This window comes from Thalassophryne amazonica, chromosome 4 (assembly GCF_902500255.1).
Source record: "Thalassophryne amazonica chromosome 4, fThaAma1.1, whole genome shotgun sequence".
Lineage (NCBI taxonomy): Eukaryota > Metazoa > Chordata > Actinopteri > Batrachoidiformes > Batrachoididae > Thalassophryne > Thalassophryne amazonica.
Window position 1 is genome coordinate 114,347,628 of NC_047106.1, and position 288,358 is coordinate 114,635,985.

Genomic DNA, 288,358 nt, shown 5'->3' on the forward strand with positions numbered 1-288,358 from the left:
GTAGGGGGGGGGGGGGGGGGGGGGGGGTTGCTATGGTAACCCACCCTAGCCCATGGACTATAAACAGGAAGGTAACTCCAGAATTAAAAAAAAAAAAGATAGAATGCCTCACTGTGGATGATGCAGAATGATAGAATACTACTGAGTAATACCCGGGATTGTAGGCCGACTGGTCAGAGGGTCCCACCTCCCTGACGCAATTGTGAGTTTGCAATCCTGAGGAGCGCAAAAAAACACAATGTTGACGAGACAGAGCGCTGCAGTAGTGCAGTGTTTTCCTCTGCTCTGTGTACATCTGATCCCATCAGAGTAGGTCCTCACTGGGAAGACCAGGGCCATGAGGTGTTGTTTTTTCAAGGTAAAACTGGAGTACGTCAGGAAAGACATCTGCTGTAAAAATTGTGCCAAATCTCACTGCTAAATCCACTGTGCTGAACCTGAACATAACAGGAGCAAATGAAAGATGAACAATAACAGTGTTTTGGAAGTACAATAAAAGGGTGCAATGACAGTTGGTGATTCGTTTGAAAAATGCAATTTTAAAAAGTCATATTTCAGAATGAACATTAAAATATAATATGAGAAAAGTAAGAAGAGTTCAGATGCAAAACCCAATATCTCCAAAACCATGACTTTTTTAGTTGACACCAACATGTACTTGGCTGTCAAGGGGACCATCAGTGTGCAAATATGAAAGAATTGACAAACTGTTTCATGTTATTGATGAAAGTCTGTGCATTTCCACATAGGGTTTCCTTTAAATCTTGATTTTCAACTGCATTTTTCTCCATTTGAAAAAAAAACTGGGTTTTGCATCTGAACTCTTCAGTTGGAAATATTTACAACCAGAAGGGATTCAGAATATACACTCATCAAGTCAAAATTAAGCCTCTGTTTGTCTGAGGTGTGAAGTACAGGAAAAGGCACTGGTTCTCCAAAGTACAAATAAGACTGGATTCAATGGGAAGCATTATAGAAACCATCCATTTTTTAAACCCACTTATTCCAGGGAAGGAATAAGCAGTCATTGGGGAGGAGGTGGGGTGCATCCTGGACTGGCCGCCATTCTAGTAAGTAAGTAAGTAAGCTTTATTTATAAAGCGCTTTTCACAGACCAGGGTCACAAAGCGCTGCACATGGCATACAAAATAATTTTAAATAACATACGAAAACAATAAATACAATATTAGGCTAAAAAGCTAACTTAAAGAAATGAGTCTTTAGTTGCCTTCTAAAAGTATCTATACAATCCAGAGAACGAAGGGCACAGGGAAGCTCATTCCAGAGGCTAGGCGCCACCGCTTTAAAAGATCTGTCCCCGCGCGTTTTAAAACGGGTCCGAGGAACCATCAACAGGTTCTGATTGGACGACCTGAGGCTCCTGGAGGAAGCATAAGGCTGGATCAGGTCCCTGATGTACTCCGGTGCCTGTCCATGCAGAGCTCTAAAAGTCAATACCAGGATTCTTGTTGTGTGGGCCGCTGAAGAGGAGGTACTGCTGGCCCACCACCACCAGAGGGCACCCTGCCTGGAGTGCGGGCTCCAGGCACAAGAGGGCGCTGCCGCCTCACAGGAGCCGCCGGGGTGACAGCTGTCACTCATCACCTATGACAGCTGTCACCAATCATCTGATCTTCATCTGTATATCAGCAGGACGACATCTCCACCTCTTTGCCGAGATATCGCTATTCTTAGGAGGTAACGAGCTCAGCCGATTGAATTATCTTTCTGACAGCAGAATATTGTTGCTTTGTGTTTTTGACAGCAGAGTGAGTGCTTGCAGCTGGAGACCGAGTTGGACTTTTCTCCTACCTGTTGATAAGTAACCATACTCCTGCATTTACCAGCTTTTTGATGAGAGGTGGAGGTGGATTTTCCCACCATACGTGTTGCTGGGTGTAAACCCACCTACATCTAACTGTTTTTGTTCCTCGCCAGCAGTACCAGATCCGACAAGCGGAGGCAGTGACCACCTGGGAGTTCGGGACTTGGCGGCTCCAGTATTCCCGGGGTTCGGTGGCGGAGGAAATCGTGTGGTTCCGGTTCTGCTTTGGACAGACGTCTCTTATCTTCGAGCCTGCCCACATGACACGTTCTGTACATTGACTTCATTGCATACTATTGTGACCTGCCGTGTTTGTTGTGCTCATTCACAACAGTAAAGTGTTGTTATTGACTTCCTCCATTGTCTGTTCATTTGCGCCCCCTGTTGTGGGTCCGTGTTCCTACACTTTCACAACAGGATATCTCGGCCAGCGTCATGGACCCCGAGGGGCGTCACCCGGCTGTTGAATGGCCAATGGAAGAGCAGGGCGCACAGGCGTCTGCAGGAGGCATGATCGGTGAGTTGCAGCGAATCCTCACCGCTTTTACTGCTCGGTTGGATCTAATGACCGAGCAGAACGTCCTCCTTAACCGCAGGGTGGAGGCTCTCGCCGCGCAGGTGGAAGCGCGCCCCCAGGGCGCTGCTGCGGCTCCCCCTCCTGTCAATCCTGTGCGCAACAGTGACGTTCCACAGGTCGTTCAACGATCCCTCCCACCTTCCCCTGAAGCATACATAAGCCCTCCAGAGCCGTACGGGGGTTGTGTGGAGACATGCGCGGACTTTCTTATGCAGTGTTCGCTCGTCTTCGCACAACGTCCCGTCATGTACGTGACTGATGCTAGTAAGATAGCTTATGTGATTAATCTGCTTCGCGGTGAGGCAGCGCTCTGGGAACAAAATTCACGGCTCCTTCTGACATACGATGGGTTTGTGAGGGAGTTCAGAACAGTGTTCGATCACCCAAATACAGGAGAGACCGCTTCAGCCGTGCTGCTGTCAATGAGACAGGGGCGCCGGAGCGCAGCTGCTTATGCAGTCGACTTCCGCATCGTGGCTGCGAGGTCCGGCTGGAATAGCACTGCCCTCCGTGCCGCCTTCGTAAACGGACTGTCGTTGGTTCTGAAGGAGCACCTGCTGGCTAAGGACGAACCGCGGGATTTAGACGGGCTTATCGATCTCGTTATACGGCTAGACAATCGGCTAGAAGAACGCTGTCGGGAACGAGACGAAGGGCGTGGCCGGGCACGCGCCGTCCCTCCTCCTTCCGGTTCCGACCGAGTTCCGCCCTCCCCACGCTCCACGGCCTCTACGCTCCGTGTGGTTACAGCTCCCCCTGCTGACGAAGCTATGGACACGAGCAGGGCCACATTTAGGCCACCAGATAGACAATGGAGGCTGGTCCGCGGAGCGTGCTTTGTTTGTGGCTCGATAGAGCATCAAGTGAGAGACTGCCCCGAGCGGTTAAACACCAACGCCCCTGCCCCTACAAACTGGGCTAAGGGTGGGCCAAGACATTCACGTGGGACATACCCATATTGCCACATGACTCCCAGTTACGATCCTTTATGGGTATTTAACCCTTCAGGCCCCAGCACTGGTGGACACGGGCTCTGAAGGGAATCTGCTAGACAGCAGATGGGCCAGGGAGGCAGGGCTCCCTCTAGTGGCGCTTACTTCGCCAGTGCAGGTGCGGGCACTAGATGGCTCCCTACTCCCTCTAATCACACACAAGACACCACCAGTAACTCTGGTGGTGTCAGGAAACCACCGGGAGGAGATCGAGTTTTTTGTGACTCCTTCCACCTCCCGCGTGATTCTCGGGTTCCCCTGGATGTTAAAACACAATCCCCGGATCGATTGGCCGTCCGGGGTAGTGGTTCAGTGGAGCGAAACCTGCCATTGGGTATGTTTAGGTTCCTCGGTTCCTCCCGGTTCCCAGGCTAGGGAGGTGGTCAGAGTCCCGCCCAATCTAGCGACGGTGCCGGTGGAGTACCATGACCTTATGGATGTGTTCAGTAAGGATCTGGCGCTCACCCTTCCCCCGCACCGTCCGTATGATTGTGCCATTGATTTGGTTCCAGGCGTTGAGTTCCCGTCCAGCAGGCTGTACAACCTCTCACGACCTGAGCGCGAATCAATGGAGACCTACATCCGGGACTCTTTAGCTGCCGGGTTGATCTGTAATTCCACCTCCCCGATGGGTGCAGGTTTCTTTTTTGTGGGAAAAAAAGATGGCGGGCTCCATCCATGCATTGATTACAGGGGGCTGAACGAAATCACGGTTCGTAACCGATACCCATTGCCCTTGTTGGATTCAGTGTTCACGCCCCTGCATGGAGCCCAAATATTCACTTAGCTGGATCTTAGAAATGCGTATCACCTGGTTCGGATCCGGAAGGGAGACGAGTGGAAGACGGCATTCAACACCCCGTTAGGTCACTTTGAGTACCTGGTCATGCCGTTCGGCCTTACAAACGCCCCCGCGATGTTCCAAGCATTAGTTAATGATGTCTTGCGGGATTTCCTGCACCGATTCGTCTTCGTATATCTGGACGATATACTCATCTTTTCTCCGGATCCTGAGACCCATGTCCGGCATGTACGTCAGGTCCTGCAGCGGTTGTTGGAGAACCGGCTGTTTGTGAAGGGCGAGAAGTGTGAGTTTCACCGCACTTCTTTGTCCTTCCTGGGGTTTATCATCTCCCCCAACTCCGTCGCTCCTGATTCGGCCAAGGTTGCGGCGATGAGAGACTGGCCCCAACCAACAAGCCGTAGGAAGCTGCAACAGTTCCTCGGCTTTGCAAATTTTTACAGGAGGTTCATTAAGGGCTACAGTCAGGTAGTTAGCCCCCTGACAGCCCTGACCTCTCCAAAAGTCCCCTTCACCTGGTCGGATCGGTGCGATGCCGCGTTCAAGGAGTTGAAACGGCGCTTCTCGTCTGCACCAGTTCTGGTGCAGCCCGATCCTAGTCGCCAGTTTGTGGTTGAAGTGGACGCCTCGGACTCTGGGATAGGAGCTGTGCTTTCCCAGAGCGGAGAGACCGATAAGGTCCTTCACCCGTGTGCCTACTTTTCCCGCAGGTTGACCCCGGCAGAACGGAACTATGACGTCGGCAATCGAGAACTCCTTGCGGTGAAAGAGGCTCTTGAAGAGTGGAGACATCTGTTGGAGGGAACGTCCGTGCCATTCACGGTTTTCACTGACCACCGGAACCTGGAGTATATCAGGACCGCCAAGCGGCTGAACCCCAGGCAAGCCCGCTGGTCACTGTACTTCGGCCGTTTTGACTTCCGGATCACCTACCGCCCCAGGACCAAAAACCAGAGATCGGATGCCTTGTCACGGGTGCATGAAGACGAAGTCAAAACTGGGTTGTCGGATCCACCGGAACCTATCATCCCGGAGTCCGCTATCGTGGCCACCCTCACCTGGGACGTGGAGAAGACCGTCCGGGAGGCCCTGGCACGGAGCCCGGACCCCGGAACCGGGCCGAAGAACAAACTTTACGTCCCACCAGAAGCCAGGGCTGCAGTCTTGGACTTCTGTCACGGCTCCAAGTTCTCCTGTCATCCGGGGGTGCGGAGAACTGTGGCAGTTGTCCGACAGCGCTTCTGGTGGGCATCCCTGCAGGCCGACGTCCGGGATTATATCCAGGCCTGCACCACCTGCGCCAGGGGCAAGGCCGACCACCGCAGGGCACCGGGACTGCTCCAGCCACTGCCTGTGCCTCATCGCCCCTGGTCCCACATCGGCCTGGATTTTGTCACGGGCCTCCCGCCGTCCCAGGGCAACACCACCATCCTCACGATAGTGGACCGGTTCTCCAAGGCGGCCCACTTCGTGGCCCTCCCGAAGCGCCCGATGGCCCAGGAGACAGCAGACCTCCTGGTCCACCACGTCGTCCGGCTGCATGGGATTCCAACAGACATCGTCTCCGATCGCGGCCCCCAGTTCTCCTCACAGGTCTGGAGGAGCTTCTGCCGGGAACTGGGGGCCACGGTGAGTCTCTCGTCCGGGTACCACCCTCAGACCAACGGGCAGGCAGAACGGGCCAATCAGGAATTGGAACAGGCCCTGCGCTGCGTGACGGCCGCGCACCCGGCGGCCTGGAGTACCCATTTGGCCTGGATCGAGTACGCCCATAACAGCCAGGTGTCTTCTGCCACCGGCCTCTACCCTTTTGAGGTGTGTCTGGGGTACCAGCCCCCGTTGTTTCCAGTGGTGAAGGGAGAGGTCAGTGTACCCTCGGTCCAGGCCCACCTGCGGAAGTGCCGTCGGGTGTGGCCCGGACGAGGGCAAAAGCCCATGCAGACCGCCGGCGGTCCCCGGCCCCTGCCTACCAGCCAGGGCAGGAGGTGTGGTTATCAACAAAGGACATTCCCCTCCAAGTGGACTCCCCTAAACTGCAGGACCGTTACATCGGTCCCTTCAAGATACTCAAGGTCATCAGTCCAGCCGCAGTGAGGCTTCAGCTTCCGGCCTCACTGCGGATCCATCCGGTTTTCCATGTGTCCCGTGTAAAACCGCATCACACCTCACCCCTCTGTGCTCCTGGACCGGCACCGCCTCCTGCCCGGATCATTGATGGGGAGCCGGCTTGGACTGTGCGCCGGCTCTTGGATGTCCGTCGGATGGGCCGGGGCTTCCAGTATTTGGTGGACTGGGAGGGGTACGGACCGGAAGAACGCTCCTGGGTGAAGAGGAGCTTCATCCTGGACCCGGCCCTCCTGGCCGATTTCTACCGCCGCCACCCGGACAAGCCTGGTCGGGCACCAGGAGGCGCCCGTTGAGGGGGGGGGTCCTGTTGTGTGGGCCGCTGAAGAGGAGGTACTGCTGACCCACCACCACCAGAGGGCACCCTGCCTGGAGTGCGGGCTCCAGGCACAAGAGGGTGCTGCCGCCTCACAGGAGCCGCCGGGGTGACAGCTGTCACTCATCACCTATGACAGCTATCACCAATCATCTGATCTTCATCTGTATATCAGCAGGACGACATCTCCACCTCTTTGCCGAGATATCGCTATTCTTAGGAGGTAACGAGCTCAGCCGATTGAATTATCTTTCTGACAGCAGAATATTGTTGCTTTGTGTTTTTGACAGCAGAGTGAGTGCTTGCAGCTGGAGACCGAGTTGGACTTTTCTCCTACCTGTTGATAAGTAACCATACTCCTGCATTTACCAGCTTTTTGATGAGAGGTGGAGGTGGATTTTCCCACCATACGTGTTGCTGGGTGTAAACCCACCTACATCTAACTGTTTTTGTTCCTCGCCAGCAGTACCAGATCCGACAAGCGGAGGCAGTGACCACCTGGGAGTTTGGGACTTGGCGGCTCCAGTATTCCCGGGGTTCGGTGGCGGAGGAAATCGTGTGGTTTCGGTTCTGCTTTGGACAGACGTCTCTTATCTTCGAGCCTGCCCACATGACACGTTCTGTACATTGACTTCATTGCATACTATTGTGACCTGCCGTGTTTGTTGTGCTCATTCACAACAGTAAAGTGTTGGTATTTGACTTCCTCCATTGTCCGTTCATTTGCGTCCCCTGTTGTGGGTCCGTGTTCCTACACTTTTACAACAATTCTGTAATGAATCCTGTAGGAGACAGGCAGCCAATACAAAGTATAAAGAATAGGAGTAATATGGTCCCTCCTGCGGGTGCGGGTAAGCAGGCGTGCAGCAGAATTTTGCACAACCTGCAGGCGGGCCAACTCCTTCTTATTCAGACAGGTGAAGAGACTGTTACAATAATCCAAACGCGATGAGACGAATGCACGAGCAATCATCTCAAGCTCTTTTAAAGTCACCATCTTACGGAGCTTAGAGATGTTCCGAATTTGGAAAAAACAGTTCTTAACCAAATAATTTGTGTGCTGCTCCTCCATCCAAAATGACACCCAGGTTACGCAGGCTGCTTTTGACCGTACAGCTTAGGCTACCGAGATGCTGCTTAATTCCAGGTACAGCACTATCTGGTGCTACAATCAGAGTCTCAGTCTTATTGGAATTTAACTGCAGACTGTTCTCAGTGAGCCATTCCTTAATTTTGGCCAAACAATTTGTGAGAGAGCAGAGTTTCTGTGGCTCAGTTGTCTTAAAAGAGCAGTACAGCTGCAGATCATCGGCATACAAATGATAGGACACATCACTGAACTGTTGGATCAGCTTGCTGAGAGGAAGGAGATACGAGAACAAAACAGGTCCCAAGACCGATCCCTGTGGCACACCCCACAGAAGATCTGCAGATTCCGACACTGCATTGCCCACCGTCACATTAAAAGTTCTACCAGTCAGGTTAGAGGTAAACCACTCTAAAACACAACCTGACATTCCAACCAAATCCCGCAATCTGTTTATCAGAATGCCATGGTCAACGGTATCAAACGCCGAAGACACATCAAACAGAATCAGCACAGAACATTTGCCAGTGTCAGCTGCCATCATCATGTCACTAGACACCTTCAACAGGGCTGTTTCAGTAGAATGAAACTCACGGTACCCAGATTGAAAAGTGTCATGGATGTTGTTAGCCTGCAAAAACGATCTCAATTGAGCACAGACTACCTTTTCCAAGACTTTGGCCAAGAAAGGGGTTTTAGATATTGGCCTGAAGTTCTTGAGCTCTGTAGAACTGTATTCTAACGCAGGTCTGACACATATAGATAAAAACACACGCACACATACGGTAGCCACCACTTTAATGTCACCAGTTCACCTAACCTGCATGTCTTTGGAAGTGGGAGGAAGACGGAGCAGTCAGGTGAATATGGGGAGAACATACAAACTCCACACAGGGAGCCAGGTAGGAAGTGAACCAGGAACCCTCTGGCTGTGAGGCAGAAGTTGCTAACCACTAAGCCACCATGCTGCACGTGTTACAAAGTAAAAATGTAAACTAAAAATGATCATTACGGATCTTCATCAAGGTCTGTGTCTGAAAGCTCCGCTCTGAATCAAGGCCGTGTTATTTCACAGGAAGAAACCACAAGCCCACTCAGCTCATAGGGGTGTCCATCAACTATGGCTATTCTATCAAGACAGAACAGGAGGCATAATACAAGATTAGCAGACCATATAATAACATAACAGGAGTGTTGCAACTGAAACAAACAATATAAATTGTTGGTTGCATTGAATAGATAACAAAATGTACAGATCAAAGGCAGAGAGAAACACACTGTCTACAGTTAGTGTGTACTGTATATTAATGTGATTCCAAATCTCAGTATAGTTCAGGTTGGAGGTTTTCGGAAAGCAAATCTCAATCAGCTGAACCTCCGATTTATTGGAAAGACGTTTTGCCGCTCAGTAATAGAGGTGGGCGGATCAATCCTAATATCGATAATATCGATACCAATGCTGGTATTGATATTGAACGATCCTCGTGTAAAAAGATCGATACTCAAGCTTTTGTTCTCTCCCGCACGCACTGACTGCTGCACACGCAGATTCATCATAGTCTAGTCTCTGTAAGAGCAGTGCTGCGCTGTGTCACACAACACGGAGCAGCACCCCCCCCCCGGTCTTGTTGCGCCGTCACGTGGCTCAGCAGCGCAAGCCAACAGCCATGCAGGTAGACTCAGCCTGGCCCCCTCACTCAGCGTTCTCCTCGAGTCAGCCCTTTACCTCAGGAGATTTTGTTTTAAGTTGTGTTGAGTGATTTTTTTTTAAACAAAAATGCTGATTGTGATAATAAAGTATTTTGTTGTCACATACCATGCTTGGTGAAATTCTATCCTAGGTCTTTTGGATCCTTTGGATCTATGAAGCTTAAATATGAAAAAGTATCGGTATCGGTATTGGTATTGATATCGGCGATACTGGGCCTGTATTTACTTGTTATCGGATCAATACCAAAATTCCTGGTATCGCCCACCTCTAAACAGTAGAGCGAGTTCCTCGGACTGCAAATCTGAACACTGTATTTCATTGGTGGCATGTCAACTGCACAGAATGCCACTTCAAGTGTAACAGTAGAGTTTTCGAGGTGTCTGTGAAGGCACCACAAGAATGCAGGCGCTGACTCGCTGACAGTCGATACGTTCCGCCCCTGGGCGGAGATTTGTATGATTGATGGTCAAAGACCACCTCCAGTGCGCTCTCTCTCTCTCTCTCTCTCTCTCTCTCTCTCTCTCTCTCTCTCTCTCTCTCTCTCTCTCTGTATGTAGTTCACTTCAGTCGGAGCTCCGTTTCTTCTTACGCTGTGACGGTGATGATTTGATTGATCATCGCCTCAGTTAAATACGCTGACGGAAACGAAGACGTGCCTGTGCTGAGATTTTACAGTCACTTTTAGATGTATTATCGTTGTCTTTGCTCGGTCGCTTTTCATTTTCTTTTTTCCTTCCCTTGAAAAAGTTTGCTGGAGACATCGAACCCAGCTGGAGACCGCAGATGGAAGGATTCCCAGCGGCAGCGAAGGCACCTTCTTCTTCAAGAATGTAAGATTTCTTCTCCTTTTATCGTGTTTAATTACTCACATTCCGACAGTGTGAACGCAGCAGTAACACATTCTAGACGAACTAAGTGCTTTAACTGTCTGTGATGTTTCTTCTTAAAGTTTATGAAGTTAATATTTCCATGTTTACAGGACAAACGCTGCATTGCAAAAAAAAAAAAAGTACAAGAAACTCATCGTACCAGAACTTAATGTTATTAAACAGTTGAATGTGGTTTGATTACTAAAATATATCTATAAGTGAAAGTGAAATGCTTGGAAATGACTGGGCAGAAATCTGAAAGGTTCTGTACTTTGTCTCATCACATTGTCTACTTTTGATATTACACGTTATATCAATAGATTATAATAAAAACCAAATAAGGTTCTTCTCGGTACCCACGTATTGCAGGGGCGTAGCCAACGTGAGTAAGGCCTGGTGCTCCTCCCCTCGGACCAAATATTAAATAATTCTAATCCAGTTACATTTTTTTCGCAAATCCGATTGGTTAATCGTATAAGATTTCAGACCGTATAATGGGGCAACAGTAGCAAAATATTTGATCGTTTCACATTTGGATTTATTATTCCACACCCTGACTGGTGTTCTGACGAGATGTTATTCCTGTTGAATCGCCAACCCTCTGTGCAATATTGTCGGTACGCGGAACTGTCGATTTATGTGACTAGACGCACATCTTGACACAACACTGGGCACGTGTGCTGCTACGCAGAGGTCGTAATATCGCTGTTAGCTGAGTGTGAAAGAGAGTCGTGTACCACCGCCACCGAAATGGGTGAATTTAAGCTAGCTTATGAAAGTATTTATGTGGATTCTGATACAGAATTACCATTTCACATTTGATGGATTTTCATATTTGATGGATTACTCCGCGCCCTGACCGTTGTTGGAGTGATGCTGCCTTGACGGTAAGCCTTGCCGACCAAATTACCTACAGAAAAATAATTCGATTAGAATGGGAATAACCCCCTTGTGTCTGATGATTTGCGGACGTTCATGCTGTTATACGGTTGCAAAAACAGTGGTCCCTTGTTTATCGCAGGAGTTACGTTCTAAAAATAACCCGCAATAGGCGAAATCCGCGAAGTAGCGTTATTTTTTTTACAATTATTATAGACATTTTAAGGCTGTAAAACCCCTCACTACACACTTTATACACTTTTTCAAACAGGCAGTAATATTTTCTCACTTTTCTCTTGTGTGTAAACACTCTCAAAGTTCAAACCTTAGTAGAAAAATAAGATCAACCTGTTTTCAGGCCCAAACATTTGTTTGAGAAATAAAAATAGAATGTTTTCCTATAAATAATTATGATGGCTTTTAGAACTAACAAATTTAATTTTAACAATCAACCTACGAGGTTGGACACATAAGAAATTATTAATAGTGACTAACCAGTATTTCACAGTTCATCTGACCGCACCGCTTCGTCCTGGCGCCGCTCCGTTGATGCATCTTTTTCGACTGAGTGACAATTGGTGCAGGTGTCTTTTTCCCAGTGAAGAACACAGTTATGGGTAGTTGTTGGCGCTCTTTTTTTGCTTCTGGGTGAGAAGATTCTTATAAACAGACACGCAGAACACAATGCGCGTGCTCTCCCTTCGCAGTGCCGCGACCGGCCTGTTTGATGAGCATGCAGAACACAACGCGCTGTAAAAAAAAAAAGCATGCAAAATTAGACTAAAAAAATCCAAGAAACTGCGAGGCCGTGAAAGGTGAACTGCGTTATAGCGAGGGACCACTGTATCCGTTTTACGGGCTCCGCTAAAGCATTGCTGGTAAAGCTCAATTTGCGACCATATAACCAGCACGAATGTCCACATATCATCAGACACAACAGGGTTAGTCCCTAAGTGGGGGTAAGCCAGCAATACTATTGCATTAAGATGCAGACACCAGCAGCTTTACAGAAATTTCTCCAAAAACCATCCCAGGCTACAAAAATAAAAAAAATGAATAAAATTACATAATAATAATAATAAAAAAAATATATCACAGACATGGAGACAGGGACGAGACCATAGACACACTTTCCCATTGAATTTGAATGGGAAATTTTATGTGTGTGTATATGTATATCACATACATACATATGTATGTGAGGTGCCCTGGACAGGACTGTCTTGCAGGGCACCATATATATATATATATATATATATATATATATATATATATATATATATATATATATATATATATATGTATGTATGTATGTATGTATGTATATGTATGTATGTATATATATGTGTATATATATATATATACGAGGGCTGTCAATAAAGTTACGGTCCTTTTTATTTTTTTCAAAAACTATATGGATTTCATTCATATGTTTTTACGTCAGACATGCTTGAACCCTCGTGCGCGTGCGTGAGTTTTTCCACGCCTGTCGGTGACGTCATTCGCCTGTGAGCACTCCTTGTGGGAGGAGTCGTCCAGCCCCTCGTCGGAATTCCTTTGTCTGAGAAGTTGCTGAGAGACTGGCGCGTTGTTTGATCAAAATTTTTTCTAAACCTGTGAGACACATCGAAGTGGACACGGTTCGAAAAATTAAGCTGGTTTTCAGTGAAAATTTTAACGGCTGATGAGAGATTTTGAGGTGATTCTGTCGCTTTAAGGACTTTTCACGGTGCGAGACGTCGCGCTGCGCTCTCAGGCGGCGTCGTCAGCCTGTTCAAGCTGAAAACATCCACATTTCAGGCTCTATTGATCCAGGACGTCGTGAGAGAACAGAGAAGTTTCAGAAGAAGTCGGTTTCAGCATTTTATCCGGATATTCCACTGTTAAAGGAGATTTTTTTAATGAAAGACGTGCGGACGGGTCCGCGCGTCGGGACGCAGCCGCCGCGACGCTCCGCCACAGGAAAAACACCTCTGTTGAAAGCCTTAAGGACAAGTTGGAACATGTCCTGCCTGTTAAACAATTTCTCATATACTCACTCCACTGAAAGCCATCAAAAGCCGCCTGGATTTTACAAATGGTTATCAACACGGAGGTGTTTTTCCTGTGCCGCCGCACCGCGTCGGCTGCGTCCCGACGCGCGGACCCGTCCGCACGTCTTTCATTAAAAAAATCTCCTTTAACAGTGGAATATCCGGATAAAATGCTGAAACCGACTTCTTCTGAAACTTCTCTGTTCTCTCACGACGTCCTGGATCAATAGAGCCTGAAATGTGGAGGTTTTCAGCTTGAACAGGCTGATGACGCTGCCTGAGAGCGCTGCGCGACGTCTCACACCGTGAAAAGTCCTTAAAGCGACAGAATCACCTCAAAATCTCTCATCAGCTGTTAAAATTTTCACTGAAAACCAGCTTAATTTTTCGAACCGTGTCCACTTCGATGTGTCTCACAGGTTTAGAAAAAATTCTGATCAAACAACGCGCCAGTCTCTCAGCAACTTCTCAGACAAAGGAATTCCGACGAGGGGCTGGACGACTCCTCCCACAATGAGTGCTCACAGGCGAATGACGTCACCGACAGGCGTGGAAAAACTCACGCATGCGCACGAGGGTTCAAGCATGTCTGACGTAAAAACATATGAATGAAATCCATATAGTTTTTGAAAAAAATAAAAAGGACCGTAACTTTATTGACAGCCCTCGTATATATATATATATATATATATATATATATATATATATATATATATATATATATATATATATATGTATGTATATATATATATGTATATATATATACACTCAACAAAAATATAAATGCAACACTTTTGGTTTTGCTCCCATTTTGTATGAGATGAACTCAAAGATCTAAAACTTTTTCCACATACACAATATCACCATTTCTCTCAAATATTGTTCACAAACCAGTCTAAATCTGTGATAGTGAGCACTTCTCCTTTGCTGAGATAATCCATCCCACCTCACAGGTGTGCCATATCAAGATGCTGATTAGACACCATGATTAGTGCACAGGTGTGCCTTAGACTGCCCACAATAAAAGGCCACTCTGAAAGGTGCAGTTTTATCACACAGCACAATGCCACAGATGTCGCAAGATTTGAGGGAGCGTGCAGTTGGCATGCTGACAGCAGGAATGTCAACAAGAGCTGTTGCTCATGTATTGAATGTTCATGTCTCTACCATAAGCCGTCTCCAAAGTCGTTTCAGAGAATTTGGCAGTACATCCAACCAGCCTCACAACCGCAGACCACGTGTAACCACACCAGCCCAGGACCTCCACATCGAGCATGTTCACCTCCAAGATCGTCTGAGACCAGCCACTCGGACAGCTGCTGAAACAATCGGTTTGCATAACCAAAGAATATCTGCACAAACTGTCAGAAACCGTCTCAGGGAAGCTCATCTGCATGCTCGTCGTCCTCATCGGGGTCTCGACCTTACTCCAGTTCGTCGTCGTAACCGACTTGAGTGGGCAAATGCTCACATTCACTGGCGTTAGGCACACTGAAGAGGTGTTCTCTTCACGGATGATGCGAAGGAGATGTGTTGCACTGCATGAGGCAAATGGTGGTCACACCAGATACTGACTGGTATCCCCCCCCCCCCAATAAAACAAAACTGCACCTTTCAGAGTGGCCTTTTATTGTGGGCAGTCTAAGGCACACCTGTGCACTAATCATGGTGTCTAATCAGCATCTTGGTATGGCACACCTGTGAGGTGGGATGGATTATCTCAGCAAAGGAGAAGTGCTCACTATCACAGATTTCGACTGGTTTGTGAACAATATTTGAGGGAAATGGTGATATTGTGTATGTGGAAAAAGTTTTAGATCTTTGAGTTCATCTCATTCAAAATGGGAGCAAAACCAGTGCTGCGTTTATATTTTTGTTGAGTATATATATAAAATAAATGTTAATAATAATAAATATATTAATATTATATACAAAATAATAATAATAATTGATATTAATAAATATTAAGAATAAAATAATAATAATAATTATATATAGTGCCCTGCAAGAAAGTCCTGTCCAGGGCACCTCACATACATACGAGGTCTGTGATGAAAAAAGTGGTCCTTTTTATTTTTTTCAAAAAATAAATGGATTTGATTCATATGCTTTTACGTCAGACAAGCTTGAACCCTCGTGCGCATGCCTGAGTTTTTTCACGCGTGTTGTTGACGTCATTCGCCTGTGGGCAGGCCTTGAGTGAGGAGTGCTCCACCCCGCCGTCGGAATCTATTTGTCTGAATAGCCGCTGCGGACGGCGCGCGTTGCTTTATCAACATTTTTTCTGGACCTGTGAGGGATATCCGAGTGGACACTATTCGAGACATATGCTACCCTGTAACATGATAACTAAGCATGATACATGATGCAAACTATTCCTTTTTAAAACCGTATTCACCCAACTAATAATTTGCATCACTTTTTACCAAAATTGGAGCAACTTTAACTTATGACCCCTGTACAAATTGAAATTGACTTTTGTCACTGTTCTTGCTGTTTTTACCCCATAACTCCGGAACATTCATTCACAGATAGTCCAAACTATACCTTTTTGGAATCTTTATGATCAGACAAATAATATGGAATACCTTTCAATATGATTGGAGCATTTTTAAATTTTGACCCCTGTGTAATACTTCAAAGTTCACGTGGGTACCCGGCATTTTTAAAAGAGTAATGTCTAAGGAGTATGTGTGCCAGATTTGGTGCTTGCATCACCATTTGAAGGATCCCTCAGTAAATATTCACTTATCTGCTTCACTAGTACAAACCACCAATCAAATGACAAGTATCTATTTAGACGTTTTATAACCCGGTCTAATCCCAGGGACAGCCTGTCTGGTGAAATATACAGGATGCTTTAAGGCTTGTTTTTAAATTCACGCATACATGCGGAGAGTACGTGTGGTACAGATCACTACATTTGATGGCTGTTTACTTCAACATGTACCACACATTTTATGAACCAATGTGGCTTGTGGCAGTAGTGCTGTAACCACATGTAGATTAACATTTGATCAAAAGAGAGAGGCGGGTCAGTACACGTGAGGAGTCCCCAGTCTTGATGGTAATTATTCCAGTAATTTAACAGCAGTGTTCAGGCTGTATATTGTAGAATGCTGTTCCTAACTGATCACGGCCTCAGACAACTGCTTCCTACACCACAAACATCAGCTTTGTTTACTTTATTATCTAATGTTAGTCATAAATGACTTTACAGAAGACCTAGGCCTAACTACCCACAGAGCCAAGTGATATCATGTTTGCCTGTTTGAAGTTTTATTAATGAGTAATTACTGTCTGACTTACTATCTTTCATACCTCTCATTCCTTGCATACTTACTGTGTCACAGTGAGAGATTTATAATGACTGTTTTCAAGTTCTAATTAATCTGAAAATAAGTTGTATTTCTCATGTTGCCTAACTGCTAATTTGTCCCCACCGATGGATTATTCTGTCAGTGCTAATTCTCCATGTCCTTTTTTCTTCCTTCTGATAGGGACTTGGAATCACTGAGAAGGTGAAGGCTGTTCGTGTTAAATGCTCGCTCCACGACTTCCCACCACGCAGCACCGGCTCATATAACGGCTGTTAGTTCAGAGACTGTGTCTTCCGTTTGCAGACTGTTCACCATGGCATCTAGTTTGACATGTACTGGTGTAATCTGGGCGCTGCTGTCCCTCCTTTGCGCTGCTGCTTCCTGCGTTGGTTTCTTCATGCCCTACTGGCTGCTGGGAACCCAGATGGACAAGCCTGTGTCATTTGGCACCTTTCGCCGCTGCTCGTACCCAGTGCGGGATGAAGAGAGGCAGGCCACGGTGATGCTGGAGCAGTGTGGGCGCTATGCCTCCTTCTATGGAATCCCAAGCTTGGAGTGGAGAATCTGCACGGTGGTGACAGGTGTGGGATGTGGCCTCCTCCTGCTGGTGGCGCTCACAGCTCTCATGGGCTGCTGCATCTCTGATCTCATCTCACGTACAATTGGCCGTGTGGCTGGCGGCATCCAGTTTGTTGGGGGTGAGCTGACAGTCCTTTATGTTGTTTTGTGTATATTATTACTCGCAGCCAAACATGGTCCTGCCTTCATTCACACCGTGATAGTTCTGTTCTGAACAGTGATCAAGCTCTGACTGAATCTATGCAAAGATCTGAAATTAAAAAAGGCTAAGCCATCTAAGAACAGTATCTTAATGTGGGCATTTGAATAGCATATTACTGGTGATCTTTTCAAGGCTTGATTATAGTTACAAAATGGGAGAATTTTCATAGAAAAACTGCTTTTGGTGGGTCCAGTCACAGTGACTCTATCCTTCCCAAGCCATTTGACTTTTTATCCAAATAGGAAGCAAAAGTTAAGCTTCCACATCTGGATATAGTACAGATGTGCTTAGATTTTCTCTTTATATGCTATGGATGCTACGGAAATGCATGTAAAGTGCAACAGTTGTCACTAAAATTCATAGAAGAAATGGAGAAGAACAAAGCCAGTTCTTACCTTAACCTGCATTGCCAAGCCCACCCTCAAACTTGTGCAAGGTCTTAGCAAGGTATAGCCTACATGGGCAAGTTTAATCATACTGTAAACCATCAAGTCCTTGCAGTGCTATCACACACACAAATTTTCATACACTCTGCACAACATGCTCAACACTGAATTTGTCCGAGGTCTTAGTGATGTCACTTTGTGTACCAAGTGTCACCTTTATACACAAAGTCTTTGTCAAGATATCAAGTACAGAAGGATTCTGACACTCTGCTCACTGGTTGCTACAATTGAAGAGTTCAGATGCAAAACCCAGTATCTCCAAAACCATAAATTTTTAGTTGACGCCATCATGTACTTGGCTGTCAAGGGGACCATCAGTGTGCAAAATATGAAAGAATTTGAACAAACTGTTTTCATGTTATAGATGATAGTTTGTGCATTTCCGCATAGGGTTTCCTTTAAATCTCCATTTTCAACTGCATTTTTCTCCATTTGAAAAGTAAAGTCTAAGTAAAGTTCTAAGTAAAGTTTTGAAAATGGGTTACGCCCCCTACACTAGCTTGTCGCATGTGTCTGTTGAGATCGGTTGGCGTTGGGGGTAGGGATGTGAAAAGCTAATGTTGCAATCTCAAAACACATGGTGGACTAGATGTCTCATTTCAAAACAGTTGGTTCAGTCTTTGTGGTTTTGGAAAGCCACCTCTTTGCAGGACACAGCCTGAGAAGTATGCAGCGCCTGAATTAGAACACAGCTGGTGTCATCGGGAATGAAAACTGGGACATGGAGGTGCCGTATTACTCTGATACAGCTGTGATGTAGTGTCCCCTTTAGGACAGTACTTCATCTGCATATGCACTAGTGTGTTTGTTTGTTTGTTTTCGTCTTAGATCTTTTGGTATATCCTGTTGCCTTTAGTTATGGTTGTAATTGACTTCAGATTTGAGTTGATATGTTGTCATGAATTAAAATGACATTCGTGAGGAGACGAGGTGGCATCATGACAATGAAAATTCTTTCTTGGTTATCAAATCTGCTGATGGCCCAGGTGAGCCTGTCTTTCCTCAGTTACTCATTTTCACAAGAGATAAACATTCACACAGTGATTTGTCTGTCATCTTTGTTGTGTTTGAATGTTGGGGAAGTTTGGTTAAAAAAAACCTATGACACATTTCAACATGGAAAGGGAGGAGGAGTTCTAATTTACATTAAAGATAAATTGCGAAGATAAATTTAATTGTAAAGTAATTGAACTTAATACTCCTCTTGAATGTCTAGCCTTAAATATAATTTTGTCACCATCAATGAACTTTAATGTTGTTGTTAACTCATACAATTAAGCAGTTTGAGGCTTACAAAGAAACAATATGGTATGGGGATTTCAACATTAATTGGACTGAAAAAGCTTGTAAACAAAAACTTAAAACAATCATGACAAAATTTAATTACCATCAAATGATTAAAGGGTCCACCAGGATCACCCGGCAGTCAAAGACCCTAATTGACATGGCATTTACAAACAAAAATGAGCGCATTATAAAAACATATAATTTAATAACGGGGCTATCTGATCATAATTTGACTTTGACTGCTAGGAAGCTGACTAAAAAGAGACTTTGCTACTTTGGTAAATTAAACAACAATGAAAATGACATGAAATCCTTTATCCCCAAATCCAAAATCCCACAGTTTGAAAGGGAACTAAAACATCTCAATTGGGAACATATTTTAGCCTTGGAAGACATTGTTGAATGCTGCAATTCAATCACTGCAGCAATCACTCAATTAGTTAATAAATTCACCATTCAAAAAAAGTGCAAAGGAAAACATTCTCCCATGGCTAAATAATGATATAAGGAAACTCATGAAAACGAGAGATCTTGCCTTGAAGAAATCACTACAGTCCAAACTCAGCATAGATAATTTTACTTTTAAAAGCTTGAGAAAAAAGTAGTGAAAGAGCTGAAGAAAGCACAAGCTTCCTATTATACAAATCTTATAGGCAATTCTATGGGCAACAATAATTCTCTTTGGAAATATTTGAATAATCTGACGAATTTTTGCCAGCTTGCACTCGGCCGAAACGGACGCATTTTTCTCTTCTCCCTCCCTCCTTATCTTTCCTGCTTCTGTGGCGTGTTGTCTGTGAGGCTGCAGCTTTGCTCTTCTGGAAAACGACAAAAATGGATCTGTTAAAGTGGTCTCTGAACGCAATTGACACTATTTTTTCCACAAGACATTCGGGGGCGGAGGACCCGACCTGTCCTGCCGGGACGCATGTGATGGGTTACGTGATGGACTCGTGGAGGAGATGGCAGGTCATGTGCCTTTACACGCTTTCTGTGGAGGATGTCGAAGATGTGTATATATTTGGCTTGGTGGTGACTGGCTTTCTGCTGTGTGGAGCGGGCATGGCGCTGGTTTACCGGAAAATTAAGAAAGTGGAGGCAGCATTAATTGGGCCGTTCAGGCTGCCCTACATGATTGATTTGATTGGGAAGGCAGTGGCTGCGCAGTCAGTGGGTGTTAACTGCACGCTGGAAAACATCTCGGGCAGGATTGCAGCTCTGGAAACCCGCTTTGACCGTCAGTAAAGACCACATCCTACATTCAGATGTATTGAGAGCCACTCTGTTCTCAGAACTGTGGAATCTTTCAGGCGTCTGCTAATCTGGTTATTCATTTGGCTTCCCCAAACACAGCTGCACTTCAAGGCTGCTGTAATAAAAAACCTCCTCAAGAAGATCAACACTTAAGCCTCGCTCCCTGGTCATCCCCCTCCCCTCAGCTTCTCCAGCTCTGACGTTGACTGTGGACAGTGGACTGCTCAGGGCTGAGCCCCTCCCCCTTCCAGGATTGTCGGACAAGGCCGTTGACGGCGCCTAATAGGCTGCCTCCGGAGTGTTCTGATAAACTGGACCTTCAAATCTCGGTTGTCGTCCTGCGTCTTTGTTTGTCTGTGTGATTATTGTTTTTCTGTGCTGATGGGGGTTTTTTTTCCTCATTGCTGCTGTGTAACGCAGCGGCTATGAGGGTTTTTTTCTCTTTCTTCCCTCGTGTGTGCTTTTTATATGTGTTTATGTACCGGGCCGGCCTATGTGTGTTGTGTGTTATGTGTGATTCGTTTGTTATGGGTCGGTCTTGGTTTGCTCAGCCCTGCTGTTGACCAAGGCAGGGATGTACATCTGGAGCTGGTCCCCGGGCGCCTAATGGCGACTTCTGCTCCTAATTGGCAATTAGGATGGGTTAAATGCAGTAGACACATTTCATTGTGCAGGGAACATGTTCTTTTGTGCATATGACAATAAAATTCTTTTGAATCATTTGAATCCTTTTGAATCCTTGAATAAAACAACCAAGTCCAAAGGAAATAAAGAATTAATTGTGAATGGCAAAATCATTAATGAAAACGCCATCATGGCCAATGAAATTAATAAGCATTTTGTACTATCAATAGAAGAACTAATAAAAGATTTTGAGAGAGCCACATTTGAAAGTGAATCACTACAGTCCTCTTCTGAATACTTTTGTCTATAAGAAGTGAATGAGACTGAAGTATCAAAGATTATCCAAAAACTGTCCAACTCCAAAGCAAATGATATCTATAATATAAATTCCTGCTTTCTCAAACGTTACAGTAACTTGTTAGTTAAACCTTTGACATACCTTATTAATTTGTCCATTAGAAAATGTAAATTTCCTTCAGGCTGGAAAAAAACTGTGATTGTCCCAATTTTTAAATCAGGAGTCCAGGACTCTATGCACAACTACAGGCCGATAGCAATTTTAACTGTATCGTCAAAACTTACTGAAAAAGTTGTGGCAGCTCAACTGACTGACCACTTGGAGGCCAACCAGCTCCTCCACCCACAGCAGTTTGGTTTTAGAGCAGGGTATTCAACTGAGATCGCCAACTGCTACTTCATAGAAAACATTAAAAATTCACTAGACAAGGGTGAAGTGGTAGGAGCTGTGTTTTTGGATCTTAAAAAGGCGTTTGAAACAGTCAATCATAGCCTCCTTTTAGCCAAAATGTCCACATTTAACATTTCCTCAGAGGCGATGCAGTGGTTCACCTCTTTCCTGCAGGATAGGGAGCAGTGTGTGAGAGTGGCCCAGGACAAATCCTCCCTGATAAACATCTCGATGGGAACCTCAGGGCTCCATACTGGGACCACTGCTTTTTGGTCTCTTTATAAATGACCTTCCACTATCTTGCCCAGGTGTTCGCTGCCAACTTTATGCGGACGATGCAGTTTTTTATGCACCCGCAAAGACACCAGAGCAAGCTGCAGATGTTTTATCTGCATGTTTGGCTGAGGTTAGTCAGTGGCTTTTCAAAAATCAGTTAGTCCCTAACCTCACTAAAACAGTGTCTATGTGCTTTTCAATCAAAAAACAAAAATTAGAACACAATTTTAAAATAGTTTTCCAAAACAGCGAAATACAACAAGTAAATGAAATGAAATATCTAGGATTGGTCCTTGACCCGCAACTAAAATTTGATGAACACATAAAGAAAATATCCAAAACAATACAAAGAAATATAAATTGTTTTAGACTTATCAGGCACTTCATTCCAAACCAGGCGGCCCTGCTGTACATGCATGGGATGATATTCTCTCATATTTCCTATTGCATGACAGCATGGGCCCAGGCAGCTCCCTCAGCCACAAAGCGCATTGGTTCACTTTACAATCAAGCAATCAAAATTATGGACAGAAAACCAATCCGTCATCACCACTGTCAAATCCTCCACAAACATAACTTATTGAGTTTTGACAGTTTTAGCAATTTCTGTTATCTAAAATTAGTTTTTAAATGCTACCACAATTTGGCTCCAGAACCACTTAGGGAATTTATAGGGAGACCAAACATCAGCAGGACAACAAGAGGTAGCTTAAATCAAAACTGTACCATCCCCAAGTGCAGAACCTCGTTTGGACAGTCAGCCTTTTCTTACAAAAGCTGTAAACTCTGGAACTCACTGCCCACAGATATTAAGGCCATCAGTGAGTTGAAAATGTTCACCTTTAAACTTAAATCTTGGCTTAAATCACACCAAAACTGTACCCACCAGTAAACATATGAGAGTGAATGAATGAGGTGAGTGAGATGAGAGTTTGAATTGCACTGTTGTATTTATTATAGATGTTCAAATGTAAATTAAGATGTTTTTTAGGTCGTGTTAGAGTAGAAAAGCCTAACCAGGGACGGGAATTGTAAATTAGCACTTGTTGCTATACTCTGTATGCATCACATCAGCTACAAGCTTTGATTTGTAGCTATCTCTGATTGTATTGTCCCTGTCAAATAAACTAATAAATAAATAAATAAATGTTGTTGTATTGAATTTAGCTCTTTTTTCCAGACATGGGGCCAAATACAAAAGTATTTGTATTTGAAAATACTTAAATACATTTTTTGGAGTATTTGTATTTTCTGATTTTGAATTCAGAGTATTTGTATTTGTATTTCAAATACATCGCCGATCCCAAGTATTTCCAAATACTTTTACAAATACTTTTTCAAATACTTTTCAAACTTGGGAATCTCTTGTGATAGTTTAATTATTGCCTGTGATATTATAATAGTGAATTTGTGATAAAACATTCAATCCTTTACTTCTCAGTAGTATTTGGTCATGCTATTTTCACAATAAATTGTCAGCGGTTTATCAGTTTTTGTGTTGATTTGTTGTTTATAGTTCATAGAATGTATTTGTATTTGAAATACTCAAAATATAAAGTATTTGTATTTGAAAAAGTACAGAGTATTTGTATTTGTAATTCAAAAATCTAAAGTATTTGTATTTAAATACAATGTAAAGTATTTGACCCCATGTCTGCTTTTTTCCTTTTTTGTTTTTGTTTTTTTTTTTAAGTCTAAAAGAGTTGTACAGTTGCAGGAGAAATATTCAGTCATTGTATTGTGTTTTTGCCAGAATTCCATTTTGATCTGTTTTTCTGATCAAATCTGGTCGGGTTTTCAGGTTGATTGTGCTCAAAAAGTTCCATTAGTTTTGTTCTGCTGACTTGTATGTTGAAGACGTGTACATTGGCTAAAGAAGCAAACTGTGACCAAAAGGTCATTGTTTCAGTCTCTGCCAACACAGCAAAATCTGGAAAACTCGTCCTTTGCTTGTTTACACTGAACCAAACAGAGGTGATATAATGTGCCCCCCCAACTGACTGTGTGATTTTAAGCTAACATGCTGGCTTTCCCAAATCAAAGGTGTTAGGTAAACCACATTGTTGTTTTGTATGAATTTTATAATGCATGTGTTTAGGGATGGGAATTGATGAGATTTCATAGATATCCATGACATTATTAATTCTGCTTATTGGTCTAATTGTTTATCAATTCCTGATCAGTGTGGGAAAATGTCGGCCTTCAGTTGTTTTTCTTGTTGCTTCATGATTCCATTCGGTTCCGGTTCATGAGGTCACGATTTGATTCAAAATCAAGCTTCAATTCAAAAACAAATTTTTCATTCTGAATCAATTCAGGACATACATTTGCTAATTTCTGGATCTAGTCAAGTGTGTGCAGTGTGCTAAGAAAGGTGTATGACAGTATGATGTACCTTGGCTCAGTTACATCTGCATCATGAATTGGAGGCCTTTGGTTTCCACAACACTGTAGAGGTGCAGGTCTTTTGAAGTTTCATTTTTTGCACATGTGGAGTTGGCTGGAAGTTTGTTAAAATGGGCGGCTGCTTCTTTAAACTCAGGGTGATAACGTGCTAAATGCACTTGAGCATTTGTTGTGTTTCCACAATACTTGTCTTTCATTTTGCACAGCTTGCATATAGACTTGATCATATCGAGCTCCTTCTTACCCGAGACTGTAGAATCCAAAGAGCACCAAAACACTTGCTTTTAGCGTTGGTGGAGCGAGTGGAACGTCTTGCATTTGTTGCATTTCCATGCTAATGACGAGCTGTGCTAATTCGCGAGCATAGCGCAAACTGTTGTATGGAAGTCAAGAGGGATGCATGACAGTATCTCTACCCATATGGAAAATAAATAGAAAAACCTTACATGAAGTTACATCAATTCCAGTAATAAACATGTGTTGTGCTTATAAGTCTCAGTTTTGATATTACACATATCTACTAAGGATTCTGTATGTGGAATTACTATAAACGCAACACTTTTGGTTTTGCTCCCATTTTGTATGAGATGAACTCAAAGATCTAAAACTTTTAGAAAAAATATACAATATTACCATTTCTCTCAAATATTGTTCACAAACCAGTCTGAATCTGTGATAGTGAGCACTTCTCCTTTGTTGAGATAATCCATCCCACCTCACAGGTGTGCCATATCAAGATGCTGATTAGACACCATGATTAGTGCACAGGTGTGCCTTAGACTGCCCACAATAAAAGGCCACTCTGAAAGGTGCAGTTTTATCACACAGCACAATGCCACAGATGTCGCAAGATTTGAGGGAGTGTGCAATTGGCATGTTGACAGCAGGAATGTCAACCAGAACTGTTGCTCGTGTATTGAATGTTCATTTCTCTACCATAAGCCGTCTCCAAAGGCGTTTCAGAGAATTTGGCAGTACATCCAACCAGCCTCACAACCGCAGACCACGTGTAACTACACCAGCCCAGGACCTCCACATCCAGCATGTTCACCTCCAAGATCATCTGAGACCATCCACTCGGACAGCTACTGGAACAATCGGTTTGCATAACCAAAGAATTTCTGCACAAACTGTCAGAAACTGTCTCAGGGAAGCTCATCTGCATGCTCGTCGTCCTCATCGGGGTCTCGACCTGACTCCAGTTCGTTGTTGTAACCGATTTGAGTGGGCAAATGCTCACATTTGCTGCCGTTTGGCACGTTGGAGAGGTGTTCTCTTCACGGATGATGCGAAGGAGATGTGTTGCACTGCATGAGGCAAATGGTGGTCACACCAGATACTGACTGGTATCCCCCCCAATAAAACAAAACTGCACCTTTCAGAGTGGCCTTTTATTGTGGGCAGTCTAAGGCACACCTGTGCACTAATCATGGTGTCTAATCAGCATCTTGATATGGCACACCTGTGAGGTGGGATGGATTATCTCAGCAAAGGAGAAGTGCTCAATATCACAGATTTAGACTGGTTTGTGCACAGTATTTGAGGGAAATGGTGATATTGTGTATGTGGAAAAAGTTTTAGATCGTTGAGTTAATCTCATACAAAATGGGAGCAAAACCAAAAGTGTTGCGTTTATATTTTTGTTGAGTATATATTGTTCTTTTAAGTTCCCAATTTATATAAGTCACATATTGTACAAATTTACTAAGGATCTTATATCTGGTTTGACTGTCACATGCATTACTTACAAGTTCCAGATAGAACAGATACAAACTTTATAAAATTGATGTATATCTTTTCAATATGGGTAGTTTTATGGCAGTGAGGAGAAAATGACTTAAATGGAGACAAAGTTATTAAAAATCAATTTTTGAAAGTTTTGAATCGTTAAGGATAAGATTTACAATTCTGATGTGAGTTTTGTCTTTTTTTCCCCCCACATCCCGAATCTGATGTCATTACACGTGGGTTTTCGTACGGGAGAACTGTCAGGAAAAACATAAGAGGAAGTGATAACGTCTGAGGCATGCAACTCTGATGGATTGAAAAATTTGGGACTGGTTCTCAACTGAACCCAGTTGTTAAGTCCCATCCCTGTACATGTTGGAAACATGAATACTCCACAGACCGTCATTTGGTTCTTCTTCATACCCTGTGCCCTCTGGATAAGGGTATAGAGCTGTCAGACGTCGCTGTTGCCACACTTCACAAACATTTGGACAGTCGAGCCTTGTTTCCTGTAGGTTCGCTATCAGTTTGGACAGCAGGTGCTTCTCTGTTTGTTCTTGTGGCAAACAGCAGTTCTAATTTAAAGCTACAGGCACAGAAACTTTTGGAGATCTGGAAATAGACTTTTGTGATGCTGTATAGCCTCAGTCTCTGTTGAGTATTTTCAAATGTTAAGTTTAATAGCTGTTTGAAGACTCCTGGTGAGTAGTTTGCTGAAAAGGTGTGTAATATAAACCCTTAAATTCTTCTGAGCACATAATTAAAAATGAACAGGGCTTTGTTGCTATTCATGACTCCTCCATGTGTATTAACAATCCCCTTTGGGTGACAGGCCTAGGACAGGGGGTAAAGCAACACGCAACTTCAGTTAATACGTGCATCCGTCTGTCGCATTTCATGCCAATACTATACGTAACCTAATGGGAAAACAATTCTTCACAAATCTGTGTATATTACAGGAGTGCACATAACTGGTACTCATTGCTCGTGTGTGCAAAACATCATTGATGCACAGCAGAGGAAAACACTTTTCCTACAATCTGTCATTGCTTTCCTCTTATGAAGCACTTTCCTTGTGTTTTCTGCTGCGCATCATTTATTTTTAACACACACAAGCACCATGAGTGCATACCTGCATACCTATATATATATATATATATATATATATATATATATATATATATATATATATATATATATATATATAGCATAATATAAATATAAGCATTTGGTGTAATTTTACTTTTAGGGGGTGCTGCCTCTGCTGGGGAATGCTCAGCCAGGAGTTCATTTTTTTGACTAATAATCAAAATTTAGTGCCTTGCAAAGTAAACTTTTCCTATGTACCATAAATCTGTGGATTTGTTCTTAATGTTTCTGATGAAATAAGTGTTTCAGTTAACTTTAACGTATGCGCATGCACAAAATATGCAAATTGATCCTGGCTGCAGTGCACTTCCACCCCCGAAAATCCCTTTTAATTTGTTTGCTAGCAATAGGTGATCACATTGTCGCGCGCACCAGCTTTGTTTATGTGTACTGTTGGTTTTTGCACGTGTTCTCCTGGGATGTGAGGTCTGAGGACAGGCTTCCATGGAAGCTGCTCGTTTCTGTGCCCCAGTTTAAAAAGCTGCAGTGCTCCAGCCTTCTCATTAACTCAAACGTTTGCTCGCATACTGTGGTTCACCACTCTGCTATTTACAAACCCCATCACTGGGCTTTAAAAAGCGACGTGACAAGAAAAGCAGGTTGCAGGCAGATTTGACAGAGCTGCCAGGTTTTTAGGAGGACAAATCTGCAGAGCACGACTGCAACGTGCCGTGTCCTAGTTCGCAAATGATTAGCTACTTAGAAACATCTGTATTAATGATGTATAATATGTAGTCGTGATTAGGTGTAGGCTTAGAAATGTGCACTTTTATGTCACGAGAGCAACTTTTAAGCTCACAACAACCTTATGAATTCAGCAGTATAGCAAGCTGCTATTTTTGGTGATTTCCTGACAAAAATTCCTGACTTACTCTCTTTTGTGGACTCCCAAAACCAGACAAGCATGAATTTAGACAGAGAGAGTGGGTGAAGGGGGGATACAATGGAGCAGCCACTGCTCAGATCTTTTTAACTCGAATGCTGGCCAGGCAAAGGGCAGATGTGTCAGAAGGGCTAATTGGAAGTGACACAGTTGGGAAGTTCAGTGGGCTGTACTCTGTATTGTCTTCTGTCCATTTAAAGGAAAGCCAAACTGTCAGAAAATTAGAAAAGAGGTGGGAAGAAATCCAGATGATTGAAACGTTTTATGAACAAAAGATCTTTCAGAGAAATTAAGTCATAGGCAGTAAAAACAAAATTTGTGCAGAGAGATATGATCAGATCTGGATGATTAACAGAAACAGAGATTGCAAAAATAAATTATACATTGGCATTGTATGAGAATTTAGCTTCAAGGCTTCAAGCTTCAGTGTCATCCTCATTTTGTGTTTCTCCTGTTCTTATTGCTGTACCCTATTGAGAACAGTAACTACTGATGTTGCTGTAGAGTTTTTCTCTTGCAATGCTGCTCAACCTATTTGTTCCAGAGCTGGTTAATTGCTGATGTCAGAAGGCTAGATTTCTATCAAAGGCCGAAGAGAGAGAATCCGTTCTAGCTCGTAAATCAAAGGCTTAAGATCTCTAGCTTGCTGCTTACATTAAAGACTTATGCCGTTGTGCAGGAACTAACCAACTGTGGCTCACACAGGAAGATCACATATTAAAAGATTCTTGACTTGGATTTGGTTGTTAGGGAATTTGTTTCCCCTCCTATGGAGTCTTGTCATAGTCATTCTTTTCTTTCTCTCTCTCTCTCTCTTTTTTTGGTTCCTTCTCTTCACAGCGAGAACAACCCAGTGGGCATGGCCACATTGTATTAAGTTGTGACGTCAGTCAACATGACATTGACGTCAGTCCATTGTCAATCTGCCCATGTTGTGATGTTAGAATATTGACTTTGATAGGTCGAAATGTGGTTCTCACCTGTATTTTGACTTCTGTTTAATGTCTGTCAAAAACCTGTGGGAAGTGTGTTTGTTTAGTTATTTCTTCTTTTTGCGGCTAATTCCGTTAGAGGTCGCCACAGCAGATCGATCGTTTCCATCTCACCCTGTCCTCTGAGTCTTCCTCTGTCACACCAACCACCTGCATGTCCTCCCTCAGCACATCCATAAACCTCCTCTTTGGCCTTCCTCTTCTCCAGCCTGGTGGCAGGAGGAAAACCAAAATCACAAAGATATCGAAAATAGCTTGACGTTAAGTAAAAATAACATAATATAAATGCAAAGGCACTTGGAGAGTCAATCCCGTTGCTAGTGATTGACTGCTCTTACCTGTTTTTCCAATGGAGGAAACAACTGGTGACCCCAATGCAGAGAACATCAAGGAAAGTCGAAAAGTTCTTTAAATGGAGTTGTAGGTGAAATAGTCCATGAGGGAGGAGGCAGATTTATTAGTAGGCAAGCAGAAAAGTTCAGTACACAAAAAAGCAATCAGACCGCCCAAACAACTCCAAAGGGGGCAGGTGAGGGAAGACACTGGAGCATCAGTCAGCTATGAGAGATCACTAGGAAGCTTGAACATGAGTAGGTTCCACAAATATGGTAAGATGTACTTGCACAGAACAACATGAGATGGAGGTTTTTATGCATGAGGGAAATCGGAGGAAAATAACAGATAGATATGCACTAACATGGAAGGAAAGAAAACGAAACCAGACACAGGAAGGAAGCATCATAATAAAACAAAGTGAGAGACAAAACTATAAATGGAGACAAAAACAAACTGCACATTACAGTGCTGAAATGCCAGTTTCAATAAATTGCAAATGTTTAAATAGACCCGCCTCTTTCTGGTCTGCCATCCAGAAATTTGGAGATGGGACATTCTGCAGTACCTTTTATGACCATCTGACAGCAGTCTGTACCATCCACCTGCTGTCTACCTGTGCTTTGGATGCCATCATGCAGTTGTGAACGAGGTAATCCGAATGTGTTCTGACAGAGTTGACCACGCCTCTTTTCATCCCGACTGCGTTGGATAATAGCAATACGAGGGTAGGCTGAAAAGTTCTAAGGCTCACCAAGAAGGAGAAATGCTGTTTCAATAAAACTTGGCATGCATTAAGTTCAACTCTTCTGATGACTAACTGTGTTATTTTCTTCCAGGTTGTGAGGTAGTTTGTGGTTCATAGCCAAGTTTGAAAGTTCGTGGTAGAGGGAAACGGCAAAAATGGACAAAATCTGGCATTGCGGTGTGATTAAGTACCTGCATAAGAAGGGGTTAAAGCCCAAGGACATTCATGCGGATATGGTTGCTACATTAGGGGATGGAGCTCCCTCCATATCTACAGTGCAGAAGTGGGCAGCTGAATTTAAGAGGGGCAGAGAGAGCCTTGAAGATGACCCAAGGTCTGGGTGGCCTGCAACAGCCACAACCCAGAAAAACATTGACCTTGTTCATGAAATGGTGATGGACGACAGACGATCGACGATTAATCAGCTAGCAGATGCTGTGGGAATATCCCGTGAGAGAATTGAACACATTCTGCATGAAGAACTTGGAATATCAAAGGTGTCAGCTCGGTGGGTGCCACGTCTTCTGACGCCTGATCAGAAACGCACCAGGCTAGTCATGTTGAAGGCAAACTTGGCGCAATTTGAAGAGGATCCAGCCAATTACATGGAATGTTTTCTTACCCAGGATGAGTGTTGGGTTCACCACTTTGACCAGCGACAAAAAAAACAATCAATGCAGTGGAAACACCCAAGGTCACCACCTCCAAAGAAGGCCAAGGTCGTTTCGTCTGCGGGGAAGATCATGGTTTCAGTTTTCTGGGATGCCAAGGGCATTGTGTTCGTGGACTATCTTGAAAAGGGACAAACCATAAATGGACAGTACTATTGTAACCTACTGAGACAGTTACGCGAGGCTATCAAAAAGAAGCGACCAGGAAAGCTGACGAAAGGGGTGCTGTTCCATCAAGACATTGCCGCAGCTCACAAGTCAACAGTGGCCATGGCCACTATCCATGAGTGTGGATTCGAACTGGTAGATCACCCACCATACTCCCCTGACTTGGCACCCTCGGACTTTCATCTGTTCCCAAACCTGAAAAAAAATTGGCTGGGAAGCACTATTGGAGCAATGATGAGGTGATGGCTGCCGTTGAGGACTATTTTGACTCTCAAGATGAAAGCTTCTATGCCAAGGGAATCGAAGCACTCAACCACCGCTGGAAGAAGTGTGTGGAGTTACAGGGAGACTATGTAGAAAAATAACCCTGAATTTGTTCAATTCGACAACTGCATCATAGTCAGCCTTAGAACTTTTCAGCCTACCCTCGTATTTGCCGTGTTGGGCATGCTTCTGGCAAACTCTTGTTATGTGTGACTGGGGCTTTAACCACGCTACGTAAAGAGGTGGAGCCAGGTAAACCTGAGAGGGTTTTTTCATCTTACAGATTTGAGCATTTCAGTTAATTTGACTCAGATGAAGATAATGCGCTCAAGTATCCTTCACCTTCTTCTTTCAGCTGCACCCATTTGGGGTTGCCACAGCATATCAGCTGTTTCCATCTCACCCTGTCATCTGTATCTTCCTCTGTCATACCAACCACCAGCATGTCCTCCCTCACCACATCCATGAACCTCCTGTTTCGTCTCCCTGTTCTCCTCCTGCCTGGTAGCTCCATCCTCAGCATCTTTCTCCCTGTATACTCTGGGTTCTATTTATTTATTTCTTGCCACAAAACTACAGATATGTTAAGGTGCGTTTACACATAACGATGACAAGTCACGAATGCCATGAAGTATACATTCTTGGCTGCTGATCACCAATGTGATGATTCGGGGCAGAGGCGTCAGGTGTCCTCGGGAACTGCTGCAACCTGTTACCATGCATTACGATTAATGGCACGTGTTGCTGGAGAATTATCAGGAACCATTACGCACGGTCAAGAATAAGTTTCCACGCTATTGTGCATAGCGCATCGTTAAGTTCTGTCACGTTGTGAATGAGGCGAATTATCTCCACACACCTCCATATTCATCCATCAGCTGCTGAACAATTCAGATTGCTCCAGTTTGTGCCACAGCAGAAGAACTTTGTGATTGCATGTTTAGTTGGGCTCTGTGCCATGGAGTTGCGCAGAGAGGAGGAGGAGACGGAGAGAGACAGATGTGTGGCTCCATGCGGCTCTCGTCTCGCTCGTTTTCCCAAACATCAGGCACATGCAGCAGGTGGAACACCTGCAGGAGTGCGGTGAGGAGCGTTGGAACAAGACTTTTAGCTGAGTTGGCATCAATGTCCTCCTTCAGCATACTGCAGCAATGAAACTGAATGCGGTGCAGCGGGGTTTAATTGTGCGCATGTCAGAAAAGAACGCTGTCACGCTCTATTAAGGATCACCACTAGTCAAGACGGATCAACATACTCAGTTGCGACCTCCACGACATGAGGCGAAATGAGGGTGGTGCGTGACATTCATGGAAAATTTTTTGACAGCTAAAAACATGCTCCAAGAAAATCACGAATATCATGCACCAACACGCATTATTAAGAAACCTATTCAGATGCGTTAAGTCACTTTAAGAATGTCAGGAATGTGCCGAGAATGACGCAAATATGACATTCATAACGCGTCTTGCCTATGTGTAAACGCATCATTACTTCTTGATTGTAACGTTTGTTTGTTTAGTCATAAGTTTAATACTATATTGGATTTCTGTGGTGATCCAGTGCTAGATTTCTGCGTTAATCCATTTTTCAAATTCAGTGTTTTTCCACATTGATTCAGCATCAGACTTCAGCGTGCATCAGCATTGAATCAATGATATTTGCCTGCTGGGAAAGTGTTTTTGTTTAAAGCAAGGATCATTCATTTCGTTGCATACTTGCAGTTGTCTGTGCTCACATGGGTGCGTTGGTCAAAAAATTAGTTGTGTTCACGGACCAGGAAAACTGAATTCAGCAGAAAAATATAAATAAAAGTAATACATTTTAGAAAACAACACTTTAATAACTATAATTTGTACAATATTTGTAAGCTGCTTTTCCTCCTTTCTGGAGTTGGCTGTTGCTGGAACTGTGTGGCGATCAGATGGATGAACAGGGGTGATTCACTTTTCACATGCAGGGTTTTTCCTGGCTCAGATTGAGCCCACCACAGGACCCGAGGCTGGTGGCTGGATGCGTCCTGTTTATGGCACATGTACAGACACATTTACGGTCTTAATTTTGCAGATTACTGAAGGAAGAAGAAAATAAATAGGGAACTATCACATCATTTTTTTCCCAAATTAATTTTTTTTAAATTGATCATTGAAAAGCCAACAATAGTTATTTAAACTAAGTGCTTTTTCAGTGGATTACTTGAACTTGTTTTATATACAGTATATCTAGTAAGTAATGACTAGAATATTATTTGCTGGATAAGTCAAAAGAAATGATTTTGTGCTACAAATTATTTGACCAGTATGACAATGAGCTGCTGCGGCAACAAGAAGAAGATGAAGAATGCATTTGTATGACACAAGTATCGAAGCTTTCACAAACAAGTTTTTGTCGACAGATAAACCCAGTTTAATCTAACACCATTCTTTGTCTTTTTCTTTGACGAGCTTTCATTTTTATATTATCAATAAAAACATTTGGTAGTAGTTAGCTGTCCCTTTCATTCCAATATGTGTGTTAGCGTGGTCATATGATGCACAGATTTATGACGCAGTTGGGTTCAGTTAATGCAACATAAAAGTCGCTGTTCATGTTTTTTTTTTTTTAGTAGACGGACAGTCTTATATTTAATCCTATGATGGCACACAAGAACATGCACTGTTTCATAGAGGAAAAACTTACTGGGTGAACTGATGAATGCAGTTCTGTACAATATTTTGTTTCCGGCCCATGGATATCGTTATGTTAACCGTAACGATCTGTTGGTAGGTTATTACTGCTACGGTGATATGACACCCTGACCTTAATGGCTCAAATAATCCAAATTTTACAGAGATACATGAACCCAAAGAATAAATGAAACAAGAAATGTTGGTTGACATAAAGGGAGTTAAAAAACAAAAAGTCTTCCACCTGAGAATCAAACCCCTGTCTCCGGCAGGACAGCCAGGGATACTTACCACTATATTAACGAGGAGCTAGCAACAAACACACTGAGTCACAGAACATCACTTGCCATGAGAACATCAAATGCCATAAGAATAGTCCCAAGATTTAGTGTTACAGCTGTCGTAACTGTAATCACTTTGTTTGTTTCCAGTGTTCTGACTTTTTGTCCTGAGCTGATAAATTCCACTTCTCACATCAGCTGGCAGCAGGATCACATAAACATTCTGCCAGCGTGTATAATGATCAAATAAGTGTGCGCTTGCACCTGCAATGAATTTAAAGCCACAAAATAACAAAAATGTCACTGAAAAAACAAGGGAGACTATGACCTATTTATGCCCCATGGGGCAAACATCGTTAAAATAGTTTTGCTTGGACCTTTACCTTGGGCAAAAGTCAGTGTAGGCATTTGCCGAGACTGAGGCAGCAGTACATGCTAATCAGGCAGTGACCTCACATTTCTCTATGCAGGAAAAACACTAACATGCTGTGAGACTTTAGACATGGTTTGAAACCAAAATATAGACTGCTGATAACAGTTTAGTTTATGTTATGCCCACCACACGCTTGTCAGTTATGTGGAGACTTAATTCTGCCCCTTTTGTGCACAGCTGAGATTTAGCACTGTATAAATAGTAATGTGTCGACGTAGAATCCCTTAATTGAGAGAGTAGCATCAACTCAGAACATTTTGGGTTCAACTGTGCTGAACTAATGAATTTAATTTTTATGTTTTCAACATTTTTTAAAATCATTTAACCTGATACAGCAACACATCCAGATACAGTTGCAATCAAAATAAATAAAAAATAGTTAAGCTATTAAGTTTACATAAATTTACACTTTATGATGATTCATTTAATTCAGGGGTGTCCAAGTTCGGTTCTTGAGGTCTACCGTCCTGACACTCTTAGTTGTCTCCTGTTCCAACACACCTGAATCCAATGAAAAACTCTTTAGCAGGCTTTTAATGAGCCTTTCATTGGATTCAGGTGCATTGGAGCAGTGAGACAACTAAGAGTGTCAGGAAGGTAGATCTCGAGAACCGAACTTGGATACCTCTGATTTAATTAATTTAAAGCCTGGATTCTGCTCTGTAACTCTGTGTCATGCAATGACAAGTGTGACAGTTTTAAAGTTCTCCGTCGCTGGATTATGCTTGATTATGCATTAATTTGACCCTCAGCAAGCTTTTCTTTCTACAATCATCATCCCCAGTTCAAAGGTAAGCTGTACAATTTGATCTTTTTCCGACTTCGTGTTGTAAATTTGCGGACATTTCTGCCAAATATACGTGATCCCGAAATATAATCATCGTGTGCACTGCAAAAACTATTAAAATATGATGGCAGATGGAGTGAAAGCAGAAAAGTGTCAAATCACAGGTTTTTGTGTCTTATTTGTACCTCTGTTACTGTGCACATCCACACTGCTCGGGGTTTAAATGGAAACACATTGCGATCGGATGGGACATTTTTATCTGATGTGAGCAAAAATCCATTATATACGGTATTTATTACATGGAAAACAACAGAGGTGGGATGAAGTCACTGTCAAGTCATTCTCAAGTCATCAATCTGCAAGTCCCAAGTCAAGCCTCAAGTCAGCTGACAAACAACTGGTTGTCATTATGACTTGAGACTTGACTTGGGACTTGCAGATTCATGACTTACGAGTGTCTTGATGGTGACTTTGTCCCACCTCTGGAAAACAATACAAAAACATTTTTTGTCCGGTGACTGTGAATATCCGATTTATATGATGATGGTTTAGGTGAGTTTTTTACTGTACATGGGACTGAACAATAAATTTACCTCTCAAAGCTTTGACGATGAAGTCGCTTCCATCCCACACGGCTGACTTTATTTTCCCAAATTGTTCTTCTGTTCAGATCTGAAGGGAATCTGTGCATCTTGAAGCCTTTGTTGTGTCTATTTGTGCATCCAAATGCACAACAAAACAGCATTTTCAGTGAATAAATAAATAAAATACCTGGATTTACATGTAGATTAATTAACAGTGAATGCTATTTTGGCCCCAAGATGGCACCACGAGTCATGTGACCATTTTTTTTTTACTTATATATATACACACACACACTTTTTCAGTGTGATGAAGTTTACTCACTGAACAGCACCATCTGCAGGCCACTGTTACACACACGTTAGTTATGTGTGCATGTCCTTTTTGTCATCTCCTAGTTCTCAAAGTTTGTTTTCTAAGTAGTTTTGTTTAGATTTTTAATGTTCTGTGTGGAGTGGACGTAGGTATGACGTCATTATTTTTGCAGCTGTGGCTGATATTTACTCATAAATGTCACATGTTTCACAATTTTTCAGTGCTTTTAAAGTATGGAATCATCTTTCATGTATCTAAATGTTTTGACCAGGGCTGTGTATGTTGGCCAGCCAGGGATGACAGCATACATGGATATGCTAATTTGAAACCTCAAAGTAAAAGTAAGTCCCTTCGGCATCTCCCTTGTTGTCACTCGGGGTTGCCATCACAGATCTGAGGTGGATCTGCATGTTGATTTGGCACAGGTTTTACGCAAGATACCCTTCTTGACGCAACTCCATATTGGAGAATGGGCAGGGGTGGGGTTTGAACTGGGAACCTTCCACACTGGAAACAAGTGCACTTAATGGGGCTATTCCAAAGAGCGCCGTTCCTTCCTTCCTGTTTCATCCCAAATAGCAAATTGGAGCACGTTTGAAGCATCATAGTAACTTCTTGATTCATTTTTCTCATTATTGAAGAAACTTGGTATACATAGTAGTTACGGCCGTCATCAGCACCGGTTTTGAAATCAGGGTGAAATTTTCGAGCTGTTCAAAAATTTCATTCCGATTCTCCAATTCATCGCTAGTCTGTGGTAACTCCCGGGTGTTCATAGTCCTAAAAGCTTCAGTGATGTTCAGATGTCTTTAAACTGGGTTTTCCTAGTGAGTTCAGCTTGATATTAGTTCGATCATGCTCCATCAGGGTAAAAATTTGAAGCATATGCAGCGTTTGTTGTGGTTCTGACTGAGGGTGCAGCTCCTTACTTTCGTTTTTGGGCGAGTTGCCAGGTTTGCACTTTATAAGCCGGCATGTTAGCAGGCAAGTCGGAGTAAGCCGTTTCATTCCATTTTGGCACTTTTTTTGGATTGCGGGTGATCATAATAGAACCGTGCCCTGTGTAATGGGGTGTAACTGCTTGGCCACTACCCCCAGAAGCTGTAAAGTCTTGGCAGGAAATTTTATGTCTTCACGGTGATGGACACATTGGCAGATGGATTCTTTGACCAAATGCAGTAAGAGGCTTGGCAGTCTGTTTTGAATGGGTTGTGGTATTTTTGTACTGAGTTACTGTTTTCTCTCTGATTGGTGGGGGCAGCCAGGGTCAGGCACCTGATTGCATGTGATGCAGTCTGGTTGTGTCTTTTTTAGCTCACAAAACAAAGGAAATGGAGTTTTTCCAAATGACTGTGGTACAACTGGAACTTTAGTGGGAAACCCAGATCATAACAGGCAGTTTATATGAATGTATGTTGAAAAAGAAACAAAGAGAACTAGTTATTAAATTGTTGTAGGGTGTGACAGTACAACTGAAAGGACCAGAGGCCCATATTGACAGATTCCTCATACACTGATTGTTTGTATTTTTGTTTTTAATTAATAATGGGGCTGGGGGGTGGATCAGTATTACTGCGATATGAAAAGATTTTTAAACTTCATCATTGATAGAATTCCACTGGTTATGGATGAGGTGGAAAGAATGTAGCATTGCTTTTATTCAGCAGAGGGGGCAATGTATTTGTTGCTGACCTAATCTGAGTATTACCTGACCTCTGCAGACATGAGAAAAAAGTGAGAGATCGGAAGCAATATTACCTGTACTGTTGTATATTAAATCTAAAGTGTGGAATCACTTTGGGCTTTGCAAATTATCAGTAGATGCAGTATCAGACATGATGAAATTGATATGCATATTATTATTTAACACTTTTTTATAGAGTTAGGTCCAACGTTGTGAAAGATACATTGGCATACAGCATTTTATGTAAAAAAAAAATATGCAGGATGATGTGCCTGTAAAACAAAATAGAAAAATGTGATGCGTGTTCTTTTTGTAATTTAAGTGCATTTCTGTAGCGTTGTTCATCAGGAGCAGATGCTCACCTTGCTTTACAATGATGCCTCACGTTCACTTGTTTACACACACACACACACACACACACACACACACACACACACACACACACACACACACACACACACACACACTGATGTCAGTTTGCTGCCATAAAAGGCACTTAAATGCATAGTGGGACAACTAGGGGATTGAGGACCTGGTCCAAAGGACCTTAATGATTTTACTATCTGAGAGTGAACTGAACCAAGGATGTTCTGGTCTTTAGCCTGCTTCTGCCCTGGTCACATGGCATACGACAAAAGCTGGATGAAGAATAAAAAGTCAAAAATTGTTGAGAAAAGGTGGATTAAAGATTCTGTTCTTTCCCCATGGCTTAGTGTTCAACTTTGGTGTTTACGAGGTTCTGACTCACCCTCACTGATGATTTCTGCATGGAGCAGGAACCACGGACCTGTTGGCCAGAAACCAGGTGCCTGAGCTAGTCGCAATAAAAGCCCCGCCCCTTTTTGTTTTTTCGTTGCCGATGTTCCTCTGTTAGGCGGGTTCGTCCCAGCTACATCGGTTCCTCCGCTTACGGGTGTCTTTCTGACAGCCTTCTGTCCACTCTTACGGCTAGAGCTATGAGAGAGTCCAAATCCTCTGGCAACTTGACTGCCGCAAGTTGGTCCTTAATATGACCTGACAGTCCTTGGAAAAAGACATTAGTTATTGTCACCGTGTTCCACTTGCTTTTAGCAGTGAGGATATGGAAGTCAATTGCATAATCAGCTACCTTGCGTGAACCTTGCCTTAATGTCAATAAAGACCTCACAGCTTTCCGACATGGAAACGTGTGCTGGAATACCTGCTCAAATTCCTTAACGAAGCTGTGAACTGACAAGCAGATTTTGGATCTGCAGCTCCACTCAGCTGTTCCCCAAGCCTCAGCATGTCCAGACAAGTGTGATATAATAAACATGATCTTAGCATGGTTGGATGAAAAGGCTGAAGCCTGAAGTTCAAAGTAAAGTTCACATTGAATGATGAATGACTTCACGTCTCCTGATTCCCTGGAGAAATGCTCCGGACAGGAAAGCTGGTTGCAAAAATCAAAGTCTCTGACTTGGGGCGGGCTTCCTGCTGATGCCCCTGGTGGTGGGTGTGCAGCAGCATCCGGTGTCACTGTGACAGGTGTACTTTTTTTTTTTTTTTTTCTGAGTGAATGTGGTGTGCGTGTGTGACCCCCATCCGCCCTTCCCGATCAGCCTGCAGCATCCTACTCAAAGCCAACTAACAACTTCTATCAGGAGGAACCGACCACCAAAACAACACGAAGACAGACAAAAACGAAAGACAAGTGGTGAAAGCAATAACTGTGAAGTGAGACATCGAGGAGACGGGTCCCCAACATAAAACATGCCAGGACAAACCACCACACATGAACAAGCAGTGACAGCAACAGTCTGTTGTCTAGTTAGTGAGCATTTGTACCCTAATCTGGGACACCAGAGTCTTGATCCCCTTGAGAGCACCCAAAACCGAAGTGTGGTGTTGGCCACGAACACATAACCAACCACCCACAGAGACCCAGATCACAGCTATATATCCGATCACTACTGTGGCTGGTGTGTTGGGCCAAGATAAAAGTACAGAACCCTACCATATGACATGGACCACTCCGGCAGGCCAGAAGCCATACGGCCGACTGCAAGCGACGATGGAAATGGGTCCAGGATGCAGGGCACCAGGAGGAACCATGTGAAAAAGGGAAGCGGAAGGGCACAGGGGCCAGGAAGGGCAGCCACCAGAGCCACCGGGGCAGCATGACAGACTAACAAGGGAGTGGCCCGACGGCGCTGGAATGCACCCCCGACACTACCCCCCCCCCCCCCCCCAACAGAGGCAAAGGAAGCAACCCCATACCCAAGGGAAGCATGCAGGGCCCATCAAGGGGGGGGGGCAGAATCACACCACCCTGGCCACGGCCCCAAGAGGGAGGAGCGAGCAGTGGTGGGGACAGGGAGCAAAGCAGCCACCGCAACTGAACCCAGAGCGCAGGCAGGGACCACTGGAATACGAAGGCGGGGCCCGGCCCCCAGAAAAGAGGCAAGATCAAAAAACAGGCAAAAGGTTAGAAAAACACAGCGTGGAAAAACAATCAAGCAAGGACTGGGAGAAAGCTGGTAGCAATGACACAAAGGTATGACAAACTGGCAAAGACCAAGAGAAAAACGTGGAACTTAAGAAGAGCAGGTAATGAGGGGAAAATTAGGAACAGGTGTGAGAGAACAATCAGGAAAGAGGCGTGGCAACAGAAGGGCAAACAACACACCCAGATCTAAACCCCAGACAAGAGAGTGCAGTAACCAGAACATAAAACAATACAAAACCCAAACATGAACACAAAGCAATACAAAATCCCCTGCATAAACAAAGCCACTCATGACACCAGCAGGGTGTGCATCGCCCCTCCTGTGCCTTTCTTTAACATGATCTTTTTCTATAATTTTAGGCTCTTTGAGTTTTCTATATTGTGGACAGTTGCTGTCATATAAATTGGATTTCACACAGACTGCAACATGAATATTTTGTTTCATCTATTTGATTTTCTTACCAAATTTCATTGGTTTTGCTGTTTATTGTTTTTCAACCCTGTCTCGTGTATACGTCTCACATTAAAGTCATTCTTCTTCATTCAAGCTGCTTCTCTAATCTAATCAAACAGCTTTTAGTGGAGGCTGTAAGTTTTGAGGATATATTCAGGAGTTTCTGAGACAGTGTGAATTGCAGACTGTGCAGATGTTGAATTGGCTAGTGATGTCACCATCTGCCAAAACCACTCATAGTTTTAAAACAGAAATTCCAAAATCACTTTAAAACTGGAAGGAGCTGTTGCTGCCAACCCTGGAGTATCATGAATTCATTTCTTCCACATCTGCTAAAAATAAAAAATTTGCATCTGTCAAAATATCACCGAAAGCGCAGTTCAGTTTCAGAAATGTATCTTTTTTGTTGTTAGTTTGATAAAAGCTGGAATATTTGGTGTAGCGTTTGTTATAACCACATTAAACATGCTTTTAATGACAGAAAACAATGAAAAGTTTTCTTCCATCAGTTAGTAGCAAAAATTGGCAGCTTGGTGGCCAAGTAGTCTGTGCACTTGCTTCTAAAACAGAAGGTCTCTGATTTAAGACCATCTGTGCACATTCTCTATGTAATGCAGACTTTAGTTGGGAAGAGTATCTGGTGTACAGTAAAATAATATTAAACATGCAAATCTGTATTTGATCTGCTGCAGCAACCTTGAGTAAAGGAGGAGAAACTGAAAGGTTTCTAATTAGCAACAAAAACCGAAGAGTCATTTATGTCATTGACAGCGATCTGCCCTTTGAAAACAATTAGTCAAATTAAACTGGTGTGATCCATAAAAGCGGTTACAAAATATAGATGAAATCTGAAAAATATTGCCGTCAGTTATTATGAATGTCAGCTAGATTGAAACATTTTAACGTCTGCTAAAAATGTCAGGAGGCGTAGTTACTCGAGACCTGAGGCTGTTGGTTTTGTTTTATTGAAAAGGTGATGAAGTGCTGTGTCCTTGAAAGTGAAGGGGAAATAACAACCCGCAAACGGTATGATGCATGACTGGCTGCGCTCGGCTTTTTTCAGGGAGATTGTTGTGACAGTATTAAGGATGGAGGTAGAGGAGTTCATATGTATACTCCTCTAGGACGTCCAGAAGAGATGTAATTCTCTGAAGTGTTCTTTTCCCAAAGGATGTTTGTTCAACTCAGCATATTTCACGTGGGGAAGGTTGTGCTCAGCCTAATTTTGTCAGCTATACTGAGAATTATGAGCTACACTGAGAATTCCTACTTTCAGAAAAGACTTAAATGCTACAACTGCAGGGTGGGCTCTGATCATTTATAACTGATTAGAGACGTATTAATGTTGATTATATGAAATATACCATGGGTGTCGATGCTGATGACGTAACGTCAGATAACCATGGGCTTTTAGCAGTATTACACACCTGACACGTCCACATGAGATATCTTGCGTGTGCTCTCTGATCATCCAGCTTTTGCTTCACAGTTTTTACATTCTCCCATGCAGAACATAGTGTACGGGACATTATCAGGAAGGAGGTAGATGTTAGAATGAAAAAAGTAACAGCTGCACACTTACAGCCAGCGTCGGAGGTGTTTGCCAGCAGAGAGTGTGCGGGGGGTTTCTGAGAAAAATTTGCTTATGAATTACAACAATATTGTATTGTTATTCATTCCAAGAATCTAGGGCAATAGTTTTTACTGTTTTACATGTTATTTAAACCTCCCACCACCATCAGCATCAAAATTTTCTAGTCTTACCCCCGGAAACCGCTTTATGATAAGATTTCTGTGGTACACAAATGACATGGTTTTAAACACTTTTTTTATTGTTGCCTGTTGTTTATGCCAATTAGTCAAGTGTACGAATTAAAGGATTATTAACAGAGTGAAAAATATAAAATATCAGACCGAGATGTAAGTACGGTCCGAGTGTTAGCGAGGTCCTTGCGAAAAACACAGAGGTCTGATATTCCTGTACAGACCGAGCAGGTAGGTTAATAATTCATTTATTATATGGCTACTATATATAAATTATAAATAAATATATAAATTATAATATATATATATGTTTTTTGCATTTACGCAATATCTCTAAAATCAGAAAGGTCTTGTCTCAGAGTGATGCTGAAAAACTAATTCATGCATTTATTTCCTCTAGGCTGGACTATTGTAATTCATTATTATCAGGTTGTCCTAAAAGTTCCCTAAAAAGCCTTCAGTTAATTCAAAATGCTGCAGCTAGAGTACTGACGGGGACTAGAAGGAGAGAGCATATCTCACCCATATTGGCCTCTCTTCATTGGCTTCCTGTTAATTCTAGAATAGAATTTAAAATTCTTCTTCTTACTTATAAGGTTTTGAATAATCAGGTCCCATCTTATCTTAGGGACCTCGTAGTACCATATCACCCCAATAGAGCGCTTCGCTCTCAGACTGCAGGCTTACTTGTAGTTCCTAGGGTTTGTAAGAGTAGAATGGGAGGCAGAGCCTTCAGCTTTCAGGCTCCTCTCCTGTGGAACCAGCTCCCAATTCAGATCAGGGAGACAGACACCCTCTCTACTTTTAAGATTAGGCTTAAAACTTTCCTTTTTGCTAAAGCTTATAGTTAGGGCTGGATCAGGTGACCCTGAACCATCCCTTAGTTATGCTGCTATAGACGTAGACTGCTGGGGGGTTCCCATGATGCACTGTTTCTTTCCCTTTTTGCTCTGTATGCACCACTCTGCATTTAATCATTAGTGATCGATCTCTGCTCCCCTCCACAGCATGTCTTTTTCCTGGTTCTCTCCCTCAGCCCCAACCAGTCCCAGCAGAAGACTGCCCCTCCCTGAGCCTGGTTCTGCTGGAGGTTTCTTCCTGTTAAAAGGGAGTTTTTCCTTCCCACTGTAGCCAAGTGCTTGCTCACAGGGGGTCGTTTTGACCGTTGGGGTTTTACATAATTATTGTATGGCCTTGCCTTACAATATAAAGCGCCTTGGGGCAACTGTTTGTTGTGATTTGGCGCTATATAAAAAAATTGATTGATTGATTGATTGATTGATTGAAACACACAAACTTACGTTATCACCCAAATATGAAAGCTGCTGACGGTGTTGGGCTTGTAGTCAGACCTGTTCACTTCACCTCCGTGAAGAACTTGCTAACAGATGGTCCGGTCGTTAGCTGGTAAGCTTTCAGTCTCTGTGTTTTTTCAATGCTGTTTAGGTATTTGTGGAATATGTTCATGAAAATTCAGTAAGGTATGTCTTCTATAATATATTACAATTCTAAGGTAGAACTCTACTAGTGTTCCAGACCAATTGTCACGGTAACCAGTCTGATATGGGAAAATATCAGACCACAAATCAGCCAATCAGAGCGTGCATAGCATTGCAGCCATACAATAATTCTAGTTATCTTATTTTAGTTATCGCATTTGATGCATTTAAACTCTTGATTCGTGTATGCATGACTGTCTTTATCAATGAGGACCACAGTGGAAACAAACATTCTATTTTTTTATGCTTCAGTGTGCTTGCTGTTTTGGATGTTATATATACGAGGTCTGTTAGAAAAGTAGCCGACCTTATTATTTTTTTCCAAAAACCATATGGATTTAAATCACGTGTGATTGCGTCAGCCAAGCTTGAACCCTCGTGTGCATGCGTTCCGCATAGCACAGGAATTGTGAAAAGATGTGGACATCAGCACTTTTTCGGCACATTAAGACAGATGTGCGGAGGAGTTCGGCGCATCGTGGTGCAGCCGCTCGGCGCAAAGAAACGCCGTGATGAAGCCTCACAGGACATGTTGGGGCTTGTCCAGCTCAAGCTCAATTTCTCGGATATTCACATGACAGAAAAGCAACCGGAATCCGTCTGAAAGCCATCCTGAGAGACCAACACTGAGGTGGTTTTGTGCCGTGTCAAGAGCGGCACAGTGGTGCGTCCCTCGGCTTCTTTTTCCATGAAAAAAAAACTCCTGTAACCGTGGAATGTGCCGGAAAAAGTGCTGATCACACATCTTTTCACAATTCCTGTGCTAGTCAGAGGACATACCAGATCAAGACAGCGTCCAGTTTAGAAATGAACGGCACATTTCACTGTTACAGGAGTTTTTGTCATGGAAAGAGGAACAAAGGCGGAGGAATTCCGCGCGTCGCAGTGGAGCTACATGGCAAAAAAGAAACGCCGTGATGAAGCCTCACAGGACATGTTCTGGCATGTCCAGCTCATGCACAATCACAATCGGATATTCACACGACTGGAAAGCAACCGGAATCCGTCTGAAATCCACCTTTAAGCCGTCCTGTGAGACCAACACCGAGGTGGTTTTGTCCCACGTAATGAACGGCTCCGTGGCGCGTCCCTCGGCTTCTTTTTCCATGAAAAAAAAAACTCCTGTAACGGTGGAATGTGCCGGAAAAAGTGCTGATGTCCACATCTTCTGCCTTTTTGTGAAAGTCAGACGAGGTCCCGGATCAACAAAGCTTTCACGTTGGAAATGATCTGGTTGTTTGTGCGGGGTGTCAGCCTGTCCATCGGCGCTGGGAGCACGCTGCGCTCTCAGCAGTTGTGGGCCATCCTTAAAGGGGCAGTAGCACTCCTTAATCTGTTTAATCCCCATAAAATCGTCCCTGAAAGCCATATTAATTTTTCGAACGGTGTCCACCTGGAGGTCTCTTACAGTTTCTGGAAAAAAATTGATGCAGCAAAGATCCAAATCGTTCAGACATTTATTCGCAATAAAAAATAGACGAGAGGGGTAGACCACACCTCACTCAAAGCCTGTTCACAGGCGAATGAAGCAACCGACAGGCATGAAAAAACTCACGCATGCGCACGAGGGTTCAAGCTTGGCTGACGCAATCACACGTGATTCAAATCCATATGGTTTTTGAAAAAAATAATAAGATTGGATACTTTTCTAACAGACCTCGTAGACTATATATATTTTATCTTGCCAAAATAAAAATTCATCACTTCTTTACAGGGGACCTTCCAACGGCGACAGGGTCGAGGTTAAACTACAATTAAATTGGAGATTGGAATAATATTTGAGTATGCACAATAGAGTGAATATCGAGTATTGGTGATCATCCTAGATTGGAAACTGTGAAACATATAATATGGTGTAATCCTATATCGACCTGTTGGTGACTGTGCTACCTTATATAGCGTGAAGCGACACAGGGTACTCCACAGCCAAAGCCAGTACCTATTTACATTTGGGTGGACTGGGAGAATGCAGATTAAGTGTCTTGACCAAGGATTCTCCATGGATTCAAACTCAAGTTTACATATTAGGAGGCCATCTCCTTATCCACTAAGCTTCCCGCTCTGTATCTATATGATGTAATACTGTGACATATATGGTAGGGGTGCCGGAAAAAATCGATTCATGTCCGAATCACGATTCTTATTTATTAAGATTTTGAATCGATCCAAAATGTCCAAGAATCGATTTTTAAAAAGCATTTTTTAAAATCATTTTCTTGCTTACTCTCTGCGTGTACTGTTTGTCAGGCAACGGCCTCTGTACTACAGCGTCCCCGCGAGGAGAGGGTCCGGTGTGCTTCAAACATTACTGAGCTGCAGCTTAGCAGGCGCATCCTTGCTGAAGGCAAATGTTTGGGCGCATTTTGGATTTTATTATTTGCTGCATAAGAAGGAGCTTGACATGACTTATGCAGTGTGCAAAATCTGCAAAATGAAAGTCAAGTACTTTGGAAACACTTCAGATCCGCAATCCCACATGCTACGCCATCACCCGGAGCTAAAAGAAGTGGAGCAGCGGTCTCTGCCGACTACTGACCAGCGCTTCGCTAAACTGCCTGCCAACTCTGAACGAGCAAAGCAGATAAGTAAATTTACATCTAGAATCACTTGATTAACCTTCTAAAGCTGCATTTTCTTAAACATAAACATTTTTTAAGTAATATAACTATTTCTCGGAGCTCTTTGAATTGAAAATCGATTCTGAATCGACTTGTCACCCCAAGAATCGGAATCGAATTGAATCGTGAGTTGTTGTACGATTCACATCCCTAATATATGGATATGCTAATTATGCTGCTAATTTGCAAGCGTACATTTATCAGCATTCTAAGGCATTTAACACCTGGGGGAGGAGCATCAGGCAGTTCAAACGACTTACTTCACTTAAATCTTGTTGAGTCTTGAGGGCCATAAGCCATCCACATAATCAGTACAATTGCCTCTTGTTTATTTTACATGAGAAGACAAAATCTTCAGAATATATGGATGGAAGCCACATAATTTAGTGGAATTTGAGCTGGTATGTCAGATCAGAAAGACATTATTGTATCGGAAACAAAGCATTTCACTGGGCCAATCCCGTGCAGTGTGCACAGGCTTGTTGGCTGAGCTGCTTGAATACGTCCCACATCAATCTCCACTGAACCGGTGGTTGATGTGAAGTATGAAATAATTGGCAGTGTTGCCTGCTGGGAAAGCCTTGCCTTATTTTAGTTTTTTGGTTGATTGGCTGTGTTTACACCTCCTCTACCAGAAACCTCATTTGTCCATGCTGGTCAGGAGTGTCAATAAATGTCATTACAGTATGTGTGTCCTTCAAAATATATCACATTACATTTTTCTGAATGCATTTTCTTCCCAAAACCTCATATCTAGAGCTACACCCATTTGTGCATAGGCCCAACATTCTGTCCAGATGTGCAGGGTAATATTAATCCATGTTCAGCTAGCAGGCACACTGCTAGATTCCAGCCTCCCAGATGTAAACTGCATCCACAAAAGATATTTCAGTGATACAATATGATTTGTCATACTTTTTAGTGTCTCCACTGTGAAACTTGTCTTGTCCTCTGGGCTACAGCAATTAAAAGCAAAACAAGACACATATGCACATACCATGTCATACCAGTGCATGACAGAGTAACATAAAACAAGCAATAAATCAGACAGGCATGGATTGCTCAGCCCCTCAAATTGCACAGCACGTATTCAGCTGAAGTCTGCAGTCTGGAATGCACAAATCCTATTGCCTAACACAATTTTACTTAAAACTTTAAACCTTTTTAAAGCTATTTATACTTTGCATTTGAGGAATTTGTAACATCTATCAGAAAGTAGAAGCCTGTATTCTAAGTAGCGGATGCATGATGGATCACTCAGTATTCTGTGGGCTTCTCTGAGTACAGACATCTCATAAATTGACTGAATTCAGTTTTGCCTAAAATCTTCAGGCACTGTTTACAAGTCTGGCCACTTTAGATTTAAGTTGAGCTGATTAAGTTTCCTATATCTAATCAGGTTGTCTTGAGCTGCCTGATTCTGGCTGACATCATGGGCTGAGCAGCCCTAAAAAGTGCAGACTCTTATGAAGCCCAGAACACAATTTTTCTGTTTTATGAACCATAAAATGATACAAACATATAAAAGCTGACAGGAATTCCAGCCATTTTGTAGACTTTAGATCGTGATAAAGAGAGCTGCAGACCCAGAATGAAGCAGTGACTGATGGGTGTCCGTGCCCAGTTTTTGCTGTAACCAAATCATGTGGCATATTTTTTATGGCACATGGCGTATTTAAATATTTATCATGTGTGAAAGAGTTTTGAAGTTGTTGACAAAATAATAAACACAACTTTGGACAAAGTTAATTAGCTCCTGAAACCACATGTAGATACGTAGACTGCCAGTGAAATGTTTGGATGCACTTTCCCATTCATGCACTTTTGCGTGAGTAAATCCCAATGACAGCCTGCAGAAGTAATGTTACCCAGCGCCTGTCATAATAATCAAGCTTTTGCCCCAATCCCAGTCTGATTCATTTAAAATTGAATACCTGATGATACTGGCATTTTCGTAGGTAATACACTTGCACAGGGCACACTGCAAGCATATTAAAGTAAATCCATTGGGGGTTCAAATGAGACTGTGCTGCAGTCTCGTTTGAACCCCTACGTGGTCGCAGGATTTGACCACATCTGGGGAAAGCCGGCACAAACACGGCAGAGAATCCCCCCGCGGAGTGTGGGAGTTTAAGTACAAACCATTCAGCCCGGCTCAGTAAACGTAAAAGCATACTTGCTGTCACCTAGCGACCCTGCAAACAGCGTTAATTCCAACAGGAAAATGGTGTACTGTTTTGTTTTCGGCTGAAATCACCGAAGCAGTCGCGAAAGTGCAGTTTTTTTTTAGTTCCCAGTGGAGAAGGGAAGCAAATGGGAGAGGACGTGTCGGTAAGTGTTAGGCTACACAGCTAACCAGAGTAGCTGTGTTTTCTTTCCTGCACAACCGCCTCGACACGTTTGTGCTCCGGGTCATATTTTATTTAAAAAAAATAAAATATCAAAGTCAACAACACACATTTAAATAAACATATCTGGTCACTTCCACATAGTGCAGCATTGTAGTAGTCTTTAGAAATGGCATAGAATGTTATAAGTGTGTCTTATTTTATTAATATGTTAAAATATTAAGAAAAGAACAGTGATAGAAACTGTTAAGTTTTCATCTTAATGACACCGAATCTGTGTGATTATGAGTATAACGAGCAGTTATTTAGCATATGGATCACAAATCCAGATTTGTGTTTTTCCAGGGTTTTTCAGTCCTCCACTGCATCCTGGTATGTATGTTCAGGGCGGGCAAATGTAGGTGTTTTCAGATAGATGAGTGCATCATGTAGATCTGCAGCCTGCTTTCACTCCATTTAAAAGTCATTCTTAGACCCTTATAAGAACCTGAGATATTTCATGTTTTTTTTTTTTTTTGTTTGTTTTATGTGTGGTGCTATAACATCAGTTATCTTTGGAATTAGGGTGTGAAACTGAATTAATGATGTGTTTTATCATTTACTACTTTTATGGTGGCGGTAAAGAGATCTTTTGTTAGATGTCCTGAACATTTGAGACACAAATTTCTGCAGATGTGGAAAGGCCAATTCCCTGCATCTTCATAGAGGAGATTTTCTGTTCACATATCTCAAAAAAACAAAAATAGCATTATGATGTTGGGTCCTTATGATGAAACAAGGCTCAACATTTATGCCTGTGTTACCTCAAAAGGCTTGAGTGATAAACTCAAGGCATGTAAATATATTACAGATGGGCTGCCATTACGGCTTCCATAATTCCGCCAAGGGCTGTTTGGCACACACACTTGTCCTGTTCGACAGCCGTACCAGCACAGCCAGGAGCTTTGTCCTCATTTCGGCTTTGCAAGCTCTTGCCAGCTGGATCCCGCCCAGCCCCAGAATGTGGCCATCCACTCCCCAGTTGCCGCCAGCACTCGTTTTCAAGAGGTACAACAAAATTAAAACACATCATATTGTGAAGTGCAAGTGCTCATATTTCACAGGGAAATTCTGGTTGGGAATACGTCTCTTGATAATCATCCGTTTGTTGGTGTTGCATAATGACACATTTCCAGCCAATGGGTAAATATTCTCTGATGTTGTCCTTTTACTTCTGAAAACTTGTCTGTATTCTTTCCTTTTCATCGGCTTAGGGGTTTTGTGATGATGATGGACTATAGTGTCTCATCTGGCATGTAGGCATTGCATAAAGCTCATGATGTACCACAGGCTTGAACATTTGAGCAGTGAAAGCTTGATCATTTCAGCACAGAGCCTTCTGTAATGGTTTTTAGAAGGCTATCTTGCTCTTCATTACTTTCATTTCCGGCCACTGATGGTTATAAATTGAGCATCTCTTCCTCTGGGTTGATTGATCACCTAAAGTGCAGATGGCTCTCACAGCACTGTAATGCATTCATACAGTTCCACACTGTGCACTTGTCTCAAAGCCCCAACACCACAGGATTGTTTGGAGTTAAAAAAAAATAGTAAAATGTATCTTGTAGCCAATCAGTTTTTTAACAAGGTATTTCATTTTTTACACTTGATCATGAATTCTTTTCTTTTCAAGTTACCATGACGTCATTTATAATTCTGTTTTCAAAGATATTTCATTAACTGTTTATAGGAATAACAGCCATTTTTATACTCTCCAATTTTATATTATCCAATGTTAGAGGTTGTAAATACTTGGGCAAACTAAACCTATACGCATGCAGACTGTTGTTAAGTCAGGGGATGCATAGATGAACACTTCCAAGTCACTCAAAATATATTGGACTTCATTTTCCCTGTGTTGGTAATAGCATAGAGCTTGGACAACAAAAATGTAGATGGATGAGTGAGAGATTGTGTGAGTAACTGATTAAGTTAAACATTCCAGGCAAGTTTCTTCAGACAATAAGTCAAAAATAATAAATACTATCATGTTGAGACTCATGAAAATGAAAAAAATGTAATGAGGGCAAACCCTACTGCATTTGGTGAACTTTGGTGCAGAAAATCAAGTGAAATTGGGGAGACACGTCAATGGACAAAACAGTTTTGCCTACAGTGAGGAAAAAAGTATTTGAACACCCTGCAATTTTGCAAGTTCTTCCACTTAGAAATCATGGACGGATCTGAAATTTTCATCTTAGGTGCATATCCACTGTGAGAAACATAATCTAAAAAAAAAATTCTGGAAATCACAATATATGATTTTTTAAATAATTTATTTGTATGTTACTGCAGCAATTAAGTATTTGAACACCTGTGAAAATCAATGTTAATATTTGGTACAGTAGCCTTTGTTTGCAATTACAGAAGTCAAACGTTTCCTGTAGTTCTTGACCAAGTTTTCACACACTGCAGCAGGGATTTTGGTCCACTCCTCCATACAGATCTCTAAATCTTTCAGGTTTGGAGTTTCAGCTCCCTCCAAAGATTTTCTATTGAGTTCAGGTCTGGAGACTGGCCAGGCCACTCCAGGACCTTGAAATGCTTCTTATGGAGCCCCTTCTTAGTTTCCCTGGCTGTGTGTTTGGGGTCATTGTCATGCTGGAAGACCCAGCCATGACTCATCTTCAATGCTCTTACTGAGGGAAGGAGGTTGTTTGCCAAAATCTCGCATTATAAGACCCCATCCATCCTCCCTTCAATACGGTGCAGTCGTCCTGTCCCCTTTGCAGAAGAGCACCCCCAGAGTATGATGTTTCCACCCCCATGCGTCACGGTTGGGATGGTTTTCTTGGGGTTGTTCTCATACTCTAAACATGGTAAGTGGAGTTGATTCCAAAAAGCTCTATTTTGGTCTCATCTGACCACATGACCTTCTCCCATGCCTCCTCTGGATCATCCAGATGGTCACTGGTGAACTTCAAACGGGCCTGGACATGACCTGCTGCCCTGCAGGATTTTAAACCATGACAGCATCATGTGTTACTAATGTAATCTTTGTGACTGTGGTCCCAGCTCTCTTCAGGTCATTGACCATGTCCTCCTGTGTAGTTCTGAGCTTTCTCAGAATCATCCTTACCCTCACAAAGTGAGATCTTGCATGGAATCCTAGACTGAGGGAAATTGACAGTCATCTTGTGTTTCTTCCACTTTCTAATAAATAATCATAACAGTTGTTGTCTTCTACCAAGCTGCTTGCCTGTTGTCCTGTAGTCCATCCCAGCCTTGTGCAGGTCTACAGTTTTGTTCCTAATGTCCTTAGACAGCTCTTTGGTCTTGGCTATGGTGGACAGGTTGGAGTGTGGTTGATTGAGTGTGTGAACAGGTGTCTTTTATACAGGTAACAAGTTCAAACAGGTGCAGTTAATACAGGTAAAGAGTGCAGAATAAGAGGGCTTCTTAAAGAAAAATTAGCAGGTCTGTGTGAGCCAGAATTCTTGCTGGTTGGTAGGTGTTCAAATACTTATTTGCAGCAGTAGCATACAAATAAATTATTAAAAAAATCATACATTGTGATTTCTGGATTTTTTTTTTTTTTTTTTTTTTTTTTTTTTTTTTTTTTTAGATTATGTCTCTCACAGTGGACATGCACCTAAGATGAAAATTTCAGACCCCTCCAGAACTTGCAAAATCGCAGGGTGTTCAAATACTTATTTTCCTCACTGTATGTGATATCCCACTGATGTGTCTAATAAACAGTTTTGCCTATGTGATATCCCATTGATGTGTCTTCCACATGCTGAAAAAGTCATTGGCAGCATCCCCAGTAACATGTTCTATCCATTCTTGTATTACAGCTTCATTTTCTCATTCCGTTTTATATTTTGCCCCATATTTGCCTACATATGGGGCAAGATGTTTTTCCCCATGATTGTAAATGTGTTAGCTGGGCGGGGTGCATCATATTTCATCCTGTGGATATTAGCTTAATAGCTGGGCAAAGTGCCAAGCCTTATTGTCAGTATTGCAGATTATTGATGCTGAACGTGAAACACTGTTCCAGAATAATTTGAATATTTTACAAAATCTTATAACATTTTTCCCATGTTTCAAGACATTGTTCCAGAGTTCATAGAAGATATAAGGAGCTCTGCTAAATGGGTTTCAATGCATTATCAGCTGTTTTAAAACAAATGTTTCCAAATGTTTGAGTTGATTTCACTCTGGCCTTGAGACTTATTAAAACATAAGTGAATTAACTCGGGTTGCACTGTTTCTGAGTTTGATATTTAAAGGCTACAGTCAGCACAGGGTCTATATGTGCTGATGACGCATGTTGCTTCTACATCAATCATTCAGAGAGTGCTGTTGGAGGAGTAGAGAGAAGGTCAGAAGGAGTTGCATTGTGTATTTGTGGATTTATAGAAAGCTTATGACAGGGTTCCAAGAGAAGAGTTGTGGTATTGTATGGGGAAGTTTGGAGTGGCAGAGAAGTATGTGAGGGTTGTGCAGGACATGTACAAGGATAGTGGGACAGCAGTGAGATGTGCGGTAGGAGCTGGAGGTGGGATTACACCAACAATGGGCTCTGAGTCCTTTCTTGTTCGTAATGTTGATGGACAGGTTAATGGACAAGAACAGACAGGAATCTCCATGGACCATGATGTTTGCAGATGACATTGTAATCTGTGTTGAGAGTAGAGAGCAGGTGGAGATGAGCCTGGAGAGGAAGAGATATGCTCTGGAGAGAAGAGGAATGAAAGTTAGTAGGAGGAAGACTGTGCACGTGTGTGAAGGAAAGAGAACCCACTGGAATACTGTGGTTACAAGGAGCAGAGGTGGTGAAAGTAGATCAGTTTAAATACTTGGGGTCAACTGTCCAAAATAATGGAGAGTGTGGTACAGAGGTAAAGACGAGTGCTAGCTTCTCTCACTAGTCTAGTTCTTGAATGCTCATGTAGTAGAGGGTTGAATTCCAGATCTGTTCTTCCCGCTACCTGTGTGTGTCCTTTGGACATCTGTACTGTCCCTGTCCACCCAATTGTTAATGTGTACTGGCCTTGGCTGGGGAAGTAACCTGTGATGGACTAGCATCCCATCTAGGGACTGTCATAGACTCTCATCCCATTCATACTATGGCGTCCAACGACTTAGTTGTGACTTGAACCAAAGCTGAAAGTCTCCACTACAAACGCAGCTTAGATATTTCATTTCACCTTCATTTTAGCGGTGTACAGAGGAATAACTCTAAATATTGTCACTGTTCAAATACTTATGGGCCAACTGTATCATTTCTTTCTGCTCTGTCCACCCCCTCCATGACTTTCTCCTCCTGCTTTTCCACCCACAGGCTGTACACATTGCTTTCTGCTGTGAGCAAGGGAAAAAAATGAGATTGGGCCAGTACCCAGTGACCCGAAGAACGGACCTGGAGTCAGCCAGAATGACAGAAGGAGCGAATGGATGAGAAAAATACAGAGAGAGCGCGAGTGAGGGTGGAAAGCCCAGCATCAACAGGGATTTAGTTTTGTCAAACAGGAAGTCTGTAGATCCAAAAGACAGACAGGGGGTTAATTCAGTCTGTGCCTCTGTGAAGTCACTGTTTTTGCTGCCATTTTAGAAGGTGTGCAGCACATCGACGTGTTTGTGTCGCACTGAACAGAACTCCTCCAGAAAACGTGTCTGGCATTAATTCAGCTGTTAAAAACAATAGAGCAAGTGAATCCTGTCAATTGAGGTGAGCGAGTGAATTTGCAGCATGAATGTGGTGACCTCGCTCCCTTATTTCTTTCATGAAGAGCTGGTTTCCTGTAACTAAAGACGTAAAAGTGGCTCATCTCTACCACAGACTTAAAGCGATGAATATGTGTGAATCACGGCTCAGACAGATGCTTCACAGATGGCAGAACTTTGGCTTCTCTGTATCACTTGGGACCCACACTGTGCAGGGTGTGTTTAAATTCACTGCACCAGCCTGTAAATACAGAGAGTAATGCTTTAGTCACAGCTGGGCCAGAAGAATAAACCTTTCCTTACGTTTTCAGCCATCTTATTACTGGTTCATGTGAGGTGGTGAGTACAAAGGTGAGGAGAGAACAAACGAGGAAAATGGTCCCATTATTTTTCTCGTCTTCACCACATGATGTGTCTAATAGGGGTGGAAGAAGATGGAATGCTTGTGTTTAAGTGGTTACACATCTCGTAGTGAGTAAGAGCCCATGAGTCGGAATAAATGAATCAGTATGGATTGGATGGATTGGTCCGGAACCCTTTGGGATTAAGTAGTTTGTTCAGTATTCGTAACCAGTGTTACAGTCTCAGACGCACTGCAGTTAATTATACCCTGTTCTTGGGAATGTGGGGTCAATACTTGTTTTCTGTGACTTTCTTATAGGTCACATAGCATTCTGGTGAGGAATATCATCTGAATGTATGGAGGCAGAGCTGCAGGAAAAGTGACATTGTGTCATGGCAAAGACAGGAGTGTATTCTTGGTATTCATGACAGAAATCAGTAATGGTCTGGGGGAGGTGATGGTCTAGTGGTTAAAGCATTGGGCTTGAGACCAGACGATCCTCGGTTCAAATCCCAGCCTGACTGGAAAATCACTAAGGGCCCTTGGGCAAGGTTGTTAATCCCTTATTGGTCCCGGTGTGTAGTGAGCGCCTTGTATGGCAACACCCTCACATCAGGGTGAATGTGAGGCATTTGTAAAGCGCTTTGAGCATCTGATGCAGATTGAAAAGTGCTATATAAATGCAGTCCATTTACCATTTAATTTCTATTCTTTACTTTCTTTCATGTAGACTATATATATAGCTTTCATAATCTATTAATTTAGTGTTCATGTATTATTCAATTTAAATGAGTCATTTGTTTTTTGAGATTTTGCCTCACAGTAATATTTTTACTCATATTTGTGTTCTCGTATATGTGTTTGAGGATTACTCAAACACATGTGAAGTGGTTTCCACCAAAAGCCACAGCAAATCCGAGGTGGATCTATGCATGTGCATGTTGAATTGGAACAAGTTTTACACCGGATGCCCTTCCTGACGCAAATCTACTTTAGATGGAGAAATGTGGCAAGGGTGGAGTTTGAACCGGGAACATTGTGCACTGAAACCAAGTGCACTAACCACTTTGCCACTACCTCTGCTACATTAAAACAGTAAATTAACATTACAAAAATTACATAATGTTGTTGTTGTTGTTCATTCGGCTGCTCCCGGTTTTGTTCGGGGTCGCCACAGCTGATACAGCCAGATCCGCATTGGTAATTGGCATAAGTTTTACGCCGGATGCCCTTCCTGGCGCAACTCCAGTTTTACCTGGAGAAACACACACAGCAGGAAATAAAAGGCTTGAGTACTTCTCCTAAAAACTGTTGAGGTCTAAGGTTCTAAAAACATTCTGGAGTCACGGGAAGTAGGCATCACAATAAAACAAAACTAAAAATAGAGACAAAAAACGGATTGGACATGAGAGCACTGAAATGCCAGTTTCAATAAAGTGCAAATATTTACATAGATCTTCCTCAAAATCTAACTCTTCCTTGACCCATTGTCATGATGGCTGGGAGGCTGTACCACAATGCACCATGTTTGTACAGTGATGTATGATTCAAGAATTATGATTTATTTAACACCAAAATGGAACAGGGAATAAAAGTACAGCAAAGGCCAGAACGGAGAAAGAAACGCGTTACCAACCAAGAGTCAAGAATCCAGCAAGGCCGAGGTAAACAGAGAGGCCTGGTGGGTTCAGTATATAATGGGAGAACAGGACACCGTGCTAAATCATGACACCCAAGGCCTACTCTTCCACTAAAGTTAATTAAAATACATCCATATCTTTTTATGGCGTATGCTCTTGTGATCATCTTGGACTCTATGAAACTGTTTGTCTCAATGTTAGCACATTACCTTCAAGGCCTAATCAGGTTTTGATCTAACTTGACAGGTACATTGGGATCGTTCAACAATAAAGGTCAGAAGTCGAGGTCAGATTCCCTGCCGCCAATCTAATATATTTTGGAGAATGGCTATTTTCATGGAAATGAGTTCGGTTATTTTATTATTAGTGAGTGTGCTTGTAAAAAAAAAAAAAAAAAAAATCCATGTAACATTTTCTGTTCATGTTTGATCATGTTGTTTTGTTGTCCTCAGCAGATGTTCCACTTAAAACCAAAATGAAGAAATGACAGGGGGAAAAAAAACACATCAACAGTGTTCCAAAGTACAACACAACAAATGCACTAAAATACAAATGTGATGAGAGACACATCACAGATTAAACATAGTGAATTCATGCTTTGATTACAGACAGCAAGCAACTACAGAGGTTTTTTTCATCTTACAGATTTGACCACTTCATTTAATTTGACTCTGATGAAGATAATGTGCCTTCACCTGTCATCTCTGAAAACCCAAAGGTGGAATTAAGAGGTATTAAGAGGTATATGTTGAGTTAGAGGTCTTGTGGGAGTAGAGCGGGCTCCAGGAGAAGGAGATCAGGGTCAGTGTGTGGCCCTGGGACACAAGCTCGACATGTCATAGGTCACTCATGTGGCCAAACTGCCAGGCTGAGGGTGAGTGAAGGTGTCACAGACGGCAGCTGCAGATCAAACTGGAGGAGGATGGGTGTCCCTGCTGTTTGCACTGATGTAATTTCCAGAGTGTGTAAACATAACCACGACAAATGTGTGAATTTGTTGCTTCTCAGTCTTAACTCTGCTTGGGACTGAGTGAATTATAATGTTGTGGGCGCTGAGGCCAGAGCCCGCCTTTGCTGTCTGCCTTCAGGAATACTGGGAATTTTGGGGTAAATATATTCTGTGGCCCCTCACCCCCTCAATGATTTAACAGATTTTGAATGGACACTCTGGTGTTTGAACTGAATGCATTTTGCAACTTTCTTTTGTTTTTATCGTATTTATATACCACATCCATATTCAGATTTTGACTGAGGAGAGTTGTTTTGTCTGTTATCATTTCAGCTTATACAAGTGAGGTACAGCAAGAACCTTGAGGAAAGTGGGTTTGTTTGTCGGAGTAATCAGTATAAACAATACTTCATTTGGATGAGTGGGACATATGAATTCTTATTTTTTGAAGGCCTGCACAAAAACAACACACACACCAAAAAAAAACCAAACAAACAAACATCAAATGCAGTTTTAATGTAGCAATAAGAAAAACATGCTCCTGGTGTCATCATAAAGTGACAGCTCTGTAATTGTGCTGCATAAATTTATGTATTTAGACCACCTTTGGCAAAAATATGAACAATCATGCTTTTGCTGCCCGTGGAGAGGCCTGACTGTTTGGGTTGAAGATGATGTGGTGCGATTCCAGTTCGCCGTGACTTCCCACACTCTCATTCCAGCTGGTCAGCAGCTGGGTGGGCTCTTCCTGTTATAGGATCTGTTTCCACCACAGCAGGGGCTGCAGGCGCGAGAGAGGCACAGAGTGGGGGGGGCGTAAGGGTCAACGTAGCTGTAGAAGTCAACTGTGTCTTGTTAAAGGAATGCGCTCCTTCATAAGTGCACAGACCAGCTCACGTGAATCCTAGTTTTCAGCTGCGTGGTACTAAAGGCCCTTTCACACTAGATACTTGTGTTGTGTATCTAGTACGCAGGAAAGGCTACGTATGTTGTGCACAAGGAGGAAGGTTGGCCTGCCTCTTCTTCTTCTGTGGTTTTGAAGCTTCACTGCCAGCAAAGTTCAGCAGAGTCCGGCAGGATGAATAAGATCTAGCAATGCAGGTGTGTACTGATAGGAAAACCTAAAAGGATTTTTTTTGCCGGATTGGCATAGGGTTGCGTATAATTATGGAGGCATGGTGCACAGTAGTGCATTGTTGCGCAGACTTGCATACGATAGCGAAGTGTTGCATAGAACACTGTGTCCAGTGCACTGTCAAGTCTGTGAAAAAAAATTTTTTTCATTTTTTTGCGTCCATTTCACAGGCCCCTTTGCGTCCCTCAGCGTATTGCCATGTAGGGCTGCATAACAGAGAAAACATTTTTATACTGGTTCTATATATTTACCTTTTTCTTTTTAACCTTTGCACATTATGGCTCGTTTGCACTGAATGACCCTGCATACAATTTTGTTATACTTTTTGTATAATGACAATAAAATTCTGATTAGCTGCTTCCTTTAGCCTCATATCACACCCTCTCATTTAAATTTTGATGTCATGTTGTCGTCAGGGGCTCCTGGGTTACACTTGTATGTGAGACCATAAAAGCCACTTTTAATCACAGAATGGAGGTGATTAGCACTCGATTAAAATATTGCAAACAATACTTTTTTTTTTTAAATATGTGGTTAGTTTCCATTATTCAGTGAGTCTTTTCTTATGGTGTTGAAGCTTTTAAGGCTCATTTTAAAACATAAAATTTTTGTTGTTTATTGTTTTACCTCATTTTATATACATATCTTGGTTTGTCTAATATGCCTGTATTTGGTGTCATTGGTTTCATGGATTTTTAAATCTGATCTTTTTATTGTTGAGTTTTGCATGTTTCATTATGATGAGCTATTTCAAATATCTTATATGCTAGATCCATTCATTTAATAATAATATTATTACTGTTGTCTTAAAAATGTTGTATGTTATTAGTATTTATTATTCTGTGTTCCATTATTTGTTCTTTGTGATAGTGTTATGTTTTGTGTTCTCCACAACAGTCTAGGGAGCAGTGGTGGACACACAGCTAATTAAAAAGTTAACTTTGATAACAGCTAATCTGCTAACTGAAAAGTTAATTTTTATAACACTAAACCGATAAACCACTCAAAAATTTAACAAGAGTTACATCTAACCGCTAGTATTGACTCGGTACACTGTCGGCTACTGATAAGCCAATTTCAAATTTAAGCACCACTGAGGCTTCTGAGTAAAATCAAAGGTGATCACAAACCCAAAACGAACAACGAGCCAGAACCTCTGTCTTTATGCACTCTGCCCGCTGCTGTAAGAATGTGTCATTTACTTTTCACACACAACAATACAGACGTGTGGCAGGAGATATGAAAAGCAAGGCACTTTTCACTCATGGCTTCATTTATAAGCAAAACTAATTCCGGACAGTTTATCGACACGAATGGCAACTCTGTCATTTTTACAAAGTGAAAATATCGCACGTCTTTTGAAGTCATTCTGAAGGTTTGAGCTTTATTTAACAGACATGCGTCAAAAGGAACTTTCTGCCTTTTGTATGATTTTAGGGTTTATAAATGTTTTTGATCGTTAAGCTTTACTCACTATGCCAGCAAAAAAAAAAATGTTAGTGGACTGAAAGTTAGCGAAAGCTAATTGGTTCGCTGATGGTTTTCAGAGTTAGCTGAAAAGCTAATCCGCTAATGGAAAAGTTAGCTTTGCTAATGATAGTGATAGTGGTTAGTGGATTAGAGGGACTGTGCCCACCACTGACCATGAGCCCCTGGTCTCCTGCCTGGACATGTCCTGCATTAAACCAGCCCTGTCTTGGTTAATGATTGATCAAAACCTTCCTTCATTCACAGTGTTGACAACTTTTTCCGAGCTACTTTAGGAAACTCTGTGATATCTGTGAAACCTTCAAAGGAATAGATTATCTTTTAAAGAGGTACTCATGGTTTTACTCATGCATCTGTATATGCAGTTCAACAGAAAAGGAGGGGCGGCGTGCTTCCTCACTTATTTGTGTTTTTCACCGGAGTTGTGTAAAGTGCAGCATCCGATTGCAGCCTTTCAAGTGTCTATAATCACATGGGCTCAAATGAGATGTTATTAATCATGCAGCCATAATTATTATGATTATGATGATGATTCCTGAGGCTATTTTGGTGCGCTCTCCAGTGCCTGATGTGTGTGGTGGGAGCAGGAGCAGCTCTGGTTGCAGGACCAACCGAATGAGTAAAAACAAAAACAAAGAAAAAGAAAATGCAGCTTATTGCCTGGAAACTCGTCATGTGAAGGAACACTATCACGAGGTCTCTGGAATGCACAACATGAACATCCCAGAGGACCAGAGGAGGCTATAAACTGAACATAAAACACACTCTGACCATATTTGTATATATTTATGAGGATCAGTGAGAGCTGACGGCCATATATAGAAATGTTTTTGGAAAATAGCTGGAGTGAAAAAAAAAACATATAGATGTGGGAAGCTACAAAATGCTGTGCATGAATAGCTGATCTGTATGAAATAAGCTGATGAAAAAGTGCTGGAGTCAAATCAGGAGCTTTGTGCAGTCGAGGCAGGTGTAGTTTAGTTTTCGGACAGATGTCTGTCAGCTTTGTCTGAAGAAAAGTATTTGTCCACTTTGCTTGCTCCACCTCTTTCTCGTTAGTTGTTACATAAAAGCTGTGTTTGTTTTCTTACTTGTCGTTAACTGTTGTTTTTGCTGTTGTAGAACGTGACAGTGCTCCTGGACGCTGGAAGAAAAGTGAAAGCTAAGACGTTTCGCGTATGTCTGAAGGGAGCCTGTGAACAGACGTATTCTGTTATCCAGCACACTGACTTTCCTCTGTGCACTCATTCTGATCCCGGACCAGTCTGAACCCTCCGGTGTTGTTCTCCTGGCTCCGCCCAGTTCGTGACCCACGGGCTTATCAAGTCCCCATAGCAACAGCAATTCAGCTCCAGTTACACTTCCGCAAGAATCTTCCTGAAAGTCACCCTGGATGTGATTTAGAGGTAACCAATGGCTGAAATCAGGGCTTTTTAATCATTTGTTCTGGCTGCTGGAAGGTATTGCTTCAGTTTGATTTCTGTAGAGGGAGATGGGGGTGGATGAGTCAAAATTATTAAATATGGCTTATTCTCAGGCTTTATTGACTTGACACCATAATGAAAGGAGCAATCTTCAATGAATAGCTCAGAGATAATGCAAACCATCATCATTTGTTTTGTGTCATGGCTTTCATTTTAAATAAGCCTTTGCAAGACAAAGCAATCTGAATTCATTCAAAAGCCTGAATAGGAAAAAAATATTTTCTGCCAGTGTTGGAGCTGTTTTACAAAACCTCAGAGAAATGCATCAATTTTTCTGTGTGTGTGTGTGTGTGTGTGTGTGTGAGAGAGAGAGAGAGAAACCCTACCACCTGTCTCCACAGCTGTAACGTTGTGGCTTGATTTTACCTGTATGTCAGCATCATTATGCGGTCAAATTGAGGGGAAGCTAGTCCACTTTTAACAGGGAACAGCTAAAGAACAGTCACCTTTTGTGTTGATGCAGAATGGAGGATTTGTAATTACAGAGTGATTATAGTATGTGCAGCCAAGCCCCAAGGAGCTGGACTATATTGGTACACAGCCAGCGATATCACTCACATCTACTTATCTCCTGCACCGCCAGCAAAGACGTGACCATTAATGAACGTGCCACTATCATGCCCACCCCTGATAGCACTGCTGTATTGCTGATGGTTGTTGGCATTCTCCTTTGGTAACTCCCTTTTGTGCTTCCTGTCTTCTCTCTCTTTGGAAGAGTTATAAATGCATGGAATATTGAAAGACCTCCATAAGAAAATGTTGGTGATGCTTTTTCAAATTCAATTTGCATTCCTCTGAATCACAAAGTGCATATTTTTTGCAATAATTCAGGGTGAGCATGCAAATGGAGGTGATTGAAAGTCATCACTAGTAGTTTAAAACATGCTGCATACAGATATTTTGGTATTGTCTGTAGTAAACAAAAATAGCATGAATAATAATAGCAATATTATTAAATAAAGAAATACTCATATTAAATGACCAAGGACCCCTGAGCAGAGAACACCACAGGTATGCATTTCAAACAGCATTTATTTGCAACCAGTGGATCTAGAACAGTCAAAACACACACATACAGCAGTCCGTACAGCAATGTTGTCCATGTGGAAACAGATTAAATGGTTGGTTGAGGACACAAGTGGGCGTTCAGTCCAACTAGTCCGGCAGTGTCTGCCTGTTTCTCTCAATTACACGTTTGCCTCTACCCTCACAGAGGGTCAAAACACAGTCATCAATAAGACCAGGCAAACAGATACAGATGGCGATGATCTGTGTGATCATTCAACCCCCACCCCCCCATGTTCTGGTGAGTCAAAACACCTGTTAAAATACTATTCTTATAAGCATAACTCATTATAAAGTAATTTTCACAATAACACATAGAAATGGGGGCAAAATTATTAGCCCTCTATGAAATTCAGCATTTGCTTCAAAAATTTCCATGTGCTTTTTTTAAGAGAGCAAAGAATTTTTAACACAGTTAAATTACAGAATTAACACAGTTAAAACCATCAGCGAATTCTAAACATCCTAGTTTCATTTTGGATGCATACATTATTTTACTTTGCTCACAGAAACAAAATATTTTCACATAAACCAAAACTAACCAAAAACTAAGAGCGGACCTTTTTTGTTGAACCGCAGCACAAACCACTGTTGTGCAATAATGTGTAATGCTCAAAGCTTGTAAAAGCAAGTTAAAAATGAGGGTTTATTTTCTAGTGTGGACAGGATAAAAACTTCAACAAGGGTTTGAGCTGTCACTTGAGAATGCATCATGCCAAAAACTAAAGAAATCAGACAAGAAAAAGAAATATTGACGCTCACAAAGCAGGCGAAGGAGTTATCACAGTGTTTCCAAGTGTCAAGAACTAGAGTGAGAAGTATCATCAAGAAATTCAAACAGAGCCACACAATACAGAACAAGTCTGGCAGAGGAAGGAAGTGAAAGATTTCAAAGACTCTGGAAAGAAAACTAGTGAGAGATGTGTCTGAAGACCCCAGAACAACTGCCAAGACACTAGTGATTGACATAGCCAAGTCAGGAATTGTAGTTTGAAAGAAGACGATGACTAGAGCTGTGGACAGTAATGGACTGCGAGGTTCCAGACCAAGAAAAATTTCACTTCTGCAGAAGAAACACCTTCATGACAAAGTATGCTAAGGACAACCTGGAGAAAGATTATGCATAGTGGAAGCATGTCCTTTGGTCAGATGAGACAAAACTAGAGATCTTTGGCCATAGGGATGTTGCTTATGTTTGGAGAAAGGGAGAGCTGTATAACTCCACCCCCACCCCCCCCTTCCCACACACACACACACACACACACACACACACACACACACACACACACACACACACACACACACACACACACACACACACACACACACACACACACACAACTCCACCATCTCCATAGTGAAACAAGGTCACTCTTTCCTTATTTGTATGTATCATGAAGGCTCTTTTTCAATCACATTTTGACTGTTTCCTCACCTGGGACCAATTTCTTAAAGCCCCTTTCACATTGGGCCTGCTTTGAGTTGCGTCGTGTGGCATCATGACGACACAACGTGGATGCAACCTAGTGCCGAGACAATGTAGCTCAATGCCACAACACCGTGAGGGACGCAAAGGACGATGCCAATCGGACGCCAAAAATTAAACATATTTAATTTTTTTCTGTGTCCTGTGCTCAACGCAGAAAAGAAGTGGTTTCAATGCAAGTCCGGGCAAAGCGACGACACTCAATGTGACTGGAAGCCACATCCTCACAATACAACGTTACCCAACCCAAATTTATGAATCCTGCTGTGTTCCATTGTTCCCGAAGTATAAATCACACAGGATTGTTTTTGTACTGTGTACATAATGCAGTAAAACTACACGCTGAAAGAACACAGCAAAAAATGCTGCTCACTCCTTAAATTCTCTCACAATTGTTTTTGAATAAAGTCCAAAGTCCTGCTCACAGACTGATTGATTGCCAGAGACAAGACATGTCCACAAAATCGGTGGCGGCTCCAGAGATATTTTTCTGCAGGTGCACTGGGGGAGCTTGGCATTTTTATGAGTGTGCTGTGGGCTTATGTGTCGTGACGGCTCTCTGCTAAACCTCTGGTACGTTCGCGGGCATGCGTACACATAGCCACATTCTCATCTGTGACAGTCACTAATGACATACAGAATGGCCAAAATCACACACACAAACCTAGGCTGCTGTTCAGTACAAATATTCACAGACCTCCATATGTACCCTATAGCTTCAGGGTAAAAATTCCAACAGCAGGTAGAGAGAAAATCTTTCACCCACCATTGATGTCTTCATAACAGCACAATGTGCCTGTTGTTTTGGTTAAGAGCAAAAGCATCAATGATTTGGTTCCTGTCCAGAGTCTGTGTGCTCTGAAGGATAATTGCCAGGAGTGACACCAGGTCTGTGTCTACTGCTGTTCCTCAGGTAGTTCTTTAGGCCACACAGACTTCACTTCCTTTCAATTCATCTCATGGATATTTGGACAGGAAAAACTGAACCATTTCACTACAGTACGACATCAGTGATGCTGAAAAACTCGTCCATGACTTTCTCTCCTATAGGCTTGACTACTGCAACTCCCTGCTCTTTGGGATCTCTGGAAAAAACCTTCAAAGCCTCCAATACATTCAGACCAGTGCAGCTAGAATTCTGATGAGAGTACGTAAACAGGAGCACATTACACCTATTCTCCATAACCTTCACAGGCTCCCCATCACCTACAGAATCCATTTTAAGATTGCTCTCATCACCCACCATTGCATCCATGGCAATGTTCCCACATACCTCAAAGACCTCCTCACTCCTCACACATCCTCCCGTTCATACAACACTAATCTTCTCCGTCTCCCTCACACCAAGCTTAACTCCATGGGAGGCAGGGCCTTCTGTTCACCTGCCCCTCATATTTGGAACTCCCTCCCTGAATATCTGAGGGCTACACAAACTGTAGAAGCTTTTAAAAGTCTCTATACATACCTGTTTAGACAGGCCTATCACAGTTCTCAATAATTTGAATCTGTTGCATCTTAGTCTTTTTATTCTATTTTATTATTTTACATACTGGTGACTGTTTTCTTAAGATTTTATGTTTTTATTCTCTTATTTATCCTTGTTTTTTTTCCCTGTAGCACAGATTTTTATTAATGAAAGTTGCCTTATTATTATTATTATTATTATTATTATTATTATCATGACGCTGTTGAATGTCACATTATACTCATTTTGTGTAAAATAATCAGTTCTGTTGATGAATGTTTATTTTCTTTTATGAGCGGAATATTTATCTAATCACATAAATCTGGAAATGCCAGAAGTGTCTTACTGTGGAAAACTGAAAGGATGATGTCTTCACCCTGTCTCTGTAACATGTTGTTCACAGTGTAATTTAACAGTCTAATTTAGCTTCTTTTTTTCTTGGTGGTGGGACACAGTGCTGGCGTCCCCCAACTCAGTCTGAGAAACTCACCCAGAGCAGAGAGACGCTGAGGGGCTTCTTTAAAAACTTGAATTAATTAACGCATTTCCAGACGTCATCTTCTAAAACAAGGGTGTCATGTGCACCAAAGTTTTCATCTGTGATGATGAATTCTGGAAACAGGTCAGATTAAAGTACTTTATTTAATCCGTGAGCCGGCTTCTAAAGTGTTAGCTTTCATTGCTACATTAGCCCCACGTCTTCTTTTCCATTTTTTGTAGGAGCGTTACAGTGCCACATCCAGGCCGGGCATGTGTACTATAACATTTTCACGTGGTTTCACTGGATCTGTGACAATGGAGATATTTCTTGAATGGTACACATTGAAAATGACAAAGAAAAAGATTGTATAGCAGAAGTCAGTTTCATTGTAGACAAGGCCTTAAAAACTTGGAATGAAATTAAATTAAAATAATAAATGAGGAATTATTTTCTTGGGGGTGCTATGACAAATCCAGGGGGAGCACTAGCACCCCCTAGCGCCCCCTTGGCGCTGCCCATGCACAAAATACAGCTTAACTCCAGACATCTCCACATTTTCTCAGGGATGGTTCGTTCGCGTGCAGCTCGCGGTCAGAGAAGATAAACAATGACAGCACTCAGGGCGCAGATCTGCAGCTCACCACAACTAGAAGAGAAATCAGAGCGCACACAGACTGGCTGCAGCTGAGTCTGTCTGCAGGTTCTCCTCTGCATCCTAACCTCCTCTCTGCCCCCCTGCTGCGCACACCTGATGCAGACATTCCTGCGTTGTCATGACGCCGCACGACGCAACTCGAAGTGGGTCCCGTGTGAAAGGGGCTTAAGAATAGCCCGACCAGGAGCTCAAGGCGCCTTGACACTTGCATGCCTTTAACCCTCTGGGGCTGATGCCGTCGTATATGACGGCTAAGACCAAGCTTTCTAAATTATAAATAACTTTTGAATGATATGAGATAGAAACTTACTTTTTTTTTTTGCTGAAAAGTTAACTCTGTGGACTTTCGAGCCAGCCATCGGCCGTCTTTGTACTCATAGAAGCTTCACCATCACATGGTTTTCCAAAATTCAATCGTAGGGCATATTTACCTCCCGTGAAAAGCCAAAGAACGTTTTCAGGAGTGATATGTTACTAGTTGGCCCGTTTGAATAGCCCCCTGGGTGCTCCAATGAGTACATACTATTAGTACATACTCTGTGCCCTGCGCCATTACGCACAGCGATCAGTGAAAGCAGGAGCAGACGGAGAGCCTCTGATGACATCACATGGTCAAACAAAGAGTGTGTAACTATCAGGATTGCTCCATTAGTTTGCATGTGAATGTTACTGGATAACTCTGTTGCTTTCTCTGCGTAAAGCACTGTTTACCATATCAATGGACAATAAAACGCATAGACCATTTTGTATATATTGTTCAAAATGTGCATTTGTGTTTATTGTTTGAACCTTATTGTTGTACAGTCTTTCACACAAGACCTCAAATTACCTTTATAAAGTGTCAAAACAGTTGTTTATTATAGTTTGCTGTGTGTTTTGAATAAATGTGTGTGGAAAATTATTTTTTGCTTTATTTTTTCCTTGCCTATTTTTGATTGTAAACCTTTATGACACTTAAAAACACAACAAAAACATACATATTCTGAAAGCACAGGTTGTGCTGGAAAAAAGAGACATAAAACTTGATTGTGGGATGCAGGGAGAGCTGTTAACAGCAATAATAAAACATTTATGCCAGGCGAGTGAACGGTCCAAAAAATGCGCTCGGACCCCAGAGGGTTAACCCCCACACTGCCATGCAATTTGTTGTGCCAGTGCCACCCGTTGTATGCCGCTGGATGCTGCATTATATAAAAAAATTATTTCAGAGCGGATTAATCATTTGCTCTCAGAATTTGACTGATGAAACCACCTCTAATCGCTTCCGGGATCACAGAGGAATTTTGTACAGCTGCAGCCTCTCTCTCTCCCTCCCTCTCTCTCCTGTGCTTCATGAGGTGGAGAACGCATTTGGAACAGTCTAAAAGGTAATTATTTGTAATATTTATATTGTAATGGCTTGGTAAAACAGTTGCATATCATTCCTCCTTATGAGTATCTGTAAAATTATGTTTATAATAGATTTAACATCTCGTCATAATCATTCAGATGAGCTGCGCTGTGGTGTGTTGACTCGCATTGACAGTGTTTTTGAATTGTTTGTGCAGTGCTCATGTGAAGTTCACATAATTAAATACATGACAGAGATTTTGAACATTTCAAACAAATTTTTGTGCATTTGCACAAAGCTGGGCACAGTTTACAATGCTTTACAGCGGGTTTACTCTCTAGCACAAATTTGCTGTGCTAGAGAGTAAACTCGCTGTAAAGGTACCTTAATGCTCCAGACAACACAGCTCAGAGGATCACTGGACCACACAAACCCCTCCACTATGATAAGGTGGCGATCCAGGGAGGGTATTATCATCATTATTATTATCATTATGAATGAATGGTTTTATTCAGTGCGCACAAACATACATAACAAAAATCTCTCATTTACAAAACGAGAAAAACAGAAAGTAAAACAAAACTCAGAAACAATTATTATTATTATTATTATTATTATTATTATTATTAGTAATTCTGAACAGCTGCATATTTCAGCTGAGGCTGTTTGACATTTTAACACAAGTTCTTGGTCATATTTTGATGGAAATGAATCTATTCCAAGTTCACTGTTTCATTTGTTACATTTACAGTGAGTTATTATAAAACAGGAGCTTTAATAAATTATTTTATTTTACTTTAATTTCAGAGAATAGTTTAAAGAAAAATGATGTGGTTCAAGTTCATGCTTTAAATACAAGGACAGGTACTGTTATAGAGGTGGTTTTCATTTCAAAACTTATTTGGTGTTTCTACCTTAAAAAATATTAATTAAAAGTTACACATTTTTAAATCACTTTATTTAAATACTGAAATCCCACTGATGACTACAAGAGGGAAAAAATCTGACAGCCAACCCCAATCTCCCCTATGCACTCTGCAAAAGTGCACAGGTTACCTGATGATAGTTCATCATGGGTGAACAATATCTGTGCACATAGAGCAGCGTGATGGAGTTCTAAGCTCTTGCAGGTGACAATTTTCCATATGTTATACTGTGCAGGAACGTAAAATCCGCCTTGTCTTTTCATAGCTGACTAAACAACAAAGGCATAGCAGGTTTGAAGATGCTGTTATTTTTTTGTACAGACGATCCTGCATCTCTGTGGGAACATCTGGCCAGTAGGTGAAGTTTTGTGTTGTGTTTCTGCTCAGTGTATTTTACTGTGACTGATGCGCTTTACTATCTGACGTTTGGAGATAACCGTGCAGTTAACTTGCTCGCCAGACAGCATGTGCGTGTTCCTTTTTCATATGGAGAGCACTCAGCTTCACTTATGGTGGATGCTGAATGGTTTGTCATGTGCAAAGAAGGAGATAATAGTAGCAGAAAAGTCTCAGGCTCCCAGCTGATAACATGGTGGCGTCTGTCAGTGACACAGCAGAGTGGCCAAAGCACAGATTCTATCACTTTAACCGCCTGCTTGGTATTTTATTTGTTATTTTCTTTTACACCCATGTCTTACCCCCACAGTTGAATGCATCACTTACATCCTGGCGTAGAATGTTGTTTTTCCTGATGTGAGAAGGATGTGACACAGGAAGGTGATTCTGAGATCAGTCAGTAGTTACACGGTATGAGCATCGCTGACATCAAAGATAGTCTCTCAGTCATTTTATAAACTGGCTGCATGAACAAAATGTTAATAAAACGACATCATGCTGGGTTTTGGGTGGAAAATATCCATTATTATCTCTACATCTCCTGCAAACTCCACTGTGTCTGGAGATCATTGAGCATCCACAACCCAAGGTAATGTGATGAGAAGATGCCCATTATTTTGTCATAAGGCTGAGATAACAAAATCATATGAACTCATTGGCTGTGATGTGTAAGTGTAAATTCTTCCATTATGGGGTCAGGCATATTTCTGTTGATTTTTGGAAAATTATTTCTTCAGTATGAATAGAGAATTCCCAAGAATATTTCTCTGTGCCAAGAAAATATTTATTTATTTATTTTTTTGTGTAGCTTTCACAGTGTGTGCGGTTTACTGGTTTGACATTGTTTGGTGGCCAATTTTTTTGAAATCTGATGGATGCGTTTAGAGTAGAGCTCACACTAAATAACAGTGTGCATCATCTTCTGTTTCGAATGCTACCAATTACAGATTTGCATCCAATTGCAATATGAAGAAGACTTGGTTGCACAAGCATTTCATGTCAATGTGTCCACTGTTGAGAAATTGTAGAGTTGATAAAATTCATTTGGACATTTGCATAAACCTGAGGACGTCATATCACAATGACCACGCCATTCTGTAGTTGTGGGGAATTGATTAGTGGAACTTACTGATGTTGTTGGAAAAACCTTGTGTGCATTGCTAACATTTCAATGCATGTTGCCACATCCACCACCTTATTGAACCACCACAGGTTCTAATTGGTCATCTGTCTGCCATAGCCAGGTGATACATGGTCATCACTGTGGTTCAGTTCCAGGAATCTTACTGTCAATTTATGTACATACAATAAAGTAATTACAATAAAACTTGTCCTCTGCATTTAACCCATCCCAATTACTATACTGTAGCCTACTATACAGTTAAGACACAATCCAACCAGTAGGAACAGTGGGCAGCCACAGTCTAGCGCCCAGGGACCAACTCCAGATGTAGGGAGATGTTGCCTTGCTTAGGGGCACAGAAAGGAGCAGACCCCAAATAAGCATGTTTTTTTTTGTCTGGGGAGTGGAAACTGGAGCACCTTGAGAAAATCCACACAGACATCAGGAAAACATGCAAACTCCACACAGAAAGGGCAGGAAGCGATCCCATGACCTTTTTGCTGTGAGGCATCAGTGCTAACCACTAATCCACACGGCCTTGTCCACACGGAATCAGACCTTTCCCTATATGATCTTTTTCTTTGTTATTTTCAGTGTTACATGAAAATGGTACTGTTTCAAGAAATGTTTGCTTCTATGTAAAGCCACTGAAATTACTGTAGTACATATGCCAGCACTGTATGTGGCGCTGTAATGCTTCCACAACAAACAACGACGTGAAGTATTCACATAACCATGTAAGGAGCTCATCAATGTAGCAGCACAAACTAGATCTTTATACTTTACTAACTTAACTAAAAACAATTTTAGTTAGGTTACTAATTAGAGCTAGCTAGAGAAGTCCTGTGGCATTAACTCAGTTGACAGTTGAAATAGCTAAGTTGAAATAACTTAAAAAAAATCTATGCAAATTGTTACATTAATTTTTCCTCGTTGAGACAGCGGTTCCTTTTTAGAGTATACCTCCATGGCTGAGGTAATAATCCAGAAAGTATTCACATTTAAGGAGCTAAAATTAGAGAATGTGAAATGTTAACAAAAGACTTAAAACAACTACTCAATTACTAAAATAGTTGGCAGTTAATTTAATAATCAGTTATTTTCTTGGTTTGCAAGTAAATTATTCTTCCAAAATAAAATTTTCTTTGACAGGCCAATGACACACCCAAGTATAGCTACCAGTATCTCGGCTATTAATATGACTCTTTTCCAGAAAATTTGAAATTAAAACTACCCCTTTAATGAGGGAAAGACATTGTAAAGAATTGTAAAGAACCCAAGCTGAAATATTGAAGGCTTGTAAAGCAAACTGACAGCTTTTGATTCAAAGGATTGCCTCCCACAGGTTTGCAGCTTTCCCGCCTCTTCCCAGCAGTCTCATGCTAAAGGGACGTGCGTACCCAAGACAGAGCGACTATACTGTACATGGTTGCTGGTCAAGTCACAGCTTTGTTCTCGATCCTCCAGAGACAGTTGCAATGAAAAACTTGAGACAAACTGAGAACTTTTCCTGAGTGCTTGTCTGCTAGCTACTGGCAACTGACGTGTGGAGATTTCCCTTGGCGGTGCAGTCCAGTATAAAAAGACACATTTATACTACACATACGCCTCTCCAAACTTCAAATGAAAGACACTGCTGCTACACCGTTATTTTCAGTTTAGTTGCTGTGAAATTTTCTTTGCTCAAATATGATGGAGGAATTGTGTGTCATCATTGATACCCAATGTTAAAACCTGTGTGGTTTTCTTAGAAAACCACACACATACACAAAACAAAGTAGCTCAGTTACAATTCTTGTTAACTTCTTTCAACAAGAGTTTATAATTTCCTTTGCAAGGAATTCATGACTTCCCCTGAGCTTTCACAAACCAGTCCAGGGACGTGAATGAACAAAATATTAATTAGAAGTAGACAGTTGCTACTGCAGTATCACAGAAATTCAAAGGTATGTTGTCACCCCAAGTCTTTAAACAGCCGTCCTTCCCACTGGTTATTGATGGGCTCTCAGCAGGGTGTTGCTGAGCCAAGAAGATACCTTTCCTGAGCCATGATCAAAGCTCACATCTGTCAGGTGGCCACTCTGTAGTGTCTTTTGCTTAATGCTTTGTAGCCGGAGCACGCACTTGTACCTTTTAGCAAACCCGGCAGTTAGTTCCACACGGTCAACTGTAAAATGGAGCCTCGGAGCTATTTTTCTTCACACAGACATAGATGCACCAGTAAGTGTGGATACAGTTTTGACCAGTTTTGTGCGAGCCGAGTTATTCAAGAAATGTGGGAGAATAGTGGCTCTTGGAGGCAGATTATTCGGCTAACGAGGCTCATCTCTGAGGCACTAATTTCGTGAACATCAAAATTTAGCAAAAATAGTGTGGGGTGATTTGTGTATGAGGTACTACGAGGACAAACGAAGATGTTAGAGGCATGTTAGTGGTGAGTACGATACTGTTAATGACCCATTCTCCGAGTACCTGACGGCTATGAGGACAGGACAGGCTACCTGCAACAGAGTAGGTTCCACTCTGAGATTGCAGCCTTTTTTAACATCTGTTTCCTGCAATTCCTTCAGAATAACATCATATACATGGCTCATTATTCGAATATTCACTGAAATTTCTGACAAATCCATCATGGTTTTATTATTCGGTCTGACCAGGGCTTAAGACTACTGAGATGAAATAAATGAACTCAGTCTGGTAACTGTAAATAGTGGAAGAGAGGTTAGATGTAAGGTTTGATTTCATTCTAATGTAACTGCCAACTTTTTCACCCTTGGAACCCACAATAATCCAGCTCCCTGAAACAGCGGGACATGCCCCGCCACAGAAGACTCAACCACTTCCATGAGCTAAGAGGGTGCACAATAGGGGTGGGAGGTACAATGTATCAGTCATCACCAGTGTGATAGTGCACCATGATATGGATTGCGCAATGCCATCATCATCATCATGAGAAGTCAGCCCAAGAATAATCCCCGCCAGGCCTGAAATATTTTTACAGTGATGCCAATGAAGAATAATGCCAAATTTCCATTAATTTAGAAATGAGTAACCATTTCAGTGCAGCTCAACAATGAGGCCATAAAGATCAAAGTGTTGTGAAAGTGTAGGAACACGGACCCACAACAGGGGTGCAAATGAACGGACAATGAAGGAAGTCAAATAACAACACTTTACTGTTGTGAAAAAGCACAACCAACATGGCGAATGTGAAATTTAACAGTCAGTCAATTACAAGGGTGACGTGTGGGCAGGCTCGAAGATAAGAGACGTCTGTCCAAAGCAGAACCGGAACCACACGATTTCCTCCGCCACCGAACCCCGGGAATACTGGAGCCGCCAAGTCCCGAACACCCAGGTGGCCACTGCCTCCGCTTGTCGGATCTGGTACTGCTGGCGAGGAACAAAAACAGTTAGATGTGGGTGCGTGTGCACCCAGCAACACGTATGGTGGGAATGCCACCTCCACCTCTCGTCGAAAAAGAAACAGAATATCTGCTGTCCAACACACACAAGCAATAGATATTCCTGTCAGAGAATCAACACAGTCAGCTGAGATCGTTACCTCCTTGGTAGAGTGATATCTCGGCAGAGAAGTGGAGATGACGTCTTGCAGATATACCGCTGCAGATCAGATGATTGGTAACAGCTGTCGTAGGTGACAGCTGTCACCCCGGCTGCTCCTGTGAGATGGCAGCGCCCTCTGGTGCCTGGAGCCCGCACTCCAGGCAGGGTGCCCTCTGGTGGTGGTGGGCCAGCAGTACCTCCTCTTCAGCGGCCCACACAACAGGAACCCCCCCCCTCAAGGGGCGCCTCCTGGCGCCCGACCAGGCTTGTCCGGGTGGCGGCGGTAGAGGCATGTTAGTGGTGAGTACGATACTGTTAATGACCCATTCTCCGAGTACCTGACGGCTATGAGGACAGGACAGGCTACCTGCAACAGAGTAGGTTCCACTCTGAGATTGCAGCCTTTTTTAACATCTGTTTCCTGCAATTCCTTCAGAATAACATCATATACATGGTTCATTATTCGAATATTCACTGAAATTTCTGACAAATCCATCATGGTTTTATTATTCGGTCTGACCAGGGCTTAAGACTACTGAGATGAAATAAATGAACTCAGTCTGGTAACTGTAAATAGTGGAAGAGAGGTTAGATGTAAGGTTTGATTTCATTCTAATGTAACTGCCAACTTTTTCACCCTTGGAACCCACAATAATCCAGCTCCCTGAAACAGCGGGACATGCCCCGCCACAGAAGACTCAACCACTTCCATGAGCTAAGAGGGTGCACAATAGGGGTGGGAGGTACAATGTATCAGTCATCACCAGTGTGATAGTGCACCATGATATGGATTGCGCAATGCCATCATCATCATCATGAGAAGTCAGCCCAAGAATAATCCCCGCCAGGCCTGAAATATTTTTACAGTGATGCCAATGAAGAATAATGCCAAATTTCCATTAATTTAGAAATGAGTAACCATTTCAGTGCAGCTCAACAATGAGGCCATAAAGATCAAAGTGTTGTGAAAGTGTAGGAACACGGACCCACAACAGGGGTGCAAATGAACGGACAATGAAGGAAGTCAAATAACAACACTTTACTGTTGTGAAAAAGCACAACCAACATGGCGAATGTGAAATTTAACAGTCAGTCAATTACAAGGGTGACGTGTGGGCAGGCTCGAAGATAAGAGACGTCTGTCCAAAGCAGAACCGGAACCACACGATTTCCTCCGCCACCGAACCCCGGGAATACTGGAGCCGCCAAGTCCCGAACACCCAGGTGGCCACTGCCTCCGCTTGTCGGATCTGGTACTGCTGGCGAGGAACAAAAACAGTTAGATGTGGGTGTGTGTGCACCCAGCAACACGTATGGTGGGAATGCCACCTCCACCTCTCGTCGAAAAAGAAACAGAATATCTGCTGTCCAACACACACAAGCAATAGATATTCCTGTCAGAGAATCAACACAGTCAGCTGAGATCGTTACCTCCTTGGTAGAGTGATATCTCGGCAGAGAAGTGGAGATGACGTCTTGCAGATATACCGCTGCAGATCAGATGATTGGTAACAGCTGTCGTAGGTGACAGCTGTCACCCCGGCTGCTCCTGTGAGATGGCAGCGCCCTCTGGTGCCTGGAGCCCGCACTCCAGGCAGGGTGCCCTCTGGTGGTGGTGGGCCAGCAGTACCTCCTCTTCAGCGGCCCACACAACAGGAACCCCCCCCCTCAAGGGGCGCCTCCTGGCGCCCGACCAGGCTTGTCCGGGTGGCGGCGGTAGAAATCGGCCAGGAGGGCCGGGTCCAGGATGAAGCTCCTCTTCACCCAGGAGCGTTCTTCGGGGCCGTACCCCTCCCAGTCCACCAAATACTGGAAGCCCCGGCCCATCCTTCGGACATCCAAAAGCCAGCGCACAGTCCAAGCCGGCTCGCCATCGATGATCCGTGCAGGAGGTGGTGCCGGACCCAGAGTACAGAGGGGTGAAGTGTGATGTGGCTTAAGTCGGGACACATGGAAAACGGGATGGATCCGCAGTGAGGCCGGAAGTTGAAGCCTCATTGCGGCTGGACTGATGACCTTGAGGATCTTAAACGGACCGATATACCGATCCTGCAATTTAGGGGAGACCACTTGGAGGGGAATGTCCTTAGTTGACAACCACACTTCCTGCCCTGGCCGATACGTAGGGGCCGGGGTCCGCCGACGGTCTGCATGGGCCTTTGTCCTCATCCGGGCCCTCAGCAAAGCAGAACGGGCGGCACGCCACACCCGACGGCACTTTCGCAGGTGGGCCTGGACCGAGGGCACACCGACCTCTCCCTCAACCACCGGAAACAAAGGAGGCTGGTACCCCAGACACACCTCGAAAGGGGAGAGGCCGGTGGCTGACGACACCTGGCTGTTATGGGCATACTCGATCCAGGCCAAATGAGTACTCCAGGCCGCCGGGTGCGCGGCCGTCACGCAACGCAGGGCCTGTTCCACCTCCTGATTGGCCCGTTCTGCTTGCCCGTTGGTCTGGGGATGATATCTGGATGAGAGACTCACCGTGGCCCCCAGTTCCCGGCAGAAGCTCCTCCAGACTTGCGAGGAGAACTGGGGACCGCGATCGGAGACAATGTCTGTTGGAATCCCATGCAGCCGGACGACGTGGTGGACCAGGAGGTCCGCTGTCTCCTGGGCCGTCGGGAGCTTCGGGAGGGCCACGAAGTGGGCCGCCTTGGAGAATCGGTCCACTATCGTGAGGATGGTGGTGTTGCCCTGGGACGGCGGGAGGCCCGTGACAAAATCCAGGCCGATGTGGGACCAGGGGCGATGAGGCACGGGCAGCGGCTGGAGCAGTCCCGAAGCCCTGCGATGATCAGCCTTGCCCCTGGCGCAGGTGGTGCAGGCCTGGATATAATCCCGGACGTCGGCCTCTAGGGACGCCCACCAGAAGCGCTGCCGGACAACTGCCACGGTTCTTCGCACCCCTGGATGACAGGAGAGCTTGGAGCCGTGACAGAAGTCCAGGACTGCAGCCCTAGCCTCTGGTGGGACGTAGAGCCTGTTCTTCGGCCCAGTTCCGGGGTCCGGGCTTTGTGCCAGGGCCTCCCGGACGGTTCTCTCTACGTCCCAGGTGAGGGTGGCCACGATAGTGGACTCCGGGATGATGGGTTCCGGTGGATCCGACAACTCCACTTTGACTTCATCTTCATGTACCCGGGACAAGGCATCCGATCTCTGGTTTTTGGTCCCGGGACGGTAGGTGATCCGGAAGTCAAAACGGCCGAAGAACAGTGACCAGCGGGCTTGCCTGGGGTTCAGCCGCTTGGCGGTCCTGATATACTCCAGGTTCTGGTGGTCAGTGAAAACCGTGAATGGCACGGACGTTCCCTCCAACAGATGTCTCCACTCTTCAAGAGCCTCTTTCACCGCAAGGAGTTCTCGATTGCCGACGTCATAGTTCCGTTCGGCCGGGGTCAACCTGCGGGAAAAATAGGCACACGGGTGAAGGACCTTATCGGTCTTCCCGCTCTGGGAAAGCACAGCTCCTATCCCTGAGTCCGAGGCGTCCACTTCAACCACTAACTGGCGACTAGGATCGGGCTGCACCAGAACGGGTGCAGACGAGAAGCGCCGTTTCAACTCCTCGAACGCGGCATCGCAACGATCCGACCAGGTGAAGGGGACTTTTGGTGAGGTCAGGGCTGTCAGGGGGCTAACTACCTGACTGTAGCCCTTAATGAACCTCCTGTAGAAATTAGTAAAGCCGAGGAACTGTTGCAGCTTCCTACGGCTGGTGGGTTGGGGCCAGTCTCTCACCGCCGCGATCTTGGCCGGATCAAGAGCGACGGAGTTAGGGGAGATGATAAACCCCAGGAAGGACAAAGAAGTGCGGTGGAACTCGCACTTCTCACCCTTCACAAACAGCCGGTTCTCCAACAACCGCTGCAGGACCTGACGTACATGCCGGACATGGGTCTCAGGATCCGGAGAAAAGATGAGTATATCGTCCAGATATACGAAGACGAATCGGTGCAGGAAATCCCGCAAGACATCATTAACCAATGCTTGGAACGTCGCGGGGGCGTTTGTAAGATCGAACGGCATGACCAGGTACTCAAAATGACCTAAGGGGGTGTTAAATGCCGTCTTCCACTCGTCTCCCTTCCGGATCCGAACCAGGTGATACACATTTCTAAGATCTAGCTTAGTGAACATTTGGGCTCCATGCAGGGGCGTGAATACTGAATCCAACAAGGGCAATGGGTATCGATTACGAACCGTGATTTCGTTCAGCCCCCTGTAATCAATGCATGGACGTAGTCCGCCATCCTTTTTCCCCACAAAAAAGAAACCTGCACCCATCGGAGAGGTGGAATTCCGGATCAACCCGGCAGCTAGAGAGTCCCGGATGTAGGTCTCCATTGATTCGCGCTCAGGTCGTGAGAGGTTGTACAGCCTGCTGGACGGGAACTCAACGCCTGTAACCAAATCAATGGCACAATCGTACGGGCGGTGTGGGGGAAGGGTGAGCGCCAGATCCTTGCTGAACACGTCCACAACGTCATGGTACTCCACCGGCACTGTCCCGAGATTGGGCGGGACTCTGACCTCCTCCTTAGCCTGGGAACCGGGAGGAACCGAGGAACCTAAACATACCCGATGGCAGGTCTCGCTCCACTGAACCACTACCCCGGACGGCCAATCGATCCGGGGGATTGTGTTTTAACATCCAGGGGAACCCTAGAATCACGCGGGAGGTGTCTTATGTGTGATTAAAGGGAGTAGGGAGCCATCTAGTGCCCGTACTTGCACAGGTGAAGTAAGTGCCACCAGAGGGAGCCCTGCCTCCCTGGCCCATTTGCTGTCTAGCAAATTCCCTTCTGAGCCCGTGTCCACCAGTGCTGGGGCCTGAAGGGTTAAATCCTCATAAAGGATTGTAACCGGGAGTCGTGTGGCAATATGGGTGTGTCCCACGTGAATGTCTTGGCCCACCCCTAGCCCAGTTTCTAGGGGCGGGCGTTGGTTGTTGAACCGCTCGGGGCAGTCCCTCACTTGATGCTCTATCGAGCCACAAACAAAGCACGCTCCGCGGACCAGCCTCCTCTGTCTATCCGGTGGTTTAAATGTGGCCCTGCTCGTGTCCATAGCTTCATCAGCAGGGGGAGCTGTAACCACACGGAGCGTAGAGGCCGTGGAGCGTGGGGAGGACGGAGCTTGGTTGGAACCGGAAGGGAGAGGGACGGCGCGTGCCCGGCCACGCCCTTCGTCTCGTTCCCGACGGCGTTCTTCTAACCGATTGTCTAATCGTATAACCAGATCAATAAGCCCGTCTAAATCCCGCGGTTCGTCCTTAGCCACCAGGATCTCCTTCAGGACCAACGACAGTCCGTTTACGAAGGCGGCACGGAGGGCAGTGCTATTCCAGCCGGACCTCGCCACCGCGATGCGGAAGTCGACTGCATAAGCAGCTGCGCTCCGGCGCCCCTGTCTCATTGACAGCAGCACGGCTGAAGCGGTCTCTCCTCTATTTGGGTGATCGAACACTGTTCTGAACTCCCTCACAAACCCATCATATGTCTGAAGGAGCCGTGAATTTTGCTCCCAGAGCGCTGTAGCCCAAGCGTGTGCCTTACCGCGAAGCAGATTAATCACATAAGCTACCTTACTAGCATCAGTCGCATACATGACGGGACGTTGTGCGAAGACGAGCGAACACTGCATAAGAAAGTCCGCGCACGTCTCCACACAACCCCCGTACGGCTCTGGAGGGCTTATGTATGCTTCAGGGGAAGGTGGGAGGGGTCGTTGAACGACCTGTGGAATGTCAACGTTGCGCACAGGATCGACAGGAGGGAGAGCCGCAGCAGCGCCCTGAGGGCGCGCTTCCACCTGAGCGGCGAGAGCCTCCACCCTGCGGTTAAGGAGGACGTTCTGCTCGGTCATTAGATCCAACCGAGCCGTAAAGGCGGTGAGGATTCGCTGCAACTCACCGATCATTCCTCCTGCAGACGCCTGTGCGCCCGGTTCTTCCATTGGCCGTTCAACAGCCGGTTGATGCCCCTCGGGGTCCATGATGGTGGCCGAGATATCCTGTTGTGAAAGTGTAGGAACACGGACCCACAACAGGGGCGCAAATGAACGGACAATGAAGGAAGTCAAATAACAACACTTTACTGTTGTGAAAAAGCACAACCAACACGGCGAATGTGAAATTTAACAGTCAGTCAATTACAAGGGTGACGTGTGGGCAGGCTAGAAGATAAGAGACGTCCGTCCAAAGCAGAACCGGAACCACACGATTTCCTCCGCCACCGAACCCCATGAATACTGGAGCCGCCAAGTCCCGAACACCCAGGTGGCCACTGCCTCCGCATGTCGGATCTGGTACTGCTGGCGAGGAACAAAAACAGTTAGATGTGGGTGCGTGTGCACCCAGCAACACGTATGGTGGGAATGCCACCTCCACCTCTCGTCGAAAAAGAAACAGAATATCTGCTGTCCAACACACACAAGCAATAGATATTCCTGTCAGAGAATCAACACAGTCAGCTGAGATCGTTACCTCCTTGGTAGAGCGATATCTCGGCAGAGAAGTGGAGATGACGTCTTGCAGATATACCGCTGCGGATCAGATGATTGGTAACAGCTGTCGTAGGTGACAGCTGTCACCCCGGCTGCTCCTGTGAGATGGCAGCGCCCTCTGGTGCCTGGAGCCCGCACTCCAGGCAGGGTGCCCTCTGGTGGTGGTGGGCCAGCAGTACCTCCTCTTCAGCGGCCCACACAACACAAAGCTCCATTTATTTTGTCTTCTGATGAGCTCCACATGTGAGTCAAAACTCCTGTTAAATACTTACATTCTTATAGATGTAACTGCTGTAAAGTAATTTTCAGATGAAGACAGAAGTTTTGTAGTACAGGTTTGTTTATGCCTTTCTAAGCATTAAATAACAGCCATGGATTTGTTAAACATAAAATTATATACAGTATATTAAAAAAAATCTTTGATTCATGAAGTTTTTCCAACCACATTTTAACTTTAATCTTTAAATAATATTGTCACTGCCCAAATACCATATTAGTTTGTGGTCATATTTTCCAACACCCCTGGTGCACAACAGATTTAGTATTTCAAATGTTGCAACAAAACCTTAAAAACTGACTTCACTTGTACAGAAAGCCAGTGAAGGAAGGCCAGCGTGGAGTAATATGATTGAATTTCTTCAATCTCCAGTCGTCTAGATCAGTTGAATTCTGCTTATTACACTATGTGGTAATCGGGCTGAGGGAGAAAAAAATCAATACAATAACCGCGATAATAATTTTATGCTATGAAAATTTAATTTTAAAGTCCAGAATCGATACAAGTCAAAATCATTTGTTGATGGACATGCAGTTCCACTTTCATTCAGCAGAGGGTGCAAATTATATCTGAGTGTTACATGATGTGACCTCCATTTACAGCCTCAAGTAAACAATAGTTCAAGAAATTTGAGATCAAATTCAACACTAATAATAATTTGGTATAATAAAGTGCAGAGAGTGGAAGTATTAAGAATGGGGTGACACTTAACTTGCTTGTTTAAAGGTTGAGATGTGCCTATCGTTTGCTCGCCAAATGTGTGGTGAAGCTAGTCGGGGAGCTGAACACCATGGGGACATCTTTGTCGGCCGCACATTCAGCTTCTTTGACCAGATGGGTCCACTGCAAAACTACGTCTAGTTTTCACTTAAATCTTGGAAGGTTTTTAAAAATAACTACAACAAAAGTTCCCTGCATGATGCATTATGGCACACACCATGTAATGCCAATTAAGTTGCCCAGCCCTAATAAAATATTTGACCACTTTTCATACAGCCAAGTCTGGGATTTAAGATATTTTGACAGGCAGGCAGGCAGTATAATCCACAAAGTATTACCAAATATGCAGTGTTGGTTGTCTTGGGGGGAAGCAACCCTCAAATGGGATGTGTATTTTATTAAAATACGGCTTATGAAATAAAGTCTAAAGAAAGACAGAGGGGAAAAAAACAACAAAAGTCATTTGATAACTGACTGGAAGAGTTGGTAAAAAAGCAGTTGCTTCTCTTTTCCTTCCTGGGTGACTTTCCAAATGACTTTCGCAAGACAGTGTCACTGAAAGTTCTAGCATTGATGTGCAGGAATTCATCAAAGAACATAAGAACTATGGAGAAGTCAGGAATGTCAAGGGTCTGCCTCAGAGCCACGTGCACCCGCATTAGTATGCACATTGAAAACCAGCCTCCAGGACCACTTACTTCAGCTGTGTCAGGGCATGACAACCCCTGTGACAAAGGTTTTTATCGGGACGACTGTTGGGACAGTTTTGAGATGCTGCTAATTACAGATATTTCTACGTCTCAATCAATCAATCAATTTTATTTATATAGCGCCAAATCACAACAAACAGTTGCCCCAAGGCGCTTTATATTGTAAGGCAAGGCCATACAATAATTACGTAAAAACCCCAACGGTCAAAACGACCCCCTGTGAGCAAGCACTTGGTGACAGTGGGAAGGAAAAACTCCCTTTTAACAGGAAGAAACCTCCAGCAGAACCAGGCTCAGGGAGGGGCAGTCTTCTGCTGGGACTGGTTGGGGCTGAGGGAGAGAACCAGGAAAAAGACATGCTGTGGAGGGGAGCAAAGATCAATCACTAATGATTAAATGCAGAGTGGTGCATACAGAGCAAAAAGAGAAAGAAACACTCAGTGCATCATGGGAACCCCCAGCAGTCTAAGTCTATATCAGCATAACTAAGGGATGGTTCAGGGTCACCTGATCCAGCCCTAACTATAAGCTTTAGCAAAAAGGAAAATTTTAAGCCTAATCTTAAAAGTAGAGAGGGTGTCTGTCTCCCTGATCCAAATTGGGAGCTGGTTCCACAGGAGAGGAGCCTGAAAGCTGAAGGCTCTGCCTCCCAATCTACTCTTACAAACCCTAGGAACTACAAGTAAGCCTGCAGTCTGAGAGCGAAGCGCTCTATTGGGGTGATATGGTACTATGAGGTCCCTAAGATAAGATGGGACCTGATTATTCAAAACCTTATAAATAAGAAGAAGAATTTTAAATTCTATTCTAGAATTAACAGGAAGCCAATGAAGAGAGGCCAATATGGCTGAGATATGCTCTCTCCTTCTAGTCCCCGCTAGTACTCTAGCTGCAGCATTTTGAATTAACTGAAGGCTTTTCAGGGAACTTTTAGGACAACCTGATAATAATGAATTACAATAGTCCAGCCTAGAGGAAATAAATGCATGAATTAGTTTTTCAGCATCACTCTGAGACAAGACCTTTCTAATTTTAGAGATATTGCGTAAATGCAAAAAAGCAGTCCTACATATTTGTTTAATATGCGCTTTGAATGACATATCCTGATCAAAAATGACTCCAAGATTTCTCACAGTATTACTAGAGGTCAGGGTAATGCCATCCAGAGTAAGGATCTGGTTAGACACCATGTTTCTAAGATTTGTGGGGCCAAGTACAATAACTTCAGTTTTATCTGAGTTTAAAAGCAGGAAATTAGAGGTCATCCATGTCTTTATGTCTGTAAGACAATCCTGCAGTTTAGCTAATTGGTGTGTGTCCTCTGGCTTCATGGATAGATAAAGCTGGGTATCATCTGCGTAACAATGAAAATTTAAGCAATACCGTCTAATAATACTGCCTAAGGGAAGCATGTATAAAGTGAATAAAATTTGTCCTAGCACAGAACCTTGTGGAACTCCATAATTAACCTTAGTCTGTGAAGAAGATTCCCCATTTACATGAACAAATTGTAATCTGTTAGATAAATATGATTCAAACCACCGCAGCGCAGTGCCTTTAATACCTATGGCATGCTCTAATCTCTGTAATAAAATTTTATGGTCAACAGTATCAAAAGCAGCACTGAGGTCTAACAGAACAAGCACAGAGATGAGTCCACTGTCTGAGGCCATTTGAAGATCATTTGTAACCTTCACTAATGCTGTTTCTGTACTATGATGAATTCTAAAACCTGATTGAAACTCTTCAAATAGACCATTCCTCTGCAGATGATCAGTTAGCTGTTTTGCAACTACCCTTTCAAGAATTTTTCTAATAGACATGTTGATGGTTTGGATGAAGTAACTAATGAAAATAACTCAGACAGAACAATCTGAGAGAAAGAGTCTAACCAAATACCGGCATCATTGAAAGCAGCCAAAGATAACGATACGTCTTTGGGATGGTTATGAGTAATTTTTTCTCTAATAGTTAAAATTTTATTAGCAAAGAAAGTCATGAAGTCATTACTAGTTAAAGTTAAAAGAATATTCTGCTCAATAGAGCTCTGACTCTTTGTCAGCCTGGCTACAGTGCTGAAAAGAAACCTGGGGTTGTTCTTATTTTCTTCAATTAGTGATGAGTAGTAAGATATCCTAGCTTTACGGAGGGCTTTTTTTATAGAGCAACAGACTCTTTTTCCAGGCTAAGTGAAGATCTTCTAAATTAGTGAGACGCCATTTCCTCTCCAACTTACGGGTTATCTGCTTTAAGCTGCGAGTTTGTGAGTTATACCACGGAGTCAGGCACTTCTGATTTAAAGCTCTCTTTTTCAGAGGAGCTACAGCATCCAAAGTTGTCTTCAATGAGGATGTAAAACTATTGACGAGATACTCTATCTCACTTACAGAGTTTAGGTAGCTACTGTTGTTGGTATATGGCATTAGAGAACATAAAGAAGGAATCATATCCTTAAACCTAGTTACATCGCTTTCTGAAAGACTTCTAGTGTAATGAAACTTATTCCCCACTGCTGGGTAGTCCATCAGAGTAAATGTAAATGTTATTAAGAAATGATCAGACAGAAGGGAGTTTTCAGGGAATACTGTTAAGTCTTCAATTTCCATACCATAAGTCAGAACACGATCTAAGATATGATTAAAGTGGTGGGTGGACTCATTTACATTTTGAGCAAAGCCAATTGAGTCTAATAATAGATTAAATGCAGTGTTGAGTCTGTCATTCTCAGCATCTGTGTGGATGTTAAAATCGCCCACTATAATTATCTTATCTGAGCTAAGCACTAAGCCAGACAAAAGGTCTGAAAATTCACAGAGAAACTCACAGTAACGACCAGGAGGACGATAGATAACAACAAATAAAACTGGTTTTTGGGACTTCCAATTTGGATGGACAAGACTAAGAGTCAAGCTTTCAAATGAATTAAAGCTCTGTCTGGGTTTTTGATTAATTAATAAGCTGGAATGGAAGATTGCTGCTAATCCTCCGCCTCGGCCCGTGCAACGAGCATTCTGGCAGTTAGTGTGACTCGGGGGTGTTGACTCGTTTAAACTAACATATTCATCCTGCTGTAACCAGGTTTCTGTAAGGCAGAATAAATCAATATGTTGATCAATTATTATATCATTTACTAACAGGGACTTAGAAGAGAGAGACCTAATGTTTAATAGACCACATTTAACTGTTTTAGTCTGTGGTGCAGTTGAAGGTGCTATATTATTTTTTCTTTTTGAATTTTTATGCTTAAATAGATTTTTGCTGGTTATTGGTGGTCTGGGAGCAGGCACCGTCTCTACGGGGATGGGGTAATGAGGGGATGGCAGGGGGAGAGAAGCTGCAGAGAGGTGTGTAAGACTACAACTCTGCTTCCTGGTCCCAACCCTGGATAGTCACGGTTTGGAGGATTTAAGAAAATTGGCCAGATTTCTGGAAATGAGAGCTGCTCCATCCAAAGTGGGATGGATGCCGTCTCTCCTAACAAGACTAGGTTTTCCCCAGAAGCTTTGCCAATTATCTATGAAGCCCACCTCATTTTTTGGACACCACTCAGACAGCCAGCAATTCAAGGAGAACATGCGGCTAAACATGTCACTCCCGGTCCGATTGGGGAGGGGCCGAGAGAAAACTACAGAGTCTGACATTGTTTTTGCAAAGTTACACACCGATTCAATGTTAATTTTAGTGACCTCCGATTGGTGTAACCGGGTGTCATTACTGCCGACGTGAATTACAATCTTACCAAATTTACGCTTAGCCTTAGCCAGCAGTTTCAAATTTCCTTCAGTGTCGCCTGCTCTGGCCCCCGGAAGACAATTGACTATGGTTGCTGGTGTCGCTAACTTCACATTTCTCAAAACAGAGTCGCCAATAACCAGAGTTTGATCCTTGGCGGGTGTGTCGCCGAGTGGGGAAAAACAGTTAGAAATGTGAACGGGTTGGCGGTGTACACAGGGCTTCTGTTTAGGACTACGCTTCCTCCTCACAGTCACCCAGTCGGCCTGCTTTCCCGGCTGCTCGGGATCTGCCAGAGGGAAACTAACGGCGGCTAAGCTACCTTGGTCCGCACCGACTACAGGGGCCTGGCTAGCTGTAGAATTTTCCACGGTGCGGAGCCGAGTCTTTAATTCGCCCAGCCTGGCCTCCAAAGCTACGAATAAGCTACACTTATTACAAGTACCATTACTGTTAAAGGAGGCCGAGGAATAACTAAACATTTCACACCCTGAGCAGAAAAGTGCGGGAGAGACAGAAGAAGCCGCCATGCTAAACCGGCTAAGAGCTAGTAGCTGCGCTAAGCTAGCGGATTCCTAAAAACACACAAAGTGAATAATGTGTAAATACAACCCCTGGCAAAAATTATGGAATCACCGGCCTCAGAGGATGTTCATTCAGACATGACACAAAACTAAAGTCTTTTCAAATGGCAACTTTCTGGCTTTAAGAAACACTATAAGAAATCAAGAAAAAAAGATTGTGGCAGTCAGTCAGTAACGGTTACTTTTTTAGACCAAGCAGAGGAAAAAAATATGGAATCACTCAATTCTGAGGAAAAAATTATGGAATCACCCTGTAAATTTTCATCCCCCAAATTAACACCTGCATCAAATCAGATCTGCTCATTGACATTGACCCTATGCCATGACATTGACCCTATGTGTCTTTTTGCAAGGAATGTTTTTGCAGTTTTTGCTGTATGGCAAGATGCATTATCATCTTGAAAAATGATTTCATCATCCCCAAACATCCTTTCAATTGTCCAAAATATCAACATAAACTTGTGCATTTATTGATGATGTAATGACAGCCATCTTCCCAGTGCCTTTACCTGACATGCAGCCCCATATCATCAATGACTGTGGAAATTTACATGTTCTCTTCAGGCAGTCATCTTTATAAATCTCATTGGAAAGGCACCAAACAAAAGTTCCAGCATCATCACCTTGCCCAATGCAGATTCGAGATTCATCACTGAATATGACTTTCATACAGTCATCCACAGTCCACTATTGCTTTTACTTAGCCCATTGTAACCTTGATTTTTTTCTGTTTAGGTGTTAATGATGCCTTTCGTTTAGCATTTCTGTATGTAAATCCCATTTCCTTTAGGTGGTTTCTTACAGTTCGGTCACAGACGTTGACTCCAGTTTCCTCCCATTCGTTCCTCATTTGTTTTGTTGTACATTTTTCGATTTTTGAGACATATTGCTTTGAATTTTCTGTCTTGACGCTTTGTCTTCCTTGGTCTACCAGTATGTTTGCCTTTAACAACCTTCCCATGTTGTTTGTATTTGGTCCAGAGTTTAGACACAGCTGACTGTGAACAACCAACATCTTTTGCAACATTGCGTGATGATTTACTCTCTTTTAAGAGTTTGATAATCCTCTCCTTTGTTTCAATTGACATCTCTCGTGTTGGAGCCATGATTCATGTCAGTCCACTTGGTGCAACAGCTCTCCAAGGTGTGTTCACTCCTTTTTAGATGCAGACTAACGAGCAGATCTGATATGATGCAGGTGTTAGTTTTGGGGATGAAAATTTACTGGGTGATTCCATAATTTTTTCCTCAGAATTGAGTGATTCCATATTTTTTTCCTCTGCTTGGTCTAAAAAAGTAACCGTTACTGACTGCCACAATCTTTTTTTCTTGATTTCTTATAGTGTTTCTTAAAGCCAGAAAGTTGCCTTTTGAAAAGACTTTAGTTTTGTGTCATGTCTGTGATCTGCTTTTTTTCTACAAAATTAAACAACTGAATGAACATCCTCCGAGGCCGGTGATTCCATAATTTTTGCCAGGGGTTGTAATTTAGAGGTGATTCAGCAGAGGGAGTGCTTTAGTTAAGGCACTTGAAGATTACACTGTGAAACAAATCGTTATCTAGGTAACTAGATCAATCTAACTGCGCAGATTAAACAGCTAACAGATACAGCAAAACACCGCTGTGCTCCGGAACAGGAAGTGATACAATCCCGCAGTGAGAGCCAACCACCAGTACCATGTCTCTCAGCAAATAATCACAAGAAGCTAATAGAGTTAACAGACATGCTCCTCTACAGTATCTTTGTGTGTGCGTGTGTGTGCCTGGTATATAACAGAAGTGAGACTGTTCCTGTGCCATGAACAATTAAAACCAAAAACTTTAGAAAGTCTATGATGAAAATATACTCTGCGTACCCTTGAATAGAACTATATTTCATTTTATTATATGGCTGCGACGCTACGCACACTCTGATTGGCTGATTACCGGTCGGATAGTTTTTTGAAGGTGAACTTCACCTCCACTGCTGAAGCGAACGGCTTCACTTCTGCTCTGGCTATGAGCTCTGTCTACGAGCCGTCAGCAGCTTTCATATTTGGGCGTTCGTGTGTTTAAATATATATATATTTAGGGGAGGTCATGGTCTCGTGGTTAAGGTGTTGGGCTTGAGACCAGAAGATCCTTGGTTCAAATCCCCGCCTGACTGGAAAATCACTAAGGGCCCTTGGGCAAGGGCCCTGTATCACCAGTTATCCATCTTCATGATGAAGTGGTATAGAGGAGGATTTTCTTAAAAAGAAGACCTGAAAGTTTAGCTACAAATTGCCAGAAGGTACATCTGAGATGCAAGCCTGAATTTGATCCGTTTTGGTGAAAGAAAATCCTTCTCTGCTCTACTCCACTATGAAGCTAAGAGTAATGATGGAAAATGTAAAGCTTGCAACAGCAACTCTTCCTTTTGTTGGAGTTAAATAAATGTTCTGAAAGAGAACCGAGGTCCATGGCTGACCTCTCTGCAGCTGGGGTTTTACAGTATGTTGTTGGATGGCAGCAGCTATTACGTCTTTTGGGATCCATAACTACATCTGCCCGTCTCCACAGCTGGACTGGCACTGACTGACAGGTATGTCGATTTCCACATATAGTACTTTGGATTTACGTGACGTGTTTGTTATGTATTCACAGGTTCTCCACAAATCAGATGCAAAGCAGACGTATTACAAACGCTTTATCCGTGGCCATTCTGTATGCATTCGCCGCAACTTATTTTAGTTTGTGATGTGGACGTGATAGGCACGGTATACTGTATATCCGTTTTACACACTGTCCCAGTCCGCTGCCAAGCCGCAAATCCCCACTGGTTGCGGATATCAACGGATAATGGCGGATATACAGTGCATAGCTTCAGTATGTATTGAGTCTGTATTGAGTATGTAAGGCAGATGTCATCTGCAGCCACAGTTTTGTGCAGCTCAGAAATCCTGGCAACAGACAAACGTGCCTCTGCAGGTAATTGCGGACGTGTGCAGATGTCGGCCGACTCATACAAGCATGCTTCACGGATACTGCGGGTGTTTAGCGAATATGAGCCAATTTTGTGCGCAAGCCATATGCAAATCTTCCTAAATGCCAGTGGGACCGGGCCTTTAGTAATCCTTTAATATAACATATTCATATATACACTGAACAAAAATATAAATGCAACACTTGCAAAACTGCTTTTGCTCCCAATTTTCATGAGCTGAACTCAAAGATCTAAAACATTTTCTATATACACAAGAGACCTATTTCTCTTTCAACTATTGTTCACACATCTGTCTAAATCTGTGTTAGTGAGCACTTCTCCTTTGCTGAGATAATCCATCCCACCTCACAGGTGTGGCATATCAAGATGCAGATTAGACGGCATGATTATTTAGGGTGGCCACAATAAAAGGCCACTCTAAAATGTTCAGTTTTATCACACAGCACAATGCCACAGATGCCACACGTTTTGAGGGAGCGTGCAGATGGCATGTTGACTGCAAGAATGTCCACCAGAGCTGTTGCCCATGAATTGAATATTCATTGCTCTACCATAAGCTGTCTCCAAAGGTGTTTCAGAGAATTCACACCACGTGTAACCACACCAGCCCAGGACCTCCACATCCAGCATGTTCACCTCCAAGATTGTCTGAGACCAGCCACCTGGACAGCTGCTGCAAAAATCCATTTGCAGAACCAAAAAATTTCTACACAAACTGTCAGAAACTGTCTCAGGAAAGCTCATCTGCATGCTCGTTGTCCTCATCGGGGTCTCGACCTGAATGCAGTTTGTCGTCGTTACCGAGTTGAGTGGGCAAATGCTCACATTCAATGGCGTCTGGCTACTGATCAACTCTATGCAAAGGAAATGTGTTGCCCTGCGTAAGGCAAATGGTGGCCACACCAGATACTTTCTGGTTTTCTGTAATACTGTAGTACTTTTCTGTAGTACTTTTGTTTTTGTTCTTTGAGCAAAAACAAAAGTACTACATTTATATTTTTGTTCAATGTAGTTAAATAACTATATAGAAATATAAATTTTTAGTCATTGAATGCCAGAGGGACATTTCCAAGCCAGTGTATGTCTCTTAGAATTCATTGAAGTCATTCATTCAATTTCTGATACCAGGGGAAGTGGAGCCTATTCCAGCAGTCATTGGGCAAGAGGCAGCGTACACCGTGGACAGGCCACCCATCGATCGCAGGGCCGACACATGGAGACAAACACATTCACACTATATCATTAATAAATAGAAACCGTAGGGTACTGTTTAGTAGTTTTGTTTTGAGCTGGCTTACTTCAAATGAAATGATAGTAAATGAAAAACAAAACCATGAGAAAAGCTTTCAAGACACAGGTAACAATTTTGAAGGAGTAGTTGAAGCTTGTGTGGCTGTGACGGGAGAAACTGGGCATAGTGCAGCTTTTGTCTGTTGCGTCACCAGTTACTGCTTCATGGATTCATCCTGGAAGGTGGCAATTTCAGCATTCTGTTATGAATGTGATGCTGAACTGAATGTTTCATAATCTGCCTCAAGTGGTTGGCAAGATTACTTTTGATCAAAAACTGCTTCAAACATCTCCAAACGTTGTCCTGACCTCTTAGTATAGTGCCTGTCACACTGTGATGGGTTGAGGAAACATATGAGCAATGTACACAAAATTTTGATATTTGTTCATGTATGTTTTTGTCCTGTACAAGCTTTTTTTGTTGTTGTTAAATGCGTTCCTTGTCAGCTGATGTCCAGCGAGTCTGACGGAAAGTTTTGTGCATGCTCAAAACTTTGAGTGGGCATCAGGCGGAGAGCTTTCCTGGTGGTTACACAATTGTTCACCATCTTGTCCTGTTCTTGTTTGTTACTTCTGTGTTGGTCATGTGCTCATATCCTGTGGGTGTCAGATGCTATAGACTGTTCTTCTGATTGGCCAAAGCTCTGGCATGGGGTGTGAATTCAGTGCCAGGGGAGAGAGGACAGTTTCTGACACAGCACAGCTGTTCATTTGGCCAAGGTCAGACTGAAGAAAAAGACAGTGCAGCGGTGTGCATGTGGATCTGTAAGTCAGAGCGCACTTAGCAGATTCCCTTTTGCAAGAAGGCACTATGGAGAAAGAAGGTTGTTTGCTGTCCTCACAAGCAACCTCAAACATAGTGAGGAAGTATGACGTTATGATCCCAGAGCTAGCCAGACTCTAGCCACATTTGTGTTCAGACCTTTATTCCTGTAAAACACTTTGTGATTTTATCTTGAAAGATGCTATACAAATAAACTTTAGTTAATTACTTACTTACTTAAGACAATCCCAATCAAATCCAGCTCCCCCCAGCACACATAGTTGTCCTGAAACACGGAAAATAATTCTGTTGATTGCGGCTGTTTGTGTTGCAAGTGGAAGTGTAACGTCAATCATCCAACCATCACAGCCCCAAATCCACCGGAGACCAACGAATTAATTGATATTTGCCACCGGACAAATTATTTCAATCTGTTACTAATCAGTATGCTCAATCTTTCATGGTGTAACGTTTTTTTTAAATGTTGATATGCATATTATTAAGACTTTATGCCGATTTTCTGTTTGGCAGGAAGATGAGAGCTGTTCTGTCGGAGCTGTACATGAACAACCACAAGCTGTGATTATAGAACAGCTTGAGGGGCTTTAAATACAACTTTAATGGGCACAGTTGGAGACATTGCTTAAGCTCCCCTGATAACATGCTTGAGGTTCAAACAGAGCTGGATTGGCACTTCCCTCTGCTTCGTGCATTGTTCAGCACAGATGCTGTGATGCCTAATGTTCTTATTTTGCATTAATCACAGAAAAATTAGTCAGCCAAAAAGAAATTTCAGAGGACAATTCAACATATCTTGTAGCTATGTTAAAGCACATTTTTGGTAACAGTCAGGATGGTGACATCGCAAGCTTGATTATACCTGGAGACCACAGTTTGTTCCAACTTAGTGCCATTGTTTCCCAGCTCAGATCTTAAGGCGTGCTGTCCCGAACCCTTTGACAAGCAACATTACACTCCAGCCAATACTAAGCCTGGGCTTGCAGCAGAGGCATCTGCAGGGAGTATCGATCTGTGAAAAGAGATCTACATGCTCTCCTGGACGACAGACAGGCCACTGTTTGTCACTTGTGAATGTGAGCGACTTTGTATTTCCTTGCAGTGTTCTCTGCTATCAGCACAGCCAGAAAATTGCTTATATCATGTATTTCATGTTCTGCCTTTTTTTTAAAACTTGATCTACGTTCTTCTCAACATTTCCTTTTGCTTTGTTCACCCCAGTGACTGTCTTCTCTTGGTGTTTTAGCTTTAAAATCCACACGGCTGTCAGATTGATTGATCCTGCACAGTATGACTGGTAATTAAGGAACCACAATGCACCTTGGCTAAATATATGTGTCCTCTAACATCCTCTTTCTCAGCGCGTTGCGATAATTACCCCGTTGTTAGACCTTGAGAAGTAACACCTAACCAAGGGCAAAGCGCCACGTGCAGAGTGAGACTGTGTGATTCATTGTGATGTGCAGGACTGGGTGTCTTGCTTCTAATAGTTGGGGTGGTGGTGAGAGGGAGATGAGGGAAAATGGGCTACTGTCGCTTGAGTGGCTGCTAATGCGCCCTGTCCAGTGATAATATGAAATAATTGGAAAGGCAATATGCGTTGTAATCAATGTAAATGGAAGCCATTCATCTTTTGATAGGAGTTTGTTGAAATATCAGTATTTTCTTAATATCAATGCATAGAAATGGCATCATCAAATTAACTTTTTCCATATGGAGAAACACCTCCCTCTCTCCACTGTCCCATTGTTTTCTGCTGTGGCATGTCAAATGTGATCCAGAACTAATCTACCAGCTCAATAGTGAGGTCCTTGCGGGGAGCCCAGGGGCCCCAGGCCTATCATTGTTGCCTCATCTATCTTCAAGACAGGCCAGAGGCAGGGGCCAAACCTATACTTGTTTGTTGTGTTTGCATATTCAGCGTTTTGAGAGGATGCTGAGCCCCAAAGCCTTCATCTGGTCACCACGCGGGCAGAGGCCTGTCTCTTCCCCATCCTGTGTTGGCAAGTGTGGAAATGAGAAGTCAGAAAGAGAGCTCTTTTTCTCAACAGGAGCTCGGAGGTGACAAGCAGGCGTGACTGTGCTGGCGTATAGAAGTGACGATGAGCAAATAGCAGTTTGCACAATAGCAGTTTTTCTCTTCGGACAGTTTTGTTTTTGCCAGGTCAAGCAGTGTTTGTTTTTAAAAGACCTGATACGTTGCTGCAAACTGCAGCTAATAGAAAATGTGCAGCTGCTAGTTTGATCAAAATTCAAGCTTGCTAGCTTGGTGCACACAAGCCTTGCGGCAGTGAACACCTGGATATAGTAAAAATTACTCAAAGCTATTCCAACACTGTGTTTGTTCTCCATGGTTTGAAGATTTTAGGATGACAAAGTGTCGTGAATCATTTGCATTTTTTTTTCACAGTGCATTGATAGTCAACCTTCAATTTAAAACTATTACAGCCTGTTGTGGCCAAAAGGTTCCCGGTTCAAACCCCACCCCCTGCCACCTTTCTCCATGTGGAGGTGCATCAGGAAGGGCATCCGGCGTAAAACTTGTGCCAATTCAACATGCAGATCTACCAAGAGTGCACAACAAGGGAGCAGCCGAACGGTCTTACTTACAGCCTGCTTCAGCAGTGAGTTAAATTTTCAGAGGTCAGCTTAGACTCAGAACTTCAGTGTGAGTATTTTTCTGAGATGAAAACCACTTGACTGGAGTCTTTGTGCTGTTTTCCCAATACTGTGATGCCAAAATGTTTGGGAAAGACATGAAATTTCATCAAGTTTGCCAGAGTACACATGAGGGGCGCAATCGAAGGTCTGTTTTCTAGTATGAAAATACTCTGATTCACGCCATCATGAAACTGTGTAACTGGTGATGCAACAGATAAAAGTTGCACTATGCATAGTTTCTCCAATCACATACACAGAAGCTGATGGGTAACTCCTTCAGCGTTGTGTCTTGAGTCTCTTGGTGGCTTTCCTCACTATTCTCCTTTCACATTAAATTTTTTTGATGTGCCTAGTCCATGCAGATTTACCATACAGTACCATACTGTTTGTATTTCTTAATAATTGATGTAAATGAAGTACAAAACATATTCAGTGATTTGGAATTTTTCATGTATCCGTCCCCTGACTTGTCTGAAGTAAACTGGCTAAAAGTGAATAAAAGTGATGATTTACCTGTTATACCTAAAGGTATCCATGCACGCCATTGTTTTGGCTTTCATTTTTATTGTTTTTTTTGTTTTGTTTTTTTAATGCTATTACAAAATCCAAAAGTTGAAGTTTACAAAAATGTTTTGGTAGCACTGTCAATCTAAATTAAAGCTCTTGCATGCTGGAGCAGAGACTTTTATGGTAAGTTCTTTACTCTTGCAAGTAAACTCAGTGTTGTATTTGTGGTAAAGTGAATGACATGTTTGCCCTGACAATGATGCTGAAAGTTGGCCTCCTTATTTGTTCCATTCAAATAAGTCAACACCAAACTTCCTTTTTAAGATACTGACATGCTTCATTCCACAGTGTTCAGCTGGTCACATGACCTTTGTTCAAATAAGTACAAAGGCGAGGGTTGTACTTCATAAATGTTGTAACTTTACAGCTCTGTAGCCATGCATATGTCATACGGTGCTGAGCCAAGTGTGCAGTTATGTCAGTGTCTTCCAGGAAAGTGTCCAACATCACTTCTTCCCTCAATTCATTGATTATAAGGGCAATGAGCAACAGACTGCAACAGTGACAAACTTGGCAAACGTCAATGTTTGATATGGCTGCACAACTTATGGTCTGAGGACCATCATCACAGTGTGTACATGATCAGCAGTAACATCGCAAGACATGCAATATCAAATCAGGCAAATTAAGTGAAATCTGTCATCCTTCCTTTTTCTGGTTGTTGTATTCCATCACTAATCTACAAGACAGCTGTTGTCTGATACCGTAAATATAATGTTGGGAAAGTGTCGTGACACGGACCCACAACAGGGGGCGTAAATGAACGGACAATGATAGAGTCAAAAATGAACACTTTTACTGTTGTGAATGAGCACAACCACAATACAACAGATTACAGAATGTAAGACAATAGTCAATCACAAAGGTGACGTGTGGGCAGGCTCGAGGATAGAAGACGTCTGTCCTGAGAAGAACCGGAACCACACGATTTCCTCCGCCACTGAACCTGGAGAATACTGGAGCTGCCAAGTCCTGGGTCCCTAGGTGGCCACCGTCTCCGAGCGTCGGATCTGGTACTGCTGGCGAGGAGCAGAAACAATCAAAGGTGGGTGTGTGCACACCCAGTAAAAACAAATGGTGGGAATTCCACCTCCACCTGTCATCCACATGTGCAGCTCCTGTCACAAAGCACTTATCTGGCGGGGTGTGAAGCGGAGCTGTCGCCGGTCACGCCAATCTCCAGACAATGCACTCCACAGGAAAAGCAGCTGCAAAAATGAGTTCAGACTAAACACAGTTAGTTATACGGCTGAGAATATTACCTCTACTGGTAGATGATATCTCAGCAACGAGGTAGAGATGAAGTCTGGTTTTTATGGAGGAGAATGATGAAGTGTAGATGGGTGACAGCTGTCATGAGATGATGAGTAACAGCTGTCACCCCGGCTGTGTCCGTGGCGGCAGCGCCCTCTTGAGCCTGAAGCCCGCACTCCAGGCAGGGCGCCATCTGGTGGTGATGGGCCAGCAGTACCTCCTCTTCAGGCGGCCCACACAACATATAATTTACTTAGATGTAAGTCTTCTTCATAAATGTGGACAGAGCAGGTAAAAATGGTAAATGGACTGCATTTATATAGCACTTTTTCCATCTGCATCACACGCTCAAAGCACTTTACAGTGATGCCTCACATTCACCCCGATGTCAAGGTGCTGCCATACAAGGTGCTCACTACACACCGGGAGCAAAGTGGGGATTAAGGACCTTGCCACTCAGGCTGGGATTTGAACCAAGTATCCTCTGGTCTCAAACCCAACGCTTTAACCACGAGACCATCACCTCTCCAGCCCAATGAGATAAGGAGTTGGTCTGTACTGTTGTATAGACCTGAGTTTGGTTCCCAGTCATGCTATTTTGTCCTTGGACAAGACACGTCATCTGTGTTTCCTTAGTCCAGCTCAAAATGGGTACTGGCCTTGGCTGAGGAAATGGCCATTAATGGACTGGTTTCAGCAGGAGTCATACAAGGGAAAATCATCACCAGTGTTAAATTAACACTGAGACTGTGCATACGGTCCCACTCTGACCAGAGTAGGTCCATATGTACACTGGTGGTGTTCAGTTAACACTGTCAGTGTTAGTTTTACACTGGTGATTTTACTGTGTAGATTCTCATCAGCTTCACACTATGGTATCAGGGTATGAGCATCAGCACCAATGGAAGACAGATCTCAGAACAGAACTAATGTATATTTTCTTTGCATTATGTTTGACTATGAAGTAGTGGAAGCAAAACAGATGAAAAATTGTGGAAGATGTGCTTCCAAAACCAAAACTGAAATATATGATATTGACCATAAACAGGTACTTCGTTGAGAGTGCCTTGCACAGTTTTCCAGCTTTGTTAAAATTATAATTTGTATTTCCTGTGCAGATTGAATCCCCTACAGAATCACCCTAATCATTATAGAATAATTCATTCTTTCCAATAGAGCTATTGAGGTTGTCTGGTGAAAATTCCTGTACTTTTCACAAAGCAGGATATATTGCAGAAAAAAAAACAATATTTGTAAAGTCTGCTTTTTCCATTATTGTGCAGCTCTGCTGTCAGAATAGTTATTTAAAGGATTTATCTCACCAGGACCCCAAGGACACACCAATCTCTGAGTGTAGATGGTCAAGCAAAATACAGATGTAGATGCTTTTTCAATCTTGGACAGACAGTGTTACTATGAGTGTCCATATACGGTGTTTTTTTATATATAAAATCATTAAATCATTCCATCTTTTGTTATGTTACAGCCTTATTCCAAAATGGATGAATTTTTTTTTCTCAAAATTCTACAGATGGCATAATGACCTCATAATGACAATGTAAAATGTTTTTTTATTTGTTTATTTTTGTTTGTTTGTTTGTTTTTTTAGATCTTTGCAACTATTTTTAAATAAATAAACTAAGAAATCACATGTACATAAGTATTCACAGCCTTTGCCTTGAAGCTCAAAATTGAGCTCAGGTGCATCCTGTTTCCACTCATCATCCTTGAAATGTTTGTACAGCTTAAGTGGAGTCCACCTGGGGTAAATTCAGTTGATTGGACATGATTTGGAAAGACACACACCTGTCTACATATAAGGTATGACAGTTGACAGTGCATGTCAGAGCATGAAGTCAAGGGAAGCGTCCGTAGACCTCTGAGACAGGATAGTCTCTGATCTCCAGCAGTCCTCTGAGGAGAGGGACAACCATTTCTGCAGCAGTCCACACATCAGGCCTGTGTGGCAGTGGAGTGGCCAGACGGAAGTGACTCCTTAGTAAAAGCACATGGCAGCCTACCTGTAGTTTGCCAAAAGGCACCTGAAGGACTCTCAGACCATGAAAAACAAAATTCTCTGGTCTGATGAGAGATTGAACTCTTTGGTGTGAATGCCAGGTGTCATGTTTAGAGGAAACCAGACACCATTCCTACAGTGAAGCATGGTGTTGGCAGCATCATGCTGTGGGGATGTTTTTCAGCAGCAGGAACTGGGAGACTAGTCAGGATTGAGGGAACGATGAATGCAGCAATGTACAGAGGCATCCTGGATTAAAACCTGCTCCACAGCACTCTTGACCTCAGACTGGGGTGACAGTTCATCTTTCAGCAGGACAATGACCCTAAGCCAGGGGTGCGCAACTGATTAATATCACTTTGAGCAGATGGAATCAGTTAATCAGTGAAATCACCTGGTGGAGTCAGTGGCTGCAAAGAAAACCTGCACACTCTTGGCCCTTTCTGGAACAAGTTGCCCACCCCTGCCCTAAGCACACAGCCAAGATATCAAAGAAGTGACTTCAGGACAACTCTGTGAATGTCCTTGAGTGGCCCAGTCAGAGCCCAGACCTCTTCCCATTGAACATCTCTGGAGAGATCTGAAAATGGCTGTGCACCGATGCTTCCCATCCAACCTGATGGACCTTGAGAGGTGCTGCAACGCAGCATGGAGAATAGGGAAAAACTGCCGAAAGATAGGTGCACCAAGCTTGTGACATCATATTCAAGAAGACTTGAGGCTGTAATTGCTGTCAAAGGTGCATCAACAAAGTACTGAGCAAAGGGTGTGAATACTTATGTACACGTGATTTCTTAGTTTATTTTGAATCAATTTGTGAAAAAAAAATGTTGAGGGGAAAAATGAATTTGCTCCATTTTGGTATGAGGCTGTAACATAAAATGTGTGTGGAAAAAAAATGAAGTGCTGTGGATACTCTCTGGATGCACTGTAAACTGTAAATCTTGAACGAGTGAACATTGGCGCAACTAGCTGCCGCTGCTCGCTAGTAACTTTTAACCTTTTGGCTTATTTTATGGTTTATGCTTTTATGATTAATTTGACCGTGCAATTGATTTCACTTTGGAATACTTTCATGACCTGTCGGCACTACCATCTTTGTGGGTCTTCACTGTCTGATCACTGCGACACCGGCTTGAGCTTCATCTGGCGTTTTCTGACCATTGACGCTTGCTGCCTGAGTTCTCACCCATAATGTGCGCCAGCCGGACATACATTTTGTTTGTCTGTGCCTGGCTCTTTCTACTGCCTGTTCACCTGCCAGTGACGGGTTTGTTTCAGTATTTAGCCACTGACCTGCTCCGGCTGTGCTGTCATCTGCCTGGCCCTGTGCCACACAACTTCCTCCTAATGGGTTTGTTTACATCTCTCAACCCTGTGGCTCCGGTCGAGGAGGAGGTCTCGTGGTGAAGTGGAAAGTCTCGTTGCTGTCTGTGCCCGTCTTCAGCTCATTTGAATCTGCTGTCTGTGACCTGTCTGGTTCAACTCCAACCATCATTGCTACTGTTTACTGTCCTCCCAAACCGAACAGTGACTTTTTAAACGACTTTGCTGCCTTTCTCACCCATCTATCCTCTGTTTCTTCAGATATAATACCGCTGGGTGATTTTAATATTCACATGGCCATTATCAGTCTGCCTCTTGCCAAAGACTTTACAATCTGTGTTGAGAGCTTTGGATGTCAGCAATACGCCGCTATCCCCACACACACTCCAAAGGACACATTCTGAACCTAATCTGCTGCTCTTGTGTCACTCCGCTTGACCTTACAGCCGATGAACTCCCCATAACTGACCACTTTCTTCTCTCATTTACAGTGAAACTCCCTCCACCTCTAAAACACTACGTCTCATTTCATTCCAAAACATAAAGAACATTGACCCCCACACTCTTGTTTCAAGTATCCACTCCTTCTGTCTCCTTGACATTCACAACCTATCTACCCGTGATGAGCTGGTTTCTCATTATAACAACGGTCTCCATAATATTTTTAATTCTCTCACTCCGTTTACATCCTACCTCTCTGGTCGCACTCGGTGTACCCAACTCGAGTCCTTCAAATCCACTTCCTCCCCCCGTCACTTTAGGTCCCTCCTTTTCATCATCTATCTTCTTCCCCTTGGTAATATCGTCTGAAAATTCAACATTCGTTTCCACTGTTATGCTGATGACACCCAGCTCTATCTTACCTCTAAAGCCTCATCCACTCTTCCGCCCACCTCCCTTACTGATTGTATCTCTGAAATCAAAACCTGGCTCACTTTCAACTTTCTTAAATTAAACAGTAATAAAACTGAGGTTCTCCTCATTGGTACAAAATCCACTCTACCCACAAACCGACAGTTTTTCTCTCATCATTGATAATTCCACCATTCCACCTTCCCCCCAGGTTAAGAGTCTGGGTGTCATCCTTGACAGCACATTATCCTTTCAGTCTCATATTAAAAACATTACCAGGTCTGCCTAATTCTATCTACGCAACATTAATCGCCTCTGCCCCTCCCTTACTCCCCAACTGCTGCCATCCTTGTCCATAGTCTTGTTAGCTCCCGTCTGGATTATTGAAACTGTTCTTTTCGGTCTCCCACACAAGTCCCTCCATAAACTTCAACTGGTCCAGAATTCAGCTGCCCGTATCATAACTCGCATCCCCTTGATTCAGCATATCACACCCGTCCTTCAACAGTTCCACTCGCTTCCGGTTCAGTTTCGTATTCAATTCAAAATCCTCCTGTTAACATTCAAGGCGTTACACAATCTCGCTCCTCCATATCTGTCCGACCTCCTCCTGTTCCCACTCCCACCCGCTCCCTTAGATCCTCTTCCTCCGTTCTCCTGTCTGTTCCCTCTGCCTGTCTCACTACCATGGGGAGCAGAGCATTCAACCGCTCTGCTCCCCATCTCTGGAATTCATTACCATCCCAAATCAGAAACATTGATTCATTTCCCTTTTTCAAATCACAACTCAAAACCCATCTGTTTATGACTGCTTATTCCTCTTGATGCATATTGCTCTGTCTATTTTATTGATTTTATTGTCGTTCTTTTATTGGATTTTAAGTTTTACTGTACAGTGTCCTTGAGTGTCAGGAAAGGCGCCTTTTAAATGGAATGTATTATTATTAAATGCCACACTAAAGTGAAGAGGACAATTAACTTGTTTCAGTGGAATCAAAAAATGGTGAAATTTGAAATTACCTAGTTTGGACTTTTTAATCTGCAGAAAACCAACCAATGAAATAAGGCATTTGAGAAAGCAGCTCATTTTTAACAGCCCTTTCCCTCATCTCTCCCCACTTCTCTCTGCACTGGCACACTGAGCAAAGAACACATTAGGGGGGTAATGAAATATGGGTATTTAAAGAAAGATCTGAATTGAGTGTCAGTCATGGTTGACGATCACGTTACCGGCTGTCTGCAATGACTCTCCTTTCCATGAAGCGGTATTATGTTCTACCCTAAAATATAATTGCATTCAAAATGAGTTAGTATCTCAAACAGTAGAATATACAGGAAATGTTTTTGATTGATTTTTCTGTCTGTTATTTTCAAAGTCCTGTTTCAGACATGGGCTTCACACAGTTTGTTGTTAATTCCACTCCATAGTGTTATGTTGCCATCACAAGTGACCTAGTAGTGTTTGTTCCAAACTTCCTTCATAACACAAGTGTGCAAATAATGTGCTTACAAAACATGGTGTTAGTAGCATAAATCAATAAGTAGACCAAAAGGTGATTATTTTCAAGGGACAAATGGGATTTTGTTCCACTGTGCTACATAAAATATGCGTGTCATGTTTTATACAGTAAAACTCGCCTAAACTGTCATTGAATAAATCGGATATTCGCACTCACTGGACAAAAGCAAAAGTCCCAATGTTTTTCTATGGTTTTCCATGTAATAAACACTGTATATAACAGATTTGCTATAGAGGATTTTTGCTCACACAGGACAAAACGTCCTGTCCGACCACAATGCATTATCCTTAAATACCTCTTGCATGTATCAGACAGAGCAGTCTGGTTGGGCCCAGTAACAGAGGTACGAAATTAAAGTTCAGCATTGACACTCGCCAATTTTAATTTTAAGTCTGATGTGCACCTGCTATATCGGACACCGCAAAAGGCTGTGATCACTTTTATGTTTTCACTTCTTCCTCTCCTGACATATTTTAAGTTTTTCTAGTGCATAGCTGATTACACCCACAATTCATGGAGGAAATTGTACACCTTACCTTTGATTTGTAGGTTGTAGAAAGAAGACTTTTTTCAGGGACTAATTCTCCAGAAAATCCATTTAAAAAAATCCAGAAAAGCATAATCCAGAAAAAGTGGATAAAGATGCAACACACATCAACATCATTGCATGGTCATGGAGTTACAGCTGCAGAAGCATAAATGAGGGTTTGGAATTTTAAGGCACCACTCCATGCGTAGCGGACTTAGAAAAAAGAATGACTCGACCAAATGTAATCTTTTTAATGCGCATAATGTCCACCACTTATTTAAGGCAGGCGGGGGGTTTTTTCAGATGGAATATTTGACTAATCAGTTACTTGTGTATAACGGATTTTGTCCGTTATATACATATAACGGACTTTGGTTATAATGGACAAAATTTGCTGTTCCACCTGAATCCAATATATGGAAGTTTTACTGTATTTATTGGCCTACCTTCTATAAAACAGGTGGCTTTGTGGGTTGGGGTTTCAACTACCACTGTATAATTCGAGATTCGACTCCAGGCTTCATGTTACCCATATGTGTCCTTGAAAAAGACATTTCATCTATCCCAGCTGGAAATGGTTAACACCCTTGGCTGAGAAGTTAACTTGTGATGGACTGGTGTCCTGTCCAGGGGGATTCTCAAACATCCACCTTATGCCACTGTGTACAGGGATGAGCACTAGTCGGATGGGCCTCAGATCCTGTGCAGGTTTTTGTTCTACTTTTAAGTCTGTAAAACAACAGGATTTATATATTAATCGACCAGATGGTAGATTAGCACTGAATCACCTCTGGTCTTTTGCATGTCTTGTCAGTGAGCTTCCACCAGTTCATCTCTAAGACATTTATCACTATAATGCCACATGGTGACATCAGTGTGGGCAAATCTATGGAGTTTGTCATTAAACCATTTTGCCATTTTATGTTGTTCCAGATATTTTTTTCTTCTTTGAATTTTGTTGTACTATATCCATTGTTATCCTGTTTTTGCAGACATATGGGACTTTAAGACCGGTAGCGTCAGACACAGCAGTTAACGCGCGTCAGTGACGTCAGATGCTTCATGTTGGATGCAGCAAAGGGGGGGTGCAGAGATTTCTACATCACACTCTGACTTGGTCATCTTGGATTTGTGTCTGTAGATGTTGCGAAAGTGTAGTTACACGGACCCACAACAGGGGGCGGTAATGAACGGACAATGGATTAAGCCAAAAAGTAACAATTGAATGTTGTGAATTGCACAGCGGAATACAGACAATTGCAGTTGAGGAGTACAGTTAATTATACACAAGGTGACGTGTGGGCAGGCTCGAGGATAGAAGATGTCTGTCCAGAGAAGAGCCAGATCCCACACGGCTTCCACCGCCAACGGATCTGAAGAACACCGGAGCCGCACACCCAGTAATCTCTCCATACTCAGTTCCTCCGGGAGGGAGAACCTCCACCTCCAGAAACAGAAACACCCATGCAGCTCCTGTCTGTTGCTTCTCTGGAAGGAGTGAGAGGCGAAGATGTCGCAAACCCACACTGTACGCCAATCCAGCAGAAGACTGAAGCCACAGGACAAACGGCTGCACACAGAACAATATTCAGTCTCAGAAAATCACAGCAGAGAAGGTTACCTGAGTGGTAGCTGATTTCTCGGCGGGGAGGTGGAGTTGCAGTCCGGCTTTTATGGTGATGTGGATGATGATAGTAGAATGAGTGACAGCTGGTGCTGTTGATGAGTGACAGCTCTCACTCGCTGTTGCTCCAACGCCCTCTCGTGCTTGAAGCCCGCACTTCAAGCAGGGCGCCCTCTGGTGGTGGTGGGCCAGCAGTACCTCCTCTTCAGCGGCCCACACAACAGGACCCCCCCCCCCTCAATGGTGTAGAAATCGGCCAGGAGGGCCGGGTCCAGGATGAAGCTCCTCTTCACCCAGGAGCGTTCCTCAGGTCCGTACCCCTCCCAGTCCACCAGGTACTGGAACCCCCGACCCTTCCGACGGACGTCCAGGAGCCGACGCACGGTCAATGCCGGCTCCCCATCGATGATCCGGGCAGGAGGCGGCGCACGTCCGGGGGTGCAGAGTGGTGAAGTGTGGTAGGGCTTGAGGCGTGACACATGGAAAACAGGATGAATCTTCATATAACGCTTCACTACGGCCGGACTGAGGACTTTCAGGATAGGAAATGGTCCGGTAAACCTGTCCTTGAGTTTTTGGGACTCCACCTGAAGAGGGATGTCCTTGGTTGATAGCCAAACCTCCTGCCCGGGCTGGTATGCAGGGGCCGGGGAACGCCGGCGGTCTGCATGGGCCTTGGCCCTCGTCCGTGCTTTGAGCAGGGCAGAATGGGCGGTACGCCACACCCGACGGCACCTTCTGAGGTGGGCCTGGACCGAGGGCACCCCGACCTCTCCCTCCACGAGCGGGAACAATGGGGACTGGTACCCCAAACACACCTCAAACGGGGAGAAGCCGGTGGCAGACGAGACTTGGCTATTGTGGGCGTACTCGATCCAGGCCAGATGGTGGCTCCAGGCCATCGGGTGCGCGGAGGTCACGCAGCGGAGGGCCTGCTCCAAGTCCTGGTTCGACCGCTCTGCCTGTCCGTTCATCTGAGAATGGTACCCGGACGAGAGACTCACGGTGGCCCCCAGTTCTCTGCAGAAACTCCTCCAGACTTGAGAAGAGAACTGAGGACCACGATCAGAGATGATGTCGTTCGGGATCCCATGCAGACGCACGACGTGGTGGACCAGGAGGTCTGCAGTCTCCTGGGCCGTCAGGAGCTTCGGGAGGGCCACAAAGTGGGCCGCCTTGGAGAACCGGTCCACTATCGTGAGGATGGTGGTCATGCCCTGGGACGGCGGGAGGCCCGTGATGAAGTCCAGGCCGATGTGGGACCAGGTGCTATGAGGCACCGGTAAAGGCTGGAGGAGACCTTGGGTCTTATGATGGTCCGCCTTGCCCCTGGCGCAGGTGGTACAGGCCTGGACGTAGTCCCGGACCTCGGCTTCCATAGACACCCACCAGAAGCGCTGCCGGACCACTGCCACGGTTCTTCGCACCCCCGGGTGGCAGGAGAGCTTGGAACCGTGACAGAAGTCCAAAACCGCAGCTCTGGCCTCTGATGGGACATACAATCTGTCCTTCAGGCCGTTCCCCGGGTCCGGGTTCCATGCCAGGGCCACCCGGACGGTCTTCTCCACGTCCCAGGTGAGGGTGGCCACGACAGTGGACTCGGGGATGATGGTCTCCGTTGGGTCTGACAACTCGGTCTTGGCTTCCTCTTCGTGCACCCGGGACAGGGCGTCAGACCGTTGATTCTTAGTCCCGGGGCGGTATGTGATCTGGAAGTCAAAATGCCCAAAGAACAGTGACCAGCGGGCTTGCCTGGGGTTCAGACGCTTGGCGGTCCGGATGTACTCCAGGTTCCGATGGTCCGTGAAAACCGTGAATGGTACTGTCGCTCCCTCCAACAGGTGTCTCCACTCCTCCAGAGCCTCTTTCACCGCCAGAAGTTCCGAATTGCCGACGTCATGGTTCCTTTCAGCCGGGGTCAACCTGCGGGAAAAGTAGGCACAAGGATGGAGAACCTTATCGGACTCTCTGCTCTGGGACAGCACGGCTCCTATCCCTGAGTCAGAGACATCCACTTCAACTACGAACTGGCGATTTGGATCAGGCTGCACCAGGACTGGTGCAGTCGAGAACCGGCGTTTCAACTCCCTAAACGCGGCTTCGCACCGATCCGACCAGGTGAAGGGAACTTTAGTGGAGGTCAGGGCTGTCAGGGGCTAACTACCTGACTGTAGCCCTTAATGAACCTCCTGTAGAAATTTGCAAAGCCGAGGAACTGTTGCAGTTTCCTACGGCTTGTTGGTTGGGGCCAATCTCTCACCGCTGCAACCTTGGCTGGATCAGGGGCGACGGAGTTGGAGGAGATTATGAACCCCAGGAAGGACAAAGAGCGGTGGAACTCGCACTTCTCGCCCTTCACGAACAGCCGGTTCTCCAACAACCGCTGCAGGACCTGACGTACATGCTTGACATGGGTCTCACGATCCGGAGAAAAGATGAGTATATCGTCCAGATATACGAAGACAAACCGATGCAGGAAGTCCCGCAAGACGTCATTAACCAACGCTTAGAAATTCGCGGGCGCATTGGTGAGGCCGAACGGCATGACCAGGTACTCAAAGTGACCTAACGGGGTGTTAAATGCCGTCTTCCACTCGTCTCCCTCCCGGATCCGAACCAGGTGGTAAGCATTCCTAAGATCCAGTTGAGTGAAAATTTGGGCTCCATGCAAGGGCGTGAACACTGAATCCAACAGAGGTAACGGGTATCGGTTGCGAACCGTGATCTCGTTCAGCCCTCTGTAGTCAATGCATGGACGGAGTCCGCCGTCTTTTTTGCCCACAAAAAAGAAACCAGCACCCATCGGGGAGGTGGAGTTCCGGATCAACCCGGCAGCTAACGAGTCCCAGATGTAGGTCTCCATTGATTCGCGTTCTGGATGTGAGAGGTTGTACAGCCTGCTGGACGAGTACTCAGCGCCTGGTATGAAATCAATGGCACAATCGTACGGACGGTGCGGGGGTAGCGTGAGTGCCAGATCTTTGCTGAAGACGTCAGCAAGGTCATGGTACTCGGCTGGCACCGCCGCCAGATTGGGGGGTCTAAAACCTCCTCCTTTGCTGTCACACCGGGTGCAACCGAGGATCCTAAACACTCCCGGTGGCAGGTTTCGCTCCACTGCGTCACAACCCCAGATGGCCAATCATTCCAGGGATTGTGTTTTAACAGCCATGGAAAACCCAAAATCACTCAGGAGGTGGAAGGTGTTACATAAAACACAATCTCCTCCCTGTGATTTCCAGACACAACCAATGTCACTGGCTGTGTCTGATGTGTGATTAGTGGAAGAAGGGTGCCATCTAGTGCCCGTACCGACAATGGTGACGGTAAGGCCACTAGAGGGAGCCCAACCTCCTTTGCCCATCTGCTATCCAGCAGATTCCCCTCCAACCCCGTGTCTACCAGTGCTGGGGCATGAAGGGTTAGATCCCCACTCAGGATCGTAACTGGGATGCGTGCAGATCGTCGGGGTTTCCCCGCGTGAGTATTATGACCCACCCTTAGCCCAGTCTCTAAGGACGAGTGCTGCTGTTTTGACCGTTTGGGGCAGTTTTTCTGCGTGTGCTCAGTTGAGCTGCAGAGAAAACACTCCCCACGGACCAGCCTCCTTTGTCTCTGATCTGATCTCTTTTTGGCCCTGCTCGTTTCCCTAACAATGGCAGCAGGGGGAGCTGTCGTCACGTGGAGTACCCTGGCTGTGGAGCGTGGGGAAGACGGCTCCCTTTCGGACCCCGGAGGAAGGGGAACGGCTTGTGCCTGACCACGCCCTTCGTCTCGCTCCCGTCAGTGTTCTGTTAATCGGTTGTCTAACCGTATTACCAGCTCGATAAGCCCGTCTAAATCCCGCGGCTCATCCTTCGCCACCAGGTGCTCCTTAAGGACCAGAGACAGTCCGTTTACGAAGGCGGCGCGGAGCGCAACAGCATTCCAGCCAGCTCGCGCTGCCGCGATGCGGAAGTCGACTGCATACTTCGCTGCGCTCCGGCACCCCTGTCTTATCGACAGCAGCACGCTTGAAGCGGTCTCGCCTCTATGAGGGTGGTCGAACACCTGTCTGAACTCCCTCACAAACCCAGTATATGTCGTTAGGCGCCGTGTATTCTGCTCCCAGAGCGCCGTAGCCCAGGCGCCTGCCTCTACTCGAAGCAGATTTATAACGTAAGCCACCCGGCTAGCGTCTGACGCGTACATGACGGGACGCTGTGTAAAGACGAGCGAACACTGCATTAAGAAGTCTGCGCACGTCTCGACACAACCTCCGTACGGCTCCAGAGGGCTTATGTATGCTTCAGGGGAAGGATGGGGGGTTCGTTGAACGACCACTGGAATGTCTGTGTCTGGCATTCGGTCAGCAGGAGGAGATGCCTCAGCGTGTGCCCTGTGCGAGCGCTTCCACCTGGGCGGTGAGAGCCTCCATCCTCCGATTGAGAATAACGTTTTGCTCGGTTACCAAGTCTAACCGAGCAGTGAAAGCGGTTAAGATGTGCTGCAGCTCACCTAACACGCCTCCTGCTGGCGCCTGTGCACCTCGCTCTTCCATTGGCTGTTCAAGCGATGGTTGACGCCCCTCGGGATCCATGACGCTGGCCGAGAAATCCTGTTGCAAAAGTGTAGTGACACGGACCCACAACAGGGGGCGGTAATGAACGGACAATGGATTAAGCCAAAAAGTAACAATTTAATGTTGTGAATTGCACAGCGGAATACAGACAATTGCAGTTGAAGAGTACAGTCAATCATACACAAGGTGACGTGTGGGCAGGCTCGAGGATAGAAGACGTCTGTCCAGAGAAGAGCCGGATCCCACACGGCTTCCACCGCCAACGGATCTGAAGAACACCGGAGCCGCCGAGTCCTGGGTCCCAGGTGGCCACTGTCTCCAGCTGTCAGACCTAGTACTGCTGGCAGAAACAGAAACAGTTAATGGTGGGTGTGTGGATGCACACCCAGTAATCTCTCTGTACTCAGTTCCTCTGGGAGGGAGAACCTCCACCTCCAGAAACAGAAACACCCGTGCAGCTCCTGTCAGTCGCTTCTCTGGAAGGAGTGAGAGGCGAAGACATCGCAAACCCACACTGTACGCCAATCCAGCAGAAGACTGAAGCCACAGGACAAACGGCTGCACACAGAACAATATTCAGTCTCAGAAAATCACAGCAGAGAAGGTTACCTGAGTGGTAGCTGATTTCTCGGCAGGGAGGTGGAGTTGCAGTCCGGCTTTTATGGTGATGTGGATGATGATAGTAGAATGAATGACAGCTGGTGTTGTTGATGAGTGACAGCTCTCACTCGCTGTTGCTCCAACGCCCTCTCGTGCTTGAAGCCCGCACTTCAAGCAGGGCGCCCTCTGGTGGTGGTGGGCCAGCAGTACCTCCTCTTCAGCGGCCCACACAACAGTAGATCCACAAACAAGGCTTTAAAAAGCAGCATTAGAATGAGCCTCCCATCATCCTGCTGGAAGAAGCTTTTTTCAGCTACTTTTCAGAGTGACACCGACCCGAGGGAGGGCCGATGACTGGGGTATCGATCGAACCGTGACAGCGTGCAGAGCTGCATGGAGGAGCCGGAGTTCAGGCCTGATTCCATGGCAGAGGAAGACACGGAGCCGTGGTGATGGAGCAGGCCGACTAAATCCAAAATTCTTCACTTTTGGAAATATACAAACACCGAGTTTGACCAACGGAGCTTAGTTCTACAGCTTAGTTAGAGGTGAGAATAATTTAAAAATAAAATGTGACGGCACTGCTGAAGGTTTAATGCTCAGCTAACATTAGCTTAGTGTTTTAGCACAGTTGAGCTGAGTGAATGCTTTAATTTCTAAATGGTTCAGTCTATTTTTATTTTTACCAAATAAAATTACAGCTTTTTTGTTACATCTGAGACCACAAAAGCTCAACGTTAAAACTTCTTTTTTTTCTTTTTAACTGTTTAGTGTTTCTTTATATTTTGCAGCCCATCTGCTCTGTGTAAGCCTGATCCCGTCAGATCTCAGAATCATTTGCTGGTCAGGCAAACCTAAATTCAGACACATTTTAAAAACTTCCAGTGATGAGCTGAACACCATGAAATCCAGTCGGAAGAAAATATTTCTGCTCTTCAAAATGAGACAAAAGTGTCTTCAACAACTCCACCGGAGGTCAAGGCTGCAGAAGAGACTTTCATTTCGTTAAATGTCCCAAGAATCCAGCAAACCAACACCTGCTTCTACGCTTCTAAATTAAACAAAGGCTCTTTAAACAGCAACTGTTTTATTAATTTTTTTAAAAAGCTATTTCATTTTATATTTTAACATTAAATGATGAATGGATCATTAAAAAATGTCCATGAAGTCAAAGTTAAGTCAAAAGACATTTGCACAGGTAGAAGCCCCACCCATATTGTGCACAATTTAAAAACATTCACAATCAAGTCAAATTCATATTTTAGAAATTACTCTGTCCTGATCACAACATTAAAGGCAGTCACATATTCTGACGTAATTACAAGTTGAAATGACTCAATTAAAAAATGTCATCATGAGGTTTATGTCACATAATTTACAATCACACTGCAGTCACTGTTAAATGATCTCCTGTTGCATTCATAATAAACATTTGTATTTATTTACAGTGTCTGTTTTTCTGGTTATAATGAGATATGACTAATATACCAGACTTGTACACATTAATTTCCATGCTATTTTATTTGTCTAAAAATAAATGTTCAAGTATGTTAAACAAGAAATCATCTAATCTGAAACAACAGGGAAGATGGTTTTAATTTACAGATGAACGGTTTCTGAAGAATCTTTTATTTTTTTTTACTATTTTAATTACAAGTGTTTTTACAGTAATCAGAAATTAATTTTGTGGTTAAAAAACATTTGCAAGGATTTTCTTCAGAAAACTGCTGTGTATACATGATCAGTTCTGTGACACGTTTCTGCTACTGATCTGTATATAACACAGTGTTTTATACAGATCAGTGGTTTCTGCCACTGTAGTCTTCCGTGTTTTGGCCTGACACCTCGTTTCTGTTGGACAGCGCGAAGTAACATCACAGCTCACAGCAGCGCAAGTTGGATTAGGTTGAACTTTGACTGCGGCAGCTTGACAACAAGCGGCAATGCGCGCTCCCAGCAAAGCATTGCCTTTAGCTCGGCTTTTGACGAGCTAAAAGCGAAGTCAAAAACGCGAAGTGTCTCATTGAAAATAATGCTTTTTAGACCAATTCATGACGCTTCTAACGCTGTCAACACTTCCGGTGTGAAAGGCCCATAACTCCTCCCATGTCTTAAGTCTGCGTTATATCAATTTTGGGGAAAGTGTTGGGAAAGTGTAGTGACACGGACCCACAACAGGGGGCGTAAATGAACGGACAATGAAAGAGTCGAATATGAACACTTTACTGTCGTGAATGAGCACAACCACAATACAGAGGAATATAAGATTTTGCAAACAGTCAATCACAAAGGTGACATGTGGGTAGGCTCGAGGATAGAAGACGTCTGTCCTGAGAAGAACTGGAACCACACGATTTCCTCCGCCACCGAACCTGGAGAACACTGGAGCCGCCAAGTTCCGAGTCCCCAGGTGGCCACCGTCTCCGAGTGTCGGATCTGGTACTGCTGGCGAGGAGCAGAGACAATAAGATGTGGGTGTGTGTACACCCAGTAACAACAAAGGTGGAGATTCCACCTCCACCTCTAACACAGTAAGAGACTGAGGGCTACTTAGTCTGACGTGTGTCACTTGTCACGTTTCCCCAAACGTAGCGTCCCGTTAACAGTAGGCTCCTCAGGAACTCCTGCAACAACTCAGAGAATTCTGTGTTTTAGCACAACAACGGCTGAGAGTATTACCTTCACAGGTCGAAGATATCTCGGCAACGAGGTGGAGATGACGTCCGGGTTTTATGGAGTAGCATGATGAAGTGTTGATGGGTGACAGCTGTCATGAGATGATGAGTGACAGCTGTCACCCCTGGCTGTGTCCGTGGCGGCAGCGCCCTCTCGTGCCTGAAGCCCGCACTCCAGGCAGGGCGCCATCTGGTGGTGGTGGGCCAGCAATACCTCCTCTTCAGGCGGCCCACACAACAGAAAGTGCACAAAGAAATCAAGTTCTGGCTGTTTCTGCCAAAGCTGTGGGGTGATCACAGACCTGCACTCGAATGAAGTGGATATGAATTTAGTAAATGTCAGGAATCTGATTCCAGTATTACAGCACGGTCTAATTACGCTGGATGAGATAACTGTAAGAGCATCTGAACGGAAATGTCTCGTACATTATCCTGTGCTTTCTGCTTTGCTGATTAATATTGCCCAGGTGGTACATATGGCACAGTTATCTATGATCTTTTCATTAAGTCACAGCCATATTTGATGAGAGCAGTACTTTGCTGTAAAGAAGATGCATGTTTGAAAGTCAAAATGTGACCGGTTAAATGCAAAAATGACACCTGTAATTTTACATCTCTGGAAAGGGCCCATTTGAAATGTCCAGGATTCATCAGATCACAAAATTGAATCTCATGGTAATCCTCATTAGGCATTTCACTGTGCCTGGCCTACATTTTCTTTCCAGTTCATTTACATAAAATGAAAGACACTTCCACCCACATTTGCACGTATGTAAGTGCACATCTCTGAAAACACTGCACATCTTTACATTTGAGGTGTTGAAAGCACAAGCACACATGGATCTTAGTAAGTAAGGTTGGTTTTTAATCAGCCTTTTTCTCCGCCCTGCCCCACCTCTCTGATAAGGCACTGCTTCACACCTCCCCTCCCCTTCCATGGGTTGCTGAAGCTTGATGGAGGCCAAGGTTGTGGAAGGAAAGGGACTCTGGAGGCCCACTGTGGAATCACACAGCGGAGAAAGTGGGAGGCAGTTTTTTTTACACCTCCACAACCCCACTGTACTCCCACTGCCTTCTTGGTAGCATCATAAACGGAGGAGCAGCAGCAGCAGCTGGTGTCGGAGAGAAAGATGGAGAAAGGAGCGATGACACCCTGCTATCTCATTGACCATCTTTCTTTAAATAAACGCCAGTAAGCAGAGAGGGGCGATTACACAGACGAATGGAAGATGTTGCATCCATCGGCAACAGTGAATCCTCAGACGGAGCAGATCTAAATCAGGTTCCCCCTGCTATAAATACAGTGGAAAGCAAGCAGACACCGGGAATAATAAACGCCAACGTATGCTGCGGTCAACCTCTGTGGTGTGTGTGAGTACTGTCCTCTGTGCTTCCCGTTTCTCCTCTGAATTCATCCATAAAGCGCTCCGTTTGACACACACCACAGCAGTGACAGTAGTAGCAGCAGGGCGTGTCGATCAGAGTAGTAAACATAACGTGTGTACACATTTTCCTGCTGAAAGTTAATTTCTGTGAGAAAATGCTGCATCGCCTTCATGGTCCAGTTACAGTTCAACATCAGCACTGAGTCCTTCTGTAATTAAATAATGGGGAAAGAGACTATTTAGGGAAAAAAAAGTGCTATGATGGGGGTGTTTTTTGGGAGGGGGTGTTGTAATTTTTAGACTGATGGAGATAGTTTCCTTTGCCAGCATTTTAGAATCAGTTAAGCCACCTGGAGCTAGAGACGGTAATAAGTAATAAGACATGTAATGGAAGGGCCCTGCTCCTTGGGGACCACTGTAAAATTCATCACCACCTCATGTTCACACATTTATCACTGGCATTTACAACTTGTAATCATTCACAAATGTCAGGCTTGATACTGACTTCCCATCACTGCTCATGTCTTCATACACTGGGTAGACATTCTTGCATAATTCATTTATGCAAACGATTCTGTGCAAAGATCTCAAATCGACTGGTGACGTTTAAAAATCAATCATTATAATGTCATGGACCGAGTTTTAATTGCATCGTAGCTTCACTGACGGAATGTTTTCATTAAAATGAACCAATACAAGTGAATTTACTTCTTCCTCACATGATGGTTCTGCCGCGGTTGCAGAGAAAACACCTTGCTATTCGGTACGCAGCATGTAAAGTGTGAGCCTAGGGTACGAATGTTCCATCTTCACACAGTCAGTCTCCACATGCACGTCTGCCTGGCACAGTTAGGGTAAATCTATTTGCAGGGTTTTCTCGAGTGTTGATTTCACACTTCTTTCCACAGGTTGGTTTCATTTTAACACAGCCGGTGCCAAGAGGAATAAGAAATATGTCAGAAGTTATTTGCTGGTGCAAACAAAGGCAGAAAGAGCTTCAGTGAGTTTCTCAAAGGTTATATTCCTCCTGATCTATCACAAAATAGATGGCCACTCAGGCTGAGGAGTGGGTTCATAATCGGTATTTTGCCAAGTTGAAATGCAGCAACGGCATGTAGTCAAGCAGACGCCTTTGGACCAAAATACTGGTACTCTGCACCTTGTAATTTTTGTGTTTTCAGTAGAAAATAGTCTGCTGTGCACAGGCTGCCTGCAAAATCCACTTGGCTTTCTGTGGTCTGGCAAGAAATTCAACTATGCTGTGCAACCATTGAATACCAGTCATTTCTGATGCACCATATGCCCATCATGTTCCTTGCTTGTTTTTTTGTTGTTGTTGTTGTTGTTGTTTTGTTTTGTTTTTTACATCCACATTCCATTGTAATTTACTTTTAAGTTAATAGTAATAGAGTATGAGCATGTATTTATTGTGCACATTACAGCAAATATGGCAAGAAAGCTAGCTGTACACTTGTATTGTCCTATGTAATGCTATATCGGCATCATTTTGTGTATTTTACCAGTTAAGAGAGTTTTGAGTCATGTGATTTGCCCTGAACTATTTCTCAGACTAGTTGATGGTATAAGAGACAAGTGGCGGTGGCTGGTTTTTGAGTTAAAAAGAAGAGATTTAATTTTTTAAATAAATTTATTTTCATTTATATAGCGCCAAATCAAAAAAGAGTTGCCTCAAGGCGCTTCACACAAGTAAGGTCTAACCTTATCAACCCCAGAGCAGCAGTGGTAAAGAAAAACTCCTTCTGAGATAGAAACCTCAAGCAGACCAGACTCAAAGGGGTGACCCTCTGCTTGGGCCATGATACAGACATGAATTACAGAACAATTCACAAAACAAATATACAGGAAATGTTGTTGGTGCACAGGACAGGAGGGTCTCCAGCACAAATACCACACCCATCTCTGGATGGAGCTGCACCTTAAACAAAGAGAAAAAAACAGAATCAGGCATCAGAAAGACAAGAAATACAGAATAATTTGTCAGCATTAAACAACGAGAAAAACAGGAAATACTAAGGTGATCGCCGCTAGCCCTAAACTTCACTAAAAGACCCAGAAATTAGGTAAAGTTGAGGCCCCGGCCCGCTCTGTTTCGTAATTAAATTAATTAAAAGAGTGAACGTGTGTAGAGCTATACTATGCCAGTATGCTAACCATACGAAAGGGAAAATAAGGGCATCTTAAGTGTGGACTTGAAAGTCTCCACAGAATCTGACTGTTTTATTGACACAGGGAGATCATTCTACAGAACAGGGGCACAATAAGAGAAAGATAATCTGCAGGATTTTCCAAGGCTTTTCCAAAGGCTGGAATTATGCTGGATTCAGGATGAGGCTGTTGGAAGATGACACAAAGGTAAAATTACGGGCTGGGAAACCTAATTAGTTTCTAATACTCTAGTCATGTGTCACAATTCGGATTTCCTGCCAATAAAAGCAGTGGTGAAGTTTTTTTTGTTGCCTTGGCTTTGAAAATGAAAGAAAGTGGTAAACACGGTCATTTCAAGCTACATGTAACTTCAACCATACCTGCTCTCATCTTCCACCATGTTTTGTGATAAGATTGTTCCCTGCATCAGTCCCAGTCATGTCACAGTGTTCTCCAGGTGGCAGACAGCTCTTGGAGGTATTACAAAACAGTGTTTGTTTTTGGATTGATCTTGTGCACCAAAGTTCATCCTGTTCATCATGTGAAACATGTAAAACATGATCATCTTCATTGAGTTTGAGTTATCACGTTAGGGTGATTCTTTAACTATGGGCACTATTGGCCTTGTAAATGTAATTTCCACCACACCATTGCCTTACTATATAAAGCGCCGTGGGGCAACTGTTTGTTGTGATCTGGCACTATATACATGTGCTCTGATGTCACTGTTTATCTCCATAGAAACTACCCAAACAATCTTTCATACAAACTGTTTAAAGGGACATTACGTGTTGTGGTGGAAATTACGGCAATAGTGTGGGACAACTACATTTTGTTTAAAAAAAATCACAACAGTTGTATGACATTGAATACCCCAATTATGTTTTGATTATTTTACTGATATTTTATTCAGAGATATTTTAAAACATTAGAAAAAACGTTTCTTTACCATTCATTTTTATCATTGAAGATCAAAAGTCTGGGTGTGGGACAAGCACAAAACGGCAATATTTGCATATAATGATGCTGAAAAAAGGTGAAAAAGTCATCATAGACTACTAGAACAAATTTCTTAACACACTTTCATTGTAAAAATAATTATAAAAGTGTGAAATTTCCCCTTTTTTCCGTTTTTCATACAATATGATCAAAGGACATAATAAGTGCCCGTAGTCTAAGAATCACCCGTTAACAGAGTTGAGATGGGCTCATTCCTTTATTTAGATATCAAGTCATTCATTCATTTTCTACCACTTATCCAGATCTGGGTCACAGTGGCAGCAGAGTAAGCACCTCATCCCACACGTTCCTATTGGCCAGAGTCTTGAACTCCTCCTAGGGAATCCCTAGGTGTTTCCTAGCCTTATGGAAGATGTAATCCCTCTAGCATGTCCTGGGTCTTACCCCAGGCCTCCTCCAGTTGGACCTGCCTAGAAGCCATCCCTAGGAACATGACCAGGTGGCCTCCTCACCAGATGTCCTAACCACCATAGTTGACTCCTTTCAATGTGATTGAACAGCGGCTCTACTCTGAATCCTCCAAGAAATTCAAACTTTTCACCCTGTCTTTGAGTGTAAGCCCCAGATTCCATACAAAGGAATCTAATTTCTGCAGCTTGTATTCACAGTCTCTCTGTCACTACCCAAAGCTCATGACCATAGGTAAGGATAGGAGCGTAAATCAGCTGGTAAATGGAGAGCCTCACCTTCTGACTCAGCTCTTTCTGCACCACAACATCGGCCACGCTGCTGCTGCATCTGAGGTCCTGCCAATGTTGTGCTCCCACACCTGACCTGACATGTAAAATCCAACTATCTCAAAAGATTGTGATATATATTTCAATTCAGTTTATTTATATGGTGTCAAATCACAATATAAGTTACCTCAAGACACTTCACAAGGGTAAGGTCTAACCTTACCAACCGCCCTGAGTAAACACGTAGGCAGCAGTGAAAAGGAAAACTCCTTCTGGTGTATTTTTGAGGAAGTAATCATACCATACCATTTGCGACCATGATGTGGCCGTGCTGGGCACGCGTCATATCTGTTTTGCACGCTGTCCCGGTCCGCCGCCAAGCTGCGCCAACCCGTCGGTTGCGGATATCAGCGGATGACGGGATATGCGGCGCGTTGGTTGTGTATGTCCTGCGTATGTCTTCAGTATGTGTTCAGGCAGTGATGCGGATCTTATCCGCAGCAGGATTTTTGAGCCACTCAAAAATCCTGGCTGCGGACATGCGTGCCTCTGCGGATGATCACGGACGTGTTCGGATGGCGGCCGACTCATACAGGAATGTTACACGGTTATTGCGGTTGTTTGGCGGATGTGGGCCACTTTTGTGCACATTCCATCCGCAAATCCTCCGAAACGCCAGTGGGACAGGGCCCTAAGGTTCTGCTACTAACCTATAAAATTATTCATGGACTGGCACCTCCCTACCTAGCTGACCTAATTAAACCTTACGTACCGGCCCGGGCTTTACGTTCTTAGGGTGCAGGATTACTTTGTGTCCCTAAGGTGAATAAGAAGTCTGCAGGTCACAGAGCTTTCTCTTACCATGCCCCTGTTCTGTGGAATGGCCTCCCTGCATCAATAAAACAATCAGATTCTGTGGAGACTTTCAAGTCCAGACTTAAGACGCACTTCTTTTCCCTTTCATATGGCTAGCATACTGGTGCAGTTTTGTTTTACACTTTTTACTCTTTTAATTCATGTTATTAGTAATTGGAGCGGGCCGTGGCCTCAACTTTACCTAAATTCTGGGTCTTTTAGTGAAGCGTAGGACTAGTGGCCGGCGATCACCTTAGTATTTCTTCTGTTTTTCTTGTTGATTAATGCTGGCAAATTATACAGTATTTTTTGTCTTTCTGATGCCTGATTCTGTTTTTTCTCTGTTTAAGGTGCAGCTCCATCCAGAGATGGGAGTTATATTTGTATTGGCGACCCTCCTGTCCTGTGCACCAACAGCAATTCTTGTATATTCGTCCGTGAACTGTTCTGTGAATTATTTCTGTAATTTATGTTTGTAGCATGGCCCAAGCAGAGGGTCACCCCTTAGAGCAGGGGTAGGCAACCTGTTCCAGAAAGAGCCATGAGGGTGCAGGTTTTCTTTGCAGCCACTGACTCCACCAGGTGATTTCACTGATTAACTGATTCCATCTGCTCAAAGTGATATTAATCAGTAAAATCACCTGGTGGAGTCAGTGGCTGCAAAGAAAACCTGCACCCTCATGGCTCTTTCTGGAACAGGTTGCCTACCCCTGCCTTAGAGTCTGGTCTGCTTGAGGTTTCTTCCTCAGAGGCAGTTTTTCCTTACCACTGTTGCTCTGGGGGTTGGTAAGGTTACACCTTACCTGTGTGAAGCGCCTTGAGGCAACTCTGTCGTGATTTGGCGCTATATAAAGGAACGGAAATTGATCACTTTGTCCCTCAATGAGCTCCACTTCTTTATATAATTATCAACCTCCAAAACAACATTACAGCATGTACAGTTTCTCTCCATGAATTGCGGGTCATTTGAGCATCTTTTTCCGACTCAGTGTTGTAAAGTTGGTCATATTTGCGAACGTTTCTGCCAAATGTATTTGATCCATGTTTAAGGTATAATCAGCAGGCACACTGCAAAAACTATTAAATATGATGGGAGAGGAAGAGGTGAAAATGTAAAATTGCCAAAAGTGACCTTGCGGTCTCCTTCATTTAGGAGGTGTGCATCAGGTTATGGAGAGGGTTCACAGCCATGCAAAAGGCTCTGATGTAAAGCATCTGTCTTTGGTTTGCCACACTCAGGGATATGTGTGAAGCCTAACCCCATATTACAGTGCAGGCAGCCATCAGTATTTTGTTAATAATCGCCAGCCTTGAATAAAGGCCTGTCTCGTTTAGGCACCGGGTCTGAGCATATTTTGAAAAACATAAATGGCCATGCTTTTAATCAAGGAAATATGGTACCCACTTTCCTCAAATCGGCTAGTGTCAGTGCTGAATAGGGATGGGTATTGATAAGATTTTATCTATCGATGCCATTATCAATTCCGCTTATCTAGCTGATCCTTTATCAAATCCCTTATCGATACCTCTTGTGAATTTTCTATGTACTAAAAGTAGGCTTTACAGGTTTTCTATGTCAGCAACATTTTATTTAGCCTTAAAGTAAATAAATACGAAATTGGTCACTGGATCCTTGATCTCTTGACATAAATAAAATCTGTAGTTTTTGCCAAAAGCATTTCCTTTCAGACATTTTGGCATGAATGTCTCTCCATACCTCTGAGCTGAGATCAGCCGCTGATGCACGTCAACGTAGGACGTCTCAATTTGGGAGGAAAAACGTTTTGATCGATTGCAGTTTCTTTGCATTACAACGTTTGGAAAGAGGTGTCATTTTATTTAAACGTCATTTCGCTTTGAAGTTATTCATTCTGACTGGACTCTATCATTCTAACTTGACTTGGCAGAGAGACGCGCGGCGTTTGGAGCTGTGTGAACAGAACAGAGGACGATTCTCTTTCCTTTCTTGCAACAAGACAGGAGTCCCAGTTAGTGACTTTAATCCGCACGAAAGTGACTCACGATTGACATATTCAGGGATGAAAGTGGTGAAAAACAAAAAAAGATGAAAGCCCAAATTACCCCCAACACCACCCACACAAAAATATTTGAATTCTGGAAGCTGTGAAATGCAATCTGGGGCTATTCCAGACAATAAACTGCAGTGAGTGCAGCATCCATTTTGGTGAGAAAAAAACCCAACTTTCCTTATTCAAATTCATTCCAGTAGTATTCTGCTCTTACTAGGATGCAGCAGCTTTCTAGGTTGGCAGATAGTTCTGGAGGAAATCACTGAAGAAGTTAACCAACTGAAAATATGGTTTGACTGAAACAAACCATCATTAAACTTAAATAAAACAGTTGTTCACACTAAACAGTTCATTGTTAGTTGGTTTTATGCTCATTGTTAGTTGGTTTTATCTTTTCTGTTATGTTTTATTTTATCATGTTCTTTTTGTCTCATTCTCTAAAATTGTATTGTAGCATTATTAGTTATTGCTATTATTGTTGTTGCTATTATTACTATTATTAATATATAAACAAAAATAAATCTAAATTATTAATTATAAAAAAAATTACAATTTGTAATACATTTGACTCTTTTACGACAACAAACGCTGAGCCATTAATTATTATACAGAAAACAAATGCACACACTTTAACATTGAAAACGCCATAGATATGTTAGATATGAAGACGGTGTTTATTACATGGAAAATCTATACAAAAGCATTAGGACAGCTATCCTTGGCAGTATTTGAGGCAGATCTTTGAGTTAATATCTGAATGTTGTTATATACGGTAGACAGGGCTTTGAGTTAATATTTGAATGTTGTTATATAGGACAGGCAGGGCTTTGAGTTAATATCTGAATGTTATAAAGGACAGGCAAGGCTTTGAGTTAATATCTGAATGTTGTTAAATACGACATGCAGGGCTTTGAGTTAATATCTAAATGTTGTTATATACAGGACATCTCTATATACAGACGGCAGGGGCGGTGACCAAGTGGTTAATGTGCTTGGTTTCAGTTTCGGGTTCAAATCGCACCCCTGCCACATTTCTCCATGCAATGTGGAGTTGCGTCAGGAAGGGCATCCGGCGTAAAACCTGTGCCAATTCAACATGCAGATCCACCTTGGATTTGCTGTGGCGACCCCAAGTGCAAACAAGGGAGCAGCCGAAGGGACTTACTTACTGTTATATACAGGAGGCAGGGCTTTGAGTTAATATCTGAATGTTGTTATATACAGTAGGAAGGGCTTTGAGTTAATATCTGAATGATGTTATATACAGTAGGCAGGGCTTTGAGTTAATATCTGAATGTTGTTATATTACTTGAGTTAATATCTGAATGTTGTTATATTACGGTAGGCAGGTCTTTGAGTTAATATCTCAATGTGTTATATAACGGTAGGCAGATCCTAAAAGAAGACATACTGAATGAAGACGCTATGTGAGTCTTGCAGACTACTGCTGAGTTGGCCTTTCCATATGGTGTTGTTGGAGGAGCCAGCGCCTGGGGAGGATACGCCCTTGTGATGGTAGGGAATGCACAGATTGCATTATGGGAAAACAAGGGAGAGGAATACAAATGTTGTTGCTGTTCTGAAAATATGTATTATATGAAGATGAATGAATGAAAGGAGGGGAACAGAAGGGGTCACCCATGACCTTCCAGTCTAATAATAAAGTGTATATTTTGTTTGTTCACGGGCCACAAAAAATGTTTAATTTGTGTATTTGTTCTCTGATTCTGCATGACTCTACACTCCTGCCTCATCATTCATCTTAAACACCTCGGATAATGTGTGTTTTCCAGTAAAATGCTGCTGCCTTTTCCTCAACCCCATCAATGACATAAAACTCAGGTCTGCTGTTTGACATTTCAAGGCACGACTGTTCAGCTCTCTGTTGGACACTTGAAAAGAATGATTGCGGCGTATTCAGAGGAATGATGAGAGACTAAAAGCTCGAGCAGAAAGCTGCCTGAGGAATCTGTTAGCAGTAGTGAATGGGCTGGGGAGGAGGCGGGGTTTCTTGCTTGTATTTGTGTGACCTTTTCAGTGCAGCTCTGAGGATTTCATTGCCATCACTGCCCCCCCCCCAGCTAATTCCACAGCTGCTACACACAGCGGTAATGGTGATCTAAACCTTTTTAACATACCCCTGATCTTAACGGCACAAACACAGTAGCTACCAGACTCCTTTTCACTGATTCATCACCCATTTTTCCATAATATTGTTTTCTTGCTTTGATTATAATAGTTCTTGCTTGCCTCCTACTTTTCTGTGAACTATTTGTTCAAATCCTTTTTATAGAACATGCAAAGCATGTTTATGATCCTTATTAGATGTGAAGATTAAGGTATTTTCTTTAAAATAAAGGCACTATTTAAATGGTAAACATTTAAAGTTGGATTTTCCTCTTTTTGACACACCTGAATAAATGTGTTAAATTTAGCTATTGTTGTTGCTGTATCAATTTGTCTCCATTTCAAAATGTAGTTTCAGCTGAAGAAGATCTCTCTTTATTCTTGTGTCTTAACCCTGTTGGCTGACTTTGAAGCTTCCCTCCTCTTCTAAATGAAAGTGCGCTGCCTGGTGTGTTTATTGACGTGCATGTGCTGTCATACTTATGCCTATGTGTCTGTCGTGCCTGGCTCAGAGCGAAATCATCTTTTGAGGTAGAGTGCTTTGGTCTCTGCTGAGAGGATGCCTATTTTAGCTTTGGCTCCATAGCAAAAACTGAATGAGGGAGAGGAATTCCAAGAATGTATCAGGAATCACAAATAACAGACGACTTCACAGTTAATCCAGCCATCCATCTATTTTGTAAATCCATTTATACCAGTAAAGGGTCATGGGGCCTATAGACTCATTTTGCCAATGCCACTGCAGGGGCGGATCTATGTTCCTTAGAAGGGGAGGGTTTGAATAGGGGGGTGCGGGGGCATGCCGCCCCTCCGGAAAATTTGCCTAGATTTCTCTAAGGAGAGAAGATGGTTGAGGGAAACACCAATTCAGGCAGGTTAGCAGTGAGCCAGTGCAGAGCTTGCTCCACTCCTGTGCCACAAAGTGCCACCAAAGATGGACTAAAATGCCAACACTGCCTCCAGGTGGACAACAAGAGGAGTGACACTCCTCTTGTGGGTTAGGACTGTGTGCACTCTATCTTGTGTTGGACAGGAATTATTTTTTGAGTGGCACAAATCATTTGTGTGACATCTTATTGTTTTATAAATAGTTGTACAAAAAGCACCTGAAGCATTTCCTGTATTTTAATGTAAACAGTTGTATATAACTTTGTTGTTTGCTATATTTGTGCATATGCTTTTGAAATTTACAATTTATATTTACATTCTAAGTTATAAAAATGGTTTGTTAAGCATGTTTGTGGTTTTCACAGTAAAAACAAAAACTTTTTTTCTATTTGGATTTTAGGTTTTTGTGTGAATTTAGGTTAATTGTGTTAATACAATATGTTAGAATGAAAGAAAAACTGTAAAGTTACATAGGTGAGGTTGTGCTGAAAACAGTGGCACTAAACAAGGCAAATAAAACAGTTTTTAAGGTAAATAATGAAGGTAAAACCAAAAGGACTAAAAAAGTGCCAATTATACGCTGGAACCCAGAGGGTTAAGCTTTTGGCTGGCAAGTTGCAGCATAACCATTAAATGTTTGGTGCAGCTCAAGGGTGGGGGGTAACCACCCCTCCCCCAGTTATTCTTCACATCTATCCTCTACATTCTCTAAAACTCCATTCCCACTTTCATGGATAGGCATCCTGGAAGGTTATGGTTTGAAACTATGTCCATACCTTGGAAAACCTGAGAGGTTCTGGGATGATGTCTGAGATGATCCAGGATATTCTGCCATTGTGCCAGACTCTTCTTTAAACAGTGGTAGGACTTTCAAGATGTTCATGAAATTAGACCTGTCGTGATAATCGATATATCGTTTGATATATAAAGATGAACACAATCATTTTGCTGAGCTTGATATATTGCCCTTTACATGCGTATTTATTGCTGCCATCATTCCAGGTAATCACGCTGCTTCTTTTGTCCCTCTCAGTCTGCCGTAAGAAGGAGAGGGGCTGTGGGCTCAGTGCCCTCTGTGTGTGAGGCACTCCACTCATACAGACAGTATGAGACAGTAATACAGACAGTAAACAGCATGCAGAGCTGACTGCACAATTATGTTTAGAAAGTTTTCATCCAGGAAGTTTTGAAGAGCACATGGTTTCAAAGCCTAAATCCACAGCTCCAGTGTGGGAATATTTCACAATTAAGTCGAATGAGCAAGGAGAACCTAATGAGCTGGTATGTCAACTTTGCTTGAAAATGGCAGCAACGAAAACTGGAAATACAACAAACCTGAAAATGCACCTTAAACATCAACATCCCATCCAGATTTCCCACTTGGGAACAAAAACTGTGCGGAATGTGGAGAGAGACCCCAACCCCAGACAGTTTGCTATTAAGGATGCATTTGCCCGATAATGCAAATATAAACAGGGGAGGTGATGGTCTAGTGGTTAAGTGTTGGGCTTGAGACCAGAGGATCCTCAGTTCAAACCCCAGCCTGACCGGATAATCACTAAGGGCCCTTGGGCAAGGTCCTTAATCCCAGAGTTGCTCCTGGTGTGTAGTGAACACCTTGCATGGCAACACCCTGACATCAGTATGTGAGTGTGTTTGTGTGAATGGGTGAATGTGAGTAAGTACTTGTAAAGTGAAGTAATTGTAAAGCGCTTTGAGTGTCTGATGCAGATGGAAAAGTGGTATATAAATGCAGTCCATATACCATTTAAACAAGACAACGTAAAATGCCACAGTGTTATAATTAAAGTGATGCAGCCATTCAACACAGCTGAAAAACCAACATTCGACAGGATGGACTTGAATTATTATGCTATATCATTATATTAGTGGCATGAAATGGTTTTAAAATAATCTTGACAATAATATGGCAATTTTATCGATTATCGTGATATTTTCTTAAGGCAACATTTCGTCCAGAAATATTTGCTATCGTAAAAGGCCTACGTGAAATCCATTTTTTTCCATTGCAATTTTTGATGTACTTTAGTTTGTGCCTTGAATTTTAGCGAAGCCCATTATGTTGTACACGGCGGGACATCACCTAGAAGCACCAAGTCTATGCTGAAGTTAAATTATGTGCATGTTATGGTTGTTTTGTTGGTTGTCACTTGGTACAGGAACGCTATGCCCTCAAACCGCATACTAGATCACATTTGTGGGCACGTGTGATCTTTACATGCTGGTTTATTATGGTTTCATACTGTGACCTTCTGGTATCTACATCAGTGAAAGTGAGAAAGAAGTTTAACTCTGGCAACCTGATTTCTACAGTTGTGGAAACTGTGAGACTACACAATCTGTCAGAAATGGTTGAACCATTTGTTTTGTGTCAAATGTATCCCAGCTGGAGGCCTTCTGCTTTCTTTCCATGACTGTTCACATCATGTTCCTCCTCTCTGCATTCCCCTGTGGGGAAACCCAACTCTTAAGGTCTGGCTCTGTTTTTCTCCTTTTGTTGCTTGCAATATCAGTCCTTTTTTCGTCACTGTAGTAGAGGAAAAGGAAAAGAAGCTTCAGGGTGTCTTCTCTTTGGGACCTGTGCTACCAGAAAAGCTTTTCTGTATTGTATTTTTAATTATTCTTAATTATTTTTGCTGCAGATTCCTTAAAGTCAGTTAGTCTTTCGTCAGCCATCAAGAGACTGCTTGAAGCAAAACAGCCTCATATAAATTCCCAGGGAAGAGTTTTTGCCAGTGTTTGATAATGCTCTCATAATTTGAACTAATTTGCTCAAGTAAAAGGCGCTGATGAAGAGATTACATTTTGTATGTCGTATTGATTATAGCAGGATGGGGAGTGGGGGGGATGCTTGAGATTGACAGCTGAGCAGTGAGAACTGAGCCAGACTCTTTTGGATTTGTGCTCTGTAGCTGTATGCAATATTTTCTCCTTGCCTGTGATTTATTATTGTGACTTTTTCATGCAGGTTTTTGGTGCTTTTTATTAAACTGGCTCAAGTGTGTAAGTGTTTCCCTGAGGAATGATTCATCACTGCTTTGTTGGGATGCACTAAAGCTCACCTCCTAACTTATGAACCACTGGAGCAGCTGGAAGAGTTTTCTCCTCGGTGTCCCCCAGTTGCTGCTGTTCATTCATCTCAACATTGATCTTAATGGTTGGGGAAAGGGGGGTGCAACTTTTCAGGGATGGATGGTCTTTGGGCTACAAAGTCTGATCTCATTTATATTTTTATGGCTTGCAAGGAGAAGTACTCCATTATAACGCAACAGAAGAGCACTCCCTCCTGGGTGATAAATTGTGTATGACTGCCTTTGGAGACGATCAAGCCAAAAGACCAATTCACAGTTATGTTATTCACTAGGGCTGAGATGATACGCTCTTTTCCCAATTGTATAATGTCACGATACTTGGGTGCCAGTTCGATACCACTTGTGATTTGTATCATTACTGATGCCATCAAAATAATGGCCATCGGGTACTGCAAAAGGCTTTGCATTGGCCTGTCTGTCTGTCTGTCTGTGTGCAGTATATGTCCAGTCCTGTTACTGCCACGGTCTTCAAATTCACAGGGAACATTCACAGACCCTGAACAAGTTCAAAGATGGGTAACCTTGACCTATTTTAAGAGGTCAAAAGCTCACATTTTGTTTCCTATTTTTATGCTATAAATCAGGGGTGTCCAAACTTTTTTTAGTGAGGGCCAAATACAGAAAAATAAACAAAGGGCCGGGCCACACACTAGGTGACATATTGACACATGAATACTGTGTGTATTTCTAACTCACCTATAACGTGAAGAACATTGCACTCAATGGGAGCAGTGATGCTGTCCTTTGGATTGAAGGATGGCTGACATGTCAGGAGAAAGTTTGGTGGTTGAGACACGAAGGACTTCACAGAGATGGCTATCAGTCATTCTGGTTCTCAGTCTGCTTTTGTTCTGATTTAACAGAGAAAATGTTTGTTCACATATGTATGTTGAGCCGAACAGGGAGAGAAGCTGATGTTGACTCTTCAGAGAATCATCACATTGCATTTCAATCAGTTCTAACTGCAGACTCTTCCACTTCTTCTGCTTCCACCAGGAAGGGGGTCGAGAACAGCTTGATTTGTTTTTCAATGACAGAAAAATCTTGGAAACGCTGGTTGAATTCTGTCATGAGAGATGCAATCACAGACACATATTTCTCCTTTTTAGCAGAAAGGTCGGCCTTTGGAAAAGCAGACTTGATTTCAGACAGCGCAGGGAAGTGTGCAGCATTAAAGCCTCGTAGTTGTGTCGCAAACAGGCGGAGCTTTACGCAGAAGGCTTTCATGTGCGCATACAGGTGTGGCACCAGCTGTTCTCTGCCTTGTAGGTTCTTGTTCAGTGAATTCAGATGATGTGTAAGATCAACTAAAAATGCCAGGTCTGCCAGCCACAGAGGGTCACTTAGTTCATGAAGAGGTTGGCCCTTCTCTTTTAAAAACTGGTCGATTTCTGATCTCAGCGAATAAAACCGGTGCAGCACAGAGCCGCGACTGAGCCAGCGCACATCAGAGTGGTAGAGTACATCCCCGTATTCAGCATCCACATCAGATAGGAAAGCCTGAAATTCTCTGTGGTACAGTCCTCTAGCTCGAATTATGTTGACAGTTTTTACAACAGTGTTCATCACATCACCCAGCTGGACAGTCTTGGCACACAGTGCTTCTTGGTGGATTATACAGTGCATCCTAACAGCCTCACCTCCGCTCTCTTTTACCTTGGCGCACACTAACGATGCCATTCCTTTGCGCTCACCCGCCATGGCCGGAGCTCCATCAGTTGTTACTCCACAGAGCTTGTCCCATTTAAGCCCCATCTTTTCAACTGCCTCTGACACAGCTTCAAAAATATATTTTCCTGTCGTTGTGCCTTTTAGGCTCATCATATCAAGCAGCTCCTCTGTACAGCAAAAATGATCATCTACTCCCCGCAAAAAAATTAACAGTTGCGCGGTGTCTGTGGCATCTGTGCTCTCATCGCATGCTATCGAGTAAAAATCAAAAGCACAAGCTTTATCTCTCAGCTGAAGTTTCAAGTTAGCGGACAAGTCCTCGATTCTCCGCACCACTGTATTTCTGGATAAGCTCACATTGTTGAAATCCGGCACTTTTTCTGGGCACATTATTTCTGTGACTTTGATGAGGCACTGCTTTATGAAATCACCGTCTGAAAACGGTTTGCCGTGCTGGGCAATAAGTTTAGCGACTTCATAACTTGCGGTTGTGGCGTTTTCCTGTATTTTGTTAGCACGAAAAAAAAACTGCTGTTGAGCTTGCAGGCTAGCTGCCATTTGCTTGACTTTCTGTGTTCGTTCGGCACCGGTGTACGATGTGTAGCTCTGATGTTTGGTCTCATAGTGCCGACGGACATTATACTCTTTCATCACAGCAACATCTTTGTTACAAATCAAACAGACACACTTTCCGTTGATTTCTTTGAACAAATACTCGTTTTCCCACCGTGTTTGAAATCTTCTACATTCACTTAATATTTTGCGTTTCTTCGGTGCTGCCATTTCTTCTTCTTCGGTGCTGTAAAAGTTTTCTTCGCTTAATTTCGTTTCTGTGGCTGGCTAGATGGAGCCAGCCGCTGGCTCCATCTAGTGTTGAAACTGAGAAGTGCAACAAAGTTGACCTCAAGCTTCTTGTGCGGGCCATATTTAATTATATTTTCAGAATTTGCTGCGGGCTAATAAAAACTGAACCGCGGGCCAACTGTGGCCCACGGGCCGTAGTTTGGACACCCCTGCTATAAATCATGCAAATCCGCTGTTTTTTTGGGTTGGGTGGGGGCTGACCGACAATCAGAGTAGAGAGACACCGTGACGCCACTGGCTGATCTCTCTCTGGCTGCCGAAATCTGCTTTGTTTCTGTGTAACTCTAACATGTTTCTCATATATTATGTAAAAGCTGAAATAAACAGTTCTAAAGCTGAAAATGCTATTTTTGTAACTTGATAACACCTCTAGAGTGATTTCCAAGACATGTCACAGACGTGAACGTACATGCGGTCAAAGGTAACTTCTGGTCTTTTCAAAAGCTCGTGATTGCACACACACACACACACACACACACACATACACACACGCCCTTCTGCAGACGCCGTTAAAAGGTACATGTTCATATGGCAGAGGGTATTTTAGCACTGCGTTACATTTTTGATTCTACAAGTACTGTGAATTGATATTAAAGGATGATTAACAGCATGAAGACCAAGCAAGGTTCATAATATGTTTATTATATGGCTCTTCGGAGCTGTGTTTTCGTCTTGTTGGTCTTCATTTTGCATGTCCACATCAAGCTTTTTTGCTGTTAATTCATCCAATTCAAACCTGGTAGTGTAATAAAATTCGCTTGGTGAATGGTCCTCTTCGTTGCTCATAATTTCTTTGCTCACTTTTTGTTTTGTTTTATTCCGTGCCATCAAAATTATAAACAAAGTTGCAAATCTGGCACTCTGTCTGGACCGATTGTCATGGTAACGGTCTGATATGGGAAAATACCAGACCAGAAATCAGCCAATCAGAGTGTGCGTATCGTCATAGACCTATAATAATATGATTTATTGCAATTTGATTTTGGATCATGGAAATACACTTCCAGGCTGCCATGTGCCTTTTACTAAGGAGTGGCTTCCCTCTGGCCACTCTACCATACAGGTCTAATTGGCGGATTGCTGCAGAGATGGTTGTCCTTCTGGAAGGTTTTCCTCTCTCCACAGAGGAATGCTGGAGCTCTGACAGAGTGACCATCGGGTTTTTGGTCACCTCCCTGACTAAGGCCCTTCTCCCCTGATTGCTCAGTTTAGACGGGCGGCCAGCTCTAGAAAGAGTCCTGGTGGATCTGAACTTCTTCCATTTACAGATGATGGAGGCCACTGTGCTAACTGGGACCTTCAAAGCAGCAGAAATGTTTCTCTACCCTTCCCCATATTTGTGCCTCGAGGCAATCCTGTCTCAGAAGTCGACAGACAATTCCTTTGACTTCATGCTTGGTTTGTGCTCTAACATGCACTGTGAACTGTGGGACCTTTTATGTAGACAGGTGTGTGTCTTTCCAAATCATGTCCAGTCAACTAATTTTCCAAAGGTGGACTCCAATTAAGCTGTAGAAAGGATGATCAGTGGCAACAGGATATACCTGAGCTCAGTTTTGAGCTTCATGGCAAAGGCTGTGAATACTTATGTACATGATTTCTTAGTTTCTTGTTTTTAATAAATTTGCAAAAATTGAAAAAAAATCACATTGTCTTTGTGGGGTACTGTGTGTAGAATTTTGAGGAAAAAAAGAATTTCAATAATTTTGGAATAAGACTAACATAATAAAATATGGAAAAAGTAAATACTTTCCAGGTGCACCGTATACAAATGGAAGAAGGTGGGCACAGGTGAGCTACGTTCTGTGAGATGCAACCAAAAAAGAAACCGGAGGCTGCATGTTGGTAGCAGGGGAGAGTGTAGCTAGATAGTCCTGGATGGTGGTTTATATGATGATTTTGGAAGTAAAGAAGAGGACAAGAGTGAGAGCTAAACCAAGGATCAGATGGTGGAAGCCAAAGGAGGAAGACTGTCGTGAAATTGAGGGTAGATGTGAGACAGAGGATGATGGAGGTGAAGTGATTCTGGACAACTGGACAACTACTGAAGATGTGGTGACGGAGAGAGCTAAGGAGGTACCGGGTGTGACATATAGAAAATGGAAGGTAATAGAATTAGGAAGTAGACTTAGTGGTGGAATGAAGATATTCAGGAAAGTATAAGGAAAAAGAGGTTGGCAAAAATAATTGGGAGAGTTGCAGAGATGATAGTAGACTACAAGATGTGGGAAAGGCTATGGAAAGTACATACAGTAGTGTTCAGAATAATAGTAGTGCTATGTGACTAAAAAGATTAATCCAGGTTTTGAGTATTTGAGATTTAGTAGATTCTCACCAATCCAACAAGACCAAGCATTCATGATGTGCACACTCTTAAGGCTATGAAAATGGGCTATTAGTAAAAAAAAAAAAAAGTAGGAAGGGGGTGTTCACAATAATAGTAGTGTGGCATTCAGTCAGTGAGTTCGTCAATTTTGTGGAACAAACAGATGTGAATCAGGTGTCCCCTATTTAAGGATGAAGCCAGCACCTGTTGAACATGCTTTTCTCTTTGAAAGCCTGAGGAAAATGGGACGTTCAAGACATTGTTCAGAAGAACAGCGTAGTTTGATTAAAAAGTTGATTTGAGGGGAAAACTTATATGCAGGTGCAAAAAATTATAGGCTGTTCATCTACAATGATCTCCAATGCTTTAAAATAGACAAAAAACAAAACAAAACCAAAGACGCGTGGAAGAAAATGGAAAACAACCATCAAAATGGATAGAAGAATAACCAGAATGGCAAAGGCTCACCCATTGATCAGCTCCAGAATGATCAAAGACAGTCTGGAGTTACCTGTAAGTGCTGTGACAGTTAGAAGACACCTGTGTGAAGCTAATTTATTTGCAAGAATCCCCCGCAAAGTCCGTCTGTTAAATAAAAGACATGTGCAGAAGAGGTTACAATTTGCCAAAGAAAACATCAAGTGGCCTAAAGAGAAATGGAGGAATATTTTGTGGACTGATGAGAGTAAAATAGTTCTTTTTGGGTCCAAGGGCCGCAGACAGTTTGTGAGACGACCCCCAAACTCTGAATTCAAGCCACAGTTCACAGTGAAGACAGTGAAACATGGTGGTGCAAGCATCATGATATGGGCATGTTTCTCCTACTATGGTGTTCGGCCTATATATCGCATACCAGATATCATGGATCAGTTTGGATATGTCAGAATACTTGAAGAGGTCATGTTGCATTGTGCTGAAGAGGACATGCCCTTGAAATTGGTGTTTCAACAAGACAATGACCCCAAGCACACTAGTAAACAAGCAAAATCTTGGTTCCAAACCAACAAAATTAATGCCTCGCAGATGTGAAGAAATCATGAAAAACTGTGGTTATAGTTTGTAGCATCAACAGCAGATGCTACTATTATTGTGAACACCCCTTTTCTACTTTTTTTACTAATAGCCCAATTTCATAGCCTTAAGAGTGTGCATATCATGAATGCTTGGTGTTGTTGGATTTGTGAGAATCTACTGAATCTACTGGTACCTTGTTTCCCATGTAACAATAAGAATTATACTCAAAACCTGGATTAATCTTTTTAGTCACATAGCACTACTATTATTCTGAACACTACTGTATAACTCACTGTAGATGCAGTTGAACTGTAAGGAAGGAGAAGAAGGCTCGTACTGATTGGCCAGACAGAGTGACTGAGGTTTACATGATGTGCAGCAGGTCAGGGTATTACAGCATAAAGATGGACATATGCTGACTAATGAGGATAGCATGTTCAGACGGCGGAAGGAACTTATTTTGAGGACGTGATGAACCCGATGGTGATAAATCCAAAGGAAGCACACATAAAATGTAAAATAGAACAAATAAAAAAATGTATTCACTATTTATGTTACAAGAAAATGTTGAATTTAGTCATTTCTACTCATCAGCCTGAACCATAAGAGACTAACATCTAAAAACAAAAGTGCGTCTGAAAACTTCACAGCAAAGCCCATTTTCCACCACACTAGATGAAGGTGTTATGTTTAGATCTGGATGAAAACTCATATTGCTGATCTTATCAGTACAATGCCACTGCATGACAAAGTTTGAATACCAATTTAGTTATGTGTTTCCTGGTAATGTGTGCAGCCCAAAATGTTCTCATACTTTGGAAATGTGATGCTGCACATCATTTGGACATGATTTCTGTTGTTCTTCCCCTCCATTATTTTTCCTCACATCTGCTTGAAACAGACATGACGGGATGTCACACTCAGATTAGGTCTACAACAAATATACTCTGTCCTCTGCTGGATGAAAGCAGAAACTTCCACCTTTGTCTTTAAGTAATGCCTAAAGTCAAGCAGATGAATTTGATTGATATTGATTCGGGGCTTTAAAAGTAGATTTTGAAATTATAAGAACAAATATTGCAACCTCCCCCACCACCCTTATCAATACAGCCTGTGCAACTAGGTTTTAACAGTGAACCACTCAAACATCTTGGCTCTAATCATCAGATCAGTACCAGAGTAAGGACACGGTGACCTTCAGCTTTGGGGGATGGGGCTACATTCAGTCGGGACTCACTCAGTGGGCTGAACTCAACCTCTGCTTCATCAAGACCTCTCGTGTTCCCAGACACCAGCAATTGTGTTTAATGAATTCAAGGAATACTAATCAGACAGCCTAAGTCCAGGGGGTGGGGCAGGACTTGAGACAGGCAAGGTCCTGTACAAATATGCAGAGGAATTTTTCCTGCACTCCTCACATCTGAGACAGAAAGCAGCAAAAGTCAAAATGGGCTTGTAGCCCTTCAGATATTGTTTTGTCCATTTTTGTGTATCCAGTCTGTCTTCCTGCTTCATCTGTCGGTTAATACACTTGATTGTATTCTTATGAATGTGTGCTGTTTTTGAGTTAGTGCATGACCTAAAGAAAGACTGTGATTGTTTTTGTCCTCGCTGATGCTCACGGAGTATATTTTACCCACGGACACTGTTTGTATAAATCTTTCCACACCACTGGCCAGAGGTTATATCCTCCAACATTAATCAACACTCAACAGACCTCTAATCTTTTATCTGAGTCCTGTTAGCCCCATGGACAAACACTTTATGGCTCAATCAATCAGATTGACTAGCTATGAAATGTCCTGTGGTACATTCTCAACAGCCCATGACAGACTGCTCAGTCATTGAAACTACCCCCAGTGATGTGGCAGTAATCAACAACTCATGAAAACACAAGAGAAATCTGATATCGCCGACCACCTCTTCTTGACACTTTCTCTACAATGAGACATCACAATGGAATGATTTGTGGGACAGCATGGAAACTTGTAATTTATGATAGCCAGATCCAGATGAGTCATTTGTTCCAGATCATTAAATGCAGATTGTAGGGATGTCTCCACTTCTTCACTGTGAATAAAACAAAACATGCTGAAATGGCCATGCAAAAATTGGCACTGACTACCCATCTGGTGGGCTGACACTAAGAGCCCTATCTTGATGATCTATACTGCATGATCCCACGAATAGTAGGCGTGCATATGGGGTGTGTCCCACTCCACTTTGGTGTTTACATTGCACATAATCTGAGTTTATATTATGGCTGAATAGATCCTTGTCATTTGATTGATGGTTTGTATGTCACGTGAATATTGATCATTCGTCCCATTGTGTGGAATTTTGGTTCCATTTAGCGTGCAAATTTGGTTCCATAGGATCTATACCACAGGATTGTTTTTGAACTATCTGACTGTCTATTTGACTATCTGACTGTTTTTGTAAGCTGATTGAGAACAATTTTGGACTGAATTGGACTGCTGTTTAAAATTTGTGTTGGAGTGTTTTGAACCTCTTGACGTCAAAGGACCAGGGATGCACACCAAAATGTCAGTCCCTTTTCTCTTGTTTATAAATTAATATAAACAACATATATATAACATTTTTTTTAGCTGTTTATATAAAACAAATAAACAATGTTTTTTTCATTTCTTCAATAGAAAGAATATTTCATGAGGTGAAAGAGGAAATGTTCCATTCAAGGGCGCAATTTAGAACTAGAAATTGGGGGGACAAATGCGAGGCCCGCAGGGCTGAAGCCCATAGGCTGGGGGTCTGGGGGCTGCTTTAGGCCCCCAGAAGTCAACAGTTTCTAGCTCAGATGCATTCTGAGCATCCAGAACAGTAATTTTAATGTTTTGAGAAGACCGTAAAGTGGACACCATTTGACTTATACAATTTGAAACTATGGATATAAGTACTTTATTCTGAGCATAGCCAGCATTGATTTTATTAACATCCTGGTGTAAATAAGGTATCACCACATGTGTAGAACTCAAAAAGAGTGATAGGTTGAGTTTTCATTTAAAAAACAACTGCAATGTGGTAAAATGTATTCATAAATATGAAAGAACAGGCTCTTAATAATTATTAACTATTGCATACTGTATTTTTTTTCTCAAGATTTGTTTTTGCATAAGTTTGAAAAAACAACAGATCATAAGTTTAGGATAAATTACTTATCATGAATTTAATTTTCAAAGTGGCACTAATGACAACACTCATCTCATACTGAACATAATTTTGCTTGCATAGACTGATTTTGGAGATCAAGTAATAATTGCAGATGGGCTTTCTGAGGTCCCAGATAGCTTTTCTGATTTCCTTTTCTAACTTTCAGAATTTAGTAAATTAGCATATGGTCCATTGATACTTATGTGTAGACACTAGTCCCTAGAGGCAACTATTTTTGGTTTCATATCTGGGCAAATTCAGTCCCAGAACATTCCGAATGTGACAAACAAGAAACAGGTGTTGTAAACAAGTCAATGCTGCTAAAAATACAAACTTGCAGAAACAAAGATATTATTCTGACATGGTTTTGCACATAAGACTGACATGGTTTGCACATAAGACTGGCATAGCATGTTTCAAGTACACACATATATGTCAGAAGGTGTGGGGGACATACCATATTCTGGCCCCCTGGTTGAAAAGGTGGGGGGACATGTCCCCCCATCCCCCACCAAAATGCGCCCATGGTTCCATTCAATGAGGCTTCATTATTCATTATTTGTATAATTTAGTCTGGAGCATAAATGGGTTTTATTTCATCCAGCAGTCTCCAGTCCTGCTCCTGTAGATAACCTGTTGCCCTGCATGTTTTTCATTTGTACCTGCTGCAACCACAGTTAATTTGTCAAGTCTGGTATTTCCTCGCTGTTGACTGGTTAAGCACATCTGACAGTTAATCAGCAGTGGGTGGAGCAGGGAGGGTTGCAAAACAAACTAGGCATGTACTCTCCAGGAGCAGGGTTGGAGACCCCTGATTTAGTCATCATTTGTATGTTTGGGCATGAATTAAACCAATCATATTGTCATCTAATATTACCTGTACAGGCAGGATACACTTGAACCAAGCTATTTTTCTTTTGCTTTTTTATTTTAATTTATGTTTTCTATTCTGGTTCATTGTAGTTTGCTGCAGTAATATGCATCCTGATGTGTGCAATCAGATTGTACACACATTGGGCCTCATGTATCAATGTTGCGCACTTGTGGCGTAAATTTACGGCGTAAACTTGAAATACACCAAAGTCGCCGTGACATGTATCAAGCAGTGCGCACCTGCCCATTTCTGGCGTACGCCTGACGTGATCTTGATAAATGCGGCAGGTGGAAATGATCGTAATTATAATAAACACGCCCATAAATATTCAGACTCTGCTTCAGACACACCCTCATTTTACGACATGGAAGCCGGAAAGACGGCAGTGAAAAAGGAACTCCACCAATCACGATGCGTGCCAATAGAGCGTCAAAAGCGGCTGTCGTATCAATTGTTTTGTAGTATATAATCCATAAAGTGTTTCAGTGGTCCCTCATTAATCGCTGGAGTTACGTTCTAAAAAATAGCCCGTAATACACAAAACCACAACGTAGTCAGCGTTATTTTTTAAAATTATTATAGACGTTTCAAAGCTGTAAAACCCCTCACTGCACAGTTTATACACTTTCTCAATCAGGCATGAACATTTTCTCACTTTTCTCTCGTGTGTAAACACTCTCAAAGTTCAAACCTTAGTAGGAAAATAATACCAAACTGTTTCAGGCCCAAACATTTGTTTGAGAAATAAAAATAGAATGTTTCCTGTAAATAATTATGATGGCATTTAGAACTAACTAATTAATTTTAATGATCAACGAACGAGGTTGGACAGATAAGAAATTATTAATAGTGACTGACCAGTATTTCACAGATCGGGCCTCTGCGTCCTGGCACTGCGCCTTTTCTCACTCACATCTCGCTGCAGCAGGTGTGTGTTTCCGTGGGACAAACACAGTTATGAGTAGTTGTTGGCGCTCTTTTCTCTTCTGGGCAACAAGATTCTTATAAACAGATACGCAGAACACAGAACACTGTAAAAAAAAAAGGCATGCAAAATTGGACTAAATACTCCATGAGACTCCGAGGCCACGACAGGTGAACGGCGTTATAGCGAGGGACCACTGTATTCTCTTTTCACATGTCAATAATTCTTGACATGTGGATATTTGCTCGCTGAATTAATAAGACACGCCTAATCTATCAGATTTCTTTATTTTTTAAATGTATTTCTGTATTTATTTTATTGTGACAACCGAATGGAGACGACAAAACGTGGTTGCAGCACGGGCGAATTAAGGGAAACAGTTGTTATTATCAATTTCATTGTCTAAAACGATCACACCACATGAAGTTAAGGTCAGCGCTGCTCTGGCTCCAGGCTCGAAGTCTGGAGAAAAAGGCGAGCAGCGCTTTCTTTGCAGTAACGCTGTGGCCACGGATCGTGCTCCATAACAATCCCGCAAAGGTGGGATTTGTTTTGATTATTATGTTGTATAATCAGGAAAGTGTTATTTATGTAACATATGCATTGACTTGTATAATGGCACTGTTTATCATGTTGATCATCTTCATTTTTATGTGGATTCCAGCGCTGGTTCATTTTGGTGTATAATTTACGCCACCTCTCGACCTGGTGTATATTTTCAGCGCAGCGTACGCCAACGACCACATTGATAAATGCCAAGTAGCGCAGCCGTTTTGGCGTACACCCCATATACACTCAAATATCGCCGTACGCAACGTTGATACATGAGGCCCATTGTGAAACCGCCTATGTATACAACCCCTGGCAATAATTATGGAATCACCGGCCTCGGAGGATGTTCATTCAGTTGTTTAATTTTGTAGAAAAAAAGCAGATCACAGACATGACACAAAACTAAAGTCATTTCAAATGGCAACTTTCTGGCTTTAAGAAACACTATAAGAAATCAGGAAAAATAATTGTGGCAGTCAGTAATGGTTACTTTTTTAGACCAAGCAGAGGGAAAAAAATATGGACTCACTCAATTTTGAGGAATAAATTATGGAATCACCCTGTAAATTTTCATCCCCAAAACTAACACCTGCATCAAATCAGATCTGCTCGTTAGTCTGCATCTAAAAAGGAGTGATCACACCTTGGAGAGCTGTTGCACCAAGTGGACTGACATAAATCATGGCTCCAACACGAGAGATGTCAATTGAAACAAAGGAGAGGATTATCACACTCTTAAAAGAGGGTAAATCATCACGCAATGTTGCAAAAGATGTTGGTTGTTCACAGTCAGCTGTGTCTAAACTCTGGACCAAATACAAACCACATGGGAAGGTTGTTAAAGGCAAACATACTGGTAGACCAAGGAAGACATCAAAGCGTCAAGACGGAAAACTTAATATGTCTCACAAATCGAAAATGCACAACAAAACAAATGAGGAACGAATGAGAGGAAACTGGAGTCAACGTCTGTGACCGAACTGTAAGAAACCGCCTAAAGGAAATGGGATTTACATACAGAAAAGCTAAACAAAAGCCATCATTAACACCTAAACAGAAAAAAACAAGGTTACAATGGGCTAAGGAAAAGCAATCATGGACTGTGGATGACTGGATGAAAGTCATATTCAGTGATGAATCTAGAATCTGCATTGGGCAAGGTGATGATGCTGGAACTTTTGTTTGGTGCCGTTCCAATGAGATTTATAAAGATGTCTGCCTGAAGAGAACATGTAAATTTCCACAGTCATTGATGATATGGGGCTGCATGTCAGGTAAAGGCACTGGGGAGATGGCTGTCATTACATCATCAATAAATGCACAAGTTTACGTTGATATTTTGGACACTTTTCTTATTCCATCAATTGAAAGGATGTTTGGGGATGATGAAATCATTTTTCAAGATGATAATGCATCTTGCCATAGAGCAAAAACTGTGAAAACATTCCTTGCAAAAAGACACATAGGGTCAATGGCATGGCCTGCAAATAGTCCGGATCTTAATCCAATTGAAAATCTTTGGTGGAAGTTGAAGAAAATGGTCCATGACAAGGCTCCAACCTGCAAAGCTGATCTGGCAACAGCAATCAGAGAAAGTTGGAGCCAGATTGATGAAGAGTACTGTTTGTCACTCATTAAGTTCATGCCTCAGAGACTGCAAAAGCCAGAGGTGGTGCAACAAAATACTAGTGATGTGTTGGACCGTTCTTTTGTTTTTCATGATTCCAGAATTTTTTCCTCAGAATTGAGTGATTCCATATTTTTTTTTCCCTCTGCTTGGTCTAAAAAAGTAATCGTTACTGACTGCCACAATTTTTTTTCCTGATTTCTTATAGTGTTTCTTAAAGCCAGAAAGTTGCCATTTGAAATGACTTTAGTTTTGTGTCATGTCTGTGATCTGCTTTTTTTATTTACAAAATTAAACAACTGAATGAACATCCTCCGAGGCCGGTGATTCCATAATTTTTGCCAGGGGTTGTAGTAGGTGATCTGTGATGGTTGCACTGCAGAAATACCAGACAGAAAACTGCGCCCTACTTTGCTGGTTTTTAGTAGTCTGTGGTGGATTCACCTCTTGGTAGAAATGTACTGCTACTGCATCTGACCACAACCCATTTTAAGACCAACATTTCATGGGAGATAAAAAATGAGCACAAGTGCATTTGGTATTTGCACAATGTGGTTCTTTCATCTCTCTTCTGAAACTGAATCATGAATATTTTGTATAGCACACAAGAATCTGCTGTATAAAATCACAAGCGTACACTTGTGATTTGTGGGCAAAATGTTTGGTATTCATTCCAAAATTCTTGAAATTAACTTACTTGTGGGGTCCATCAGAATTTGAAATTGGATTCAGAATTCTAAAGCCTAGTTTATGCTTCTACAACTCCATTATTCCATGGCCACGCAATCATGTCAACGTGGGTGTGACCCTTTCAACGTTCTCTGTTGCATTGGTGGGTGGTGCATTGCAATTTACTTTGGGCACAACATGAAGAACAAGGCAGTGACTATCTTTCTACCTGCACCACCACTGACCCTGATCATTTTTTTCCCCCTTTTTCTGGACCAGTTTATCCCTCAACGACCTCCACTTCTTTATACAGTCATCAAACTCCAAACCAAAGTTATGTGCAATTTCTCTCCATGAATTGCTGGTCATTTGAGCGTCTTTGTAGTTTTTTGACTCCGTGTTGTAAAGTTGGTCATATTTGCAGAGTTCTACAGTGGTTCCTCTATTTGATTTATGATCGAAATGTAATCGACGTGCACACTACAAAAACCTTTAAATATATGACAGGAGAGAAAGGAGTGAAACTGGAAAAGTGACCAATCACAGCCCATGTAGTCTACATCATTTTAATGTGTAGTTTCAATTTTTGGGAGGTACACATCGGGTTACGGAGAGGGGCTCGGAGAGGGTATGAAGCAACGCAGAGGGCTCTGCATCACTACGGAACTGCAGAGACCGTAACATTACACCGTGCTACCACTGTGTCAAAGTAAGAATATGATCAGTACTGATCACCTATAACATTGTGACCACTGGTGAAGTGAATAATATTAATTATCTCATTACTGTGGCACCTGTCAGTGGGTGGGATATATTAGGCAGCAAAGTAACATTTTGTCATTGACGTTGATGTGTTGGAAACAAGAAAAATGGGAATGCATAAAGATTTGAGTGACTTTGACCATGGCCAAATTATGATGGCTAGATGACTGGGACAGAGCATCTCCACAACTGCATCTTTTGTGGGATATTCTTGGTCTGTAGTGGTTAGTACCTACAAAGAGTGGTCCAAAGATGAAAGACGTGAATCGGTGAAAGGGTCATGGGAAGCCAAGGCTCGTTAATGTGCATGGGGTGTGAATGCTGGCCTGTGTGGTCCTATCCAACAGAAGTATCTGCTGCTAAGGTGTTGGTGCCAGATACCCCAGCACACCCTCAGAGGTCTAGTGGAGTCCACAATATGAGGCAGGTAGTAAAAATGTTATGGCTGATCACTGTACAGTACATTTGCTCAAACTTACTGGTCAAGTGGGGCACTACAGGAGAGTGTCTTTCAGACCTTGAACGGTCAGTTGTGTTTTGGTGATTCAAAGGGGACTGACATGATATTGGTCAAGTGATCTCAATGGCTGATTGTGTACATACTGGCAACTAGGGGCAGTTACAGCAAAGGAAATATGAGTTGAGTCAGGGTTTGAACTGATGAGTAAAAGCGAGTTTCTGCATCCTTTGATTGTCCATGTTTATTTCTGGAATATGTCACTGAAGACAGACATCAAACTATGGAGACTATCTCCAATGGGTCTAGACCTAGAGGTAAGTCAAAGAGCCATTGTGACAGCCTATGTAGAATGACATGGTCAAGTCAATCAGCCATATCACTGGAGATCGACATCAAAATGTTAATAATAAGCATTAATTCCCAGTGGCAGCAGGTCAGGACATGCCTGAGAGCATGCAGCAGTGCCATGCATTGCTACATTTGCCACACCACAGAACCATCTTGAGTCCTTAATGGCAACTACCTATGCAAACAACCAGTCCATCCCCAGCTAACAAAAGTAGCCATCTATCTGCCACAGCCAGATGAAATGTGGGCCTCCTCTTGGCCTTTTTGAATTGCTGGGGTCCTCAAAACTGAAGGTCCTGCATGCTGGATTGTGCCCAGAGAAGCGTGACACATGGTCAAATATCATAGCTGATGTTCCTTCACAATGCAAGTGGTTCACCTCATCTCAGTTTCCCTAAATTACCATTTATATGACACAGCCATTCCAGGGGTACACAACGATCTGCCAAAGAGACATAGTACTAAAGACGTACAACAGTTGTCATAGGTCACTGATTAGAGGGACACCCATGCTAATTTTTTCATTATCTTTCAGGCAACCCAAAACCACATTCAAACCCTGATCCCTGTGAAATTGCCATGGAGCATTAAGATTGTTCTTATACTAGCAACCATACAGTAAGACTCGGAGCACCAGGACCTACATGACTTGGACCATTGGTCTTTTGCAAAGGCTTCTGCGTTGTCAAACCCTTCATCCAAGGACACTGTGACTCCAGTAGCTCTTCCCGGGACTTTCTTGATCTTAAAAGCCCAGGACCCAGAGTAATGAACATCACCACTGAGATAGTTCTCTAATCTCACTACAAGTTTGCCACTTTCTCCACACACAGATACACATCTACTGGCTGAGTCCAGACAGTCATTGAAAGCCTGGATCTTAGATTTGCTACAGAACAATCACATACCCAGACAGTCCAGACTTCTCACTCAGCTTCTCAAGTCCACCAGTCGGGGCATACATTGACTCCACAAACATCACAGCATCATGTGAAAAGTAAGTGTGGTTGAATCCTGTTCAAAATAATCCATGGAAGCACGTTTTCCAGCACAGTAATATGCTTGTAGTTACTGTGATCCAGGGATCACCTTTTTCTTTAAAGAGGGGGTTGACAAATCCCATTTTCCAGTCGATAGAGTTTCACTGCCTTCAGTTGTTTTGTTGCCTTTGCAACCTAACATTTTGTGGTTTGCATTTGACTGGAGGATCAGCTACCATTAAGCCCCCCTAACACGAGCATTACTTTGATTCATGCACTTGCATGCCCGTCGTTGTGATGATCCCACCCGCTATGATTCCAGCTGGACGCCGTTCTTTGTTCTACCGCCTGCCACGTGCTCTGCGCTGGATGCTAAAATAATTTTTTTGTGTTGGATTAATCATTTTCTTTGCAAATTGGCCGTTGAAAATGGCTGTAATCACTTCCTGAATCACAGAGGAGGCTGCAGCTTCAGCCATTCCTGCACGCGTGCCTAACAAACTGCAGAAAGCATTTTGAGCCGTCTAAAAAGGTCATTATTTGTCATGTTTACATTGTCATGGCTTGGTAAAACAGTTGTGTGGTCTTTCCTTCTTGTGTGCAGCTGTTAAAGTGTGTTTATGATAGAAAAAAACATCTTGTTATAATCATTCAGACGAGCTGCGCTCTGATGCGATCCGCTGACGTCACCACTGTTCACTTCTTTACTCCACTTGACAAGCTGCACATCGTGTTGGCGATTAGCTCGTGCTACGTAGCACAACATTTATGCATGAAAGATTTTTTGAACATTTCAAAATTCTCTGTGCACAATAGCACGTGTTGGCGCCCCTCTCGTGTCCTGTCTGCACCTTTTAAAGACGAGTTTACACAGGTGGTGCTAGTGCGTGAATCAAAGTCATGCTCGTGTCAGTGGGCCTTTACTCTGGCACTGGATATGCCTAACATCCTGTCATTAAAATCAGTCTTATACAAAGATCTCCATGACAGTGACAGTGACAGTGACTAACATTGATTATATTGTTACATTACCATCTGTCAATGGGTGTAATTTATTGGGTGACAAGTTAGCAATTGTCCTTGAAATTGATATGGTAGAAGCAGGAAAAATGGGATGCATTAAGATGCGAGCAACTTTGATAACCATTGAAATTTGATGGGTACACAACTTAGAGCATCTCCAAAACTGCAGCTCTTGTGGAATGTTCCTGGTCTGTACCAGCCAGTACCTACCAAAAGTGGTCCAAGGAGGGAAAACAGGCAGCAGGGTCATGGACAAATGAGGCACATTTATGCATGTGGGAAGTGAAGGCTGGCCCATGTAGTCCAATATAATGCAAGGATCTTCTACTAACATCTTGATGTCAGGTATCACAGCACCTTCAGAGTTCTCATGGAGTCCATTCCTCAATGGATCAGGACTGTTTTGGTGGCAAAATGGGGCCCTACACAATATTAGGCAGGTGGTCAAAATGCTATGGATGGACAGTATATTTGCTCAAAGTTGCCAGTCCAATGGGACATTAAAGGAAAGGAATCTCTAAGGGCAGAGCCATTTCCAAATATGAATGCAATGGAACGAGGTGTAGGTTTGAAGGAACTACATAGTGTAATTCCTCTGTAAGCAAGCCAAAGGTCACTAGGCCAAAGATGATGAGTCACATGATCACATATTCCTCTAACAAAGGATTTCTTGTTAGCCCTCAGTTCCATCACAGCCCACTTTTTCATGCCCTCCACAGCCTGGAATTTTCATCAAGCCATGAACTATAACGCCTCTGGAAGATATTCAGTGTACCGTCAAATGTTAAACACCTCCTGGTGTGGATGTTGGTAACTCCAACGACAAACGTTCAGGGTCTGGTTGTTGAAAGGCTCCTACATTCCATTCATGGCACCAGTTATGTCTGGGAGTTCAATGGTAATATAAGAACGTGTTAAAAATAAACTAAGTATCTTTAAAACTGGGTTCAGATCAGGAGTCCCAACCATGTGCAAAAATTTTCAAGTCTGTTAGAACAATAGCTTTGAAGCTTAAGAGAGTGGACTCACAGAGCGACTGACAAAGTCATGAGGCAGCGTCACCAGGAGTTTTGAAAATCCTTGGATGCTAGAGGCACGCACATTTATTCAGACAGTATTGCTGAACAGTAACAGTAATACAGTAGGTATGCTTCATAACTATCATTAAACACATTTGTTTCTGATATATTTCTCGCAAAGTTTAATATCATTCATTAGTGCAGCAAACCCAGTATTTGTTATTTTATGATCCAGCGAGATTTCATGTTCATGAATATGGGATTGTATAAAGCCCTGCACGTAATTATTTTTGCCAGAGGTTAGGAAGTGATTTGTATAATTCTTTACTATTGTTGGTGCATTTAACTCTAATGGAAGTCTGTAAAGACTGCTACTTGCGTAGAATTCCATTATAAATTACCTGCTACATCTTCAGCCATTTTCAAATACATACTGTAACATTGCAAGAATCCCATTTTCATTAAATTGATTTCATACTCTCTTCAGAGGCTGTGTTCAACATTTGGAAAGTAACATTTGTCAAAGAAGTGTTACAGTACCTACAGTAGTGTTCAGAATAATAGTAGTGCTATGTGACTAAAAAGATTAATCCAGGTTTTGAGTATATTTCTTACTGTTACATGGGAAACAAGGCACCAGTAGATTCTCACAAATCCAACAAGACCAAGCATTCATGATATGCACACTCTTAAGGCTATGAAATTGGGCTATTAGTAAAAAAAAAAAAGTAGAAAAGGGGGTGTTCACAATAATAGTAGTGTGGCAGTCAGTCCGTGAGTTTGTCAATCTTGTGGAACAAACAGGTGTGAATCAGGTGTCCCCTATTTAAGGATGAAGCCAGCACCTGTTGAACATGCTTTTCTCTTTGAAAGCCTGAGGAAAATGGGACGTTCAAGCCATTGTTCAGAAGAACAGCGTAGTTTGATTAAAAAGTTGATTGGAGAGGGGAAAACGTATACGCAGGTGCAAAAAAATTATAGGCTGTTCATCTACAATGATCTCCAATGCTTTAAAATGGACAAAAAAAAAACAGAGACGCGTGGAAGAAAACAAAAAACCATCAAAATGGATAGAAGAATAACCAGAATGGCAAAGGCTCACCCATTGATCAGCTCCAGGATGATCAAAGACAGTCTGGAGTTACCTGTAAATGCTGTGACAGTTAGAACACGCCTGTGTGACGCTAATTTATTTGCAAGAATCCCCCGCAAAGTCCCTCTGTTAAATAAAACACATGTGCAGAAGAGGTTACAATTTGACAAAGAACACATCAACTGGCCTAAAGAGAAATGGATGAATATTTTGTGGACTGATGAGAGTAAAATTGTTCTTTTTGGGTCCAAGGGCCACAGACAGTTTGTGAGATGACCCCAAACTCTGAATTCAAGCCACACTTCACAGTGAAGACAGTGAAGCATGGTGGTGCAAGCATCATGATATGGGCATGTTTCTCCTACTATGGTGTTGGGCCTATATATCGCATACCAGGTATCATGGATCAGTTTTGATATGTCAAAATACTTGAAGAGGTCATGTTGCCTTATGCTGAAGAGGACATGCCCTTGAAATGGGTGTTTCGACAAGACAATGACCCCAAGCACACTAGTAAACGAGCAAAATCGTGGTTCCAAACCAACAAAATTAATGTCTCGCAGATGTGAAGAAATCATTAAAAATTGTAGTTATACAACTAAATACTAGTTTAGTGATTCACAGGATTGCTAAAAAAAGCAGTTTGAACGTAATAGTTTTGAGTTTGTAGCATCAACCGCAGATGCTACTATTATTGTGAACACCCCCTTTTCTACTTTTTTTTACTAATAGTCCAATTTCATAGCCTTAAGAGTGTGCATATCATGAATGCTTGGTGTTGTTGGATTCATGAGAATCTACTGAATCTACTGGTACCTTGTTTCCCATGTAACAATAAGAAATATACTCAAAACCTGGATTAATCTTTTTAGTCACATAGCACTACTATTATTCTGAACACTACTGTATAGTATAGCCTGGAAGAGTCCTATTGCGATGCCTCTTTGTCTCATTCTTTTGCATTGATCAGCCATTTCTGCATCACATGTCGAGCCATTTCAAAATGCCACTTGCAGTTGGAATAAAAAGAGACTTTTTTATGAAGTCTCAGAACTAAAAGGTGGTGTGACTGCATTTCTGCAGTCTAACAATTAAGCCTAAAGGAAGTTTCATGGAAATTTTACTAGGTCATACAGTTTTATGCAAATGTTACTGCAAAATACGTATGGGGTTTTTGCCATAAAAACACATTTAAAAACTCTTGCTTCTATAAGCAAAAATTTAAGTTATGCACCATAGTCTCAAAGTGGAAACAAATCTCAACACCATAAGAATCAAAATTTCATAAGTACACACTAGGAATGGGCCATATCATTTTGTTATCCATATATTGGTAAAAAAAAAAAAGAAAAAGAAAATTCTCTCAATTGTAGGATTGTGTTGTCTCATGCTATAAACAATATAGCTGATGTGTTTTTATATGCTTAATGTGGGAAGCTTAGTGTTAACTTTGTCACCTGTTTTTATCCCCCGCCGGCGGAAGGCCCAAAGGGGGACTATGTCATGGTGATTTGCGTCCATCTGTCTGTCTGTCTCTCTCTTTCTGTCCATCCCAAAAAGGGTATAAGCATTCTGAAATTGTAATTGAACAGTCATAGATTTGTCCTGAAGCCACTCCTTTCATATCTTGGCTGTGTGCTTAGATTCATTGTCCTCCTGAAAGGTGAACCGTCACCCAAGTCTGAGGTCAAGAGCACGATGGAGCAGGTTTTCATCCAGAATGTCTCTGTACATTGCTGCATTCATCTTTCCCTCAATCCTGACTTGTCTCCCAGTTCCTACCTCTGTAAAAACATCCCCACAGCATGATGCTGCTACCACCATGCTTCACTGTAGGGATGGTGCTCCGTTTCCTCCACACATGACGCCTGGCATTCACGCCAAAGAGTTCAGTCTTTGTCTCATCAGACCAGAGAATTTTGGTTCTCATGATCTGAGTCCTTCAGGTGCCTTTTTAGTAAACTCTATATGGGCTGCCATGTACCTTTTACCAAGGAGTGGCTTCCGTCTGGGCCACTCTACCATACAGGCCTGATTGGTGGATTGCTGCAGAGATGGTTGTCCTTCAGGAAGGTTCTCCTCTCTCCACAGGAGAATGCTGGAATGTGACTTCGTAGTTTTATTTTTAATAAATTTGCAAAAATCTCAACAACAAAAAAACTTTTTTTCACATTGTCCTAATGGGGTTTTGTGTGTAGAACTTCGAGGAAAAATTTCATCCATTTTGGAGTAAGGCTGTAACATAAAAAAATATGGAAAAAAGTGAAGCGCTGTGAATACTTTCCAGGTGCATGTATTGAGGACAAAATAGATTTTGTCTGCTCAGAGAGATGTCAGCATGCATGTTGGACATATGTACTGAGAAGTTTATTTAATCATTTAACTTATGTGCACAAATTAATGAAATCAAATCAAACTGTGGGAATGTATTATGATGAGCTTTTAAAGCCCAACATTTTTTTTCTTCTCTCAATGGCCTGTCCAGAGCTCCGTGGCTGTACTGTGCACATCGTTTTTGCATTTGGAAATGTGTTACTTTCTGGTTTATTTTTCTGCTTTTAAAGAGGATTTTAAATGGAAGTACCAATTTCCATCTCATGCAAATTCTTCATTGAAGTCTGGTGAAGTTCGGTTTTGGGTAACTGCGATGAATGGTAGTATTTTCATATTGTCATTTATGTTGTTACTGGCTTATTCCTAGTGCACACCACTTTTCCTAAATCATCCGTTTTACAGTGAGTTGGCTTCAGACAATTTGGAGGATAAACACAGTGATGTTCAAGTTTTTGAGTAGCTCTTGAGGTTCTGTTAAATCATTTATCAATAAAGGCACAGAGTATTTATACAGTACTTATATTTAGAGAGGTATGACTACTGAGTTTTTAAGATTCAAGTCATAAAAATAATTTTTTTTGGCACACTATAATTTTATTTATTAGTCTTTAAATTTCATAATATGACATTGCCAATATGATCAAAGTTTGTGCTGTCTGGGAAAAAAAATAATTATTTCCCCTGAAGGGAAAAATTTAAAACGTACAGACGGCCATGAACTACATTGACTCATATTTAAGAAATTTGTTTGGACTTTGAAATTAATCGCATAATTTCAACTTTTTTAAAGAACCCCATTGTTTTAATATTTGATTTCATAAAAGCCTAAATATGCACTAATTCTGTCAGATGGGTCAAAACATTTGCAAACAACTAAGAGGCGCAGCCTTTACACAAAACCAAGTCTATGGGTCTATTAAACATCTAACTATGGAATAAGGCTGAGCTGTCAGTCAGCTGTTTGTGGAGCCACTGTTGTGATGCTACCCCCCCCCTTCACACCATGCACACACACACTAATGCCATTGCGTCTGCTGTAATGTAAAAAAAAAAAAAAAAAAAAAAAAGAAAATATATATATATATATATATATATATATATATATATATATATATATATATGTATATATATATATGTATGTATGTATACATATATACAGTGAGGAAAATAAGTATTTGAACACCCTGCGATTTTGCAAGTTCTCCCACTTAGAAATCATGGAGGGGTCTGAAATTTTCATCTTAGATGCATGTCCACTGTGAGAAACATAATCTAAAAAAAAAAAGAAAAAAAAAAAAATCCGGAAATCACAATGTATGATTTTTTTAATAATTTATTTGTGTTACTGCTACATTGTGATTTCCAGATTTTTTTTTTTTTTTTTAGATTATGTCTGTCACAGTGGACATGCACCTAAGATGAAAATTTCAGACCCCTCCATGATTTCTAAGTGGGAGAACTTGTAAAATCGCAGGGTGTTCAAATACTTATTTTCCTCGCTGTATTTGGTTTCTCAAGGATTTTTCACAGAAATCAAATTGAGGACTGATGAATATGTACTTTGAAGCGGGGTTTCCCAACCCCCTAGCCACAGCTCTATCCGTGGACTAGGCCAAATTGGCCCATGAAAACCCTTTGGAAGCAGGGTTGAAAATAACTATATTTTGCTGCATTGTGTTTTGTTATTTATTTTCCTGGACATATCAAACTACATGACATATAACAAGTAAATTTATATTCATTTGAAAGTAAAATTTTCAATAAGCTGATTAAAGCTGGTTAAAAGTTTAAATACTGGTGTTGTTATATGTGGGTCAAAATGATAGAGACAATAAATAAACCCTGGAGCGGAAACGACCATAGCAGCTAATAAGGAGTGGCCAGGGATCGAATGACATGCCACACCCAGCATACTGCAGGTTTTGATTTTACAAAATAAATATATAGATGTTGACTTGAGTTGTGAATCTTGGCATTGCTGTCTGTGACTCAGTGTAACAAAAGTGGTCATACTGAGTCACAAAATCGTGACAATCCCTCTTTCAATATAGCAGACAAAATTTTGCGGAAAAGAGCTCGACATCTGCTGTAGCGTTTTTGTTTTTTTTTATCTCTGTGGTTAGAAGTACGAGGTCAGCAGTCGCTTTTAGCGGCGATGAAGCTGACGAGAGCAAAAGTGAATGTGAAAATGAAGGAACAAGTGACTAACTTTTTTACTGGTTCTGTACAAAAAAAAGGGCCATGGGCAGTGAAGGTTCCTTCAAATCAGTGAGAGGCCGTGGATACACAAATCTTTTTATTTCAAACCATCATCCAAATCATCTCTTACACCAGCACAAGAGGACAAACTACAGGTGTTAAAAAAATTAACAAATTACGGACAAGTAAAGACTTTATTCACATCCCAGTCAATCCCACCCTTCTGGATTAGGACAACAGTTAATTATTATCCAGAGTTTGCCACAGCGGCATTACTTGCGTGAGGCCGGATTTTCTGCTTTACCTACCACTAAAACAAGGCTCCGCAGCAGACTGGACATTAAAAACACTATGCCTGTCACTCACACACAGACACACACACACACACACGCACACACACACAGTACCACATTATAATCACCTTGTCTGCAGAAAACAGGCTCAGGCATCTCATTGATGGGGAGTTAAGTATTGATTTTCATGTGTTTTGTACAGTGGTTAAGTAGCTATGCTTACAGTGCTTTATATATTATAACATGACAGTAATACATTACTATTACTGCCTCCCCACACCGGGCTGTCAGAAATATGATAACCACTGTTCGGTCTGTGATGTCAAAACGGTTTGAGACCCCTTCTTTTAAGGATTGTCTGCCAGTGCTCGCTGCAAGAGCTGCAAATTTGTACACCCACTGGTAAACCTTCAGTTCATGGACAACTTGTTCTGTCATTAGCTGCCAGTAAAGTCACGAAGAATTTGAGAAAGATAACATGTATAATCCTCTTTTTGTAAAGCTGGAGTGTCACAACTCTTGGATTATTTATTTATTTAACCAAGTCCTTAATGCAACTGTGGCTCAAATAGCAGAACCAGGTATCCAGCTGAAGGGTTAGTGGTTCAGTTCTTGTTTGTGTGTCCAGTGCTCCTTGAAATAGGAGAAGGAAGCTCCCTGGGGTGAGTGTACTGGTGAATCTTAAAGCTGTATGGCTTTTCTAAGATTTAAATTATAAAAAGATCATTCTTTGGCACCACCATAATTTTGTTCCTTAGCATTTAAATAAGGGGTTCATGATATGATATTGCCAATATGATCAATATTTGTACTGTCTGGAAACAATTTAGAATTTCTACCCCTGAAGGGGAGAATTTCAAGCAATTAGACACCCTGAAAATTCAGTAAGGTTTGTCTTCTATGACCTACAGTTGGTAACGATGTCAGATCACATGAGGGCTTCCCCCAGACTTGTGCAAGGGATGCTGGAAAGCACACAGCAACAGTCAATCAAAGTAAAGAAAGGTAGCGTGACATCAGCTGACTGCTTGCTTGAACAACATAAACAAAGATGGTGGAAAACACTCCGAGCCAACTTATTTCTCCATAAATGTAATATGTTTCACCATATTTAGGGGAGGTGGTGGTCCAGTGGTTAAGGCGTTGGGCTTGAGACCAGAAGATCCTCGGTTCAAATCCCAGCCTCTACTGGAAAATCACTCAGGGCCCTTGGGCAAGGTCCTTAATCCCCTAGTTGCTCCCGATGTGTAGTGAGTGCCTTGTATGGCAGCACCCTGACATTGGGGTGAATATGAGGCATTATTGTAAAGCACTGTGAGCATCTGCTGCAGATGGAAAAGTGCTATATAAATGCAGTCCATTTACCATTTTTACCATATTTTGTCAAAGTTAGTGAGAAATAAACATTTCTAAATGTAAAAACACTGTTTTTGAAACCATATAACACTTTTGAAATGATTTACAAGACATTTTACAGATGTTAGTTTGCACGCCCTGGGAACGCACATCATGCAAGTCCATCAGGCCAAAGGTAATGTCAAAACCTCATGCATGCACACACACATTTCCTACTACAGCGTTAGAAGTAAAAGAAAATTGTGCTGTGGAATTACCCCAGGTGTATGTGTTCTTTTCATTAAAATGAGCTGTAATTTTGTAACACTTTGCAAAAAACTTGCTTGGATTTCAGTAGAAATTAAATTTGGTCAGTTTTGTGATATTTGAAAGGCCTTACAGCTTTAAGCATCACAGACATGTTAGATGTCGTACAACTGTGAAGTAGAAATTTTTAAATGAAGTTATCCTGACAAAAACAAAATAAGTATACCCAATTATGGCTATGTAGAATTTTTGTGTGAAAAAGGTTACAGACCTTCATTTCAAATAAATATGAGATTTTTTTTTCAGTGCATGTCCATGTGACTACAACGCAGGGTGATTTTATTTATTTATTTATTAAAATTTGGACACATATTTTTAGCTGCAGAAATACCTTTTAATAAAACTGGTAGAAATTAAATAAATTAAATTGATGTTCCTCTGTATTGTTGAAAATGTTTTTTATTAGTATGAGCTAAGCAGAGAGTTACCCCTTTGGGTCTGGACTGCTTGAGGTTTCTTCCTCAGAATTATCAGCGGGAGTTTTCCTTACCACTGCCGTCTGTGTGCTTACTCTAGGGGTTGGTAAGGTTAGACCTTACTTGTGTGAAGCACCTTGACTCAACTTTGCTGTGATTTGGCACAATATAAATTAAATAAATTAAAATTAAATTACAGGGGAAACTAGTTGGAAAAACCTCCCTTGAATGGAAAAAATAGACGTCCAACCAAATTACAAATGTCCTACAAGATACAAAACATTTATAAGACAATCTATATGGTCTCACTCTATCCAGCTGTATATAGTATCAGCCTCAGTTGCGTAAGTGACCTGTGTTGGGCTGGCGTCCAGTCCAGGGTGCATCAAAGACTCATCTGCTTGACACTGAAATCCGGAGTTAAGCAACCAACAGGCCTCAAGGCCAAAATAAGACTTACTTCTTATAGACAGGACTTAAGGCAATAAGAACAGTTTTCACTTTTCACTTTGAAAAATTTCTTTAAACACCATTAATGAAGTAAAATACTGGTGCGTAAAGAAAATTGTTCCAACATATTATTGCATCTGTTTTCCTTTGATATATCATTTCTGGGGCAGTTTGGTGAGGACTGAGGAAACTATTGATTTTTTTTATTGGTCCTTCTCTCCTCTGCTATAATCTGTGGATTCACATGATCCACTGGCTCTTATGAATGGAAGGCTGCAGTTTGATTGAAGCCATATGTTTCTTTGAGGCAGCAGTGTAATAGAGGTGTTAACTCCGTATCATCCAGAGCATAATAAAAAGACACTTGGCCGAGGCGCCAGAAATTCTCCTCTTATCAGAAACACATTTAAAGGCGGAATAGTTGCTGCGTTGTTCTGGATCACAGTTCTCCACAATTTTCTTAAACAGCCACAGGAGTAAATAATGGAAAGCCATGATTGAAGATAATTATGGCTGTTTTCTGCATTCTCTGGAAATAGCCTTATAAAGTCCTCCATTTTTACATGGAAACAAAACATCTCACTTCCTGGAGTTTTAATAAAGCTGGGTTCATTGTCACCGAGCTGGTTTGATTTCTTTACAAGTTTGCTCTAGGGCCTAACTGTCAAAAAGTGAACTGGCTATCAAGATGAGGATTTAATAAATATGCCTGTCACAACAAGACCAAAGTCTTCAGCCAACGTTCATTCCAAGAAGAAAAAAGTGCTGGCTTTGGAAAGGCACGCAGGCAATTTGCATGTTTCATCCAGTGTTACCACAGCAGACATTTTTAAGACAAAGGTGAAATAAATGTGTCACGGTCATGTTTTTTGACCATACAATCGGCACAAAAATACTGATGATGGTTCCAGATCTGCACAGAGCTATTTTTATTTTTACTAAATTCACAAGAAGAGAAATTTCCACAATGACCAGTAACAGCTGGTGAAATATTTTCTAGGTAACACTGTATCGCTCTAAGTTTTAATTGCTACTATAAGGTAGCACAAACTACATAGTATACAAATTAAAAAGCAACAATCATTGAGATTTTTTGTCCTTTAGACTTCTGTTCAACAATGTTGATATGTTTATTATTAACCTTAAAAAAATTTAAACAAAACATTCATTAAAAATCTAACGTTTAATTCTTGTTGACCTTTTTCAGTTTGCCATTTTCACCAAAATTCTAAAATTTTCAAATCATTTAACTTGTAAAATGTATTAGAACGACACAAATTTGCTTCTGCAAGTCTGCACCTTATACTGTAATGATTATGACAGATTTCTTTCAACAAATGTTGAAAGAACTTTGCGGAGTCAGTGGATGTTCTGATTGCAGCACTTGAAAAGCTGAATGAGGAATCTGTGTGTCTGGGTTTGAGATTATCTTGGATCAAGACTAAGATTCAGGCTTTGAACAACTTCCTGGACTCAGCCATCATAAGTGCTGATTCCATAAGTCACCAGTATGTGATGAAAGAGTTGAACTTGTAGAGAGACACTCACTTTATCTCGGCAGTGATATGCATGCCCTTGGGTCCTTGGCCTTTGAGATCAAGAGGCGCCTGGGAAGAGCTTATAGAGTCATGAACTCACTGGACAGAGGTGTTTGGCGATGACGATATCTTGGCAGGAAAACAAAGGTCCAAGTCTTCAGGGTCCTGGTGCTGCCTGTCTTGCTGTATGGCTGAGAGACTTGTACACTAACCAGTGACCTAAGGTGATGACTGGATGTCTTTGGTACTAAGTGTCTTCAATGGATCCTTGGGTACTGCTGGAATGACTTTGTATCAAACAGGCGGTTACTGAGAGAGGCTAGAACGAGAACTATCGCTTGCATTGTGACTGAGCATCAGCTGCAACATTTAGGCCAAGGCCATTTTCGCACAGACCTCGCTAAGTAAACACAAACAGAAAAATACAGAACTTCACCTCCAGGAGCTTTGGTGGCTGCTCCCTACTCATGCACCATGACATGACGAGTGCAGCTCTGTTAATTTGGCAGAAAATCTCTCACTCAAGTCCATCATCTGAATGGTAGTGCACCAGGTTCCATCAAACTCTAGGTTTTAAAGGACATGTCACACTGAAATCATAACAATTTAGATTCTGGATGTTAGTGGCCATCCAATGATCCACTGGGATTACTTTGTGTACTTCCGTGACCGGTTTCAAAGTATACGGCATTCGCAGAAAATAGCTATGGAGACTTCTGAAAACAAAGTACTCATGAGTACTCGAGTGTTTCCGACAGGTGACGTAGTTATTAGACGTGTCACAGCGTGCACTTCAATGAGCTGAGGCACAGATTAATTCCAGAGTTTACACAAGTGTGATGTTGTGTTATGATGACTCGTTTTTACGTGATAATTGTTCATTTTGAAGCAGCAACTGTGAGAAGGTTTTTTGTGCACCTGCAGCAATTAGTCATAAACGCAGCCTGTTAAAAATGCTAATAAGTGTTGTATCTAACTCTGAAAAATCTAACAAATATATATATCTGTGTCATCACGGAGACATTCCACGTCCATTAAGGGCAATAAACAGCTGACATGCGGGTTAAAGCATAACAGCCGTTTTAACCCGTATGTCAGTTGTTTTTTTGTTTGTTTTTTTAGGGATTATTCAACATTAATTCTCTTTTTAAAAGTTCACAGTTTTATGACATTTGAGAGAGTCTACAAGCTTAGTACTGATTATATATTGTTCCAATTCAGCCAGAAGTACGTCTGAATTGGGGGTTAAAACAGCTGCTGTGCGCACACACACACACACACACACGCTCACACACCTTCTCACACACATTCTCAAAGTTAAAAAAGTACTTTCATTGAAAGCTCCATTATAAAGAACACAAAGCAAAAGATGAAAAAAAATATTAAAATTCCACTCACCCCAGTTTAAAGATTTCCAAATTAGTCCAGAATAAAAACAAACCCCCACGCATGTCACCCGCACGCGATTGCAGTTGTGCTCGCCAACCATGGCAATGTCCACTCATCCTCACAGATCCACAGCCAGGGATCAGTTTCAAGTTCCACTTGGCCAGAGAATAATGTCCAGGTCCACTTGCTCTCAGGTTCTGCTCTGCCTTCAACTCAACTTCTGTCACGATCGTGGCACATTAGAGAGTCCATTATCTCCTGAAAGTAGCATCTTTTGAGTTTTTTCCAATACGAGACATACATCTGTGTGTCCAGGTGCGTCCATGACCACAGCGGCAGTAAACCAGCAGCTGTGGCACAAACAGCAGCATCACAACACTTTTAAGTTCCAAAATCCAACAGATTCTGAAAAAGTTAAAAGTTTTGAGGTGAAGTGTGTTGTCTCCTCTGTAATTCCGCGCCACTGCTTTCAAAGAAAAGCTCCGAAGCTTCGTTATCGGACAGAACCTCATTTGTTTTGCTCTGTCTGTCTCTGTCTGGGATGTTTCTGTTTTGCTATTAACTACGTCACACGCAGAGAATTGCCGAGAACTGCCAAGTGAGACGTTTTCCGGAAATGCACCTGTTATCTCGCTTCGGGAGAGTAATAAAAACATCAGAAACCACAAATTATGAGCGCATGTGCACTGGGAGACTTAGAATCATGAGTACTTTGATGTTGTGTTGCTAACTGGGACGGTAAAACACGAGACATGTCCTTTAAAGGAAAATGACACACCATAAAACACAAAACACACAAATTAGTTGTTTAAATATAATTCATTTGCAACCCATGCCCTAGTTTGTGCTCAGATAACGCACCCTGTAAATAGCAAAGTGGACATGCATCTTTTTGCCTTGTACTGCGTAGCACTGCCTGGCTAAATATACTCATGTTTCTACGTGCACATTTGACTCTACTATTAGTTTTCATTTCACTATCAAATTGCACATTGTTGAGCACATTTCAAATATATCAAATAGTAACAATACCATTAATTTTAAAAGATGACACCACTTTGGCAGGCGGATCACACTGTAGTTTTCTCGGACGAATGGCTCGTCCTCCAACCGGTTGCTTGTGTCTGTGAGTTGAATTTTTATTGAGCTAGCCACTGAACCACAAATCTTTTAGTTGAGAGTGTGACATTAATCTACATCCAAGTCTGCAGGTCCTCCCCAGTCTATAGAAATCTCCCAATGGGGTTGGTTGTGGGAATAATACTCCAGCCATTCTAAAAGCATTCGTCCATTTAGAACTCACATCAGGGTGGAGACTGATGCTTTTTTAGGCGGGTGGGGAGGGGGGTGTATCACCAAATAAGAATGCTGAAATGTGCAGCTAGACAAATGCTCCTCAAAATAAAAATAAAAAAATAAAAAAAGGAAATGGACTTTTCCAGGAGGGCAGTCCCCTGTCACCCTCTAGTGGCTAGCTGCTGATGACAAGGACGATGGGTTCTTTGTATCATTTATTTTTATAATATACCCTAAAAGCATTTGTTGTCCAGGTAACCTCAGTGTCATAGTTGCAATGTCAACATTAAAAAAAAAAATCTTATGAAATGGAATTGGTAACCTTTTGTGAACATTTGTTTGATTTCAATCTACAGAATCACTGAAGCAGAGAGAGCCTTTCACCCTTGAGAGAACGGGATAAACCAGATATTATATGGTGATGTGGTATCAGAATACCAATTCAGCATCATATAAAATGTCACAAACGTACACAGACACACACATGCACAATAACAGAACCTGATCTCTGGCTCCTTGCCTCATTGTAATGCTTAAAGATTATTCTGTCATGTTATATAATATGTTCACATTTTTGCTTTTCTCTTCCTCAAGGACTCTCAAATGTCATGATAATAGCATGTCACTTATCTATTGATCTGTTCCTCTCTCCCATCTGTCAAGCTCCTGCAACGTTATCAGGTCAAACCATGTTCAAGAGGAGCTGAAATGCCTCCTCATGTCCTACCTGTTACATCATTTAGAGAATGTTTGATATTTGTGAGCACAGTAGAGCTGCTTCAACTTAATCCCTGAGGGTTCTAAGTGAGCCAGCTGTGTCCCAGGAGACATGGCGAAAGCAGTGGGCTGGCACTTTAAGCACCAGCTATGGACTACTTTGTACACTTGGCAGTGTGATTCAGTTTTTCTCCATCCCTGAAGCGTTGCATTGTCTTTTGAAAGGAGGCCCTTTGTGTTTGCGGTATGGAGCTGTTTGCACGATGAGCCTCAGTACTGTCAGAGAGGCATTTTGATGCCTGGCATTGTCTGCACGGAGGATTCTAAAACATTCATGACTCATTCAGATGTTATTAACATGAATATAAAATCATAAATCATTGTATCTGCCGTGTTTCAGCAGGTTTCCTGCTCTGTCAGTGATCATCCTGGAATGCACCATTCTGGTTTGGGATTTGTGACCTACTGTCACGCCTCTGTAGCTCCTGAACACATTCAGACCTGACCCACTTAGAACTGCTACACTTGTAGGGCTCTATAAGTGGATCACACCCTGAAGGGGATTTTCATACCCTTTGGCTTTGTTACGCTCAGGTTTTCTTCACTCGGCTTGTATTTCTCACAGATGAAATTCGACCAACTCCAAGGGAGCACACAGAAAGTCAGCTGCACAGACAGGGAGTATTTAACATGATTTAAACACTTTTTCAATCATATTCTCAATTAGCAATTTGCAGGACATGAATACAGTGCATCGAGAAAGCATACACAGGCGCTGCACTTTTTCCACATTTTTTGTTACAACCTTATTCCAAAATGGATGAAATTCATTTTTCCTCAAAATTCTACATACAATACCCCATAATGACAATGGGAAAAAGTTTTTGTTTCATTATTTATTTTTTGCAAATTTGTTACAACTAAAAAAACTAGACATCACATGTACATAAGTATTCACAGCCTTTGCCATGAAGCTCAAAATGGAGCTTCTTAATTGGACTCCACCTGGGGTAAATTCAGTTGAGTGGACATAATTTGGAAAGACACACACCTGTCTACATATAAGGTCCCACAGTTGACAGTGCATGTCAGAGCACAAATCAAGCATGAAGTCAAAGGAATTGTCTGTAGACCTCCAAGACAGGATTGTCCAGAGACACATATCTGGGGAAGGGAACAGAAAACTTTTTGCTGCTTTGAAGGTCCTAATGAGCACAGTGGCCTTCATCATTTGTAAATGAAAGAAATTCAGATCCACCAGGACTCTTCCTAGAGCTAGCCGCCCGTCTAAACTGAGTTATTGTGGGAGAAGGGCCTTAGTCAGGGAGGTGACAAGAACCTGATGGTCACTCTGTCAGAGCTCCAATATTCCTCTGTGGAGAGAGGAGAACCTTCCACAAGGACAACCATCTCTGCATCAATCCACCAATCAGGCCTGTATGGTAGAGTGGTCAGACCGAAGTCACTCCTTATTAATAGGCACATGGCAGCCCACCTGGAGTTTGCCAAAAGGCACCTGAAGGACTCTGAGACCATGAGAAACAATATTCTCTGGTCTCATGAGACAGAGATTGAACTCTTTGGCATGAATGCCAGGCGTCATGTTTGGAGTAATCCAGGCACCATGCCTACAGTGAAGCATGGTGGTGGCAGCATCATGCTGTGGGGATGTTTTTCAGCAGCAGGAACAGAGAGACTATTCAGGAGTGAGGGAAAGATGAATGCAGCAATGTACAGAGACATCCAGGATGAAAACCTACTCCATAGTGCACTCGACCTCAGACTGGGGTGATGGTTCATCTTTCAGCAGGACAGAGTGACCATCGGGTTCTTGGTCACCTCCCTGACTAAGGCCCTTCTCCCTGATTGCTCAGTTTAGACGGGTGGACAGCTCTAGGAAGAGTCCTGGTGGATCCGAACTTCTTCCATTTATAGATGATGGAGGCCACTGTGGTCATCGGGACCTTCAAATTAGCAGAAATATTTGTGTCCTTCCCCAGATTTGTGCCTCGAGACAATCCTGTCTCAGAGGTCTACAGACAATTCCTTTGACTTCATGCTTGGTTTGTGCTCTGACATGCACTGACAACTGTGGGACATTATATGTAGACAGGTGTGTGTCTTTCCAAATCATGTCCAATCAACTGAATTTACCCCAGGTGGACTCCAATTAAGATGAAGAAACATCTCAAGGATGATTAGTGGAAACAGCCTGCACCTGAGCTCAATTTTGAGCTTCATTTATTTGCAAAAATCTAAAAAAAAAACAAAAAAACAAAAAAAACATCATCATTATGGGGTATTGTGTGTAGAATTTTGAGGAAAAAGAATGTGTTTCATCCATTTTGGAATAAGGCTGTAACATAAAATGTGGAAAAAGTGCAGGGCTTTGAATACATTCTGGATGCACCATAATTAAAACGATAAATGAACAATTAAATCACAGTTTACAGTCAAGTATAGTTTCCCGTGATTCTCAAAGCAAGCATAGGATTAATGGAGTCACGTCAGGGAGTTGGTCCACAAAACTTCAAGAAGTGACTATGTTAAAATAACTGCATATCCAGCTCTGAAATTTTAGATTCTGACAGATATTTGGGGCCATGCCGGCGTCTTAACGTGAAGTCTTAATAATTACAGTGGCCACGAAGGTCTTTGGACCTTCTGTCTTTAGGAACGTTGTCCCACAGTTTGCTGTTCTTTTGCCGTTGTGTTGGAAGGACCTGAATGATACAACAGTTGCATGTTGGGTTTATTCATTTTTGAAATTTTGCTGAGACTAATCTTTCCAACAGTTGTTTGAGTTTTACAGCTGCACTGATGGAGTGAATTTATCTTTGTCATGTGAAAGTAAAGCAGCTTATTGTCACTACTGCCCTCACAGTGATAAGCCATTTAAATACAGCAAGTCTTTGCAATAGCTAATCTTTTTGCGTTGTGTCTTTTATTTGAGTGCCCTTCTTTTCTGAAAGAAGAATAAGGAGAATGTCCAGTTTGCAGTGAGACCAGAGGAGACGTGGTGAGGTCACACGGAAAAAGTGAGGCATGCACAAAATATCTGCACCCTGGTATGAAAAGCTCGTTCACGAGATGTTCTCTTTTTCTAAGTATTTGCTGTGTTTTTAGCACAACCCAGTTTCAGCTTGTGCACACTTTGTGCATGGCGTTGCAGACTGAATGCTCTTTTTCCTGTTCCACACACACGCACACACACACAAACACACACACACACACACTGCTTAATGAAACAGAAGTTCATTTTGGTCTTGTAATTGGTGTGTTTATTAATTACCGGTTGTCGTTGGAAAGTGTGTGACAAATGAGCAGTGCGATCGGATAAGACCGGTGCTTGACAGAATGCCTGCAGCAAAAGCAGTGAAACAGGTCAATAAAACACAAGCTGCTCTCTCCCTGCAGGGCCAGTGATGGAGACTGAGTCTGGACACGGCACACTGAGAATGTGCCAGCAAACTGGCACATACTCACTTCGGTTGTTTCAGGTTTTTTAGGCTTATTAATTGTGAATTATAAAGTAAACTTATTTTCCCCTTTCATTTTATAGTAACTGAGCTGATGTCTTTCCTTAAGGCCCCCTTAAAAAACAACAACATTAGTTTATCATCCTTGACATCAGAAAAAAGTGATGAGGGAGGGCAGATTTAATTTATTTTTTAGTTTTCTCCAATACAACAAGAGAGAAGGAATTTATTCAAAAAAAGATGTGAAATTTCAGCTACAGTTTGCCACGGAATAGAATGTGTCAGCACAGAGCTACAACTTACTGAGTAATCTTGCAACCGTTGTACTTAACATCCAAGCTACCTCCATTTTCAAGGGGCAAGTTCCAGCCCCAGCGCGGTAAACTCCCGCTGTCTTTGGCCAAAGCATATTCACCCCCTAGTGGGCATGCTGGTTCTTGTACCAGCTATACTGCTGTCAGTGAAGTTCGTCCAAAAATTAAACAAATAAATCAAATTTTTGCAGAACGATTTTGGCATGCAGATGAGGATGATCAGCTAATATGTTTTATGGGGCCTAACTTGTAAACCTGTGACATGGTGGCACTGTGACCTTTGCATTAACATTGTTTTACAGACTGGGTTTGCTGTGTTGTGTACTCAGTAGGAGTTAGTCATACGTGCAGGATGCAAAAGGTAAAGAAAAAGATCTAGTCAGATTAATAGTACATTTAGTAAAGATTACAAATATAGTACTTGTATTTTCCAAACTAAAGGTTGCGTGTGAGTTGCATTTATTACAACCCTAATTCCAATGAAGTTGGGATGTTGTGTTAAATGTAAATAAAACAGAATACAATGATTTGCAAATCCTCTTCAACCTATATTCATTTGAATACACCACAAAGACAAGATATTTAATGAACTTGTAAACGTTATTGTTTTTGTGCAAATATTTGCTCATTTTGAAATGGATGCCTGCAACACGTTTCAAAAAAGTTGGGACAGTGGTATGTTTACCACTGTGTTACATCACCTTTTATTCTAACAACACTCAATAAGCGTTTGGGAGCTGATGACACTAATTGTGAGTGTCATGATTGGGTATAAAAGGAGCATCCCCAAAAGGCTCAGCTGTTCACAAGCATAGATGGGGTGAGGACCACCACCTTGTGAACAACTGCGTGAAAAAATAGTCCAACAGTTTAAGAACTGTTTCTCAACGTTTAATTGCAAGGAATGTAGGGATTCCATCATCTACAGTCCATAATATAAACAGAAGATTCAGAGAATCTGGAAAACTTTCTACACGTAAGCGGCAAGGCCGAAAACCAACATTAAATGCCCGTGACCTTCGATCCCTCAGGCGGCACTGCATTAAAAACTGACATCATTGTGTAAAGGATCTTACCGCATGGGCTCAAGAACACTTCAGAAAACCATGGTCAGTTAACACAGTTCGTCGCTGAATCTACAAGTGCAAGTTAAAACGCTGCCATGCAAAGCAAAAGCCATACATCAACAACATCCAGAAACACCGCAGCCTTCTCTGGGCCCGAGCTCATTTGAAAAGGACAGACGCAAAATGGAAAAGTGTGCTGTGGTCTGATGAGTCCACATTTCAAACTGTTTTTGGAAATCATGGACGTCGTGTCCTCCGGACAAAAGAGGAAAAAGACCATCCAGATTGTTCGCAGCGCAAAGTTCAAAAGCCAGCATCTGTGATTGTATGGGTGTGTTAGCGCCCATGGCATGGGCAACTTACACATCTGTGATGGCACCATCAATGCTAAAAGGTACATCCAGGTTTTGGAGCAACACATGCTGTCATCCAAGCAACGTCTTTTTCAGGGACGTCCCTGCTTATTTCAGCAAGACAATGACAAGCCACATTCTGTGTTGTGTGGGCCGCCAGAAGAGGAGGTACTGCTGGCCCACTACCAGAGGGCGCCCTGCCTGAAGTGCGGGCTTCAGGCACGAGAGGGCGCTGCCGCCACGGACACAACCGGGGGTGACAGCTGTCACTCATTATCTCTTGACAGCTGTCACCCATCTACACTACATCATCTCACTCCATAAAGACCGGACGTCATCTCCTCCTCATTGCCGAGATATCATCTACCTGTGAAGGTAATTCTCTGCTGTATCTAAAACTGTGTCATAGTCTGAACTCTTTTGCAGCCGTTTTCCTGTGGTGTGCCTTATCTGCTGGATTGGCGTTTGGTGTGAACAGCGACGGCTTCGCTTCACACCCAAAGCAGATAAGTGGTTTAACAGGAGCTGCACGAGTGTGTGATTAGAGGTGGAGGTGACTTTCCACCTTCTGACTGTTTTTGTTACTGGGTGTGCACACACCCACATCTCACTGTTTGTGCTCCTCGCCAGCAGTACCAGATCCGACAGTCGGGGACAGTGATCACCTGGGAATTCGGGACTTGGCGGCTCCAGTATTCACTAGGTTCGGTGGCGGTGGAAATCGTGTGGTCCCGGCTCTTCTCAGGACAGACGTCTTCTATCCTCGAGCCTGCCCACACGTCACCTTGGTGTATTGACTGCTATCAGATTCTGTGATTGTCTGTATAATCGTTGTGCACATTCACAACATTAAATTGTTACCTTTTGACTCATCTGTTGACCGTTCATTTGCGCCCCCTGTTGTGGGTCCGTGTCACTACACTTTCCCCAACATTCTGCACGTGTTACAACAGAGTGGCTTCATAGTAAAAGAGTGCGGGTACTAGACTGGTCTGCCTGCAGTCCAGACCTGTCGCCCATTGAAAATATGTGACATATTATGAAGCGCAAAACACGACAATGGAGACCCCGGACTGTTGAACAACTGAAGTCGTACATCAAGCAAGAATGGTGAAGAATTCCACTTACAAATCTTCAACAATTAGTGTCCTCAGTTCCCAAACACTTATTGAGTGTTGTTGGAAGGAAAGGTGATGTAACACAGTGGTAAACATACCACTGTCCCAGCTTTTTTGAAACATGTTGCAGTCATCCATTTCAAAATGATCAAATATTTGCACAAAAACAATAAAGTTTATCAGTTTGAATATTAAATATCTTGTCTTTGTGGTGTATTCAATTGAATATAGGTTGAATAGGATTTGCAAATTATTGTATTCTGTTTTTATTTACATTTTACACAACGTCCCAACTTCATTGGAAATGGGGTTGTATAAAAAGCTTTAACAAAAGGAGACAAAAAGGCATACAGTGCTGTGAAAAAGTTTGGACATCAAACACAAAACAAAAATTCAGGCCTTGTATACTAGAATTCCTAAAATCATGCTCTTCAAACTGACAGTGAAAGGTAATCGCTACATCATGAATTAAAAGAAACAAAAATCTAAAAGCCAAAATGATAGTGTGAATAAGTAAGTGCCCCCTTTAGTATAGCACATGTAAACCATCACCTTTATATACAGTTTTCTTCAGACAAGTCAGGGGCTGGATACGTGAACATTCCCAAGACACTGACTATGTCTTGGACATTATTTACATGAATTATGAAGTATTACAAACAGTATAGCACTCTATGGTAAATCTGTGTGGAGTAGATAGTTCTCAAAAACTGAGTGACTGTATAAGAAGGTGAAGAGTGAGGAAAGCCACCAAGACACCAGGACAACCCTGAAGAAGTTATAGATTTCTGTGGCTGTGATTGAAGAGATTGTGCATAGTGCAGGTTTTTAGTGTTGCATCACCAGTTATACAGCTTCATGATGAAGTGGTATAGAGAAGGTTTCTATAAAAAATGAAAGAAAGTAAAAACACTCGACAGCTCAGCTACAGTTTGCCAGAAGGCAGATTGGAGATTCAAGCATAGATTTGATTTTTTGTTGAAAGAAAATTATTCTCTGTGCAACTCCACTATGAAGGCAGGAGTGGTGATACAAAATGCAAAACTTGCACTATGCACAATCTCTTCTTACTGGCAAGTCTTTTCTTCTGTCTGTTATTTTTAAATTACACCACTTTGACATGTTTTTGCACTCATCCAAACTGACAGCCTGTCTCACAACAGCCTCTCTTCACAGGCACAGACATATGACTTTTCCTCCAAGTATATAGACCCCATAAAAACAGAAATCAACCCCTAAAATAAATCAACAGGTGTAGACAAAGCAGCCTGATAAAGTCAGAAGCTGAGGAAACCAGTGGGTGAAAACAAGCTTTTAATATCCTGTAGAGAAACAATATGAAATACAGAACGCACATTGAAATACACAAAGTGCAAACCTTAAGCAGATCTACCCAAAAACAAATTCTGAAACATGCAGTGCACGAAAATCGTAACTGCTGCTGCTTAGCTAAATCATTTTATTTTAAAAATAAATTGCAGATTAATACTTAACAAGCATGATATATGCTTGTAGATGAGCAGGGGAAGAACTGATGAGCAGACTGTTGCCTGAATAATGCTTAATGCCAGATGCTATAGCATCAGCAGTTATTAATTACACGCTTCACTGTGCACATCACATATCACACGTACTTCACACATACTCAGTAAATCCTGCTTTTGCAGCATTCAAATTCTAACAATCTCTCAGCTCCCCATCTCACTCGCATTACAAAAATAAAAAATAAACACCTTCCCAACAAACAGTCAACCCTTCTGGAAGTGTCGGTGTTGATCCAGGTCATTAAAAACAGACAGAAGGGAATCATCATACAGAAAGCAGATATGCAAGGTGTGCATGTTGATCTGGGCCAAGCGTTTTAAATTAAGATAAAAGCGCCTCTTAAAATACAGAGGTAGGTTTGTTGGAAGATGAGTCACTATTTAAGATGAAATTACTCTGTGGGATTCCTGTAGATTTCTCCAATTAAAGCTCAGAAGAGAGATTAAGTATCTGCACAAACATTTGTGCATGGCGTTTTGATGAAACAATTAGTCCCGCTTTTTCAATGTGAAACCATATTGCATGACAATTTGTTAAACTGTCCTCAAATTTTGCACAGTAAGTGGAAGACATCATTTAATTTATTCTTGAAAACAATGTACTTTCTCTTCTATCCTGCACATAGCAGCGCTCAGTGTCAGGATGATTCTAGCAGCAGGGTCTGTGGGCGGGGCTTTTGCTTGTGTTTGTCTAGATGTAGACAGTTCTCCCTACTATATATACGGAAAATTGACCCAAGATACATTGCGTCATCAGCATCGTTTTTTGTTTGTTTATTTTTAGCAGATAAACACACCTCCATTAGCAGTGATGATTTTCGTTATGCAGCACGTGTGCTACTGCGCTTTATTTTGTAATTACTTTTTAGTGTTTGTTTACTGTTACGTACTTTCACATATGTTATCTCCAAGTCTGTTGTCATGCAGAACTGTAGTGGAAGACTATGCTGGGAGCCAGTGAGTCTTGCAGAGAAAGCCACACACGTTTATCTGATTTTGTTTAAGTGTGACCATGATGAGTCAGTGGGGAAGCGACGGCAGGATGTGTACATGGGACTTGAAAAAGCTACCAGCTGTTTGTGTTAGCAATGTGTATGCTTACCTGTTTATTGACTCTGGACAGACAAATGAAAGAGTCAAGCAACATAAACATGAAGATGGCTGTCTGATGTTGACTGACTGGACCGGACTGGAATTCATAGAATTTGGAGGTATCGGAAAGCGATCACAACTTTGTTCACATACAAAGCTGCGTGGAACCGGAACAGCGCCAGACAGCAGAATCAATCAATCAATCAACTTTTTTCTTATATAGCACCAAATCACAACAAACAGAACAATATTCTACATGGCTCCTGTGTGCAAACACAAGAGAATTTAAATCAGAGGGATGTGCTTGTGTTTCAGGGTATGTATTTAATTGTACATTGTTTATACTTATCTAATCTTATTTAGATATATTTGATAGTTTTCAGAGTACACCTCAGGTTACAAAGAAGGTGGAGAGGGAAATGCGTTTGCTGGCTCATCTCATAAAAGTAAGGAAAAAAGTAGTGTGCCCCTATGGCGGAACCAACTCTATCTCAAATTTGTGATAGCATCACAAAAAGTGATCCAACCTATTAGGTTGTGATACCGTCATGGAATATAGTAGATTTTCGTGATGGTATCACAAAAAAATTCATGAATCGGATCACAAAATTTGGGGTGACACAGGGGCATTTGGGGTTATGGTTAGGGTTAAAATTAGTCAGCGATGGGTGACTGAGTGATAACCGTCACAGAAATGTATTGTGACGGTATCACGATAATGAAAGGTGAGACAGGGCTGGGTATATATACCTATATAGGTGAACCCCGTTAACTTTCACAAGTTGGGGTCCATAAAATTGAATCGCGGGTTATCTGAAACTGCGAGTTAAGGAAGTTGACCAAAAAAATATACACTATATTATACAGTATTCTAAGTTTTTGGGGTCCACAAATCGACTTTGAGTAAAGCTGAAATGTGAATTATGCATACACAGGTTAATGGGGTTCACCTGTATGTGGTAGGGAGAGTTGGGTGGTCAGAGGAGTAATGCTTCACCTCAGGGAGCTGTGGTGCGTAACTGCTTGAGACCAGAGGATCCTCGGTTCAAAAACCAGCCTGACCAGAAAATCACTAAGGGCCCATGGGAAAGGTCCTTATTAGGCCTGGCTACATCGACTATTGAAACCGTTGACAACTAATTTAGTAGTCGACGAGTCATTTGCTTTGAACCTTTAACCAATGAAGCAGTACTTCGGTCCGCTGCTTCGTTGGATCTTTGCTTAGCTCCTCTTCAGAAGCGGCAACTCTGCTTCTTAACCCCCCTCAAAGCCATTAAAATTTGTCAATGTGAGTCACTTTTGTTTTGGATTAAAGTGACTAACTGAGACTCCTGTCTTGTGAGAAAGAAACGAGAATCGTCCTCTATTCTGTTGCTCCAAACAGTGCGCTAGAGAGTATGCTCGGAATTAATAACTTCAAAGCAAATCGCTGTTTAAATCAAATGACACCTCTTTCCAAACGTTGTTATACAAACAATAAACTGCAATCGATCAAATATTTTTTTTCCCCCTCCAAAAATGAGATGTCCTGGCTGATGTGCAGCAGCCCAAGACTGTATGGCTGCAGACCTGCAGACTCCAGCAGCCAGCTGAGCTCAGCTCAGATGTATGGAGAGACATCCATGCCGTTAATATCTGAAAGGAAATGCTTTCAAAAAAACTACAGATTTTTTTCTATCTATATCCAGAGATCAAGGATCCACCATGTAGAGTTTATTTATGTCCAGAGATCAAGGATCCAGTGACCAATTTCATATTTATTTACTTTAAGACTCAATAAAATGTTGTTGACATAGAAAACCTGTAGCACACAGAAAATTCACAGGTGGTATCAATAAGGGAATCGATAAGGAATCGGATCGATAAGTGGAATCGATAATGATATCGATATCGATAAAATGTGATTTACATGTGATCCGACTAGTCAACTAATTGTAAAAATAACTGTTGACTAGTTGACTCTCAAAATAGTCGTTTGTCGCAGCTCTAGTCCTTAATCTTCTAGTTGCTCCTGGTAGTGAGTACCTTGTATGGCAGCACCCTCACATTGGGGTGAATGTGAGGCATTATTTGTAAAGCGCTTTGAGCGTCTGATGCAGATGGAAAAGCACTATATAATTGCAGTCCATTTACCATTTACTGCTGCTTCCATTGTCATGCATTGTTGCTTTGCGTGCAGATATGTTGCGTGCAGACACATTTCCTCAGGAGAAAACCTCTCACTTCTAAGTTTGCCATCTAAGTAACAATGCACCAGTTGCTCATCTCTTAAAAAGAATGACAAACACACTGTGATTGGTTTGTTTGATGTAATACCCAACCGTGATTAATAATTGAGTAAATGTAACCTCGATTACAAGGTGTGCAAATAGCAAAGTGGAGTTAGACATGCCCAAAATGCACTTGCACTATGTTCTATAGATTTTCACTGTATCTCATATGAGATCAGCTTCATGATGACTGCCACTGATATGGAGAGATTTTTTTTAAATGCCTTTTGCTTCTCTTTTGAAAGAACTGGATAATATCACGTCTTTAAAAGAAGAATTGTGAACAGCTCCAAAAGTCGTCTTTTGTGTGTTTGCCTTCCTCACAACTGCAGATTTGTTAAGTAAAATTACTGGATGCAGGAGCAAGGCACCTCTTTATTCATATTTAAAATACATGGATTCAGTGCACCAATAAGTCTACTTTTTTTAGTTATGTGATGTTGTCCACGTTACTTTCACTGTAATCATTTTTTAATTAGGGAGGGGTGTTATTTCAAAAAATTTGGAAATCTATAAATGTTTGCATGGAATATGGACATATACACGGAATAAATCATAACAGGATAAATTTTGGGTCATTTGTTTCCAAAAACCCATATGGTTGGAGCCAGTGAAGATATCGGGTTCAAAAATCGCCAAAAATATCAACGAAAACATCATATCTTGAGAACCGCTGCACCTAGAGACTTTGAAATTTGGCTCCAAATGTTACTTGACCCCAAGTTTATATTCGACTTCTATAGTAACAATAAGCCTATCTGGTGTTTTTTAAGAGTAATTGACAAAAAAACCTAATTTCAGTACATATGTTACAATCAATTATAACAAACAAAAATCTATGTAGTTTTTATTTCAGGAACATCAGTTGAGTATAATCATCACATGTAAAGAATGACATGGCCACAATGAACTAATGATAAGCAACAGAGTGGTTTTCTACATCTACAGCACATATACGACACACACGTTACTTGAAATTTTCAAACGCTCCGTCCATATGTGTTTTTGGAACCAAATGACCCAAAAATTATACTGTTATGGTTTATTCCATGTATATTTCCATATTCCATGCAAAAATCTATAGATTTCAAAAAATTTTGAAATAACACCCCTCCCTATTTTAATGTTTATTCAATCTGTTTTTAAAACTAATTTCACTCTGTGCTGTTACTATATCCTCTGGCATGCTGTTTCATATATCCACCACTCTCACTGGAAATTAAGATTTCCTCAAATCTAAACATAACCTTCTTTTAAATAATTTATTGTTGTGACCCTTTCTGCTATCTTCTAATAATGATAGATGAGCAGGACATTCACTCACAAATATTATTTAAAATATTATAAACCTTGATTATATCGCCCTCTTTTGCATCCATATAACAATGTTCGTATTTGAGTTTTTTCAGTCTTTCCTGGTATTAATATTTTGAAAACCCATTTGTTTTTCTCTTCTCTGAACCACCTTCAATTTGGTTATCTCTCCAATGTATGATAGACCCATATCACTTGTCCATATTCCAGTCTACTCCTACTCAACTTGCACATTGCTGAAAACAAATTTCTGGAGTGAGATGTTGGAAAGTTCTCCTGATTATACCCATTACCTATGATGATTTTTAAAAATAATTTCAGATCTATGTTCATTGGTTAGGTTGTTGTCAAAAATAATTGCAAAGACTTTTATCTTTGTCCACCCTTTCTAGCTTCACTTTATTTGATTTCTGATTATTGTATGTGTCTACTGAGTGCTGTTATTTCAATTATTTTTTGCTCAATAAATGTTTAAATTTGTGTGGATTAAATTTTAGTAACCAAGTTTCTGACCACTTATGAGTTTCATCCAAATCCTTTTGATGATGTGATACAATTTAGTATCATCTGCAAATATATGTTTCAACTCCACAGCTCTGATGTCTTCTAATGTCAAGTTGTTGGCATTAGTCTGATTTTCTCTTTTCCTATGTCACATGCTTCATTGCTCTGAGGTGTTGTATGTCTATCCAACAGCATCCAGAGGCAGCTTTGTCTGTATCTGATGATACTGCGCCTTGGAAATTAAACTCAGTTTGAGAAATAGTCTGGCTGTGCCAGGATAGCTGTACACCACTACAGTGGACTCAATCAACTGTCCAGTGTGAACCACACATCTTGCCCAGTGATGGCTGGGATAGGCTCCAGCTCCCCCGGAATAAACCCAGGAATAATTGGAATAAACGGGTATAGAAAATGAATGAATGAAGGAACTGCATGAAACATTTAGGAATTATAGCCATTTTTATAAACAACCTGTCCATTTTCAGAGCTCATAATTATTTGGAAATGCGTGGTTTTGAAGTTGCATTTAGCTTGAAATGAGTGTGTTTGTCAAGTTAGTTCATTTCCAAAGTCTTTTTTCACACGCAGTGGAGACTGTGTGTGGAAAAAAGTAAATAACTTCCTGAATTTTCCATTACATCTGGTTGTGCTCCAAAATGTTGTTGCACACCAGACCATGTGCAACCCAGTTACTAATCCTGCTAACAAGCCAGAAACAAACTAACAAAGGTATTATTTTAAAACAGAATCGAATGAAAGGACATGACTCCTAAAGTGGGCAGTATTTTGGCAGTGCTCCTGCTTTCTGAAGTGTAGTTATGCTTACAATTCCTTTCTACTTATGGATGAGTCTCCCACCCCAGAAGGGAATGCCTTACATTAAACCAGACCATTCATGCACATCCCTACTTTAATTCTGTGCCTACTAAAATTCCCTCCAGCTCAGCGGCAGCTTTTTCTCCCTGTCCTTTTTGGGCCCTTTGAATGATAACCTTGAATGATATTGTCGAGCAGCATGAGGGAGGGTAAAGACATTCCTCTGTTCTTGACAGAGAGCAGGAAGGTTTGATAAAAGACCGTCGGCAGTCCCTAAATCAAAGAATGTGAAAAGGGGACAGATTTTCATTCAGGTAAAAAACCAGTGGAGGAAGAGAATTGAGAACAATGGTGCAGATCTGATGGACTAATGCACATCGCTGTGTGCTGTTTCAAGTGTTCTGATTTCATAAGTGAGCTCAGTGATGATGAAATCTGTGGCAATGGTAGGCAGGAGAATGATCACTATATTAGGACAGGTTTTATGGCTTGAACATTGATTGTATTTGGTTGAGTTCATTTCACTGAAGTCTTTTTCAGTTCACAGAACAGCTGTGCACAGAGGCCATTAGAGACAGACAGACTCATTGTGATAAAGACTGCATGTAGATCAGTTGAAACTCCATCTGTGATTAGGTTGCCCAATTCGTCTGTCTTATGGATTCAACACTCTTCTCCCTCACCTCCTCTTACAGAAAGGTTTGTCAGCCATTAGTCTGCTTGTATAGCAACAAAACCAGACTCCAGTCTGGGCTAAGGTGTTACAAATAGTGGCCTTTGGCCAACAAGGTGAAGTAAACACCTCCGGGGACTGTGGACAGGTTGTGCTCTCCTCATCTCTTGGAAAGCTGGGAGCAACATTAAGTTTGGCCTGAGGATGTGCCAAGGTGATACTGCTGAAGCAAACCTGATCATTCCGACTCTTAATAATGTCTGTGTAAAGTACACACAGAGCGTTTGCACTGCTGGTGTCAAAATGTTCACATTTCTGATCTTTTTGTCCATCTCTTCTAAAATGGTATGTGGTTGTTGCTAAGCTGTTAAGCCACTGTTGCTAAGAACAGCCTTCTGGCAGCATTCACACACTTGTCATGGCACCTTCAGAAGATCTGCCAGCAGTTTCATCGTAAGACGTCCATCTGTTTGCAGTGTAATGTACTGCATGTTGAAGCAGGTTTTCATGAAGTACAACTTTTCTCGTAACTTGGGGAACAAAATGAATCTTTAAAAAACACACTTCAGAAGGAATGTGAATTATTTTTCATGAAGTTAAACATAGAATCAACCATTGTGGTCCATCATTATCTTTAAGCTGGAGTGTGAAAAGTTGTAGCTTTTTTCTTCTCACTGCACACTTGTTGCACTGGGAGGTTTTCTGGTGAGGGTGTGATTTTTACATGTGAAACTGTAGTATCCACTACCGTGCATTCATTGTCCGCCATGCATTAATTAAATTAATGGAAGGTTTAAGAACGACAAGTCTGCAAAGAGATGTGTCTCTTGCAGGACTATTAATGTAAGGTAAAAACTGTTTACTTTAAGCTGTGGCGAACTCTGTACATTCAGATGCAGATGTATGAGTGGCTTATGATTGCGTGATTAGTGTTTGTAATGTGTTTTTGTATCAAAACATGGGTTTCTATGCACCTTAATGATGTATTGTTTCAAACCATGTTTTAAGTCTGGATGCCACTGTGAATTTAAGTTCCTAATTCACCTAACATGCATGTCCTTGTATGTGTGCGGAAACTGGAGCACCCGAAGGGAACCCACACAAACACGGGAGAACATGCAAACTCCACACAGAAAGGCCCCAATGACCTTCTTGCCATGAGGCAAGAGTGCTAACCACTAAGCAGCTGTGCTGCCCGCGGGAAAGACAATGCTTGTAAATTTCTCGAGTTTCTTCTCCAGTGTTTTATTTTTTTGCCTACAGTGGCAACAATATGTTGCTGATTTAATTTTACATTACAATATTGATATTGCACTGCAGGTAATTTTGCAACAGGTAACTTGTGGTCCTATGTACAGGCAGAGTGTACGTGCATTGTGAAGTGACTTATTTAAAACATGTCTGTCTGTTGGACTGTTGCACTGTTTGTGCAGCTCCAGACAGTGCTGGACTCGAGACCAGGTTTTTGTGGTCTAGCAAATAATACTGAGAATGGAAGATAGCAACATCCCAGCTGTACACCAGACCAACAAAACAACCCACAGGAGCGCAAGTGGTATTTTTATTTGGAGGAGTGAGGCGCTGGGCATCAAACTGACAACTGCATCAGGTGAAAACTAGCAATGACCAGCTGGGCTCTGTGCTGAGTGTACGATGGGGCCCGTTGTGCTGTTTTTTTTTTTTTGTTTTGTTTTTTTTTTAGTTTGACATTTGTTTGTATCTTTATGTCACTAATGCAAAGTTAAGTTCTTCAGGGAAATCACTAAACTGAGCAGTATTCTAACATTATGCACTGAACACTTATCAACAGAATATATTATTTTCTGGCACAAATGCTGTCAACAGACTCATTTACAAGCTAATTACAAACTAGTCAGGCAAGTATGCCCTGCCACTTCCCATAATAATTTATTTGTGTTATTTGAAGTTGCTTGTCTTAGAACTGACTCCAAACTATCATTCGGGTTTTGGATCTGATTAGATTCTGGTTGGGCACAATTTTACCAAACTGTACAGAGTGATACAGCTGACTAATATGAGAGGTGGATACAGTTTACGTCTGTCACGTCAAAAGTAAACAATAACAGCACAGTTTATGAAAGTGAAGATAGAGTTCACAATGGTTAACTTTAAGGTTGCGACCGATCTGATCCGGTATCAGGATTAGCTACCGATACAGCCGTAATTCACATATCGGAAAATACCGATCCAGCACGCGACATTTTCCGATACCGGAGAAAAGCCACTGTGAATCCTCTCAACTGCTGTTGTTTGGTCTCTGCTTGTGTACTGCCAAGGAGGGGAGGAGGGCAGGGGGAGGTTTTTGAAGCCAAGCTGTTTGAGAGAGCTCTCTTCTGCTGTGTTTGAAGCTGAGGGCAGGCTCTCTGGTTCAAATTGTCTGTTTGTCGAGCATAGATTTTCCGAAAATGGTAAATGGACTGCGTTTATATAGCGCTTTACCATCTGCATCAGATGCTCAGAGCGCTTTACAATAATGCCTCATATTCACCCCGATGTCAGGCTGCTGCCATACAAGGTGCTCTCTACACACCAGGAGCAATAGGGGAATAAAGACCTTGCCCAAGAGCCCTTAGTGATTTTCCAGTCAGGCTGGGATTTGAACAGAGGATCTTCTGGTCTCAAGCCCAACACCTTAACCACTAGACCATCACCACCTACATCAGTTCATTTTCCAATACATTGGAAAATGAACTGAATTGTTGCTGAAAATGTGTGCTAAAAAGTTCGCCGCTTCACTGTCTCGAGGCTGTGGAATGACAGGTCAGCGTGCAGCCGAGAAGGACAGTGAACAGTTACTCTGTCCGCTGAAAGGGGAAAACGTCTCTGGTAAAATCCTGCACGTGAGCGACACTGATGATACATTTATTTTACAGTTGAAAGGCTTCGTGTTTCCAAAAAGGTCAAAGTTTGCACAGCATAAAAACAGCGAGAGAGAGAGAGAGAGAGAGACAGACAGACAGAGAGGAAGAGAGAGAGGGAGCGAGACAAAGAGAGACAGAGAGGAAGAGAGAGAGGGAGCAAGACAAAGACAGACAGAGGAAGAGAGAGAGGGAGCGAGACAGAGAGAAACATAGACAGAGAGAGGGCTGTCTTTTTTCTTTAAGTCTATAAAAATAACGCTATAAAAGTCTATAAAAATATAAAGTACTTAATTCTTTCACCAAAACACCAGATCTAGGCTTTCATCTTAGATACATCTTCTGGCAAATTGTAGCTGAACTTTCATGTTTCTTTTTAAGAAAATCCTCATATAAAATCAACAGTAATGATAATAATATTATTAAAGCAACCAGAGCTCTGGTATCAGATCAGAAAAATATCGGTATTGCCAGATATCCAAATTCAGGTATCGGATCGGAAGTACAAAATTATGGATCGATGCATCCCTAGTTAACTTGAAGCTCTTCGCCCAAATTATTCAAAGGATTGCCTTATTGAGAAAGTTGGGATAAATCATTGTCTTGAGCAGAATTACTCTGAAATGAATGAAAATGTCACAACCAAAATTCATAGTGCTAGCATGGATATAGCAAATATGGTAAATAATTGTCCTGAACAGAACCACCGGATTGTGGAATCATTACGAGACAGACTTTGTTGGAGCTCTGTGCTCCATTTTAATGCTCTTTGAATATTCAGTGTGTGATGGGAGGTAGGCAAAAAGCAAAAAGTCCTTGCTCTATTTTAAGGAGTCACGAACCACCGGTTGGTTGCTTGTACAGATCAAACAATGTCAGCTTGTAAAACAAGAAAAGGAACAATCTGTCAACATCAGCGTGCAGGAAAATCTGTGCGTGAGGTTGATACCTCTCACAACTCCAGCCTGCTCGGCACGTAAACATGCATGAAAGAATGGTTTTCATTTTCTGTAATAATTTTTCTCCCACATGCCAGTGACCACACTCCCTACCTCTGGTCCTCACTAACCCACATAGTGAGTGTGGAAGATGGGATTTGACATTATTACCAGTCGTGTGGGGGAGAAATGTCAAGCAAATAACATTTTTAATCAGGACTATGTGGGGTGATGTAGATTAAGCCTCATTCTCCCTTTCAAGGATGTGCATCTCTGAAGGTCATAGTCTAAAACTGCACATGAAACTGGTGTAAACTGGCTATAGTTTAAACACTATAGCCAGCTATAGTTTTAGCTATAGTCTAAACTCACACTTACACCAACAGTTGGGATGGGGGGAACAGCACCGCCTGGTATTTAGATTTGACAATCAGTGAATGAGAGCCGCACAGGTACAGATGAGATAAGAGCCGCACAGGTACAGATATAGCTGAGCTGTTAAAGAATGTATTGGAACTTAATTTATCTTTGACCACTAAAAATACTTTGATTTGAATAGAATAAGGTTGGTTGGCAAGGTTAGACCTTACTTGTGTGAAGTGCCTTGAGGCAACTTTGTTGTGATTTGGTCTGCATAAATAGAATAGGAGGCCCTTTGTCATTATGCAAAATGTACAACAAGATTGGAGAGAGCTTCTTCTATTTCAGTGCAAACAGTTAAAGTGAAAAAATATAAATAGTTACAAGTATAAAGTCCTACAGGACAGTGAAATGAAAGTTTCTATGTAGAAATATAAGATAAGAATATTATACAAATAATGAATGTTTATGAGATCAATGGTACGAATATTTCATGAGGTGAAAGCTGGAACATACCATTCAATGAGGCAAAGCCGAATTGAATGGTATGTTCCATTTTCACCAAATTAAATATTCATACCATTGAAAGTATGTAAAAACATTCATTATTTGTTTTATATAATGGCTAAAATAGATCCTTGTCATTTGATATTATATTAATTTATAAACAACAGAAAAGGGACTTACATTTACCTCCTCAGTGCAGCGAAAAAACTAATGTCAGAAATTAATCCAGCTTTGGTGCGTCACTGCTGCTTTGACATCAACACTCCAACACAAACTTTAAATAGGAGTCCAATGACAATGAACTCCCCCATGCTGTGCATCAAATCGTCGTCCGTCAGCAAAACAAACTCCGCCATGTTTGTTACAAAGCTAAGCGCTGCCTGGCCTGTGTGAGCGTACGCACAGTGCGCACTCACACAAGCGGGAAGGCGCGTGTGCGTGCGTGTACTACAAAAAAAAAACCGACTGTGTATTTCCTCAGTGCAGTGAAAAAAAATCACGTCAGATGGCTTACAGCACAATGGATTTGTTTTGTGTGTGTGTGTGTGCACGCGCGTTGTGCGCACGTGGGTGTAGGTGTGTGCACATGTATGTATGTGTGTGTGTGTATGTACAGCGTGCAATGGTACCAAACATATGGAACCAAATTTGCACTCTAAATGCAATGCAACACAATTGGGATGAATAATTCATGTCATGTGACATACAAAGTACCAATCAAGTGACAAAGATCCACTCAGCCATTATATAAAAGATGATTGTATTGCACGGAATGAATAAATATTGATGTAGTGTTTAAAGCAGAGCAGCAGCAGCATTACGATGCATCAAATTGCAGCCCTCTGAATTGTAACCGTGAGGTGTGTAAAGTTTCCAACCCCTAATTATAACGCACCCACAGTGTTTCCGTTTTGTTTTGTCTGTTGTAATCATGTGCTGGTAGCTCTGATTGCACCCACGATGTCTTGCAGTCTCAGTAAGTTGACACTTCTATTCCTCAAAACGACACGTAATTGGTTAACGCACATCCCGAAAGGTTTAAGTTCAGAGATCTTACACAGTAGTCATGTTTTCTTTATTGTTATTTCTTCCTGCGTGCTCTGTGAAAGTGCTCTTCAGCTGTCGCTGCTATCATCATCATCAGACGTGATGTGGAAACTATGCGCTGAAGTCTTTAAGTCTTTTCTTTCTACATTCTTCCTGGTGAGATGCAGCAAACCCTGTTAGATTATCTTAACACAAATGTTAAAGAAAGACCCTTCATCCACAAATCTTGACTTCTGGACTGAAAATAGTACGGTTTGCAGACTTGATTAAGACTGTCTTTAGGAAACAAAGCTGAATTCTGCTGCCCCCCCCCCCCCCATCTTGTACTATAAGGAAATTCATTTTGATTACATGCTGCTGTCGCACAACACTTCAAAGGGAATATTTTATGATGTTAAATATTAATCATGAATATATTAGCATTCCTCCTACAAATGTGATTCAGAACACATTTGATAACATTATATAACTGAGGAGATTTTAATGACCCATGTAAGCGTACATTCTGCTAAATGTGGTTTTTTTTGTTTGTTTGTTTTTTTTTGTACCGGTGTCTGCTTCTGCAGGGATTTACATCAGAGACCTCTGTGTTACTTTTCCTGTAATTGCTAAAATGAGTCATTTTAGGTCTTATGGAACACCATCATCTGAAGTTTTCTGAAGGACCTGAAGAAGAAACATTTGAGTTTGCTTTCTGTGTGAAACTCCACAGACACTCTGTGAGGCCTTTTTCCTTATTCCTTCTTTCTCATCAACATGCCAGAGCTTCACTGAATTGATTATCTGTCACAGGTGCCATATTATCAGCCGCTCTGTTTTCTCCCGCAAAAGAGCCCGCGACATTCTTCGTCCTTTCGGCCGAGGCTGAGAAAACACAGATGTCTTTTTTACTTTTCCTCCTCCACCTCAGATGTTAGCCAGGTTTTCTGAAGCCCTTCTGCATTAGCGCCTGGATTAATTCCTGCCTGTTATCCGAGTAAAGATTTAAATGGCATCACTCTCTTGCCTTTCTTTCTTATGCTGCCGTCTCCGCACCCCAAAAATGATAGCAGGGTGGATACATCAGAGGGGATTACGCTAATGTGATGGCACAGCCACCTACCAGGGGCCCCCAAAGGCACACTTTCAAGAGACAGGCCTTAACATCCAGGGAATAATTTGTCAAGAACTGGTTTGCAGGCATAATTTGAAATTATTAATCCTTCATGTAATGACCTTCGTGTGCAGCTTTAGCTGCATTATCTTTAATCACTGACACCAAGCAGCCCCGTAAGGATTTTACAGTAATTATTATGTACCAGAAATGCTTGATTTTATTTCATTTAAAAAAAAAAATTTCATCCACTGTGGCCTCCGTTGCAAAATGGAAAGCTGTTTGTATAAATTTGCCATTAATTTGCAGCTGTTGTCTGAGCTGCCAGAAGAGGAGAGTGTTGTTTTGTTGCAGCGACAGTGTGATGAAATCTTAGCATCACCGTCTGTGTGACTTTGGAATGGAGCGTGAAACTCGTTCAGCGGTGAAATATCCGGCACAAGTCAGAGATGACTGCCTCCGCTGTTTAACATCCATTGGTAGCGCTCGATAAAGTGAAAACAAATAAACTTTTGTCTTTTTGATCATTTTAATTAAAACACTGACTAATTAAGGAGTATCCACCCCCCCAACCACCACCACCACCACCACCACCAAACAACCCAACAAAAAGCACAAGACACCATGGTGAGTGGGAGTGCAGCAGATCAGAAAACCCAAAGCTGAATGGGCTCACGGTTTTTAATCACAGATCCGATCATTTTATAGGTCAGCAAAGAGAAAAGCAAGACTAATGTCTATTTGCTGTCCATTTTTAAGAACTTAAAGAACAATGGAAACAAGGAACTTTTGACCCTGAATGAAAACAAGGTGTCCTATGTTTAAACAGTATTTGAAAATAAAACAGACCACCCTGTCATGATGTACTGTCAGGCACAACTGCACCTCATCCAGGTGCTGCAGCCTGGCTGAGCCCTCCCAGGCAGACAGGCCACTTGGCAAGAATCATTTGTTTGTTTGCTTATATTTTCCAAAATTCCAACCACATTGAGCTCAGTGTGCTCAGACAACTTGGAGAAAACCACTGTGATCAGAGGAGAAAACGTCATCCGCAAACTCCGTTCTCAGTGTCCGATTGATCAAAGTGACTCCTGAGTGGAACCTGAGGTTTGATGCACGTCGAGCCTCGAACGGAGCACAAGCTGGCAGCGTATATTGTACAGCAGATGGTGTTTCTCCGTTCATGACGTGAACAACCAACTGGTTTCCAAATGACTCACACTTGGATTTCACTGCATTACTTTAAAAAAACAAGTCAAGATGACATTAAATTTACACAATTATGTCAACTTCACAATTAACCCATAGTTCATATGTGTGCCAAACCATGGTGCTTTACACTACTAATGCTGAGGACCTTGACAGACATACAGTCACACCCAAATGGTGCTGAATATTCACAAACGGCATGCTTTCATTATACTAGCAGAAATACCTGTTAGTTAGAATAAACAATGCAGAAGATAATAAATAAATAAATGTAGTGACCATATTATGTTAGTCAGAGATTGAACTGTTTGTAAAAGCCTAAATACTGGCTCTGGGTGCTGTTATTTTTTTTGGAAAACAATGGTTATAGTCATCATCTTTGAATGTACTGTTGCTCAATACTCTGCTGAAGCAAGATGAAGAAATGAGAACATCTTGCATCAAAATTCATGTAAGAGCAAAGCCAGTGGTATCATTTAAATATGTATTTGTTGTCTTTCAGGCATCAGTATCATGTTCACTATGCAACAAAGCCACATTAGAGGTGTGGCCACTTTGAGTGACAGCTCATGTGTTTTGTCGCTGCAGTCTGTCAGAGGCTGCTGACCATTTTATGACAAATATCCATAATAATATGGCTTGTTGTGTGGTTAATTCTCTGAACAAATCATGTATATACATTGTGTGGGCTGGTATCTACTCCAAGTGAAATTATCACATGATAGAATTTTGGGTGCCAACACTGTTAGCATTTTTAGCAACTATTGGGAGATTCATGATGTTAATCCACGAATGCTGAGGAAGTAAGCCAGTCATAATTTTTAATGCCCACATCAAAGCCAAATCATTATGAAACCCACTGCTCAGCCGCCAAAAATAAGATTTAGTAATCACCCTAACCAAGGTTAGCCTGTTAGCTGAACTTGTTGCTAATTATTAAAATGGGTGCATATTCAGGCTTTATTTGTCCCACCCAGGTCATATACATTGTCGTCCACACTCCACCTTTTTACCCATACATAGGTCAGCCCTGCATTGACGCCTTTATGGTGTCAAATCTCGCACGTAATCACGTTCTCGCTGGGGAGGCCGAGAGTTCGTTGTCAGTGTATACAAGTGTTTGTGGGTGGTGGAGTGGACAAGCAACAAGCAACTTGTTTGCAACATTGCGTCGTTATGGAGGTGAGTTCAACCAAAATATGTATTTAGGTGTATAACTAAGATAATCATGAGTCTTTAATGTGAGTTTTATTAAAAAAAAAAAAAAGTGTGTTGCGTGTCGGGAACCGTTTCTTTTCGGGTATCCTTAAGAAATGATTCTCAACATCAATAGCTTTTTTGCTTAACGATTCCCTTATCTGTCCTTCAGAGTGGCCGTTGTTTTTGGGGGTGTTTGTCAGGAAAATGATCATTTCTCCACATTAAATACAGACCCTGCAGCAGGTCTGTATAATCAACCGTTTCTGCAGCACGGCTTTGCTTTGAACCTTGAACCGATGAAGCAGTGCTTTGATCTTTGATCTGCTGCTTCATTGGTTCTTTGTTTTATTTCGCTTTATCTTAATTTTTCCCCATTAAAACCCTAAAGAGCATATGTCTGTGAGCAATATTTACCTTTTTTATATTAAACCGACCTGTCATGGTCTTCTGAAACAGTTGATAGATGTATTTTATAACTTAAAAACAGGACATTTTCAATGTTAAAGTTAGCATTAAGCTGAGCCATTATCAAGCCATCCTCCCCAGTGCGCAAAGGATTCACACAATGTAAGGTGCATTAGGCCTCATAAAAAACATTAGTTTATCATTCTTGACATCAGAAAAAAAGTGATGAGGGTGGGCGGATTTTTTTCTTTCTTTCATAGAAAGAAGTACATACGTCATTTCAATCCTGAAAAACAATACATACAGCACCTGCATACCAAGTGAGGAACTGAAAATATAAAATATTTTTTAAATAAATCTTGTTTTCATGTTGAATACAGTCAGTGTACTGCACACTAGAAGCGTGATGAACATGCATACTGTGTGTGAGTGAGATGGAGTAACTGTGTGGTTGTCAGTGACCGTCTTTGGCCAAAGTATACTCGCCACCTTGAGGACGTGGCGGTTCTTACACCAGCTGTACTGCCGTCAATGAAATTTGCAAATAAATAAATAATTAAATAAAAATTGATGGACACAAGCGTCACAAAGGATGTGAAGATAATATTCTTCACTTTTTCAATGACATATTTCTCACACAAGTGCAGCAGTATTTTGCTTTACAAGATAAATGAGTTTGTTCATGTGACTTTTCTGCATATTATTATTATTATTATTAGGGCTATCAAGTGATTTAAAAAGTTTTTAATTTAGTATCTACTTTGTGCTAAATTAATTAGGCATTTAAATTTCCGATGTGAAAAGCAGTCTGTCACAGGTAGCATTAGGAGGAAAAACTGCACAGAACAAATTGTGCCAGACAGGAAGTTGCCATGCCATGTCAGTTGCCATGCCAAGTACAGTACAGGTAAGCCAGTCAGTTTAAAAAAATACCCCACCCCTACCCCCACGCCCCGTAAATGGTGTTTCATATTCATTAATATTAGTAATTACAACACTAAGTATGAATACAGCATGTTAAAAAGAAACCATGGAATTAAGTACATATAGACGATTCATGGTAGAAGGCACACACCTGTCTGCTGGAGTTTGCATTCATGGTACTCATGGTAGAAGCATTAAAACCACAGAAAAATGGCCAAATCAAAGAGATAAATACTTTTTTTCTGAAACATTGCTTGACCTGAAGCCATGTGCAAGGAGGCTGGTAGCATCAAGTATTGTTTATTTACTGCAGATACTGCACAGAATGGAGTTCCTGTCAACACTTCTGTCCTGGATGTCTTTTGAATGGAAAGGTCCCATTCACAGAGCCAAGCAACATCTTCTTCATCATGATTAAGAAGCAATTTTTTAACACATAAGTTTGTTTGGTTGTTTTTGTTGGGTGTTTTTTATGCATGTTTTCCTGATAATTACTTCATCTGAATTAACACATTGTTTCATCGCCACTAAATCTGATCAGTCACATCAAAACAGAGTCAGTGAAACAGGACTTTAAATCATTCAGTCGTGTGATATTAGCATTGGCTGGGCTCTGCTTGTGCACTGGAAAAACAAAAATGTTCCAACTTGATATCTGACTATATCACTGATTTGTCAATATACAACTACTTATCAGGAATCTTGAGAATTTAGCATTCTTATTTGTTGCCATGTTTCACTTTTGTCTGTGTTTTTGGATCATACATTGGCTGGTTGCTTGTACGCTCATGACTCCAGTTCAGCAGCTTCTAATTCAGTTAAACATACAAATCATGAATGTTTGATATAATATACAAACAATGTTTATGAGTTCAATGGTACGAATATTTCATGAGGTGAAAGATGAAACTTAACATTACACTTTCACCTCATGAAATATTTGTATCATTGACAGAATGAAAAAAAACATTCATTATTTGATAAAATAGATCCTTGTCATTTGATATTTTATTAATTTATAAACAAAAGAAAAGGGGCTTACATTTGGTGTTCCACTGGTGCTTTGACATCAACAGTCCAACATGAACTTTAAATTGGAGTCCAAAATTGTTGTCAGTCAACTTAGAAAAACAATTAGTCTGTGATGCCGTGCATTGACTTTGTGTACTTCCTAAGAAAAAAAAAAGACTGTGTAGTTCCTCAGTCCAGCGAAAAATCATGTCAGAAATTTGTGCAGCTTTTCACCCTACAACTCCTCATGCCTCCAGACCGCTTACAGCATAGTGGATTTGTTTTTTGTGTTAGAAGAATTAGCATCAATTAGCTCCTTCAAATTATCGTCCGCCAGCAAAACAAAATCCACCACGTTTAGCTAAATGCCGCCCCCAGTAGTGTGCGCATGCGTGGTGGTTGGGGCATGCGATAGCACATTTCATATAGCACCAAATTTGCTCGCTAAAAAGAACTATTGCACAGTAAATGAAACATAACGGCAAATGGTACGAATAATCCACATCACGTGACATGGAAAGCCACCAATCAAATGACAAGGATCCACTCAGCTGTTATATAACAGTGTGTGACATCGCCAACCAGGCCTTTTAAAGTAACATTTGCTCATCCTAAAGTTGCTTCGTGCGTAGGTTTGTTCATCAACTAGTCTACTTAGTTATGTGGCTCTAGTCTGAAAATTAATCTGGCTTTTTTACATTCAGACTGCTTGGTTCAAAGCAAAATTCATCAAGACGTTTGTTCTTGTGACACGCTGCCCCGTCCCACTGATTAAGATATATTAAAGTTTGTAGCTAAAAATACACCAAAGTGAAGGTGCATTAAAATAAAAATGAATAAAATTTGTTTGTCAGTGATATGCATATATGACATAAATCTTAAAGGAGGAACTTATACCTGCACAGACGTCATTGTGGGACTATTTATCATAAGTCCCCAGCAATATGGAACTGTCAAAAGGTCAAGAAAATACACCTTTGCACAATTTGACACCTTTAATTTTTTTTTAATAAATGCACTCCCGAAACTCAGGAGACCTTTGTCACAAACATTGGTGAAAATGTTGGTGAGATTTTACCCTTTTAGATGTTTTCCCCTCACACATGATGTCGTATCAGCCTCCCTTCTTTTTTGTTTTTAAATCCGTATTCCGCTGCCTTCAGGTGCTGACAGACTGTCTTGTCTTCTGTTCTCAGGTCTGCTCATAGGATCGGGCTGTGCTCTCTATCCACTGGGGTGGGACAGTGAGGAAGTACAGCAGACCTGCAACAACAGTTCAGACCAGTTTCAGCTCGGTAAACCCAGGAGTTACAAACACACACACACACACACACACACACACACACACACACACACACACACACACACACACATATTCATCTAGCGTACAACACCTGTGAAATGCACACTTGTATTTCACCTGACAATTTTTCACGTTTGGCAAATGTCGCAGTACCACAACAGAAAAACCTGTGACAAAGCTGTAAAAGGAGGACAGTGTCCACCTCCTGACATTTTGTCTTTTCATAGAATGAGAAGATGCAACTGTAGTTTGGTGTAGAAAAAAATACACCTAACTATTTTCTGTGGGTGTGAATGTGTTTGTTTGTCTATATGTGGCCCTGCAACAGACTGGCGTCCTGTCCAGGGTGTACCCCGCCTCACATTCTATTTTCAGTTTCAATTTATTTTCATTTATATAGCACCAAATCACAACAAAGTTGCCTCCAGGTGCTTCACACAAGTAATGTCTAACCTTACCAACCAATATACAAAACTGTTTCAGATGCATTCATGTCCAAAGACACCTAAAGTTCTGCACTTCAAATTCAGGGGTGCCAAAAAATAAATAAATTAATTAATAATAATAATAATAATATGTTTTTAGCTCAAAGAATGCCTGATTTTGGGCACCAGTAATTTTTTTTTTTTTTTTTTTTGTTTTCATCAGACACTTTCTGTTGTGGAGTTTTTTGTTTGTTTGTTTAATTTTCTACTTTTCATCAGTGAAGCTCGGACTCTTTTTGTTGTGGTTTTTTTTTTTGTTTTTGTTTTTGTTTTTAATTTTCCACTTTTCATCAGTGAAGCTCCGACTCTTTTTGTTATGGGGTTTTTTGTTTATTTTTGTTTTTAATTTTCCACTTTTCATCAGTGAAGCTCAGGCACTTTTTGTTGTTTTTTTTTTTTGTTTGTTTTTGTTTTTAATTTTCCACTTTTCATCAGTGAAGCTCGGACTCTTTTTGTTGTGGGGTTTTTTGTTTGTTTTTGTTTTTAATTTTCCACTTTTCATCAGTGAAGCTCAGGCACTTTTTGTTGTGGGTTTTTTTTGTTTGTTTGTTTGTGTTTATTTTAATTTTCCACTTTTCATCAGTGAAGCTCGGACACTTTTTGTTGTGGGTTTTTTTTTGTTTGTTTGTTTGTGTTTGTTTTAATTTTCCACTTTTTTTAGTTTTCATCAGACACTTTCTGTTGTGGGTTTTTTTGTTTGTTTAATTTTCCACTTTTCATCAGTGAAGCTCTGACTCTTTTTGTTGTGGGGGTTTTTTGTTTGTTTTTGTTTTTAATTTTCCACTTTTCATCAGTGAAGCTCCGACTCTTTTTGTTGTGGGGTTTTTTGTTTATTTTTGTTTTTAATTTTCCACTTTTCATCAGTGAAGCTCAGGCACTTTTTGTTGTTTTTTTTGTTTGTTTTTGTTTTTAATTTTCCACTTTTCATCAGTGAAGCTCGGACTCTTTTTGTTGTGGGGTTTTTTGTTTGTTTTTGTTTTTAATTTTCCACTTTTCATCAGTGAAGCTCGGCCACTTTTTCTTGTGTGTTTTTTTTGTTTGTTTGTTTGTGTTTGTTTTAATTTTCCACTTTTCATCAGTGAAGCACAGACACTTTTTCTTGTCGCTTCCTTTTCCCAGTTTTGTTGTTGTTGGACCAAACAAACGAATAATTGGACCTTTTGCTGGTGCTTCATTGTCTGCATGATGTGTGAGTGTGTTTGTGTGAATGGGTGAATGTGAGGCATAATTGTAAAGCGCTTTGAGCATCTGATGGAGATGGAAAAGCACTATATAAATGCAGTCCATTTACCATTTACCAATAATTCTGATGAGCACTGTAACAATCTTTCTAAAAAGGGACATAAATTTTCTAAACAGCAAAAACAACCTGAAAAACAGGAAGCCGTGAGGTCCGAGCTGACTGTGGGTTAATTTGTCCACAGTGGACTGGTTGTTTCAGAAAAAGCACCATTAGTTCATACAAAACAACTACCCAGACAAAGTATTAATGGTGGTGACAGTGATTTATAGGTATGTGACAAATATGAGATCCATTGATCTACTGAAAAAGAAGCCCTGACTCTGATAGTGGTAAGAAAATTCTTCAGTGTACCTGATTTGGATAAATTTATATTCAGCCAATACAACTATTTACATATTTTTCATAGTTGCATACATTAATGTGTACATTTCCACACAAGTTGTCATGGTAAATACACAACTACACAATCAAGTATATTTTAGCATACCTGTATGTCTACATTTGATGATGAGGTGGTCAGTGCACTTCCTTCCAAAACACAAGGTGCCGAGTTCAAGGCCACTCGTGCTCATTCAGAAGGACAGCTGGCGTAAAACTTGTGGCAAATAAACATGCAGATCCTTATAAAATCTCCTGTGGGGAACCAAAAGTGTAGAAAGGGACAAGCCAAAAGAATTCACTATTCACATATATAATCGAGTTTGATTTTTATTTTTTTCACTTTTGTCACCAAGTGTCAATTAAATTATAGAATATTTATGTTTGTTTGCAAATTAACATGTCAGCAAAATTCAGCAAAGATCAAGAACAGTATTTCTGGTAGCGGGCCTGAAATTTGAATTGTAGATTGGGTAGTTAGATGAACCAGGCAATTTCTGAAACAGCTGGAGTGACATAAATATGCCAAAATTCATAACTGGTCAAACAAAGACTTGAAGTCAGTTGGTTTGAAGATTGCTACACTTGCTCCCCTATTTTTCTTAATTAAGGGTTTGAGAGCAAGACTGGACAACAAAGAAGAGAAACCACTTTGATATACAACCCCTGGCAAAAATTATGGAATCACCGGCCTCGGAGGATGTTCATTCAGTTGTTTAATTTTGTAGAAAAAAAGCAGATCACAGACATGACACAAAACTAAAGTAATTTCAAATGGCAACTTTCTGGCTTTAAGAAACACTATAAGAAATCAAGAAAAAAAGATTGTGGCAGTCAGTAACGGTTACTTTTTTAGACCAAGCAGAGGAAAAAAATATGGAATCACTCAATTCTGAGGAAAAAATTATGGAATCACCCTGTAAATTTTCATCCCCAAAACTAACACCTGCATCATATCAGATCTGCTCGTTAGTCTGCATCTAAAAAGGAGTGAACACACCTTGGAGAGCTGTTGCACCAAGTGGACTGACATGAATCATGGCTCCAACACGAGAGATGTCAATTGAAACAAAGGAGAGGATTATCAAACTCTTAAAAGAGAGTAAATCATCACGCAATGTTGCAAAAGATGTTGGTTGTTCACAGTCAGCTGCGTCTAAACTCTGGACCAAATACAAACAACATGGGAAGGCTGTTAAAGGCAAACATACTGGTAGATCAAGGAAGACATCAAAGCGTCAAGACAGAAAACTTAAAGCAATATGTCTCAAAAATCGAAAAATGTACAACAAAACAAAAGAGGAACGAATGGGAGGAAACTGGAGTCAACGTCTGTGACCGAACTGTAAGAAACCGCCTAAAGGAAATGGGATTTACATACAGAAAAACTAAACGAAAGGCATCATTAACACCTAAACAGAAAAAAACAAGGTTACAATGGGCTAAGGAAAAGCAATTGTGGACTGTGGATGACTGGATGAAAGTCATAGTCAGTGATGAATCTCGAATCTGCATTGGGCAAGGTGATGATGCTGGAACTTTTGTTTGGTGCCTTTCCAATGAGATTTATAAAGATGACTGCCTGAAGAGAACATGTAAATTTCCAGGTAAAGGCACTGGGGAGATGGCTGTCATTACATCATCAATAAATGCACAAGTTTATGTTGATATTTTGGACAATTGAAAGGATGTTTGGGGATGATGAAATCATTTTTCAAGATGATAATGCATCTTGCCATAGAGCAAAAACTGCAAAAACATTCCTTGCAAAAAGACACATAGGGTCAATGTCATGGCATAGGGTCAATGTCAATGAGCAGATCTGATTTGATGCAGGTGTTAATTTGGGGGATGAAAATTTACAGGGTGACTCCATAATTTTTTCCTCAGAATTGAGTGATTCCATATTTTTTTCCTCTGCTTGGCCTAAAAAAGTAACCGTTACTGACTGCCACAATCTTTTTTTCTTGATTTCTTACAGTGTTTCTTAAAGCCATATCATGTTTCTCCTTGCTCCATTTCTGCATGAGTACCATAAAGTTTCACTGCAGCGCCATCAAAAACATCTGGTCCTGAAGAGCAGTCTTTGCATTGAATGTACGGAATGTTCATCATAGAAGGACCGACCAAATCAAATAATGATAATCAATAATGATGTTAATCATTTCTGAGTTGACTTGGGTTGCTTGGGCCCTATGACTACTGTGGGATAGGCTCCAGCCCCCCACAACCCTTTTTTGAGAACTGCTTACAGTATAATACTGTTTGTTTGTCTTAATGATTGATAACTTATTAGAATGTATAACTATTGAAATATGTGAAGAAAAAAGCAAAAATGTATTAGTCAGCTGTATATATAGAGCACCAGGATCTAGTATTGAAACATTCACTGACTGTATGGGAAAAATGTTCTCAAAAACTAATCAAAAAACTGTGTTCATTTGTGGTGACTTAAATATTGATCTGCTCAATCCAAATAAGCATAAAATAACAGATGAATTTATCAGTATAATGTACAGTATGAGTTTATATCCAAAAATCACCAGGCCAAGCAGAATTACATCCCATAGTGCTACCTTAATTGATAATATATTCAGCAATGATATTGAGAATAACACTGTGAGTGGATTATTAATCAATGACATTAGTGATCATCTACCAGTTTTCATCGTTTATAATAGAAACCATCGGCGGAATCAGCCAGAAGAGAAAATAAAATACAGGCGAGTGCGGACAGAGGAAAACATGAACACACTAAAGAAGGATTTACAGGAGCAAAACTGGGAAAAGGTATACAGTGAAAGTGATGTTGATAGTGCATATGAAACTTTTTTACAAATATTTACATCATTATATGATAAAAATTGTCCAATTAAACAAGACTACAGAAAACAAAAAATCCAAGATCGACCATGGATGACGAAAGGGTTACGAAATGCATGTAATAAGAAAAATACACTGTATAGAGAATTCATAAAACTAAAGACTAAAGAGGCAGAAAATAGATATAAGAAATACAAAAATAGATTAACTAATATTATACGGGTATGTAGGAAGGAATATTATAGTAACATATAATAACAAAAACAATATTAAAGGAATATGGGATATATTAAATAGCATTATCAAAAATGGTAATAAAAACAGAGTTACCCTCAGTATTTCATTGATAATAATGTCAAGAAGGAAAATAAGGATGAGGTAGTCAACGGTTTTAATAATTTTTTTGTAAATATTGGACCAAGCTTGGCAGAAAAAATTCCCAGTTCCCAACCTGAGGATTGGGATAATAATCTCATAGAAAGAAATCCCTGTTCAATGTTCCTCACAGCAGTGGATGGAAAAGAAATTACAGACATTGTGAATAATTGTAAATATAAAACAACTACCGATTTAAATGAAATTGATATGGTGGTGGTAAAACAGGTCATTGAATGGATTGTAGAACCATTAACATACATCTGTAACTTATCATTTCAAACTGGTAAATTTCCCAATCAAATGAAAATAGCTAATAGCTTGAGGAGATTACAAACGCCATAGACCACAAATTACATTCAGTTGGAATATTTATAGACCTTAAAAAGGCTTTTGATACAATCAATCATGACATATTAATCAGTAAACTTGAACAGTATGGGATTAGGGGGTTGGTGTTGCACTGGGTGAGAAGCTACTTAAGTAACAGAAAACAGTTTGTGATGTTGGGGGAATATACATCATCATGCTTGGACAATGCTTGTGGCGTCCCACAGGGGTCAGTATTGGGTCCAAAACTGTTTCTAATTTATATAAATGATATTGTCAATGTTTCCAAAATATTAAAATTAGTATTATTTGCAGATGACACAAGCATTTTTTGTTCAGGGGGAGATTTGCAGGAGTTACTGAGGAGGATCAGTATAGAAATGGGAAAATTGAAAATATGGTTTGACAGAAACAAATTATCATTAAACTTAAGTAAAACAAAATACATGTTATTTGGCTATTGTAATACAGACATACAGGTTCAGTTACAAGTTGAGGGGGTAGATATTGAAAGGGTACATGAAAATAAGTTTCTGGGGGTGATAATAGATGATAAGATAAACTGGAAGACATATAAAACATATACAAAGTAAACTGTCAAGAAGCATTTCAGTTCTAAACAAAGCGAAACATATTCTGGACCACAACTCACTCCGCATTCTTTACTGCTCACTGGTTTTACCATATTTACAGTACTGTGCAGAGGTATGGGGTAATACTTATAAAGGTACAACACAATCACTATCAGTAATGCAGAAAAGAACTATAAGAATTATTCATAATACTGGCTATAGAGATCATACAAATCCACTATTTTTACAATCCAAATTCTTAAAATTCACAGACTTGGTTCATTTTCAAACAGTACAAATCATGTATAAAGCAATAAACAATTTACTTCCAGCAAATATTAAAAATATGTTTTTAACAGATCAGGGGATTGCAGTCTGAGGGGGAAATTTAATTTAAAGCATCAGTGGGCACAAACAACATTAAAAGGTTTCTGTATTTCTGTCTGTGGGGTGAGGATGTGGAACAGATTGGGAGTGGGGCTCAAGCAATGTCCAAGCATGAACCAGTTCAAACAGCGGTACAAAAATATGGTTTTTTCTAGGTATAGGGAGGAGGAAGGGTAATGAGGGTTAGGGTGTTTTTGTTTTTTGCTTCGGCTTGTAAATATATAGTATTTTGTATGTAAGTAGGTATGTGTAGGTGTATATTTGTTTGTGTATATATGTGTGTATATATGTATATGTGTATGTATATATATGTATATATATGTGTATGTATGTTGATATATATATATATATATATATTGATATTGATATTGATATCGGTTTAGGTGTGTAGGAATCTATGTGTATATGTGGCAAAGGGTATTACTGGTTGTGGGGAAGAAGGGGTAGGGATAAATAAGCTGATGCGTCACCCTACCCCTTTTCGGACATGTTGGGTACACAGTAGGAACTTTTTTGTTGTTGTCTTTACTGATCTATCTTGTAATTGTTGTTGTATCAAATGTTCGAAATAAACAGTTTTCATTTATTCATTCATTCATTCATTCATTTTCATTCATTCATTCATGTACTGTGCATCGGAAAAGTATTCACTGTGCTTCACTTTTTCCACATTTTGCCTTATTCCAAAATGGATGAAATTCATTTTTTGCTCAACATTCTACACACAATACCCCATAATGACAATGTGAAAAAAGTTTTTTTTTTTAAAGATCTTTTCAAATTTATTGAAAAAAAAAAAAAAAAACTTAAGAAATCACATGTACATAAGTATTCCCAGCCTTTGCCATCAAGCTCAAAATTGAGCTCAGGTGCATCCTGTTTCCACAGGTCATCCTTGAGATGTTTCTACAGTTTAATTGGAGTCCACCTGGGGTGAATTAAGTTCATTGGACATGATTTGGAAAGACACACACTTGTCTACATATAAGGTCCCACAGTTGACAGTGCATGTCAGAGCACAAACCAAGCATGAATTCAAAGGAATTGTCTGTAGACCTCCGAGACAGGATTGTCTTGAGGCACAAATCTGGCAAAGAGTACAGAATAGGCATGTGAAGATTAATCGAAACGATTCGGTATCTAGATATAAACATGCGCGATGCGAGTGTATTGATTCATTCAGTGTGCATCGATTCAACTGACAGGAGAAATCGTGATCGCATCGTTCACTGCGTGCTTGCATCGATTTTTTTTTTCCGAGGAACATTGAATGCATCATCCCTGCTTCACTTTTTATTTTGAACACAGGCCAAAGCCAGAAAGCACATTTCTACCACAACATGGAGGTCCTTGAGCAGTTAGAGATTTTTCACACACCTAAAACATTTAAATCAGGCGTTTGGAGATACTTTGTCTGTTTTAAAAAAAAGATGGGAAACTTCACAAGACGCAGGTCATTTGTAAAGAATGCCGTGCTGCTAAACCATATGGCTGCCACTGCTCCACTCAGATATTCCTCAAATTGTAAACCTCCAGCAAAACTCTGGTGAGAAAAGTATCTCAAATTACTTTTGCCAAGGCAGTACTCTGTCCACATATGAGGGAACTGATTCCTGTTCCATAATGTTGAATCTGGTAAATTTGCTGCTTATAAGGAGCAAAACAAATCCTTTGTCTCTAGTAGAATCAGAAGAAGAAGAAGAATACCATAGTACCATACTGAATTGCAGCTTCTTATTCCCTATTTAAATTTTCGGTATAATTTCTTTGCATCATGTTGAATCACATTGTTATCGCACCATATCACATCGTATCACACTGTGAGGAATTGAATCGCCATCAAATACATATCAAATCACATTAAATCAGGTGAATCATATCGTATTGTCAGTACCGTCATGTATCACTATATATATTGTATCGCTGGTAGTGTATCGAGATGCGTATCGAATCATTGTCAGTGATGAGATTCACATGCCTAGTACAGAAACATTTCTGCTGCTTTGAAGATCCCAATGAGCACAGTGGCCTCCATCATCTGTAAATAAAAGAAGGTCAGATCCACCAGGACTCTTCCAAGATCTGGCCATCTGTCTAAACTGAGAGATCGGGGGAGAAGAGCATTAGTCAGAGAGGTGACCCAAAGCCCTACGGCCACTCTGTCAGAGCGCCAACATACCTCTGTGGAGAGAGGAGAACCTTCCAGAAGGACAATCATGTCTGCAGCAATTCACCAGTCAGGTCTGTATGGTAGAGTGGCGAGACGGAAGCTACTCCTTAGTAAAAGGCACATGGCAGCCCACCTGGAGTTTGCTAAAAGGCACCTGAAGGACTCTCAGACAATGAGAAACAAAATTCTCTGGTCTGATGAGACAAAGATTGAACTTTTTGGCGTGAATGCCAGGCGTCATGTTTGGAGGAAACCAGGCACCATCCCTACAGTGAAGCATGCTGTGGGGATGTTTTTCAGCAGGAGGAACTGGGAGACTACATCAAACTACATTTTCTCACATTACCAGAGTACTTGAACTGCGGTTGTATTTGAAAGAAGTTATTAGCTGATTTAAAATGACATGAGCACAGAGAAATTTGAAACAGGAAAGAACTCAGACAGTGTGTGCTGGATTCAGTTTGGGCTGTTTGTTAGCCAGGCAAGGGGGGGGCGTATTATATTTGCACGGGATCCAATCAGATATTGTCTCAGAATTTTGGGTTTTAATGAGAAGTCTTGATGGTCATCACACTTTCCAGTTTTACAACCCCTGGCAAAAATTATGGAATCACCGGCCTCGGAGGATGTTCATTCAGTTGTTTAATTTTGTAGAAAAAAAGCAGATCACAGACATGACACAAAACTAAAGTCATTTCAAATGGCAACTTTCTCGCTTTAAGAAACACTATAAGAAATCAGGAAAAAAAAAATGTGGCAGTCAGTAATAGTTACTTTTTTAGACCAAGCAGAGGGAAAAAATATGGACTCACTCAATTCTGAGGAAAAAATTATGGAATCACCCTGTAAATTTTCAGCCCTAAAACTAACACCTGCATCAAATCAGATCTGCTCGTTAGTCTGCATCTAAAAAGGAGTGATCACACCTTGGAGAGCTGTTGCACCAAGTGGACTGACATGAATCATGGCTTCAACACGAGAGATGTCAATTGAAACAAAGGAGAGGATTATCAAACTCTTAAAAGAGGATAAATCATCACGCAATGTTGCAAAAGATGTTGGTTGTTCACAGTCAGCTGTGTCTAAACTCTGGACCAAATACAAACAACATGGGAAGGTTGTTAAAGGCAAACATACTGGTAGACCAAGACAGAAAACTTAAAGCAGTATGTCCCAAAAATCGAAAATGCACAACAAAACAAATGAGGAACGAATGGGAGGAAACTGGAGTCAACGTCTGTGACCGAACTGTAAGAAACCGCCTAAAGGAAATGGGATTTACATACAGAAAAACTAAACAAAAGCCATCATTAACACCTAAACAGAAAAAAACAAGGTTACAATGGGCTAAGAAAAAGCAATCGTGAACTGTGGATGACTGGATGAAAGTCATATTCAGTGATGAATCTCGAATCTGCATTGGGCAAGGTGATGATGCTGGAACTTTTGTTTGGTGCCGTTCCAATGAGATTTATAAAGATGACTGCCTGAAGAGAACATGTAAATTTCCACAGTCATTGATGATATGGGGCTGCATGTCAGGTAAAGGCACTGGGGAGATGGCTGTCATTACATCATCAATAAATGCACAAGTTTACGTTGATATTTTGGACACTTTTCTTATCCCTTCAATTGAAAGGATGTTTGGGGATGATGAAATCATTTTTCAAGATGATAATGCATCTTGCCATAGAGCAAAAACTATGAAAATATTCCTTGCAAAAAGACACATAGGGTCAATGTCATGGCCTGCAAATAGTCCGGATCTTAATCCAATTGAAAATCTTTGGTGGAAGTTGAAGAAAATGGTCCATGACAAGGCTCCAACCTGCAAAGCTGATCTGGCAACAGCAATCAGAGAAAGTTGGAGCCAGATTGATGAAGAGTACTGTTTGTCACTCATTAAGTCCATGCCTCAGAGACTGCAAGCTGTTATAAAAGCCAGAGGTGGTGCAACAAAATACTAGTGATGTGTTCGAGCGTTCTTTTGTTTTTCATGTTTCCATAATTTTTTCCTCAGAATTGAGTGATTCCATATTTTTTTCCTTCTGCTTGGTCTAAAAAAGTAACCGTTACTGACTGCCACAATTTTTTTCCTGATTTCTTATAGTGTTTCTTAAAGCCAGAAAGTTGCCATTTGAAATGACTTTAGTTTTGTGTCATGTCTGTGATCTGCTTTTTTTCTACAAAATTAAACAACTGAATGAACATCCTCCGAGGCCGGTGATTCCATAATTTTTGCCAGGGGTTGTAGTCTCAGATGTAGGTCATATTTTTGTTCAATAATACATTGCCTCGAAGGGTGACTGCAGAATTGTCATAAAAAAAGCATCTTATAGTTTAATTTGTTTTGTTGCTTTTGGCTCTTTTTGTTTTTCCACTGATATGCATTTCAAAATAGTGTTTTCTGAGGACATCAGATGAAAAACATGCAGCTTGTTGGGTGCAAATGAAGTATTTATTGCAGAAACTCTTTCCACACAAGAAAGTGAACTGAGGTGGGAACATTGGGCCTCATGCAAGAACATTGTCATAGATTTCTTTAAAATTTCCCTTATGTTTTTAGTATAATGAACTCAAATGTGCCATGCCAGGTTTGGGAAATGCTTGTATACTCCACATTGCTGCATAAATGATTTAAGTAATTGTTGAATTCCTAAAGCACATTCACACGAAGAGTGAATTAGCATAAATAATGCCCCAGGATACCATATAGGACTACACGCCATGCCCATACACATCAAAAATGTCCAGTCGGGACATGGGTTCGAAGTTTGACATCCTCCACAAAATAAAAAAAAGGGCTCGAAATTTAAAAGGCATTAAGATACCTGCATTTATAGATCTCAGTATCTTGACCATAAAAAAAGCATATATCCTTGACCTGGAAAAATGTCAGTAGACCCAGCGCCACCCTGTGGTTAAAGCTGATGTTATTTAGCTTATCACTTGAAAGAATAACATATATCCATAAATCCAAGCAGCAACTGTTTGAGATTTATAGACCTTTTATTAATTTTATAAGGGATGTAGACCTAACAGATGAAACTGTTAACTATTGAGAATGTGCACCCTGCAGTTCCATGGTTTCAATAAATTCATGCACCCATACTTTTTCTGGGATCAGATTCTTGCATTCTAGACCAAGCAGAAAAACTAAATTACCTTAGTTGATAAGAGAAGCTTTGATTACTTTATTTTTATTAACTCATTTTTCTTTTACTTTATTCTTTTTGCTTTTGTGTGTTTCTGATGTTCTTGTAAATACCATGTAGTGCAGTCAAGCAACAAAATCAAAAGTAAAGTGAAACTGATGTGATTGTTGCACTGTCATGCACAAAATCTTTAATACAAAATATTGGTGTAAAAAAAATTATACTCAGTATTTTCTAAGAAACTCAGCTGGCTGTCAAGAGCTGTACCTAGGTTCAGTGCACCCAGAAAGTATTCAGAGCGCTCCACTTTTTCCACATTTTGTTATGTTACAACCTTATTCCAAAATGGAGTATAATAATTTTTTCCCCTTAAAATTCTACTCCCATCACCACATAATGACAACATGGAAAAATAGTTTTTTTTTTTTTGTTTGTTTTTTTGGTGGGGGGGTATTTAATAAAAAAAAAAAAAAATCACACGTAGATAAGTATTCACACCCTTTGCTCAAAACCTTGTTGGTGCACCTTTGGCAGCAATTACAGCCTCAAGTCTCCTAGAATATGATGCTACAAGCTTGGTACACCTATCTTTGGGCTATCTTTGCAACACCTCTGAAGCTCCATCAGGTTGGATGGGGAGCATCGGTGCACAGCCATTTTCCGATCTCTCCAAAGATGTTCACTCAGATTCAAAATTTAGAATAACAATTAACCAAAAATTTAGAATAACAAACTCTAAATACAAAAATTTCTTTAAATGTTTTCAATTTATTTTAGTTTATATAGTGCCAATTCACAACAAAGCTGCCTCAAGGTGCTTCGCACAAGTAAGGTCTAACCTTACCAACCCTTAGAGTAAGCACACAGGTGACAGTGGTAAGGAAAAACTTCCTCTGATGATACTGAGGAAAAAACCTCAAGCAGACCAGACTCAAAGGGGTGACCCTCTGCTTAGGCCATTCTAACAGTTACAGGATTTTGCAAAGTTTTTCAAAACAGAACATAACACAACAAAATAAGATGCATTTGATGAGAAGTCCATGCAGGCATCCAGTCCACAGACAGGGGTCATCCAGCAGTGCTCATGCTATTCAGTGGGCCTGTTCCCACTGCAGAGTCCATTCCACGTTCCACATCCATTTCAGAAATTATGCAGTCATCAAGTCCAGCCCATGATGTCATCCACATCTTGGACAGAGAGAGAGAGAGAAAAAAATCATTTTGCAGCATATGTTTAATTCACAGAACTTTGCCATGTCCTTCACATAAAAAATGCAGGGAACTGAAAGTAACATTATTATGAAGTTGAATAAATGAACAAACAAATAAATAAATACAGTCAACACAACTCCAGTCTGCACACTGATACCTTTTTCTGCCAGTCGGTGGGACAGTAGCCTTCAGCGCTGACAGGCTGAATTTCTGGTCCATTGCCCTATCCACACGGAAATGGAACTTTCCCTATATGATGTTTTTCTGTGTCGTTTTCAAAATGTGTTTCGTAAACTGTACCATTTCAAGAAATTTCTGTGTACGCATGAAATCAAAGAAAATGACTGATAATGCTATAGTATATATGCAAGCTCTGTATGTGGTGCTGTAACACTACCACAAAAAATGGAGAAGATGTGGCACATGCACATAAAACCTGTGGGCTGTATACAAGCACAGAAGAAGAAGAATATGGCAAACATGAATGCTAAAGCAAGCACAAAAGTAGACTGACGACAAAGTTGAACCTCTGCTTCGAGTCGCTTTGGATTATAAATCAACTAAACTACAACAGAATGTTGACAATAAGCTTAGTAACTTCTGTAGCTCAAACACAAGTCTGAAGGCCGCTATTATTGTTATTGTTACAACCCCAATTCCAATGAAGTTGGGACGTTGTGTAAAATGTAAATAAAAACAGAATACAATGATTTGCAAATCCTCTTCAACCTATATTCATTTGAATACACCACAAAGACAAGATATTTAATGGTCAAACTGATAAACTTTATTGTTTTTGTGCAAATATTTGCTAATTTTGAAATGGATGCCTGCAACACATTTCAAAAAAGCTGGGACAGTGGTATGTTTACCACCGTGTTACATCACCTTTCCTTATAACAACACTCAATAAGCGTTTGGGAACTGAGGACACTAATTCAAATCAAATCAAGTCAATTTTATTTATATAGCGCCGAATCACAACAAACAGTTGCCCCAAGGCGCTTTATATTGTAAGGCAAGGCCATACAATAATTACGGAAAAACCCCAATGGTCAAAACGACCCCCTGTGAGCAAGCACTTGGCAACAGTGGGAAGGAAAAACTCCCTTTTAACAGGAAGAAACCTCCAGCAGAACCAGGCTCAGGGAGGGGCAGTCTTCTGCTGGGACTGGTTGGGGCTGAGGGAGAGAACCAGGAAAAAGACATGCTGTGGAGGGGAGCAGAGATCAATCACTAATGATTAAATGCAGAGTGGTGCATACAGAGCAAAAAGAGAAAGAAACACTCAGTGCATCATGGGAACCCCCAGCAGTCTACGTCTATAGCAGCATAACTAAGGGATGGTTCAGGGTCACCTGATCCAGCCCTAACTATAAGCTTTAGCAAAAAGGACAGTTTTAAGCCTAATCTTAAAAGTAATTGTTGAAGCTTTGTAGGTGGAATTCTTTCCCATTCTTGCTTGATGTATGACTTCAGTTGTTCAACAGTCCGGGGTCGCTGTTGTCATATTTTGCGCTTCATAATGCGCCACACATTTTCACTGGGCGACAGGTCTGGACTGCAGACAGGCCAGTCTAGTACCCACACTCTTTTACTACAAAGCCATCCTGTTGTAACGTGCAGAATGTGGCTTGTCATTGTCTTGCTGAAATAAGCAGGGACGTCCCTGAAAAAGACGTTGCTTGGATGGCAGCATGTGTTGCTCCAAAATCTGGATGTACCTTTCAGCATTGATGGTGCCATCACAGATGTGTAAGTTGCCCATGCCATGGGCACTAACACACCCCCATACCATCACAGATGCTGTCTTTTGAACTTCGCACTGGTAACAGTCTGGATGGTCTTTTTCCTCTTTTGTCCGGAGGACACGACGTCCATGATTTCCAAAAACAATTTGAAATGTGGACTCATCAGACCACAGCACACTTTTACACTTTGGGTCTGTCCATTTCAAATGAGCCCAGGCGCAGAGAAGGCAGCTGTGTTTCTGGATGTTGTTGATGTATGGCTTTCACTTTGCATGCACTTGTAGATGTAATGACAAACTGTGTTAACTGTCAATGGCACGCAGTTGTTCACAAAGTGGTGATCCTCGCACCATCTTTGCTTGTGAATGGCTGAGCCTTTTGGGGATGCTCCTTTTATACTCAATCATGACACTCACCTGTTTCCATTTAACCTGTTCACCTGTGGAATGATCCAAACAGGTGTTCTTTGAGCATTCATCAACTTTCCCATTCTTTTGTTGCCCCGTCCCAGCTTTTTTGAAATGTGTTGCAGGCATCCATTTCAAAGTGAGCAAATATTTGCACAAAAACAATAAAGTTTATGAGTTTGAACATTAAATATCTTGTCTTTGTGGTGTATTCAATTGAATATAGGTTGAAAAGGATTTGCAAATCATTGTATTTTGTTTTTATTTACATTTTACACAACGTCCCAGCTTCATTAGAATTGGGGTTGTACGTGACGTCTTGCGGCCAGGGTTAAGGCTGAGGTTAGAGAGGTGGGTATATGAGATTATCATTTCACAAAGTTCCGTATTGGTTTTACACAAGAAAATGCAAAGGTGGCATTTTGAGATTCATCCACTCTGTGACATGTCTTCAAAAAATAGCATTTTAAGGCTCCAATAACATCTGTTCCCTATGGATGAAATGTCTAAACACATCTTCATGTGAACAAGCCCTAGGAAATCAGGTAGTTATATCGATAGCTGTTTGAGGTCCAATCAATAGATAAACTCTGTTGTCAAAGCAAGTTTTTTTTCCAGCTTAGTCTCCTGGCTAAAGTAAAGCACTTCCTCAGTAGACGTGATCTTGAGACAGCCATTCATGCTTTCATCAGTTCCAGACTTGATTATTCTAATGCACTTTATACTGGCATTAACCAGTTGTCGCTTGCATGCCTCCAGTTGGTGCCGAATGCTGCTGCTCATCTTTTAACAAACGCTTTAAACTTACACCTGTCCTGTACTCACTCCACTGGCTTCTGGTTCATTTTAGAATTGATTTAAAGATTTTAGTGTTTGTTTTTAAAGCTATTAATGGCCTTGCACCCTCTTACCTGTCTGAAATTTTAACTCTCCACACTTACAGCAGGACATTATGGGCGGCTGATCAACTTTACTTGATATTCTGAGGTCAAAATATAAAGTCTGGGGTGATCGTGCTTTTGCGGTAGCTGGCCCCAAAGTGTGAAACAAGCTACCTCTCGACTCGTGCACTATTCCTGACCTGATCTAAACTAAAGACTTATTTATTTAAGCTTGCTTTTAATGCCTATTGGGGACGTGGCATGTTCTCTTTTTATGTGCCGTTTTGACTTCATTGTATGTGTGTTTTAGTTTTGTGAATCTGTGTTTTTACTGTAAAGCACTTTGGACACTGTCTGGCTACTGTAAAGTGCTCTATAACTAAATGTTGATTGATTGATTGAGTGAGTGATTGATTGATAGTGCTGTGGGCTGGACTTTGCTAAAAAACAGTATTCCTCATTTAAAAGGGTGGTATGGGCTAATGGCCCCTCAGTGCCTGAAGTAAGGGGCCATTTGCTGCACATGATGGGCCCTTCTCAGACATCAGTGAGCCTATGTGAAACAGAATAAAGTGTTTCAAGATTTGTAATGTTTTGTATTCTATTGTGAGATAACTTCAGGCAATTTAAATATAATGCAGTTCTCATATTTCATTATTTTATGATATATTTCATGTTATTTGATGTTATGCATAGGTCATAATTTTTAAAAGGTTAAAAACACATTAATATTGGATGGACATACTACAACATTTGCTCCCTGCTTATAAAGTTACACACAGTAGCTTTAATCTAGTGAGGTTGAGAGCTGCATCAGGCAGTTTTTCTATCATCAGACAGGGGTTTTTTTTCCGCCTTTTTTCTTTTTCATCTACCTTAAGGTTTCAATGTAACTGAACTGAAAGCCAAATAGAAAGTAAATTGCAAATTGAAACCTCCTCCCCCCTCCTTCTCCTTTCCCCTCCTCTCTTTAGTCCTTTTATTTCCTCTCTTCCTTTTTGCCATTTATATTTGGTCCTTTTTAAAAGATTAAATATGTTTTCATTGTAACGTTTCCTATTTTAATTCTTGCTAGAAATGTAAATTACAGTTATTAATGTTGTGAATAACTTGTTTTATTCTTGTCTTTGTTAATTTGTTTGCTTTCTTTTTGCCATTTATTTTCAGTCAGTTTTAAATATTTTATTGTAATTGTTTAATTATTTGATTTGCTGCTGTCAGCACTTGAAATTTGGTGTTGTCTGGTGTTGTGCATATTGAAATGCATTTGTTGTGCTGTACAGATATGAACGTTTATTATAATCACTGTTAATTTCGTTGCTAAATGTGTATGAACTTGGTGTTTTGCACATTGTGAAGTTCTATTTTTTTACAGTTGTTCTGAACAAAAGCTTCTCTCCACATTTCACCTTTTTGTCTCCCTTTTTTTCCGATAGCATGCTGCCAAACAGGTAAAGCGTGAAATGATATTGACACAGATCCTGTTTTTCTTTGACAGGCTCCTGCCAGATCGGCTGGGCGTATTACTGCACGGGAGCAGGCGCGGCGGGCGCCATGCTGCTGTGTACCTGGCTGTCCTGTTTTGCAGGGAAGAAGCAGAAGCAGTACCCGTACTGAGGGAGGAAGGTGAGACACGGGGAGAGGATTCTGCTTGTGTGGACTCACAACAGTACAGCACATCAGGCACCAAAGACACTAAGTCACTACGGTGCTCTGCACATCACGGACACGACTCATCCAACAACTGCAGGGACTGTTTCATAATGCAGCACTCTGACACAGCTTTGAAAACAGCTTCTTGTGTTAATGAAAAGTATATTACGGACCAATCCTGTTTGTAAAGAAAAAAAAAAGTTCTATACATTTCTTGAACAAAAATTGTTCTCTTTTGTCTTCCCTTCTTCCATCATTGACGTTTATGTGGTGGTGCCCCCTGTGATGAAGAGAAAAGTAATATTGCTACAGTGTTACGTGAAGTGTTTCTGTATCTTCTTTATGTCTCATCTTTGCCTTAAATACAAATGAAATGCAATAATCCTTAAAGCAATCTGACGCTGGGCTGCCTGTTTCCTGAACTCAGCCTTTTCAGAGTCCAAAAACCCAAGCATAGTTTATTTAACATAAAATACCATAAGTTGTGTATGATAATGTATTTTATCATATTAGCACGTTTTTCACTCTTCCAATAACTGTCATTATATTTGTTTTGTAAATAAATGTTTACTGAAATTCAGCATTTGAGGTGTTACTTCGGGCACACGGCCTCTGTTGTTGCTGTGGAAATTACATGGATCCACTACGCTCCAGAATACTGCTGAAGAATTCAGCTTAATGCTGTCAAACAGCACAGCAGCCTTTATTTATGTCAGATTTTACCCCTTATCTCAAAACACAAACGCTCAGAAAGGGGAAATTTCTGATAGATACTGAAGGACAGGATTACCGTAATAACTGGTATAGGATATGGAGGGATATACTCATGTGCCACGTGTGTCCACGGCCTTGGGATCCATAGTTTTGTTTATCAGGTACAGTGAGGAAAATAAGTATTTGAACACCCTGCGGTTTTGCAAGTTCTCCCACTTAGAAATCATGGAGGGGTCTGAAATTTTCATCTTAGGTACATGTCCACTGTGAGAGACATAATCTAAAAAGAAAAATCCGGAATTAACAATGTATGATTTTTTTAAATAATTTATTTGTATGTTACTGCTGCAAATAAGTATTTGAACACCTACCAACCAGCAAGAATTCTGGCTCACACAGACCTGTTAATTTTTCTTTAAGAAGCCCTCTTATTCTGCACTCTTTACCTGTATTAACTGCACCTGTTTGAACATGTTACCTGTATAAAAGACACCTGTTCACACACTCCGTCAATCACACTCCAACCTGTACACCATAGCCAAGACCAAAGAGCTGTTTAAGGACACCAGGGACAAAACTGTAGACCTGCACAAGGCTGGGATGGAGTACAGGACAACAGGCAAGCAGCTTGGTAGAAGACAACAACTGTTATGATTATTTATTAGAAAGTGGAAGAAACACAAGATGACTGTCAATCTCCCTCGGTCTGGGATTCCAAACAAAATCTCACTTTGTGGGGTAAGGATGATCTGAAAAAGCTCAGAACTACAGAGGAGGACCTGGTCAATGACCTGAAGAGAGCTGGGACCACAGTCACAAAGATTACATTAGTAACACATGATGCTGTCATGGTTTAAAATCCTGCAGGGCAGCAAGGTCCCCCTGCTCAAGCCAGCACATAGCCAGGCTCGTTTGAAGTTCATCAGTGACCATCTGGATGATCCAGAGGAGGCATGGAAGAAGGTCATGTGGTCAGATGAGACCAGAATAGAGCTTTTTGGAATTAACTCCACTTACCATGTTTAGAGGATGAGAACAACCCCAAGAAAACCATCCCAACCGTGAAGCATGGGGGTGGAAACATCATACTCTGGCGGTGCTCTTCTGCAAAGTGGACAAGACGACTGCACCGTATTGAAGGGAGGATGGATGGGGTCATGTGTTGTGAGATTTTGGCAAACAACCTCCTTCCCTCAGTAAGAGCATTGAAGATGGGTCATGGCTGGGTCTTCCAGCATGACAATGACCCCAAACACACAGCCAGGGCAACTAACGAGGGGTTCCGTAAGAAGCATTTCAAGGTCCTGGAGTGGCCTGGCCCGTCTCCAGACCTGAACTCAATAGAAAATCTTTGGAGGAAGCTGAAACTCCAAACCTGAAAGATTTGGAGAAGATCTGTATAGAGTGGACCAAAATCCCTCCTGCAGTGTGTGCAAAGCTGGTGAAAAACTACAGGAAACATTTGACCTCTGTAATTGCAAACAAATACTACTGTACTAAATATTAACATTGATTTTCACAGGTGTTCAAATACTTATTTGTAGCAGTAACATACAAATAAATTGTTTTGTTTTTTTTAGATTATGTCTCTCACAGTGGACATGCACCTAAGATGAAAATTTCAGACCCTTCCATGATTTCTAAGTGGAAGAACTTGCAAAATCGCAGGGTGTTCAAATAATTATTTTCCTCACTGTATGTGTGCAGCTGTGCTTACATCATTCTGCTTACTTTAGCTGACCTTCTGGAGCAGGATGCTGGTCTCTCTCATTAAGATTCACAATGCACCGCTGGACAGGGTTATGGTTTTTTCATGCATTTAATCCACAGTTTTGCCTGGGTTCAGCATAGAGCTTTCTCCACTTTTTACACTTGGTTAGATGTGCTGTGGTAAATTTGACCTTTGTTTATCCTGTTATTGTTGCCTTATCCATGTATTTATTGTTGCTGCTGTTGTGTTTTTCCTTTTGATCACTGTTACTCCACCCCTGTTTTTGGTTTCACTTTCATTTTGTGTGCTGCAGTTTGCGCACATGCAGCGCATGTAATTAGTACTGCGTGTTGTGGTACTGATTACATCTCCTTTGTTATGAAATCTCAGGTGACTAGATCTTCCTGCTTCCTGCCCATTTCCTATCCCAACAATTCATTGCTGTCCACTTTCTAAAATCATCCAACATCATTTCTGACTCATCCATTTCCCTTGACATACCATAATTTCATAAAAAAACAACACAAATGCTGAAACATCTACCTGCTTTGTTGATGTGATTGCTGCTAAAACATTAAGTGTAAGCACTTCCAGGCTTACGTTTAGCTCAAATGACCTCACTTTAATCCCAGCCATGCTGTATGTGCCCCTACATTGCACCTGGAAAGTATTCACAGCACCTCATTTTTTCCACATTTTGTTATATTATATTGCAAAATGGAGTAAATTGTGTAGTATAGTAATAGTGTAGAATTTTGAGGAAGTAAATTAATTTCATCCATTTTGGAATAAGCCTATTAGATAACAATGGATAAGGCGCTGTGAATGCTTTCTGTAGAAACAGTATATTGGCAACTCCTTATTAACCATCAACTTAATGTCTGGATTTTGATGATAGAACATTTCTTTGGTCCGGCAATTACTCGTGGCAAGGTTGAAACAATGTTCTGAAACCTTTGAAACATCCATGTTTTGAACACTGTTTCAGAGTATGTAACTGCTCATTTGACATTGTTTTGGAGTCTGTATGAAACAATGGATGTTTTTTAGCTAACAAGCTGCTAATGATAGTCCTTAAAGCTTTTCCCATGACATTTTGATCTTGATAGCATTGGGTCCATGTGGGAGTTTTTTTCTGAGGCTCCATGTCCTTATAGTTTTTTTTTTCCCCCTTCTGGCAGAAAAGTGCTTTCTTAAAAATAAAAAAAAGCTTTTCAAGTGGGATTTGTTTCTATGCAGCAATAAACAGCTCACGAGCAGCTTTTAGTGCATGGTGATAAAAGCACTCACCCTCAGGAGGAACATAGCATTTATCCAATCTGCTCTCACAGGTGAACGTTTTGTCTCTATTGTAACAGAGTTTGTGTGACAAATCAGCTGACTGTAGACAGAATCAGCAATAACAAGCTTCTCCTTCTGTGAGACTGGCAGGTTTTTCTACATCTGATTAGTTACCTGAAACGGTGCTGCAGTGATGAGACGGCATCCTTTCTGAAAAGTTCAAAGACTTTCAATTTAAAGCACTCAGCACAGCCACCCAAAAAGAGCAGAGTGCTCTGAAGAAAGATGCTGGTTTTTGTGTTTTTCGTTATTTTCATTTAAAGCAATTGGATATAGTTATTGCTGCACTTTTTTATTTTTACTATATGGATACAGGACCTTAATCCTTAACAAGGGGTAAGGAGGGGCATTGCCGTTAGTTTACCGTTTCCCTTTTACTGATTAGGTAAATCCTGTGACCCCTGGTCATATTATGTGTCGTTTGTTAAGAAGCTTGACTTCAGAGCAGACGTCTTCCAGACAAAGGCTGCAATGCAATCACACCTCTGGACGTTATGTAGCTTTGCATCTATCGGCTTAATGTCAAGGGGTTTGTCATAGTTCCACAACCTCGTTCAAGCACCATGTGAATAACAATAATGGTAACCTTTTCATAGTAATTACCACAGCAAGTTATCAGAGGCTCTAGCTGCACCCAGCATTTCCATGACTATTTTTAGTCATTTGTTCCTCTCAGCTTTCTCTCCTTTGATTAACAAATAACACTTCAGAGATTCATCCAAGCCCAAGTGGACAAAGTCAGCTCATTTGCCATGCAGCTGTTATAGGTGTATTTGACCCTCATTAGCATATCCATTTTCTCACAAAGTTTGACATCCCCCAGATACCACCATCCTCACTGTTAAATTTCTCTCGCTCAGTACTTGCTCCATCTAATATGTTAGTACGGCTTTTCTGCATTCCGCTGTGTCTGTTGCTCTGATCTGCCACGTTGATTGATATCGCCAGCGATTGTTAGAAATTGTCAACCAGATGCCTCCTCAGCACAGACTGGCACATTGGGGTCAAGGCAGCGTGCTTCCTGCTTCTCACTGGGAGTAATATTCAGTCTGAGGTCTCATTAGGCTGCTGATTGTTTTAAAAGAGCAGAATGTGTGCTAAGTAGGAGTGCATTGTAACTGACATGAATACTGTCAGACCTATTGTGCAGTCTGAGGAATGAAACCACCACCATGCACTTTTAAAACACAGAAGTAGTGTGTGATATCACAGAGATTAGACTGGAGCAAAACCTAAGATCTCAATGGGCAAAGACTGGATGTCAGCTGATTATTTGTGACATCTTTTGGATCGCATGTGCGCATGACAAATATTTGCAGAGTGACCCAGAAGTAACTGATTTTATTCATTAAACATCCATCTGTTTTGTAAACCCACTGAGTAGAGTAGAGCCGAGTAGTGCTGGAGCTTTGTAGTAGAAAAGTGACTTTACAGGCTGGAGCCCATCCCAGCAGTCACTGGGTAAGAGTTGGGGTGCACTCTGGACAGGCCACCAGTCTGATTGCAGGGCTCACATTTAGAGCAAAAAGATTTGTGCAGACATCTGTGAAATAACTGTAAACTACTTAGCTGATCTGGTAAACAAATTAGCACTTGTTGAGAAAAACGTCCAGTCAAATCAAGGAGCATGAGCTGATGCTGGACGTCACCGCATCCATGGAACCGCCGTGCATGTACTGAATGCCACCCATTCGGACAATCGGGCCACCCCCATCCCTCTTGAAAGTGACTATCTGTCTGAGGCAGTCCGTTGGATAGTGGGCATCTCCTTGTCCTTCTCCAGTCAGTGGAGTCCTCAAACCTCAGACACCTGCGTGCTGGATTACAATAGTATTCAGAATAGTAGTGCTATGTGACTAAAAAGATTAATCCAGGTTTTGAGTATATTTCTTATTGTTACATGGGAAACAAGGTACCAGTAGATTCTCACAAATCCAACAAGACCAAGCATTCATGATATGCACACTCTTAAGGCTATGAAATTGGGCTATTACTTGTAGAAAAAAAAAAGTAGAAAAGGGGGTGTTCACAATAATAGTAGTGTGGCATTCAGTCAGTGAGTTCGTCAATTTTGTGGAACAAACAGGTGTGAATCAGGTGGCAACCACGAAAACCTCCACCTGCTGTCACGAGGGACACAAGGTCGGACGGGCACGAATGATACTGCCGGGACGGTTTTGTGCACGCTCGTGTGCGCACACGAACACAGTGCGAGTGGAATGTGTGGCACCACATTGTGCTCCCACAGCAGCACAGCAATTAGATGCTCGACATAAATTAATGAATATATGGAAGCCCACAATAATGTGAATGTACTGTTTAAATGTAACGGTCATGTTACTGGTCATGAATCTGTTGTCACTGTGTATAAAAAAGAAAACACCGCAGTCTCTCGTAATTAATTCCTGTTATGAAGAGCAGACAATAAATACAGGGCATCCTCCTGTTCCACATAACCATGCATGTAAACAGGCAGACAGAGTGACATGAATTAAGCCGTCCGCTCATAACGTGGACACATCAGCCGGCGCCGCGAGTCTAGCAAGCAGCACGCCGAAGGATACTGTATCATATGGCCCATAACTCGTGTGGTGGATGTGGCAGCTCATATGACAAATTTCTCAAATCACAGCCAGAGAAGCCTATAACTTCTTCTGGGTGCCTTGGTGGCTTTCCTCACTCTTCTCCTTCTTGCACAGTGACTCAGTTTTTGAGAACTGTCTACTCCATGCAGATTTACCATAGAGTGCCATACCGTTTGTATTTTTTCATAATTGATGTAAATAAAGTCAAAAGCATATTCAGTGGCAGCTTTACCATCAGAGAGCCTTGTCCACAACGACCAGAAAAGGGATAAAGGGGGCAACACACAAAATTAAGAACAGGAGTATGTAAACTTTTGAGCACAATTGTAGCTTGAATGGCAGGATGGATTAACAAGACCCTATTCAAACAATCCAAGAAGGACTTGTCCCGCGCTATTAGAAGCGCTAAGCGGGTATACAAAGATAAGTTACAGGAAAAACTTGATACAATGATACAAGATGTTCAGAAAATAGCGGACTACAAGTTCAAATCGGCCGCTAGGGTACCTGATGATCCAGAACTTATAGTGTGGTACGGAGGAGCTACTGTTGAAAACCATAGTCATTTGGATGCCGTGGTTTCCAAGGCGTCAAGGATTGTGGGAGTGGAGCTTCCTCCGCTGAAAGATCTATACTTGCAACACATGGAGAGGCGAGCTGGAACGATTCAGGCTGATAAGTCTCATTCCGCTAAAGAACTTTTCAAGCTACTCCCATCAGGTAGAAGATACCGGTCATTAGCAACCACCTCAACCAGAGCCTACTCTGGATTTTTCCCCTCAGCCGTCCGCCTGTTAACAAGTAAATTGTAGTAGAGTATTTACATATGATTTATATTTATTGTAAAATCGTCTCGTGTCAACATGGTAAATGTGTTTATTATGTAATGTTGTATTTTATTTTTCAAGAGAGTGCATAGGACCAAAATGATTTCCACATTGTATGTATCTATATATATGATGAGGTGAATAAACAATGAACCTGAACCTGAACCTGATGACCCTGACAAACGGCCCAGGACTGATTATGGTTGTACAGTGGTCCCTCATTTATCGCGGGAGTTACTAAAAGAGTTCTAAAAATAGCCCGCAATAAGCAAAATCTGTGAAGTAGTCAGCGTTATTTTTTACAATTATTATAGATGTTTTAAGGCTGTAAAACACCTCACTACACACTTTATACACTTTTCTCAAACAGGCATTAACATTTTCTCACTTTTCTCTCGTGTGTAAACACTCTCAAAGTTCAAACCTTAGTAGAAAAATAAGACCAACCTGTTTTCAGGCCCAAACATTTTTTTGAGAAATAAAAATAGAATGTTTTTCTACAAATAATTATGATGGCTTTTAGAACTAACAAATTTAATTTTAACGATCAACCTACAAGGTTGGACACATAAGAAATTATTAATAGTGACTCACCAGTATTTCACAGTTCATCTGACCGCGCCTCTTCGTCGTGGCGCCGCGCCGCTGTCACATCTTTTTCCACTGAGTCACACCTCGGTGCAGGTGTCTTTTTCCGAGTGAAGAACACAGTTATGGGTAGTTGTTGGCGCTCTTTTTTCTTCTGGGCGAGAAGATTCTTATAAACAGACACAATGCGCGTACTCTCCCATCGCGGTGCCGCGACCGGCCTGCTTGATAAGGACGTAGAACACAATGCGCTGTAAAAAAAAAAAAATAGCATGCAAAAATGGACTAAAAAATATCCGCGAAACTGCGAGGCCGCGAAAGGTGAACCGCGTTATAGCGAGGGACCACTGTATTTACAACTATCTCATCAAAACACCTGGGCCTTATAATGGTGAGGCCATGAAGGCTTCAAGTCTTTGGCGGTGTACAATTATTTTATCAGTGGTCACGTGAGTGAATGCTGTTATCAGCCTGTTGCTGCAGATGTTGATGTTTGTCTGTGCTCTTTCTATACTGTTTGGTGCTGTCTCTGTCGGCTGAGTGCAGGGCAGCAGCAGGACGTGCCTTAAAGTTGAGGGGCTTTTTAAACACAGTCCAAAAAAAGACACTCCTGCACAGTCCGGCCGGTGTGTGCATCCGTGCGTCAGGTTACAGTTCACCTGAAAGCCACCAGACCAGCTAGAACAGAACCACGGATTCCTGGACAGTCGCCTTTGTGCTTCTTCTCGCTGGCTTTATTTCTTCCATGGCTTACAGATATTTTGAGACCGGTGAGTCCAACTTTTCACTTTTCACATTGTGTTGTCTGCAAAATTGCTCTTATGCGCGCTCATGCTCTGTGTAAATGCTCGTCTTTTTAAACTGTTTGATTTCAAAAGAATGAACCAAAAATCAGATCGTTGTTAGTTTGCAGCCCTCATAATAACTTCGGTCACAGCTTATCGCCTAAATGCACAGAGGAAACCAAAGGAAAAAAGAAAAAATGCAATATGGCCGCCGCACCGAATGACGCTGATGAGTGACGTCATCGTAATGCCTAGTATTTTTCATGCATTTAAGATTTATTTCTTTAAATTTTGTTAACAAATTTGTTCAAATCCATGTTTGTGAGCACTTCACACTTGCCCTGATAGTCCATCCACAGAGCAGGTTGACATATCAAGATGCACCACAGAGATCACATTTTGTTTGTTTGTTTTGTTTTTTCCATTTTGTTTTTGTTTTTTGTCTGCATAGCAGAAATTAATATATTTTACTTCAAAGCCTGAAAATGGGAGCAAAGTCAAAACTGTCCGAGTTACATTTTTAATGAGTAGATTTTCAACTGCAAACTCAGGTAAATAACTTTCTCACATAAAATAGCCATTTGTGTGGAATTTCTTGGTAATTTAGCTGCAGGGTTGAATGCCTGCTTAGTCCTTTCTATTCGTGACCGTGTCCTTGAGACACTCAACTCTAAAATTGCTCCAGTTTTGCAGGTCAGCACACTGGGAGTCTATAGCTTCAGCATAAGATTGTGTGTTTGGGTGAATGTGTAGCGTTACTGTAAAGTGCTCTGAAGAAAGACGTTATATAAATGCAGCCCATTTACCATTTATAAAATTTATCCCATGCTTAGGTTTTCAATGACAGGTCATTAACTTGTGATTTATTGCTGCCCTGTTGACAGCAATTTTCTCTTGAGTGTCAGACACAATTCATTTTATGACAAGGTTATGATCTGCACAATATCTGCAGACATTTATTTTACAGTACCATTTCTTGTGTGTGTGTGTGGGGGGGCTTAGTATCATCTCTTTTCAAACCTTTATAGCTCTTAAGAGAGGTCACAGTAAACACGGTTAGTCCTGTTGTACTCTAATTCCAACACCTACACATTATACCTGCAAAGAGGTCTGTAGTTATCTGAGGTATGGGGTAGGGGTCATTAACCAAGTTTTTCTTTCCTTTAGGGCAGTGATTTTCAACCTTTTTTGAGCTGCGGCACCCTTTTTATATTTACAAAATCCTGCGGCACACCACCAACCAAAATAATATAATAGAAAATCGATACAGAAAACACCACATTTCGAAAATTCTCAAGCATTTTGCGCTCTGATCTCAAGTGTTTTTTTTTTAGACGTGTCAACACTTTTATTCACAATAATCTGCCACTCTAATATTCACGGAGCGCAGAGGCTGCCTTCAGCGAACCCAGTTGTGAGCGAGAAGGCCCAAGTCTGATCACGGTGACATCAACGGAGGTCAGGCCGCCTTCCCCGCACACCTCCACAGCCAACGCGGTTTCTTCTTCCCCAGAGGAGCCATGCTCCGTGAGCAGCTGAGATTCATGCTGTAGTCAGCAACCCGTAACCATGGAGATCCACAACGCTATGTGCGCAAGTATGTACAAAACCACCATGTACGTATGTAAACTTACGCAAGTCAATTTGACTTTATCGACACCTCAAAAATATGGCTTTAATTATGCAAAATTCTGTAATGGAGAAATTGTAGCTCTTCACCCAGTTTTGTTTTGGTTTGAGACCACATTCATTTCACTGTGTGGGATCAGCATCGTGGTCCCTGCATCCAGTCGTCTCCTGCGGTCGACTGCTCTCTGGTGGGTGCAGCACCTGTCCACTTCACCTGTCGGGAGCAGCCACTGTGCTGGAGAGGCCCATAGACCCCCCGGGACTGTCACTCGGGAGCGGCTGTAACCAGCTCGCCCGGACCAAGACCCGTAATCTGGGCCTCCCGAACCATCACCCATGTGTAAATGTTAAATTTGTTTGCTATGACCTGCTAAGAGGCAGTAATTTTTGTCTGTTATTGTTACATAAAAGGCCTGTTCTGGTGTAAATTGTGGTTCTTAATTGTAAGTATTTTAACAAATATTAAATCTTGTGAAACGCTTCCCAGATACTTCCTTTGTTGTATTTCATTTGGTATGCATTTGTTAAGTATTATTTAACCCTGTGGGACAATTTTTATTTAATGATTTTTATTGTTTTTATATTAAATACAATTTTAGTTTAACAATTTTCCACCTTGTTTTTTGTTACGCAGAAAAGTTATAACAGTGAGTAGTACAGCGCTTTGCTGCCATCTACTGGAATAAAAGAGCATTACATCATCTGCCACACTATTACAGCACATACACCCGATAATGGTGATATTTGATAATTGCCCACGGCACCCCTGATGATCGATCACGGCACCCTAGGGTGCCGCGGCACCCCGGTTGAGAATCACTGGGTTAAACAGATACTGAGGACTATGAACAGAACAGGCACAGGAGAACTAAAAAGCGAACCCTCCGATAATAAGTAAAGAAGAAAAACTACATGGGAACTGATGTGAGAACAATAAGAAAATAAAGACTAAGACAAAACTAGACTGGAACTGACTTATGACTGAAGTATACAATAACCAGATGGCAAAACAACAAATAAAGACTAAATCATTAACAAAAAACAAAACCCGATACTACAGCACAACAGATAATGTCAGAAATGAGAACGGCAATATAAACAAATGATAAACAATGAAAACAGACTGACTGAATAAAACAAGAGCGGAACTGAACCATGGCAATGAAAAGTAACAAAGAAACAAAGTGACAAAGCAAAACAGAACAGAGAATAAACAAGAGACCAAAAAAAAAAAAAAAAACTAATAAAGCCGGAGCAGATGATGGGCAAAAGAAAGGGGGAAAAATTAAACCAGGGTATAGTTTCATAAAGCATTGTTGTATATTGTTGAGGTTGAAGTGTTACCATTACACTAGATTGTGAATGGATTTTGTAAAGCATTCCATTTTGTTGGACAGGATTGCTTAATTCTCTCTGTCTGTTCCTGTGTTTGCCAAACTTTGTCCGGTGCCATTTTTGAATACCAGAGCACCCAGCTGGAATAATAATACAGCCTTGAGTATGGTAACACTGTACACAGGGGCTTCTGTTGTTGTGCACTGATGTGTGACACTGGACCTTGAAACCAAGAGGATTTCGCTTCACAGCTATGAAAAACACAGAAAATGTCAGTAATGTCACAGTGACCAGCCCCATTTTGTCAACACCATAACTGCCAGTAGAACCAAATACAAAATTTTACATCCAGCCACTGCAGTGAGGTGACAGTGTTGTTTTCAGTTGTGTGTGCGTGAAGAATGTAATGAGCTAAACTGTGGAAGTGTTGAGAGTCAAGCAAGGACAGCCGTGATGTGATTTTGTGAAGAACTGACCTTTTGAGGCATGGTACATTTAACCACTTGCAGAGGTGGAGTGGGGAACGGTTCACTTGGCTTTCGGTGACGATCCTAAGGGCATCACACAGATTAAGGAGTGGTACAACCGGTTTAAAGACGGCCGCACAACGGTGGAGAGCTAGCCACGCTCTGGTCGGCCATCAACATGCTGAAATGACCAGATCATTTCCAAAGTGAACGCTGTGGTGATGCGGGACTGTCGTGTGACTGTCCGAGAAATTGCGGAAGAGCTGGACATCAGCACTTTTTCAGCACCTTCCACTGTGACAGAAGATTTGGCCATGAAAAGAGTGGTGGCGAAATTTGTGCTGAAGCTGCTGACGGCGGAGCAAAAGCACCTCCGTGTTGAAGTCTCACAGGACATGCTGGACTCCGAAAAATAATGCCACCTCTTCCACAATTTCTCGGATAGTCACACGACTGAAAAGCCACTGAAAGCCGTCTGTATCTTCTGAATGGTTTCCACCTGGCTGTCGCCCAGTCTCTGGCAAAATTTGATGCAGTAGCAATGCTCCAGTCGTTCCGCCATTTTCCTTGCAATGAAAATCCACTGAGAGCACTACACACCACCTCACACAAAGGCTGCTTGCCAGCAAATGACGCAATCGACAGGCGTGAAAAAATTCACGCATGCGCACGAAGGTTCAAGGTTGGCTCATACAAGCACGCTTGATTCAAATCCATCAGGTTTTTGCAAAAAATAAAAAGGTCGGATACTTTTCTAACAGACCTCGTATGTCAAAGTAGAGTCTGCGATTTGGTAGAATTGGAGGCTCTACTAGTAGAATCTCCGATTCTGTCAAGCCATTCATTATCATGACAAGATAATATCTAGACATAGAATGACAGCAATACCTTACTGAGGAAATTAGAAAAATATCTGTCATATTAACTTCACATTAGAGCCACACCATGCTGAAGTGATCACAGTAAGAAAGTAGGAACTTGTAGTCAACTGAAACTAGTACAGTTTCCGATGGGAGATTCTGCAAGTAGAATCTCTGATTCTACCGAATCACAAACTCTACTTTGACATATATATTTGAGCCTGTATGTATAATTTTGACCCTGTCTGGTTAGAGAAGATCCATATGGAATTCAAACGTGTGCACCCAGTTATTGTTTTTTTTTCAAGTCATACATGATGTATACTATACAATCATTCCACCCTAGCAAAAAACAAAAACAAAACAGTTTAGACATAATTAAAAGCCCAAAATGACCATGACATCCATGCCCATGAAGAGTGTATGTAAACCTCCGACCACAACTGCAAATTAAAAACAGGTCTGGTGTCTCACCTCATGAAGGTGAATTGTGCTCAGCAAATAACACTGCAAAATACTTCCTCCTGAGGCAGCAGACCACTCTTTGGGAAAGGCTGCTGTAATATAATAAAATGGCGAACATAACGCTCTATGTTCTAATGTAATATTGTAAATTATGTGCCCAACTGGGAACCAAATGGGCACATTCTTTGAGCTGGAAATTCTGTTTGTTGAACTTATTTAACAAACACTATTTTTCCTTTTAAAAAAGTCCTAAAGGGAATGTTCCCAGATGAACTATGGAGAACCGTGTTGTGGCATTTTTTGTACAAAAGTCCTCTGTCTTATGCCATGATATCACAAACGCAGGTGAGGTTGTGTAGGGTAGGAACCACATCGGTATGTTTCCATATGGTCTGATGTTGATCATATGGGAACATTGTGTTTGAGTCCCACCTGCCCTCTTTGGAACACTGTTTTGTGACCATGTGAGTTTTTAACATCTTCCTATGATCATATTGGTAACACTAAGCTGCGGTACTTCCATAACCTACAGAGGTCATTTCAGAAACATTTCCAATGATCTGTAACAGCTTGTGATGTTTGTGACCTTTAGAGAACATTGTGCAGGGTCTCTAGAGCATCGCTCCCTAAATAGATATTTGTTTCAACAACACTGGAATACAAATACAGAGAAAAGGATGATAACATGTACCAGACAAACTCCATCAGCAGCAAGAATCTCAAATCTCTGTGACAGGGACGGACAGATTACAAGTCAAGGCTCAGCGACTCAGCGTCGGAGATACAGACATGTGGTGGTAAGCCATCTGAGTTTTTAAATTAGCTGTTTGAAATGAGAAAATCTAATCCTTATAGTGGAGGACATGAGTGAAAAACAACAGGATTCCATCAATAGTGCCACATCTTCACTGATTGTCAATAAAACATACTGTATAGCAAAAAAAAAAAATCATGACAGTACAGGAAGTTAAGCCGTGGTCACAACCCGCCGTACTTGCACGTGCGTGCAGTCTACTTGCAAAAATGTGGGCTAAATTTGGAGATCCGTACGTCGTAAGTACTGCCTCAGTACCAAATTAGGAGCACGCAGACACGCCGTAGAGGTTTTAGTGCATGTAGAACTTTCGCTGCGGTCAGGCTGCAGATTCACCAGCAGTACAGATGACGCACGTTGTGAGTACTGCCTCAGTACGGATTCAAAGCAGCAAATTTTCATTCAGTTACTATTGAATTAACCAAATCCGTACGTAGGCAGTACGGATTACGGCACTCACCACATACTATGGAGACCGACAGACTTGCATGCACAACGCAGCTTCTCACTTGAACTTAGACTTTATTGCCAAACGTCAGCAACACACACTCCACAGCTTCAGTCTGTTAACTAGCTGTAACTTTTCGAGGCAAGTAAACACTCGTACAACTTACCGCTGCAGGCTGGACATGCTCATGCATCGCCGACGGCGAAAAACACCTGCCGCTCCGGTCCCGCTGATAAAAAAGAAAAGCGACCCCATACACACACTGCTTTATTGTCAACTCTCTTTATCGTTACACTCATAGAGACGTGCGTTGAACGTATTCCCTCCCTCCTCTTGCTACTGCCTCCGTACGTTTTCACAAAAACGTAGTAGCCGTGGCATCTGCAGAAAACGTACGGCAAAAAAAATACACGGTGGGTTGTGACCGGGGCTTTACAGAAATATGACCTGGCCTTCCTGATGATCTATGACAATTTTCTTTTTACATTTTATGGAGAGAAAATTTTGCTCTTCTGGGTTTCAAGTCTTAATACCCCCATCACACTAGAGGCTGAATGAGCTCAAATTGAGTCCGAATGAAAAGTCAACCCACATTCGGGGAGTGTCGAGTTGCATTCGAAAATGTCAGAAGCATTCTCAGAGCAGTCTAAACAGTTGCGCGGCCCCTTAGAATGTTTTAATCATGTTCAAAACTACTATGGAACGGCAGTCGAATTGCCGTCTGACTGCATTCTAAACAAGAGCAATCAGAGATTTCTGATGTCCACCAATCTGGATCCGGATCACTTCCAAAATTTAATGGAGTCTTCCAAGCCCTAATATCTATCTATGGTGCAAATTTGTTGAGACTCTGTGAAGTACTTTTGATGAAACCCTTCAAAGCCTATATAAAGGGAAATCTTGATCCAGAATCCAGATCTGGATCACCTCCAAAATTCATTGGAGTCTTCCATGCCCTAAAATCTATATGTGGTGCAAATTTGGTGAGAATCTGTGAAGTAGTTTTGAAATAATCCTTCAAAGCCTATATAAAATGAAATCTTGATCTTGAATCCAGATTCGGATCCAAATCACCTCCAAAATTTAATGGAGTCTTCAGTGGCCTAATATGTATCTGTGGTGAAAAATTGGTGAGAATCCGTGAAGTAGTTTTGACATAATCCTTCAAAGCCTGTATAAAGTGAAACTTGATCCAGAATGTGGATCTGGATCCAGATCACCTCTAAAATTTAATGGCATCTTCCATGGCCTAATATGTATCTGTGTTGAAAATTACATCAAAATCTGTGCAGTAGTTTTGGCGTAATCTTGCTAACAGTAATCCTTCAAAGCCTATATAAAGTGAACTTGATCCAGAATCCGGATCCGGTCATCTCCAAAATTCAATGGTTTCTTCCATGGCCTCATATCTATCTCTGGTGAAAATTTCATCATAATCCGTGCAGTAGTTTTGAGGTAATCCTGCTAACAGGGAGACAGACAGACAAATAAATAAATGTCCTTGGTGGATGTAACAGTCTTATGGTGTGAAAACAGCATTCATGACATTCTGATCACGTTCAGGGGGATGTTCGGCATGTTTCCGCTGTGGCAGAATGTCCCAACTGTGCCTGAACGCACCGCGAGTGCACCTGGATTATATTTACTCCACCCACAATCGGACCTCACCCAATGTAAGTGCATTTGTCATATTCTCACTGCATTTTGACAGCTGTTTGAGGAAACCATAATGTGTTCCACCAACATTTGTACCACGTTCGGAGGCTCATGCATACGGCACATGCACAAATCAGTCAGAGCACAGTCTGAGTAGCCCGACGCTGTCCTCTGCAATTCTTATTCCATCCCAGATGTGGCACGAATCCGGGCGTTTGTGACATTCTGCTTGAGTTGGCTTGGCTCGTGCTCATTCGTACTAAGAGCAAAACAAACTGTTGGGAAAGTGTAGGTACACGGACCCACAACAGGGGGCGCAAATGAACGGACAATGGAGGAAGTCAAATAACAACACTTTACTGTTGTGAATGGGCACAACAAACACAACAGATTACAACAATAGACAACAAGTCAAATCACAGAAGGTGTCGTGTGGGCAGGCTCGAAGATAGAAGACGTCTGTCCAAAGCAGAACCGGAACCACACGATTTCCTCCGCCACTAGACCCCGGGAATACTGGAGCCGCCAAGTCCCGAACTCCCAGGTGGCCACTGCCTCCGCGTGTCGGACCTGGTACTGCTGGCGAGGAACAAAAAAAAACAATTAAATGTGGGCGCGTTTACACCCAGCAATCCACACGGCAGGAAAACTACCTCCACCTCTCGTTGGAAAGAGTCTGCTATATAATGCACAAAAGTCACAAAAGGTTACTGAAAAGATCTCACGGTCAGCTGAGAACGTTACCTTCCAGGTAGAACGATATCTCGGCAAAGAGGTGGAGACGTCGTCCTGCTGATGTACCCCTGCTGATCAGGTGATTGGTAACAGCTGTTGCAGGTGATGCGTGACAGCTGTCACCCTGGCTGCTCCTGTGAGGTGGCTGCGCCCTCTGGTGCCTGGAGCCCGCACTCCAGACAGGGCGCCCTCTGGTGGTGGGCCAGCAGTACCTCCTCTTCTGGCGGCCCACACAACACAAACTCCATGTTTAGCTAAATGCCACCCCCACTAGTGAGCGGGGTTTGCAACGTGCAATGGTACAAAACATATGGAACCAAATTGCACTCTAAATGCAAAGCAACACAAATGGGAGGAATAATCCATGTCACGTGACATACATAGCACCAATCAAGTGACAAGGATCCACTCAGTCGTTATATAAACACTTCTAATAACTGTTCATTGGTTTACTGTTAGTGTTTTTGATGGCCTTGTCCAATAGCCATCAAGTGTTTAAGCAGTGACTGTTTAAAAGGACTACAGCAACCACAAATGGATCTGTGTTACTGCCATCCCTATAATATTATATTATATTATAAATCCCTACATAAAACCTGAATAGATCCTTGTCATTTGATTGGTGGTTTGTATGTCACATGATATGGATCATTCGTCCCATTTGCCATTGTGTTCCACTGACCGTGCAAATTTAGTTCTATTTACCATGCAATTTTGGTTCCATATGTTTTGTACCATTGCCACCACTGTGCGCGCTCACACTAGCGGTGATGGTGCTTATCTTAAAAGCAAACTTGGTGAGGTTTGTTTTATCAACGGTGCTCATTCTTGTAACACATACACAAAACCCCCCCAAACAAATCCAGTATGCCATAAGCCTTCTGGAGGCATCTGCAGTATTCGCTGGGACGGCTCTACGGCTCTACCTGAAGTACAAGCGCTGTCGGATTAAGAGCTCTACAAATTTCTGTCGCGATTTTTCACTGGACTGAGGAAAGCAGACGGCAGTCTGTACACAAAGAAGTCAATACATGGCATCAGGTACAGACTACGTTGTCAGAATTGCTAGGTGTGATATAAAACAAATAATGACAGTTTTTTCATTCATGCAGTGAATGGAATATTTGAATGTTCATTGAATGGAACATTCCATTTTTCACCTCATGAAAGTTTCTTACCATTGCACTCATAAACATTCATTATTTGTATATGGGACCAGTTAGCCCACTATAGTGTTTACATTATAAATATTGATTAAATTAATTTATGTCCTGAGTGAGAAGATGAACCCCACAACATCTAAAAATAGCACCCAGATTGAGAAATGAGAAACTTCCCTTGTAAAGGTTACCTTTATTTTGACCACGGAGAAGTGTTTGACACAGACTGGACACTCAGTCTGAAAGACTGAAAGGTGTTGTATTAAGTACAATCTATCTCTCCACATAGTGGACAAAATAAAGTCCTGTCAGATGTCTATTATGTAAAAATATTGAGGGATTCAACCAGGGAAGTCCAAGGTATGAGCAAATGTGGAACATTGACACCCCCCGGCCTCCAAACTTGGCAATATGCACAAAAAAGAACAGGTTTGAGCTCTGCTGCCCACAAATGACTGTGTAATTACCCTGTTAATGATACAGTAGTTGGTCTATTCCAAACAGAGGTCAAGTTTTTAGGAATAAATACAGCGTGTACGTATTTCACCCTTAAAAATGTAACATGTAAATGCCTCAGGTCACAGTCTAAATTCAACAGCTGACAAAAGGTTGTTTTTTTCTGCACACATATTAATTTGAGCATGAAGCAGGCAGTTTATGAAACTACAAATGGCTGTCAGAGGGGCACAAAAATTGGTAACTTAAAATAAGACAAGATGTACTCATGGACATGAAAATTATAGTACATAAGGAGAAACAAAGTCACTGCCCCAAGCCAAAAGTCAAGAGGTCACGATTTGAGCATTCTGAGTGAAAGTTATTAAAATAATCTTTTAAAAATAATAATAATAAAAACTATAAATACAATAAATAAGTGACACGTAAGTGTTAAATGATTAAGAGATGTACTCTAAGTTATATATTTATTGATTCATTTGCTATTGTGCTGGAATTAAAAGGCACTATTAGTAGAAGACCTAGCTTAGACGTGTATGCCCATCATTTAGGAGACAATAATTCACCTGTTCAAGACACGATACAGGGATAAGTGCCAAAATCTCTATCCGGGACAAATGGCCCGAAAATGACCACGCCCTTTTTCTCCCGAGTGCTACTTCAAATACACCTGTATTTTCTAAACTGCAACAGCTGCAGATTGTCCAAGGTATCCAAAATGTTTAGAATGACCAGAACATGTTTAGAAGGGTCATAGAAAAGTGTAACATTTTGATATTTTAACAGAAAATAGCTAAAATAAGTGGGTCAACTTAAACAAGCACTTGCCAAATATAATGAAATTTTATTTTCAGTCATACTGTTATCAATGGAAGATTGATTTAAAGTGCAAAATACAAAACAAAGCTTGTTTCTTTAGCAGATCTTAATTCTTTTTTTAAGATTATCGGGTAAATTTCCCAACATGTATGCACATAATTTAAGCTCAGAAAGTTTAAGTTACTAAATATATGGTGATTCCGGACTGTATGTAGGTCATTTGATCTAATGTTTTCCTGCGCTTTTCTCTTAAAATATCAAAAATTTTAATTTTACACTGTTCTATGACCCTTCTAAATATGTGTTGGTCATTCTGAATGTTTTGAATACCTTGGAAAATCTGTAGCTGCTGCAGTTTAGAAAATACAGCTGTATTTGAAGTAAGGGCGTGGTCATTTTTGGGCTGTTCGTCCTGGATAAAGATTTTGGCAGATATCCCAAATTGTTCAGTGGGGTCATATTAGTCTAGAACTGTTGAGTTATCTTCTCCTAAATGATGGTCATACATGTCTAAGCTAGGTCCTCTACTATGTAACAGAGACCATCATTTTGTAATAGACTGTTGCAGCGCTAAATCCAATGTGGCAGTATCCGTGTAACAGCCTATTTAAAATCAGAATTGATGCCTTTATGGTGTCAAATCTCACGCGTAATTACATTCTCGCTGGGGAGGCCGAGATTTCATTGTCAGTGTAAACAAGTGTTTGCTGCAACTTGTTTGCAACATTGCATCATTATGGAGGTGACTTCAACCAAAATATGTATTTATGTGTTTAACTAAGATAATCGTGAGTCTTTAATATGAGTTTTATTAAAAAATAAATAAATTTAAAAAGCATGTTGCTGTTAGGGTTGTGTGTTTTCAGGTATCCTTAAGAAATGACTCGATCCATCGACATTAATAGCCTTTTTGCTTAACGATTCCCTTATCGGTCCTTCAGAGTGGCTGTTGTTTTTGGGGTGTTTGTCAGTAAATTCATGATCATTTCTCTGCATTGATTACAGACCCTGCATTTCTGCAGCGTGGCTTTGCTTTGAACATTGAACCAATGAAGCAGTGCTTCGATCTTCGATCTGCTGCTTCGTTGGTTCTTTGTTTTATTTTGCTTTATCTTAATTTTTCCAAGCTAAATCCCTAAAGAGCATATGTCTGTGCGTAATATTTACCTTTTATATGTTAAACCGACCTGTTATGGTCTTCTGAAACAGTTGATAGATGTATTTTATAACTTAAAACCGGGAGTGATGCTAACGTTTTAGCATGTCTATGGCATTTTCAATGTTAAAGTTAGCATTAAGATGAGCCATTATCAAGCCTCCCTCCCCAGCGCGCAAAGGATTCTGGGATACTCTAAACCCGTCAATAGGATGGGATTTGAAGGGAACATTTCATGGTCCATGATAGCTATCATGTTGAAGGTGATCATCATGGGTTCAAGTTTCGCTTGTGTCATAGTTGCTCAAAATAGCTATTGGTTAGAATGGATTTAAAACAGTGTAAGTGCTGTAAAGAGAAAATCCATCATCTGCCTTGGGTTTAAACTGAACTCCAGTCACGTAATTCATCTGAAAGTAAGTTTCCCTAATTACAGCAGTGTTATTGTGGATTTGTCAGCAAAACGTGACTGAAGTTTTCACAGGATTGGTCTCAAATTAAAGTTAACAGACAAATAAATAAAAAGAATGTTATGTCTCCAAAGTGCTTACACAGTATAATCCATGCGCTCTGAAAGCTAAACATTTACCTCATTATTCACTTTAATTCCTTCTTGTGGAAAACTATTTACCACCAGAGAAAGCTCAAAGGTAATGAGGAAGTCATTACACAGTGAGACTTTTTGTGTAGTTATTTGTCCACAAAATCATCTGGTGTGTGTTAAACACTGTGCTAAGTTCTTGCAGCGCTTTTCTTCTTTCACACATTTATATCTAAATTTATGTTGAGTCAAGGTTTTGTCTCCCAGTGTTGAGCGTTTTTTTAAACATTAGTTATTGCTCTAATTGTAAATTTTTGTGTTGTCAGTGACAAAACATACCCGCCTGAACAGGGACTTGAACCCTGGCCCCTCAGATTAAAAGTCTGATGCTCTACCAACAGAGCTATCCAGGCACTCATTTGATTATTGGTGAAACATTTCTTTATATAATGAATTACTTCCCCATGTGTCTTCAGTTATGATGTATTTGTATTTAAGGTGACAGTGGTTATGATTTTATTATTATGTTCCGATAACATAATATGTTGTTGAATTCAGAAATCACTAACAGAGTTTAAAATGTGACTCTACCCCCATCTAGCGGCCAAATACTTCTGCACATTTTTTGCTTTGGTGCTGCACGTGACAACGAAACACAATTGGTTGTGTGACATAATCCTTTTATCCCCCAAAAACTTTATTTCAACAAATAAAATAACATTCACACTATTATCAATTATAAGTAGAACGAGATAGAAAAGAAAAAATAAATTACATAATTACAAAAGTAAAGGGATTCTTTAACATTAATTCTCTTTAAGAAGTTCCTTAGAGAGAATGACAGTTTTATGACATTGGAGAGAGCCTATAAGCTTAATACTGCTTACATATTGTTCAAATTCAGCCATAAATCTGTGTAAATTGGAGGTCCTTTTCAATAATCTGAATATATGGATATGGAATTTACCAAACAATATTAAAAGGTTGATAATATATTCAATGGTTACATCTTGATGAACAAAATAACAGATTTACAATCAATGACAATAGGGTGTCTGATTTTAGACAAGATATATTTTTCTAATTTTTCAAAAAATTAAATAGAGCAGGGGTGGTGGCCAAGTGGTTAATGCGCTTGGTTTCAGTTCGGAAGGTTCTGGGTTCAAATCCCACCCCTGCTACATTTCTCCATGTAATGTGGAGCATCCGGTGTAAAACCTGTGCCAAATCAACATGCAGATCCACCTTGGATTTGCTGTGGCGACCCCGAGTGCAAACAAGGGAGCAGCCAAAGGGACTTACTTACTTTCAAAAAAATTAAATAGAGTGAATGCAATGATAGAATAAGTGTATTAACGTTTCACATTCATCATTACAGAAGTTACATTATTTTCAATATCTAAAAATTTTGAAAGATATGCATTTGTGATCCAGGTGGAGCAGAGATGGCAGGAAGTGACGTGGGAGATGGGTGCGAGATGCGGAAGAAACAAACAGTGCAGATTGGTACACGATAACGTGGAAAGATAAAAAGCAAAAATGCTACAGTTGTCTGTCTGATGGTGATTTGGATTCTGGTGATAAGAGCAACATAAAATGAGGCAAAGTGGAGCTGAAGGTAAAGCTGCAGTTTGTTTCAGCAGGTGTCCTGTCGAGATGAGATACCTCGCGCAATGGCACATGTGCAGCTGTCTCACGTTTAGCTCCCTGTAGCTCAAATGACAAAACACCCCGAGTCTGGGGAGCAATGTGAATAGATGATCCAGTTCATTGGGGAAGGCGGATGGCCTTCGCCAGACGAGGGGTGTTTTGTTTTCATACCTCAGTCATGTTTTTACAAAACTGATACGTTAAACAACATTATTAGTTTTTAAAAAGCTGGAGGCGAAGGTGATCCGTCCATATCTGTCCGCCATCCCCAACGAAGTAGATCCGGTCATATTGCGTTTTGTTTTTTATATCTCAGAAATGATATGTAAAACAAGATTAGAAATCATCATTTTCAGGCGATATCTTGGAGATTGAAAAGTCTGACATTTTGTTTTGGTGTGAGCAGATGACAAATTCATATTACGTGGCGACCGAAACAAAGATGGCTGAAAGAAAATAGTTCCACACAACCTGGATCCACTACACCTGATCCGGGGAGTCTGGATCCACTTGTAAACCCGAGGATCCACATCCAGCTGAGGTACAAACTCAACAGCTCTGTGTGTTGAGTTGACCTACCTATCATGTTTCAGTTTCAGTCACTGAATATATGACTCTTGACAAAGTGAGCTTATTTTGACAGGCAAATAAATGTAATAATAGTTTATTTGAATGTTGTAGTGAATAAAATGTTCTCACTATAAAAAGATAAGTATGGGTTGCCACAGACTTTACCTGGGCACCCTCTGGTGGCCGTTTTTGGCCGATGAAAACATCCTCAAAAGCAGCACAAAATACATGTAATTTGGTCACTTTTCAAATGGTTCATTTCAGCTCAGCTTGGTGTATAAATCTCATTGTTTCAGGCAATGACAGCTGTCAGCTGGCTGATAGAAGCAAGTTAGAGACAAAACAAAACCAGCTGATTTCAATAGACAATCAATGCGGCCCAAGCTTGTTTTCATCAGGCAGCCAGGCGCGGAAGTATGAATTCTCGCCTTCGGATTTGCCACTTCGCCGGAAGTGGTGTATCTCCGCACCACCCCATTCTTAACCTGGGGGCTATTTTTATGTCCACCAAGGACGTTATAAATCATTGGCATTTATTTATTTGTTTGTCTGTCTTTTAGCAGGATTATGTCAAAACTACTGCACAGATTTTTATGAAATTTGCACCACAGATAGATATTCAGCCATGGAAGACTACACTGAATTTTGGAGGTGATCCGGATCCAGATTCTGGCTCATGATTTCAATTTGTACGCTTCACTTTGTCAAATTTTGAGGATTACGTCAAAACTACTTAACGGATTTTCACCAACTCTTCACCTCACATTGGTGTTAGGCCTTGTAAGAGTCCATTAAACTTTAGAGGTGATCCAGATCTGGATTCTGGATCAGGATTTCCCTTTGTGGCAAGAGAACACAGCTACTCTGGTTAGCTGTGTAAGCTAACACCAACACAATGTCTTCCATTTGCCTCATCTTCCCTTCTCCACTGGAACCTGAAAAAAACCTGCACTTTCCACAACTGCTTTAGTGATTGCAGCCGAAAACAAAACAGTACACCATTTTCAGGTTATAATTCACGCTGTTTGTGGGAAGAGACTAAGTCCCCGGGCAGAGTGTGGGAGTGTCAGCACAAACCTTTTGGAGGATGAGCGTTTCAGCAAAAACCATTTTAAACCGGCAAGTCTTAAACCGGCAGGTCCGCTAGGTGACAGTGAGTATGTTTTTAAGTTTACCAAGCTGGGCTGAATGATTTGTGCTGAAACTCCCATACTCCACCCGGGAGTTCTCTGCCGTGTCCGTGCCAGCTGTCCCCAGATGTGGTCAAATCCCGCAATATCATGTAGGGATTCAAACAAGACGTTGCCTATTACTATGGCCAAGATAATCATGACAGTAAAAAATCTAGAGGTGTTGCTAAGATGCCAAGCTTGTGTGGGCATTTGTTCTCTTTTGGCAGGTGGGGGGACAAAAAAGAACCTCTAAATTGGTGTAAAATACAACATGCACAACATCTTAAAACTGTTGTGGTTAGAGGTCAAGACGGGACCGGACCGGTTCAGATGATGGACTCAAATGCTGGGAGCAAGGACGAGACAGGAGTGAACGAAAGGAGATTTATTTACAATAATGGATTAACAACGGATGTAATAGTAGCGGGTGCCTACAGAGCCAAGACAGGGCCCACTTGCAGCGGTGGAAAGTCGGGAGCTGCAGTGCACATGGAGCCAAGCTTGAGAGTTAGTGAGTGGGAATGAAACCCAGGAATGTGGTACAGGAGGGAGGAACGTTCTGAGAAATGAGAACAATGGTGAGTGATTACACTCATAATACTGGAAGCCTTTAACAACAGAATGTTCACAGGAAGGCTTAATGCAGGAATGTTCATAGTTCAGGAATTATTCACAGTTCAGGAATTGTGTACAGAGGTCAGCAGCGGCGTGTCTTATGATGCACTTCAAGTAAGCTTGACTTGGCTTCAGAAATGACTTGGAAGATCTTAGTAGTTCTGCATAACAGTTCATACAGGTCATACTCCTGCCAGAAGGAATCACTTTGCATCTCCTTCAGTGAGCCCAGTGAAGCTGTCACCACCTCACGTGCAGTGCACAAATCCACTGTTTGTGACTGCAGGATTGAACTGGCTGGCGTTAGTGCACCAAACAGATGAAGGAGAAATGTGCCAGCGTCGAAGAAGTTCTGTCTGTTTAGGTGGGTCAAAAAAACCACACGGCTCTCATCCTCTGCCACCTCACACAGGCGTCTCCTGATAGTGTCCTCACTGTTAACAATGGACTTGGTGACCTCACAGTGACTGGTCCAGCGAATTTCTAATAAAGTCTTCAGTGTGGGTGTGCTGTATGTGTGTACAACACAATGTCTGTGACAAAATGTTTTCAGTGCGTTGGACCAGTCAAAAAAACCTCTTCACTAAAGGCTCTGATTGCACTGCGTGAATTCCTGCCAAATGCAGCTGGTGACTGTAACAGTGGACATAAGGAATGTCCCTGCCACGTTTTTCCTGAAGTAATGCCTGCACCCCACCCCTCACTCCAGACATGACTGATGCACCATCATAGCATTGAGTGACAATATTATCAGCACTGTCAGACAATTTAGAGCATCAAGCTGATCCAGTTCAACCAAGCCAATCAGGTGTTCTTCTGGGATGGAACCGCGAACAAATCTGATTACGATTGTTAAATTGTCAATGTTACTATGATCCCTGGTGCCATCACATTTTATGCAAAACCACAAAAAAAGGAGAGTCCTGATATCTGGCCCTGATTTCCTCAAACACCATTTTCACCAATGTTTCAATGATTTCATTTAGTCCCTCCTCATCCGTATCCCTGTGATTGTGCCCACGCAGAGCAAATTCACTAACAGTGACAAAGTGAATGATTTCATCCATGATTTTAATTTGGTATCTGTTCTTTTCTACTTGGGTATGACCCAGCAGATGGACAATATTTTCCCCTGTCTCTGACCAGCGCTAGTACTCCTGTCATGCGACCATGGCCCTGGAGTGTGAGATGTTTGCTGAATTTTTGTAAAAGCCACTGTCTTTATCGAGTGCTTTTTTCCTATTAGTGTAGCCATGTTTATTAAATATGTTCTCACAATCCAAAATTGAACTAAATTTGTGAGCAAAAGCTGGCATTGTGCAGTACTGAATATTCAAGCCATGGTCAAGTCTGATACCATGCTGTGTTAAAACACATCTGAATTTGCCCAAACGGCTGCTCGATAACTGCTTAAAATGGGCTGAGATGGGCGATCCATATTTAAATCCAGAGGAGTGGACACAGCAGAGCCGGTGGCCTGAACATGGGGAGAACAGATGTTTTGAGGCCTAAACCCTGGCTTGGGCACAACGCTCTGCTCTGTGGTTGCAGGGCTGCTGGTAGAGACGGTAGTTACGGGAGTGGGAGCTGCTTGTTTATTAACGGGCCACTGAGGCATCTCTATTAGCATAATTTGGCAAATATTCAAAATGCTTGTGATACAGATGTTTGAAATATTGAAATGTGCTTATGATCTAGAATTATTGTTGCAACAACCCCAATGAGTGACCAGTGGCTGCGCCAAGGGGGGGGCTTAAGCCCAGCCAATAATAAGCCAAGCCCCCCCTCAGCTGCCCCCCAATAATTCTGCCAATAATGTGAATAGCGACTGACATATTTGTGGATCTCAACTGCAGTTTTGCGCTGAGAATGTCTCAATATTGCGTAACTGAGCAAAGTGATGAATGTGTGTGTTCGGTGATCCACCAATGCTGAATCACCCTTCACAAACAGAATTTTCAGTTTTGCAAATAAACATTTATTTTTAAAACACACACACAAGTTACAAATCAGAAATTTGTGGATCACAAAGCACATGTACAAATCAAAGGACATTTGTAAATTACCCACTGTGCATTTGCAAGTATTAATGAGACAAATTTAACTCCATACTCCAAAAATTTAGGTTTCCTAAATATTTATTACGGCCACTCTTAAAACTTCACTTATCTTTATTTATACCTATGTGCAAGTTTACTGAACTTGCAGTCATTCTAAGTCAATCAATCAATCAATCAATTTTTTTATATAGCGCCAAATCACAACAAACAGTTGCCCCAAGGCGCTTTATATTGTAAGGCAAGGCCATACAATAATTATGTAAAACCCCAACGGTCAAAACGACCCCCTGTGAGCAAGCACTTGGCTACAGTGGGAAGGAAAAACTCCCTTTTAACAGGAAGAAACCTCCAGCAGAACCAGGCTCAGGGAGGGGCAGTCTTCTGCTGGGACTGGTTGGGGCTGAGGGAGAGAACCAGGAAAAAGACATGCTGTGGAGGGGAGCAGAGATCGATCACTAATGATTAAATGCAGAGTGGTGCATACACAGCAAAAAGAGAAAGAAACAGTGCATCATGGGAACCCCCCAGCAGTCTACGTCTATAGCAGCATAACTAAGGGATGGTTCAGGGTCACCTGATCCAGCCCTAACTATAAGCTTTAGCAAAAAGGAAAGTTTTAAGCCTAATCTTAAAAGTAGAGAGGGTGTCTGTCTCCCTGATCTGAATTGGGAGCTGGTTCCACAGGAGAGGAGCCTGAAAGCTGAAGGCTCTGCCTCCCATTCTACTCTTACAAACCCTAGGAACTACAAGTAAGCCTGCAGTCTGAGAGCGAAGCGCTCTATTGGGGTGATATGGTACTACGAGGTCCCTAAGATAAGATGGGACCTGATTATTCAAAACCTTATAAGTAAGAAGAAGAATTTTAAATTCTATTCTAGAATTAACAGGAAGCCAATGAAGAGAGGCCAATATGGGTGAGATATGCTCTCTCCTTCTAGTCCCCGTCAGTACTCTAGCTGCAGCATTTTGAATTAACTGAAGGCTTTTTAGGGAACTTTTAGGACAACCTGATAATAATGAATTACAATAGTCCAGCCTAGAGGAAATAAATGCATGAATTAGTTTTTCAGCATCACTCTGAGACAAGACCTTTCTGATTTTAGAGATATTGCGTAAATGCAAAAAAGCAGTCCTACATATTTGTTTAATATGCGCTTTGAATGACATATCCTGATCAAAAATGACTCCAAGATTTCTCACAGTATTACTAGAGGTCAGGGTAATGCCATAAAGAGTAAGGATCTGGTTAGACACCATGTTTCTAAGATTTGTGGGGCCAAGTACAATAACTTCAGTTTTATCTGAGTTTAAAAGCAGGAAATTAGAGGTCATCCATGTCTTTATGTCTGTAAGACAATCCTGCAGTTTAGCTAATTGGTGTGTGTCCTCTGGCTTCATGGATAGATAAAGCTGGGTATCATCTGCGTAACAATGAAAATTTAAGCAATACCGTCTAATAATACTGCCTAAGGGAAGCATGTATAAAGTGAATAAAATTGGTCCTAGCACAGAACCTTGTGGAACTCCATAATTAACTTTAGTCTGTGAAGAAGATTCCCCATTTACATGAACAAATTGTAATCTATTAGACAAATATGATTCAAACCACCGCAGCGCAGTGCCTTTAATACCTATGGCATGCTCTAATCTCTATAATAACATTTTATGGTCAACAGTATCAAAAGCAGCACTGAGGTCTAACAGAACAAGCACAGAGATGAGTCCACTGTCCGAGGCCATAAGAAGATCATTTGTAACCTTCACTAATGCTGTTTCTGTACTATGATGAATTCTAAAACCTGACTGAAACTCTTCAAATAGACCATTCCTCTGCAGATGATCAGTTAGCTGTTTTACAACTACCCTTTCAAGAATTTTTGAGAGAAAAGGAAGGTTGGAGATTGGCCTGTAATTAGCTAAGATAGCTGGGTCAAGTGATGGCTTTTTAAGTAATGGTTTAATTACTGCCACCTTAAAAGCCTGTGGTACATAGCCAACTAACAAAGATAGATTGATCATATTTAAGATCGAAGCATTAAATAATGGTAGGGCTTCCTTGAGCAGCCTGGTAGGAATGGGGTCTAATAAACATGTTGATGGTTTGGATGAAGTAACTAATGAAAATAACTCAGACAGAACAATTGGAGAGAAAGAGTCTAACCAAATACCGGCATCACTGAAAGCAGCCAAAGATAACGATACGTCTTTGGGATGGTTATGAGTAATTTTTTCTCTAATAGTTAAACTTTTGTTAGCAAAGAAAGTCATGAAGTCATTACTAGTTAAAGTTAATGGAATACTCAGCTCAATAGAGCTCTGACTCTTTGTCAGCCTGGCTACAGTGCTGAAAAGAAACCTGGGGTTGTTCTTATTTTCTTCAATTAGTGATGAGTAGAAAGATGTCCTAGCTTTACGGAGGGCTTTTTTTATAGAGCAACAGACTCTTTTTCCAGGCTAAGTGAAGATCTTCTAAATTAGTGAGACGCCATTTCCTCTCCAACTTACGGGTTATCTGCTTTAAGCTACGAGTTTGCGAGTTATACCACGGAGTCAGACACTTCTGATTTAAAGCTCTCTTTTTCAGAGGAGCTACAGCATCCAAAGTTGTCTTCAATGAGGATGTAAAACTATTGACGAGATACTCTATCTCCCTTACAGAGTTTAGGTAGCTACTCTGCACTGTGTTGGTATATGGCATTAGAGAACATAAAGAAGGAATCATATCCTTAAACCTAGTTACAGCGCTTTCTGAAAGACTTCTAGTGTAATGAAACTTATTCCCTACTGCTGGGTAGTCCATCAGAGTAAATGTAAATGTTATTAAGAAATGATCAGACAGAAGGGAGTTTTCAGGGAATACTGTTAAGTCTTCTATTTCCATACCATAAGTCAGAACAAGATCTAAGATATGATTAAAGTGGTGGGTGGACTCATTTACTTTTTGAGCAAAGCCAATAGAGTCTAATAATAGATTAAATGCAGTGTTGAGGCTGTCATTCTCAGCATCTGTGTGGATGTTAAAATCGCCCACTATAATTATCTTATCTGAGCTAAGCACTAAGTCAGACAAAAGGTCTGAAAATTCACAGAGAAACTCACAGTAACGACCAGGTGGACGATAGATAATAACAAATAAAACTGGTTTTTGGGACTTCCAATTTGGATGGACAAGACTAAGAGACAAGCTTTCAAATGAATTAAAGCTCTGTCTGGGTTTTTGATTAATTAATAAGCTGGAATGGAAGATTGCTGCTAATCCTCCGCCCCGGCCCGTGCTACGAGCATTCTGACAGTTAGTGTGACTCGGGGGTGTTGACTCATTTAAACTAACATATTCATCCTGCTGTAACCAGGTTACTGTAAGGCAGAATAAATCAATATGTTGATCAATTATTATATCATTTACCAACAGGGACTTAGAAGAGAGAGACCTAATGTTTAATAGACCACATTTAACTGTTTTAGTCTGTGGTGCAGTTGAAGGTGCTATATTATTTTTTCTTTTTGAATTTTTATGCTTAAATAGATGCTTAAGTGATGTGTGTGTGCATTGATACCACATTTTAGAGGAGCATGGGTGACTAAAACATATACCTTGGTATTTATAAAACAATTTACTATATATATTGTTCATTTCGACGACATTTTGTGGAGCCCCTCCAACTTTGACCCCAGTCCCCCCTCAGCCCCCCACCCCAACAAAAATTTCCTGGCGCCATCACTGTGAGTGACTAGAACTCCAGACTAGATGCTATAGCTGCCTGGGCTCACTCAGTAACCAACTCAGGTTAGAACCACATGAGTCAACACACACACATGACAAGAGAGAGAGAAAAAGAGAGAAAGCAACAATCTGACATTTGCAACAAAATTAGCAAGACAAACCAGGGAAAAATACAGCAAACTAGAACACAACCAACAAGTGGATAGATGGGAAACAGCTCAGAAGGTCTGGACGATTCCAAGAAGAATCGGAAAAGGAATACAAGGACAAAAAGGATCTACACGGTGGCTTACAAATGGAGAACTTTGTTTTGATGGAGAAAGAATTATAGTTGGAGCACAAGATCAGGGACATCTAACAAATGGTTTAAAAAAAATGGCAGGGATCTCACAAAATGATCAATTCTGTCATACAGCTGCTGGACATTATACAAGCTGACACAACAAGATCTGGAAATATCTCCACTGGAAAGTATGCAAGGAATTGGATGTGGAAGTAGACAGAAACGTCTAGGAGCATGAGCCAACTCCAATTTCATCCAACGGAAAAGTAGCTATCTTCTACGACAAAGAGATCACAGCACGAAGACATATCGAAGGAGGTGCAATAAAACCTGATAATGGCATCTGGAAGAAGCAAGAGAAAACAGCCAAAATCATTGATGTAACAGTCCCCAGTGACTATGGCCTGAATAGGGCTGAAAGGGAGAAAATCACAAAATACCAAGACCTCAAAAATGACCTACGGACAACATTGTCATTGAAAGAAATACATATAATACCAGTTGTAGTGGAGCAACAGAGTTTATGAAGAAGAACCTTAAGAGATACGTACCTTGAGGCAATCCCTGGTCACCCAAGTGCCCAAGAGGTGCAGTTATCCACAATTAAGGGAACAGTCACCATCCTGAATTCTACATTCTACATGTGCCACATACTAAACTTCAATTTTTACAGTATTTCAATCAAAGAACTTCAATATTTTTCTATAGAGAAAAACACTATTCGGTCAAAGGCTTTCCCTTCATTATATTACATTAGTGAATTTTTCTGAACTACTTTGTTGATCAAAGCTTTACAGTTATGGCGGTAATGCGGCTCTCATGCCAGCCTTTCACTGGTGTCCAGCGTAAGCAGAGATATTCTCCATATGTAGGATGACAGTGAGTCAGTAACACGCTACCTGCTTCAGCTACGTAATTATTTTATCTTAATTTACTGTTTTGATGTATTAATAAATTGTTTCGTTCATGTTATCATATACACACTGTTAATAGTAACATTATTTTTTATTATTATTAGTAGTAGTTGTTGTAGTATTATCTGTATTGTTGATAGTTATTTTCTTTCATTATTACATCTATTTTGTCATTTGATTTTTAAATGGACCATAAAACGTTAAGTGTTTTCTGTTGTGTCTGGCCCCGCCATGCCTTGTGTAGTGACTTTTTGTTTCCACCAGATGGCGCCCTTCTGTTTTCAGCCTGTAGTATTTTCTGTTGTCCACTAGAAGGCGGTTGATCTGCACACCCGTTGTGAGTTATGATAGATTACCTGGGAGACTATTTAAGAACTGTTATTTAGTTAATCCTTTGCCAGATACTACTGTGACTTCCATGTCAGTTTCCTCTGTGTCTTGCCTAACAACTGTTTTGCCAGCCTTCTTGCCTCAGCCACGCTCAAGACAGAGATTAGAGGATTTATTCCTGACAGCTTCACTGTAACCTTGAACGCGTCTCCAGCTGTGTGCTCAGACGCTGAAACGCCCTGCAGCTTTTGCTCAGGTAATACCCGCTTGGCTCCTGTTCCTACACTTACACAGACTGTCTTCTCCTCATGTTCAGAACCACTCCGGTACTGCCCCTGTACGGACCTGAACCCTGGTACTGGCTCTCTGCTCCACACATTTCTGTGGGGACTCGTTGGCTCCTGGCCGGAGCGTGCCTGGATCTAAAATTTCAGTTAAGTCTGCCTCTATCTCTGTGAAATCCCGCTCTTGGATTCCTTTAAGGTAGTGACTGTGTTTGAGAAGAATACAAGAACTGATAAAGAACTGCATAAACCTTGATACCAAACAGTTGTGAATGATACTCAGCTGCATCCTGTTGCAGCTTAATTGAAGCTGTGCTCCCCCTGCAGCGCTTGACCTCTGACCTTGGAACACTATGAACCATTTCTAAGTTACTACAGACTTTTTCCCACATTCTGTATGCGCTCCTGTGTGAACTGTGACTGTTTACGCCAGTGTGTTTTTGTGCGCTCTACTCACCCCTTTTGTGTTCTCCTCCTCAGTTCCGGGAACCTGAAACTGTGTCCCACCTGGCCCCAGGACTATTTCCTTTTGAGTGCCGTTATTTCCCTTAAAGACTGGTGCGGGAACCTGCAGCTCCTTCTTTTTACCAATAGAGGGCAGCCACTCTTCCACACTACGGGAAACCCCCAGCTCAGCATCTTTTGATATTTATTTACGAGGTCTATTAGAAAAGTATCCGACCTTATTATTTTTTTCAAAAACCATATGGATTTGAATCACGTGTGATTACACCAGACATGCTTGAACCCTCGTGGGCATGCAAGAGTTTTTTCACGCCTGTCAGTTACGTCATTCGCCTGTGGGCAGTCTTTGAGTGAGGAGTGGCCCACCCTCTCATCGTTTTTTCATTGTTTAGGAATGGCTCAGAGACTGCTGCTTTGTTTGATCAAAATTTTTTCAAAACTGTAAGGCACAACTGAGTGGACACCATTCGATAAATTCAGCTGGTTTTCGGTAAAAATTTCAAGTTGAAAACTTCCACATTTCAGGCTCTGTTGACCCAGTAAGTCGTCAGAGAACAGAGAACTTTCAGAAGAAGTCGGCATTAGGAGTTTATTCGGACATTCCATTGTTAACGGAATTTTGTAATGAAAGAACGTGCGGGCAGAGTCGCATGTTGGGCCGGACCCGACCGCGAGGGGTCGCGACAGGAAAACACCTCCGTTGGAAACCTTAACGGGCAAGTTGGAACATGCCCAAGCTGTTAAACAATTTCTCAGTTACTCACTTGTTGAAAGCCATCAAAAGCCGCCTGAATTTTACAAATGGTTTTCAACATGGAGGTGTTTTTCCTGTCGCGGCGCACACAGATTCGCCGAGTCATCATGGAAACGACTCGGCAAATTTGCGCGCACGTCTTTCATTAAAAAATGCCCTTAAACAGTGGAATGTCCGCATAAAGTCCTCATGCCGGCCTCTTCTGAATCTTCTCTGTTCTCTCACGACGTCCTGGGTGAATTAAGCCTTAAATTAGGATGTTTTCAGGTCGAAACAGGCCGACGACGGCGCCCGGAAGCGCTGCATGACGTCCCGCTCCGTGGGAAGTCCTTACACCGACAGAAACACCCCATAATCTCTCATCAGCCGTTAAACTTTTCACCGAAAACCAGCTTAATTTCTCGAATAGTGTCCACTTGGATATTCCTCAGGTCCAGAAAAAATTTTGATAAAGCAACGCGCGCCGTCTCGAGCAGCGTGTGAAACAAAGGAATTCAGCCGAGAGGGCGGGACCACATCTCACTCAAGGCCTGCCCACAGGGAAATGACGTCACCGACACGCATGAAAAAACTCACACATGCGCATGAGGGTTCAAGCATGAGTGGTGTAATCGCACATCATTCAAATCCATATAGTTTAAAAAAAAAATAAAAGGGTCAGTTTATTATCTAATAGACCTCATATACAATAAATATTATTTCCTTTGTGCTCCTGCATTTGGATCCGTAGTCTGCTCAGTTCGGTTCCACCCGAACCTCTAACCATGACGGTTTTCACTTGTGTCATGCATCTATTTACAATTATATTATGAACTCGTAATGAACGTAGTAAATAAACTCACACATGCATGCACGCATTTAATACACTTGTATAATCGGCATCTGAATGAGGTATGTTCAAACATTTTCAAGCTGTGTAACAATTTATTTAATTTTGCTGAGTTTCATCATCATGACATTGTTATCCTCACAATCACGCGTCTTAATGCAGTTCAGCTTATGATCGGTTGATTTCACTGTCTATTCATGACTAGTAGGGTGCAGTGCACTTATTTTTTATTTCTCCTCCCCTTTCTGTGACAACCAATCACTGCCCTTAGAGGACTGCGTCATACCTAGCAACAAGGTCAACCCCGCCTCTTCACAAAGACAGGAGTTTCTGTCTCCTCCTTGCTCAGACTTGCTCTCAGACACCTGCTGGCTCACTCTTAGGCTAAGAATCCTTGCCAGGAAATTTTCAGCTAAGTTAGGAGCTCTTTGAGCTGCTTTGTGGATACGGCCCTGGTGTGTTGAGATAGTTGTAAATACAACCATAATCAGTCTCAGGCCATTTGTCAGGGTCATCCAGCCAGCATTTTCTCACTGCATCTGCTTGAAGTCTGCTTCCAGACCTGAGTGTATGAACAAGCAAAAACACATTTTTGAGAGACTAAACTGAAAATATGTATGTATGTATACATACATACATGTGCTCATACGTTTACATACAGTGGTAACCCAACTCAAATAAAGTGCATCCATGCAAGAAAATTTAATTTAATTTAGTTGGGACTACATATATTTATTAGATGGAAATGTCAAGTTCCTTAACCAAGTTCTATAACTGAATGTCAGTCCATGTGGGCAATTGTACTCTGACAAATCTCATCTACTGAGCAATGCACGGTGAGAATCCAAAAGAGTTTACACACCAAAATGTCAAAGTTTAATTAACATACAAGCTTACAACAACAAACAGTCCACTGCATTCACAGTCCACAGTTATACAGCTTCATGATGAAGTGGTATAGAGAAGGATTTTTTTTACTTGAAAGTTCAGCGACAATTTGGCAGAAGGCACATTGGCGATGCCAGCCTAGATTTGATTTTTAAATGGACCACTGCCATTGATTTATGGAGGGAGTGCCAAGATGGCGCCGTTGTGTCTGGCTGCTCGTCTGCTGCTCTCCAGTCTGTTTTATTTTATTGTTTTTAATTTATGCTGTTTTTGAGTCAGAGGCATTGCGGGTGTATGATCACCAAACTCTGCTGGATCTCCAGCCCCTGGTTCGTGGTGCAGTGTGGTTATCGGCGGGTGGACAGAACTTTCCGCCCCCATTTTTATCGGAGATGCCGGCTTTTCTGTGCCATGCTCCTGCGCTGCCTTTCGGCCGAAAGTGCAGTCATCGCCACGGGAGACGAAGGGGATGTCTGGTGAAGTTGAAGCTCTGTTTGGCCTGCTGTTTGGCTTCCGGAAGAGCTGTGCACAGAATTCTGGCAGGATCTGTGCTGCCCTGGCGCCTTGTGGATCCGGTTAGAGCCTGTGTGGTGCCGCTGGTCGGCTCTGAGGACTGTTGGCCCGGACGTCCACGTCTTCGCCGGATTGATGTGAGCCAGTAGCGCGCTCGGAACCTGGGCTTGCTTCCGAACAGTGAGACTGTCATCCCTACTGAGGTCCTTACCCTGGGTCTCCTGAACATCAGATCACTGTCCTCGAAATCATTGTTGATTAATGAGTTAATCATGGATCATTGTTGATTAATGAGTTAATCATGGATCATCATTTAGATATGATTGGCTTGTGTGAAACCTGGCTGAAACCCACAACTCTCCTTCCTTTGAATGAGGCCTGTCCACTAGCATATACATTTAGTCACGTGTCTCGTGATGTGAAGCAAGGCGGGGGTGTGGCTTTTATTTACAAATCTAGGTTTTCTTTATTAGCTGTTGGGGGTCACAAATATAATTCCTTTGAGCATCTGACTCTCCGTTATGCCCATGATGCTAAGTACTGTCAGGGTCATAAAACTGGAGCTCAGCTATGTTATTTTGTCACTGTTTATAGGCCCCCTGGTCCATATTCTGACTTCTTAGATGAATTTGGTGCGTTCATCTCTAGTTTGTCAACTAGTGCAGATAACATTTTGATTATTGGTGACTTTAACCTTCATATAAATAAGCCCTCTGATCCCCTTAGCAAATCATTTATGCAAATTGTGGATGCTTTAGGATTCCAGCAATGCATTCAGGACCCAACACACATTAATGGAAATACCCTGGATCTGGTTCTTGCACGTGGGTTTGCTGTCACAAATATTGACATTTTGCATCTCGCATCTATAGTCTCTGACCATTCACTTATCAGGTTTACATTTACGCTGCCGCGTTTAGTGGAACAACAACATTGTCTACAACTGCGGCGTCGTATTAAACCCTCAATTATGACTGAACTTGAGGCCAGACTACCTGATATTTTAGCTTTGAATCTGGAGAATGTTAAATCAGTGGACAGCCTCGCGGATAGTCTAAATTTAATGCTTAAAACTACACTTGATAAGATTGCGCCTCCTCTTTTAAGGTCACGCCCTCCTAAGGCACAGTCACCTTGGTTCAATGATTATTTGCGTTACCTCAGGCTGAAGGCTAGAGGTTTGGAACGGAAATGGCGTTGTTCCAAATTAGAGGTGTTCCGACCTTGTGTGGCGGGATACTATTTTAGATTATAAGCATGCACTACTGGCCACGAAGTGGACCTATTACTCTGATTTGATCAGTCAAAACAAACAATTCAAAGTTTTTGTTTAACACGGTCGCATTTCTTATTCACGGGCAGCCACCTGTTAGTCGTTCTCCCTTTTCAGCACAGGATTTCTTGGATTATTTTGAGAAGAAAATAGAAGATATTAGGCTGAGCATATCTCAGCATGCCTCGGCCCAGCCATTAAACCCTGCTATGGAGGTGGGCGCTACCATTGAGGTGTTACCTAGATTGACAGAATTTAATAGTATTTCATTGGGCGTGCTGACAAAACTTGTGGCATCTACAAAAAGCACAACCTGTTTATTTGATCCTATACCAACAAAATTGTTTAAGGACCTGTGGCCCACTCTTGGGCCGATTGTGCTGGAAATTATTAATCTGTCATTAACCTCTGGATCTGTTCCGAAATGTTTTAAATCAGCAGTGATTAAACCATTACTTAAGAAATCTAATCTTGACCCTAGCGTATTGAAAACTTACAGGCCGATATCAAATCTATCATTCTGTTCCAAAAAATTTTAGAAAAGGTGGTTTCTCGGCAGCTCATAGACCACCTTACTGAGAATGATCTTTTTGAGCCACTGCAGTCTGCTTTTAGGAAATATCACTCCACAGAGACAGCGCTCACTAAAGTAGTGAATGATTTTCTGCGAGCAATGGACTCAGACACCACTACGGTTTTGGTGTTGTTAGATCTGTGCTGCGTTTGATACCGTGGATCATCATATTTTGCTCAATAGGTTGGAGAATTTTTTTGGGATTACTGGAAGTACCCTTGCCTGGTTGACGTCATATCTATCCAGTCGTTCTCAATGTGTCTTGTATAATGGCACTACCTCTGACCTTGCTGACATGAGATTTGGGGTTCCACAGGGATCTGTTTTAAGCCCCTTGCTTTTCTCCCTGTATGTGGCACCCCTTGGGCATATACTGCGGAGTTTTGGGATTGCATTTGATACTCAGTTGTACATGCCGATAACTGCAGGAAATCTCACTCCCATAAAATACCTGGAGGACTGTCTTCTATCAGTGAGAAGTTGGATGTCTATTAACTTCCTACTTTTAAACTTTGATAAGACTGAAATGATGGTTCTTGGTCCAGCGAGACATCGGCATCAGTTTGACCAGCTGGCGCTCAGCCTGGGTTCGTGTGTCATACATCATACGGACAACCTTGGGGTAATTTTTGATCCCACGTTGTCTTTTGACCTCCACATCAGGGATGTTACTAGGACTGCTTTTTTCCATCTGAGAAATATAGCGAGGATCTGCCCCATCCTGTCCATGGCTGATGCTGACACCCTGATTCATGCTTTTGTTCCTTCTAGACTAGATTATTGTAATGTTCTATTTTCAGGGTTACCACAGTCCAGCATTAGGGGTCTTCAGCTGGTTCAGAACGCTGCCATCAGACTTCTGACACGTAGCAGAAGGTCTGAACATATCACACCCATTTTGGCATCTTTGCACTGGCTCCCTGTCTCTGTGAGAGCAGATTTTAAGGTTTTGCTATTGACTTATAAGGTTGTTCATGGACTGGTGCCATCTTATTTGGCTGATCTGGTGGAACTCTACATGCCGACCCGGGCTTTGCGGTCGCAGGATGCGGGACTTTTGCTTTGAGTTGGCGCATTATAAGCTAATTAAATTAAATTAAAATTTAATTAAATTAATTAAATTAGATTTGATCTGTTTTGTTGAAAGAAAATTCTTCTCTGTTCCACTCCACGATGAAGCTAGGAGTGGTGATGCAAAATGCAAAACTTATAGAAGTTCTTAACTTACAGCCATAGAAGTCGATAACTTCTCCAGAGTTGTCTGGGTGTCTTGGTGGCTTTCCTCACTAGTCTCCTTGTATGGTCACTCAGAACAGTTTTTCAGAACTATTGTCTCCACACAGATTTTCCAGAGTACCACACTCTTTGCATTTCTTCATAATTGGTGTAAATGAAGTCCAAGACATAATCATTGTCTGGGAAATGTTCATGTATTCATCCCCTGACTTGTCTGAAGAAGACCAGATGTAAAAAGTGATGGTTTACGTGGGGTATATTAAAGGGTGCGCTTACTTATTATGCACACTATCGTTTTGGCTTTTAGATTTTTATCTCTTTTAATTCATGATGTAGAGATCACTTTTCACTGAGTTTAAAGGGCATAATTTTAGAAATTTTAATATAAAAAATATTAATTCCTTTTTTAGTTTTTTTATGTCTGTGTGGGAATTTGCCCCTTTCCACTGCCAGAAGAGCAGCGCACCAGATGCTCTAGACTCCCTGCAGGTAGTGAGCCCACCTGGCCCCCACCCCATCCTCACCAGGCAGACCACCGTATCCCTAATCTGGGTGAAGTGACTCCATCCCTCATTGTGTCTATCATAAAGAGTCATAAAAACTCCTGGATACCAGTAACATTTACAATATTTTATATATATATATATATATATATATATATATATATATATATAAATATAAATATATATATAAATATAAATATATAAAATTATGGTATTTTGGTGATTTGGTTAATTAAATATTAGGTGGTATTACAACAATGTAATAATATCACAACCCATCTGTATCCACGCATACAGGCAGGAACATGATGAGACTCATCAGGCGTCCCTGTGTTTTTACTGTTTAGATCTGTTGTGTTGGTTTGTACTCATTTTGATCGATTCTTGATTGCATTTATGATGTCATTTATTACAGGTTCCTTGCCACTGGTGACTCCTACACCACCATTGACTCCAGTTACCGGGTGGGCATCTCCATTCTGGCAAATATTATTCCAGATGTGTCAAAGGCCATTTGGGATAGCTTAGTGGACGACTACCTGCCTGTACCAAAACCTGCAGATTGGCAGGAGATTGCTCAAGGATTTAGGGAGAGGTGGAACTTCCCCAACTGTGTGGGGGCTATGGATGGGAAACACGTACTGATCCAGGCACCACATAATTCTGGTTCCCAGTATTTTAATTATAAGGGAACATACTCCATCGTACTTCTGGCGGTTGTGGATGAGAAGCTGGGTCTCCCAGAAGATGCTCCTCCTCTGGGTGCTGACCAGCTTGGATCTTTACCTCATGTGTTTATGGGAAATTAGGCTTTTCCCCTCAGGTAAGTTTTGGGAGAGATTAGAACTTTAATTGTATACAGTGATTTTCATGGAAAACTATTACTATTTTATAGTAATTATTACTAAATTTGAGGGTTCATTCCTATGCAGTTTTAGGCCTCTGTACATGTACATTGTCATCATTACTCATTTACTAATTTGAAATGTTTGTGTTCAATTGTAATGATTTTCTGCATATTTCTTCTTCCCCCCACCCCCCCAATTCAATAGGAGGAATCTGCTAATGCCCTACCCTGGAAGACACCTTTCCCAACCAAAGAGCATCTTCAACTACCGCCTATCACGAGCCAGGCGAGTAGTTGAGAATGCCTTTGGTATCCTTGCTGCACAGTGGAGGATCCACCACCAGGTAATTGGGGTGTGCCCTGAAAATGTGGATGCCATTGTGAAAGCCATGGTGGCCCTTCACAATTTTCAGAGGTAGAACTCCACAGCAGAAGCCCCTGTCCCAGCGGATGACCAGCCCATCCCTGCTTTTAGAGATGTAAGGAGATTGGGTGCAAACAACTCTGCCCAACAGGCCACAGCTGTACAGGAGCTTTCTGCAGCTACTTCTCCTCTCCCGCTGGTGAAGTTCCCTGGCAGTACACTTGAACATCTGTCGTCTCTGCAACCCACACCTGCTGCTCGTCTGTCTTCTTCTAAATAAAGGCTTTTTTAAGAGCCACTCTCATTTTTGAAAGGCCTCTTTCCCATTAAATGTCAACACAAGTTTTTGCATGTTATTAGTTATTTTCTAGTGATTACTACATTTTAAACAAAATCAGACCCAGTGGTGATGGTAAGTATTGAAAACAATGGATATTTGTGCACTGGAAAAGTACTCATTTGTTATGTGTCGGACGCAGCCCGGAGAACCGACCAGCGTTTGAAGGACCCAGTATAAAATAAGCAGAGCACGGTACAAAGGATAACAGAGTTTAATAAACATAACAGTGATGTGATAAATATAAGAGTGCGCGGTCTGGCGTGGTGGATTGCGGTGCGCTCCCAGCAGCACTAACGGTCCGGAGCCAGAACCAGTTCGGACCCAAGGACCCCGCCGACACCCCCCCAGGTGGCCGCGACAAACCGAGTCTGTGAATGAAGAAATCATCATGTGAGTCCACACTCCACACACAGAGAGACCGCTCAAAGGTGTACAAACAGCAAACACTTCCTGGCTTAATTACTAATCAGCTTCCCACCCTGCAGGCATGGAACACCCTGTCCACAAACTCACTGCAGTGGAAGCTGATTAAAACGACTAACCTAACAGCTCAATATAATAAGGTGTGAGGGACACCACATTTACTGACTGTACAAATGTTAGTCACAAAACCTAACGTACCTCAGGAAGTGTGCTGACGAGCGTGAGACCTCACCCTCTCCTCTTTCACAGACCATGCATCAAACCTGGACGTTCTCTGCATCCACTGATGATGAGATGGCTCTCGAGACGACGATCTCACCCGTCTGGTCACAAGGTCGAGTCTCTGGCAAATACACACTGTGTACTCCAGACTTAAATGCCACCATGTTCCAATCCGTGTAGATGCACCACAGCTGTGAGTCCTGACGAGCCGCACCTGATCAGCCTCAGGTGATCAGGGTGAGGTCCTGGTAACTCAGCCACACAGCCACTCAGTCCCAAATGCGCACCACCTGGAAGGAAAACCAAAAGACAGAAACAGAAGACAAACAAAAGCCAGCCAGGCACGCCAGCCACAACAGCACCCCACCCTCACGGGAAGCCTCCCGGCGACCACACAAACCTGGCCCAGGAGAAACACCCCCCTCCAGGGACCATGGCTGGAAACCGTATCTGCATTCATCTTCCAACAGAATCTTCATCCAACAGAATGGTTGACGTCTTCTCCTCTGGCTGCATCTTTGCCTTTGTTTCTGTCAGTCAATTAGCACAGGTGTGGCCAGGAGTTCTTAAACCTGTGCGGTCAGCCTTTGTCCAACCATATTTACAGTCTGATTAGTCATAAAACAAAAAAGACAAACACAAACAACCAAACCCCCCCCCCCCAGAGGACCGTTCCATCAAACCCCGGGAAGGGGAGAAAAGAAAAACAACCCAAACTTAAGCTTGCAAATAAAAACGCCAACACCCCCCCGATGACATGTAGGGACCAACACCCCCCAGAGGACATCCCGCCAGCTCCAGGAGTAATAACCACAGCCGAGGTCCCTCTGGGATCCAAAGTCACCCACGGGGACTCCCAGCGCCTCCCAGAGGACCGTTCCATCAACCCCAGGAGACGCCTCCCCTCATGACCAACGGACCCAGCCCCGGCCGTCTATGGCTAGATGGACCCACAGCCCTTTCCCCCCCAGAGGACACCACAGTCACACCCTGAGGGCGGAAACTGGGGGGAAAACAAAAAGAAAGAAAAAAAAAACCATACAAACAAAACAACCCCAACCCCACCCCCTTGGCGCAGTGGAAACTGGAAGCACGTCCAGCGTCACCAACCGTGACTATACCCCAGAAGCCAACCGGGAGGAGTGGAACAGCGGTTATGGCAGACGGCACAAAATGGCGCCACTCCTCCGACTTCCAAACCAGCCACCAGCTGCGGGTATATCCCACTGCCCCAAACCTCAGCCACGCCGATGGCAGACGGCTCAAAGGCGCGCTGAAGCCGGAGGTGGAACAGGGAATCAACAAACAAAAAAAACAACAACACCCCGAACCCCCCCCCCCTCCCAGGTGCAGAGGTTACCTGCGAAATGCCCAGCATAACCAACCTGCACCACTCCAGCAACGCCGACACGTACGGCTCACCCGGCTGGAGTCAGAGGAGAAGAGGGCACAACAAAAAACAAAAAAAAAAAAAAAGAAAAAACAACCCAATAACCCCCCCATCACCCCCCAGGGGACCGTCCCATCAAACCCTGGGGAGGTGAAACTAAAAGAAATAAAAAGAAAGACTAACAGACTAACATAAAGTTGCTTGGGTCCTTTTTAAGCTCTAAACAGACTGCAGGGTCACGACCCCAGACACTAATAGTGTAAAAAAAAAAAAAAATCCCACACAAAAACCAACTCAAAAAACACCCACAAGAAATGAACCAACACAAAACTAATCAGTGACTCATACCGTTAAGCTCAAACAAATGGAACACACCTGTTCCATCTTAAGAGCATTAACGGTACTGTGACTCAGTCACCAACAGAGGGAGCCAGAGTGCTGAAAATGAAAAACCCCCTTTGGTAACAGAGAAAACAAACTCAAGCTGCTTTTCTGTGCGCAGCTGTGTGTAACACACAACCAAAAATGTGCCTCAACTAAATTACGCCGGAGCTGATACAACAGACGCAGTAGTTATCTTCCCCCGGGAAACGGGGCTACAACTGTAACACGGGAAGCTCAGCGACCCGTGCCATAGAGCTCCGCCGTGCGCGTTCACCCATTACAGACACACTCTTGCAGCTCCCGTTTAAACCTCTTATCCGGTCGGAGCATGACGCGAAGCCGTCGCCAGTCACACTCCACCACGACCCACGGATAAGGCACAAACACAGGAAACACGGCTGCAAGAGAGCACGAATCAGTATTCAGTAATGGGTTCTCAAACACGCACCATCCGGGCGGAGAGCACCCGCAACTGATCCGGATAACTTCTGAACGTCTGCTGCGCCTTCTCGGCGCGTTACCGTCTCTGCTACCGCTGGTCCGTGAGTTTGGCCAGAGGACTACTGTATGTGTCGGACGCAGCCTGGAGAACCGACCAGCGTTTGAAGGACCCAGTATAAAATAAGCAGAGCACGGTACAAAGGATAACAGAGTTTAATAAACATAACAGTGATGTGATAAATATAACAGTGCACGGTCTGGCGTGGTGGATTGCGGTGCGCTCCCAGCAGCACTAAAGGTCCGGAGCCAGAACCAGTTCGGACCCAAGGACCCCGCCGACACCCCCCAGGTGGCCGCGACAAACCAAGTCTGTGAATGAAGAAATCATCATGTGAGTCCACACTCCACACACAGAGAGACCGCTCAAAGGTGTACAAACCAGCAAACACCTTCCTGGCTTAATTACTAATCAGCTTCCCACCCTGCAGGCATGGAACACCCTGTTCACAAACTCACTGCAGTGGAAGCTGATTAAAACGACTAACCTAACAGCTCAATATAATAAGGTGTGAGGGACACCACATTTACTGACTGTACAAATGTTAGTCACAAAACCTAACGTACCTCAGGAAGTGTGCTGACGAGCGTGAGACCTCACCCTCTCCTCTTTCACAGACCATGCATCAAACCTGGACATTCTCGGCATCCACTGATGATGAGATGGCTCTCGAGACGACGATCTCACCCGTCTGGTCACAAGGTCGAGTCTCTGGCAAATACACACTGTGTACTCCAGACTTAAATGCCACCATGTTCCAATCCGTGTAGATGCACCACAGCTGTGAGTCCTGACGAGCCGCACCTGATCAGCCTCAGGTGATCAGGGTGAGGTCCTGGTAACTCAGCCACACAGCCACTCAGTCCCAAATGCGCACCACCTGGAAGGAAAACCAAAAGACAGAAACAGAAGACAAACAAAAGCCAGCCAGGCACGCCAGCCACAACACTCATTACTGTTAACTGAAATATGACTTAACGCTCGGAGGTCCAAGCTTTTCTCTTCTACCTGTAAAGCCCATGGAGAGTCAAATGACCCTGGATAGCTGACTTGGCTAGCCACATTCTTGTGTTTGAATATTTGCTGTCTGTGTGTTCTGAGACTTCCTTGTTTACATAACAGAAGTAGCTCTCCACAGGGGATCTTGGAGTCACTTGCCTGCTTAGCTGAAAGGGCTGCATATGAAGCAGGAGTTGTGTGCAAAATGTGTAAAATTACAGCTGCCTAGTACACCTATTGCTACAACTATTTGTGCACCACAGCGGCTGAAAGATCTGTCGTTCTGGATGTCCCGGCTGGACAACATGTACTGTGTTTGGATAGACATGGACTAACAACTGCCCACTGTGACGCATGTGTGTCTGCTTGCTGTCATCATGTGGACATAATGACATAATAACAGTGTGTGGACTGTTAGTCATTGTGAGTGACTGTAACCTGTACCTATTGTATATATTTTGGTTTTCTGGTGTGTTTTTTGGTACATTTCAATAAAATCCAGAAAACAAAATTTCATCTCTCACCAGGAAGTTTTCTTTTGGTGTGTTTTTTGGTACATTTCAATACAATTCAGAAAACAAAATTTCATCTCTCCCCCAGGGTAAAGTTATTTATCCACCTAAGCACAAAGCAGCAGCCCTTTCATCTAAGCAGGCACACAGACAGCAAATATGCAAACACAAGAATGTGGCTAGCCAAGTCAGCCCCTCCCCTGAGGTCAGCAGCCCTTTCAGCTAAGCAGGCACACAGACAGCAAATATGCAAACACAAGAATGTGGCTAGCCAAGTCAGCCCCTCCCCTGAGGTGTTCTGAGATTTCCTTGTTTACATAACAGAAGTAGCTCTTCACAGGGGATCTTGGAGTCATTTGACTATCCGTGGACTTTAGAGGTAGATTGGTCATTTGACCAGACCTTGGCCTTCTGAGACAAGGTGCAGAAATTTTGTCATTTCATGTTGTTGCACACAACGTGAAGTTTCTTGTTTAAGCATTTAACTAAATTTGCCATGTCTCTCATGGTTGAAATAGAGATAAGAATGCATTTGGCTTTTTAGAACAAACACTTTATGTAATTTTAAACAATTTTTGAACAGAAACATTAACAACAATAAATTACTGTACACAAAAATATGAATAAATAACTATATACAATCAAAAGGAACAGGAAAATAAAACTGTATGAATATGAACTGATTTTTTTTTTCTCTCATGGAAACTCTCGTTTATGAATCACTGCTAATATGTTAAGATGTTAAGCTCCGCGTTTGAGGCAATATGTTCCTCAAACGCGGAGCCAAACTGTGGAGGAACTCCTCCTCCTCATCACGGGACTGGGTCAGGATCCTGAGGATCTCCCTTTCGAAATTGTCCTCTGTTGGCCGTCTCCTGTGGGGATGTTGCTAGGGTGCCTCTGGGGGGCAAGAGGCAGGTGGTGGATGGGACATTGATGGGGTGTCCTGGGTTGGCGGCAAAGGGAGATGTTCTTCTGGGATGGGGGTTGAACAGCTGGGGGGAGACACTTGGGTGAGGAAAAGGGTGAAGGTTTCTGGTGATGGGGAGTTAAGGAGGCAGAGGTGGATGGAGCAGCGGTGGAGGTGGATGGAGCGGCGGTGAGGGGGCAGAAGAGAACCATGGAGCAGAGCCAGCCAGTGAAGAGCAGGAGGAGAAGGTGGTTTGGCTCAGGGACCGGGACATGTTTGAAGAGCTGGCCCTCTGCTTCATATGAGGCTCCAGGAAGCTCATGATGTGGAATAGTCCGGCGGCTATTTTAGGGGAATCATGCACTTTTGTACAAAAGCGCCAAAACTTTATCAGAGGTACTTTATAGTGTCCTGAAAGTCTTGAGGTCTGTCAATAAGTAACGGACCTTTTTTTTTTTTTTTTTTTTTTAAACTATTGGATTTGATTCATATGTTTTTTACGTCAGACAAGCTGTGCGCATGCGTGAGTTTTTCCACGCCTGTCGGTGACGTCATTGCCTGTGAGCACGCCTTATGGAAGGAGTGGTCCCACCCCCTCGTCGAATTTTCATTGTCTGGAAAGGCGGAATGATTTGGACTTTTTTTCCATCAGAATTTTTCAGAAGCTGTTAGAGACTGGCACCTGGAAACCATTTGAAAAATTTATCTGGCTTTCGGTGAAAATTTTACGGGCTTCACAGAGAATAAGGACTGTTACTACAGCTTTAAGGACGGCTTTAAGGATGCTCGGCACACCGTGCTCCGAGCTGCGATGACGAGGCAGAAACGCCAGATCATTTCTAAGCTGATGGCTCTATGGATACGAGGCTGTCGTGTGCACTTTCTCTGGTTATCACAAGAGCTGGACATCAGCCATTTTCCAGCAGATTTCACTTTTAACAAGAGATTTTGTCATGGAAAGCCGCGCAGAGGCTTCGTGCGTAACGACAAAATCTCTTGTTAAAAGTGAAATCTGCCGGAAATGGCTGATGTCCAGCTCTTGTGATAACCAGAGAAAGTGCATACGACGGCCTCGTATCCACAGAGCCATCAGCTTAGAAATGATCTGGCGTTTTTTATCTCGTCGTCGCAGCTCGGAGCGTGGTGCGCCGAGCATCCTTAAAACCGTCCTTAAAGCTGTAGTAACAGTCCTTATTCTCTGTGAAGCCCGTAAAATTTTCACCAAAAGCCAGATAAATTTTTCAAATGGTTTCCAGGTGCCAGTCTCTAACAGCTTCTGAAAAAATTCTGATGGAAAAAAAGTCCAAATCATTCCGCCATTTCCAGACAATGAAAATCTGACGAGGGGGCGGGACCACTCCTTCCACAAGGCGTGCTCACAGGCGAATGACGTCACCGACAGGCGTGGAAAAACTCATGCATGCGCACGAGGGTTCAAGCTTGTCTGATGTAAAAACATATGAATCAAATCCATATAGTTTAAAAAAAAAAATAAAAAGGTCCGTTACTTATTGACAGACCTCATATAAGATCGGGAGACATTGAATCCATAAACGTCTACAGTCTAAAAACTTGGGTTTAAGAGAATAACCATTTTCAGCCTTCTACAGCATATAATTCATGACAAACTCTTATCCAAATGTCTTTTTAAGTTCATAATATAAACTTGAGGGTTATGAAAAATGTATTAAGGCTAAGTAGGGATGCTTTGAATGTACTTCAGTGTGCTTACACTCTTAGAAAAATCATTAATCTAGGGAAAGTGACTAAATATTGTCTAACTCATTGTGAATATCAATATACCTATGCAATATAGCTGTTTACGAGCATAGGGCAAAGGAAAGATGCTACTCATGCACTCTAACATATTTACACTCTAAAACAACAACAGTGTTTGAACAGAAAGAAATGCTTTTTTATTAATTACAAGAAATCAATTTTGTTTTTATGGCCATAGCCATTATTATTATTATTGCTGTTGTTATCATTATTATTTTATGTTATTGGTATTAAGACGATTATCACCATATTTTTTAACTGAAAACATTGTAAATACCTGGTCGGCAAACTTCCTAGATATGCACAAATGTTTCATGAATATTTTTAATGAACTACTCTCTACAGCTTTCATGCTAGGAAGATCACAATGACCTAATTTTATGTCTCAGAGGTAGAGGCCTGTTAAAGATCCCTACAGGCCTGAAATGAGTCCTGTACCTTTTTCCATTTTGAAACATACCACCCTGCTAATGTATAAGGATGTACGACGATGTATGACACCGCACAACGGACGATACATGATCACATAAGCTCAGTATAGCTTTGCACTAGTTGCAGTAGCCATTCTCTACAGCTTAACAATGTCCAATCTTGATCACTGGCCCCCTACATAATAACCATATGATCGTATTGTCATATGAATAGCAAAATATACACTGTATTATAACCACGCAAACACCCTTTTAAAAAAAGCAGGATACAGGGCTAAAATCAAATGTCTCCCGCTTTGACATAACTTAATATAACCTAAAGAGTCCCTGGACAAAGTTTGGCGCTTTTGTAAAAAAGTGCACGATTCTATCCCTTAACTGCTGGACTAGAAGAACTTCCATGGCTTCCTGGAGTCTGCAGCAGCACCACTTCTTTTTTCTTTGAGGGCCTTCTGCTCCCTAATGTACCGGTCCTTGAGACTCTTCCAACGATGTCTACATAAAATAGAAATTGTGTGTAAATAATGTGCCTGGGCTGACAAATAAATTTACTTTTCTCTGTGAATATACGAGGTGAACACAAACACTCCTTGGTTTCTAATGTCACATGAATAATTTTACAATTTTGAAGAACTGCAAAAGAGGAAAAAAACAGGTTTCTGCAACTATAGATACAAAAACTGAAAAAAAAATCATGTGACTGTTGATATTGTAAATATTTTAAATCATTGTGTTTTGGTGTCCACCCTCTGTATGTATAGACAATAAGCTCTCTCTCTCTCTCTCTCTCTCTCTCTCTCTCTCTCTCTCTCTTCTCTCTCTCTCTCTCTCTCTCTCTCTCTCTCTCTCTCCTTCTCTCTCTCTCTCTCTCTCTCTCTCTCTCTCTCTCTCCTCTCTCTCTCTCTCTCTCTCTCTCTCTCTCTCTCTCTCTCTCTCTCTCTCTCTCTCTCTCCTCTCTCTCTCTCTCCTCTCTCTCTCTCTCTCTCTCTCTCTCTCTCTCTCTCTCTCTCTCTCTCTCTATATATATATATATATATATATATATATATATATATATATATATATATATATCTATATATATATATATATATATATATATATATATATATATATATATATATATATATATATATATACACATACACACAACCCCTGGCAATAATTATGGAATCACCGGCCTTGGAGGATGTTCATTCAGTTGTTTAATTTTGTAGAAAAAAAGCAGATCACAGACATGACACAAAACTAAAGTCATTTCAAATGGCAACTTTCTGGCTTTAAGAAACACTATAAGAAATCAGGAAAAAAAAATTGTGGCAGTCAGTAACGGCTACTTTTTTTAGACCAATGCAGAGGGAAAAAATATGGACTCACTCAATTCTGAGGAATAAATTATGGAATCACCCTGTAAATTTTCATCCCCAAAACTAACACCTGCATCAAATCAGATCTGCTCATTAGTCTGCATCTAAAAAGGAGCGATCACACCTTGGAGAGCTATTGCACCAAGTGGACTGACATGAATCATGGATCCAACACGAGAGATGTCAATTGAAACAAAGGAGAGGATTATCAAACTCTTAAAAGAGGGTAAATCATCACGCAATGTTGCAAAAGATGTTGATTGTTCACAGTCAGCTGTGTCTAAACTCTGGACCAAATACAAACAACATGGGAAGGTTGTTAAAGGCAAACATACTGGTAGACCAAGGAAGACATCAAAGCGTCAAGGCAGAAAACTTAAAGCAATATGTCTCAAAAATCGAAAATGCACAACAAAACAAATGAGGAACGAATGGGAGGAAACTGGAGTCAACGTCTGTGACCGAACTGTAAGAAACCGCCTAAAGGAAATGGGATTTACATACAGAAAAGCTAAACGAAAGCCATCATTAACACCTAAACAGAAAAAAACAAGGTTACAATGGGCTAAGGAAAAGCAATCGTGGACTGTGGATGACTGAATGAAAGTCATATTCAGTGATGAATCTCAAATCTGCATTGGGCAAGGTGATGATGCTGGAACTTTTGTTTGGTGCCGTTCCAATGAGATTTATAAAGATGACTGCCTGAAGAGAACATGTATATTTCCACAGTCAATGATGATATGGGGCTGCATGTCAGGTAAAGGCACTGGGGAGATGGCTGTCATTACATCATCAATAAATGCAGTTTACATTGATATTTTGGACACTTTTCTTATCCCATCTATTGAAAGGATGTTTGGGGATGATATCATTTCTCAAGATGATAATGCATCTTGCCATAGAGCAAAAACGGTGAAAACATTCCTTGCAAAAAGACATAGGGTCAATGTCATGGCCTGCAAATAGTCTGGATCTTAATCCAATTGAAAATCTTTGGTGGAAGTTGAAGAAAATGGTCCATGACAAAGCTCCAACATGCAAAGCTGATCTGGCAACAGCAATCAGAGAAAGTTGGAGCCAGATTGATGAAGAGTACTGTTTGTCACTCATTAAGTCCATGCCTCGGAGACTGCAAGCTGTTCTAAAAGCCAGAGGTGGTGCAACAAAATACTAGTGATGTGTTGGAGCGTTCTTTTGTTTTTCATGATTCCATAATTTTTTCCTCAGAATTGAGTGATTCCATATTTTTTTTCCCTCTGCTTGGTCTAAAAAAGTAACCGTTACTGACTGCCACAATTTTCTTTTCCTGATTTCTTATAGTGTTTCTTAAAGCCAGAAAGTTGCATTTGAAATGACTTTAGTTTTGTGTCATATCTGTGATCTGCTTTTTTTTCTACAAAATTAAACAACTGAATGAACATCCTCCAAGCCGGTGATTCCATAATTTTTGCTAGGGGTTCAAGATATAATCTACAAAATATTCCAAAGTTTATATTTTGTCATAATTGTAGATATCTTATAAGTATATATGTAGTCCAAATAGGCAAAGGTTTGAACTAAAAACCCAAAATAGGTGGAATCCCCAAACCAAGAGAGAAAACTGAATTTTGCTGCATGCAAGAAACAACAATGAAGTTCTTCAGACTTTATATTTCAGATCAAGTATGCTCATAATCATTAATCAGAATTGATGTTATGACCTTTATAATTGTTGATACATTGCAAATCTAGTTTATAAGAATGCTACAAAAATAAAATGACTTTTAAGCAAATGTTAATTTTGGATTTGAGATGTTGAATATATATTTAAATGTAGCTTTTACTGACCAATAGTTCTGAAGAGCCACTTGGTAGACAATGTTCCTTGTCCTTCTGTCAGGAAAGTGGATATACAGCTGACTGGGGTTACCAACTCTGGAGCATCTGACTAACTAACTGTGGAAGATCACAGGTTCTGCCAAATTCAGGCCAGCCACATTATCAGCAAAAGTAGTGGTTTCTTTTTGCACACTTTGAGGCATTCCATCTTTAAATGGTGTAAATGTTGCCTTGCATATTTCTTAAAGTTATGCATTCATTGGTATATTTAGAGAACAATCTTTTCAATTGTAAAAAATTGAAAATAAGAAAAGAAAATACTCACCTTCCACCAGCTACACGTCCATCACTGACCCCATCACCACCTTCCAACACACCACCACCTGCACAGCCACACACAACATTTGGTCCCCCCCAACGTTCCAAACGGTCCCCCACCATGACCTCTAAACCTCCAACAGCGACCAGAGGCATGATCTTACAACCCAGTGGGTCCGTTGGCATAACTGCTCAACCGGTGGAACTGCCTAACCCTCAAACCCAAAAAAAGAGAATGCCAGTTACCCCCCTTTTTTCAGCCGCCCCCCCTCCTCCAGTGGGCGGGGAGCCACCCGCTCCACCAGTTTTGACACCGGCTCCTCTGCCACCCCCGGTGTTGATTCTTGAACAGCATGTGGTACGTCCCAGAGTCCTGGCAGCATCCAGGGACTCCAATGGGAACCCTGAGGAAGAACCAGCCCAGGGTCCTCCACCTCTCCCATCCCCAGGGCCCTCCCAGACTCACCTGGATGAGGTCCATACCTCTGATGATGAAACATCAGAATATGAACCTCACCCTACTTACCTGACACAACCGGTTCCACCAGATGATGATGATACCTACCTGTCCGAGGATTATTTTGAGGAGAATTCCACACGCAGGAAAGGCCGATTTACAGTACACAAACACAAAAACACAACACGAAAACTCAAAAATTGGCATCTGACAGCAACTGAGCCTAATCTAATAATTGGAGACTCAAACCTGAGCTGGATTGGCACACATGACCTCGCAGGAGTCCAAATAGACTCATTCCCAGGTGCTACATTTCGAAACGCAGCCCAAATAATGAAAACAGCAATGGTCAGAACAGATGTAAACAAGATATTGCTATCATTTGGCATCAACTCACGTGAATGTGACCCCAGGGCCACTGGAGAAAGACAACTCCTCCAGGCAATTAGGGAGACCAAAAAAAGATTTCCACAGGCTCAGATTTTTGTACCCCTAATCAGTTTTTCCCCAAATCTTCCACAAGAACAACAGGACAACTTATTTGAATTAAATTACTGCATCCAAGATCATTGTGACCCCATTCCTCTCATCCATTTTGAGGATTTTCACACCACAGAGGACAATATACACTGGACCCCTGATACAGCACACTTTATCCTGCAACACTGGGCCAGAACGTTAAACTTAATAAGACCCCTGAACACAAAAAAGAGGGGCCCAACACCCCAGGATGATCCCACCCATATGATCATGGTTTTGAGCAAAAACTTAAATTTCTACACAAACAGGACAAAAAACTTCTTCGAAGGGAATTTAAAATGATTAGGGAAAAACATAACCTAACACAAGAAGAAAAAGCAGAACTCCTGAACCTGAAGAACAATAAAAGTTTGGTTATAAAACCAGCAGACAAGGGAAACATGGTGGTCATCATGGACACAACACAAAACAAATATGAGGCACACAGACAACTTTCAGATAAAATTTATTACACTCCATTACAGAAACCCATTTACAAGGACACCATTCCCATGGTACACAATATATTGGACACCTTACACAAAAATAAATTCATTACTGCACAACAAAAATCATACCTAAAAGGAAAACAGGAACCACGTGAAAGACGATTTTACATTTTACCCAAAATACACAAAGATAAGGAGAAATGGACTGTTCCCTATGAGATCCCCCCGGGTAGACCTATAGTATCGGACTGTGGAAGTGAAACCTACGCTACGGCAGAATATATTGATTTTTACCTTACCCCATTGGCAAATAAACATCCCTCGTATGTCAAAGATACTTACCACTTTATCCAAATCATTAGAAACCTACAAGTACCAGAACATGCCCTGCTTTTCACAACAGACATAGATTCCCTTTACACTAATATCCCTATTGAAGCGGGCATTCAGGCGGTTGAAGAAATGTTCCTCCAATTCCCAGACGATTCCAGACCTGACGAGGAGATAATACAATTAAGGATCAACCTGACCAGAAATGACTTCAAGTTTGACAATAAATTCTTCCTACAGATCAAAGGAACGGCTATGGGCAAACGCTTTGCCCCGGCCTACGCTAACATTTTCATGGCAAAGTGGGAATCACAGGCCTTGACCCTTTGCCCCAAACAGCCATTAGTATACCTACGCTATTTAGACGATATCTTTGGCATATGGGTGGACACAGTAACAGAATTTCAAGAATTTTTAAATATATTAAACACATTTGATCAATCTATTAAGATCAAACATACCCAAAGTCTCCAATCAGTAGATTTTTTGGACACAACAGTTTTCAAAGGCCCAGATTTTGCACACACCAATAAATTGGATATTAAAGTTTTTTTCAAACCTACAGACACTCATGCACTCCTACATAGGGACAGCTTCCATCCCCGATTTACCTTTGCTGGAATTGTCAAATCCCAATTGATCAGATTTCACAGAATTTGCACCAGAACCCAGGACTTTTACAAAGCCACCAGAGTCCTGTTCTCTACGCTAAGACGCAGGGGATACTCACGCACAATGCTGAGAGGTTGTCTTCAATCCTTCCAAATACAGACTACAGAACGAAGTGAACATCTCATTCCCCTCATCACAAATTACTCTACCTCTACACTCAAATTCAATGGCCTCCTGAAACAAAATTTCAAACACTACATCACTGAATCTGGATTAATCACAAACCACACAGTCATCTCAGCTTACAGAAGACACAAGAACCTCAAAGACATTTTAATAAGAGCTTCTCTACCCGTCACCACCCTGGAAACCAAACGCCCTACAGACTTGGACAAATACTTTCTACATCTAAAATTAACCAAAAACAAATATACCGACACCATATACCCAATCTCACAGTCCTTCTCTCCTGCCTCTGCAAATTTAGTTTATTTGATTTCCTGCTCAATTTGTGGAAAACAGTACGTGGGACAGACACAGAACACAATCTCCACCAGATTTGCACAACACAAATATAATATCAAAAACAAAAAAGAAATACTTACCCCTCTGGTGTGCCACTTCCTGGCACATGGACTGGAAGCCCTCAGGATCTCCGGCCTGGAATCCTGCTCCACCTGGAACAAAAGCGAACGGATTAAAACAGAATATAAATGGATCAAACAATTATCTACCAAATACCCATTAGGCCTCAATGGAAGGTCAGAGGTCACCACACTACAACAAACACACACCGCAAACACAACACAACCTTAAAATTAAAAAAATGGGGAATATGCAACCTACCTACCCCCACATTTAATTTATAATATGACCCCCTTGACCCCCAAACCCTTTAACTTCCTTAAAAACTTTTTTTTATCCCTCCCTTCCTGGACCCACACCCCTCTGACCTGAACCCCCTCTCTAGATTGACCCTAAGTCCAAACCCCCCCTCCCCTAACCCTAACCGATTCCCCTAACCCTAAACATAACCTCCTCCCCTAACCTCCACCCCAACCCCTTCCCCTAACCTCCACCCCTAACCCCCTCCCCTAACCCTAACCCTGACCTCCACCCCTAACCTTAACCCCCACCCTAAACTTAAATCCCCCCTCCCCTAACCTTAACCTTAACCCCCAACCCTTCCCACCCCCGTCTGACCTGAGCCCCCCCTCTACACTGATCACAAGCCTGACCCCCTGTTCTAACCCTAACCTTGACCCCTAAAGGAGTCCCTCTAACTAGGTTGCAGGTTCCCCCCCACACACCAAATTACATATACACAATATATGTACACAATATTTTTGTATGTTAATTTTTTATTCACATTTTGCACGTTTTTTCTAATAAAAACCCTTTAAAATACTTACCTTTTCTCTTCAATTTGTTTCCCCCACTTCCCCCCCCCCCTGCCCCTTTTCTTAATGTTTTCCTTTTTTTTTTTTCTTTCTTTAAACTTTCTCACACAAGCCCAGAGTGCTGACTCCACCCACCCACAATAAGAGCCACTCACAGCCCAAGGCTGTCATTTTCAAATCCAAACTGGAGGAGAAAGGACTGCAAACTCAGCTGCTCTCCATACAACCACAAAAAAGTCTTTTTTAAGACTAAAAATCACGTGCTTCTCGCCTGAAGATCTTATTAGATCGAAACGTCGCGACAGAAGCACGCTTGCATCATTTTTTCTATTTTTTGCTGAAAACTCCTTGCATTTTTTCATCTTTTTTCTTTTTCCTCTTCATTGCATGTCTCCCCCCTCTCTTTATTTTTCAATTCATATTTCTTGTCTATTTTTTTATTGTACTCAATTTTTTGTCTGATTTACATTATGTCTGACTGGATTCAGGTGCGTTATGAACGCCGTTTCAAACCCCAGCCCCGACCCGACGGGGAGTTTTCTGATCGTGGCAGAGCCCGTGCACCTTTGACCCCGTGGAGGGGTCAAAACCCTAACTTTAATCCTTACCTGCCAGCGCCATCTCGATTTGGAACAGCTCGACCCAAACAACCTGGACAACGATCCTATGCGGACGTGGTCCGTGGTTCAGGTCAACGTGAATTCTACCGGCCAGATTCACGTTCCTGCTCGGGTCCACACCCACGCACCTACCTTTGTGCGCCCCCACCAGCACCACGCAGACCCACAGACCAGGCCTTTTCAAAATTAATAAGATAATATTTAATAATATTTAAATGTAGCTTTTTCTGACCAATAGTTCTGAAGAGCCACTTGGTAGACAATGTTCCTTGTCCTTCTGTCAGGAAAGTGGATATACAGCTGATTGGGGTTACCAACTCTGGAGCATCTGACTAACTAACTGTGGAAGATCACAGGTTCTGCCAAATTCAGGCCAGCCACATTATCAGCAAAAGTAGTGGTTTCTTTTTGCACACTTTGAGGCATTCCATCTTTAAATGGTGTAAATGTTGCCTTGCATATTTCTTAAAGTTATGCATTCATTGGTATATTTAGAGAACAAACAATCTTTTCAATTGTAAAAAATTGGTTTGACCACTAAAAACAGTTTGAGCCATGAAACATCATACCAAAACTATTAGATCAACCCCAAAGCTAGTGCACTATTATAATAGGACAGCAGGTTGTGAAGAGTTGATAAATAACAAAATTTAATTTATGATATTTACATCATATGAGCAGCCTATATACCAGTGATTTTCAACCTTTTTTGAGCCGCAGCACCCTTTTTATATTTACAAAATCCTGTGGCACACCACTGTCATGTGTCACGCACCACTAACTCGACTGTCTCTACACGGTGCGTTAGCACGTTAGCAACACGTGCGGTACAGATATGACGTAACATAGTATACTATAGTCCTGGAGCTGTATATAAGAACTAGAGAGCGCAGTCCCATTGCTGCACACTAAACGAAAATGTCCCTTCATGAACAGCGACATGACGTCTCCTAACCGGGCAAAATATTGACAAAGTACCCGGATGTTAATGCATTTTCAATGGAGATTCGCGACTGAACACACTCAGAAAAATGCTCGCAAAATACGTGTTAAAATGCCATTTTGTCCTGGATATTGAGCCAGTAAAATTAAATTACATTAAATTATGTCAGGAAAGTATTAAACTTACTCTGACACACACACATTCACAGATATTAGTGTTGAAAGTTACACGGATCTGCGCTGATAAGCTACACTGCTTGGCTGAGCTGCTGCTGTGTTCAACGCAGCGCGGCTCCTAAAACCATTACAATACATTTATATATATTATATTTTTACACAATTATCCTTTATTGACCAAGTTTCATTCATGAAGTCAGCGGTGTGTGTGTGCACATCTCTGTGTGTGTGGCAGCACAGCGCGGGTCATTAATCTCATTATTTTAAGGTGCAAAAAAAAAAAAAAAAACTCCCCAGTCTTGTTGAACAATTTTTAGTCACTAACGACAATAATTTTAACTAGACATTGGTCTAGCAGTGGAAAATATCAACTAGACATAAGTGAAATTAATGATCCCTGTCATCGGGCGACACAGGTACGGCAGGAGACATACAGCTGTTTATCATCCAAATATCACGGTCAAAGTGACAACAATAACCAAAACCACTTACTTATGGAAGGAAATATTGTCTCCCTTGTTCCTGCGTTTGTGATTTTGCCAACATGCGCAGCTTTTCGGCATATTCCACCTGTTTCTTGACAAGACTAAGTGAACTTCTATGTACACAAATCACTAACTTGCCCAGAATTAAAACAGCGATCACGCCTCGTCAGCACACGGCTCAGCGCTACTGCGCGCTTTGCTGCCATCTACTGGAATATAAAAGCATTACACCATCTGGCACAGCACATACACCCGATAATGGTGATATTTGATAATTGCCCACGGCACCCCTGACGACTGATCACGGCAACCTAGGGTGCCGCGGCACCCCGGTTGAGAATCACTGCTATACGAGGTCTTTTAGATAAGAAACCAAGACTTTTATTTTTTTTAAACTATATGGATTTGAATGACGTGCGATTACACCAATCATGCTTGAACCCTCGTGCGCATGCGTGAGTTTTTTCACGCGTGTCGGTGACGTCATTTCCCTGTGGGCAGGCCTTGAGTGAGATGTGGTCCCGCCCTCTCGGCTGAATTACTTTGTTTCACACGCTGCTCGAGACGGCGCGCGTTGCTTTATCAAAATTTTTTCTGGACCTGTGAGGAATATCCGAGTGGACACTATTTGAGAAATTAAGCTAGTTTTCGGTGAAAAGTTTAACGGCTGATGAGAGATTATGGGGTGTTTCTGTCGGTGTAAGGACTTCCCACGGAGCGGGAGGTCACGCAGCGCTTCCAGGCGCGTCGTCGGCCTGTTTCGACCTGAAAACATCCTAATTTAAGGCTTAATTCATCCAGGACGTCGTGAGAGAACAGAGACGATTCAGAAGAGGCCGGCATGAGGACTTTATGCGGACATTCCACTGTTTAAGGACATTTTTTAATGAAAGACGTGCGCGCAAATTCGCCGAGTCGTTTCCGTGACAACTCGGCGAATCTGTGTGCATCGTGACAGGAAAAACACCTCCGTGTTGAAAACCATTTGTAAAATTCAGGCGGCTTTTGATGGCTTTCAACAAGTGAGTAACTGAGAAATTGTTTAACAGCTTGGGCATGTTCCAACTTGCCCGTTAAGGTTTCCAACACGGAGGTGTTTTTCCTGTCGCGACCCCCCGCGGTCGGGTCCGGGCCGACATGCGACTCTGCCCACACGTTCTTTCATTACAAAATGTCCGTTAACAATGGAATGTCCGAATAAACTCCTCATGCCGACTTCTTCTGAAAGTTCTCTGTTCTCTGACAACTTCCTGGGTCAACAGAGCCTGAAATGTGGAAATTTTCAACTTGAAACGGCGAGACGCTGCCGCCTCGAAGCGCAGATCGCCGTCAGGCACCGTGGGCCGTCCTTACGGCGACGCTACCAGACCAAAATCTCTCATCAGCCGTTAAAATTTTTACCGAAAACCAGCTGAATTTATCGAATGGTGTCCACTCAGTTGTGCCTTACAGTTTTGAAAAAATTTTGATCAAACAAAGCAGCAGTCTCTGAGCCATTCCTAAACAATGAAAAAAAAAAAAATCGACGAGAGGGTGGGCGACTCCTCACTCAAAGACTGCCCACAGGCGAATGACGTAACCGACAGGCGTGAAAAAACTCTTGCATGCCCACGAGGGTTCAAGCATGTCTGATGTAATCACACGTGATTCAAATCCATATGGTTTTTGAAAAAATAATAAGGTCGGATACTTTTCTAATAGACCTCGTATACAACGCGCCATTGGAGAACACAGGCTCTATGCCTGCTTACTGGCTGATTGAAAGGGTGCTGCCCCATCAGCAGTTAGAACTACATCACTTTTTCAAATGATCTGCAGAGTGCCATTGTGATACAGCAAACATGCATTTGCCTGATACATTATGATCAATGCTACGCAAGTGATACACATCATGTACACTCTACACCTTTATTTTTAGAAAATGTGCAAATGTTTAGAAATACATGTACAAATTGCAAGAAAAGACAAAGCTTGATATTTTATCCAGTAAACTTTTAAAGTTTAATTTACAGCCTGTGGTTGAAAGCTCTCTGCTAAGAGTGAAAACCTTCATTCCAAGAAGGAATAGGCTGTATTCTGATAAGTATTGCATTGCAGATCATATCATAGTGATTGTGTATAAGTTTTATCAAAATTCATGTGGATTGACACCCCCCCAAGCCACCCCCACCCCTTCTCAGCCACCAATGCCTGGCATGGGGAGAACCCATCTACATCTCTGAGCTGGCACCTTATCTGCAGGTCTAAATCCTTGTTCCTGGGGACAGCATTATGAAGAGTTTACCCTGTATTTATTTTGAAGTTGATAAACATAACGCAGTATTGGCCATTAGGTACAGAAAAATCTCAATTTGAGGGTGCATATTGCCATAATGATTAAACCAGATTTAAGGACTATTTTTAAGCAGGATGGCATATCTACTCATTCACACATGGTGTCAAATATCATGGGTGTAATATTGGTAGAGGGAAGTATGGGGATAACAAAGCACATGGAAGAAAGTTACTTTGTGTTGAATTGTGTATTTATATTCTTACAATCAAAATGTTCAGTATATGATTAGTCAGTAAATGACAGAATACTCACATTTGTTTTTGCTATAAACAGGTCTGAAAACACTAAAGTTTGTAGAGTTGTTCAAATCTTTTCAAGGAGAGTCAAACAGATTTGTAGCACCCACGTGCAGCATGTGCAGAGAAAGGATGCATTCATATCAAGGGGGATATTTGAATCTGCAGCTATTAGATCTGTATTAAAGCTGAGAGATTTGTGCTGGAGTACAACTGCCACTGAGGTACATATGGTTCAACTGTATGTATCAGATTATTGTTAATATTGTTGTCTTAATATTAATTTTTCTTTCCCGGTTCTCGTTTGGATGTCTCATTTCTATTGGCAGAGTGTTGAAAGTTGGACTGGATTGAACTTTGACCGCGTCAGCCTGCCAACAAGCGGCAATGCGCGCTCCCGTCAGAAGCGTCGTTTTAGCTCGGCTTTTGACGCGACGCTTCTGACGCGTCTAAAAAGCAACGCGTCTCATTGAAAATAATGCTTTTTAGACCGATTTTTGACGCTTCTGACGCGTTCAGTGTGAAATGCCCTTTAGATCTCAAAAACCAAGTGCAAAAGTGCATGGACTGGAAAATGTTTTGTGCTTTGGGGTGGAGACAGATTTGCGGGTGATTTATTCAGAGTAAATGTGCAGCTCATGGCGGGCTGTAATGTGACGGAGAAAGCAGCATGTGAATTAGGATTTTGTACATGTTTTGAGTGCAAGCGCACAATGAAATGAAATAAGCACGTAACTACTGTATGTTAAGTTACTGCACACAGGTGCAAAGCACCTCTTCATCCACGTCATATACATGGAATACAACGCAATCCTTGAACAGCAGTATAGTTTATGCAGACTATAATATATTTACGATCACGCACGGGCGTGATCCAAACCAAATGCTTTTGGTTTAAGTGCACCCTGCCACATTTCTCCATGCAGTGTGGAGCTGCGTCAGGAAGGGCATCAGCATGCAGATCCACGCTGGAACCGCTGTGGCGACCCCGAGTGGGGGGGGGACAAATTAAAGGAGCTGTTAGCACAGTGGATTACTGGTTAGCACTGTTTCCTCATAGCAAAAAGATCCTAGGTTCAATTGCCACCTGTGGCCTTTCTGTGTGGAGTTTGCATGTTCTCCCTGGGTTTGCATGGGCTTCCTCCCACATGCAGGTTAGGTGAATTGGAAACTTTATAATTGTCCAGGTGTCCCTTGCAAAAGAGGCCTCGATCTGGGAATAACCTGGTTCAATAAATATTAAATTATTTGTGCGATGTTTGATGTATTTTAAAAAACTGAGTACACTTGGTGCTGTTACGCGTGCTGCAGTTTCCTGTAATCCGGACAAAACCTTCTTTCAAATAATTTCTTAGCGCAGGAGATGACTTGCAGTATGTGTCACGCGCTTCATTACGCACGACCTGTGAGATAAAACTGTTCACACGCTGGCAAAGAAGACAGACAGACAGACAGAAAATCAGTTGCCGATGGCGTCTCTCGTTTGCGAGTTTGAAACTTGGGCATTCACTGATTGCCCTTGACCCAGCCTGTCTAAAATGAGGCGAAATCGGGGTAAATAATCACGAAATGGGGACAATTTCATTAAATGCATACCTCAAAATAGCCCACCCGAACCCACATAAGGCCATAAAAATCTATCACGCTACTCCTTTAAGTACACAAGAAAGTGCTGCCATATAAATAACAGGGTGCCCGATGATCCAGAGTTCCTTTTTCATAACTGAGTGCATGTCACGAAATGTACCGTAATTTTAGGCCCCATTTCACTCCATTTCACCCATTTCCTATTAAATGTCCCTATACATATATATATATATATATATACATATATATATACACACACACACACACACACACACAGGTGGACCAAAAAAAGAAGGAAAAAAAACCCCTGCACATATCAGAGCATGTGTGGGACATCATGACTGTGCGTAAAGGATGCAGAGTTTGAACATGCTCATCACTGGGTATTAAAACAAAGAAACATATAAAAACATATTGTTTGGTGGGAAAAAAACTTATTGTGTTTTCAATTGTTTTGATAAAACATTTTTACACTTAAAAATTAGTAAATTAAAAGCTGTGGAATCACTTAAAAATACTTGATGATCTTGGTAAATCTATGTAAAATATTAAGTATATTAGTCTTTTTCAAATATTCTGAATGGAATTTACCAAACAAATTAAGTATATTTTAAAAAATATAATTTGTTAAGCAAATGCTAATTGATTTAAATGAAATAAACTTAAATAATAAATGTAAACTTAAGATAAAATTAACTGTTAACTTTTTTGGCATTTCATTTGATATATCCAACTCAAACAATGAAATGAATGTGTTTCAGAGATTTTATTAAGTCACTGTAGCTGTTTCTTGCTGTGATAAAAAAAAGCCATTGAATAACTTTTGAGAGTATAATAGCCATGTTTCCACCAAGTTTAATCCATATTAGCTCAGGACACAGGCCATGAGACCTTGATTTCGAATAACTGCAACGTTAGACCGCAGGCCACGTGAGGCTGACTTAGAACACCTCCAACGTCATCAGTGGTCAGTTTGTCAGTTGGTGAAAAGAGCAGGTGAGAACTTCTGATCAGAGTAAGGAGCAGGTGATAACTTCAGGTCAGGGTAAGGAGCAGGTCAGAACTTCAGGTCAGAGCAACGAGCAAGTCAGAACTTAAGGTCAGAGTCACAGGATGTCTTTAGTCAAAGACTTTGAAGTGTTGTCTACAGTCGGTTCTGGTGCTTTTGGAAAATGCCAGAAAATTCGGAGAAAGTCTGATGGAAAAGTGAAACATCAGTGCACTTCATTCAAAGTACTTATTTACATTGGTCTAATGGAAAATTGTGGTTTCCAGTTTAAATCTGCTGGAATCACTTTACCAAATCATAAATAATACATTGTGAAAAACTAAAAAATTTGCTATAACAAATTACATCAATTTTTTAAGATGATCCAAAGTATCTTTTTTTTTCAGTGAAATCTAAATGAAGTTAATCTAAGTAAATCTAATGATTTTCTATACTAACAGCTTTCACTAACAGTTTTCATTTGAAATATATCTGTGACAACTGTAACGCCATGGCCTCGATTAGACTTGATTAAATAAAATCAATAAAATCCGGTCTCAACCATAAAAACCCACTACAGACAGAGACTGCGTTTCCACCCCAGTTGAGAAATTCCTAAGTCATCTGGAGATCTTCAGATAAGATTTGGAGACGTCCCCCTGTTTTTCTCTGCTTTCTCTGCTGTTTTTCTCTACAAGATTAGAATTCAAAGTTCTTCAAAGAAAAGCCCTTGTTTTTATCAGTAAATTTTCAGTCATTATGAATTACATGACATTATAATGGCTTCACATCAGAATCTGAGTTTCTCCAGGCCGGAAAACCCAAACTTTATGACCACACTAAGGCAGGAACCTCTCAAGACTGCAAAACTTCCCCCACGACAAGATGGGGCCATAAATCTTTGAGTCTCCACGACTAACTACTTCTTTGTTTAAAGCAAAGGAAAGACCTTTGGTTTGAAATAAAATTTGAGATCAGTTTTTCTTTCATTGATATCTAAAGACTTATAAAGGTGGTTGTACTGATTATCCAAACAAAATGCTTTGCATGTAATCATTCCAGTTTATTGGCATGTGCTCATTTTAACTGATGTGTGTGTGTGTGTGTGTGTGTGTGACCTTTCTGTAGTATCTAAAATGCTGATGTTGAAGTACTCTGTTTATCCAAAGGATGTGTTTAACTGACTAGTAAGAATGATGTATCCATTTGAGTGTCTTAGAACAAATAGTATTTCAAATTAATTAATGTGTTGAAATAGTTGAATCATTTGAGTCTGTTCTGTGGACATGAAGATCAAGTGAGATTACACACACCCTAAATGGGTGGAGTTTGGTGACGTCAGTCCTCCTTTAAGAAGTTAGGACAGAGCTTCGCTTGAACCTTCTGCAGCTCTCTCTTTTCCGCCTGTTCCACGCTCCTTCTCTCCTTTTTTTCTTTGTAAACGCTTAATTTCATTTTGGGCAAAGAGCCCATTGCTAAGCTAAGCTAAGCTACCACATGGCATTCATTCTTTCCTTTTGACAAAGTTTTAACCTGACGCTTTAAGGTGCATCAAGTCTTTAGAATTTTTAAGAGAACTTCTGAGCTGAGCTTTTCAAATTAAGAGCAAATTTACAGAAAAAGCAACTTTTCCTTTTTCATGATAATTTTTCAATGCTCTTTTACGTTTTTTCTAAATTTTCTGAATAAAGATTTTTAATCTGGTCCAAACAAACTTTTTAAAAGCTACTAAGAATGATTTTCAACAAATACCTTCCACCACTGGGTCCCTGCAAGATGACAATGTAGCTGATTCCAAATCTGACTGCAGCAGCTAACATCGGCAAAGCCAGCCGACACAAGCCCTGGGATCACTCGGGGACACCTCTGGTTAACCCCTCCAACCCAGGTGAGCTCACGCTGCCCGGAGCAGAAATATCGACAACGGATGAACAGAACCAGCCCTCCAACCGCAGCTAATCGACCCAGTCCAGGCTCCATGAAAGAGGTTTGTTGTCAATGAATACAGGTAGCTCTCCTTTTTCTTGAAAAACATTCATGTAATATTTTTCTTCATGATTGGCTTCAAAATTCATCACTGAATTCCAATCAGATTTATTTACTTAAAGTTTTAAGCTTTACCTCTTTCTTCCAGCGTCTCATGAGTGAGTAAGAAAATTGTTTCCATGAATGAATGTAATTTTCATCACTGTCTATAAAATGCCAGTCAGATGTTCATTTCTTGTATAAATTGTAAATAAATTGTAAATATTTTCTACTGTGGTTATTTTGTGTACAGAAGGAAACTTTTGGTCAACCGTATCGTGAGAATTCATGACTTTCAGATCAGAGATTGATTAAATTAAATCAAGACTAATTAATTCATTTGAGACTGATAAATTAATGTTTAAATTAAAACACTTATGCTATAAATAAGTGGTGCCCCTAGAATTAATTAAATAATAAGTATTAAACCCTAAATTAATTATTTTGGTGACCTGTTACATTGGGCCTAGTCCAGTCTGATTCAATTTGGGAGTTTAACTACTTATTCACTATAAATTGCTACATGCCTCTGGTTCCCCGTGTGTGAGCCGATTCATATTTTATTAATTAAATGTTATATGTTTGGTGCTCCCGTGTGGAGGCATAAAGATTTAAACAAAAACGTTACATATTTATGGGTCTCCGTTGCGAGGCCTGAATATCTGTAAAACAAAGTGTCTCAAATGAATAAATAAATTAAAGACAAATGCTACACAACTATCAGAAAACTGTTAAAATACTGTTTTTTCTAGTCTTAATACAGATCAAGCTATCTTCACATGAAAGTTTGAAAATGTTTATGGTCAAACTTGAGTAATCATATTGATTTTGGGACGTTTTATTGGAAGTGGAGCTGTTCACGGAGCTGAACTGCTGTTTCAGCCCCAAAGATATGCAAGTTAGGTGTTTTGGAAACTTTAAAAATTGTCCAGGTCTCACTTGTTTAAAAAAAAAAAAAAAAAAAAAGATCTCGATCTTAATGGAACTAACCTGGTTAAATAAACAAAATGCAATGAAATCGCAACCTGGTCTCACGGCAAGTCATTATTCAGCAGCACGAAATATACATTAATCTATTGCTTCGTGATATTGTGACGAAAAGCGCCTCATTTTCATTGCAGCAGCAATTCAAATTAATTCCGTGATGGCTGCACGAAATTAAAAGAGAAATGGGGGGTCGGGGGTGGTTATGGTTAGGGTAGGGGGAAAGAGTAAGTTCTATTTCATTCCTCCTGACCGCCAGAGGGCGGTGCTTTAGCACCTGGATAACTACATGTGCGCAGCACAAAGGTCGAGAATATATACCAACAAAGTCATGCCATTGGATGTGACCTGGGTGACTTCACTGGTTGTTTTTATATACCAGGCGCACCCATCGCTCGCTTCTTTTCTACATTCTCACATTCTTATTGCCGCTCTCGCTTGTAGCCTTGCAACCCACCTTCGGTTGGAGCTATGTGCACTGCACACATCCTCTAGAGGCTGCGAGACACGGCTTCACCGTTTTTTGTATCCTTTGACAGTTCCTGTTGTCCCTAATGAGGCTGATCAGACCAATGTAGTTACTCAGGAGGAGGAAGATGTCATGTCTATTGCTGAGACTGATTCCTTGTACATGACAAGTGATATAAATTGTGTGGAGGATCAGGATGAGAGGGGTCTTTCTCCAAGCCATTCATTAGTGGGCTCTCACACCTCTGAGGCAGAGTCCCTGCTGCAAACCGGACCTGGACTATCCTTTGTGAAGCAAGCTGTTCAGTTGGCTTCATCCAGGCTTGGGATCGACAATCCCCCTGCGGAAACCACCGCTTCAAGTGCCTTTTTCAAGGTCACTTTCGTCCTATCCTCGATCTCCGACATCTGAATCGTTATATCAAAAATGTTGCAGTTTCACATGCTCTGCACAGTAGACGTCCTTCAAACTATCACACCAGGAGACTGGTTCACAAGTGTCGACTTAAAGGAAACCTATTTCCATGTGCCAGTGGCGCCTCATCACAGGCAGTTTCTCCGCTTTGCTTTCGAAGGTCAGGCATACCAGTTCAGGGTGCTTCCTTTCGGCACTCTCTCTCACCCCTCATACATTTACCAGATGTATGGCTGCAGCACTAGCCCCACTGCAAGCTCTTGGATTAAGAATCCTACCCTACTCAAGACGATTGGCTTGTCTGTGCTCCGACTCAGGAGCAGGCGCACAACGACACAGCTCTCCTACTGAACCATGTCTCTCAGTTAGGTCTCACAGTGAACTTTGCAAAGAGTTCTCTTGTTCCCAGTCAACAACTGACCTAGGCCTCAACTCAAAGTTGCATCAGCACAGGCTTGTACGACTCTCCAACCAGTGCCTTCTGCACCTCAGACCCTGGGGGAACGTGGACTTCATCTGCAAGGGTGTCCCTCTAGGCTCCGTCCCTTCTCGCCGAGAGGTGGTTGTTACAGATGCATCACTCAAAGGTTGGGGGGCCATGTGGAATCACAGGATGGTGAGGGGTGTCTGGAGTCCTCAGGAGAGACTTCAACACATAAACGTGCTGGAGCTTCGTGCTGTGCGACTGGCTCTCAAGCATTTCCTCCGGGCCCTGAGAGGAAGACATGTTCTTGTCCGGTCGGACAACACGTCAACAGTCTATCACAGAAACCATCAGGGAGGCACCAGGTCCAACCACTCACTGGCAGAAACTCAGAGGCTTCTCTTATGGGCGTTGCCTCACCTTGCATGCATTTTATATGCTATTTTATATATTTGAAAGATGCAATCTTTAGTGTGCAATGTAAGTAGATTAGGTGGCACATTTGTTTGCCGGTGGTATGAAGTTTGCACACATTTGTAAACACTCAAACCTTGAGTACATCATGCCCGAAGTGGTCACCTGTAAACATATATGGAAGCTATGAAAAGATTTTCCCTTTAATGTTTTATTCTAAAGTTTAAGATTTCATCAGAATTAACAATAGTACAAAAACAATAAATAGTTGATTGTGGGAACTGACACGTATGGTTGTGTTGAATTCTATGTATTTAAGATTTGTTCTTAATAAAGCCCATTTGTATTTACACATCTTGGCATGGAAGGTGGTGCGCACCCTAAACATGAGAGAGAGTCTCAAGGACAGGCTCATCCAAAAAGTCAACCACCTCAGAGAGCTCGACCACGTAAATATAGTGCAGTACGTAGGGTTGCCAACCGTCCCTTGAAAAACGTAATCGTCCCTTATTTGGAAATAAAAGTGTGCGTTCCGTATTGACCTGAAACGGGACGCAGTTTGTCCCGTATTTCTGTGAGAATCAAAAAGTCTGTAAAATGTCAATGGAACTGACTGGCGCTTTATATGGAAACTTACAGTAAATTTGATCCCAGCCTCTCTCCTGCTTTTCACCAATGAGCTGACAGACACGAGTTGACAATACAGAATCACTCTTATCTCATTGGTCAAGGGACATCTGCTCGCAAGAAGATACCGACGTCATGAGCCGACGACGGTCGCTGGACGACAATAACAAAGCAGCATGGCTGATATCGATGCAGACACCGACACAAGCACTGCAGATATGCCTACAGACAGCAATGTCTGTAACGTCGTTACTCCTCCTCCTAAAAAAAAAACCACACAAACAAAAAAGCATGCAAAAATACAGGGGCGAATGAGAAAAGGAAAATGGCTGGGTGGAAAAGGTGGGCGACAACAGCTATAAGTATTGTAAGTATTGTTTACTTTTCAGACTTTATTTTTTGCACTTTTATCACACTAAATGTGTAAATGTGCACTGTTACATTGTTTTGCACTGTTACATTGTTTTGGATGATGCAAATTTTCAATTGTTTTTTTGTTAATTTATACAATTTTAAGTTAAGCACTACAGAGAGATTTATTTTTAAAGAATTTTTTTTTTTTATTTTATGCTTTGAAGCAGGACAGAATGCTCATATTGAAATTGTGAGTGAAAATTTATTTTGCACTAAAAATAAATTGCTAAATAATAATTTGTTTTCCACGTGTTCATATTAGAACAAATGCACATATGCATCTACTTAAATTCAGGGTCAAGTCAACAGTCAAATGGTTAAAAATCGTTTCACACAGACGCTGGGAAGGGTGAAGGCAATGGTCGGTCGGACCTGGCGAGGTGTCCCTTACTTATTTTTCAGAGAGTTGGCAACCCTAGCAGTACGTTGATCACTTCATAAAGAAGAAGGTTTATGTTGTGATGGTGGTGGTCAACGTCATCAAGCACTGCATCGAAAAAAGGTAAAAACATCATCCTTAATTTGTCTTCACTTTGCATTATTTCTACATGTAGTTTTATGTCTGTGCTTTGTGGAAATCGCTGCTGTATTGGTTGTCTGTTCATCCCAATAGCTTTTTCCTCCCTGAGAAATTCATTTGTCGGGTTTTGGAACAACTCACCTCATCCCTGGAACACTGCCACAGACGCCCTGATGGCAGTGTTGTTCTCCATCAAGACATAAAGCCAGCTAACGTTTTTGTCGACTCCAATTTAAACATTACGCTGAGTGATTTTGGGCTGGCAGACATCCTCGCCAGTGGAAACGACTACGTCAAAACGCAGTCTGGGAGTCTTCGCTACAATGTGTCCAGTAAGTCCATTTTCTTGTTCGTTTCTTTTTGAAGTACCTACTTGTCAGGAGAAATTTCAGAGATTTACAAGTATGGGTCAATGCAGAGCACAAAGAGATCGTCCTCAGTAATAGCAGTCGTTTCTATACCATCACGTTTTTTTTTTTTTGCGCCCCTGTCACGAAAAGTGCCCCATCTTCATGACACATTTTTTTTTTCATTTTGCTATTTATAATCCTCCCCCTTCTCTTAACTCTAACCATAGCGTTAATGTGTTCCCTCCCCTAAACCTAACCATACCCCCCCCATAGCCCCCTGCCACCCCACATTTCATGCCCCGTCATGAAATGAAATTGTGCAACATCACGAAAAACGCGCCATACTTTTTTCCACCACGAACCGCCAAGAGACTGGGTTGATGATCGACACTTTTAAATATGGTTGTGGGTGGGGAAGCTTCAGGGAGAGTCCATTAATTGAGAGAGTAGTAGTGACATGGCCAGTCAAAAAAAAAAAAAAATCGTTCACGTTACTCGTGGTGCCATCTTGGGGCCAAAATAGCGTTCACTGTTAATCTGTCTGCATGGAAATCCAGCTATTTTATTCTTTTATTCACTGAAAATGCCAGGTTGGTGTGCATTTGGAGGCACAAATGGACACAACAAGGGCTTCAAGATGTACAGATTCCCTTCAGATCTGAACAGAAAAAAAATTTGGGAAAATAAAGTCAGCCGTGTGGGATGGAAGCGACTTCATCATCAAAGTTTTGCGAGGTAAATTTATTGATCAGTCCCATGTACAGTAAAACTCACCTAAACCATTATTGTAAAAACCCGATATTTTCAGTCACCGGTCATTGTTTTCCATGCAATAAACAGTGCTTATATCGGATTTTGTATAACGGATTTTCAGCTCACATCGGATAAAATTTCCCATCCAATCACAATGTTTTTATATTAAAAACCCTGAGTCGTCTGGATGTGCAAAGTAACAGAGGTACAAATTAAAGTTCAGCGTGCTGACACTCGCCGATTTGAGGAAAGCGGAACTGGAGTCATTTCCGTGATTTGAAGCCCGACCATTTATTTTTTTCACACCATGCTCAGACTACAGCCTGACGGGCACCTGTTAAATCAGACACAAAGGGCTATACTTCATCTGCCATCATCTTTTAAGTTTTTGCAGTGCACACGTTGTTCGGGATCACGTACATCTGGCAGAAAAATCCGCAAATTTACAAAACAAAGTTGGAAAAAGATGAAATTGTACAGCTTATCTTTGAATTGGAGGTGATGATTGTAGAAGGAAAAGCTTGTTGAGGGTCAAATGAATCCATAATAAAGCATAATCCAGTGACAGAGAACTTTAAAACTGTCACGCATGTCATTACATGACATGGAGTTACAGAGCTGCAGCTGCATGAATCAGGCTTTAAATTATTTAAATAAATCATCATAAGTTGTAAATTTATGTAAATTTGATAGCTTAACTATTTTTATATTTATTTTCATAGTACCTGTACCTGGATGTGTTGCTGTATGTGGTTAAATGATTAAAAAATGTTGAGAACATAAAAGGTTCATTCAATAGTTCTGCGCAGTTGGAACCAAAATGGCGCCATGTTCTGAGTTGACGCTGCTCTCTCACTTAAGGGACTCTACCTTCAGGTTCCTTCCCCACTCAAATTAGTGAGCTCTGGCCAAGAGGTCAGGTTGAGTGCTCCTAATTTCTGGGATTACTTTTTCAAAAATGACAAAATTCTATGAAGCATAACAACACAAACTGTTATGTTATAAATGTAGAATATAAACTTATTTCCTTTGTTTTTCCAGGAAAAACTCAACAAGACTTTTTATCATGAAAAGTATGATATCTGGTCACTGGGATGGCTCCTTTATGAGCTGTGTGCTTTAAATTAATTATTGAAACTCATAACTAAGCTGACTGTTTCCAATTTGTTACCAACAAAATGGAATACTTTTTTTTTTCAAATTTCTCCTCTTCAGGCCTCTGTTTGCTGGTGATGGAGGAAAACGTCTTATCAACAGAGTCAACAGTGGGAAGGTCAAAAGAATTCCGTCCCAGTATTCAGATGAGCTGAACTCCCTGATTGGAGACATGCTGCAAGTATTGGTAAGATACACTGTTATTGTGTTGTCATTCAAAACACTTCTGGCAATTTTACACGAGGCTGTAACAGCATGTTCCATCTTGATCTTGTGAATTTGAAGAGAGGTTCAAATGCTGATTCATCAAATTTAGTCCATGGGCCAAGCAGATTTTCTGCTGCACTTTGTAGCAACAATAATTTTCTAATTGTGGCACAAACACTGTGCCTAAAATCAGCCAGTAAGTGTGGTCAATTATCAAGCTGTTTTTGGCATCTCAGGTCAGTGGGTTTGATTTCTGCAGCCCTGTTCCCTCTATGTCTTCTTCAGCTCTTTGCAAGACCCTAAATTAAAGACCAGATTGTGAACTTTCCATAGAGGCCAAGAATGTTAAGATCAGTCAGGGTTTTAGATGAAAAAAGCCTGGTTAAATGGGTCTATATTGTTATTTCTACCTGGTTCTTTTAATGTAAAATTCTGCCCCTTAAAAAACCAAACCATTGTATTCCTCATTTTGAGTTTATTCAAGGTCACATTACAAACCAGGCCTGGGACCCCCACAGACAGTGTCCATCTTGTGAAAGGCCCCTAAAATGAGTCATACAACACTTTTGAATACCTTGTGGGTGCTAACATGGGTGTGGTTTAGTCTCATATTTCTAATGTTACTGGCTCTCACCAACAGGAGAGCTCTCCCTGTATCTGAAACTTGGACAGATGATAGAGTAAAACTTAACATATTTCTCAGAACTTCCAAACAAATAACACAAATACTTAATAGTTAACATAAAACAAAGAATTAGCACAGATATTATCTAACAACTCCCCCTCTTGACATGAATCTATCATGTCAACAATAAAGACCATTTTGGCATAATTCAATTCCCATGTATGATCCGATATTCCAATCAAATCAATATTCAGCCAACCATATAGGCACATAGGCAACCATCAATTGACCCCATCCTGATGCTCCTTCACAGTGCCCATGTAATAAGTCAGGGTCTCTCTGAGACATTGACGTAATCGTGACGGTGCCTGTTAGGTCGTCCCGGGTTTTGAGGTGGGATCTTACCCGTCATAAGCTATCCCGCCTTCCATACACTCCTGACACAACATGCCATCAAGGCAGGGGCAGCAAGGTGTGAGAGGGAACTACCATTCAAGGTGTCACGTCCAAATTGTCATTAACCTTTACATTTTCTAAGACCATTGGATGTGAATTGAATTACCTCCCTATCAATTCCCAAAGATTAATCTCTTAGATAATTCTGCACTCAATCAACAACAAATGATTACTGTATTTATACTGTTCCCACTACGTGTTAATACTCTGTGTATGTGAACGTAGTTAAACAGCAAGCCAAACTCATTTTATGAGCCAGGATCCGAGCGTCTTGCTCTCTTTAATACAGTCTTCTTAAGACAGCTTACAACAAATTGTGGCTCTAAAAGGTTGAGTGAAACTGAAATACATAAACAAAAATAGAAAAAATATACATCAGATCAACATTGTGCAGATAAATACACCAGAAAACAAATGCCCCAAAAGTACCTCAGATTAAACAAAATACACTCCTCATATGTCACAATACATGCCAATAGCAGTATCGATTCATTCATATGCAAATTAGAACGTAAATAGCTGTACAGATATGTTAATTTAGTAAAACAAGCTGGCGCGAGGTGAATGGGCTAGGTCTATTTCCTGGAATAAAACATGAAAGAAAACGAACTCAAACAAAGCTCACAAAACGTATTCATTCTTATAGCATTAGCTACTAAACACTTATAAACTTACAGCCATTGCTTCCGGAGGCTTGGGTGAGATTTAAAACACAGCTGAGACATGAGAGGACATGTTTGCACACTGACTGCTATCCTTTTCACACTGAGACTCCACTTCCCACAATGCATAGCAAACAAGGTCCGCCTCAAAAAATAAAATGCAAAATAAACAAATACTGACTCTACAATGTTTTTTAACTTACACTTTTACCATGAATTACAAACAATGAATTATGAAATATTTATAACTAAATTATTCTGAACCTTTTTTAACTTTAATCTCAAACCCATTTTACTGAGGGCAGAACAGTATTCCCGTATCAAATGAAATATGGAAAAGATCAGATACAAGTTATAAAGACAATAACAATGAAAATAGGGAGCTCACGCCTAGTGTTCACCATAAAATTATCCACACATCCATAATAAAACACAAATATTCCAGGTATCCACGTTGATGGAGTGGTCATTGGTTGCTCTTAACATTTTCCTTTGTTACTTGAAACATGTTATTATATAGCAAAAAATTAATAAAATCAGTCTCTCCATGTACAGACAAATCAAATTATAGGCACTGCAATACCTATATCAATAGCACAAATGATGTATACAGGACTTCATTACCCGATTATATGCAGCAAGGATTCATCATCGCCCAGTGTATCATACAAACGTCTAGTCACTGTATCAGCAAATCAAAATTGAAAAATTAATTGATAATAAAAAAGGAAACAGAAGACATCTCCAAAAAGAACTGTGGCCTATATGTGTTAACACTTAGCAGCACAACATTTTAATTAGGAAGCAAGAACACATTGGTCTTCTTTCTCGTCTTCTTCTAGGGTCCTCTTCCAGGGTCTTCTTCAGAAGGGGAACTTATGGGTATCGCTTTGTTAAGAGTGCTGTAACATTTGATAGGGGAAGGATACCCCTAAGTTGATCTCAGGCAGTAATGATGCATTTAAAAAACAAATGTCTTATACAGAGGACCAGTACAGGTACTGCTACAGTCAAGTCAATTTGAATGTAATAATATGAAGGTACCAGCCCAACCATCTGCCAACATATTCTACCAACCCAATCAACTATTAGATTGATACCAAATTCATAGCCAATCCCTCAGCACGTCTTTAGTCCCATCAGGGCTCCGGTTACAGGGCCGTCAGATACAGTATTGTTTGGAAGTAATTTACAACACTCTTAACCATATGAATATTCAATTTTTTTTTACTAAAATATATGAGCCAATGGCTAAGAATTATTCATATAGTCCAGTCACAATGTCTCTGGTCAGATAATCCGTCTTTGCACATTGAAATAAACATAACTGATTCCATCCACCTTTTGCAATTTAGAACCACCAATTTAGATTCATCAGGCACCCCCCAAGTACTGAACTGGGATATATTCCAAATATTATACATGAAATTCCAATACACCTCCCTCTTACTCTATAATCCCTAAAATACTGAATTAAGTCCCTTCCCATAATATCAATAGAGCAATAAAGAAATGAAGAAAAGAATTCCATGCCAATCTTCTGGAAGGGTATATATCTTAATGTATGTCCCCCTCAGTACCAATTTAATCAGCACAAACCTTCACTATCTTGGTGGTATAATCCCCTGAAATTCCATCCACTATGTTGGTGTCCCAGGATAAGTGCTACAAGGTCCTAAGCATCCCCAATAATTTTAAAATTATACAAGTCTCATAAATTATTTTAGCTATTGTAAAATTTGGATCTCCATCAGATCAGTAAAGTCTGCATATTGCATCCACCGAAAATATAAATATAATCTAGATTATTCCTTTATCCAATTTGAGATGTGTGCCTTTTTATGAAGCCAATTTGCAACAATCAAAAATCAAACAAAATTAATTTAAATAGCTATTCAAAAGGAAAACAATCAATGGTCACATTCCACAAGGTATCACATACACCCAAATTTCCACGGTATGTCATATTTTCCATCTCCTTCCAGCCTATTGTATTTCTTTTCAAATATGATATATAATTCACTTTAACACCTATTAAAAACCATACAACCCAAACCAATATCTATGTCAGACAGGTTAAAATAAGTAAAATACAAAATAAATCCGAAATCGTACAACTGAGTCGTACGTTCCTGCTTTTCTGCAAAATATTCACGTCTTAGAGTTGGGATTCGCATTAAATTTACAGAATATGTAAAAATTATGTCCATATTGTAAAACACAAAAGCAGCCCAGTTATTGTAGTATAAAATCCTAGTACATCCCAGGAAGTCCACCAACAAAAAAATGTGCATCTGTCACTATGGGCCTCATGTATCAAACAAACGTACGGCAGAAAACGTGCGTTTGACCATTTTTACACAAACTTCAGTATTTATCAATTTGGACGTGAGTGGGGGCTAAGACGAATCTCACGACAGAGCTCACGTCTGGTCTGAGCTCGTGTACGCAAATCTGCGAGTACTCGAGTCTGTGGCTGTGCGGCGTAGCACTGCACTACAAAATCTGTCTGAGTCTGAAAATAATTATGAAACAAACCTCAGCTGTCATCCAAGCATAAGCAGCCACATATTCGTAACAGATCAAAACAGATTCTTAAAATGGATTAAACAAAATTAATTTAAAAAAGCCCACACAGCTATTTTTTCCTCCGTCTCTGTCAGGGTTAGGCTGGGGTCTCGTTGGCCTCCCCCAGTCTGCCTAAGTGCCGCAACACGTTTTTTGGTGGCCAGCTTTAAATCGGACCACTTTGTCTTGACCTAAATGCAAACAATTCTTAATCAATTAGCAGGCATAAGCTTTTAACTGCGGGTGCATAAAAGATTTATTCAAAATCATTAGGCATAGGTTAAGTCAAAGAATTCTTCATACCTCAGCCAGAGTCCGTTCCTCTGCAGCAACGCTGTTGACCACCTCCGTTACACTCTTCCACACGGCATTTTTATGAGCGCCTTTGACTCCACTTTTCAGACTGCCAAAAAGTACAAATTTGTTTTTCTCCACCTCCGATGTTAGGATGCCGATTTCAATCTCCGAAAAGTTTTTCTTCTTCCCAGTGCTTCTTCTCTCCATGTTGAGCTCAGTGGGCGAGGCTTCCAAACCATGAATATTTAAGGGCGTAATATGCTAATGACAATTCAGCTGCCGCATTTATCAAGAGCCGATCATTTGTACGCTGGGATTGGTCAGATACCAATGTTTCATAAATCACACGTGTCTTGTCGTAAGACAATTATGCACTCAGATCTGTGCCTGTTTTTACGCAATGTTGATAAATGAGGCCCTATGTCTCAAACCCACTAAACTGTAACAAAACCCCATTAAAACCAAAACACATCATGTCTTGGTGGTCTACATCATACATGTCAACCTCGAGGTTGACATGTATGATGTCAACCTCAATGTCATGATGTCATGATGATGTAGACCCTAAATGATGTAGACCACCAAGAAAATTCATAAATCAACACAAAATCCTTATAACCTCCAAATCCCACTAAAATCAGTTGTATTACAGTACATACAACTGCATAGCGGTATCACATAACTGGGCCTTTGTCCAGCTATTATGAGTTGCCTCAATGACATTAAAGTCAGGATCATTAGTATTCCTCCACAGTTGAATTTCAAACAATAGAATCTAGTATTCATGCGTCAAGCTGAATTTTGCAGAACTGAATGTGTCAATTTGTGTCATTAATGGAAAACATTAATAAAATCATGAAAAATAATGAACAAAATAAAACCTCAGAACTTCATCATGTGTATGGAAAATCGCCTGTGAGGTGTTTGAGACGGCCTTTGTTGTGATGTGGCCCTTTATAAGCCGACTAAATTGAACAACATTTATTGAATCTTAAAATAAATAAATATGAAATTGGTCACTGGATCCTTAAACTTTAATAAATTCTACATGGTAGATCCTTGATCTCTGGACATAATAGGAATAAACAAAATCTGTAGTTTTCGTCAAAAGCATTTCCTTTCTGACATTATTGGCATGAATGTCTCCCCATACATCTGAGCTGATCTCAGCTGGCTGTGCTGCACATCAGGATGTAATTCATAAAGAATGCAGCACATCTTATTTTTGGAGGTAAAAAACATTTTAGTCAATTGTAGTTTCTTGTCTGTAATATAATGATATAAAGAGGTGTCATTTTATTTAAAGTGGCAATCACTGATGGCCGTGCCATCAGTGATTCTAGAGGACTACGTTGCCCACTCCCGCCTGCATTCCTGACAGGTAACTTAAATGTGTTGCTGTCTAGCAAGTTTTTTTTTTTTTGTTTTGTGTTGTTTTGTTTGTTTGAAAGAGCAGAATAAGCGTGTTGGGGTCGGGGTGAGGGTAAAGCGGAAGCTAACTCCATTTAGCATGCTCCACACGTTTTCCTGCTTGGCTGCTGATATAAGTGTTCATTTTGTCAGTGAGAAAAAAAATGAGGTAAATTTTACTGTGGACAAAACAAGTTTATCAAGCAGACTTGTAGCAAGACCTAACGTTAATTGCTTGACAAAAATGTGGAAATGAAAATTATGTGAGTTTTCTAGTTGCTTGAAAATACAGTTATTGAGACATTACAGGCTCCATAATAAAGTAAGTCCCTTCGGCTCCTCCCTTGTTTTGCACTTGGGGTCACCACAGCAAATCCAAGGTGGATCTGCATGTTGAATTGGCACAGGTTTTACACCGGATGCCCTTCCTGACGCAACTCCACATTACATGGAGAAATGTGGCAGGGGTGGGATTTGAACCCGGAACCTTCTGCAATGAAACCAAGTGCATTAACCACTTGGCCACCACCCCTGCTACATTACAGGCTCCTTCATGGACAATATTCTACAGTTTCACATTTGCCATGCCTGTACGTACACTAGTTGCATGTGCACATTCAGTACAGTCACTTGCCCAGTTCCACATCATTGCCAGTTCCGGATCACTGCTGTAGTATTTGCGCCGCCGTTTCTCGTAATCAGCACGAATAAGTTAATACTTGGTACCAATGGAAAGACTGATATTTTGTCTACAAACGACCACAAGCTTACTGGATCCAGCCATCTTTGTGATCAGCAGAGGAATCAAAACATCCAGTCTCCGTGGTTTGCGCGTGTTTTCTGACTCACTCATTCCTGCAAGTTTGTGTTATGTCTTGCTGTTTAATTGCTGCGCGCATTTATCTCTGCCATAAAAATTTACCGGCTGTGGATCACTGAAGCAGCAGCCTCATGTCAGTATTTGTGAGTCATGTGTACTTTAGGGGTCATCTCAACATCACAAATGGGCATGAATGTGGGAGCTTTTACTTTTTAAGTAGGGAGAAATCTCACCTCCACACTTCATTTTTTGCTTGTAAAACCGTGTAATAGTGCCTTTTGAAACTAAGTAAATTCTCATTTAATAAGTATAATTTATATCATTTGTGTTCAAAACACATTCTCGGGCACAGTGTGTATCATTCTGCATTAGAAGGGCTCCAGCCACATGCCAGGAATGACCCCAAAGTGACACAGAGTGTCGTGATCCAGAACCGGGCATTTCCGGCAAATATTTGCACCACACATAATGTGGCTTCACACTTTAAGTAGAAGCACTACTCCGTCCAGACTTTTTCAGCTAAATAACATCCAAATAACCAATACAACAATACACAATAAAGGATATTCAGTTGCATTATGGCTCTGTATAGTGAGACTTTAAAAAGGGTGATCCAGAACTGGGCAACTGTCTGTACATTTAATTCACTAAAGGCTCATTTGTCCAGAAATCATTCAGCAAGAAGTGTGGTAGGTAGTGACAGTCATTATTTGACATTTAATCGAACTTTTCATTGCCCTGTTTGTGAATACAAGCAGCCATTTTTTGACAGGGAAATGTACAGTCATCTAAGAGCACATTTAAGAAGGAAGGAAATGGTGCCATGTCCATTTACGGCTTGTAAATTCAAAACCAATGTTTACTCCACATACAATACACATAAATGTTGAGAACACCAGAATGCATCAGACTATGATGTAGCAGTTGTAGTGCAAAACCCTCCAGATGTTTCCCAAGATACTGAGATTGAATATGATTCTGTGGAGCAATTGCAGGATGATGGTGATGACGTTGATGAAACTGTCCCAATAGCAGGATCCAGGGCCAGCATCAAACGACCTTGAAGAAGGGAAGTTAACTTCCTTTCCAACTATCCCCAAGGAGAAACAAAGCAGATACTTGAGACACAGAGGCTTGCAATGGTCGAGCAATTCAAGAGGACATCGTTGGAAAGAGACATGATTTCCATCAATCAACATATGCAATGCACCTTTGCATTCAGACATGATGAAATTGTGGATTTAGCTCCTCCAGTTGCCGAACTGAAGGACAGATGGCCTGCACTTTTTTGTAAAGCCTAAGTGAGTAAAAATTTACACATAGTACCGATAGCTATGCATGTGTATCATCAAAGTCATTATTTTTTTGTTTTTCATGCAGCTCTACAGTGAATTCCACAGGATCACAAATGTAAACCTTCCATCGACATTCTATGCTGCTCTTGACAATTACACACCTCAGCTGCTACAGCTCTACAAAAAGACGAAGACTGGCACTTTTGGACAGAGGATGGAAGCAATTATGATGGCATTTAAACAACAGGTAAATATTTTTCATCTTTCATGCATTAACTTGTTGAATGTGAACCGTAACACTAACATCTGCTCGTATGAACCTGGAAATCCAGACACTAGCAACATATCAAGCTTTTAAATGAAATGTAACCCTGCAAATGTTACATTTATAACCACATGGGGAAGGTGTGTAAACTCAGAAATCAGCCTAGATACATGTTCACATTATATTTGGGAGTTTATTTCGCCAGAATGTGTCAGTGTTTAGTGACGCTCCTCCTATACCTTCGCTGTTAGGGGATATGTGAATTTGCTCCAGTTGGAGGGGTAGAAACACCTTTGCCTTCGCCCTTAGCCTCCCTAGAAGAGAGGATTGAGAAAGCCCTTCATTTCTAAGGCCCAATCTCAATTCTCCCCCTTATCCCTTTGCCTCAGCCCCTTACCTCAGTTTTGCACGTTCACGAGAAACCAAGGGGCATACCATTCCTCTCTTCTCGAGAGGGTAAGGATGAAGGCAAGCAAAACGGATCAAATTCTCATGCCACCTTACAGCAAAGGGGTAGGAGGAGCTTCACTGAACACCGACACATTCTGGTGAAATAAACTCACAAATATAACGTGAACATGTATCTGGACTGATATCTGAGTTTACACAGTTTCCCACGTGGATATAAACAAGACATATGTGGGTCACATTTCATTCAAAAGCTCTATGTCACTAGTGGATTTCCAGGTTCAGTGCATCACACTGGGAGAGCGGAGCTCAGCGCTACGCTCCCGCCCACAGTGCAGTCAAGGGGGTGGGGACAGTCGAGAGTAGACCCCCTCAGAGCTGCCTCTGGATGAGTAGCTGTAAAAGAACAGAAAAGCTTAGATCGTTGTGGAGTATTTGGGCTGGCACTGTGAGCTCCAGGGTCTCTCATTTTGACATTATATAGATGCACTGGGTCACAGTATCAATCTGTCAAATTACTGATGTAGTAGGCTATAGACATCCTTGAAAGGCTTAATTTGTAACATGTCTCTCAAATGAATCTTTCAAAATTGTCCCAAACCTATGAAGACTATAATTCCCCTATATTTGTGTTTGTGCAAAGAATGCAGAAAGATCAGAGCTGTCTCATCTCTTAGGGCAGTCTTTCAGCCCTTAGTGTTATGTGTCGGACGCGGTCGGAGCACCGACCCAGCGTTTGACAGGACCCAGCATAAAATAAGCAGAGCACGGTTCAAAAGATAACAGAATTTAATAATCATAGTGAATTTAGTGATAAACAACCAAAAATGTCCGGTCTGGTGAGGTGAAAACACGGCGCGCTCTCAGCAGCGCAAACGGTCCGGAGCCACAGCAGTTCGGACCCAGGGACCCCGCCGACACCCCCCAGGTAGCATAACGTGACAGCTCAATACAGCAAGGTGTGAGGGACACCAAATCCACTGTCATTACTTCATAAAAGTCACCAAAACTAAATTACCTCAGGAAGTGTGCTGAAGAGTGTGAGACCTCACCCAATCCTCCTTCACAGACTGTGGCATCAAACCTGGAGCGGTCTCTGCGTCCGTAATGGTGAGATTGTTCTCCTGACATCAATCTCACACGTCTGCTCACAAGGTCGAGTCTCTGGCAATCACACACTGTGCATTCAAGGTTTAAGTGCAGCAATCTCTGATCAAGACAGAATACACCACAGCTGTGAGCCCTGATGACCTGCACTTGAAAACAAGCCTCAGGTGTTCAGGGTGAGGTCCTAATACTGAGCCACTCAGTCCTGAATGCATACCACCTGGTGGGAGAAACAGAAAAAAACCAGCCAGCCAAAACACCCCAGCACTAACAGTACCCCACCCTCACGGGAAGCCTCCTGGCGACCACATGAACCTGGGCCAGAAAAAAAACACACCCCTCCAGGGACCATGGCTGGAATGTTGGCTCGGAGCAAAAAAAAACACCTCCTGCAACTTTAGTTTCAGCTCTAGATCTGGCGATCCAGCTGGGAAAGGCCTGTCTCCAGGAGCTGAGCATTTCTGCACTCTGAAGACAGCGCCGTCGTCAACTGCTCAACCTACAATGTTATTCTCTTCATACAGTCATTGATCATCTCAATGTTGAGCCTCTCTAGTTCTTCCTCCAGCTGGATAATACATCTCCTCCAGTTGCTGCTCCATGGCACGCTTGGACCTCTCCAAACTGTGAACTCTTCCCAAAGTCATCCATCCTCAGTCTTGAGCACTTTGTTAAACCGGTCAAGTTCACCTTTTGGGGTCTGTAAGAGACTTCAACTCTCCTGCCAGGGTCAAGACTTTTGTCTCCTTCTCCCTGGCCTCCGCTTCGGCACAATAATGCTCCTCTGCATATCGAGTAGCAATGCATTTCTCTTTGGCCCGCATCTGGTCACACTTCTTTTGCTTCCTCTTCAGATTGGAGACAACCTGCCGAAGGTGGTCCTGGTCCACCATGAGGTCATCCAATTCTTGCTACAAACGGATTACTATCTTATCCAGTTTGCCCATAGGCTGAACTTTTCTACTCCAGCTGCCGCTGAACACCGTACAAACTCCCATTGGACTCACTTGAGGCCCTCTTCAGCCCCCTCTACTGACAAGGCGTCCTAACCTGCCTTTGTCTTCCTTTCAGCCAGCTGAGTCTAGAGAGTAGAAACTGGCTTCTCCACAGTCTTCTTGCTCTCTTCCTTTTCTTTCAGCATCTCCTGCAACATATTCCCCTCATCCTCCATCTGCCCTAGGCGGATGGAGAAGGAAGGTGTCTAATGGATTTCCTCTTGGAGCAGCTCCTGAGTATCCTGCAGCTGACACTCCAGTGCCGAGATGTCTCTTGTTGAATTTGATGATCTTGCCTTCTGCTTCATTTAGCAGATCTGTTAGAGTCTCCACCTCTGACTGCATCTTTGCATTTGTTTCTGTCAACTCTTGCTTCTGTCGTTCACTTTGCTCAATTTTGGCCAGGAGTTCTTGAACCTGTGCATTCAGCCATCTTTCGACTATGTTTTAGAGTCTGCTTAGTCATAAAACAAAAAGAAAAAACCCCAATAACCCCCCCCAGGGAACACCACAACCAAACCCCAGGGGTGCAAACTGGGAGGAAATGAAAAAAAAAACCAAACAACCATACCAACCCCCCCCCCCAGAGGACCGTCCCATCAAACCCCAGGAAGAGGAGAAAAGAAAAACAAACAAAACACGATCCAAACTTAAGCTTGCAAAACCCCCCCCCCCCCCCCGAACGACATGTAGGGACCAACACCCCTCAGAGGACAGTCCCAACAAACCCTGGGAGGTGAAACCAAAAGAAAAAAAAAAAAAAAAGACTAACAGACAAACATAAAGTCACCTGGGTCCAACTTTGCTCCAGACAGCCTGTATTTCAACTCCACCAGACCACAGACAGTGCTTTAAAACCCACAAAAACAACAAATTAACCCTTGATAAAAACACCACATACTAAAACAAGAAACAGATAATAGACCAATAAAAAAACTAACATTGGCCTACATCGTCAAGTGCAAAGAATGGAAAAACATTGTGTTTTCCATCCTTTGAACCTGGACGAAAGTGACTCTGTCACCAACAGAGGGAGCCAAAGTGCCAAATAAAATCCCCGTGGTAACAAGAGTAAAAACCAATTCACACTGCTGTAAACGACAGCAGGTTATAACAAACAGCTTAACGTGCAAACTAAATACCACCGGGGCTGCTACAACAGGCGTCAGAGCCAGCTGCACGGGAGGAGACGGGGCTACAGCCGTAACAGCGGGGTGCGACGCGACCCAAGCTGTGAACTCCGCCATGCGCGCACCAACGCGCACAACCCGGGCGGAGAGCACCCGCAACTGATCCCGGATCAACTCCAACATCTGCTGCAGCCTTCCCGGCAAAAATACTGTCTCTGCTTCCGCTGCTGGTCCATTGTTAAATGGTCAGAGACTACTGTTATGAACAGTAGTCTACTGTTATGAACAGTAGTCTCTGGCCATCACACACTGTGCATTCAAGGTTTAAGTGCAGCAATCTCTGATCAAGACAGAATACACCACAGCTGTGAGCCCTGATGACCTGCACTTGAAAACAAGCCTCAGGTGTTCAGGGTGAGGTCCTAATACTCAGCCACTCAGTCCTGAATGCATACCACCTGGTGGGAGAAACAGAAAAAACCAAGCCAGCCAAACACCCCAGCACATAACACTTAGCCCTCATGCCTTTCTTTTTTTTTTTCAAGACGTAGGCAAAGGGGCAAGGGCTGAGGGGAAGGCAAAGGGCTGATGGGTGGAATTGAGATTGAGCCAAAGGTTTGAACCCATTATCATGTTTCAGTCAGCGGTGGAAAGTAATAACTATTAGTTCAACTTTTATGTAACTGGTTTAATTCTGATTTATATCTGGTTAGATTTGGTTTAGTCTGTGTTTTCTGGTTTAGCCTTGCACATTTACTTTATTAATTATTTAAGTAAATTTGTTGCTCCTT

At 41.8% G+C, this 288,358-nt stretch overlaps 1 protein-coding gene, 2 long non-coding RNA genes and 1 other non-coding gene across 4 annotated transcripts; 2 read left to right on the forward strand and 2 right to left on the reverse strand.

Annotated features, from left to right (window-relative positions):
* The first annotated feature begins 9,962 nt into the window (after positions 1-9,962).
* LOC117508646 (LHFPL tetraspan subfamily member 6 protein) lies at positions 9,963-203,884 on the forward strand. The gene is made up of 4 exons (XM_034168444.1): positions 9,963-10,264; positions 16,716-17,233; positions 185,376-185,474; positions 203,150-203,884. The coding sequence occupies exons 2-4, from the start codon at positions 16,849-16,851 to the stop codon at positions 203,266-203,268; spliced, it is 603 nt and encodes a 200-aa protein (XP_034024335.1). The 5' UTR covers positions 9,963-10,264; positions 16,716-16,848; the 3' UTR covers positions 203,269-203,884.
* A 13,105-nt stretch (positions 203,885-216,989) lies between these two features.
* LOC117509258 lies at positions 216,990-234,592 on the forward strand. Its single transcript, XR_004560338.1, has 4 exons — positions 216,990-217,001; positions 233,259-233,267; positions 233,530-233,536; positions 234,413-234,592. It is a non-coding gene; the product is annotated as an uncharacterized LOC117509258 (long non-coding RNA).
* Positions 224,737-224,809, reverse strand: trnak-uuu. The gene has a single exon. It is a non-coding gene; the product is annotated as a tRNA-Lys (tRNA).
* Positions 234,593-257,061: 22,469 nt separating the features above from the next.
* Positions 257,062-277,370, reverse strand: LOC117509259. Its single transcript, XR_004560339.1, has 3 exons — positions 277,286-277,370; positions 258,609-258,680; positions 257,062-257,554 (listed from the first exon to the last, which is right to left on the reverse strand). It is a non-coding gene; the product is annotated as an uncharacterized LOC117509259 (long non-coding RNA).
* Positions 277,371-288,358: the final 10,988 nt, after the last annotated feature.

Bases quoted from the DNA above. Each gene is read 5' to 3' on its own strand.
- LOC117508646 (XM_034168444.1), top strand. From the start codon at position 16,849: ATGGCATCTAGTTTGACATGTACTGGTGTAATCTGGGCGCTGCTGTCC. The intron at 17,234-185,375 runs GTGAGCTGACAG...TTCTGTTCTCAG, and splicing joins CGGCATCCAGTTTGTTGGGG to GTCTGCTCATAGGATCGGGC. The intron at 185,475-203,149 runs GTAAACCCAGGA...TTTCTTTGACAG, and splicing joins TTCAGACCAGTTTCAGCTCG to GCTCCTGCCAGATCGGCTGG.